General features: G+C 40.0%; 6 protein-coding genes and 1 long non-coding RNA gene across 17 annotated transcripts; 2 read left to right on the top strand and 5 right to left on the bottom strand.

The window, feature by feature from the left end:
* Positions 1-5,771: 5,771 nt before the first annotated feature.
* LOC148844391 (uncharacterized) lies at positions 5,772-6,401 on the bottom strand. The gene has a single exon (XM_088959549.1). The coding sequence runs from the start codon at positions 6,399-6,401 to the stop codon at positions 5,772-5,774; it is 630 nt and encodes a 209-aa protein (XP_088815675.1).
* Positions 6,402-20,287: 13,886 nt separating this feature from the next.
* Positions 20,288-29,983, top strand: LOC148844390 (uncharacterized). Its single transcript, XM_088959548.1, has 2 exons — positions 20,288-20,392; positions 29,177-29,983. The coding sequence occupies exons 1-2, from the start codon at positions 20,288-20,290 to the stop codon at positions 29,981-29,983; spliced, it is 912 nt and encodes a 303-aa protein (XP_088815674.1).
* A 28,805-nt stretch (positions 29,984-58,788) lies between these two features.
* Positions 58,789-59,388, bottom strand: LOC148844389 (uncharacterized). The gene has a single exon (XM_088959547.1). The coding sequence runs from the start codon at positions 59,386-59,388 to the stop codon at positions 58,789-58,791; it is 600 nt and encodes a 199-aa protein (XP_088815673.1).
* Positions 59,389-65,338: 5,950 nt separating this feature from the next.
* Positions 65,339-70,094, bottom strand: LOC148844388 (small ribosomal subunit protein uS9c-like). Its single transcript, XM_088958636.1, has 2 exons — positions 69,694-70,094; positions 65,339-65,932 (listed from the first exon to the last, which is right to left on the bottom strand). The coding sequence occupies exons 1-2, from the start codon at positions 70,036-70,038 to the stop codon at positions 65,645-65,647; spliced, it is 633 nt and encodes a 210-aa protein (XP_088814762.1). The 5' UTR covers positions 70,039-70,094; the 3' UTR covers positions 65,339-65,644.
* Positions 70,095-86,187: 16,093 nt separating this feature from the next.
* On the bottom strand, positions 86,188-90,942 carry LOC148844387 (uncharacterized). 8 transcript variants are annotated; one of them, XR_016103002.1, is made up of 8 exons: positions 90,799-90,926; positions 90,581-90,671; positions 89,782-90,152; positions 89,573-89,706; positions 89,073-89,153; positions 88,905-88,991; positions 88,643-88,770; positions 86,188-86,385 (listed from the first exon to the last, which is right to left on the bottom strand). It is a non-coding gene; the product is annotated as an uncharacterized LOC148844387 (long non-coding RNA). The 8 variants fall into 8 exon arrangements; XR_016103001.1 differs by having other exon boundaries at positions 88,708-88,770; positions 89,073-89,706; positions 89,825-90,671; positions 90,799-90,942; XR_016103003.1 differs by lacking the exons at positions 90,581-90,671; positions 90,799-90,926 and having other exon boundaries at positions 89,062-89,153; positions 89,587-89,706; positions 89,782-89,922.
* Positions 90,943-102,690: 11,748 nt separating this feature from the next.
* LOC148844386 (uncharacterized) lies at positions 102,691-137,439 on the top strand. Of its 3 annotated transcripts, XM_088959093.1 has the most exons (11): positions 102,691-103,119; positions 103,581-103,762; positions 108,874-108,974; positions 109,083-109,257; positions 109,339-109,555; positions 109,645-110,426; positions 110,519-110,633; positions 111,491-111,546; positions 136,188-136,294; positions 136,409-136,496; positions 136,807-137,439. In XM_088959093.1, the coding sequence occupies exons 1-11, from the start codon at positions 103,110-103,112 to the stop codon at positions 137,074-137,076; spliced, it is 2,103 nt and encodes a 700-aa protein (XP_088815219.1). In that variant the 5' UTR covers positions 102,691-103,109; the 3' UTR covers positions 137,077-137,439. The 3 variants fall into 3 exon arrangements, 2 of the variants coding, with proteins under 2 accessions (XP_088815219.1, XP_088815220.1); XM_088959094.1 differs by lacking the exon at positions 102,691-103,119 and having other exon boundaries at positions 103,333-103,762; XR_016103600.1 differs by lacking the exons at positions 102,691-103,119; positions 111,491-111,546 and having other exon boundaries at positions 103,498-103,762.
* Positions 137,440-138,949: 1,510 nt separating this feature from the next.
* LOC148844385 (uncharacterized) lies at positions 138,950-285,743 on the bottom strand. Of its 2 annotated transcripts, XM_088959994.1 has the most exons (16): positions 285,613-285,743; positions 280,231-280,455; positions 279,061-279,582; positions 249,608-249,706; positions 222,489-222,541; positions 175,483-175,540; positions 166,699-166,781; positions 152,996-153,073; positions 151,184-151,263; positions 147,675-147,871; positions 144,373-144,447; positions 144,237-144,277; positions 143,881-143,986; positions 142,827-142,909; positions 139,744-139,817; positions 138,950-139,209 (listed from the first exon to the last, which is right to left on the bottom strand). In XM_088959994.1, exons 2-16 carry the CDS (start codon positions 280,429-280,431, stop codon positions 139,100-139,102), a joined length of 1,860 nt encoding a protein of 619 aa, XP_088816120.1. In that variant the 5' UTR covers positions 280,432-280,455; positions 285,613-285,743; the 3' UTR covers positions 138,950-139,099. The 2 variants fall into 2 exon arrangements, with proteins under 2 accessions (XP_088816120.1, XP_088816121.1); XM_088959995.1 differs by lacking the exons at positions 166,699-166,781; positions 175,483-175,540.
* Positions 285,744-288,358: the final 2,615 nt, after the last annotated feature.

Here is a 288,358-nt window from a genome sequence, read left to right as displayed (position 1 = left end):
GTTGAAGGCATGTGGATAAAGAATTTGTTGGGGGAGTTGGGTTTCCCAGTGACCAAACCTATAACTCTATAAAGCAGCTATAAGCATTGCTGCCAATCCGGTGCTACATGATAGAACAAAGCACATCAAAGTTGACAAGCATTTTATCAAAGAGAAAGTTATCACAGGCGAAGTGTGTACCCCCTATGTCACTTCTGAGAACCAACTTGCAGATATCTTTACAAAGGGTTTAAACCTTTCTAGACATCATGATCTTTGTGACAAGTTGGGCATGATTGATATCTATGCTCCAACTTGAGGGGGAGTGTTGTCAGTTGTTTATGTATTCAGGTTTAGTACCATAAGGGTTTCTCCTCTGTTTATATTGTTCGACTGTACTAGTATAAATAATAATATATCATTCTTTCGCCCTCCAAGTTCTGAAGGGGCTTTCAGTCCTCTCGTCTCTCCTCTCCTCTCTCCCTCTCTTCTCTCTTCTCTTGCTCTTGCTCAACAGATACAAAGTACTTTTTGGGAATAGGGTCAAAGCAACGATAACCTTTTTGGGAAAGGGAATAGCCAAGGAAAACACAAACAATGGCTTTGGAATCTACCTTACCACAGGTAGGTGATAGATCATGGACAAAACACTTACACCCAAAGACATGCAAAGGGATAGAAAACAATGGAGTTGTAGGGAAGATGATCTGTTGAGGGGAATTGTACTCCAAGAGACGAGATGACATCCAATTGATAAGATAAGCCCCAATCATAACAACATCCACCTAGAACCTTTTTGAAACATTCATGTGTATCAACGACCCTTGAGCAACCTCTAAGAGATGGAGATTCTTTCTCTCTACAACCCCATTCTGTTAAGGGGTTCAAGCACAAGAACCACGATGAATAGAGCCACAAGTTTTAAAAAATTCTGTGAGGTCACTATGAAAGTACTCTTTGGCATTATCTGATTGGAAAGTTCGAGTCTCCGTTTGAAATTGTATGTGTACCATACATTGGAAGGCTTTCACAAGTTTAGGAATTTCGTCTCGAGAGTGCATAGGGTACTCCCACGTATATTGAGAGAAGTCACCAATGAAAGATATGAAGTACCTCTAGCCATTCTCCATTGGAATATTTATAGGTCCTCAAACATCAGAATACACAATGGAAAATGAAACATCTGATTTTTTATTACATAAAGAAAATGAAGTTCTACAATGCTTGCTTATCTGACACATTTGACATTGAAAATCATTAATAGACATAGACTTAAACAATTCTGGAAACGAATACTTCAAAGACTCAAAAGACAGATGGCCCAAACGATTGTGCCACAAAGTAACCTGACTCTTATTTGAATGACTCAAAGACTCTGAGGCCGCAAGACCAACTCTATTCTCTAGCACATAGAGGCCATTCACCATGTTCCCTTTACCAATTCCTGAAAGATACAAGATTGAGGAAAAAGGGTTACTGAGCAGTTCAAAGAGTGTGTAATGCTGCTAATAGATAGTAAATTCATAGGCAGTTTTGGAACATGTAAAACATCTGATAAAGGTAAGCCAAATGGCAAAGACATAGATCCTCAACCAACAATGATGAAGAAGGATCTATCAGCTAGCCTCACTTTATCTTTGCCAGAAAGAAGAGTGTATGATTGGAAAAAGGTTGACTTACCTATCATGTGATTGGAAGCACCAAAATCAATAATCCACAGGGATTCAGAGGTATTGGTAGACACATGGAATGCAAAAGCTAAGTTACTTGAGGAAGAGGCAAATGAGGTTGAAGGAGTGGGTCCAGAATCAGTTTGTCTGAGGGCCCTACCATATTGCTCCAAATGGTCACGAAAGGTAGTGATAATATTTTCCTTAAGATCAGACCTAGGGGACAATCCTGAGAGTTTGTGGAAAAATAAAGAGGAAAAGAAGAAGAAATGAAGAGGGAGAGAAGAAGAAATACTTCATTGATAATGTGTTGATAAAACATGTTGAGCATACAACTTAAATAAGAAAAGATAGGAGAGACAAACTCCTAGGATCTCTCTCAATTACTCAAAGAATCTCTCTCAATTAGGAATTGATTAAATCTTTCCCTTAATCCTAGGATATGACTTTCCTAATTTTATTCAAATCTAATCTTTCCTAAATTTATTCTAATCTGTAATCAATCAAATCAAATCTTTTTAAATTTGCAACAAATCATATCTTTCTTAATTTGCTACAAATCATATCTTGTCGACACTCCCCCTCAAGTTGGTGCAAAGATATCTATCATGATCAGCTTGCTAACTTGAAGTTCAAATGGCTGTCTCAACAAGCTCTTAGTCAAAACATCTGCGACTTGCTGCGTGGTTGGTACAAACGGAGTGCAAATTATTCCTTCTTCAAATTTCTCCTTTATAAAGTGTCTGTCAATCTCAACATATTTAGTCCTGTCATGTAGAACCGGATTATGAGCAATGCTGATAGCTGCCTTGTTATCACAACACAGTTTCATAGGAAAACTCACTGATCTCTTAAGATCTGCTAGCACCCTTTTTAGCCAAAGAACCTCACACACTCCTTGAGCCATTGATCTGAATTCAGCCTCAACACTACTTCTAGCAACTATACTTTGCTTTTTGCTTCTCCAAGTAACTAAATTGCCCCAAAGAAATGTGAAGTACCCCAAAGTTGACCTTCTATCAGTGATTGAGCCTGCCCAATCCGCATTTGTATACACTTCAACCCCTTTCCTCTCATTTTTCTTGAAGAAGAGTCATTTTCCTTGTGTGCCTTTTAGATACTTAAGAATTCGATACACAACTTCAAGATGTTCTTCGTATGGGGAGTGCATAAAATGACTCACCATGCTCACAGCGAAGGCAATGTCAGGACGTGTATGTGGCAAGTAAATTAACCTTCCTACCAGCCTTTGGTACCTACCTACATCTACTGGAACCCCATCTTTAACTTCTCCGAGTTTAGCCTTAACTTCTATCGGAGTGTCTGAAGGTTTGCATCCACTCATTCCAGTTTCTTTCAAGAGGTCTAGAATATATTTTCGATGCGAAACCACAATGCCCTTCTTTGATCGAGCCACTTCCATTCCAAGAAAGTACCTTAGTTGGCCCAAGTCTTTAATCTCGAATTCCTTGGCTAAGCTTTGCTTTAGTCTGCTCATCTCTTCAATATCATCTCCAGTCAAGATTATGTCATCAACATAGACAATCAGAACCGGTACCTTGTCTTGGGTGGATCTTTTTGTGAAAAGAGTATGAAAAGATTGTCCTTAACTATATCCTTCACTTTTAATGAACCTTGTGAATCTTTCAAACCAGGCTCTGGGAGACTATTTTAGTCCATATAGAGATTTTTTTAGCTTGCATACCTTAGTTCCAAACTTCTCAGTGAAACTAGGTGGAGGCTCCATATATACTTCTTCTTCCAAGTCTCCACTCAAAAAGGCTTTCTTCACATCCAGCTGATTCAGTGGCCAATCAAGGTTAGCTGCAATAGATAAGAGTACTCAAACTATATTTAGTTTCTCCATTGGAGAAAAGGTCTCAGAGTAGTCCACTCCATACGTTTGAGTAAAGCCTTTAGCTACTAGGCGAGCCTTATATCTCTCTAAGGATCCATCTGAGTTGTACTTCAGAGTAAACACCCATTTACTGCCAACAACTGTCTTTCCATCCAACAAACCCACTTTCTCCCAAGTAGCATTCTTTTCCAAAGCTCTCATCTCCTCAAAACAACTTCTTTCCACTTAGGAACATTTAGAGCCTCCTAGATACTGTTAGGAATGAAAACACTAGACACTTGTGAAATAAAGGGACAATATGAAGGTGAAATATTTTTGTAAGATACAAAATTTGACAGAGGATGTTTTGTACAAGACCTAACACCTTTCCTAAGAGCAATGGGAAGATCAAGCTGATTGGAAGAATTAGAATTACCTGGAGGAATATTTTCAGGTATTTTTGGAGAATTATCATGAATTTCATGATCCACCCTCAGATCAGTTTCTTGTTGATGCTGCGGAATAGTGCCTCTCCTTTTCAGTGCTAGATGTTCACTTGAATATACAAGGCCTTTATACTGTTTCACACGCATCTCTGTTGTTTTAACTTTTTTTATTTTGAGATGGCATCACCAAAGGTTGTTCATTTTCAATATTTAATTCATTTGTTTCCACTGATTTTGTATTTTTTGCCTTACTTTCTTTCGGTGACCGGTTGTGAGGAACATCATTATGGACAAATTCAAACATTAAATCAGAACCATCTAAAAGACCATCTTCACTAGTGTTGCTCTCCCCCTGAAGATGGGAGTGTATGTAGTAGGAGGTTCATTCAAAGAATGTGACATCCATAGTCACAAACATCATTTTCAAAACTGGATCACAACATTTGTAAACTCTTTGATTAGTGGGATAGCCTACAAAAATACATTTATGTGCTTTTGGATCAAGTTTTGAACGTTTAGGATCATGATTATGAACAAAGGCCACACTTCCAAAAATTTTTAAGGGAATGTTTGTCACTAGCCGAGAGTTTGGAAAACAGTCAATGAAAACCTGTATGGGTGTTTTAAAATCCAAAATTCGTGTAGGCAGCCTGTTAATCAAATAAGTGGCTGTTAAAACGACTTCTCCCCAAATATACTTATGAACCTTAGTTTGAAAACTTAGGGCTCAAGCAACTTCAAGGAGATGCTTGTTTTTCCTTTCAGCCACCCCATTTTGTTGTGGTGTATTATTACACGAACTTTTGTGTACAATTCCTTTCTCAGCAAAAAAATTCCCTAACACATTGTTAAAAAATTCCTTTTCATTATCACTTCAAAAAATTTTAATCTGAGTCTGAAATTGTGTTTGAACCATGTTATAGAAAGTTTTAAACACAGTTTCAGCATATGATTTCTCTTTTAAAAGGAAAACCCAGGTGACCCTAGTATGATCATCAATAAAAGTAATGAACCAACGTTTTCCAAAAAGAGTTGTTATTCTAGAAGGACCCCAAACATCACTGTGAATCATGATAAATGGTTTTGATTTTTTATATGGTTGGGACGGAAAAACAGCACGATGATGTTTTGCTAATTCACAAGATTCACACTTAAAACACGAATGATTTTTATTCATGAATAACTTGGGAAATAGATGCTTTAAATATTGAAAGCTAGGATGTCCTAACCAATAATGTCATAACAAAACTTCACTGTCACTACAAACATTACTAGAGCTGAAACAAGTCTGTCGGTCTTGCCTTCCAAAGGTTGATCCGTTATTAAAGAGGTAGAGGCCACCATCTAGTTTAGCACCCCTAATCATCTTCCCCGAGGTTAAATCCTAAAATTCACAATAAGAAGACCAAAAATTAACCCGACAATTATGATTAAGAGTTAGTTTGTTGACAGATAAGAGATTGTATGATAAGTTAGGAAAATGTAGAACATCTTTAAGGTTTAGAGAAGGAGAAATAGACACAGTTCCTTTCCTAGCAACGGTAGCAAAGGAACCATCTACAATTTTAACCTTTTGATTCCCTACACAGGGTGTATATAAAGAGAAGAATTGTGAAGTGCTGGTCATATGATCAGTGGCACCTGAATCTAATATCCAGGAGCCATTAGATTTGGTACAAGCAATGGCTGCAGTGAAAAAATTACCTGACTAGGCTAGAGAGCAGGATGGGTTAGAGTTTCTTAATGATTGAGATTGAAACATTTTATATAAGTGCTCTATTTGTTCCTTTGTGAAAGGAAGATACTTTGAGGATGATTGCTGCCCTGGATCCGAATTGCTTACTTGAAGCGTGCGGACAACTCCCCTTGAATTGTTGTCACTATCTGATTTTTTCTTCCAACCTGTTGGTTTCCCGTGCAGCTTTCTTGAGTATGCCATGGCTTTTTACAATGATCACACCAAGGCCTTTGCTTTCTTCCTCGTTTATCTCTGTCTACGTCTGCACCTCGGGCCACAAAAGCAGACCCTTCATTCTCAGTTTTTGTTTCATTAACATTCTTCAACATCACTTGCCGCCGTGCTTCTTCTCTATGCACTTCTGAAAAAACTTCTCTTATAGTAGGCAAGGGATTTCGCCCTAAGATACGTCCCCAAACCTCATTGAGTTCTTTATTCAAACCAGCCAAGAAGACAAAGACCCGACCTCTTTCTATCTTCCTTTTGTACCGTGCACTGTCACTCGGACTTTCACATTCTTCTTCAAATAAATCCAGCTCTTGCCAAACAACCATCATCTCATTATAATAAGCATTTACTTCATGCTTACCTTGCTGCATCTTCCACATTCGGGTATTCAGTTCGAACATTTGTGAATGATTGTCCAGATCTGAATAGGTTTCCCTAACAGCTTCCCACACATCACGAGCAGTCAACAGAAACATAAATGGTTTTCTAACCACAAGATCCATAGAGTTGATCAGCCAGGCGGTAACCATAGAATTTCAGAACGCCACTGCCTGTACTTTGGATCATCAGTGACTGGCGGTTTTACTTCACCATTCAAATAGTCAAGTTTCCCTTTACCGTCGATCACCAACCGCACAGACTGAGACCACTCAAGAAAAACTTTCCATTCAATTTGTGAATGGTGATTTGAAGAGAATTCTTAGAGAGAGAGAGAGATGACCACTGATTGAATACCTCCCTCCAAAGATGTCACACCACTGGTAGCATCCGAAGAGGCTGAACCAAAGCCAAACATGGCAGGCTTAAAATTCATGACCAGACCCTAAAACTCTGATACCATGTGGAAAAATAAAGAGGAAAAGAATAAGAAATGTAGAGGGAGAGAAGAAGAAATACTTCTGTATTGATAATGTGTTGATAAAACATGTTGAGCATACAACTTAAATAAGAAAAGATAGGAGAGACAAACTCCTAGGATCTCTCTCAATTACTCCTAGAATCTCTCTCAATTAGGGATTGATTAAATCTTTCCCTTAATCCTAGGATATGCCTTTCCTAATTTTATTCAAATGTAATCTTTCCTAAATTTATTCAAATCTATAATCAATCAAATCAAATCTTTTTAAATTTGCAACAAATCATATCTTTCTTAATTTGCTACAAATCATATCTTGTCGACACTCCCCCTCAAGTTGGTGCAAAGATATCTATCATGACCAGCTTGCTAACTTGAAGTTCAAATGGCTGTCTCAACAAGCTCTTAGTCAAAACATCTGCGACTTGCTGCGTGGTTGGTACAAACGGAGTGCAAATTATTCCTTCTTCAAATTTCTCTTTTATAAAGTGTCTGTCAATCTCAACATATTTAGTCCTGTCATGTAGAACCGGATTATGAGCAATGCTGATAACTGCCTTGTTATCACAACACAGTTTCATAGGAAAACTCACTGATCTCTTAAGATCTGCTAGCACCCTTAGACCATGTTAAATAATTTCTGCCATCTAAGGGAGTAATGGTTGTTGGAAAGCTCATGGAGTCAATACTGTTGTTCATTCATCCTTGGTTGAAAGAAGTTGCAGAGGTTGTTGAATCTTCAGAATTCATGACTGACACTTACTAAGACAACAAAAATCCCTTCACTTCAGTCAATACACACAAATGGACTACACAACCCTTACTTTAAGTGTTCTGACAGTTAGAACAAGTTGAAAACAGTCCTCTTAAAGTATAGGACTGTTTGAGATTAGATGCAAAACCAGAAAAATGAACAAGAGAAGATTAAGAAGTTGAGATTAGCGGCAATGAGAGTTAGAGAGTGAGAGGTTTGAACTAAACCTCCCTCTAACACTCTAAACATTTTATTAAGTTAATCTTTGAAATATTATAAAGTGGCCCTTGAGTGGGCAAGAAATTACAAAAACCGAACATTACAAAGTATGGGCCCAGAATAAGGCCCATTAAGAGGGAAACATAAACATAACATGAAATGACAGTCTATGGGTCATTCGGCCGATCTCCTTTACACTCCCCCTCAAGCTGAGCATAGATGTTAATCATGCCCAGCTTGCTAGTGTCATGTTGAAGCCTTGCCTTGGAAATACCCTTGGTGAGGAAATCTGCCAATTGTCCTTCCGAAGTAATGAATGGAAGACATAATTCACCAGAAGAGACTTTTTCTCGAATAAAGTGTCTATCAACCTCAATATGTTTGGTTCTATCATGCTGTACTGGGTTGTGAGCAATGTTGATGGCAGCCTGATTATCACAGTACAACATCATGGGTTTGTCATGATCAATCCCAAGTTCTTCCATTAAGGACCTCAGCCACAACAATTCCGAGACTCCATGTGCCATGGCTCTATATTCTGCTTCTACAGAGGATCGAGCCACAACTGACTATTTCTTACTCCTCCAAGAGACAACATTACCAGCCACCAGACTGCAATACCCTAAAGTAGATCTTATATCATCAATATTTTCAGCCCAATCAGCATCAATATAGGCTTCAAGTTTCAGATGACCATGCTTGGTAAATAGAATTCCTTTTCCTGGAGAGCCTTTTAGATAGCACAAAATCTGTTCTACTGCTGCCATACGAGTATCTCTAGGAGCATGCATGAACTGGCTAATACAACTAACAACATACGCAATATCTGGCCTAGTCATGCATAGGTACAGAAGCTTCCCAAGTAGTCTCTGAAAGACCCCTTTGTCTTCCAACAATGTTCCATCCGAAGCTGAAAGTTTGTGACTCATCAATGGGAGTTGCAGCTGGTCTAGCACCTATTTTTCTAGTTTCAGACAACAAATCAATGACAGATTTCCTCTTGGAAATAAGAATCCCATCCTTGGATCTAGCAACTTCTATGCCAAGGAAGTATCTCAACTCCCCTAAATCCTTAATCTCAAATTCTGTACGGAGGAAAGACTTAAGGGCCTGAATGCCCGAGGCATCATCACCAGCCACTATAATGTCATCAACATACACAATGAGATACACTGCTAGAGATCCACTTTTCTTCACAAAGAGAGTATGATCTGACTGTGTCTGAACATAGCCTAATTTAACAAGTGCAGCTCTAAATCTCTCAAACCAGGCTCTAGGAGATTGTTTGAGGCCATAAAGTGATTTCTTCAATTTGCATACATTTTCTTGCATATCTTTCCCATACATTTTCTTGCATATCTTTACATCTAACTGATAAAGAGGCCAATCAAAGTGAGCTGCCAAAGATAAAAGAACCCTCACAGATGTCATCTTGGAAAAAAAGGCAAAGGTCTCCAGGTAGTCAATCCCATATGTCTATGTGTAGCATTTTGCAATAAGTCTAGCCTTGTACCTCTCAAGGCCAACTGGATCATTCCCTTTAGGCAAATCCACCACCTCCCAAGTGTCATTCTTGTGTAGAGCATCCATTTCATACTTCATGGCATCTCTCCATTCTGGAATCCCAAGAGCTTCTGACATAGACCTAGGAATGGGGTTAGAAGCAACTGAAGAGAGGTAAGCAAAGTATGAAGGAGAAAGTAGATCATAGGAAAGGTGTTTGGAAATGCAATGTGCAGTGCACTTCCGCTTTCCTTTCCTAATAGCAATGGGGACATCAAGATCTGGGAATGATGGTTTCAAAGGGGCTGATGTAGTACTTGTTATCTCGTCTATGATTGGGAGTGTATGAGCTTCATCTGTTGTAAGGGAAACAACTCGCTCATTCCTAGATCTTTGCCTTTGATACACCTTGGGGTTATGGGTAGGACGATTAGGTAAAGAAATAGGAGCACTAGGGCAAGATGAATGAAGTGGTTGATCCTCCTTTGATTCATTTTGTGAGGATACAGGCTTGTCAAGTGACTCAACTGGGACGGAAAGAGGAAGAGCAAATACTTGTGACAAACTCTCCCCCTCGTGACAATGTCCTTTCCGAGAGGAACCATAAAAGGAGAAAGCTCATCAAAGGCAACATCCATAGAGACATGTTGAGTGTCGGTCTTTGGATCAAAACAACAATAACCCTTTTGTGTGGGGGAATAACCAAGGAAGATGCACTTGTGGGCTTTTGGTTCAAACTTATACCTCTAGGCACTTGGAATGTGAACATAACAAGTATAGCCAAACACACAAAGAGGAATGGGAAAAGATCCCTGTCTGGATGAAGAAGACCGAAGGGGGATTTAAACCCTAAAACCTTGAATGGCATATGGTTTATAAGATAGGTAGCAGTAAGAACAACATCACCCCAAAATATTGTAGGAACATGTAAGGCAAACAAAAGGCTTCTTGCAACTTCAACAATATGTCTATTTTTCCTTTTAGCAACTCCATTTTGTTCAGGGGTTCTAATACAAGAGCTTTGATGAATAACCCCCATGTTAGGGAGATACAAGGATAAATTTTTCTCAAAGTACTCTTTTGCATTGTCAGACCTGAAAACCTTAATTTTGGTATCAAATTGGGTTAAAACAAGCTCATGAAATTGCCTCACAAGTCTTGAAACTTCAACACAGGATTTCATTAGGTATATCTAAGTGAATCTAGAAAAGTCATCAATAAACAGGATGAAATATCTGTGGCCCCCCATAGAAGATATGTGATAAGGCCCCCACACATCAGAGTGCACAATATGAAAAGGAAAATAAGATCTTTTATTTCTTACAGGGTAATTGTTTCTACAATGCTTTGACAACTGACATGACTCACAATTGAGACTAGACACACTGACTCCCTTACACAATTCAGGAAGTAAATGACTCAAAGCAGAAAAAGGTAAATGACCAAAACAACAATGACTCAACATAATTTGACTGATTGACTCTAAAGAAGTAGAACCAAAGGCAGCATTCTTGGGATGATCAAGGCATTGGCCAGGAGTGTCGAGCAAGTATATTCCATTCGCTTCATGGAAACTCCCAATCACCTTATGAGGTTCCAAATCCTGAAACACACAATGAGAAAGAAAAAAGGTTACACAACAATTTAATGACTTGGTCAAGCTACTTACAGATAATAAATTGGTATTCAATTTAGGTACATGAAGAGTGGAAGATAAGAGTAAGGAGTCTGTAGGCTTGACAATTCCCTTGCCAGAAATAGAGGCAAGAGAACCATCAGCTAAGATGATTTTGTCACGACCAAGAAGCAAATCATACAAAACAAATAGAGTGGAAAGGTTGGTCATGTGATAAGAAGCACCTGAATCTATGATCCAAGGGGTCTTGGGATTACATGAGGTGGATGCATGGTTAGCAGAAGCTCTTATACCTGAGTGAGCAAATGCGGTGGTGGCTGAACTTCCAGAAGGGTTGGATGATGAAGTTACACCTTCAAGCTGGCTGATCATCTTTCCAAACTTCTCATACTCAGCTTTCATGGCTGTCATGCACAAATAGACTCAACCTCTGTATCTGTACCTGTGGCTACATGTGCACTTCCTGTCTTTCTACTATCATTTTTCTTCTAGAATCGGATAGGGACAAGACTGGGATGCAATTTCCAACACTTGTCCTTGGTGTGTTTCGGCTTCTTGCAATATTCACAGACCACCTCCTTATTTCCTGTGCCATTGGGAGCTCCTATAATCCCTTTGGGTTTAACCCCCATATTTGCAAAATGATCATTGGTGCTAACTCCTTGAACTTGTATTGGCCTTCTACTCTCTTCACTGCTGACCAAACCATATGCTTGTGACAATGAAACACTTTCCTTAGACAAAATGTTCTGCTTTGTGATGTCATATTCAGGATTCAACCCTGTTAGGAACTCAAAGACCCAGTCCCTTTCAACTAATTTCCTGTATGTTTCAGCATCGTTGGGGGTATCCCATGTCACAGCCTCTATCAGATCAATCTCTTGCCATAGAGATTTCAGGGTTGAGAAGTATGATGCAAGTGATTTCTCCCCCTACCTTAGATTCTTCACATCACTCCTCAGTTTATAGGCTCTAGCAACATTCAATTTTTGGGAGTAGGTTTCTGCAACACTATCACTGATTTCCTTAGTCGAATTCATCCAAAGATAGTGTTGACTAATCTGTGGCTGCATTGAATTCACAAGCCACCCAATCACTGTGTAGTTCTCTTGCATCCATCTCTCATAAGATGGATTCCTCTGCTACAAATATGGACTTTCACTGATTGTGACCATGCCAAGTAGTTGGTCCCATCAAGTTTAACTGTAGTTACAGCCAACATAGAATCGGCTGGGGTTCCCAAAGTCTGTCCATATTCAGCAGCACTCTTGCTTTCAAGGTCCGAGGAATCCATCATGTAAAGGCTCCAATTAGGGTTTTAATAAGTTTTCCAAGGTGCATGGAATCTTGATGAACTTAGTTTGAGCTGAATCAACAACAACAAACAGCTCACAAAAAAAATCAGTCTTGGTAACCATGACAGTCCAGCTCGGTGGCAGCAATTTCTAGAGTAAGAAATAATATTTCAGCCTTCAAGGGACAACCAACAGACCTCTGAACACAAGGTATTTCAGGTCCCCAACAACCGTTGTCGCAAAGAGAAGAAATAACAGTCCACAGTCCTTAAGTGGCCTTTTGACAAACACTTTGTGTGCAGTAGTTAACACTCTATTGTTAACTAGTAGGAACCACTTCAATAATGTTTCGTATAGGTCCAAAACAAAGGCTGGACAGAATTTTTGGACTAGTACCACCGAGTCCAAATCAGTTTCAGCAACTTGACAGTCCAACAACAGTCGAACTGCACTCCAAAACAACCCAGAAATCTCTGAGTTGAATTGTTGTGTGCACAATTTACATATAAGTTATGGTGTTTATGCATGGTTTTGGTGCTGATTTGTGTGAATTCTTACCCCAATTTAGCTTGATTTCAGGAAATTGTCAAAGGGGACAAGTCTAGGGAAAAAGAGCATAAAATCATGCTAAAGGAGGCCAAATATAAGGTGATACAGCCCAGCTGGGAGCAAGGCCCAACCGAGAGGTCAAAGGAGGGCTATTCGGCCCATGCAGCCCATGCTGCACTCTTTGGGAAAGCCCAAAGAGAGAGCACAACCAAAGCTCTCCAATGGAGCCTATTCGGCCCAGCAATGAGGATGCCCATTTGCAGATCAAGAGCAGCTCAAGAGAAGCCCAAAGTGCAGCCCAAGGAGCCTAAAGGCGGGAAACTTTCTAGAAGAGAGAAATGAGGCGTTTAAGTGAAAAACAAGGTTAATTGGGTCATTCTGGACAATTTCGGCACCGAATAGTAATTTGGGCATAACTCTCTCATCCGGACTCCGATTGAGATGATTCAAGATGAGTTGGAAAGATAAAGAAAGTTTTAGAACTTTTATGTTTTGAGTTTGGATAGAAACGGAATGAATCGGGGTCAAAATTGAGCCCGAATTATCTGGAACCGCACTATAGAACTTTCTAGTTGAGAGAACTTTCTAGATGAGAGAACTTTCTAGATGGGAGAACTTTCTAGAGGAGGAAAGGGGCTGAGGAGAAGGCTATAAAAGGAGAAGAGAGCCAAGGGAAAAGGGGTTCAAAACATCTGATTTCAAACTCTCCTAGAGCTCTTGTTCTAAGAAAGAAGAAGAGAGAGAGAGAGATAGGCGCAAGAGAGGAGAAGAGAGGAGAAGAGAGGAGAAACAAGCAGCTTCAAGAGAAGAAGAAGCTGAATTCGAAGGGGGAGAAAGCAATTGGAGATCAAGGTTTCATCCTCACTTGATTTCTGCACAATTTGGTAATCGAATTCAGCTAAGATTTAGTAATTTCTCCATCAAAATTTCCTTTCTTGCTATAATCAAAGCATATTTTATGTGAATTCAATTCTGTAATTTGTTTTCTAAGTTCATTCGAGTAAAGTAGATTCAACCTTGAAGTTTCTTGTTTGGAATTTCAATTGTGGATTGTTGGCCGAACTGCTAGTCTGAAATCTCAGATCTAAAATTTCAGATTGTGAATTTACAAGGTCTGAATTGCTATTTTCCAATCTCAGATCTGTAAATTCAGATCATGAAATAGTGAGATCCAAACTGCTATTCTATAAAATCAAATCTGTGATTTCAGATCTTGTACTTGTAATACCTGAATTACTTGAGAAAGAATTCAGGTAGCTTCAATTCAGTTTGGCCGAATTGCTCCTTTTTCTTGGAATTCCTAGAGTGCTTGAGAAAGACTCTAAGAATTCAGATCTACCAATCAAGAGTCGAATTGAGTGCAAGGTTAGAGATAACTTGCATGATTTGGTTGGTGTTCATTCAGCTGAGTTGATGATCATCCAGCTGAAATGAAGTCCTAGAATTGCTAGATCTGAATGCATGCATGGGGATTAGATTCTTGATAGAGATAGAAGAACCGTCACTCATGCATAGATTGAACATGTGCTCGAGAGAGGCTATTCATTGTTTTGGGATTTCACCAGACCAAAGCTGAATCCTATTCTACTTGAATTGCCTAGAAAACTAGTTGCTGAATTTATTTTTCTATGCATCTTTAGCTTGTCTCCTCACTTGCATACAAGGTGTTTGGTCCAATGTGTTAGAAATAACTTTGTAGTTTTAATTTCAGTTTTTAATTAGTTTTACATTTCGGCTGATCAGATAACAGTAGACTGATTTATTACTAGTAGTTGCTACATAAGTCCTCATGGGAACGATACTCTACTCACTACTCTATTACTTGAGTGGCTAGTGCACTTGCTAGTGTCACAATGAGCCACACATCATGAATCAGTCTAGTAATAGCCGAACAGTAGGGCAGAATGGAGGAGGGTTTTGAATACTTTAACAGCCCTTCCAAGCAACGAAAATAACCCAACAATAACTGAGATAACTTACAGTAAGTGAATCTCTGATTTGAACTTCAAACCAGGCTGAACACCTTTCTCTTTGATTTCAAATCAGGCCGAGCACCTTGCTCTCTGATTCTTCCCAGACACCGAACTATTCTCCAAGTATGTAGAGATTTGGGCACCCTCCAATGACCTCCAAGAACTAGGTGAGTGACTTTAAACTTCCAGCCCTAGAACATCCTCATGCAGTTGACTAGACTAGAACCACATGAGGGTCATGCCAAGCTCTGGCCCGCTCTAATACCAAGTTGAAAACAATCCTCTTGAAGTATAGGACTGCTTGAGATTAGATGCAAAACTAGAAAAATGAACAAAAGAAGATTAAGAAGTTGAGAGAGAGAGAGAGAGAGAGAGAGAGAGAGAGAGAGAGAGAGTTGGCGGCAATGAGAGTTAGAGAATGAGAGGTTCGAACTAAACCTCCCTCTAACACTCTAAACATTTTATTAAGTTAATCTTTGAAATATTACAGAGAGGCCCTTGAGTGGGCAAGAAATTACAAAAATAGAACATTACAGAGTATGGGCCCAAAATAAGGCCCATTATAGAGGGAAACATAAACATAACATGAAATGACAATCTATGGGCCATTCGGCCCATCTCCTCTACAGAACACAATTACAGCCCTTGCTGCAAAACACTTTCACTGATCTAACAGGCCTCTCCAAGGCTAATATAAGCTACAAGCATTAGTACTCTGCCGCTGTACCAGCCATATGAACAAGTTCACAGGTGTAACAGACTTCTCCAAGGCTAATATAAGCCACAAGCATCAATACACTGTTGCTATAACAGTCAACCAAACCAGGTCACTCATGACCTACAACTAATTCCACAAGTTCACAGGTTTTTGGATCATCCAACCCACAAAGAAGGGATTAAACTTCCTTTATACTATTTGGTCAAGGCAACCCTCAACCTGTTCTTGGTACCAACATCAAGAACTAAAGAAAAAAAAAGGTTTAAAAAACTATCCGAGTTCAGTTCAAGTGGTTTCTGGATTTTCCAGTCTAATGATAATAAAAGAGAATAGAAAAAAGGAGCCACCAACCTCTTGGAAGGACTCAACTAGTCATCAAGAATCTTTTGCAATCACTTTAGTTGAGTTTCCGCTCAGAAGAGGAGAGGGAAATCCAGCCGATGAGTTCTTAGGTCCAGAACAATCTTCTGCAATCACTTCAGTTGAGTTTCTGCCCATAACTAGAGAGGGAGATTCAGCTGGTCCAGAACTGACTTGGTTTCTTCATTCTCAGTCGAGTGAACATAGAGGATGTCATCGACCAAAAAAAAATTTATAGAGCACCGACCTGCTCTAATACCATGACTTTGGCAAGGAAGAAAGTTCTCTATCAATAGATGAGAGAAGGAGAAGAGAAGAAGGAAGAAGAAGAAGAGAGGAGAGAAGGAAGAGGCAAGAAGATTTCGACCAAAAACTAAAGCTAGCGGTGCCAGGATTTGCATTTATATGTTAGGGTGACTAAATAAGAATTAAAAGGCAAAAATGACAAAAGCACCCCTGCGACACATAATTAAGATTACATCACAACTGAAAATATATTAAAAGAAAATCCAACTACTCAGAACAGAGCAATAGAGCCCAAAATAGAATAAAAGGAGAATAATCGCTACTAAGAAACAACACCCCTGCACATACAATTTACAAATTACAACTCAGACCTGGGCAGTCCCAAACTAAAGACTCCTTCCTCGCCCCTGCTCTTGCTATGGAGTCTATCAATACATTTGTAGACCTAGGAACCCAATTGAATGAAGCATTCAACAAAGTTCCAATTGCTGCTGCCCCTCTCACTAGTTACCTAAATTCCGAAGGTAAATGATCTTGTGCTTTCATCCAACAAATTACAGTCTGACAGTCCCCTTCAACAATCTCATCTCTCCCAACATTGTGGTTAAGCCATGGCTCATTCCCAGAGATTCAAATAATGGGTCACATTGTATATGGGATTTTCTGATTACTGTGTCCTAAGCCTTTAAATTCATTCAAAGTTAAGTCAATATTCATAAAGAAACTGCAGAATTGATCCTAAAATCAACTAATTGGCATAAAAAAACATTTTGACAAAAAAAGTGGTTTGACTAATGTTAACAAGTGTATTATATGTACTGTACATAGGCTTAGTACCTTGCTGCCCGAGTCTTTTAATACCATATGAGCCTTGCTTCTTAAGTAAATCCTGAGCTCACTTCGGTTTCCCATGGAGATGCCAACAAGTATCTTTGGTGTGCCAGGGCTTCTGACAATTAGTGCACCACAATTTTTCCTTATCTTCTGTTTTCTTCTAGAGATCCCCTCTCTTTAAAGAAGGTCCACCACTAGTAGAGGGACCCCCCTTTGCCGCCAAACAATTGCATCCCCTCCGGTGCTGTTCATCAAGTTCCTTCTACTCTCTTCAGACTGGACAAGTGCATAGACCTCCTGAATTGAAGGAAGATCCTTAGAACTTAGAATTTGTACTCTGATGAGTTCATAGATAGGATTGAGACCATGTAAAAAGGCAAACACCCTTTGCTGTGAGACAAGTTTCTTATAAAATTTTGCATATTCCTCACACTTCCACTCAATATTCTGGTAATGGTCCAGCTCCTTCCAAACAGTTGTCAGGTCAGAGTAATAAACTGATAAACTTCTCTCCCCCTGTTTACAAGTAGATGAAGCTGCTTGCAGTTGATAAATTTTGGCATAGTGTCGAAGTTCAAAATATGTGGACTTTGCCTGATCCCATATCTCATTTGTAGTTTCAGCCCACATGAAGTTCTTCCTTATTTGCGGTTGCATGGAGATCAAAAGCCATGACATAACCATACTGTTCTCCTAATCCCATCTATCATGTTTTGCATGTCCAGAAGGTGGTTCTTTGATTCTTCCATTTATGTAGCCTACTTTTCCCCTTGCAGTTATGTATAGCTTGATCCCCCTTGACCACTCTAGGTAGTTTAACCCATCAAGAGGAACAAGAACCATAGGGAAGGATAGGTCACTATTCCCACTCATTCCATTCAGCATTGTGGAGATTCTGGATGTAGCTAAATCTTCACTACTTATGATTCTCAGTTTAGAAGTACACAAAACCAAAGCATAGTCTTACAGAGATGCAACAGTCCACAACTAGACACTTGCTGATTTTCGGCCTCACAGAGAACCAAGCACAAACACTGCAGCTGCAGTACTAGGGTTTATGACCTACATTGTGTAGGAGTCCACAAAACAATAGATGAACTGCACATGTAGTGTAACCAGGTCTGAATGACCTACAATTCACAACTTTGATACAGCTTCTCAGCCCCCCAAAAAAAACACAGTAGGAACAAAAATACAAGTGGTGATTCACCACACCTAATCGGCTAATATCCACTTTCCAGGGTAGCCGAACAGTCACTTAAGTTCTAGGGTTCATCAACAGCCCCTTAGAGAGCAGACTAGGGCAACATACAATTGGAGGAAGGGGAACAGTCCCTACTCAGATTCTGGGACATTAACAGTCGTGCAAGAAGTCATAAACAGGGAAAAAAAAGTTCAGTACCAGCAATAGGCAGTACAATCATGAACTTGAACTTCCCTTCAGGTCAGAGCCTTCCATCGAACATCTGGGATGGATTTCTACAGTCCTCTTAGCCGAAGCAATCCAGTTACCAGGAAAAAATACATGTAGCCAAACCCTTTTTCTGTGCTAGGAAGTTGAACAGTCAGCATACATGTAGCAGAGCCCTACTCGGCAGTGGAGACTAACCACAACACTAGAGAAGCTTCCTCTTCCTTGTCTTCAAGCATCAGTACTATAGCTCCTTCGCAGCAATGGAGAGAGACCTCAACTAGTTATTTTCTAGGCCTAGACGAACCTGACTCTGATACCATGTTGAGCAAGAAACTAAGAAGAAGAAGAAAAGGAGAAAAGAAGAAGGAAAAAGAAGAAAGAGAAGAGGAAGAAGAATAAGAGGCAACTGAGTTATGGCCTCAACAAAACTTAGCTTCAGTCGAGTGAAGCTTTCTATTTATACTATTCTGGCCGTACATAACAGTATGTCTACAAAATTATGAAAATACCCCTACGGGTACTAAGCTTGTGTACAGTGCATATAATACACTTGTTAACAACTAACTAATCATAGTTGAGAACAACTACTTAGCCAAGTTTTCAACTTTCACAATAATAGATAATAATGTTAGAGATGCATAAACATTTACCTATGAAAGCATATTTTTTGAATCACACATACTGGTAAGAGAATTTGCTAGATTGTGAGCTTCATCTACAACCACAATGCTAGTTTTCAAATTCAAGCCAAGTGATTCCTGAGAAGACTTCAAAAGAAGAGATTGTTAAGGAAGGACCACAATATTAGCTAATAGAGACCACGCTCCAGGAGCCATAGTATGGACAAGTCCCAATCCTTTTGCCAAGATAGATCCCAATCCTTTTGTTGCCCCAATATTAGCTAATAGAGATATCTTGCATCTACTAGCTCCCAAGGGGTGGTTCTCCTGGTGAAAGAAATATGGTGCAAGCCTACCCCACCAAAAATTCAAGCTTTCTGTTGGACTCTTTTCCTTGGTAAGATAAATACATGTAATTTTCTGTAGAAAAGGAGGCCTTCCACCTGCCTCTCTCCTCATATGTGTTTTCTTTGTAGGGATAGTGGAGAGTCCCTCTCCCACTTATTGACCTCCTACTCCTTTGCTTTCCATATTTGGGAATTTTTCTATTCTCTCTTTGGCTATAAGTGGGACCCTCTTCAAGAGGTGAAGGACACTTTAAATCCTAACTTCTTGAGGCAACAAAAGAAGAGAGGGAGAACAATGTGGAGAGCTACTAAGGTAGTTGTTGCTTGGGGAATATGGGAGGAAATAAATAACAAAATTTTTGCTAGAAAATATAACTTTGGAAGAGGTCATCGACAACATAAAAGTGGAAGATTGCATTGTGGATAAAATCCTTAGACAGTCTTCAACTTTTCTCAGTAACTAATATCCGAAGGGCATGGAAGGAAACAACATAGTCTTATAGAGAAAAGGAAATTCTAAGAGTTGAACTTTGCTTTTTGTAAGGCCAACAATAAGTCTTGCTATCATTTATTAATCTCTTGCCCTTTTCCTTTTTCAATTTGGGAATGGTTACTCTCTTTGTTTGGGTGTAGATGGAAACCCCCACCTATTGTTCAAAGCCTATTCTCCTCTATCTTTGTTAGATGACCAAATAAGAGGAGTAGAATTCTATGGCAATGCACAAGGACAGCAATTTGTTGGACACTATGGGACGAAAGGAATCAAAGAATATTTGTGGAAAAAGAAAGGAATAGGGAGGTGATGATAGAAGCCATATCCATCAAAGTGGTTCATTGGGTGAAGACCTTGAAGCTGTTTGAGGACACTCCAACTAGTGGAAGGAAATTGTCAATTCTGCTCCTCTTAAGGTGGCTTATAGACTAAATTGGTCCCCACCTTTAAGAGGTTTCATTAAGTTGAATTTTGATGGTAGCAGTGAAGGTAACTTGGGTCCATTTGGTATTGGATGTGTGTTTAGAAACGAGGAAGGAAAAATCGTTGCTTTGTTCTCTGGTCCAATAGGGATGGGTGATGCTCCAAGAGTTGAAATATTTGTTGTCATGGAAGGAATACAAAAAGCAAAGGACTTGAATATTCACAAGCTTTCAATTGAGAGCGATTCAAAGTTGGTAATTAGATGGTTGCAAAAGGAAGGGGATAAGGGATGGTGGGAATATATTCATGAGAGGAGAATGATTAGAAGGCTGCTTCAAGGGATGGAGGTCACTTTACAATGGGTGAAAAGAGATGCTAATTCTTTTGCTGATTCTCTAGCAAAACAAGGGGTGGGAAGAAATCACTTATGGGCTTGTTTATCTCTCCCTTCTTTGCTATTTACCATTCTAACTTGTTTAATGAATGTAATTTCTATTATTGATAAAAATATCTAAGAGTTGAGTGCAAACCACCAAAGGCTAGCAAACTAAAACTGAATTTTGATGGAACCTCTATGGGCAACCCAGGAATGACAGGAATATGCAGAGAAATCGGGAATGTGGAAGGTAAGATATTGGCTCTATATCCCAGGCCAATTGGCATTACAAATTCAACAAAGGCAAAGCTATTGGCTTTCCTACAGGGGCTCCAGCTGACAAAACAATTGGGTTTTCAATAGGTGGAAATGGAAGGGATTCAAAAATTGTTATATCTTGGGCAAGATGTAACAGACGTATATCCCATGGCCTACTCAGGGAAGTGAAAAGATTAGCAAAGGATATAAATGCTGATTTCAGGTAGATCAATGGATCATGAGGAGTGCAAATGGATTAGTAGATACTTTAGCCAAACAAGAAGCCGCAAGGCAGCATCCATATTGGGCCTCTTTGTAACTCTGGTTGTAGTTCTTGGGGATGACATTTTGGTCATCAGGATGTACTTAATCCCATATATTTTTAATTAATGGATCGATTTTTGTTGAGGATTTTGTGCAGTTTTGTTAGTTACCTTTGTTTATTATTTGTTTAGATAGGGAGTGGGGACCACAACACACTTGTTGGGACCCTTTGGAGTGGTGTTTTTTAAGTTTTTTATTGAGTTTTTTTTTTTTGTTTTGTGTGTTAGCCACCCTATAAGGGCATATTAGTCATTGTACTTATTTTTACTTAAAGTATAAATACCAACAGGAGAGGGCGACCAGATCTGATTGCTCATTCTTTCTTAACCTCTTCTCTTCTCCTTCTCTTCTTCCACAAGAAATGCTTCTTTCCTTTTCTTTTGTTACATATCTTTTTGGTTCAACAGATTTCTACTTGGTATCAGTAGTCGATCAAGACTACAATCAGTCTTGAATCCCAACTGATTTCGGATTGAGAAAATAGAAGGAAGAGGAAGAAGAAAGGAGAAGAAGCAGAAGTGCACAAGGGTTTTGAAATGAGGGGCAGATTGAATGAGTCTGCCACCACCACTCTCTTAATATTTATAGGTTATGTTCACTACATGTAGGAAAGGACAAAACTGCCCTTAGTACTTACATGGCAAATAAAACAAATAAAAGACTGAAATAAATAACATACTGAAATAACTAGCTGTCTAAGATAACTACCAACTAACACTGACATGACTAACAAAGGTTACACATGCTGTCATACGAACACAGTGGGGACCACATCCGTGGAGCCCACATTAGTGTTCTCTACACTCCCCCTCAAGTTGGGAATAGATATTTGTCATTCCCAACTTGAATATGTCTACCTCTAACTTCTTCCTTGGTACAACCTTGGTGAGAAGATCTGTGAGATGCATGTTGGAGGTGATATACGGGAGACACACTTCCTGTGATGAGACCCTCTCTCTGACAAAATGTCGATCAACTTTGATATGCTTAGTTCTGTCATACTGCACCGGATTGTGAGCTATATTAATAGCTACCTGATTATCACAATACAACATCAAGGGCTTCTCATAATCAATACCCAACTCTTCAAGTAGTGATTTCATCCATAGGATTTCAGCAACTCCATTAGCCATTGACCCGTGTTCAGCTTCGACACTAGAGCGGGAAACAACCCTTTGTTTCTTACTCCTCCAAGAGACAAGGTTACCTCCCACAAGGGCACAATATCCAGAGGTAGACCTCCTGTCATTAGCACTCCCAACCCAATCAGCATCTGTATAGACCTCCACCTTCATGTGATTATTGTTCTTGAACAGTATACCTCTACCTGGGCATCTCCTCAAGTATGCTTATATTCTCTCTGTTGCAAGAAGATGATTAGTTCTAGGGGAATGCATGCACTGGCTAACAACACTGACTGCATAACTAATATTTGGCCGAGTGAGGAAGAGATATAGGAGCTTTCCAACCAACCGTTGGAACATAACTTTGTCTTCAAGAGGCTCACCACCCTCTGCACTAATCTTGTGATTCTGTTCAATGGGTGTATCGGCAGGCTTGACACCTAACTTTTCAGTTTCCGCCAACAGATCTAGAACATATTTCCTCTGGGAGATAAAGATCCCTTGTTTAGATCTAACAACCTTAATACTCAAAAAATATCACAGTGCACCAAGATTTTTCACCTCAAACTCTTGATGAAGAAGCTGTTTGAGGGACTCAATCTCACTACTATTATTCCCTGTCACTACAATATCATCCACATATACAACAAGTAGGGTCAAAGAAGAATCCACCCATTTAATGAATAGTGTATGATCTAACTGGGCCTGTACATAACCGAATTTTCCAAGGGCTAGTCTAAACCTATCAGACCAAGCTTTTGGGGACTGCTTTAATCCATACAATGCCTTATTCAGTTGGCAAACCTTCTTACTTGTCTCTATATCATAGAATCCAAGGGGCAACTACATGTAGACCTCGTCCTGTAAATCTCCATTCAGAAAAGTATTTTTAATGTCCATCTGGAACAAGGGCCAAGAATAACTTGTTGCAAGGGATAATAGAACTCAAATAGTGGTCATCTTGGCTAGTGGGGCAAAGGTCTCCAAATAGTCTATACCATAAGTCTGAGTGAACCCTTTTGCAACCAACCAGGCTTTGTACCTTTCAAGTTTTCTGTTTTTGCTTAATAGAATTCCTTTTCCCGGGCAAGTCTTCAAGTAGCTGAGAATTCCTTCCACTGCTCTCATATGAGAGATCTTTGGTGAGTGCATAAATTGACTGACAACATGCACTGCATAGGCAATGTCTGGCCGAGTAAGGGATAAGTATATCAGTTTTCCTACCAATTTTTTGTACCTCTCTTTATCACAGTATTCCTCACCCATTGATTCTTGTAGTCCATGGTTCGGTTCTATTGGAGTGCCTGCTGGCCTGCACCCCATCATGCCTGTTTCCTCTAGGAGATCTAGCACTTATTTTCATTGACATATGTATATTCCTTCTCTTGATCTAGCAACTTCAATCCCAAGAAAATATCTCAGATTTCCCAGGTCTTTGATCTCAAATTCTAAAACTAAGAACTCCTTCAGCCTCTTCATCTCTTCCACGTCATTTCTCCTTTGTGTGTTTCTCACCACCACAATGGGTACACTTCAGGGACTTCTTGTCTGGATATCTATTTCCCTTAGTGAAGATTAGGGCTGAATGTTCTCCAGATAGTCTATGTGTCTAGGAGTCAACTTGCATCTCCCTTGTCTCGGCTTCTTCATTCCTTACCAGGTAATAGACATGGTGAAGCTCCGGTAATTCATCTCTCCCTAGAATTTGTGACCTTATACCCTCATATACTGGGTCTAGGCTAGCCAGAAACTTGAAGGCTCTACTCTCTTTAATTTGCTTATCCTCCTTGTCCCTGGCATTTTCCCAATCCAATATCAAGTGATGATCAAGCTCTTCCCAAAGGCCTTCCTGGGTTGCAAAATATGTTGCCACGGACATGTCTCCTTGCCTTAGAGCTGCAATATCACAGTACAATCTATAGATTCTAGCATTGTTCTTTTTCTGACCATAGGTCTTGGATACTTTCTCCCAAATCTTCACGACTGTTGGGAAATGATGAACAGTTCTAGCCACCCGAGGAGTCATGGAGGCCAACAACCAAGACATGACTGTGGCATTCTCCTTGCACCACATGACATGCTCAGGATTGCCAACTTCAGGTTCTTTCTTGTCTCCATCTAGATAGACGGTGAGATCACGAGAAGTAATGAACAACCTTGTTGAGATGGACCACTCTCTAAAGTTATATTCATCCAACAATACGCTTGTAATCTGTAAACTGTGCAGATTAGGGTTTTCTAGGTTAGAGGACCTTGCGGCAGGTCTATTATCTCTGGATGAAACTTCTACGGATAATGAGGACATGCTGACTTCAGTCTTAGAGTAGTTCGGGTACAATGCTGGACAATCTAGAGCAAGCTGCTCCTTAGGAAATCTTCACTTGAGCTGAAGCAGTTTGGGTACAGTAGTGGTGAGAGGTTCCAGACTGATAACCCACCTGAACTTGGAGCTGTTTACCACTGTGCTATGTTGGTTTTGCTAGGGCTTCAACGCTACAGTTGTGGAGAAGCTCTCCCCCTTTCGGCTAGGGCTTGGACTGCTGAAATCAGTCCTCAACTAGGTCTATCCTATATAGACCTCTCTTAGTAGCCAAATAGCTACTATTTGCTGATAAAAGAACCTAGTAGGACATCCACTTCTGGGCCTTACCTCCCTTGAGCCCTACAACCAAGGGAAACCCTAGGTTCGAATCTGCTTTGTTCTCTTACAACCCTAGTTTTTTCAGCAACCCAGAAAAGAAGAAGGAAGAAGATGGAAAGAACAACAAGAGAGGAGAAAGTAAAAGCTAGTGCGCCTGCTGAAACCAAAGAGAAGCTAGTGTTCTGATACCATGTGAGCTTGAGAGTTGTACTCGAAGTAGAGGAGAGGAGAAGAAAACCACTGATATGCTGTGAATGTAGAACTGTACTAGCTAGTCGACCATGCTATTATTTATATTTGAATGTAGTACAAGATACAAGTAATTACTGGAATGCCCCTGATTAGTGATGGGACACCCAGTTAACTTAAAACATTAAACAGGCTTAGGCTCATTAACACAGACCCAGTTACAGGATAACTTAAACTTAAGTATGGGCTAATACGAACTCTTATCAGTCGAACACTCATACAAAGAGACATCATTCTAACATTCTAACAGGCCAGTCCCAATCACCTTCCTCGTCTCCAAGTCCTGAAAAACACATCAGTCAGGGAAAAAGGTTACTGAACAGTTTTGATGTTTGGTAATACTACTGATTGAAAGGAAATTAGTGTCAAGTTTAGGAACATGCAAGAGAGAGGATAAAGAGATAGTATTAGATAACTTGATGTCACCCTTGCCAGAAATGGGAACAAGAGAGCCATCAGCAATGGATACTTTATCTCTACCAGAAGACAAGTGATAAGTAGTGAACAATGATGTCAAGCTAGTCATATGGTCAGATGCTCTTGAGTCTATTACCCAATAGTGTTCAGTATTACCTGGAGCTGAAGCATGGTAGGCTGAAGCCCGGGTACCTGAATGAGCAAATGCAAATGTGGCAGAGGCTGATGGTGACTGAGATGACTGGGCCGAATTCCCAACCTCCTTTTCCAACTGTATCAGGGCAGCCCGAACAATAGCTAAGGTATCTAGGGGTGTGCCTTTTGTGCGTGACAAGGATGCAAAATCTGTATTCATAGCCATATGAGCATTACCCCTTTTATTCCTCAGTTTTGTTGGGACTAAATGAGGGTGGAACTTCCAACTTGTATCTTTTGTATGCTTGGGTTTCTTGCAATGTTCACATACCAGATCCCGTTTGTCTTCCTTCTTCATGCCTCTTTCTGTATCACCCCTAGACTTAAGTTTAACTACTGCCAGGGCTGGGGGAAAGGGCTGATGTTGCATCATAACCTTCCTCTTGGTATCTTCACTATACACCTAGGGAGTATACTTGAGAAAGGGTTACACTGTCTCTTGTCAGTATCTGTTGTCTCACAATGTCATAATCTGAATTAAGGCCAACCAGAAATTCAAACACCATATTGGTCTCGACTTGCTTTCTTTGGGTCTGTGCATCTTTCGGACTTTCCCACTCAAGAGTCTCCAGATGGTCAATTTCATGCCAAAGTGATTTCAGTGTAGAGAAATACACAGAGACTGGTTTCTCTCCTTGTTTAAGGTTATTCACTTCACACTTTAGTTCATAGGCCCTAGCAACATTAAGGGGTTGGGTGTAGGTCTCCTTCATTACATCCCATGTCTTCTTGGCTGTCTTTGCCCACAAGTAATTTCGGTTGATATTTAACTGCATCAAGTTGTACAACCATGTCATAACCAAGTAGTTCTCCTGAACCCACTTGGTATACATTGGGTCCTCCTTGGAAGGCTCTTTCACATCTCCCAATATATAGCTAAGTTTTTCCTTTCCCCCAATAGCCATCATGGCTAATTGGGCTGATTCCAAGTAATTGGATCCATCAAATCTCACAGTTGTGATTTGAAACGCAGTCTTAGACATACTACCAGAACTGTTGTTCCCAAACACACCTTCTCCCAGATTTTTGAACTCCATTCTTGGTCAAGAATCAGTAGTTAGGAACTATTAGGGTTTCCACACTAGAAAACAGCACTAAAACAATCAATCACAATCAGAAAACTGTATGAAATCAGTTCAGATCTGATCTGAAACCAATCAGCAATCAGAATATATGCAGTCTGATAACAGTTCTCACTCTCAAAACAGGTTCGGAAGCCAAAACCAGGTCTGAAACTCACTTAGAAAGCACTCTGTAGAGCTGAGGTAGAATTAGGGTTTCAATTGTATGGTTAGGAAGACCCTTGTGAGAACATAAAGTGCTCAGGCACTTTCCAAGAGAATTCACAGTCAAGTCTAAACGTAGGGTAAATGACAAACCCTAAAAAAAACTGATCACCTCCAAGAGAAAATAGGAGGGTTCGGCCGCTCTCCTCCTAGATAGGTCCAACCTACCTTGATTGACAGCAATCTCAAGGGAAAAATAAAGACTTACCCAGAGAATTCTGATTGCTACCTTCAATCGTGGCCTGAACCCTAACTTCCTCTGATTCTTCCTGATTACCAAAACACTCTGAAAGCCGCGACAAGTCTTCGAACAACTGCTAAACTTTTTTGGTAACCTCCAAGAATCAGCCAATGAACAGTCCTTTGTAAGTTTCCAGCCCTAGATAGTTCTCATGTGGTCGGATGGACTAGACTCACATGAGAAACCCTAGATAGGCTCTGATACCAAGTAGTCGATCAAGACTACAATCAGTCTTGAATCCCAACTGATTTTGGATTGAGAAAATAGAAGGAAGAGGAAGAAGAAAGGAGAAGAAGCATAAATGCACAAGGGTTTTGAAATGAGGTACATATAGAATGAGTCTGCCACCGCCACTCTCTTAATATTTATAGGTTATGTTCACTACTTGTAGTAAAGGACAGAACTGCCCTTAATACTTACATGGCAAATAAAACAAATAAAAGACTGAAATAAATAACAAATTGAAATAACAAGCTGTCTAAGATAAATACTAACTAACACTGACATGACTAACAAAGGTTACACATGCTGCCATACGAACACAGTGGAGACCACAGCCGTGGTGCCCACATCAATGTTCTCTACAGTATCAAAGCAAGGTTAGGGTTTCTTGGAGTTTGTCTATGCAGTCCTAGATCATCCAACTAAATGAGGAGGTAGAGGGCTGGTCGATCTACTTCAGATTGCCCAGTTCTTGGACTTTTTTGGTGGGTTTCATTCATCAAGAAGGTGATCTATAGTTTGGCATCAAAATCAGGAAGAACTGGAGTGCGGGGAAGAGTCCTAGTCAAGTTGGACTCTTCCTTTTTTACCTGGTGTTGGGTGCTCAGACTTTTTTGGCCTTCTTTAAGTTTTTTATAAGGGGTGTGCTGGTTCGGTTGATATGTTGTTATTCTCTTGTCTGGGTTGGGTATTAGAGTCTCTAGTTAATGGGCCTTAGTAATTGGACCTAATTGTATCTTGTGTTTTATTAGACTGGGTGTCCCATCACTAATCAGGGGCATCCTGGTCCTTTCATGTAAATTATGTATTGCTCTTATATTAGTGAACATGGCCGGCTGATGAACAATGCCCATTCGAATACATCAGATTCTCCTCTCTTCTTCTTCCTCTTCTTCTTCTTCTCAGCTCTCTCAACAGGTTTAGTTTGGCAAACATGGTATCAGAGCTCTAGGTCTAGTCGTAGAACACCTCTCTCGCCTGGTTACAACAGTTGTCTCGCACTTCTCTCTCTATCTTGGTACTGCAAAGAAACCCTAGGTCTGGTGGTAGAACACAGCATAACCTATACCTAGGATTTCCCTTGGTTGTAGGGCCCAAGGGGAGTTAGTCCTAGTAGTTGATGCCCTAAGAGATACATAGAGCAAGGTGTAGCCATTCGACTAAGTGAGATCTGTGTAAAACAGATCTAGAAGAGAGGACTAATTTCAGCAGTCCAAGAGCAGTTCATGGGTGAAGGTTAACCTACGATAGCAGTGATTGGTGTGTGGTAGAAGCCACAACAGCTAGGTCAGGGTTGCAGCAACAATTGCCAAACACAATAGAGTTTTTTTTTTTTTGGCTCGACACTTCAACTGTAAGTGGTAGCTTGCGACAACAGTGAGTGGAGTAGTATAGCAGAGTGGGAAGCGTATTACAGCCCTAAAACAGACCCTCAGATTTGAGATTACTGTGCTGCAAGGTCCGAAAGTCTAAAGAGGCTTCACATAACCTGTGTGATAGTTTTGGTACTCTTGCAAGTCGGAGAAGATGTCTTCCCTATCTAGGGAAGTTTCTTCTAGAGATATTAGGACTAGTGGGAGGTCTCCTAATCTGGAGAACCCTAATTTGCACAACCTACAGATAACAAGTGTGTTACTTGATGAATACAACTTTAGGGAATGATCTATTTCAGCCATGCTCTTTATCACATCCTGGGATCTTATAGGCTATTTGGACGGGCAGAAGAAAAAACCCTGAAATAGGGAATGCTGAATATGTTGTTTGGAGAAAAAAGAATGCTATAGTCATGTCCTGGCTGCTTGCTTCGATGACTCCCAGGGTAGCTAGGACGGTTCAACACTTCTCCACAGCTGCCAAGATATGGGAGAAGGTGTCTAAGACCTATGGGCAGAAAAAGAATAATAATAGAATCTATAGACTGAATCAAGATATTGCTGCCCTGAAGCGGGGAGACATGAGTGTTGCTACATACTATGCTACATTGGAAGGATTGTGGGAAGAGCTGGATCACCACCTCATCATAGACTGGGAGAATGCCAAAGATAAGGAGAAACACAACAAACAAGTTGAAGAGGGTAGAGCATTCAAACTTTTGGTTGGCCTAGATCCGGTATATGAGAACATAAGGTCCCAAATTCTGGGAAGAGATAAGATGCCTGATCTACATCATGTCTACTATCTTGTGAGAAATGAAGAGGTGAGAAGAAAGGAGATGCAAGTTGATGCCCAGACTAAACCAGTAGAGCAGTCTATAGAACATTCAGCTCTCATTTCTACAAGCCAAAGGGGGAACAAGTTCTCTGACAAGAGACACCTGAGATGTACTCACTATGGGGGAGAAAAACATGTGAAAGAGAACTATTGGGTTCTCTACCCTCATTTGAAACCAGCAGCATTGAGGAAAGAGAAGAAGCACCAGAAGGGCCATTCGACAAGTAGGAACCTAGCAGCAAGTCATAGTGATGGAGGTTCCAAACACTCATCCACAGTTGCTTCCGCTTCTTCGGGATAGACTACCAGTTCCCAAGGACATGGGCCTATGTATTTCACAGTTGATGAGGTAGAGATACTTAGCCGGGAACTGGCCCGCCTAAGGACAAATTCTCTTGCTTCCACCTCCCTTGCTAGATCAGGTGTTGTTTCAGCATTTAGTGCAACTATTCCATTGATCAAGCCTCCTAGATTATTGATTCCGGTGCAACTGACCACATGACTCACATGTCTTCCTTATTCTCTTCCTATCATTTAATGTTTGGTCAAGACAAGATGAAGGTTGTTGATGGTTCCCTCTCTACCATATATGGGAAAGAAGTGGTTGGTCGAAGCAAGGACATCTCCCTCAAATCTATCTTACATGTTCCCAATCTCTCTTCAAATCTTTTATCTGTTTCAAAACTTACCAAGAATTTGAATTGTAGCATAACCTTTTTTCCTACCCATTGTGTTTTTCGGGATAGTTTGACGAAGAGAACGATTGGGAGCGGTCATGAGCGAGGAGGCCTCTACTACCTGGATGCAAACATCAGTTCAACCCTTCAAACATCTACTATTAATGGTCAAATGTGGAGTCATTATCTAAGTTGCACCTGTGGCATGCTAGACTAGGTCATTTACAGTTCTTGTCATTGAAAATGTTGTTTCCGAAATTGTTTCAAGGTGTGTCAAGTCAAAAGTTAGTCTGTGAGGTCTATCAATTATCAAAACAGTGTAGAACTGTGTACTCAACTTCTAGTAATGAAATTCAAGCACCTTTTGACTTAGTGCATTCTGATGTTTGGGGTCCTTCTCCCATTGTTTCTGTGGATGGCTATCGATACTTTATCATCTTTATTGACCACTATTCTCGATGCACATGGATCTACTTATTAAAGATACAAGATGAAGTGTTGTGGGTAACCATGGCAGTTTGCAAAATGATTGAAACACAATTTTGCAAGAAAATTAAGCAATTCAGGTCAGATAATGTTGCTGAATATTTCAAAAGATCCTTAAACTTGTTTATGGAGGATGCGAGAATGATTCACCAGTCATCTTGTGCTAGTACCCCCCAATAGAATGGGGTTGTTGAGCGCAATAATAGACACTTATTGGAGACTGCACGAGCTTTATTATTTCAACACAAGGTTCCAAAAGGCTATTGGTCTTAGGCAATCCTCACTGCATCATATTTGATAAACCGAATGCCATCTAAGGTGGGAATGAAGACTCCATCTTTGGTTCTTTGCCCTCATCTCCCTATTTTTTCTCTTACACCGAGGGTCTTTGGGTATGTATGTTTCATACATGTCAAGGATCCAAAGAAGACAAAACTGGATCCTCGAGCTATAAAGGGAATCTTCTTGGGTTATTCTCTTACTTAGAAGGGATTCAAGTGTTATGATCCAGTCACCAAGAAAAGATATGTCACAAAAGATGTGTTGTTCTTTGAGTCTCAATCCTACTTTCAATCTTCCTCGGATCCTCTTCGGGGGGAGACTAGTAGGATGGAAGAAGACCTTCCGGTTGATTCTTTTATTCCCCATTTCTTCGTGCCCCTCTCTGCCTCGGATCTTCCTTCTTCTCCTCTTGATCCTCCTAGTTGTGGTATCCTAGGTGAATCTAGTGAGGCTCCCATTGGCCCAACTACTAGTAGTGATGTGGAAAATGTTTCTAAAGGCTCCAACAGGCAGCAGAAAGATATTAGGGTTACCTACAATAGAAGGAAGAAGAGCCCTCCAACTCATGATAGCAACCAATTGGACTTGGATCAACCTGTCCAGTAACTCAAGGTAATCCTATCAATTCCTCTGACTTGGATCTTCTAATTGCACTTCATAAATCTACTTGTTCTTGTACTATCAGATACTCTATTGCGAATTTTGTGTCTTACTCACTCTTGTCCCCTAGTTATTGTTCTTTTGTGTCTGCTCTCTCTTCTGTGCATGTTCCTAGGTACTCTGAGGCTGTGTCTGACCCAAGGTGGAAAGAGGCTATGAATGAAGAAATGAAGGCCTTGATGAAAGTAGGGACTTGGGAACTAGTAGATCTACTAGAAGGGAAAAGTACTGTTGGATGCAAGTGGGTGTTCGCCGTGAAGCATAGGGAGGACGGGTCCATTGAAAGATACAAGGAAGGAGTTGACTACAAAGAAACATTTGCTCCCATAGCAAAACTCATCACTATCAGAGTCCTACTCTCATTAGCTGCAAACTTCTCGTGGGAGCTTCATCAGCTGGATGTGAAGAATGCTTTTTTAAATGGTGATCTACATGAGGAGGTATTCATGGATCCTCCACCAGGTTATGAATTTGGCAGAAAAGTGTGTAGATTGAGAAAGGCACTATATGGCCTTAAACAGTCCCCTCGTGCCTGGTTTGAGAAGCTATGTGGAGCCATGAAGAAAGGTGGTTATACTCAAAGCAGGGCAGATCATACTTTATTTATAAAGAAGAGGAATGGGAAACTTATTGCTCTTATCGTCTATGTAGATGATATGGTAATTACTGGGGATGATAGGGAGGAGATCAACAGACTGAAGGAGGTCCTAGCTACTGAATTTGAAATCAAAGACCTGGGTTTAGATCCAAAGAGGGCATCTATATATGTCAACGGAAATACATCCTTGACCTTCTACAAGAGACAAGCATGTTGGGGTGCAGGCCAGCAGATACTCCAATAGAACCGAACCATGGTCTACAGGAGTCAGTGGGAGAGGACTACCCTGATAAGGAGAGATACCGGAAGTTAGTGGGGAAGTTAATTTACTTGTCCCTCACTCATCCCAACATTGCTTTTGTTGTTCATGTTGTCAGGCAGTTTATGCACATTCCCAAAAATTCCTTACATGAAGGCTGTAGAAAGAATTCTCAGATATTTGAAGTGTTGCCCTGGGAAAGGGATTCTATTCCGAAAAAACAATAGAATTGAAGTTGAAGGATATACTAATGCAGATTGGGCTGGTTCTGTGGATGATAGAAAGTCGACTTCAGGTTATTGCACTTTTGTTGGGGGAAATCTAGTTACATGGAGAAGTAAAAAAAATAATGTTGTTGCAAGGTCTAGTGTAGAGGCAGAATATCGAGCTATGGCTCATGGTGTTGTGGAACTGTTGTGGCTTAAAATTCTTCTTGGTGAACTGGGAGTGAAGAATGAGTGTCCTCTCAAGTTGTACTACGACAACAAGGTTGCTATCAACATTGCAAATAACCTTGTGCAACATGATAGAACAAAACATATTGAGATAGACCGTCATTTTGTTAGAGAAAGAATAGTCATAGGAGAACTCTGCATTCCTTACACTCCATTAGAGATGCAAATTGCAGATGTTTTAACTAAAGGGCTAACTACAGTGAAATTTTTGGACTTACTGGGCAAGCTAAACAAGTTTGACATCCATGCTTAGCTTGAGGGGGAGTGTTAGTTCGGTTGATATGTTCTTATTCTCTTGCCTGGGTTGGGTATTAGAGTCTCTAGTTAATGGGCCTTAGTAACTGGGTCTAATTGTATCTTGTGTTTTATTAGACTGGGTGTCCCATCACTAATCAGGGGCATCCTGGTCCTTTCATGTAAATTATGTATTGCTCTTATAATAGTGAATAGGGCCGGATGATGAACAGTGCCCATTCGAATACATCAGACTCTCCTCTCTTCTTCTTCTCAGCTCTCTCAACAGGTTCAGTTCGGCAAACAAGGTGGTTCAATTTCTAGCCTTTTTTGAACTTCTTTGAGAGATAAATTCCTTTTTCTCTCTTCTCCCATAGCTTTCGGGAAGGAGTTTTCTCTTCGGGTAAGGTTTTCTCCCTCTGAAAAGGTTTTTCACCCTTGTTTATGAGATCGATCCGATCTTGGAGTATTTCTATGCAATTCTTTTTTTCTTAGACTAATTAAGTTGAAATGGAGGGTTAGAGTACTGAGCAGAAGTCAGTCGGTGACCTAGGTCTAGGTGTAGGAAATATCAGTGATCCTTTTGGACCTGTCATTATTACCATAGTAAATTTGGATGGTAAAAATTATTTTGAATGGGCACAATCAGCCAAGATGGCTATTGGTGCTTGTGGGAAATTAGGGTATGATGAGGATTTTGTGCAGATTTTTTAGTTGTTTTTGTTTATTATTTCTTTAGATAGTGTAGAGAAGATGGGCCGAATGGCCCATAGACTGTCATTTCATGTTATGTTATGTTTCTCTCTCTGTTGTGGGCCTGGGCCTTATTCTGGGCCCATACTCTATAATATTCTATTTTTTTTGTATTTTCCTGCTCACTCAAGGGCCTCTCTGTAATTTGTCAAAGATTAACTTATTAATAAGATGTTTAGAGTGTTAGAGAGGAGTAAGGTTCGAACCTCTTACTCTCTAACACTCATTGCCGCCAGCTCTCTCTTCTCTTCCTCTCTTGTTTGTTCATTTTCTGGTTTGCATCTAATCTCAAACAGTTCCATACATCAAGTGGGCTGTTTTTCAACTTGGTATCAGAGCGGGCCATTGCTTGGCGTGTCCCTCATGTGGTTCTAGTTCAGCCAACTACATGAGGAGGTTCTAGGGCTGAAAGTTTACAGTCATCCGCCTGGTTCTTGGAGGTCATTGGAGGGTGCCCAAGTTTCTATACACTTGGAGAAGGGTTCGGTGACCAGGAAGAATCAGAGAGCAAGTTGTTTGGCCTGGTTTGAAATCAGAGAAAATGATGAACTTACAATTTATCTATAATTTTTGAGGACTTTAGCATGGATTTTTATGCCGGTTTTATTAATTTTTGCCTTAATTTAGCTTAATGCTAAGAATAGGTTCAGGGATAATCAATCCAAGAGAAGGAAGGAAAAAGGCAAGAAAAGAAGGTTCAAAAAGACCAATTTCAGTCCAGCCCGGTCGTGGAAGCAAGAGAGAGCACTTCGGCCCCAAAAGAGCAAGTGAATTCCTTGAGAAAACCCCAGAAAATAAAGCCTAGCTATGAGGAGAATTCGGCCCAGCAAGGAAGGCCCAGTTTTAGCCCAAATAACAGCCTAGAGTGTAGCCCACATGAGCTCAAAAGCAAGCTAAGTTGTAGCCCAAATAGCAGCCCAAAGGGAGCTAGGGGCGGCAACTTCTAGGAGTTTCTTGAAGAGAAGGAGGGAGCACTCTAGAAGGTTCATGAGGGGTGTAATACACCCCATTCTAGAGGCTTCAAGAAGGGGCAAGAGCCCCCTTGAAAAACTATATAAGGAGGCCTCTAGGAGGGGAGAAAGTTGTTCAATTGCTTGAGAGGAAGGCTCTCCCACTCTTAGAGGTTCGGCCACCTTGAGAGAAGAGAAGAGAAGAAGGCTAGGCGCAAGGAAGAAGAAGAAGAAGGGCTGAAGGAAGTTCAAGACAAGCAAGCTAGAAGAAGAAGGTGAGTTCGAATTGAGAGTTTGTGATTCAAAGATCTTCTGTAATAAATCATTTGTAGTTTCATTCTCTTTTGATTTGAATTCAGTTTCTTAGTTATATGTTCTTTCTTCTTTCTCCTTGTTTCCATTCTTCCTTGATGTATTTCAGCTTGTAAAATTTCAGTTCAGCAATCTAATTCTTTTTGATTCATTCAAATGGTCATGCATTGTATTTGAAGTTTCTTGAATAAGGGTGTGATTGTAGATTAATTCGGCCAACTAACCTTCAAAACTCAGATCTGAATTCTCAGATCTGAGATTGCAAGATCTGAATTGCTTGAAAGAGAATTCAGATCTGCAATTTTCAGATTGGGCGAATTAATCTACAGCTTGGAATTCCTAGAGTGCTTGAGAGAGACTCTAGGAATTCAGATCTACTATTCAAGAACTGAATTGAGTGCAAGGTTAGAGATAACTTGCACAATTCAGTTGGTGATCAATTCAGATTTGAATTGATGCCTTAGAAGTGTTTGAAGAAATGCATGCATGAGGATTAGATTCTTGCTAGAGATAGAAGAACCGTCACTCATGCATAGGATGAACATGCACTTGAGAGAGGCTGTTCATGACCTTGGGGTTTCACCAAACCAAGGCTCAATCATGATTCATTCGAATGATCCAAATTGATAGATTGCTGAATTCTGAGATTGACATTTACTGCTTACTCTTCTAACCTGAATTGAAGGCAATTGGACCAATGATTTAGATAGATTTTAATTTAGGATTTCTTAGCTTTCATTAGAGTTTTGATTTATTTGTTGATCAGATAAGAAATGTTCAATTTAGTATTGGTAATTGTTTCCTAAATCCTCGTGGGAACGATACTTCACTCACTACTTTATTACTTGAACGGCTAGTGCACTTGCTAGTGTCACAATGAGCCACACATCAGAAAAGGACTTTCGAAGTTATCTCAGAGAACAAGTGTTTGGCCTGGTTTATAGTTCAAACCAGAGACTCTCTTGCTGTAAGTCTTTTCTAAGTCCTTTGCTGAGTTATTTTTTGTTGTTTGGGAGGACAATTAAAGCATTCAAAGCCCACATACATTCGGCCCACTGTTGCTGGACTATTTTTCTGGGTTGTTTTGGAAGTGCTATTCGGCTGATTATTGGACTGCCGAGCTGCTGAAATTGATCTAAAACTAAGTGGCACTAGTCTCATCTTCATCCCAGCCTCTTCTTGGACCTATACTGAACACCTTGAAGTGATTTCTTCTAGTTAACAGTAGGCTGTTAACTACTGCACATTGAGTGTTCGACAAAAGGTCTCTTAAGGACTGTGGCCCTGTTTTCTTCTCTTTGGGACAACGGCTGTTGAGAACCTGAAATACCTTGTGATTGGAGGTTTGTTGGGTGTCCTTTAAAGGGTGAAACAGTAAAGAAAAAACTACCACCGAACTGGACTGTCACAGTTATCAAGTTTGAACTGATTCTATGAGCTAGTTGTTGTTGCCTATTCAGCTCAAACTAAACTCATCAAGACCCCAGTACCTTGAGAAACCTATTAAAATCCTAATTGGAGCCTTTACATGATGGATTTCCCAAGCCTTGAAAACAAGAATGCTGCTGAATATGGACAGATTTTGGGAACCCCAACTGATTCTATGCTGGCTGTAACTACAGTTAAGCATGATGGGACCAACTACTTGGCTTGGTCACAATCAGTGAAAATCCACATTTGTAGCAAAGGAAAATGGGGTTTTATTTATGGGAGCAAGAAAGCTCCTCTAGAGGATGATCCATCTTATGAGAGATGGGTACAAGAAAACTACACAGTGATTGGGTGGCTTGTGAACTCAATGCAGCCACAGATTAGTCAGCATTATCTGTGGATGAACTCGGCTAAAGAAATCTGGGATAGTGTTGCAGAAACTTACTCCCAGAAGTTGAATGTTGCCAGAGCTTACAAACTGAGAAGTGATGTGAAGAATCTAAGACAGGGGGAGAAGTCACTTGCAGCATACTTCTCAACCCTAAAATCTATATGGCAAGAGATTGATTTGATAGAGGCCGTGACATGGGATACTCCTAAGGATGCTGAAACATATAGGAAATTGGTGGAAAGGAATAGGGTCTTTGAGTTCTTGACAGGGCTGAATATGAGAAGTTTGAGTCTGCAAGTGCACAATTGGCAGCCATGAAAGCTGAATATGAGAAGTTTGGAAGGATGATCAGCCAGCTTGAAGGTGTAACTTCATCATCCAACCCTTCTGGAAGTCCAGCCACCATTGCATTTGCTCACTCAGGTATAAGGGCTTCTGCTAACCATGCATCTACCTCAGGTAATCCCAAGACCCCTTGGATCATTGACTCAGGTGCTTCTGATCACATGACCAACCTTTCCACTTTGTTTGTGTCATATGATTTGCTTCCTGGTCGTGACAAAATCACCTTAGCTGATGGTTCTCTTGCCCCTATTTCTGGCAAGGGAACTGTCAAGCCTATAGACTCTTTACTCTTATCTTCCACTCTTCATGTACCTAAGTTAAATACCAATTTGTTATCTGTAAGTAGCTTGACCAAGTCATTGAATTGTTGTGTAACATTTTTCCCTTCTCACTGTGTGTTTCAGGACCTGAAGTCTCGGAAGGTGATTGGGAGTGGCCATGAAGCGAATGGAATATACTTGCTCAACACCCCTGGCCAATGCTTTGATCATCCCAAGAATGTTGCTTTTGGTTCTACTTCTTCAGAGTCTGTCAGTCAAATTATGTTGAGTCATTGTCGGTTGGGTCATTTACCTTTTTCCTGCTTTAAGTCATTTGCTTCCCAAACTGTTTAAGGGAGTCAGTGTGTCCAGTCTCAATTGTGATTCATGTCAGTTGTCAAAGCATTGTAGAAAAAATTACCCTGTGAGCAATAAAAGATCATCTTTTCTTTTTCATATTGTACACTCTGATGTGTGGGGGCCTTACCACTTATCCTCTATGGGGGGCTACAAATACTTTATCCTGTTTATTGATGACTTTTCTAGATTCACTTGGATATACTTAATGAAATCCCGAGACGAAGTCCCGAGACTTGTGAGGCAATTTCATGAGCTTGTTTTAACTCAATTTGGTACCAGAATTAAGGTTTTCAGATCTGACAATGCAAAAGAGTATTTTGAGAAGAGCTTATCCTTGTATCTCACTGACATGAGGGTTATTCACCAAAGCTCCTGCGTTAGAACCCCTGAACAAAATGGAGTTGCTGAGAGGAAAAATAGACATATTGTTGAAGTTGCAAGGAGCCTTTTATTTGCCTCACATGTTCCCACAAGATTTTGGGGTGATGCTGTACTTACTGCTACCTATCTCATAAACCGTATGCCATCCAGGGTTTTAGGGTTTAAATCCCCCTTCAGTATTCTTCATCCAGATAAGGATCTCTTCCCAATTCCTCTTCGTGTGTTTGGTTGTACCTGTTATGTTCACATTCCAAGTGTGCAGAGACACAACTTTGAACCAAAAGCCCACAAATGCATCTTCCTTGGTTACTCCCCCACACAAAAGGGTTATTGTTGTTTTGATCCAAAGGCTGGCACCAGACATGTCTCTATGGATGTTACCTTTGATGAACTTTCTCCTTTTTATGGTTCCTCTCAGGAAGGACATTGTCAACAGGGGGAGAGTCTGTCACAAGTTTTTGCTCTTCCCCTTCCTGTCCCAGTTCAGTCTCTTGACAAATCTATCCTCACAAAATGAATCAAAGGAGAATCAGCCACTTCATTCCTCTTGTCCTAGTGCTCCTATTTCTTTACCTCCTCGTCCTACCCATAATCCCAAAGTGTATCAAAGGCAGAGATCCAGGAATGAGCAAGTGGTTTCCCTTACAACAGATGAGGCTCATACCCTCCCAATCACAGATGAGATAACAGGTATTGCTTCAGCTCCCTTGGAATCCCCCTTCCCAGATCTTGATGTCCCCATTGCAGTTAGGAAAGGAAAGTGGAAGTGCACTGCACACTGCATTTCCAAACACCTTTCTTATGACCTACTTTCCCCTTCATATTGTGCCTACCTCTCTTCAGTTGCTTCTAACCCTATTCCTAGGTCTGTATCAGAAGCTCTTGGGATTCCAGAATGGAGAGATGCCATGCAGGCTGAAATGGATGCTCTACATGAAAATGGTACTTGGGAGGTGGTGGATTTGCCTGAAGGGAAGGATCCAGTTGGATGCAAGTGGGTTTTTACCATTAAATATAGGGCAGATGGGACTATTGAGAGGTACAAGGCCAGACTTGTTGCAAAGGGCTACACACAGACATATGGGATTGACTATCTGGAGACTTTTGCCCCTGTTGCTAAGATGACATCTGTGAGGGTTCTTTTATCCCTGGCAGCTCACTTTGATTGGCCTCTCTATCAGTTAGATGTAAAGAATGCATTTCTGAATGGTGACTTACATGAGGAGGTCTACATGTGTCTTCCTCCAGGAATGTATGGGAAAGATATGCAAGGAAAGGTATGTAAACTGAAGAAATCTCTTTATGGCCTCAAACAATCTCCTAGAGCCTGGTTTGAGAGATTTAGAGCTGCACTTGTTAAATTCGGCTATGTTCAGACACAGTCAGATCATACTCTTTTTGTGAAGAAAAGTGGGTCTCTAGCAGTGTATCTCATTGTGTATGTTGATGACATTATAGTGACTGGTGATGATGCCTCAGGCATTCTGGGCCTTAAGTCTTTCCTCCATACAGAATTTGAGATTAAGGATATGGGGGAGTTGAGATATTTCCTTGGCATAGAAGTTGCCAGATCCAGGGATGGGATTCTTATTTCCCAGAGGAAATATGTCCTTGATTTGTTGTCTGAAACTGGAAAATTGGGTGCAAGACCAACTGCAACTCCTATTCATATGAGTCACAAACTTTCAGTTTCGGATGGAACTTCGTTGGAAGACAAAGGGATCTTTCAGAGACTTCTTGGGAAGCTTTTGTACCTGTGCATGACCAGGCCAGATATTGCGTATGCTGTCAGTTGCATTAGCCAGTTCATGCATGCTCCTAGAGATACCCATATGGCAGCAGCAGAACGGATTTTGTGCTATCTGAAAGGCTCTCTAGGAAAAGGAATTCTATTTGCCAAACATGGTCATCTGAAACTTGAAGCCTATACTGATGCTGATTGGGCTGGAAATATTGATGATAGAAGATCTACTTCAGGGTATTGCAGTCTGGTGGCTGGTAATGTTGTCTCTTGGAGGAGTAAGAAACAAACAGTTGTGGCTCGATCCTTCGCAGAAGCAGAATATAGAGCCATGGCACATGGAGTCTCGAAATTGTTGTGGCTAAGGTCCTTAATGGAAGAACTTGGGGTAGATCATGACAAACCCATGATGCTGTACTGTGATAATCAGGCCGCCATCAACATTGCTCACAACCCAGTACAACATGATAGAACCAAACATATTGAGGTTGATAGACACTTTATTCATGAAAGAGTCTCCTCCGGTGAAGTGTGTCTTCCATTCATTACTTATGAAGGACAATTGGCAGATTTTCTCACCAAGGGCATTTCCAAGGCAAGGCTTCAACATGACACTGGCAAGCTGGGCATGATTAACATCTATGCTCAGCTTGAGGGGGAGTGTAGAGAAGATGGGCCGAATGGCCCATAGACTGTCATTTCATGTTATGTTATGTTTCTCTCTCTGTTGTGGGCCTGGGCCTTATTCTTGGCCCATACTCTGTAATATTCTGTTTTTTTGTATTTTCCTGCTCACTCAAGGACCTCTCTGTAATTTGTCAAAGATTAACTTATTAATAAGATGTTTAGAGTGTTAGAGAGGAGTAAGGTTCGAACCTCTTTCTCTCTAACACTCATTGCCGCCAGCTCTCTCTTCTCTTCCTCTCTTGTTTGTTCATTTTCTGGTTTGCATCTAATCTCAAACAGTTCCATACATCAAGTGGGTTGTTTTTCAACTGATAGTAAGTGGGGACTACAACACTCTTGTTGGGACCCTTTGGAGTGATGTTGTTAAGTGTTTTATGCAGTATTATGTGTTAGCCACCCTATAAAGGCATATTAGTCATTGAACGTATTTTTTACTTAAAGTATAAATACCAATGGAAGAGGGCAGCGATCTGATTTGGTCTCTCTTTCTTTCTCAACTTCTTCTCTTCCCTTTCTACTCTTATTTCCTTTGCAAGATTTTGATTCAGCAGATTTCTACTTGGTATTAGAGCAAGTCCAGGGTTTCTTGAAGTTCGCCCATGCAGTCCTAGATCAACCGATTGCATGAGGAGATAAAGGGCTGATCAATCTACTTCAGACTACCCAATTCTTGGATTTTTTTGGTGGGTTTGAATCATCAAGAGGGTGATATGTGTTTTGGCATAAAAATCAGGAAGAACTAGAGTGTGGGGAAGAGTCCTAGTCAAGTTGGACTCTTCATTTTCAACCTGATACTAGGCAATCAGACTTTTCTGGACTTCTCTAGGTTTTCTATAAGGGATGGTTCAGTTTCTAGCGGTTTTAGAGCCCTTTGGAGAGACCAATTCACTTTTCTCTTTGGTGGGAAGAAAAAGACTTCTCTCTAGATATATTTTTCTTCCTCCGAAAAGTCCTTCTACCCTTGTGTGTGAGACCGATATATTTTTAGAAGATTTCTATCTGATTATTTCTTGTTTTTGACCTGATTGAAGTCAAAATGGCGAGTTAAAGTACTGAGCAGAAGTTCACTGATGACCTGGGTCTGGGTGTAGGAAGTACTAGTAACTCTTTTGGGTTTGGGATTATTACCACAGTAAAATTGGATTGTACAAATTATTTAGAATGGGCACAATCAGCTAAGATGGCTATTGGTTTTCATGAGAAATTGGTACATCACTGGGGAGGAGAAGAAAACTGATACAGATTCCTCCTGGTGGATACATGAGAATTACATGGTGAAGTCCTGACTATGTAGTTCTATGTTACTTCACATTGGTAAAAATATTTTGTGGGCTAATACTGCAAAGGAGATTTGGGATGGAGTGACTGAGACTTATTCCTAGAAACAAAGTGTAGCTAGAGCCTACCAATTAAGGAATTAGGTGATTAATACAAAACAGGGAGATAAACCACTTGCTATGTATTTTTCCATGGGTAGAAAATTGAAGTCCTATACAAATGAAGATTTGGTAGATTGTCTAAATGACAAGAGATTCACATCAAGGGTATGCACCTATGTGGGAGGAAATCTAGTTGTGGAAGAGTAAGAAGTAGTCAATGGTGGCTAAGTCAAGTGCAAAGGCCAAATATAGATCTATGGCCCATGATGTTTTTAGAATTACTTTGGGTTAGATCCTTGTTGAGTCAGATTAGGATAGATGCAAAGGAGCCCATTATGTTATATTATGACAATCAAGTTGCAATCAATTTTGCCCACAGTCCAGTTCAGCATGATAGGACAAAGCACATTGAGGTAGATAGACACTTTATAAGAGAAAGGGTGACAACCGAAGATGCCTACTTACCTTGTATCTCCTCTGAGTTATAGTTAGTTGATGTCTTCACCAAAGGGGTTACAAAGAAAAAGCTTGAACATGACCTATACAATATGAACATGTGTGACATTACTCTCAACTTGAGGGGGAGTATTGAGAAGTTTGTGTAGATTTGTTAATTGTTTTTGTTTATTATTTGTCCAGATAATAAGTGGGGGCTACAACGCTCTTGTTGGGACCCTTTGGGGTGACATTTTTAAGTTTTTATGCAGTTTTTTGTGTCAACTGCCTTATAAGGGCATATTAGTCATCATACTTATTGTTTACTTAAAGTATAAATACTGGGAGAGAGCGGCCATATCTGATTTGCTCTCTCTTTCTTTCCCAACTTCTTTTCTTCCCTTTCTCTTCTTCCACAAGAAACTCTTCTTATTTTTTTTTTTTTGCAATTTTTTGATTCAGTAAATTTCTATTGAGTATATCACTAGGTAGGAGAAGAAGCCTGATACAAATTCCTACTAGTACAATATGAGAATGTGTGACATTTACTCCCAACTTGAGGGGGAGTATTGAGGATTTTGTGCAGATTTGTTAATTGTTTTTGTTTATTATTTGTCTAGATAGTAAGTGGGGACTACAACACTCTTGTTGGGACCCTATGGGGTGACGCTTTTAAGTTTTTATGCAGTTTTTTTGTGTCAACTGCACTATAAGGGCATATTAGTCATCATACTTGTTGTTTACTTAAAGTATAAATACTGGGAGAGAGTGGCCAGATCTGATTTGCTCTCTCTTTCTTTCCCAACTTCTTTTCTTCCCTTTCTCTTCTTCCACAAGAAACTCTTCCTTTTTTTTTTGTAAGTTTTTGATTCAGTAGATTTCTACTAGGTATATCACTAGGTAGGAGAAGAAGCCTGATACAAATTCCTACTAGTACAATATGAGAATGTGTGACATTTACTCCCAACTTGAGGGGGAGTATTGAGGATTTTATGCAGATTTGTTAATTGTTTTTGTTTATTATTTGTTTAGATAGTAAGTGGGGACTACAACACTCTTGTTGGGACCCTTTGGGGTGACGCTTTTAAGTTTTTATGCATTTTTTTGCGTCAACTGCACTATAAGGGCATATTAGTCATCATACTTGTTGTTTACTTAAAGTATAAATACTGGGAGAGAGCGGCCAGATCTGATTTGCTCTCTCTTTCTTTCTCAACTTCTTTTCTTCCCTTTCTCTTCTTCCACAAGAAACTCTTCTTTTTTCTTTTTGCAATTTTTTGATTCAGTAGATTTCTACTGGGTACATCACTAGGTAGGAGAAGAAGACTGAAACAAATTCCTACTAGTGGGTAGAGGAAAATTACATGGTGATGTTCTGGCTGTGTAATTCCTTGTTACCTCACATTGGCAATTTTTTTTTGGCCTAATACTGCAAAGGAGATTTTGGATAGAGTGACTAAGACCTATTCCAAAAAATAGAATGTAGCTAGAGCTTATAACTTGAGGAATTAGGTGATTAATACAGAACAAGGAGATAGGCCTCTTGCTATGTCTATGCTGAAAACACTTTGGCAGAAGATAGATCACTTAGAGATTGTGGTTTGGGAGAGTATGAAGGATGCAACAACCTATCAAAAGATGGTGGAGAAGAGTAGGGTCTTCGAGTTCTTAACTGGATCGAATTGTGAATTTGATATTGCCAAGGAACACATTCTTTCTAGAGGAAGTGTGACTCTCTCTCAAGCATAAGCTTTTGTGTCTAGAGAGAAGGGTAGGAGGAATGTCATGTTGAAACAATCTAGAGACATCTATTGGAAGCTTCGCCCATATCTTATACCAGCCCGGGTCAAGAACGAGAAGGGAAATGCAAATGTGGCAATTACTGGAGACTCATTAGGACCTATTACCCAAGATGACTTAAAATCCATTGTAGTGGCAACAATCAGAACTAAATTGGAGAGGTATGGGCAACTTATGAGTAAGAAGGATTTGGCTGGTTCTAATTCTTCAAGTGGGCAACAAAGTGCAAGAAATCCAAGAGCCATTCATGCTAATTCTTTTTCTCATATAGGTAGTTCCTATGTCATTGCAAATTATGCATCCATATCAAGTAAGGAGGGACCTCCTTGGACTATAGACTCAAGAGCATTTGAGCACATGACCAATATGTCTACCCTTTTCACTTCTTATCAATTGGGTTCTGGTAGTGATAAAGTCTCTACAAAAGATGGTTCTTCTTTTCTTTCCAGAAAAGAGAGAAGAGAGAGAGGATAGGAGAGAAGAGAGATACGAAGAGAAGAAGAAGAAGAAAAAGTGTTTAAGAGTAAAAAACTAAAGCTAGTGGTTCCTAGCTTCCTATTTGTATTAACATGATGTAAAATAAAAGAAACAAAAATTACAAGCATGCCCCTGGTGGCCCACCCTAATAATAAGAACTTAAACAAAGAAAAGAACTTGCTAACAACATCTTAGACTAATAGCACCCTAACAACAGAAATAAAAAAACTAATTCTAACAACACTCCCCCTCAAGTTGGGTTAAATATATCTACCATGCTCAACTTGTCACACAACTCATTGTCCACTTCAATGTGCTTGTTCCTATCGTGTAGGACAAGATCGCTAGCAATATTTATAGCAACCTTATTGTCACAGTAAAGAGACATAGGATTGTGAACAATTATCCCAAGTACTTTAGCGACCCCATGTGCCATAGCCCTATACTCTACTTCAACACTTGACCTTGCAACTACACTTTGTTTTTTGCTTCTCCATGTCACTAGATTTTCTCCCACAAATGTGCAGTATCCACTTGTAGACCTCCTATCATCCACAACACTTTCCCAATCAGCATTCGTATAGACTTCCATCTTCAGATGATTATGTTTACTAAATAGCAACCCTGTTCCTGGGTACTTCTTCAAATACCTAAGAATCCTCTCTGTTGCCTCCATGTATGGTCTCTAAGGGGAATGCACAAACTGGCTTAGGACCCCAATTGAATAAGTAATGTTTGGATGTGTCATGGACAAGTAGAGTAACCTTCCCACTAACCTATGAGAAATATAGATGCCCATTTTTGAACGGGCAACTTCAATTCCAAGAAAGTAGAAGAAAAACAATCCTTGAGAGTGTGAGACTGTTTAAAATAGATGCAAAAATCAAAAGAAATCGAAAAACAACAAAAAATACTTCTTTTATGGAGTAAAAGGTGAAGAAGGAGATGGTGGCAATAAGGGTTTAGAGTATGAGAGTTTCGAACCTTACTCTCTCTCTAACACCCTAACACTATTTTATTAAGTTAAGTTTGAATAATTATAAGGAGACCCTTAGTTGGGCAAGAAATTACAAAGAACATAACATAGAAAGGATGGGTCCAGAATAAGGCCCATTATAGAAAGGAGCATAAATAGTAAGAAAGGATAAACAGCCTATGGGCCATTCGGCCCATCTTCTCTACACTCCCCCTCACGCTGAGCATAGATGCCAATCATGCCAAGCTTGCCAATATCATGTTGAATTTTTGCCTTGGGAGTGCCCTTGGTGAGAAAATCTGCTAGCTGTCCTTCAGATGTGATGAAAGGAAGACATACTTCACCCAAGAGACCCTTTCTCGAATAAAGTGTCTATCGACTTCAATATGCTTAGTTCTATCATGTAGCATTGGGTTGTGAGCAATGTTGATGGCGGCCTGATTATCACAGTACAAACATCATTGGCTTGTCATGCTCAACCCCTAGTTCCTCCATCAATGATTTTAGCCACAATAGTTCAGAAACTCCATGTGCCATGGCCTTGTATTCTGCTTCAGCTGAAGATCGAGCAACAACCGATTGTTTCTTGCTTCTCAAGAAACAACATTACCAGCCACCAAGCTGCAATACCCAGAAGTAGATCTTCTGTCATCAATGTTTCCAGTCCAGTCAGCATCAGTATAGGCTTCAAGTTTCATATGACCATGCCTTAAATTCTTCACATTACTTCTCAATTTATAGGCTCTAGTCACATTTAATTTTTGAGAATAGGCTTCTGCAACACTGTCCCAAATTTCCTTTGCTGAATTCATCCATAGATAGTGTTGGCTAATCTGTGGCTGCATTGAATTCATAAGCCACCCAATAACAGTGTAATTATCTTGCATCCACTTCTCATAGGATGGATCATCCTCTGGGGGAGCCTTTTTGCTCCTGGAGGTAAAGCCCCACTTTCCTCTACTACATATATAAATCTTTATCGATTGTGACCATGCCAGATAATTAGTTCCATCCAGCTTGACTGTGGTCACAGTCAATAAAGAATCAACTGGAGTCCCCTAAACTTGTCCAAATTCAGCAACATTCTGTTTTCAATCTCTGAGGAGTCCATCATGTAAACTTCAAATAGGATTTCAGCCGACTACTGAATGAGGATAGAGCAAGGATTGTGTCAAACCAGCCTCAAAACAGCAATACACAAAGCCAAACCACACCTGGAAGCTGTGCGAACCAAGTCTGAAGTAGCACCTTGTTGTCTACACGAGACACTAAACAGCTTGGTTTGGTCTTCAAGAAGTAATCAGAAAACCTCCAAGCACTGTGCACCCAGTCGAAGCTCCTTTTCTAATCAGAAATTCTAGGTACTCACCAAAAAGTACCCCAAAAAGAGCAAAGACCAGTTCGTATTGATGAAGAGGCCTTTTTACAAACACAGTGTGGGCAGCAAAGAAGACCCCACTGTCAAAGGTGAGAAACACCTCAGGAACAGTCCGTACAAGGCCCAAAAACAACCAAATAGAAGCAACAACTCGCAGTACTGAATCCAAAGATGTTTCAGCTGTTTGACAGTCCAGAAAATGAATGAAAACAACCTAGAAATCTCTGGGTTAAACTAGATTAAAAATAGCCAAATAGTTGTACAGTTTTCAGAGAAACTTCGGACACTTCAACAGTCCAAAAACAGAAAAATAACCCAGAAATAACTGAGCACAACTTACAATTTCTGACTTGTTACAGACTGTATAATTAAAATAGGAGATGTTACAGGTTGTATAATTAAAATAGGAGATGTTACAGGCTGTATAATTAAAATAGGAAGTAAATACTAGGGAGATATGATGTTACAGACTGTATAACTAAAATAGGAAGTAAATACTAGGGAGATATGATTTACCTTGATTGTAGGACAGATTTGTAGGAATTTGATTAGTCTTCTTTCCTAATATATTCTTTCCTAACATAGAATTTGTAACTTGTATATATACATACGAGATTGATGAATAATACAACAAATTCTTCTTCTTCTCTGTTTACTCTTATTTTACATGGTATCAGAGCATCTAGTCTCTGCTTGCCCTTTTGTTTTAAGTAAACAGTAGGTAGAGGAAAATTTCTGGGTGTTTCGGGTCACCTCCTTGGAGCAGTCAAAGCATCTAGTCTCTGCAAAGTCCGGCAGTCAGCAGCCCTGCGCGTGTGTCTCACGCACCGCCTGAAGATTCTGCCATAGTCACACGCTCCCACACGTGGAGGCACATCTGTCGCCGGAAATTTTTTTTTCGATCATTGTCTTTTGGCTCGCCTCGTCCTGTATAGCACGTATTTGTGCTTTGTTATGTGCATATCCATCCCGGTGTTTTCAACAGGTGTGCTCTGTTGATTTTCGGTGTCAAAATATTCTGTTTATTTGAATTTTGAGGTTATGGCAGACAAGAAATCAGTAGTTATGTTGGATGTTATTCCAGTGATGTAAAAAATAACTGAGCATAAGCTTAATGGCTCTAATTATCTGGATTGGAGTAAAACTGTTCAACTATATTTGCTGAGTATTGCTATGGATAACCATTTAACTGATGACCCTCCTAATGATGGCTCGAGAAAGTCTTGGTTGAGGGAGGATGCCCATTTGTTCTTGCATATACGCAACTCCATTGAAAGTGAGGTGGTTGGTTTAGTCACTCACTGTGGATTTGTTAAGGAATTAATGAACTATCTAGAGTTCTTGTACTCCGAAAAGAGGAATATTTCCCGCATTTATGATGTGCGCAAAGCCTTTTACAGGGCAGACAAAGGCGATAGATCTCTTACAAGCTATTTCATGGATTTCAAGAAAACATATGAAGAACTTAATATGTTGCTTCTGTTTAGTACTGATGTGACTGTGCAACAAGCTCAATGAGAAAAGATGGCTGTTATGAGTTTTTTAGCTAGCCTACCTTCTGAATTTGAGACTGCTAAATCTCATATTCTTTCCAGTTCAGAGATCTCTTCTCTACAAGATGCTTTCAGTAGGGTCCTTCGTACAGAATGTTCTCCACCTGTTCAGCCTAGTAGTGCCCTTGTCAGCCGCAACAATACATCTGAATCGGGGAGACAACAATACAAGAGTGGTAGTGGTAGGTCAAGTAACTATGGCAGAAATACTAATACTCGTGGACATGAGTTAGGAGAGATAGTGTGTCATTACTATCATAAGCCAGGACTTATGAAGCGGGATTGCAGGAAGTTGTAGAATAAGAATACTCAGTCAGCCCATATTGCATCTACCACGGATACTTCTGAGAAGTCTGTTATGATATCTGCAGATGAATATGCCAAATTTGCTCAGTACCAAGAATCATTGAAACCTCAATCTACTCCTATTACTGTCATCGTCGAGTCAGGTAAACCCAATACATGTCTTGTTTCTTCCTCTTCAAAATGGGTCATTGATTCTGGAGCTAATTTGTGCAAGTACAACATGTATAGAAGATTCAATGGAATAAACTTAGTTATATAAATTATTAGCTGTCCATAGTAGGTAGGATGCTAGATCAACATTTACTTCTATCAACTAATTTCTCCTCTGTAGAATCTGGATTCTCTATTATACATAGAAAAGCATGCATATGATAAGATGTTAAACAGAAACTACTATAATATATTCTTCTGATCACCCATCATGAGAAAGCAATATTGCTTTGCATTTCAGATAAAAACCTAAAAGTAAAAGAAACCTTCATTTTAACAGGTAAAAAAGCCACATTACCAGAATGTTGCATCAAAACCTAGGGATTTTTGACTTGATGTGCCAATGGTAAAATCTCAGGATAACAAGCATAAGAGACCAAATTGACCTAAACAACTGCCAAGATAGACCGAATTGCAAAACGAAACTCTAAGACCAGTGGGTTTTACAACCCCCAACTACCCGATGATTTCAAAATTCCACTAAAAGGTTGAGATCAAATATAAATATGTTCAGCATGTAGATTGAACAAAAAAGTAGAAATCAAATATAAATTTTGGTGCTAAAAATAGAGGATTTAAATCAGCACATTGAAATCCCATTTCCAAGTTCAAATAAAGAAAAATACCACAAAACAAATGAGTTGATAAACATCCTCTTCTTACCAAGAAGAAATTTTCTTCTTACATATTGTCTTTCAGTTGTCATGTGTGTTTAATAGATAGGACAAGTTTAACATTCACTACTTTTATTTTCTTGCATAAGATATCTATTAACTAGATCAAAGATGATCCATTGAAAATCCTAATAGAAGAGAAAAAAAAGTTCTTATTATAAACCTTACAGGTGTTTATATAAACAATGAAACAATATAAACCAAATGTGTTACCCCCTTTCTTATGTAGCAGCCTCTCTTTTATACCAGAAAAAAATACAATTAAGACCACAAGAGACCTATATATGATGTCATTCAACAAGTTGCCAGGTCTGTGTAAAAGGGAGTTTTGATACACAAGTCTTACCTTTCCTAATGTAATGTCATAGAATTGTCTAAATCATGATCAATCCCCAATTAAAATATCAATCCAATCCAACTTTGATAGTTCAAGTTTTGCATATATCTTGTGTTGCTGCACATATTGTTGTTGATGCTGCTAAAGTTGAATGTGATTCATTGGAATCAGAAGGCAATGATGTTGTTGATTGTGAAGCAAAGAATGATGGTGCATACATGGTCAGATTGCTTTCTTTCTGGATTGCTAACCCAACAACTCCTTTTGTTGATGGGTCAGAGCATCAAGAGGAACCAATCTCATGGATGGTTCCAAATGCATCCAAGTGATGTGATAGTTCTCGAAAGTGATGAACTATTGCAGGACAATAGATGCTAGACAGTGTTCCTTGTGATATTGAAAAGTTGGATTCTTGACTATTGTCAGGAACATTGGTGTTAGGATTTGATAAACACGAGTAACCTTCAATGTCATTAACACTATAAGAAGTTTGCATGTCAACAACATCTAGTAAGCATGGATAGTGTTCCTTAGCATTACTAATGTCAGAAACTATTGGATAAGCAACTAGTGGATATGGATATGATAAACAATTATTAATTTGAGAAGGCAATCGGTCAGAAGTTGGTGGAAATGGATATGATGAGCAGTTATTAATTTGAGAAGGCATTGGGTCAACAACTGGTGGCATCGATAAGATGGGCAGTTACTAATTTCAGAAGCCAATGGGTGAGCAACTAGTGAGTAGTTTTGGCCAACATTACCCATTATACTATTACTATCTGGATTTTTGCAGAGTACCCATTGATGGAACTGTTATAGACCAAAAATCGAATATTAGAATAAGATGTAAAGAAAGAACAAATGAAACTACACAATAAGAAAAAATATAAAGTAAACAAGTTGTAGGTATATAGTGTTCATTTAGACCCTCAAAGCACAGTAGGCACCACATCAATACCACATGAATGCCTGCGATTAGTTTGCAGCCAACCCTCCCCTATGATGAACCTACAGCATGCATCGCAGGACTACGATAAACTCACGGTTCACCGAACATGCGCGATGGACCCATTCTTGACCTAGGCCAATCCAAACCTGAGCTGAACTTGTGATGAGGTTCACTCATGCTCGGTCCTATGATAAACCCTAAATCACTGCGGCATCCCAATCCGCTAAGAACCACTCTCAAATGCCACCTGCGCACATAACGTCAAAGGGACAAGCCTAACAAGACGCCATGTAGGTCTAATGAGATGCCGCCCACCAAACGATGATGTCATTATTGCTATGTCAGTTAAGTGAGGCATGCACAAGGCAATAACACATGTGAGTTATGAGGATCTCTGAGTAAAAGCAAAATTGATCCTCGGATAGATCCCCATAGAGACACGTGGTGAAGCCCCAACAATGCCCTTAAAGACTAACAACGAATCCAATATTCCCTTTCCTAGTAGGAAACGAGTACCTCTAGCTCCTTCCTTTCAAGATCTTAGGATCTTCCTCATAAATAGAGATCCCCCTCATATGAAAGACACTCATCCATTCATTGATTAACCCTATTGTCAAATCCCCTACCTAGCCATCTCTTTGCCCTCTTCGCCTCAACCTCTCATTTGATTCATCATCCCCGGCCGTCTTCTGTCTTTCAAGGTGACCATCACCTTTAGCCCCGTTACCACATTACTTACACAAGTAGTTATAAATAAAATTCCAATGTTAGAATAAGATGTATAGAAGGAACATTTATGGAACAAATGAAACAACCCAATAAGAAAAAGAAAACAAGTAAACAAGTAAGAAGTAACTAAAACATGTTTAGCCTGCCCAAGACCATTTGAAAGTGAAAATTCATGCATAATCCAATTTTTTTAAGCATCTTTACAAGATCGACCGCCTTCCTTTCTCTAGTGATAATACACTAAACTTTTGGTGAGAATCAAGTCTATTTTCTACCTTTCAGTCACATAAATCTACCTCTCCTGTTACTTTAGCAGATGGGTCAACATCTTGTGTTATTGGGTCTGGCACAATTAGTCCAACACCATCACTTCCTTTGTTATATGTTCTTAGTTTACCTCAGTTATCATTTAATTTAATTTCTGTTAGCAAACTCACTCGTACCCTTAATTGTTGTGTCTCATTTTTTCCCAATTATTGTTTATTTCAAGATCTTACTGACTGTTAAAGAAGCCTATGTTTAGGATCTCAGGTTCAAGTACAGTCTATGTTCCTAAGACTGTTAAAGAAGCCTTTTCTCACCCTGGATGGCGTAATGCTATGATTGAGGAGATGAATTCTTTAGAGGACAATGGTACTTGGACCTTGGTAAATTTACATGCAAATAAGAAGGCTATTGGGTGTAAATGGGTGTTTACAGTTAAAGTCAATCCTGATGGGTCCATTGCCCGATTGAAATCTCGTCTTGTTACTAAAGGATATGCTCAAACTTATGGAGTGGATTATTCTGATACATTTTCTCCTGTTGCTAAATTTACTTCTATCAGGTTCTTTATTTCTATGGCAGCTACTTATAATTGGCCCCTTCATCAGTTAGACATCAAGAATGCTTTTCTTCATGGGGATCGTCAAGAAGAAGTTTAAATGGAGCAACCGCCTGGCTTTGTTGCTCAGGGGGAGCATGGGAAAGTTTTCTATCTTCATAAGTCTCTGTACAGGTTGAAGCAGAGTCCTCGTGCCTGGTTTGGAAAGTTTAGTCAGACAGTCGAGAATTTTGGTCTGAAGAAAAGTAAGTTTGATCATTCTATTTTCTTCAAGCACTCTACTGCTGGCATCATTTTGTTAGTTGTGTATGTGGATGATATTGTCATTACAGGGAGTGATACTACAGGGATTTCATCCCTTAAATCCTTTCTCCACACTCAGTTTCATACCAAAGATTTGGGAATGTTGAAATACTTCTTGGGTGTTGAGGTAACAAGAAGCAAGAAGGGAATATTCTTATCTCAAAGGAAATATGTACTTGACTTGTTGTTTGAGACGAGAAAGTTGGGAGCTAAGCCATGTAGCACTCCAATGATTCCTAACTTGCAGCTCACAAAAGATGGTGAATTATTTGAAGATCCTGAGAGATATAGAAGATTGGTTGGAAAGTTGAATTATCTTACTGTAACTCGTCCAGATATTACGTATTCAATTAGTGTGGTGAGTCAGTACATGTCCTCTCCAACAGTTAATCACTGGACAGTTGTAGAACAAATTTTGTGCTACTTAAAAGGAGCACCTAGGCAAAGAATTTTGTATGGCAATCATGGTCATACTAGAATTGAATGTTTTCCAGATGCTAACTGGGCAGGATCCATGGAAGATCGAAGGTCTACTTCAGGCTATTGTGTATTTGTTGGAGGAAATCTAGTTTCATGGAAAAGCAAGAAGTAGAATGTTGTCTCACGTTCGAGTGCAGAATCGGAATATAGAGCCATGGCCAAGTCTATGTGTGAAATAATGTGGATATATCAGCTTCTGACTGAAGTAGGTCTTAAAACTTTAGTACCAACCAAGTTGTGGTGTGATAACCAAGCTGCTCTTCACATTGCATCTAATCCTATTTTTTCATGAACGAACTAAGCATATCGAGATTGATTGCCATTTCGTTCGTGAAAAGATTCAGGAAGGTTTGATTTCCACAGGTTATGTGAAAACAGGAGAACAACTAGGAGATATCTTCACGAAGGCTCTTAATGGGGTTAGGGTTGATTATCTTTGTAACAAGATGGGCATGATTAATATCTATGCTACAGCTTGAGGGGGAGTGTTACAGACTGTATAATTAAAATAGAAGTAAATACTAGGGAGATATGATGTTATAGACTGTATAACTAAAATAGGAAGTAAATACTAGGAAGATATGATTTACCTTGATTATAGGGCAGATTTGTAGGAATTTGATTAGTCTTCTTTCCTAACATAGAATTTGTAACTTGTATATATACATACGAGATTGATGAATAATACAACAAATTCTTCTTCTTCCTCTGTTTACTCTTATTTTACATGACTTAAGCTCCAAATCAGAAACCGAACTGTTCTTTTTCTCTGATTCTTCCTAGTCACAGAACCACTCTCCAAGAGATTTGAGTCTTGGGCACCCTCCAATGACCTCCAAGAATCAAACAACACAAGCTGAAGCTTCCAACCCTAGAACACTCTCATGTAGTCGGCTGGACTACACCCATATGAGAGCCCAAGCCAAGTTCAGGCCTGCTCTGGTACTAAGAAGAAAAACAGTCCTTGAGAGTATGAGATTATTTAGAATAGATGCAGAAATCAAAATAAATCAAACAATAGCAGAAAATACTTCTTCTATGGAGTAGAAGGTGAAGAAGGAGATGGTGGCAATAAGGGTTTAGAGTATGAGAGTTTCGAACCTTACTCTCTCTCTCTCTAACACCCTAACACTATTTTATTAAGTTAAATTTGAATAATTACAAGGATACCCTTAGTTGGGCAAGAAATTACAAAGAACATAACATAGAAAGGATGGGCCCAGAATAAGGCCCATTACAGAAAGGAATAAGGCCCATTACAAAGAACATAACATAGAAAGGATGGGCCCAAATACAAAGATGGGCATGATTAATATCTATGCTACAGCTTGAGGGGGAGTGTTACAGACTGTATAATTAAAATAGGAAGATGTTACAGACTGTATAATTAAAATAGAAGTAAATACTAGGGAGATATGATGTTATAGACTGTATAACTAAAATAGGAAGTAAATACTAGGAAGATATGATTTACCTTGATTATAGGACAGATTTGTAGGAATTTGATTAGTCTTCTTTCCTAACATAGAATTTGTAACTTGTATATATACATACGAGATTGATGAATAATACAAGAAAGGATAAACAGCCTATGGGCCATTTAGCCCATCTTCTCTACAAAAGTACTTTAGTGGACCTAGATCTTTCACTTCAAATTTGGAGGCTAGGAACTTCTTCAACCTTTGTATTTCTGAGCACTAGTTTCCTGTAATGATGATATCATCCACATACACTATCAGTACAACAATCTGTTCTTGACATCTCTTCACAAAGAGAGTGTGATTAGACTGACATTGTTTGAATCCTATTTACTAGACCACCATATGAAATTTGCTGAACCACACCCTGGTAGATTGTTTTAAACCATAGAGAGACTTTCTTAGCTTGCACACCTTATTTTCACACCCTTTGGCACAGAACCCTGGGGTTGAACCATGTACACCTCCTCCTCCAAGTCACCATTTAAGAAGGGATTCTTTATATCCAACTGATGTAATTCCTAGTCAAGGTTTGCAACCAATGATAGAAGAACCCGAATTGAGTTCATCTTACCTATTGGAGCAAACGTCTCATCATAATCAACACCATAGACTTGAGTGTACCCTTTTGCTACCAACCTTACTTTGTACCTTTCAACTATCCCGTCCGCCTTGTGTTTCATTGTAAACACCCACTTGCACCCTAATGGGTCCTTCCCCCTTGGAAGATCCACCAACTCCCAAGTCTGATTCTTATGGAGGGCATTAATCTCCTCCTTCATAGCATCTATCCATTTAGGGTATTTTAAAGCCTCTACAACATTTCTGGATATAGATATGTTATCAACTACAGATAGGAAAGCTCGATAAGAGGGGGGAAATGTAGTCATAGGAGACATATTGGGTAATGGGGTGTTTGGTAGTGCATGACCTGACTCCCTTTCTTTGAGCAATAGGAATGTCAAGGTCATCCACAACTGAAAAGGGAGATGGGGTATCAATAGGTGGGATAGTACCTAGTTCATTTGGACTTACTTCCTGGGAGCCTAAAGGTGTCGGTTGCTCAATGTTTGGTGGCTCCACATCTTTGCCACATTGCTGATCTCTACGATGTGTAGGTTGGAAGACACGAAAAGGAGTATGATCCAGAATAGAAGGAAGAAAGACTTGACGGACGTGGACTTGCTTCTCCTCTTCCACGCTACTCTCCCCCCAAGGGGAAGCAAGGAAGAATGGTTCAGACTCAAAAAAGGAGACATCCATAGAGATAGAAATTATGATCAATGGGATCAAAGCACCGATAACCCTTTTTAGTACAGGAATACCCCAAAAAGACACATGGAATAGACCAAATGTCTAACTTACCATGAGATGGAGATAAATCATGGAGAAAAGCACGACAACCAAATACTCTCATGGGAATGGAAAACAAAGGAGATTGGGGGAACAACAATTGATGAGGGGCCTTGTTGTCCAGCACTCTGTAAGGCATGCGATTGATGACATAAGCAACAGTCAATACAACATCTATCCAAAAACATTTTGGCACATTCATGTGTAACATCATCCCTTGTGCAACCTCAAGGAGGTGTCTACTCTTCCTCTCTACAACACTATTTTGTTGCGGTGTTCTTGCACATGAGCTCCTATGAATGGATCCATGGGAAGCAAAGAACTCATTGAGTTCATCATGGAAATAATCATTCGCATTATCTAATTGAAAATTTTGAATTTTAACATGAAATTGTGTAAACACCATCCTTCGGAAATCTCGCACAACCTTTGGAACTTCGTCTCTACTACGCATGGGAAACACCTATGTATAATAGGAGAAATCATCAATCAATGTGATAAAGTACTTATACCCACCCTCCGAAGTTATAGTAGTAGGCCCCCACACATCAGAATACACAATATGGAAAGGGAATTTTGATCTTTTATTATTTGAATGAAATGTTGTTCTACATTGCTTGCTCAACTGGCATGTTTGACACTGGAAATTTGATACTGAACATGACTTAAATAAATGAGGAAACAAAGACTTCATTATTTCAAAAGACACATGACCTAACCAATTATGCCACAAAAAAAAAGTTGACTCTTATTTGACTGACTATGTGACTCTAAAGAGACACTGAGAAACCAGCCTTGTTGTCAAGTGTGTAGAGACCATCCACTAAGCTTCCTCTACCAATCACCCTCTCAGAAGTTAGATCTTGAAAAACACATGATCAGGAAAAAAGGTCACACTGCAGTTTAAAGAGTTTGTGATACTACTAATGGAAAGCAGATTGATGGGAAGTTGAGGAACACACAAAACATTATTTAAGTACATAAGGAAGGGATATTGATCCTTGGCCAGCAATGGAGGAGAACAATCCATCTGCAAGTCTCACCTTATCCTTTCCTGACAAAAAGGTTATAAGATTAAAAAAGATTTGGCTTACCAGTCATGTGGTTGGAGGCCCCTGAGTCAATGATCTAGGGGGAATCAGGGGCAGTGGATACATGAAAGGCAGATGCTGCATTACTTGACGTAGACACAAATGAAGTAGAAGGGGTACTAGTGACTAAATTATCCATCTGGCGCAAGACCCTACCATATGATTCCAAGTGATTTCGGAAGGAATTCATGATATCTTCCTTGGGGTCAGAACCAGTGAAGTACTCCCGAGCAGTATGTTGACAGATGTATTGTATGTACTGTACACAGGTTTAGTGCCCGTAGGGATATTCTTGTAATTTTGTAGACCTCTTGTGTTGTACGACTAGTATAGTATAAATACAAATGCTTCACTCACATGAAGCAATTCTTTTGAGGCCTTAAGTCTGCAGCCACTTCTTTCTTCTTCTTCTTCTTCCTTCCTTCTTTTTGCTTGACATGGTATCAGAGCGAAACCAACTAGGCCTAGAAAACAACCAGCTGAGGTCTCTCTCCACTATTGTGTAGAAGCTATAGTCCTGATGCTCAAAGACAAGGAAGAGGAAGCATTCTCTAGTGTTGTGGTTAGTCTCCACTGCCGAGTAGGGTTCTACTACAAGAAAACTGACTGTTCAACTTCCTAGCGCAAAAAAGGGTTTTGCTACAAGAAAGCTAACTGTTCAAAGAGAAAATCATCATAGGCAAAGTATGCACTCCATACATCAGCTCTGAAGACCAACTAGCAGACATCTTTACAAAAGGGCTAAACCATTCCAGACACCAAGATCTCTATGACAAGTTGGGCATGATTGATACCTATGCCCCAACTTGAGGGGGAGTGTTGACAGATGTATTGTATGTATTGTACACAGGTTTAGTGCCCGCTGGGGTATTCTTGTAATTTTGTAGACCTCTTGTGTTGTACGACCAATATAGTATAAATACAAACTGCTTCATTCTTTTTCTTCCTTCCTTCCTTCTTCTTTTTGCTCGACACAGTACCAGTCAACACTCCACCAAATTGAATATCTTGGGTTGCCACATTATGTGTTGTATTAGGCCTTTTCTAACCCTGCACCTTACCTTATTCTTGGTTCTTTACAACTCACTTTGGCCTCCCATGGAGCTCCCATTATGTGTCTTGTGTATGCCTTGAACGTCGGCAATGGCTATAGAACAACTTGTCCTTATCATCAACTTTCTTGGAGTCATTTTTCTTTCCCATATTATTACCACCCATTGTAGTTAATGCCACCTGTTGCTCCCCCTCGGTTGTAACCATCACACTCCTTCTTTCCTTAGATTGAACCAGGGCATAAGCTTCTTGAACTGAAGGCAACTCCTCCTTACTCCCTAAAATCTGAACTCTAAGAGGTTGATATACAGGGTTTAGTCCCAACAAGAAAGCAAAAACCCGCTGTTGAGAAACCAACTTCTTATAGGCATTAGTATCATCATCATGTTTACATTCTATAGCTTGATAGTGGTCTAACTCCTTCCATACTAAAGTAAGGGCTGAATAATAGACCGACAAACTACGGTTCCCCTGTTTACAAGTTGATGATTCAGCTTGTAACTGGTAAATCTTAGCATAGTGCCTCTTCTCAAAATAGGTGGTTTTGACTTGTTCCCATATTTCACTAGCAATGTCTACCCACATAAAGTTCTTCTTCACATCGGGTTCATGGTTTCTAGAAGCCAGGACATCACCATACTGTTCTCTTGGTTCCATCTATCATGTTTTGTTGTTCCATTCTTGGGTTCTTTGACTCTTCCATTTATGTACCCAGCTTTTCCCCTGGCTGTTATGTAAAGTTTAACACCTTTAGCCCACTCCAGGTAGTTCAGGCCATTCAAAGGAGTAATTGGCATAGGAAATATCATATTTTTAGCTCCCATACCAGTTGTACTATGGGTTGATGTAACCCCATATGAGGCAGGATCATCATTTGCCATTGATAGAAACAAAGACTACATGACAAAACTTAAACCACAGGTGCACAAGCCTAATCCCCAATCAACTACTAACTCTCACAATTATAGTTAAGGCACTAAACACTCAGAAATCTGCTTCTGAAACAAAAACCAATAGCTGAAATCTAATGGCAGCCACTAAATAGTTCAAAAAACTGTCCAAAAACACTGTTGAAATCCTTTAGCAATAATCAAACCATCCAAGAATAGTTCAAACCATCCAGGAAATTGGACTTCAACCAAACAATTCAAAAAACAATCTAGAAATAACAAACTACACTACTGAAATCCTCTAGCAACACTCAAACCGTCCAGGAATAGTCCAAAAAATTAGACTTCAGTTATCATTGGTCTATGCACAACACACATCAACCAATCACAGCACATACCTATGACAAAAAAAAAAGGGAATCACACATCCCTGTACAACACCTGTACGAAGGTGCAAATCCAAGACTGAGTCTTCACAGCATCATCCAAAAGAAAGAGATCCTTCACAGCATCGGCCCCCTCCTACTAGGGATACCTTGGTGCTTCAACAAAGGAAGAACCCCCCCCCCAAAAAAAAAAAAAAAAAAACAACAACAGTTTATGGTTCTGATCAGTCTGATTAGGGTTTCTGCCTTCACTATCCAAGAGTTAGAAAATTGGGTGGAAGATTTCTAGGTGAAGGAATGTGATTCAAAGGAGAAAAGAGATTCCTATCACCCAGAGTTATGCTCTGATACCATCTTTTCTTTCCAGAAGAGAGAGAAGTGAGAGAGGAGAGGAGAGAAGAGAGATACAAAGAAAAGATAAAAGGAAAAAGTGTTTGAGAGTAAAAAACTGAAGCTGGTAGCTCCTAACTTCCTATTTGTATTAACATGATGTATAATAAAAGAAACAAAAATTACAAGCATGCCCCTAGTGGCCCACCCTAATAATAAGAACTTAAACAAAGAAAAGAACATGCTGACAGCATCCTAGACTGACAACACCCTAACAGCAGAAATAAAATAAAATAAAAAAAACTAATTCTAACAACAGTTCTCATATTCCCATTGCTAGGAGAGGGACAATTAGGGTGATGACATTACTTTGTCCTCTATTTTACATGTCTCCTAGACTTCACACTAATCTTTTTTCTATGAGTAGTCTGACAAAAAATTTGAACTCTTCAGTGACTTTTCTTTCAGGTAATTGTGCTTTGTAGGATCTGGAGTCAAAGAGGACAACTGGGAATGGTCGGGAGGTGAACGGTGTCTACCTTCAAGATGAACTTCCAAGACATCAGAGCCACCGTGTTAATAGCAGTAGTAGTGGGTCAGAGTTAGTGAGTTAGATTATGCTTTGGCATAATCATTTGGGTCATCTTTCCTTCAATTCATTAAGATGTTTGTTTCTAAAATTGCTTGTCTGTTTGTTTATCTAGTCTTAAGTGTGAAAGTTGTCAGTTGGGAAAGTATTGTAAACATTCTTTTAAACCAAGCAATAAAAGAAGTTTTGCTTTTGATATTGTCGACACTAATGTATGGGGACCTTATCATATTTTTTCCCTAAATTTTATGTCTATACCTAAGGATGCTAGTGAGGCTCTCTCCAAACTTAAGTGGAGAACAACTATGCAAGAAGAGATGGAGGCTTTGATTAAAAATTAGACATGGGAGATAGTTGATCATCTTGTAGAAAAAGAGACAGTTGGATGTAGATGGATGTTCACTATGAAGAACAGGGTTGAATGCAGCATAGAGAGGTACAAGGCAAGGTTGGCTGTAGCAGGGTATACACAAATCAATGGTATAGATTATCTGGAGACCTTTTGCACCAGTAGCTAAGATGAGCTCAATTTGGATCCTATTGTCTCTAGCAGCTACTTACTCATGGCCACTCTTCTGGCTTGGTGTTAAAAATGCTTCCTTAATGGTGGTTTGCAGAAGGTGTATATGGATCTTCCAGCTATTTTCTATGATGATGTTGGTGAGGGAAAAACTTGCAAACTGAAGAAATCATTATATGGTTTGAAACAGTCACCTAGGGCATGATTTGATAAATTTAGATGGGCATTGATCCATTTTTTATACAAAAAAACCCAATTAGAGATCACACTCTCTTTATGAAGAGGAGAAAATCACTTGTGTCAGTACTGATTGTGTATGCGAATGATATAGTTGCACCAAGGTTCAAAGTATTGATACGATACAAGTTTCGATCGTATCGTATCGGTACTTAGAAACGACCAAAACTTTTTTTTTAGGTTTTTTTTTCACATTTTAGTTTTTTGGGAAGCTTTTAATATGCTTTTTATTATTAAAAAAATTGGGGATCCGAAACCTTGGAAATAGGCGTTTTGGACCGTATCTTTTTCAAAAGATACGATACAATCATATTGATACTTTGAAACCATGGTTTTAAAAGGCTATTGAGGCAAGGACAAAGGCCTAAGCCTCAAAGAAAGGCTGACCAAAAAGGCCTAGCCTCAATAGCCTTTGTCTCCGTTGCCAAGGCTTAGGCCTTGAGTTGTTAGAGGCCTACGCCTTTAAGCCTTTAGCCTTGTGATGTGCAAGGCCCAAGGCTTAAATAAGGACATTTTTTTAGAAATGTTGTTAACGGGAGTCACTATTAAATTATATATATATATCTATATATATATATATATATATATATATATATATATATATAAAGGAGATAAGTCCTTAAAATAAGGAATGCCAAATGCAGCCATAGTAATCTACCAAACTTAAGTTTATGCCATTAAAGAGTCCACAACCTCCATAAGAACTTATTCACTAAAAGACAAAGCAATAAGCTTTAACAATTCAGCATATTGAACTATTATCAAATGACCCCTAAGTTACCTCATCCAAATAACTTCTTTGTGGACTATGTAGCTAAAATTAAAAGTCTAAAACAAACCAATGGAACTACAAATCAATTTATTTTATCTATAGTGGAGCTACAAAGAATAAACAAACCTCAGTACTTTTAGACCACAATGAGAAAAAAAACCAAGGAATAAAGTATTAGAGAAAATATAAAATGAAAAAAGTAATAAGTTTGGCACTTTGTATATATGATTATATTTTTAATAAAAAATTGTTAGCTTCGTCCCTAGATCAAGTCAAATTCAGGTTGGGTTGGGTAATGTAAATCTAGAAAAAATAACTTATCTTTCCTTCATTTGTTTTTTTTTTTAATAATATAAATACATAGTTTTTATTTTTTTTTCTTTTGTTCGAGATTTACGCCTCAAAACGCCTTGAGGCTTAGGCCTTGCCCCTTTCACTCCCAACCGCCTCGCCTCCGCCTTTAGTCATTTAAAACCTTGATTGTTACAAAGTGATCTGAGTGAGATTGATACACTCAAGAAGTCACTGCAACAAGAATTTGAGATTAAGGATCTAGGTGAACAAAAGTATTTTCTAGGGATTGAGGTTGCAAGATCCAAACATGAGATATTCATCTTTCAGAGGAAGTATGTATTGGACCTACTGTAGGAAACTGGGAAGCTATGAATTAAACCAACCGATACTCCTATTGATCCGAACCCCAGGATTAATGCTTTAGATGGCAAGTTGGTTAAGGATGTGAGGAGATATCAGAGGATGGTAGGTCAACTACTATATTTGTGCAACACGCCCAAACATTTCCTATGTTGTGAGTGTTGTGAGTCAGTATACGCATGCTCCTCGAGTTCAGCACTAGGAAGCCATTGATAGGATACTTGCATACCTAAAGAAACATTGCACCTGAGGAATTTTATTCACAAATAATGGGAATTTGAAACTAGAGTCCCATACAAATGCAGATCGGGTAGGTTGTCTAGATGATAGGATATCCACATCAGGGGTATGCACCTTTGTGAGAGGAAATCTAGTTTCATGAAAAAGTAAAAAATAGTCAATGGTGGCAAGGTCAAGTGCCGAAACCAAATATAGATCTATGGCCCATAGTGTTTCAGAATTACTTTGGGTTAGATCCTTGCTAAGTGAGATTGGGATAGATGCAGATGAGTCCATGATATTATATTGTGACAACCAAGTTGTAATTAATATTGCCCACAACTCAGTTTAGCATGACAGGACAAAGCACATTGAAGTTGATAAATACTTCATAAGAATAAGGGTGATAGCCAGAGAGGTCTATTTGCCTTATGTCTCCTCTAAGTTATAATTAGTTAATGTCTTCACCAAAGGGGTTGCAAAGAACAAGCTTGAACATGGCCTACGCAAGTTGGGAATGTGTGACATTTACTCCCAACTTAAGGGGGAGTGTTGAGGATTTTGTGTAGTTTTGTTAGTTAATTTTGTTTGTATAGGGAGTGGGGACCATAGCATACTTGTTGGAACCCTTTGGAGTAGTGTTTTTGAGTTTTTTTTATTGAGCTTTTGCATTAGCTACCTTATAAGGGCATATTAGTCATTGTACTTATTTTTACTTATAACTCAACTATATTCTATAAGAACATAAGCACTGAAAATATATCAAAAGAAAACCCGAAAATATATTCAGACATTTTAAATTCAATCCCATGAGCAAAAATTAAAAAAAAAAAAGAAAATATGCAAATACATCAAAAGAAAGTGAAAATAGTGATAATGGTGATGATAATCAGTCACATTAAGAGAGAGTGAGAGTGAGTGAGTGAGTGTGTGTGCACACGCATGCGTTACCTGCTGCCAAGTGGTGAATAGGGATTTTGTAAAGAGACTTCGAGAAGGAAAGTTTATAGAGTGTTTTACTTGCTACCGTAAGTGTGGAAAAGCAAAAGTCATAGAAGAAGAAGAGGCTACCCACATTAGATCAGGGGAGTTCACTTGCCGGCAGTGGACTTGCCTGTCATTGGAGGAGACCTCTCTTTCACCCCAAAACCCTTTTGTTTCCTTCCAGTGTGCGAGAGAAAGTAGCATCCGATGTTCGTTTTGTTTTTGGCTTCTCAAATCAATCTCAGAACAAATCCTAACCATTAATAATATTTTAATTCACCTTATTAAATATTATTTTATTTTTATTCTATGCAAGTGTCAGTAATCCATAGCGATGGATATAATTAACCGCTACCGCTGCTACAAGGACACATATAGAGGCATTTACTCAAGCACCGCTAAATCATTTGCTGCTATATGATACTTATAGCAACAAAATTGTATATCCACTGCAATTCCATTCTTAGCCAACTCATTGGCAATGGCATTCATCTTCCTCAAAATAGCCTCATCTAATTGAGCAAGTGGACTAACCTCCAAATCCCTCCCCAAGCTCCTCATCCATCAAATGCCATTGGTAGACAGGTGGAGATCCCTAGTTTCTACAGAGATGAGGTTTCTAGCAGTGGCATCTTCAACATAAACATGGAGCCTTAGACGGGTAGAGATCCAGCACACCAATTCAGCCTCCTCAAAGTCCTATTAGAATTCCCACACACCAATCATTTCTTCTGTAAATATTGAAAAATGTTGCTAAAGATGGCTTAAATCCATAACTCCTATTGGTGCAAATAGTAAACCATTTCTTGGATGGACTATAGCACCAGTCATTGTTTTCTGACTGTCAAGCATATGCTTTTTTGGCTCTTCTAGTTTTTCTTGCTTACCATCCAAATAGTATAGCTCCACCAAGAAGTGGCCCAATGTTTGGAAGTTTTCTACCGGGGGGGTGGGGGTCTAGTAACCAACTAAAAGAGCAATTTTTTTTAATCAAGGTCTAGCCGAAATGACAACAGAGAAGAAAAGTTGACAACCATTGCACATGATAATTTTATTTGATTCTACTATGCGTCCACATTAGTTTTTAATCCCATACCTGAGGCATGTTATGAGATTAAATAGAAATTACCACAATTCTAGGTTTGAATCTTAAAATGAAAATATTTTTACAGGTTGAACATAGAAAGAAGGTACATGGAAAGCCATGCTTCAATCTGAAACTACGAAAGCTAAAAAAAAACTATGAATGATTAAAGATACATGCCTTCAAAGCCAAATAAACACAAGTAGGAGGGAAAATTCAAATAGCCTTGAATGTTCAAGGTTCTAAACTCAACGTTTTGAAAACTGTGGGGCTTTACGAGCCTTCTTGAGACCAGCTTTCTTCCTCTCAACAACTCTTGAGTCTCTGGTCAGAAGACCTTCTTTCCTAAGAGGCACCCTATGGTTCTCGCTCACTTTTAGCAAAGCACGAGCAATACCAAGAGAAATTGCTTGAGCCTGACCAGAGAGACCACCCCCATGAGCTTTAACAAACACATCATAGCTGCTTTCATAGCCTAAGGTTACCAAAGGGACTTTGACATATTGTAGCCATAAGGGATTCCCCTGAAGATATTCCTGCACAGCATCAGAAACCGAAGAATAAGTCTATAGGAATACATTATCCAGTACATTTGATAAGCAAATGGCATATAGATTCCAGAAACCATGAAAGACAAATTCATTAACATGATTGTAAACGTATATTCAGAAAGATGTTCAAATTTTAATCCTTAAAACATCAAATACTGGTTTAAAACCTGCCTCACTCACAATTTTATGACATAAGATTTGCCTCAATTCATTCAACACCAAATTTCCAACATAAATCATATAATGTGACATTAAGTGGGTGAAACCGAATCAGCACATTAGTTACCTGGTTTGGTGATTTCAATTCAGGTTTGTGGTTCACAATTCATCAGTTTTTACAGAACCTAGTTCAATATTTTTTATCAATAACAAAATTTTTCATTAAGAAAATAGGGAGTACAATGAAATTGGGGGAAAGGTAAACTTTCTTAACCCTCCCCTAGGAAAAACAAAAACAAGATTAGAACATAGCCCAAAACATTTGATCCCTTCCCACCCTTTGCTTAGCAAGAGTGTCCTCAAAGGAGTTTGCACTTCTCTTTACCCACTGCAACTGAATTTCCAACCCTTGTGTTAGCCGGTTGAACAAATTTTTTTTCATTAGCAAGCTTCCATAAACCATTCTCTTCTTTTTGCAGCCAACCTATAACCATTTTTAAGTCCCCTTCAACAATGGGCTTACAACAGTTCAGCTCCTAAGCCTTTTCATCCCATCCATCACTGCCAAAATCACAGCCGGAGTGAGCCACCAACACCAATAGGATAGGAAACTAAAGCAATGACTCTCCCGCCTTCATCCCTAAAGGTTCCTCCAATGCCAAACGGCCCTGGGTTAACTTCACTGCTGCCATCAAATTTCAGTTTGACAAAACTAGAAGTTGGTGGAGACCAAAGGGGACTGATCTTGGTTATTGCAAGGTGTTAGGGGAAAAATTAAGTATAATTTTTCACATAACATAATTCACCCAATTAGATTAATAACTGGTTTTTTTTGTTATTTGGATAAGCCCCATTCAAGAAATCACGTAGATATTCCCTTAATTACATCTCTACTAGGGGCAGAGAAAACCTTTTGATTTTAATTCAGAAGTAAAGATGAATAGACTAAACTAAGTATCGTTTCTCTACAGAGGAAAATTCTGATATATGTTCCCTCTTTGTTTGAGAGAAAACCAACAAATATAAATAAACTTTCTGTACATAACAGGTAAATAGGTATCATAAATAGTCATGTTTCATAAATAAGGCTACAAATGGCCTTTACATGGTGGTTATGTGCATTATCATGGTGTGAGAACCTTTTGATTTTAATTCAGAAGTACAAATGAATAGACTAAACTAAGTATCATTTTTCTACAGAGAAAAATTCTGGTATATGTCCCCTCTTTGTTTGAGAGAAAACTAACAAATATAAATAAACTTTCTATACATAACAAGTAAATAGGTATCATAAATAGTCATATTTCATAAATAAGGCTACAAATGGCCTTTAAATGATGGTTATGTGCATTATCATGGTGTGAGGAACCATAATCAGCCAAGTTTCATGAACAAGGTTGTAGATGGTTTTCCCCCTCACACATAAGTTAATATGATGTAAGGAACCATAATCAGCCAAGTTTCATGAACAAGGTTGTAGATGGTTTTCCCCCTCACACATAGGTTAATATGCTGTGAGAAACCATAATCAGCCAAGTTTCATGAACAAGGTTGTAAATGGTTGTCTCCCTCACATATAATTAAAAATGAGACAAGGAAAAAGAAAAAAAGTAATAACAATAAGGAAAGGAAGTGTGAAAGGAGTATAAGGAAAGACATAGGTCTAACAGAAGAAGTTGTAAGAGTATCAGAGGTGGAAAAGGAATACTGCAATCCCTACCTTCTTCTTTCTCCTCATTTTCCTTTTATTCCACACCCCAATCTTCTTTTCTTTCTCCGTTGGTTTGTCTCTTGTTGCTATAAATTCTATTAACTAAATAGCATTAGCCAACAAGATGGCATTAGACCCTTCTCCTTGTAGGAGAGGGGTTTATATAGAGGAGGGAGGTGATTAAGTAACTCCCCACCCCTCTCTTCTTAGGGTGTCAAGTGTCACCCCACTTAAAATAGGTTAAGGAGGGAAAAGAAAACTCCTCCTTCCTAATGGACAAGTGTTGGTTAGAGGAGGAAAAATAACTCTATCCCTTATGGTGACTTGTGTCCCTCTATTTCAAGTGGTTAAGGGAGGGAAAATAAATCCTTCTTCCTAGGGTGACATGTGTCCCCCCACTTAAAGTGGTTAGAAGAGGGAAAATAACTCTCTTCCCTAGGGTGACATGTGTCCACCCCCACTTCAAGTGGTTAAAGGAGGGAAAATATCCCTCTTGTTAGAGTAGGACAAGTGGCATCCCCATTATAAATAAGTGGGACACCTCACAAAATTATTAATTAACAAAAATAATTTTTTTTACGGCTTGTTGTCCCATTAAATGGGCTCTACTACAGGCCCATTAAATGCTTATTGCATTACAAATAAGGCTCAATTAAGGCGGTGTTTTGTATGGCTTCTGTTTATTTGATAAACGGTGCCATGTCATCACCAAATCAGCATTTATCCCATCATGCCAATTTGTACTCATAGGTATTGATAAAAGTTGACCTTAATTTATGTGTGCACCAACCGTTAGGGGAAGCTTCATTTTAACACTTCCCCCAACGGTTAAGCATTTATTCACTGTTCCACCAATGTGGCGCCTAGTTGTCAATAAACAGTTTATCAAGTACTTTTATCGGTTTTGAAGACAAATCAAGTACAAACGTTTATTTAATAAATGGAAGATATACCAAACACATACTAACTTAGAGCCTGTTGTTCACTAAACTAGATTGTAGGTCCTTTCTTTCCTAAATTATTTCAGCTCATCCATACGACTGATTGGGCTTAAAAAGTTAGGTTGGAAAGAAAGCCCTTTTTTCTTTTTTTTTTTTTTCTTTAAGATACGACTAGGAGTAGCTTAATAACATGCTTCCGGTCCAGCAAAATTAAGGACTTAATAGAGGGGTTGAATCAGCCATTTCCTTTTGGTCATCTCTTTAGAGATTCCTTCAAACATTTCCAGAAATTTCGCCCACTGTACCACTCTAATAGTAATTGCTTCAATAATGGCATCCTTAATCCTTTCTTTGTGAAAAAAAAAAAATTCCTTGAGTTCCTTTCTTCCCAAATTGTCCAGCAAGTGGCAGCTCTCGCACATATGTTAGACATGATTAAAGTTGTTTGAGCTAAATTCTAAAAAAAAAAAAATAGGAAGCTATTTGACATCTTGAATAAGCATGCAGCTTCTTGTATTTTAGCATGATTCGGAGACTTTGAAGTCTCCAGACTTTAATTTAACCTTCGTAATAAGGGAACCCAAATGGGGAGTTGCATTTGAATTTAAATTGAAGTCTTCCATTAACCCTCATGGTAAGAGAATACAAATAAGGAGTGGTATTTACAAGGAGAAATTCATTTCGTGGGAGAAACAAATCCAATTGGCGATTAGAACTTGCTAACTGTTAGCCTCTTTAATAAACAAGCAGGAAAAAAAAATACAAGAATGGCATTGATACAGAGAACACCACCACACGACTCTAATTTTCCGATAATACTATGAATTATAAGTCCAATGCCCAAACATTGGATCGACATCACATCACGAGACACGTTGAAAGGCTTGAGTCAAATAAGATGTCAAGAAAGCCTAATTTCGAGGAAGAGGTCGTACCTTGGCGTCGCGGTAGTTGATGAAAACTTTCCCGGTTCCTTCCTGGAGAACGACGCGAGCAATGGCACATTTTCGTCGACCAGTTCCAATGATCGTCTGTGCGGCGAAGCCACCGGGAAGTCTGGATTTGATGTACTTTTCAAGGTTTGTGGTCTCCAAATCGACCGGAGAAGTAACCGTAGCGGCCGATGCGGCAACAACCAGGGAATGGGGATTGACAAGGTAGGTGTTTGGAAAGGATTTTGCCCGAGAGAATGGTAGATTTTGAGATTTGGGAGCAATTTGGGAAGAAAATGAGAGAGAAGATAAGGCAGCCGTGAGAGAGGAAACTGAGATGGTCGCCATTTTCCTTTTTGCTGCTCATCATGTGTCTCGTTGTGGGATCTCATATAGCCTGTGTGGAATTTGAGCGGGTAAGAAACGGATAATGAATGTTGTTAAAATTACACAGATAGCCCTTGATATTAGTAATATTATTAGGGTCATTTACTTAGACACCCCTGTAATTTTAGGTATTTATTAAGATATATCCTTTAATTTGCATATTATTAAACCATGCATTGAATAAAACCTACTTCTTTTAGTTTGCATATGATTAAAACACTCCCTTTTGCAACCACTTTAGAAGTAGAAAAGTTAGTGCAAAATGCTAATAAGAGAAGTACTACTGGTATTTTTGGAATATAAACCCCATGCCTTTCAATATTTGTTCTTTGTTTGAGAGGTCACGATGAAAATACAAACCAGCTAAAACACCAACGACCCAGCTCTCGGTTGGTCTTCTTCTTGTAATGATAATGATAAAGATGTAAAAATAAAAGTTCCATGAATCCAAATTCCCTTCATAAAATCCTCCTCACACCCAACTCACAACACTAGGGAGATATTCCGATGTGCAATTGCAATTTGATGTGAGGGGGGTGTGAAGAGGATTTATGAGTATGAAATCCAAACTCAGGTTTCTTTGAAAAATTAAGGTTCCGTTTAGGAAGAGTGCAAATGCTGGTTCACTCTGCTTCTATTTTGCTAGTGTTTGGCAATAATGCATTTGTGTCCTCACAATAACAGAAAACATAGATTCCAAGACATAATTGCATTCAAAGTGAGAGTAAAGTTCGCATCCAAAAAATGGATGTAGAATTTTCATGTACAATCAGTTTGCAAGAAGAGAAAAGGGAGTTGACATAAACCCTCATAATTCCATAGTTTGGGACATTTATACTTTTCAAGACCTAGCACTATGTTCTTAGAGGTTTAGTTTGACCTAGAGTCAAATCGGGCCCTAAGGTTATATTCTACTTCGACTTGGAATCTTTGACCTAAAGACCAACCTCAACCTGAAGCCTTCGGCCTAGGGGTCTAATTCAACCTGGTGACTTGGGCTCATATGCCCTAGACCTAGCCCACATAGGCCCGCACATCATATATATATATATACATTCTTAGCACGATTACCCAATAAGCTCATGGAGAATACTCTACTCTAGACTTGTTCATGGGTCGGGTCCCTATACGGGCTTGAACAAAGATTTGAGCCCGCGGGCTTGGCCTCAAGCCTAAAAGCCTAGCTCGAATTTAAGTTAAACTAAAAACCCTAACCCTAAAATCCTAACCCCTATCTTCTCACTCATCTCTTTCTCTTAGTCTTAGCTGAACCTCAGTTCTCTCTTCTCATTTTTCACAACCTCACATTCTCAGGTAGACAAAACCGGCGAACACTCACCAACACAACCAGTGAATTTCGTGGACCGGCGGTGAGTCCTCTCTCTCTCTCTCTGATGTGAACTCATTTCTCCTTTTCATTGTCAAAAACTCAACTCAACTTTATCAACGTGAACTCAACACCAACAACCATCTTTCTATTAGGTCGAGCTTCAGGCCCAAGTTGTAGGCCCGTTGGTCGAGTCGGGCTCGGGCCTAACAAAATCCTATTTATGAAGAGTAAAAGCCCAGTCCAACCCATGAACAAGTCTACTCTACTCTTGTTGGTGAGGTTGAATCTACTTGTCTATCTTTTTACATGAAAAAGTGGTTTGGAGGTCAAGGAAACATGCTCCAAAAATTAGTGCACATGATGATGAGAAGCTAGATGCATGCCAAGACGCCATGATGCCCCCATCTTATGTAAGTGCACAGGGTGACAAGATCTGCTCCTCACAAGCACATCCACTATGCATTGGGAACATCTCTCATGAATAATAACAAATAAGTACAGGAGATGTCCCCAATGCATGATAGGATATGTGTGTGAGGCGCCAGTGTGAGGAGCAGATCCAGTCTCGTGCACAGGTTGGGGATCCCATCACTAATATGGCTGATGTGGCAAGATGTTATTAGCCATGCAAATAATAAAATAATGTTTTTTACATTATTTGTGCCCTAGAGGGTTAACATGACTCATGGGTAGTATGGGGCCTACAATGGGACATTCATTAGATATTGCATGGAAATATGTGTTGAAATGATCTCTTGAGTATTTCTTACTCTTCTTCAAAAATTCATTATGATCCATCACATCACATTTCATTTTATTTTCTATAATATTATTTAATTTTATTTTTTTTCTCCCCACACTATAAATGAGGGTGCATGGAAGGAGCACTTAGATTAGGATGTTGGCCATGTCTCTCTCACCACAAACCATTTTCTCATCTTTTCATTCCATTAAGGCCCTTTCATGGCCTAAGGTCCCTTCTTCTTCTTCTTTTCCAACAACATTATGAAGGCCCTCAAGAAACCATCCTATATCATGGCAACATCCTCAAATGCCAAGTGGTGTGGTAGAAAAAGGACCCAGCAACTCTGATCAATGTTAAAAAGGTATATCCATGATTAGTTTTTGCACCTATCACAACTAAAAATCATTTGACAAGAAATCAAATTTATCAATGCAAAACTAAACCAACTTTGCATTTACATGGACCAAAATGTACTCTACATGTTTGTATTTTCACTCTTCCCGAATGGAGCCTATGGCTCAATTTGAGAAGAGTACAAATATGTGCAATGCAAAACCATGTATTTTGTATGCCTGAACCTTATATTTGAGCTGTAGAATATATTTTTGTATTTGTATTTGTATTTCCAAGGCTAAGGCTCGGTTTGGGAAGAGTGCAAATACAATTATGTAAAATGCAAATGTAAGGTTGTACATACATGCATATATAAATGTTTACATATATAGTATTTATACATACAAATACGAAGCTAAGTCAGTTTTGGTTGGATTGTGTTGGCCAAGTCTTCAACCCTAAGTCCCTAACCCTAACTTAAACTTTGTCATGACCTCCCAGCAATAGGATTTGATCCCAAGCCTCCACTACAATCATCAAGAGACCTTGTTTACATATTGTTTAAAGCACCCCCTAAGTTTTCTAACAAATGACATTATTGTTACACACTAATGAAAAGCCAAATTTATTCGCCACTATTCCTCAAATTTTCAAAATAGAACCCGGTAAAAAATGTGGTAAGAGCATTGGATTATCTTCGAGGGGCTCGAAACTTATCGGTAAAAGCTATTGGCACAAAAATCTATAAGGGACGAAGTATAAAATTGTGATTCTCTATAAACATCTTGTAACACCCTCGACATCACTTAGGTATCTATCCCTCTACTAGGTGTGTGGTTGGATTCGGGTTCTCTCTTCTTCGATCCCTCCATCTTGTGTGGTGAAAAAACAAATATTCACATCTCTTACATTCATCTACTAATTGATGACGAAATTATTACTTACCATGAGAACATCCCCCAACTTAATCTTTTCCTCATGGTGCATAGTGTGTGCATTGATAGTGGTTGCTGATACCACACCTACAACAGTATGGCTTTTAAAAACGAATCTGTGACCGAACAGGTCAGGGGTTCTAATGAGGGCGGATTTGAACCTCCAATGACATTGTGACACCTGGCACCTCATGCCAACTAAGTGCAGCCTCTTGACCACCAAGCAGCTCGCCACAGGCTCACCCTCATGTAGCCTGGCACCTCAGAACAACTAGGTGACACCCGGGACCACTTTGGAAACAACTTGCCTTTGCTAAGTTGATGGTGTCCCACCAGGCGTAGCCTGGCACAGGCGTGGTCTGGCACGAGCTGGCACGAGTTGCCAGCCTGGCCTTGGCATGACCTGGCCCTGACACGAGTTGGTAACCTGGCCTTGGCACGAGCTAGCAGCCTGGTCCTAGCACGACCTGGCAGCCTGGCCTTGGCATGAGCTGGCGACCTGGCCTTGGCATGAGTTGGCGGCCTGGCCCTAGCACGACCTGGCCCTGGCATGGGCTGGCGGCCTGGCCCAGGCGCGACATGGAGGCCTGGCATAGGCACTGACTTGGCGACCTGAAGCAGACGCCAACCTGACAACCTCGAGGAGCACACCTCCATACTCTGTATCCCATAGGATCATACTTTGTAACGGCTATATTAGTTCACCAACTCCCTGGTTCAGGCGGGAAGGGACAACTTTACCAGTTGATGGCATTTTTCCCACCTAACACGAAAGCAGGTCCCATCATAGTGGGAATCTAGGAACTGCTCCACCTAACCCATGAGGACTCCAGTATATAAAGACCTCACCCCCGGGAGGGGAGAGGGAGAGGAAAGAGGGATGAAAAGGATGGTAACCCCTACTCTCTAGCTCTCTCATTCTCTAATATCATCATCAAGCTCTCTACTATCAAAGTGCTAACTTAACCATCGGAGTGACCTCACCGGGTAAATACCCCCGGGTTCTCTGATTCAGTTCTTGCAGGTCCCTTAGCTCCCACCATCTACATGGATGAGCAGATCATCTCCTGCGGGGAGGATGGGTCCCTTAGCTCCCACTGTCTACACAGATGAGCTGATCATCTCTTGCAAGGAGCAGTCGGGTTTCACCACCAAGCAGCTCATCAAGGTAGTTTGCCACTAGGTAGCTCACCACCAAGCAGCTCATCAAGGTAGCTCACCACAAGGCAGTTCGCCACCAGGTAGCTCACCACCAAGCAACTAATCAAGGTAGTTCACCACCGGATAGCTCACCACCAAGTAGCTCATCAAGGCATCTCACCACCAGGTAGTTCACCACCAAGCTGCTCATCAAGGTAGTTCGCCACCAGGCAGTCCGCCACAAGGTAGCTAACCACCAGACAGCTCGACACTAGGGAGCTCCACTTTAGCCTCTGAGTCACAGGCCACTTGGGAGCAGACGTCATTGACAAGGTACTTAGCCAAAAAACTGATACATCACGAAAAAACTAATACGTGACCATAATAGGTTACATCATTTGGCGTCGTCTGTGGAAAACGCTACAAAAAGCTAAGTCCTCTTCTCCCAGAAACCTAGCCCTCACTTTTTAGAAATTGAAGCTCTTGTTTTATAGTTTCCATTTCTTATGAACTCAAAGAAACTGAAGCTCTCACATTACGAGGCGGATGCAGCACAATCATAGCTCTAAAGTGCCCACCTGGCGTCCTGGCAGCTTGGCACATGCTCCGACCTGGCAGCCTGGCCCAGGCGCAAACTTACGAACTGAAAAGGCACCAACCTTAGAAACAAGTAAGCAAGCTCTAGCTCTCAGATTATGATTTCTAGCTCACAATCTACTATGAGAGTACTAACTTAGTCATCGGAGTGACCTCACCGAGTTAGCCACCCCAGGTCCTCTAACATTCAGTTTATTGCAGGTCCTTAAAGAGCAACGAAGCTCATCAATCCAACTCGTCAGCACCTCACAGGCAGCTCGATACCTGGGCAACCCGGCACCTCACAGGCAGCTCGGCACCTGCACATTACTGCTTAAGACCCATTCGCTTTTACAGCATGGGCAAAGTTCAAGAGTGGACTACAGGTCCCTCCCAAAGCCTAAGGGCCACACTACTGCTTAAGACCTAGTCGCTTCTTCAGCATGGGCAGAGTTCAAGAGTGGACTACGGGTCCCTCCCAAAGCCTAAGGGCCACATTACTACTTAAGACCCTATCGCTTCTTCAGCATGGGCAAAGTTCAAGAGTGGGCTATAAGTCACTCCCAAAGCCTAAGGGCTAAAAGTACTGAACTGGTAGAGACCTCAACACCTTACGAGCAGCTCACTTCCAAGCAACTCCCAGAGCCTAAGAAATTGAATAAGCGCTTACGAGCTCGTCGAATTATGGGCCGAAATGAGAAATCTACTCCCTTCACCGAGTTACTTTCAGCTTGAGAGTGGGGGCAAATGAAGAGGGCGGATTTGGCCCTCCAGTGACATTGTAACACCTGACACCTCATGCCAACTAAGTGCAGTCTCTTGACCACCAGACAGCTCGCTACTAGGCAGCTCGCCACAGGCTCACCCTCATGTAGCCTGGCACCTCAAAACAACTAGGTGACGCTTGGGACCACTTTGGTAACAACTTGCCTTTGCTAAGTTGATGGTGTCCCACCAGGCGTAGCCTAGCATAGGCATGGCCTGGCACGAGGTGGCACGAGCAGCCAGCCTGGCCCTGGCATGACCTGGCAGCCTGGTCCTGGCATGAGCTGGCAGCCTAGCCTTGGCACGAGTTGGCGACCTGGCCCTGGCACGAGTTGGTGGCCTGGCCCAGGCACCGACCTGGCGGCCTGACGCAGGCGCCAACTTGACAACCTCGAGGAGCACACCTTCGTACTCTGTATCCCACAAGATCATACTTTGTAACGGCTATATTAGTTCACCAACTCCCCGGTTCAGACGGGAAGGGACAGCCTTACTAGTTGGTGGCATTTTTCCCACCTAACATGAAAGCAGGTCCCATCACAACGGGAATCCAAGAACTTCTCCACCTAATCCATGAGGACTCCAGTATATAAAGACCTCACCACCCAGAGGGGAGAGGGAGAGGAAAGAGGGATGAAAAGGATGGTAATCCATGCTCTCTATCTCTCTCATTCTCTAATATCATCTTAAAGCTATCTACTATCAAAGTGCTAACTTAGCCATCGGAGTGACGTTGTCGGGTAAACACCCCCGGGTTCTCTGATTCAGTTCTTGCAGGTCCCTCAGCTCCTGTCATCTACAAAGATGAGTTGATCATCTCCTCCAGGGAGCAGTCGGGTTTCACCACCAAGCAGCTCATCAAGTTAGTTTGCCACCAGGCAGTTCGCCACCAGATAGCTCACTACCATGTAGCTCATCAAGGCAGCTCGCCACTAGGTAGCTCACCACCAAGCAGCTCATCAAGTTAGTTCGCCACCAGGTAGTCCGCCACAAGGTAGCTCACCACCAGGCAGTTCGCCACTAGGTAGCTCACCACCAGACAGCTCGCCACTAGGGAGCTCCACTTCAGCCTCTGAGTCACAGACCACTTGGAAGCAGACTTCATTGACGAGGTACTTAGCCAAAAAATTGATATTGTTGTAAGGTTTAATTGTTCTTTATAAGTGCTGGTGGTAGGACAGTTTCAGCTACTAGCCCTTTTTTCTTTCTTTTATTATTGTTCTTATCCTAGGATATGTTGCCAAGGGCATACTTGTAATTTTGTCTCTTTTATAAAGATAAATATAAATAGAAAACTGGCGGCAGCCAATACTGATTTTTCTCCTCTCATCTGTACCTCTCTCTCTCTCTCTCTCTCTCTCTCTCTCTCTCTCTCTCTCTCTCTCTCTCTCTCTCTCTCTCTCTCTCTCTCTCTCACACCACAAGTGACCACATGGTATTAGAGCAAGCTTTCTAGGTTGGAGGAGACCTATGATCCTAGCTTCAGCCTTTCTAAAAGTGATTGGACATGACTACCTTTACAGAAACCCTAGCAGCGACTTGTTTCAATCCTCTCTAGCAGCTATATCTATAGAAACCCTAGTAAGTTCTGGCGGCTACTTCTGCTGAAACCCTAGTGGTTCCTAGCGGTAGTTTTTTGAGAAACCCTAGTAGTTTCTGGCCATAAGGTGGTGCTGGTGCAATGAAACCCTAATCGAAGAAGGGTGTTGATGGTGCAAACTCCTCAGTTATCCAGTGTTGAACATGTGTGTTTTTGTTTCAGTTTGTCTCACTACTCTTTATCCAATGGTGCGTAGGTCTCATGCCTTGATTATATGATTACTAGTTTGGACATTGGATGGTTAGAGTGGGGGAACCACATTCAGACTGATAGTAATGTTTGTATTGGTGGTGCTGAACCGATGATCGGACTGTCTACTATTTTGTTTGGGCGTTGTATTGACTGAACCCTTATTCTCAGCAATAGACCCTGTGTTCTCAGCAATTTTCAATAATCTGTTCGACACCTTCTATGAGCAAACCCTGAGTTACCATATTCTAGTTGTGGCGGTTGTGCTGTTGGGTGGCATTTGGACTATTTTTTTGTAGTCTTCAATGGCAAGTCATGAATTAACCACATGGTATCAGAGGTAAGTTAGACCCTCGGTCCATTCCTTGTGTCTTTTTGGGATACCCATCCTCTCATAAAGGGTATCGGTGTTTTGACCCGGTTAGTCATAAATTTTTTGTGTCTATGGATGTGTCCTTCTTTGAGTCCGAGCCATTCTTCCCTCCTCCTCAGGGGGAGAGTCATAGTGTGGAAGAGGAGAAGCAGGTTTAGGTGTCCCTTCCTTCTATTCCGAACCTCACTCCCTTCCATGTCTTCCAGCGTACTCGTCGAAGAGATCAGCTGTGTGATAGAAATGTGGAGCAGCCAAACACTGAGCAACTGACATCATCAGAATCCCAGGAGGTAAGTCCAACCCCTAACCCTTCTCCCACTATGAATAACCTAGACATCCCTATTGTTCAATGAAAGGGAGTCAAGTCGTGCACTACCAAACACCCCATTACCCACTTTGTTTCCTATGACCACATCTCTCCCTCGTACCGAGCCTTCCTATCGGCAGTTGGCTGCATCCCTGTTCCCAAGAATGTTGCCAAAGCCTTAAAATACCCTGAATGGATAGATGACATGAAGGAGGAGATTGATGCCCTCCACAAAAATCAAACTTAGGAATTGGTGGATCCTCTAGAGGGGAAAGAGCCCGTAGGGTGCAAACGGATGTTCACAGTTAAGCACAAGGCAGATGGAACAGTTGAAAGGTACAAAGCAAGACTAGTAGCCAAAGAATACACACAGGTATATGGATTTGATTATGATGAGACTTTTGCTCCAGTGGCTAAGATGAACTCGAGGTAACTTTGACTAAGATTTACCTCAACTGGACATAAAGATTGCCTTCCTGAATGGTGACTTAGAAGAAGAGGAGGTATACATGCTTCAACCTCTTGGATTTTGTGCCAAGGGAAGTGAAAACAAGGTGTGCAAGTTACGGAAGTCTCTCTATGGCTTAAAACAATCTCACAGAGCATGGTTCAGTAAGTTTCACATGGCAGTTCAAGAGATGGGGTTCCAATAGTGTCAGTCTGATCATGCACTCTTTGTGAAGAGATGTCAGGAGCAGGTTGTCATATTTATAGTGTATGTAGACAATATCATCATTATAGGGAGTTGGAGCTCAAAGATACAGAATTTGAAACAATTCCTTGCATCCAAATTTGAAGTGAAAGATCTAGGACTCCTAAAGTATTTCCTTGGGATCGAAGTTGCCCGTTCAAAAAGGGGTGTCTTTGTCTCTCAAAGGAAATACACCCTTGATCTATTACAGGATACAGGTAAATTAGGTGCAAGGCTGGCAGATACTCCTATGGATGTGGACCACAAGCTAGGTGACTGATTGGTGAACCGTTGAAAGATGTAAAGCAGTTCCAAAAGTTAGTGGGAAAGCTAATCTATCTATCCATGACCCATCCAGATATTGCCTATTCAATTGGGGTTCTGAGCCAGTTTATGCACTCTCCTAAGAAGCCACACATGGAGGCAGCAGAGAGGGTCCTTAGATACTTGAAGAAACATCCAGGAATAGGCCTACTGTTCAGTAAACACAATCACCTAAAGGTGGAAGTCTTTATAGATGTTGATTGGGCAGGAGTTGTGGATGATAGAAAGTCCACTAGTGGGTATTGCACATATGTGGGAGGGAATCTAGTCACCTGGAAGAGCAAGAAGCAAAGTGTGGTAGCAAGATCAAGTGTAGAAGCTAAGTATAGAGCTATGGCACATGGGGTGGCTGAAGTCCTTTGGCTAAAGAACCTTCTAGGTGAGCTTGGAGTTGTTGTTCATAGTCCTATGACTCTTTACTGTGACAACAAGGCTGCAATAAACATCGCCAGCAACCCAGTTCTACATGAGAGGACCAAGCATATTGAGGTGGATAAGCACTTCTTAAGGGAGAAACTGGAAAAAAAGGGAAATTTGCATCCCTTATATCAACTCCAAGGAACAACTTGTTGATGTCCTTACAAAAGGACTTCCGTGTTCACAACACAATGAGTTATTGTGACAAGCTGGGCATGATAGACATCTTCAGCCCAACTTGAGGGGGAGTGTTGTAAGGCTTAATTGTTCTTTATAACTGCTAGTGGTAGGACAATTTCAGCTACTAGCCCTTTTTTCTTTCTTTTATTATTATTCTTATCCTAGGATATTCCGCCAGGGTCATACTTGTAATTTTGTCTCTTTTATAAAGAATAATATAAATAGAAAACTGGTGGCAGCCAGTATTGATTTTTCTCCTCTCATCTGTACCTCTCTTTCTCTCTCTCTCTCTTAATCACCACAAGCGACCACAGATACATCACGAAAAAACTATCACAAGCCACATAAATGATGTAACCTATTCTGGTCACGTATCAGTTTTTTCGTGATGTATCAATTTTTTGGCTAAGTACCTCGTCAATGATGTTTGCTCCCAAGTGGCATGTGACTTAGAGGCTGAAGTGGATCTCCCTAGTGGCGAGATACCTAGTGGCGAATTGCCTGGTGTTGAGCTACCTTGTGGCAGACTGCCTGGTGGCGAACTACCTTGATGAGCTGCTTGGTGGTGAGCTACTTGGTGGCGAGCTGCCTTGATGAGCTACTTGGTGGTGAACTATCTAGTGACGAACTACCTTGATGAGCTCTTTGGTGGTGAGCTACTTGGTGGCGAACTGCCTCGTGGTGAGCTACTTTGATGAGCTGCTTGGTGGTGAGCTACCTGGTGGCAAACTACCTTGATGAGCTGCTTGGTGATGAAACCCGACTGCTCCCTGCAGGAGATGTTCAGCTCATCTTTGTAGACAACGGGAGCTAAGGGACCCATCCTCCTTGTAGGAGATGATCTATTCATCCATGTAGACAACGGGAGCTGAAGGACCTGCAAGAACTGAATTAGAGAACCCGAGGGTGTTTACCTGTCAAGGTCACTCCGATGGCTAAGTTAGTACTTTGACAATAGAGAGCTTGAAGATGATATGGCTAAGTTAGGACTTTGCTAAGTTGATGGTCGTGCCAAGGCCAGGTTGGCAGCTCGTGCCAGGCTACACCTGGTGGGACACCATCAACTTAGCAAAGGCAAGTTGTTGCCAAAGTGGTCCCGGGTGTCACCCAATTGTTCTGAGGTGCCAGACTACATGAGGGTGAGCCTGTGGCGAGCTGCCTAGTTGTCACGGGGCTAATTGATGAGGCCCTGTGCGGTGCTCGATGGGGTCGAGAAAGCCTACGAATGCAAGTAACAACACACAAAAGACAACAAGAAGGCACACAAATTAGACAAAAGGCAACTTGTATTGCATTAATCTGTGGTAAGCACAAGCACACAGTAAAGTGTCGAGGGGATCTCGTGCTTAACCTTTACACGCATATGAGCTCACTCGACTACCTACCTCCCCTCAAAGAGTACGTTAAGCTTTTGGGGGAGTGACATTAGGAAACATCAAAAAGGTGAAAAAGCATACTACAATATTACAATAGTGCCATTGGAAATCCCCCATACAAAAGTACATGCATAGCCCACCCATGACACACACTTGGACACTGAAGTGGCTGTTATAGGCATGATGGATGGCACTTGATGGCGTGGCAGAGAGAACACTTGTTACAGTCTCCCCCACTCAATTCAGTCTTCGTCCTCGAAGACTAGCTTTTACTTGAGGCTCCGATCTGCTGCTGTTGATGAAGGAAGGTTCTTCGTCTGCTCCACGAAGTTTATCTTTTCCAAGGCCCAGGCATGATGATGGGTGGAAGTCTTCAATGTGTTTTGGATGGCAGGAAAACCTATGGTTAGTCTCTACAGTTAGTCCTTGCCTGGCTGCTTCAAGGTAGGATTTTGGTTGCTCTAGCTTGGTGTTTGGAAGGCTTGTGGCCAAGGCTAGGTCAAAATGATATTTTGGATTGTTAGGGTGTTGGTTCCCATTTATTTTTCCCCAAGGTTGACTCACAACGCTACTACTGGATTTAGCATGAGGGATGATGTAAAGGTGGTCCCTAAATGGCTTGGGTGGCACTCACTCTCCCCGTTGGTTGTGGTAGTAGATGTGGGCTAGGTTTGACACAGCCTTGGGTTTTCTGTTGGGCCCATCAGTTGCAGGCGCTTGCGGCTTCTACTGCGAAGTCGGCTTCCATTGATGTCGTTGGTGTTGAAGCTGATGCTGATGACGATGTTGGTGCAGACTTGGGCGCTGGAAATGGAACTGTCTTGGGGGTGACTTCTTCCTGGCGACAACTTCCCAACCAGTTCCAGTGTCGAGGTGAGGTACTTGACAGGGGTTCTTCCTTGTTGGCGTGGCGCTGTCTTCATGGTTGCTGGTTTCTTGGTACAACTGTAAGGCTGAAAGTTGTTTCCCAAGTATCTGCACGGCTGATGAGACAGAAACCATGCAAGGGGAGTGTTCGTCCAGAACAAGCAAGCTGTTGATGTGTGGCATAAGTGCTGCTTCCGCCTGCTTGAGGAACTCAACTCCAAGAACAACCTGAAAACCATCCAAGGGAACCACAGATAGATTGATGGGTCCTTTCCATGGTCCGACTCGGAGTTCTACTCCACGGGTCGTGCCCTCTACTGCTTTGGCCCCGGAGTTGACAGCCTTGACCCACCCCGTTTGTTTGGTGGTGGTCAAGCCGAGTCGCTTGGCCTCTGCAAGCGAAATGAAGTTGTGGGTGGCCCCAGTGTCCACCAAGGCTTGGGTCGGCCTCCTGCCAAGGGTAATATCTACATAACTCAGCCCCTTGTGGGCTTTGGTGGGCCGCTTGGATGTGGCCTCTTTCTTGACCATGGTGTTGATGAGTTGGAGGGCGCCTACTCTTGGCGCCACGGTGGGTTTCTCCTCATCGTTCTCTTCACTATCACTGAGTTTGGCAATGAGGGCAGTTATTTTCTTTCGGGTTGGATAGTCACTCGTCCAATGCTTCCCGTTGCAAAAGTAACAAGGCGCTAGAGGAGGTCTCCTAGTGGCTTGGTGGCCCTGATGGCTTGGGCCCCCTTGTGGCTTCTTCCCTTGTTGGTAATTGTGGGGCTTATCCGCAGGCACTGGCTTCTCCTTTGTAGAGGTTGCTTGTTCATCACCCCCACTCAAAGTCGTGGTATGTGGGCTGGATGGTCTTTGCACATCTTCCTTAGGTGTTCTCAGATCAACAAGCTGCTCAGCTATGGCCAGGGCAGTGGCGAGGTCCTCAACCCCGCGTCGCTGGAGTTCGAGCTCGGCCCATGGCTTGAGACCATCCATAAAATTGAACAGAAGATCCTTGTCTGACATGTCAGTGATCTCCAGTGTCAAGGCCGAAAACTCCTTGACATAGTCATGTAGTGATTCTTGATATCTGAGATTCTTCATTCTCCGGTGCGCCAGGTACTCAACATTTTCTGGGTAGAACTGCCGCTTGATCTCACGCTTGAATCCAACCCAGGTGTCGATAGTGCGGGTTCCACGTTTAATATCTTGGCAACACCTACGCCACCATAACATTGCGATATCAGTCAAATACATAGCAGTTGTACGTACCTGAGTTTGGTTGTCAATGAGGCCAGTGGCGGAGAAATATTGCTCCAGTTGCCACAAGAAGTTATCAAGCTCCCTAGCATCCCGAGCACCCGAGTAAGGTGTTGGCTCTCAGATCTTGATGTTCATGGAAGCTAGGGTGGAGGGAATGCTAGGTGCATTGGCCACTGCCCTCTTTAGGAGAGTCATCTCATCTCTCATCTCATCCAATTACGCTTGAAATTTGTCTAGCAAGCCCTGTAGGCTGCTTTGGGAAGGCCCAACTTCCGAATTCTGTATGGTGGTGTACATGTCTCTGAAGGCACCATTGAAACGTCCTTCTAGTTCTACCACTGCATTCTCAACCGTTTCTAGGTTGAGGTGGAGTTCATCAACCCGATCTCGGGTTTCTCCCACTGTCACTTCGCAACGTAGGAGGCGCATGTCCACGGTAGCTAGTTGGTCGACTGATTTGTCATGCTTGCTAGCTTTGGTTGTACGGCCCTTTAGGGCTTGTGACTTGGTAGGTTCGTCAAGTGGAGCTTCCTTAGTGTCATGGGCTTGAGGCTGCCCATGTGGTGTGTCATCGGTGATGCCATGGTTGCTCTTCATTGTGTTGATGTAGGGACGAAGACAAGGTCCAGAGTATGTGTGTAGGAGCTTCTGCTCTGATACCAACTGTCATGGGGCTAATCGATGAGGCCCCGTGCGGCGCTCGATGGGGTCGAGAAAGCCTACAAATGCAAGCAACAACATACAAAAGGCAACAAGAAGGCACACAAATTAGACAAAAGGCAACTTGTATTGCATTAATCAGTGGTAAGCACAAGCACACAGTACAGTGTCGAGGGGATCTCGTGCTTAACCTTTACACGCTTATGAGCTCATTCGACTACCTACCTCCCCTCAAAGAGTACGTTAAGCTTTTGGGGGAGTGACATTAGGAAACATCAAAAAGGTGAAAAAGCATACTACAATATTACAATAGTGCCATTGGCAATCCCCCATACAAAAGTACATGCATAGCCCACCCATGATACACACTTGGACACTGAAGTGGCTGTTATAGGCACGATGGATGGCACTTGATGGCGCGGCAGAGAGAACACTTGTTACATAGTGGCGAGCTGCCTGGTGGTCAAGAGGCTGCACTTAGTCGGCATGAGGTGCCAGGTGTCACAATGTCATTGGAAGGACAAATCCGCCCTCATCAAAACCCCTGACCGGTTTGGTCACCAATTCGTTTTTAAAAACCACACTGTTGTAGGTGAGGTATCAACAGCCACTATCAATGCACACACTATGCACCATGAGGACTCAACTTTAAAAACCATACTGTTCAAGTAGACTCAGCTTCATAATACTTGGATCGAGCAGCTCGCAAACCTAATTGAAATTATAATAAAATATTTATTCTTCAATACATTGTTTTATTTATAAAATAAATAAATATTAATTTATTTGTAATATAAATAATATGATTAATAATCAAGCTTCATAATATATTTTTATTTATAATATTTTAAGTATTAACTTATTTATAATTTTTAATAGCAATTTATTTATAATTTGCTCAAGCTAAGTCGAGCTCAAGTAGCTCGCAAGTATCGAATTGAATTGAGTCAAGTTCAAGTATGAAACTCAAAACTTGATCGAGCTCGAATTGAGTTTCAAGCTTTGAGTTTTTTAGCCAAGTTCGAGCTCGAGCCACCTAGAACGTGACTCGACTTAGTTTGATTACACTTTACACCCATATCTAGGACATAGATATCAAAAACTTCCAAATCCATCACTTCTCTCAAGAGTATGCTAAGGAAAACTTTATTACTAGTACCAATTGCATCTTATTGTACATTTCCATGACCCATCTTTACATATTGTGTTCAAGTGGATTGGTTTCCATGCATGGGGTCTGTTGTCATTCTATACTATCATCATTACTAGTAAGTATAATAGTCAAAGTGTTAACCTATAAGTACTCATCCCAAACTTGTGATTCTACTTGTATCTAGGTCATGTTTGCTTCAATTCTCATTTTTTCTCATTACGCTTTTTTCAAAAAAAAAAGGAACTTTTCAGACTAACAAGTGTCCTATGTAAAAGTACTTTTATAAAAGTCCTTGTAAAAATACTTTTTTAAAAGTGGTTTCATAAAAATACATTGATAAAAACACTTTCATAAAAAATCTTTTATAAAAGTGCTTTCATATAAGTGTTTTTGTGTAAAAGTACTTTTATAAAAATGCTTTCGTAAAAGTACTTCCACAGTAGTGCGCTAATAAACATCTACGGAATCAGTTTTATAGGCATATTTTCCTCAATACAAGAAAATCCGGATTTAGCAATGGACAAAACCGTTGCTAAAACCCCAAAGATATTGCCGTGGCTAAAACATTTAGCAACGGCTTTTGTACACCGTGTCTAAAAGTATGGATATAACCACGGTTGTGACCGTTGCTAATTGCAAATATTTTTGCAACAGATCAACATGTACCGTTGTTATAGGTTTATATAGCAACGTTTATACCGTTGCTAATATTGTATCAGCAATGTTGCCTTTTGTAACAACGGTTTTGCAAAGCTGTTGCGAAAAGGTTTTTGTTCAAATTTGCATTTTATGCCATTTAGCATAATTATTTTGGAAACAAGCTTGTGAAACTGTAAAAATACTTGCTCTTACCTATACAAAGAAACATTGTACCAATAATATATTTGAAATGATAAAACAATTCTCAAATAAACCTTGCCCCATCTTTTATTGAATACAAAATATCCATATTTAATATGGTTCAATAGTCAACATCAAATCTTTTTACTTGATAATTACAAAAATAAAATAAAATATCTCCATCATTGCATCTGAAATCTACTTATATATATGTATAATGCGTCCCCAAGACCTTTGTTGTGGATCAGAAACTTCATATCTGTCAAAACCATAAAAAAAAAAAACTAAATAAGTATTGATTTCAAAAAGTAATATATTAATTAATTAATATACAAATTCTATATACATTATACACATACCATTCAAATAATCCAAGCAATGTGAGATCCAAACCCCAAGGGTAATTATGTTTAATTACACTGATCTAACTCTATGCAAAGACTTATTTGTGAAAGAGTAATCATGTTATTGCATTTCCTCAATAACACTAACATGTGAAATTTTAACAGCATACTTGGGTGAGAGTGGGCTAGTTAGTTTAGGTTTCAAGGGGCCTAGAACTTGGGTTTAGGTTTCAAGTGTATAACTTAGGTAATTGTACAGAAAGACCTTTCCTACACCCCCACTAGAAACTATCAGCTTCAGAGTTGAGATCACCAGAAATCCAAAGCAAAAAAAAAAAAAAAAAGTAAAGGAATTTAAAATGTCATTGATCTCATTTAGATAGTGCACAACATCGATGGCCCTAAATCCCTAAATTCTAGTGAGGATGTGATGGAGATATATAAACATCTTCAAGACTGTTGATTAGAGCAACAACCTTTTCTATCTTGATAATCCTAAATGTGCATTTTAAATGTAAATTCCGGTCCCACCACATTCAAGATTTTATTTTCTAACCATTTTACCCACCCCAAAATTGATCGAACAAGGTCAAAGTTTCCATCTCAACTTACCCATGTTGACAATTCACACTTTTACAAAAATATAAGTTACCACATGCCAATAAACCGATGTTAAGATATGTGAACTCAAGATATTGTTTTAGGAAGCATACAAAATGTAATTTTCATAGCTTCATAAGAGAGGAAGGCATTAAAAATTTGAAGGGAGAAACCAAATAATCAAATGAGCAATATAAACATATTTGATAAATTGTGTTTCATTTGATAAATCTACATCAGCTTTGGTGTAGAAAAAAAAAAAAAAAGGAAAATCAGGAAGAGAAATAATATGAGAAAAACTCAAAGCAAAAATAAAAATTTTAATTATTTTCTAGAGAAACAAAGATGGGCCTTCTGAGAGCTTCGAGTCATCCATGTAACCAAAATCAGGCTGATGGGATAATGCTTTAGGTGCTAACTGCAATTCTAAGAGTTTCCTCTCAAGTTCAAGACCTTGTTCATGTTCTTCTATTATCTGCATTCTGAGCATTCTGGAGTTATCAGGGTTTGGGCACTAGAAATATATGTATATCAGAATGACTGGAAAGGAATCGTGTAACCAACCCCAAATAGTTAGATGTAAGTCCATTTGAGTTGAGTTGGGGTGAGACATAACCCTAAATGCTTCTAGTTTGAAGCAAACAGGTGGGGGGAATAGACCATTTTGATTTTGATTTCAATTCTAATTCTGATTCCAAATGTGAACCAAATGGACCATGCATCTCACTCATAATTAGGGATGCCAATATGTTGGATTCAGCATAGGTTTGCCTCTACCCACCCTAACTGACCCTTCACTACCTCCACCTGAACCTACACCACCACAAGTTAAGAAGACACAAATTTTGAACCCACCCAACCCTATAAGGTTGAACCTGATACTGATCCACCTAACAGGTGCCAGATTTATTTAAACAAGATCATGGATACACAACGAAGAACAAAAAACCATAAACTTCGAATGTGAAAAGATATGAGCTAACTGTGAGTATGATTCAATCATAGAAGTGCCTTAAGGGGCCATTTCTTGGTGCAATAATAAATTCCTAGGCTGACAAGCATGAGAACAGATGTTCAAGTCTGAGAGGGTCCACCTTGAACACACACAAAAAAAATGGCCAAAGGTTAGGTCCATATCTAGTCTATCCCTCCCATTACCCCAGGTGGTTGGGACTGTCATGGGTGTAATTTCCTTTTAGGAGTACAAATCTGCAAAATGGTGATGAAGCACCATGATTGATTGAGGCAGCTTTATGGGGCATTTTGGTAATCATCATCCGCAGGTTTATTGAACCACATTTTTAAATTTTCTTAGCTTCTATGCTGTGGAAAAGGGTTATTTAGAACACCAATCTAACTTTGAATGCCAAGAGAATTATATTTGCATCAATTAAATCAGATATTTTCAGAATTCCATGAAATACTGTCATAAAAATTGTGCTGTGAGACAATAGGACTAAACCATTTTCAAAAACAGATCAGCCAAATGACCAGATGCCCTAATAAAGAATAAAGAAAGGAATTAAAAAGGAGTTACAAATCAAAGCATACAGTGAAGGGTGGATATCTCACTTTTGTACCTCTTGACCAATTTTGTAGAACAAAAGCAACTCCTAAGATGGAAATTTAAACAGTACCGGATTCCACATTGAAACACTGGGTTCTTCATCAGCTACAATAGGAGGGTACCAACAGCCGTCCTGTACAAAATAAGTTAATATGTTAAATCTGTAACAGAGTTACCATCCACTGCACTGTCCAAAAGTTCATTAAAAAAAGATCAGAATGAATGAGGAAAATAATGAACTTAGGAAGATCTGCGATTCTAATTAACCTTGTAAGTCTGCAGCCAAATTTTCATATCAGGGGCTCCCTCTACCGAACCACCAAAGTAAGCAACCAAAAAATGATCTCTTGCAACCTAAACAAATAAAATACATAAAAATCAAACAAAATTGATTGAAATTTAGAGAAGATAAGAATAAGGGCACCTGTTTATCACCACAACAATTTTAGAAGCATGGCAGCTACTGAAAGGAGCTGAATTAGTAGGAAAGGTGAACTCCAGTCTCAAGACCTGAACCTGCATTGTCACTCTTGTCAACCCAAGATTTCATAATTACACCAAGCAATGACCCCTATGGTCATTTTACAAACACTCTTACTAAGATGACATTTATCTCTCATCAATTCCACAACCATGTAGTTTCAACAGTCAACCTATACATGCTATCTTTCTACAAAAGAAATGATCAAAATAAGCTTGGTTTATTCCTACAGAATCGTATACATATAGCTTGGCAGTTTCAGCATTTAAATCCTTTTTAGGACCAATTTTCCACTTCTATTAAATCCAAATGCAATTATATTTCAAAGAGTCAACCACCCCAGCCACCAAAAAATGAAACAATGAAATGATAACTAGTAAATTTTGACATTTATTGCAATGAGGACTTTTGGGATTTTGGATACTTCTCAAAAAAAATATCAATAGGCCATTACGGGATTTTGGATACTTCTCAAAAAATAACTTCAGCTTAGTACTATGTCTTGTGTCCTCTGATGCTTCCATCTGATATGTGGACAATTTCTCATCCACCGCTTGTTGACTAGGGAGAATGCTTAGCCTTGCGTGCCTGCAAAGTAACGAGTATGGAGGGTTTTAGTTTCCACCCACTTTTCAAGTCTGAAATAGTTAAATTTAAACTCACTAATGTTTTCCCCGTGCAGCCCCACTAGCAGCACCGCCCCTACCGAAAGCGGGAGGAAGGAGAGCCGGTTCAGCCTGATTGACAATGCTGGATAGGTCAGTCATTCCGAGGGCAACAAGCATGTTGATCGTCTCCTTGTCCATCTCGGTGACATCGGTCTTAATGGCAGATTCCCCTGGCACAAAATCCATACGCCACTTGTGTTATTCTTCTTGGAGCTTCAAAGATATTCCATGAACAGGGCCTCTCTGGATTCACTTCATGAGGTGGGTACAAAATCCGATGATCTTGTTGGGCAGGCGCTTCGAAGGAATAATGGCGACCTCCTCTAACATCTTCTTGTTGGTGTGGAAGTTGAAGGTCATCTGCCTCTAAACATTGAAATTCTAGTAGTGATTATATCAGGATCCTATAGTTGCTGAGCAAATCAACTTAACAAATGTTAGTCGATTGCTATATGCATCCAGAAAACAAAAACCAAAACCCCTAGGAATGAATCCATCACACAAATAATAACAAAACCACAAAAGCATAATCAAACCCTAATCAACTAAATGAACTTGTGAGGTGATGCTGGCATTGAAAAAAAAAATTGCAGAGAAACAGATTAACGGAAAGAATAGGACGATCTTAAGCCCTAGGCATTGTTGCTTTCGATTTGTAGAGAGATGGATCAGTGGTCTGGTCTTGCTGTTACAGATTTTCAACCATCTTCAATATGCACCCCTCTCATCGATTACTGAACTCCCAACCCAAATCGAGGTCCATCAAATTTGTTTTATCAACAAAAAATTCTTACCGGTAGAGAAATCCACAAGGAAGAAGATCGACCTACTCTGATCCCACTCCTCCCAACCCAGATGACAATAGAGCCCTGTATCCTACAAATCCTTGAACAACGAAACAACCAATATTTCAGAGCATGACAGCACACCAAAGAAGAAACAAGAAAGAGTCGGTGAACAAAAGAGAGACGCAGAAGAGAGATAGAGATAGAATGGAAGATCAAAAAAGTACGAAGAGGAGAGCCAAGAGAGACGCAGGAGAAGTAAGGCATGCACGGGCAATTTGTTTTTTCACTTAGTTTCTAAGTGGCCAAAATTTTAGAAAATACCGCGCAATATAATAGCTACGGTTCCATTTCCAGGGATGATGTATTGCAACGGTTAACTTTATAACCGTCTTAATAAATTATATTTAAGCCACGGGGTATGAAACCATGGCAGGGCTGTATACGAGAAATGAATATATTGCCACGGATGACACATTCCATTGCTATATATGATATTTTAGCCACAGTTTTATGTCCGTTGCGGAAAAAACCGTGGCTAAAAATCATTTTTCTTGTAGTGAAAGAATGAAAATGAGTTAGATGTGGCATGATTATTTTTCATGCTGCAAGCTACCCCAATTTTTATGCTATGAGTTAATTTTTCATTCTAAAAAGAATGTGGCCTATGATAACAATTTTGTAACCAAACACTCTAATGTTATTCATTATATCTGATTACTACCCAAAATGAGAAAGAATTAAAAGAATGAGGCCCAAACAGTAAACCAAACATGGTCCTAGTTTCTAGCCTCATTCCATCCAAATATAGAAGAGACTAAGCAATTCCTTTGCTTCCAAATAAAAGGGTTTCATTATGTGTATCTTACTTCCAAATAGAGAATGCAAAAAATAAAATAAATTATAGAAAAAAAATTGCAAAAAGAATCATGGAATAAACATAGAAAATTAGGAAAATGACATAACTTACAATAAAACCAGAGAAATACACGGAAAAAATAACAAAAGTTACAAAAAATTAAAAAAACCATAAATTATAAAAAAAATTGAAATTGCATAATAATATAACAAAAAATATATAGAAGCATAGAAAATGAAGAAAAATAACATAAATTGCAAAAAAACAAAGAAAACCATAAATTACAAAAACAACGAAAATTGTAAAAGAATATAAAAAATTATAGAAAAAAGTATAAATGAAGAAATATAATAGAAATTACACAAAATATAAAAACACCAAAAAATGGAAGAGTACAGAAAAAACAAAATTTGTAGAAAAAAAGCACATAAATGAAAAAAAAACAACAAAGTTACAGAAAAAAAAAAAAGAAATGCAATACATGAAGAAAAATAGCAAAGGTAACAAAAAACTGAAAACTAGCATAAATTGCATTATATTATAGAAAAAATTATAGAAAACAAGAAAAAGAAATTAGCTTCAAAAATATCATATCATTGCATGCTTGTATAAAAAAAAAATTAGTTTCAAAAGCATCTTTAGCTGCCAAACCATTGCAAAGGGATGGATAACGCAATTCTTCTTCCACAAATTAAAACTTTTAACAACTTTGCCCAACTCCCTTGCTTTGGTAATGGAAGTTTATAACGGTTTTAAACTTTTCTACTATTGCATTTTCATCGTGTACTAAGGCTCTCCCTACTATTACCCTTCCAAACTTTTTCTGTTGTTTCTTTTCATTAATTATGTCATCAACTCTCTCATCCAATAACTCATGCCACTAATTCTCTCTCCTCTCCATTAGTCCATTAAATTGCCTAAAAGTTATTAATTTTTCTATATCCATATCCATTTCGACTTAACTATAATTTCATATGCATTAGATATATTTATATTAAATTATAATTATTAAAAAAATAACTATATTGAAATAGAGATATTTAATGATATTATTATTAGGCTAAATAATTTACTTCCATTTAAAAGATAATTAATTATTAAGTTGAGTAATCAAGTAATTTGCATTTTACAATAAATAATTTTTACTTCACTCAACAAATAAAATCAATGTTTAAAAAAAAATGACTTGGAGGTTAAATAATTTTTGCCTCTAGGTTATAGGTCAACGGTTAAACTGATGTGTTAGATGAGACAAACCATGATACATCACCACTTGTATATGTATAATGTGATATAATATAAATACATCTTGTGTACATATATTATTTTAGGTTTAATTTTTTATAAATAAAAAAGGCAGAAATTGAAATTTAAAGTTACAAAATAAGTTTTTCTGTATAAAGGGGTTGCAAAGATCGTGAAAAGTTATCCAAAATAAAACAAAGATCACCCCATTTAGACAACTAAACAAAAAGTTAAGTACTCTAGAAAATTTCAATACATTATATATTGTACTCTGCAACCCAATGACTATGTTAGAAGGCTCAATAGTTCAACCACCTCTGTCAAACGGATTTTGACCAAATCATTTTTTTTTTGACAAAATAGTAGGTTTTAGGAAACCCATAACTAGAAATAAGGCCAAGTGATGGTTCGTATTGTTTAACTATTAAAGTCAATATGAGTTAAAAACATTGAAAATAATAAAAATTAATTAATAGTAGTTAAAATAATTTATTAAATTACTTAAATAAAAAATGTTAATTATTATTTTTTGATAAAAATATTTTATTACTATAATAAAAAACAAATGCATTAATAAAAAGCAATAAGGTGAATTAAAAACTAATATCCATTAAGAGTTCATTTAAAATCAATATAAAACTAATAAAAATTATCTAATAATTATTAGTTTTATGGTTAAACTTAATAAGGATTAATAAAATAAAAATTAATAAAAAATATTAATCTTATATATAATTTAATTAATTCAACAATCCTATGAACCCCCTCCTCCCCGTGTTTTGACCTTAAGAAAAAACCTTCCATACTATTTTGAAAAAAGGTGCAATACCTTCCTTCTTAACATTTGAAATAGAAAATATTGATATAATGCATTAATTTAAATACCAAATTTACTCTTAACCAAGTTCATTCAAATGTAAATTTACGAGAATACCTTGAAAAAAAAAAAGATTTTCTTCCTTTTACTTCACTTCATCCTTTTTCATTATTTTGTCCAAGAAGAGTAGAGAGATTTATTCTTCGAAAGTTGTCAAGCAAAATAAAATAGTGCAGGGTAAAGTTAAAACTTTATCCATGGTAACACCTTAACAATGATAAAGGGTAATTTTGTAACTTTAGTGTCTTTGTTATTGAAAAGCTAATAGAAAGGATGTATTTGCATTTTTTTCCAAAACTATAGGGGTAAAAACATATGGATGGTTTATAGAATTGTTATAAGAGGAGGTTTTTATAACCAATAAATTTAAAAAAATTAGCATTAAGATATAAAGAACAATACAAACTTATCTAGAGCATAGGAAGTTAACCGCTCTCACTAAAGTGCAACTTGAATTGTGATCAAATAAACTAGATATACCCCCACCCTAGTGGAAAAAAAATTGCTTATAAGAAAAAACTTATCATTGTTGGGATCAATACAACAAATGAGAGGTATCAAGACTTTGATGGCATTAGATTAACTTATTAGTGCTCCACCATTAGAGGAGGTGGAGGATGAGATCAAAAGGTTGGCCTATTTCCTTTGATGGAAGAAGAGAGAAAATATTTACTTTGATTTTATTGAAGTAAACTTTCCTTTGATTGTCTATGCATTTGACATGAATTCAGTTTTACCTCGACTTAGGGTATATTTTCACACTACAACCAAACAACTACAAAATTGAACGATTGTACATTATAGCATCGATTTGGAATTTGCACCACAACCAAACATATTGCTATCTATTTGATTTTAGACAACATATAACCTAAAAAATCCTTATTTATTTTTTAATAACTAGGAAAATAATATATACAAACATTTCTTTTTTAGTTTTTATTTATAATTAATAAAATATTACAAACCATTATGTCAACCGAGATGCCTCCCATCATTGTGGGGTGTGGACGACTGTAGCGAGCGCCTTGTCAACTGAGCCACCTCTAACCACCACAGGGGCACAGACAAGCGTAGGGAGAACCACAACCCTTCCCAACAGAATAAGGCTGATTAACGCCCCATGCCACCTCCTCCACAACTTTCTTTGACCTTTGTGAGCATTTAAACAATCGGCAGGCTAGTTGGGGGCATGGCTCGACCAACTTGGGATACTCCCAAAACCATTAGGACCTCTCCCAGGTAAGGGAGACACCCCACCAAGCCGAGGCCTTAGGAACAAAGAATGACCATTGTTTCCATGACATCCACATGGAGCTTGGCGCTATCTGAGTTGAAATTAGGCAGGTAAAAGAGGTACGACCGATGCCTCCACCAGCCATTGCAACTCAACAAGCCACATGAAAGCTTCTGCCGATTCTATTACCGAGGAGCCACTTTCCTAGAACTTCACGGCTCCAACTTTGGAGACTTATGATGAGACCACTAACCTGGAGGATCATCTGGAGAGCTTCCATACCATCATGCTTCTCCATGGATTCTTTAACGCCCTCATGTGCAGAGAATTTTAGACCATGTTCAAGGGCATTGTTAGAAGGTGGTTTTCAAGTCTCACCCCGCAATCTATAAACTCATGGGGCCAATTCCTGGACCTCTTCCTATCACTTTAGAGTTACATCCAATGCTCTAACACCAAAGCCTTATAATTCAAGGACATTGACGAAGCGATGGTCGTTGCAGCTGCCACAAATGGCCTCCTATTGTCCCTTTTCAGCTTTTCCCTTGCCAAGAAGCCACCTTGCAACATGGTTGAGTTCCTGATGAGGGACGATAAATACATCAATGTTGAGGAGACCGAGGCCAGCAAGCATCCATCGGTCCATGAATAAACCAATAGGAAGAGAAAGGGCAGAGATGAGTCGAAGCCAACGACTTCAATGGCAAGAAGGAAAAGAAGTCGACGCACCATCATATAACAGCTACACTCCTTTGAATGCTACATGAACCCACATCTTGATGCAAGTCGAGAAGCATGAGTACATGTGATGGCCACTCAAAATGAAGAAAAACCCTAGGAAGGGCAACCAAGACAAGTATTGCAAAAACCACCATGGTGTTGGAAACAACATAAAAGAACACCACAAGTTTAAAAACGAAGGCAAGGATACCTAAAGGACTTTGTCTTGGGAGAGCCCCCAATAGGGTTGGCCTTGGAGCTAAGCGGACCTTTTCACGAGCTGTTCGAGCTTGGCTCGGCCGAGCTCGAGCCCAATTCAGTGGGTCGACTATTAAGCGAGCCAAGCTCGAGCCTACTAGAGCTCGGCTTGTGAGGCTCACGAGTCGGCTCGAATATATATATATATAATAAAAATATTATTAATTATTAATTATTATAATTCTTATTTTTTAAAATATAAATAATTTTTTATATATAATTTTTATTTTTATAATAAAATTTTTTTATAAAATATAAAACGAGTCAAGTCAAGCCAAGCTTGAGCTCAAGGTTCTGGCTCGAACCGAGCTCAAGCCTAGTACTATTCGGCTCTGTTCGGCTCTAACCCACCCCTAGAGCCAACCGACCCCCAAGCTAATAGGTCTTTTGCAGGGGTCATCAATGTCAATTTATGAAGAACAACATTCGATGGAGGAAGCTCCTCTGCCCGAAAATCCTATACTCGAAAAATGCAAGTTGGACACAGGCCACCAAAGCAGAAGTTGGAGGAGGTTATTAGGGGTTGAAATGGATTGAATCATGATCTAATCCGATCTGGGATCCTATCCTATTTGGTCAAATTCGGATCTTCGAATCAAATTGGATTCCGATCACCCCTATTGGATTTGAGAAGATTCGGTCCAATGTGTAATATATTTATAAATGAAAATATATATAATGCATATATATATGTTATTTATTTATTTATAGATATATTATTTATATTGTATTTTTATAAACTTGTTATATTATTTTTTATAAAAAACATGTATATATATGATGAAAATAATTAAAAGATACTTATATTTTTTGGTTTTCCTTTACTTAAATTGCTATATTTTATTTTTCTTTTAATAATTTATTAATTTTTAAAGAAAACAAGTCGGATCGAATCAGATCCAAAAAATATGAAGATTCGGTAGGATTCGAACTCACATCAAGGCATATCAAATCTGACCATATCCAACATGAACAGTGTCAAGTCGGATTCAAATATACCCTGTTTCGAATCCGATCTGATCCGTTTACATCCCTAGAGGTTATCACCTTCTCCGATGACAACTTGAGAGGGGTTGCCACACCCCATGATAATGCACCGGTGGTTGTGTTGACGATCACCAACTTTAAAGTTAGAAGGGTCCTAGTAGATACGGTTCTTCAACTGACATCCTGTTATACGAAGACTTTGAAAAGATGAAGCTACCCTGTATCAACTCCAACCTACCGATGTCCCCTATTCAATTTATTCAAGGCGATCGTGAAACTAGAAGGGAAAATCCCTACCGCTCATGATAGGAATTGAACCTTGACACACTACCCTAATGCTTGAGTTCTTGATCGTCAAGGTCAGTTCACCATACAATGCCATCCTCGGTCAACCAACCTTACATGCACTAAAAGTCATGGTATCTTCATACCGCCTAGTAATGAAATTCCCCATAGAACGCAACATCAAGGTGGTTCGAGGTAACCTATAGACAACAAGACAATGCTATGTGGTAGCATTAAAAGGAAAAAAAACAAAGAAGCTCTGTCGGTGGAAGGGATCAACCATAAAGATAAACCAATTAGACAAGGTCAACCAATGGAAGACAACATCACCATACCTCTAGATTAGGTCAATCCTAAAAAACTATACAAGTCTGCTCTCTCGTCCCTCACGACACAGTTTTTGAACTAGTAAACTTCCTCAAATCCAATATTGATGTTTTTGCTTGGTATGTCGTTGATATCAGAGGCAAAGGTAGGATTTTTTATTGGGGGGAGGGGCAAAGCATAATAAACCTGGATAGGGGGCCAAAAGATAGAAAACATGGGTAGGAGGGGAACATAAACATGGGATTTAAATAACTATTATGGGGATTTTCAAGGCATAGGGGGGGTCATGGCTCCCCTCTGCCACCCCTAGCTCCACCCTTGGTTGATATGCTAAGAATTAACCCTTCAGTCATTACTCACAGACGGAATGTAGACCTGGTGTATAAGCCAGTTTGGCAACAAAAGAGGAACTTTGCATCAGAGCAATGGGAAGCGATCAAAGAGGAGGTGGATAAACTACTCAAAGTTGACTTCATAAGAGAGGTAAACTACCCTGATTGGTTAGATAATGTGGTTATGGTAAAGAAGGTTAGCGGAAAATGGCACATATGCATTAATTTCACATATCTCAATAAGGCCTTCCCTAAAAACAACTTCCCCTTATCGTCTTGTCAATGCCACTTCTAGGTATGAACTCCTCAGCTTTGTGGATGCTTTCTCTAGCTATGATCAGAACAAGATGCACCCCAATAATGAAGAAAAAACATCATTCATCACAAAAGCATGACACATACCGTTACAAGGTGATGATGTTCGGACTAAAGAACGTTGGTGCCACTTATCAAAAGCTAGTTAACAAAGTATTAGAGGATTGGATCGGCCGCAACATCGAAGCCTACATTAATGACATGGTAGTAAAGAGTCTTAAATCCAACCAATATATAACCAACCTCAATAAGGTCTTCGGTGTCTTACGGAAGTACTCGATGAAGCTGAACCCCACGAAGTGTGCCTTTAGGGTGACCTCGGACAAATTTCTCAGCTTTGTAGTCACATAATGAGGCATTTGAGGCAAATCCTGAGAATATTTAGGCCATCATCAACATAGAAGCTTCACGAATAGCCAAAGAAACAAATAATCTCATAGGTCACATATCATCACTCAGTAGGTTCATGTCTCAGTTAACGACTGGTGCCTACCATTCTTTTAGTAGAGGTGGCAATGAGCCGAGCTTTTCACAAGCTGCTCGAGCTTGACTTGTGAAAAGCTCGACTCGACTCAGTCTCAACCAAGCTCGAGCTCGAACTCGAGCCCAATTCAGTGGCTCAATTATTAAACGAGCCAAGCTCGAACCTATTAGAGCTCGGCTCGTGAGGGTCGCAAGCTAGCTCGAATATATATATTTAATATATATATAATAAAATTATAGAAAATAATATATAATAAAAATATTATAATCATTAATTATTATAATTCTTAAATTTTTAAATTTAAAATAGACTTTTTATATATACTTTTATTTTTATAAAGTATTTTTTCTAAAAATCGAACTCGAGTGAAGCCGAGCTCGAGCTTATGAACTTTTGACTCGAGCTAAGCTTGAGCTCAAGGTTCTGGCTTGAACAGAGTTCGAGCTTGAGCTTGATACTATTCGGCTTGGCTCGACTCGAATCCACCCCTATCTTTTAGGCCATTAAGAAGATAAAAGACTTCTAGTGGGAAGAGAACTATCATAAAGCCTTTGATGAGTTGAAGGCATACATGGTCTCTCTATGACTATTAAGTAGGCCAAATCCAAGAGAAGAGTTCTACCTATACCTGCCAATATGTGATGAAGTAGTCAGTTTAGTACTAGTCTAAGAAGATGACGGGGTACAAAGACCAATGTAGTATGTTAGCAAAGTTCTTCATGATGTAGAGACTAGATACCATGATGTGGAGAAATTGCATTTAAACTGGTAACCTCGTCTAGGAATCTAAGACCATACTTTTAAGCTAACACCATTCTTGTCCTAACCAACCAACCTCTGAACTAGATCCTACAAAAGCTAGAGACGTTAGGTCGGCTGACGAAGTGGGCAATCTAACTGTCAGAGTTTGATATCACTTACTAGTCGAGGCTTGCAATCAAAGCCCATGTGTTAGTATACTTCTTGGTCAAATGTACCTTCAACAATAGTGACAACGCCCAAATACTTGAAGAACTCCAACCCATTTAGACTTTGCATGTATATGGATCCTCCAACATGAAGGGGAGTGGAGTTGGCATCATCTAATTAACCTTGAACCATAACAAAGTGGAATATGCACTTTGGTTTGGCTTCCCCACCTCAAACAATGAGATTGATACGAAGTCTTACTAGTCAAACTGCACTTGGCCAAGGATTTGAGAGAAGAACAAGTCGAGGCCTTCAATGACATACAACTATTTGTAAATCAGGTGAATGGAGAATATGATGCTAGAGAACCTACCATGGCCAAGTACTTGAGCAAAGACTAAGAGCTAATTGGACAGTTTTAGTGTTTCACTCTACAATAAGTGCCACGGCCGGAGAATGCTTGAGTCGATGCCCTTTCTAAGTTAGCCAACTCCTTGGGGTTGAACCTCGACCACACTATGCATATTGAAGAGTGGCTTGCCTTAGTATTGAAGAGAAACTGGTGTGCCCAATCCAAACAGACCTATGCTAGATATACTCCATGCTCGCCTACCTATGCTACAGATAGTTGCCCAAAAATAAGAATGAAGCCATGAGGATTACATGTAAATCAATTCGGTACACACTACTCAAAGATAAGCTTTACCAAAGATCCTTCATACTGACCTACTTGAGATGCTTATGTATATACAAAGGGAATTACATCCTCAAGGAAATACATGAAGGCTTTTGTGGCAATCATCTTGGGGACAAACCCCTAGTACAAAAGATAGACAAGGATACTTTTGGCCTAAGATGAAGGAGGATGCAGGCCAATCTTGTCTAGAAATGTAACCAATGCCACCAACACTTGAATGTGCCCTCTTAGTCGACCAAAACACTCATCTCCATCAATAGTCCATGGCCTTTCCACATAGTGGGGGATGGATATACTCGACCCCTTCCCTCCTACAACAGGTTAGAGGAAACATTTGATTGTAACAATCGAGTAATCGACTACTTCACCAAGTGGGAGGAAGCTGAGCCTTTTGGAGTCATTACGACAAGGAATATACAAAACTTCTTCTAGAAGAACATCATTTTCGGCTTCAGCATACTAGTCATCGATAATGACCAATAGTTCAATGGTTCCAAGTTTATGGAGTTTTGTAAAAACTTGGGGATAGTGCAATGGTTCACCTTGGTCATCTATCATCAGAATGACAGCTTGGCCAAGGTGACCAATAGGATCATCCTTTATGGCTTGAAAACCATACTAAACAGAGCTAAAGGTTTATGGGCAGATGTACTCCCTAGTGTGCTATGGGCTTACCAAACTACACATCAAACAACAACAGGTGAAACCCCTTTCAGCCTTGTCTTTGGCACAAAGGTAGTCATACCAATAGAGATTGGTTAGTTGATGCTTTAGACCGAGGCTTACGACGAGGCTGAGAATAATGAAGAGATTCAATGCAACATTGACTTATTGGAAGGTGTCCAAGAACAAGCCTAGATCATAGTTGCACTAGTAGGGGGTAGTTTGATATTACAACTCCTGTGTCAAAAAATTCCAATTCAAGGAATGCGACATCGTCTTCAAGAAAGTCACCATTCCTGAACCTGGCACGGAAAAACTCAGGGTGATACTAGGAACGTATTAGCTTGAACACTTCAACGAAATATCAGTGCCTCATACTTGGAACTTAGAAAACCTCCGAATGTATAACCAATGATGTAAGCCAATGTGCTCAAATTCAATAAAAATGCAAATGCTCATTTTCACCATCCTTTTGTCTCTGTACTTTTAGTTACTTTGTAATTCCTATGGGTACTACATGACCTTAGCTTCAGCCTTAGGTATACAACTTTAAGCGTTTACATGTCCAATGGGTCACCTCAGCCGAGCGAAGGACTTTGGGACCTTTTTATTACTAAGGTGTTAAAATTATTAGGAGTTAAATAGTCCTCAACTGTTAACGAGAACTAAGCAAGTAGGGAAGGGGCCAAGGAAGCTGATGCCATATACCCCTATGAGCAACATAAGTCTAATACTCACCACAATCAAATAACATTATACAACTATACTTATCCAAAAATTCAATTTCATTGAGTTTTTTTGTGCTTTACAAGTGTAAAAAAAGGGCACCTCAACCCCTAAAAAATCCAAAACAAAATTTAGAAAAAGACATAGGATAAGAACATGGGTGAAAAGAGCCCTTGACACAAGAAGAAGAAAATCAATATGGCACATGAGCCTAACAACATCCCTAAAGAAAAACTAAGACCGAGCATTAGCTAGCACTTTCCTGTGACAGAGTTGGAACCCCTCCAAGAAAGACTCACCCGCGAAGTTAGCTAGATCCTTCTTGTATTCATTCTTGTTACAGTGCCCAACAAATGCCAAGGCCAGGTGTAACATGAACAAGTCAGGATGCAACAAGGGATTAAAACAAGCTAACTAGCCAAATAGGGAAAGTGAAGCACTCACTTCAATTATCTTGTCCAACAACATTCCTCGAATGGTTGAAGGTGAATTTGAGTCAAAGTTTGACGGTCGTTAGGAAGCATGATCCCTATGGTTAGCTGCCGATTGATGCCTTCTATGGAGATTGTGTCCCTCTCCTTTACAAACCAAGTAGGGTGGAAGGGAGTTTGGTGAATCAGTGGTTCATGATCTTCATATTTCAATGACGTGGTCAGAATTATAGAAAGGGTTGCTTAATGACAGGCTGGAGGAAGGGTCGCAACCCCATGAGCTGGCAGTAACAACCAATTTCTTCTAGGGCCTTTCGTTGCCACTACCTTCTTCTAAACGGCCTTGACCTCGGATCCCTTCTTCACGGCCTTCCCCTTCTTGACCACAACTTCCTTCTTTATTGCTTGAGCCAACATCTTCTTTTGGGAAACATCCATCTTTGCAAAAGAAAAAACAAGTCAACAAGTAGAGTTAACAAATACCAGTCAACAACTAGTAAAGGCCTCTTCCTGCCTACCCTGAGGTGGTTCAATAGCACATCCCCTTCACCGGAGCAAGGTTGTTTTATCTTCTCCACTAATGTGTCTGGGACCCCCTAGCTTGAGTTGAAAAACCAACCATTGGGACAAGACAAAAAAAAAAAAAAAACCTTGGACTTCTAGTTATGAATGGACGACGGGAAGCCATCATCTTCCCCCATCGGCCTTGGGGATGCCACCATCCCTCGCCATAAGGATGTTTCCTCAACATGAACATGTTTCTAAATATATTCACCATCAACAAGACCTCTCAACGATGAGCCAACACAGGAGTAACGGCGTTTGGAGCAAACCGCCTGTGGGTGATCTTATAGTGTCTGAAGAGAGCTGGGATGAGGGGATGCATAGGAAATTAGAGCCTAAAGGATGGTACCTTTGGCAAAGCCTCTCTATGTCTGCAAGATGAAGGATGCAGTTTAGCTCCGATTGCACTACCTTGATGCCCTCACCCTTGGCCTGGCTATTCTTATCAATCCCTTTCCTTTTTGCCTTACAAGTCTACTACTAGAACTTGGCTGGGAGTGTCACCCCTCTTAGCACTCAGGTGGATCATGCCCTAATTAACTCTTACGATTATGGTGCCGAGCATAGAGAGGGCGCTTACGGTATTAGCACCAGGGCGACACCAACTATATTAAGGGACTCCATGGCCACAGGTACGTATTTTACACAATCTAAAACTCTAACAGCTCTGACCTCAATCTCCTTGAGCCCTTAACTAGTTTGACCGTTGGAATCCCTTGGCATCATATCCTAAAAACTTTGGCATCTTTTAAATGATCACACGTGGGACCTTTGGTCTCATCAGCTCCGAAGCGACAAAGTTGCCTTTGCCTCCATATTTGGCACATGATATACCAAATTTACAAATGGTCATAGCTTTAAAAATAAAGGAAAATTAGTGCAATGACTTCACTCCACAATCTTTACTTTTATAGGAAATTAAAATTGTACGGTTTTAGTAATTTTCCAAAAAAAAAAAATGATTGTGAACTTTTCTAGTTTTATAATAATCCCGCTCATGAGTCATGCCAATATTTCCTTTCGCCACATTTCTACCGGCGCATGTTAGTAACAGTCTTTCTCTCCCGTTTATGTTTGGCCTCATATAATACAGGCACGGCCATACCTTGTTTATGTCGGAAGAGAACTCGCTCTACCTCTCTCATGGAAATCTTCTCTGCAAACCCTAGATCTTTTAAGATAGATAGGCGGTCTCCGCTGGCATCGAAACTCAAAGTCTCTGTTTCAGAAAAGCTCCTTGAATTTCTCGGGAATTACACGGACGACGTCCTCGCTGTAAATTTCTTCGAAACCTGTTTGTCTGAATGCCTACAATAAGTTCTATCAACATTTTGATATATTCTTCAATTTTCCACTTGGAGTTTATTTTTTGCCTGGTTTTTATATATTTGTATGCTATTGATAAGTGATTGAATTCAGAAAGCAATTGTATATGCCGGAAATGTAATTTGGTCCATCGTTTCTCATTATTGTCTCTTTACTGAATGGCTAACTTCACCTGGTGGCTGTGAAGTATTGGCTCCCTATTAATACAGCTATATTATGGTATGGTTTAGAGATGCTTTGTGTGCACGAGTAACGCGTTCTCGTGTACTTCCTCGTTAAGTTGGATAAATTAATTCATTGTGAGCATCTTTAAGGAATTGCAAGTTTAAAGTAAAACCACACAAATAAAATGATGATGGGATTTAGTTCTGTTAGTCGGCATACATGTTGAAACTCAAATGACATGCCAAAATATCAAGGTTTCCTATACTGATTAAAAAAAAATTCTAGGTTTGCTAATCTGAACTCCTAGCCTATGTTTCGTTTTATATGCATGGTTTTGTTTTATTTCATTTTTTTTTTCTGGAGAAGAGAATGACGTTATAAGTAAATTCCTTCGAGTTTAATAAATATCCTTTCCTTATAAATAAAAAAAAAAAAATCCTTTCCATACTATTCTGGAGATGGTGAACTTTCCAGTAAAGGTGCCAATATCAGAAATGTCACTAACAAATTTTAGGTGCTGGACTATCGATAGTACTCTTTCAACCTAATTAAACAGGGAGGCAATCATTCTCCATGATTTAAAGGGAGATTAACAGGGAAATGCCTTTATCAGTTTATCTATGGCCAATGTTTTTATAAAGGCTGGTTTATAATCATGCAAATAAGATAATTGTGGTTCCGAAGTAAAGGGTTCATACAGTAAGTTGCAATACTGGTCGAAATGAATCTAACTGTATATGAAATTCTATGAAAAAGGGTGCTTTAAAAAGCAGCTAGATGTTCCTAGTTTGTTATTTGGATATCACAATATAATAAAAATAGTGACCCAGACTGTATGAAGTTCATCCTCATTATCTTTGTTGGTGCACTGGTTGGTTATTCTTTTTTTGTTTTTTGGTTGAACACTGACGTTCTTCTTGCTCTTACAAGATTTATGTTCATTTTAGTGTTAGTTGGTTTCAGTTCCTCACATGCTCTATCTTTGTTCCATGCCTGCTTATGTTTCCTATCTCAGTAGATGGAATGCAATTTCTTTGATGGCTGGATGATTACTTTTTGAAAAAATGCAGCAAGTCTGCAGGTTTCAAAGTCCATGACCTGGCCCAGATACACAGGGCCTGAACTAAGACCATGTGCAACTGGTTCCAATAAATTGTGGATTGCAAATGGAAAAGGTTCCCTAATATATTATGTGTTTTCTTTCTTAGTTTTTCATAAAACACTTGCTATTCATTTATGGATCTCATTTTTGTTAAAGTCAAGGAGCGAAGAGTTTCTCTTTACATGTAAAATTGAGATGAGTTGCTGCTCCAGGTTTTTCAAGGCACTGAAACATTAGGAGTTTGGATGTTTACAACTAACACTAGCAATTGGGATGGATTGTAGTTACTGGCATTTGATCGCTCTTTTCACTTTGAGAGAATGTGAGGGAATTTTCCAGAAGAATATGAGAATCAAGACTACTTATAGAATGTACAAGGATCTCATTTTTTTTCATCACAGGTTGGGCTTTGGGTTACAAAGGCATAAAGGAACGAGGACAAAAAAATGATTTAATGTGGGAGGATCTTGTGAGACATTAACTGGAGTTATTTGTGCAAATTTTCCTTTCTTCTGCAATAAAAAAAATTGTTTTCTTTGTTATACTTTTGGATTAGGATCCTCTCCTTTTCTAGAAGTATGCCTAACTTACATTTGGTTTGCCTCTTATTTATATATTTAGCATAATTACCATTGCAGATAAAAGAAGCTCTGGAAGATTTGTAGAATAGGGTGACTCTAATCTTTGTGTTTTCTGGATGGGATTAGTTCTTCATGGGTTGCATCATTCATCTCCTTTTGAATATTTTTGATTGAATTTAAAAGATAAGAAAGATTGTTGTTCCATCTTGTATGGTATATTTTGATACTTTGACTATTTATTAGGTATTTTAATGAAGATGTGGACCTTAAAGGAAAAAAGAAAGAAAAAAATAGTCACATGCCCTTTGTTTATGGTTTCTCTACTCTTGCTCTTAGATTGTTTTCGGAACTTTTTTTTTTTTTATCAGAAATGATAACTTTCATTAGAGATAAGTTAAACCCAAATACAGAAGTCAACTCTTATTAGAAAAGGTTGATCCAATAAACATCAAACATTACAGTACTGCCCAATAAAGACTCTCCCTTACAGTCCCTTGTTTTGCTAGGGCATTAGCAAAAAACCATTTATTGATCTCCTTACCCACTTGAACCAAACACCCACCTCCCTCGTTATGCTAAGAATTTCCCTTATCAGTTGTCTATATTGCCAATTTCCCAGCTGCCCTGATTGCATCCACCCAATTACCAACTTGGAGTCTCCCTTTATCTCAAATCTGTTGTAGCCCCAATTGTTTGGTCAGTTTTAAACCTTGATGTAGTGCCAAGATTTCCGCTCTTAAGGAATCTCCAACTCCTATTGGACCTGAAAATAGAGCCATTATCTTGCCTTCATTATCTCTGAAAACATGTCCTATACCAGATGGGCTTGGATTACCTATAGAGCTTTCATCAAAATTCAATTTCACCCTTTGTTGTGCCGGTGGGGACCAAACTTCCTATATCATAGCTTTGGAAGTAGTAGTAGATGCCACAATACCCCAATTTCTATAAATGTCTTCAATTGAGAAATCCTGAAAAAGATCACAAGATTTCGACCAATGGATAACCTTAGTAGTTATTCCTTCCACAACCTCTTCGTTGGATCTACAACTGCCTTTGAAGATCCTATTGTTTCTTTCCTCCCACACTGGCCACAATATAGTAGCTCTAGTGGCTCTCCATATAATCCTTCCACGAATTGTTGGTTGTCTGAAAAAGCTGGATCAAAGAGGTTCACCATGCTTGAGGAGGGAGTCCACCTGCAGCCAAAGAGAGAAGAGAACCAAGACCAAATAAAGAACACAAAGGGACATGAGATTAGTAAATGTGAAATTGTTTCACCAGAACCCAAATAGAGGCAACAAACATGGGGGGAGAGGCACTTATTTGGCCTCTTTTTCTGCAATAAATCCAAGGTGTTGATTTTTTGGAGTGGCACTTCCCAGCAAAAGGCCTGAATTTTTGGGAAGGGCTAGCCAATACCTCCTTTGAAGGAAAGTTCCCTACAAGGTTAGAGGTCTGAAGCAAAATGTTATAGAAAGAAGAGCAATTGAAAAAACTAGAAGGGAAAGGCTTCCAAATTCTGCTATCTCTACAACACTGATCAAGAAAAACTTCTTCTAATTGAGTGATCAGATCATCAACCATTCCCATCTCAGAATCCCTTAGACTTCTTCTCAAGCCCAAATCCCAGGAGTTATCAACAAACACTGAAGAGATCACTTTTCTTTTGTTTTTAGACTAGGAGTAAATAGAAGGAAATCTATCTCTAAGGGAGTTTCCACCAATCCAAACATCTTCCCAAAACAAGACTTTATTTCTAGCGCAGACATCATATTTGGAATAAGGAAGCATAAAAGGCAAAATACCTTGAATAGCTTTCCAAGGAGAACACTAAGAAGCCCTAGGGTTGAGTCCTGCATCCCAGCCGTTATCTGTCAATCCATGAATATTAACAATCACTCTAGACCAAAGTCTGTCCTGTTCCATTGGTAGTCTCCAAATTCATTTCCCCAGCAAAGCCGTGTTTCTTAATCTTATATTTCCTAACCCAAGGCCTCCATCATCCTTACTCCTAGAAACCACCTCCCACTTCACTAAGTGATCCTTCTTAGTATCCCCTGGTTCCCACAAGAAGTCCCTCATTATCTTGTCTAACTGGTTAGCTACTTTCATTGGTACTCTAAAGGTAGACAGGAAATAAACTGGCAGGTTCACCAAGGTTGACTTGATTAAGGTTATTCTACCCCCTAAAGAGATGTAATTCCTCTTCCAATTTGCTAACCTCTTGGAGAATCTTTCAGTTACAGGGTACCAAAAACTTTCAACCATTAGGTTCCCTCCGAGTGGTAGCCCCAAATATTGTAAAGGCTAGCCCCCCACTTCACACCCCAAAATCCTAGCTAGGGAATCCACCTCCTCTCCCCCTAAATTGAGCTCTGCCACACAACGTTTTCCCTAGTTCACTTTAAGATTGGACTTCCTATCAAATTGAAGCACTAGACTCTTTAAATTCCACAATTCCCCTTCTTCCCCATCACAAAACAAGATGATGTCATATGCAAATTGTAAGTGTGTGGCCACCACCTCCTCCCTACCAATCCTCCAACCTCTTATCAAATTGTTAGCATCAGCCCTCGAAATCATGGCACTCAACACATCAGCTACTAAGGTAAAGAGGAATGGGGACAATGGATCTCCTTGCCTAATACCTCTCTTTGTAGGAAAGAAACCCCTAGCTACACCATTTACCAATATTGAGAAGTGACATGACGAAATGCATCCCTTTTACCCAACTGCACCATCTCTCCCCAAACCCTCTCCGCTTGAGAACCTCTAGTAAAAAATCCCAGTCCACCATGTCATATGCCTTTTCAAGATCCAATTTGCAAACCAACCCCTTTTCCTTTCTCCTCCTCTTCCCCTCAACACATTCATTGGCAATAAGTATTTGATCTACAATTTGTCTTCCTTCTACAAAGGCCCCTTGATACGGTGAGATTAGAAACATTGTTTTTGGGACTTTGACAAATTGGTTTTTGAATTTCTACTTTAAAAGACATGTTTTTCATATGTAGCATTCACCATTGCCAAATTCTAGGATGTGATATTTACAATAAGTGCATCCGTTGGTGCTTTTCATTCTTGTTGGCAATAAATTTCTAGAAATGGGGGATTCATGAAGGTTGCTATATGATTACCTGCTGTTTGTTTCTTGTCATTCATTTTCTTCAGTGGTATTATAATACTTTGGCATTTCTTCCTACTTGCAGGAATATATCATAGTGCTTGTTTGTAATGGAAAGCATCAGATACAAGCAAGGGATGATTTGGAAGCTTTTCTTGGTGAAAGGAGTGGAGAATTTGTATCCTGGTATTTGGTTCTTGATGTTCTAAGTGGTTGTGGTTATTCTATCTTTTCTTCAGCAAGCTAACAAATTGAATATTTCTGAATTTGGTATGAACTATGCTATTTGTATAGGCTATGGGGCGTTCTCTTAAAACATGTCCATCAATCAAGTGTGCCTGTTGGTTCATCAGATCTAAAGTGTGCTAGTATTACGAGTATACCTGATGATAATGCTGACAAGGAGCATGAAATCAGCACTGTAGATGGCCTTCAGAATCATGCTACTATCGGTGTTGATAGACTACCAGTAATTTACCTTGGGCCTTTTTTGCATGTGGGTGATGTGAAATTTGGTGGAGGATGTTTTTGATATAATTAACCTTTGCAGGGCAAAGATAAGAAGTGTGAGCACAGTTCCTTGCATGACTTAGAAGTCTCTGAAGATCTTCAACATTCTTGTTCAAATGAGATCAAACCAAAGGTGCAGCAGGCTCAGACATGTTTAATTGAAGTTCCAAAAAAATATGGAGCAACCAAGAATCAAGCTTTGAAGTATGGTTCTTCCGGAGTGAGATGTCCTTCTGGAAATTTACACATTTCTACGGGTCTGTATCTAGCATGTATATTTAGGACTTCAACCACCTGTTTGCAAGTGAAGCACATTTAGAGATTTTATGATTGTTTCTTCATGCAGAAAGCCATTATTCAAAGCCTTCTATGACTGATGCTGCTGAAACAAGGCTTTCTTCAAGGTCTGTAGATGCTGTATGCCGTCGGAATGCCAGACCACGGGGTAATGTTTGGGACAGATTGGGCAAGCCGTGTGAAGACAATACAATTGTGAGGGAAGAGAATATTGACATACGTGGTGTTGGTTTTGTCAAAAGAGAAACATCAGAGCATAGTGAGGAAGGGTATTGCCAAGGTAGGGCGATGCCTTTTGTGCGTGGTGGAAGACTTGGTGGAAGGGCAACAAGGAAAGGCCCTCTGCTTGAGGGTAACCACGCAAACGTGATCTCTAACACCAGCCATGGTGACTATGGGATACCGGATGATGGTGTTAAAAAATATGCACTTCATGATGGAACAAACTTACAGCGGAAGAGGCAGTTTGGCGAGATTAATCCTGCTTCTGGAAGCAATGCAGTTTCTTTCGTGGAAACTAATGAGAGACATCTCCAACACAAAGAAAAATTCAAAGAGTTTCAAAGGCCATCTTCTGTTTGTCAATCACAAATGTTAACTAATGCTCTTACTGAAACTAGGAAGCCAGACAGCCTGGAAAAATATCATGCACCTGTATCTGACACTGCACTAGATCCAAGGGCCAATAAAATATCTCAAGCAAAGCTGACTAGGGAGGGTTTGGAGGGCATTACTCAGACTCTGGCTTCAGTTAATTGTTTGTTGGCTTCTAAATCAGTACCTGCCAATAATGAAAACAGTGTGAATGCCAATACCCATCCCATGCAAGCTGTAAGAAGCAAAAATTTCTTAAAATTGATATTCACATTAATGAAGTATTCTTTTCTTTTTCTCCCCCTTCTTAATGAGTGTTCAACCTGCAGGAAATATTAGATGTGAAACTAAGATTGCGTGAAATTGAGGTGGAAATGTCTAAGCTTCGACAAATGCACGTGGACGTGAAAAATGATGGCAACCTCAATTTATCAATGAGTTCTGGTAAGACAATTCATTCTGGGGTATATTACTGAATGACAAGACTGCTGCTAGGGATGTCAGTGGATTGGATTAAGTCTTGATCTGACCCTATTTGGTCATGTTCATGTCATTTTTAATCAACTTTTGGTTGGGATTGGTCTGCACCAAACATGACCTGTTGACATATTGACATTGAAAAATTGCAAGTATAGCCTTCAATAAAATTAGGAGTGCTGTTCATAGGATGGGACAGGTTGGTTTTGGTAATCTTATTTCGTTTAGTTTGGTTGGGTTGGGTTCTATGATATCCAGGGTACTGGTATTGGATATCAGATACAATACCCCAGATACTGCATGGATACTTCCATAAGTACTTTTTTAACATTAACACTTTTGGAATATGTGAAAGCAAATTATACTATAATTTAGAACTTTAATTAAATTTGGAAAGACACTTATCCTTAAGAAATGTTTTTTAGCTTAAACTAGATACAAATGCATGATATAAGCATATTACATAGGACCTGTACTTTTATCCAGGATTTTAGGAAATGGAGAGTCACATCCCGCTTACCCATATCTGTGTCCTTGTCTGTATCTGTATCTGGGCATCACAAGTTGGGTTTGGTTTGAACAAATCCCTTACTGTACCTGATCTATTGACATCCCTAACTGCTGCCTATAATTTGCTGATACTTCATCTAAGGTTAAGCTATTATACTTCTTCATTTGGAGCATCTCCAGTTTTCTGTGTCCAACTTTTATTTTGTCTCAGATGACTATTGCAGTAAATATTATTAATGACCAAATTACTCACATCCATGTGATACTATATGGGGCCATTAAATTGGGGAGTTCTATTAACTTGTTCTTTGCAGGTGGATCAAATCATCCTGAGGAAGATATTGAATCAAGAACTGTTTTTGTGACAAATGTAAGCGTGATGATATTTATATGCTCCTTTGCTTCTAACAAGAATGTGGTACTGCCTGCAATAGGAACATGTATGACATGCGCTGTACTTAATATTTAAGGGTCATATGCATGCCATTTTATTTATGGGATACATTTTTTTTTGAAGAATCAAGAAGAAAGAAAAGGTTACGCCCTATCACATTTGTTGTCTAGATGACACACCAACAACATCAACTACATGCTTCAATTACATGTCCAGAATATTAAACTGAGAATGCATCTACATTACAAGGCTGTAACTCAAGTAAATTCCAGAAAATTTCCAATAAATCAACTTTGGAGACTTGACCAAAATCTGGGAGCCTGAGGACCCACTCTGATATCAGATTGGACACCGAAGCTACCAGGTATTCTATGTTGTTGGCCCTATTCTCGAATACTCTTCTGGTTCTCTCCCTCCAAATAGACCAACATACTGCAAAAGGGATGCAGCTCCAAACAATACTGGCTTTCTTACTTCCTCTGAACTTTGGCAACAGAGCAAATACTTTTGCTGAATCTGAAGGCTGGAAGCTACACATACCAAATAAAAAGGAAAAGAACTTCCATATGAAGCTTGCTATGCTGCATGTGAAGAACAAGTGGAACACAGTTTCTTCCTCCTCCTTGCATAAATAGCACCTGCTTGCCATATGAAATCCCCTAGATTTTTGATGATCAGTAGTGAGGATGCTGTTATGTGCCACCAACCATGCAAACTCCTTTTATCTGGACTGAGCCCCCCTCTTCTTTGATTAATGCTTTGTAGAATGACTTAACTGTGAACCTGTCCTCCTTACATTCCTTCCACCAGAGACCATCTTCTGTGCCTCTTGACATGTTAGTCCCTTCTAGCTTTTCCAACAGTAGTATACTGTGGAAAAATAAAGAGGAAGAGAAGAAGAAATGTAGAGGGAGAGAAGAAGAAATACTTTTGTATTGATAATGTGTTGATAAAACATGTTGAGCATACAACTTAAATAAGAAAAGATAGGAGACAAACTCCTAGGATCTCTCTCAATTACTCCTAGAGTTTCTCTCAATTAGGGATTGATTAAGTCTTTCCCTTAATCCTAGGATATGACTTTCCTAATTTTATTCAAATCTAATATTTCCTAAATTTATTCAAATCTGTAATCAATCAAATCAAATCTTTCTAAATTTGCAGCAAATCATATCTTTCTTAATTTGCCGCAAATCATATCCTGTCGACACTCCCCCTCAAGTTGGTGCAAAGATATCTATCATGCCCAACTTGCTAACTTGAAGTTCAAATGGCTGTCTCAATAAGCCCTTAGTCAAAACATCTGCAATTTGCTGCGTGGTTGGTACAAACGGAGTGCAAATTATTCCTTCTTGAAGTTTCTCCTTTATAAAGTGTCTGTCAATCTCAATATGTTTAGTCCTGTCATGTAGAACCGGATTATGAGCAATGCTGATAGCTGCCTTGTTATCACAATACAGTTTCATAGGAAAACTCACTGGTCTCTTAAGATCTGTAGCACCCTCTTTAGACAAAGAACCTCACACACTCCTTGAGCCATTGATCTGAATTCAGCCTTAGCACTACTTCTAGCAACTACACTTTGCTTCTTGGTTCTCCAAGTAACTAAATTGCCCAAAAGAAATGTGCAGTACCCCGAAGTTGACCTTCTATCAGTGATTGAGCCTGCCCAATCCGCATCTGTATACACTTCAACCTCTCTCTTCTCATTTTTCTTGAAGAAGAGTCCTTTTCCTGGTGTGCCTTTTAGATACTTAAGAATTCGATACACAACTTCAAGATGTTCTTCATACGGGGAGTGCATAAATTGACTCACCATGCTCACAACGAAGGCAATGTCAGGACGTGTATGTGACAAGTAAAACAACCTTCCTACCAGCCTTTGGTATCTACCTGCATCTACTGGAACCCCATCTTTAACTTCTCCGAGTTTAGCCTTAACTTCTATCGGGGTGTCTGAAAGTTTGCATCCACTCATTCCAGTTTCTTTCAAGAGGTCTAGAATATATTTTCGTTGCGAAACCACAATGCCCTTCTTTGATCTAGCCACTTCCATTACAAGAAAGTACCTTAGCTGGCCTAAGTCTTTAATTTCGAATTCCTTGGCTAAGCTCTGCTTTAGCTGCTCATCTCTTCAATATCATCTCCAGTCAAGATTATGTCATCAACATAGACAATCAGAACTGATATCTTGTATTCGATGGTTCTTTTTGTGAAAAGAGTATGATCATATTGTCTTTGACTATATCCTTGACTTTTAACGAACCTTGTGAAGCTTTCAAACCAGGCTTTGGGAGACTGTTTAAGTCCATATAGAGACTTTTTTAGCTTGCATACCTTAGTTCCAAACTTCTCAGCGAAACCAAGTGGAGGCTCTATATATACTTCTTCCAAGTCTCCAATCAAAAAGGCATTTTTCACATCCAATTAATTCAGTGGCCAGTCAAGGTTAGTTGCAACAGATAAGAGTACTCGAACTGTACTTAGTTTCACCACTGGAGAAAAGGTCTTAGAGTAGTCCACTCCATACGTCTGAGTAAAGCCTTTAGCTACTAGGTGAGCCTTATATCTCTCCAAGGATCCATCTGAGTTGTACTTCAGAGTGAACACCCATTTACAACCAACAACTGTCTTTCCATCTGGGAGATCCACTTTCTCCCAAGTAGCATTCTTTTCCAAAGCTCTCTTCTCCTCAAAAATAGCTTCTTTCCACTTAGGAACATTTAGAGCCTCCTGGATACCGTTAGGAATGGAAACACTAGACACTTGTGAAATAAAGGCACAATATGAAGGTGAAATATTTTTGTAAGATACAAAACTTGACAGAGGATGTTTTGTACAAGACCTAACACCTTTCTTGAGGGCAATGGGAAGATCGAGTTGACTGGAAGAATTAGAATTGCCTGGAGGAATATTTTCAGGTATTTTTGGAGAATTATCATGAATTTCACGATCCACCCTCAGATCAGATTCTTGTTGATGTTGCGGAATAGTGCCTCTTCTTTTCAGTGCTAGATCTTCCCTTGATTATACAAGGCCTTTATACTGTTTCGGATGCATCTCTGTTGTTTCAACTTTTTTATTTTGAGATGGCATCACCGAAGGTTGTTCATTTTCAATATTTAATTCATTTGTTTCCATTGATTTTGTATTTTCTACCTTACTTTCTTTCGGTCACTGGTTGTGAGGAACATCATTATGGACAAATTCAAACATTAAATCAGAACCATCTAAAAGACCATCTTCACTAGTGTTGCTCCCCCTGAAGATGGGAGTGTTTGTAGTAAGAGGATCCTTCAAAGAATGTGACATCCATAGTCACAAACATCATTTTCAAAACTGGATCAAAGCATTTGTAGCCTCTTTGATTAGTGGGATAGTCTACAAAAATACATTTATGTGCTTTTGGATCAAGTTTTGAACGTTTAGGATCATGGTTATGAACAAAGGCCACACTTCCAAAAATTTTTAAGGGAATATTTGTCACTAGTCGAGAGTTTGGAAAACAGTCAATGAAAACCTGTATGGGTGTTTTAAAATCCAAAATTCGTGTAGGCAGTCTGTTAATCAAATAAGTGGTTGTTAAAACGGCTTCTCCCCAAAGATACTTAGGAACCTTAGTTTGAAAACTTAGGGCTCTAGCAACTTCAAGGAGATGTTTGTTTTTCCCTTCAGCCACTCCATTTTGTTGAGGTGTATTATTACATGAACTTTGGTGTACAATTCCTTTCTCAGCAAAAAAATTCCCTAACACATTGTTAAAAAATTCCTTTCCATTATCACTTCGAAAAATTTTAATGTGTCTGAAATTGTGTTTGAACCATGTTATAGAAAGTTTTAAACACTGTTTCAACATCTGGTTTCTCTTTTAAAAGGAAAACCCAAGTGACCCTAGTATGATCATCAATAAAAGTAATGAACCAACGCTTTCCAGAAAGAGTTGTTACTCTAGAAGGACCCCAAACATCACTATGAATCATGGTAAATGGTTTTGATTTTTTATATGGTTGGGACGGAAAAACAACACGATGATGTTTTGCTAATTCACAAGATTCACACTTAAAACACGAATGATTTTTATTCATGAATAACTTGGGAAATAGATGCTTTAAATATTGAAAGCTAGGATGTCCTAACCGATGATGCCGTAACAAAACTTCACTGTCACTAGAAATAGAGATAGAGCTGAAACAAGTCTATCGGTATTTCCTTTCAAAGGTTGATCCTTTATTAAAGAGGTAGAGGCCACCATCCAGTTTAGCACCCCCAATCATCTTCCCCGAGGTTAAATCTTGAAATTCACAACAAGAAGACCAAAAATTAACCCGACAATTATGATCAAGGGTTAGTTTGCTGACAGATAAGAGATTGTATGATAGGTTAGGAACACATAGAACATCTTTAAGGTTTAGAGAAGGAGAAATAGACACAGTTCCTTTCCTAGCAACAGTAGCAAAGGAACCATCTGCAATTTTAACCTTTTGATTCCCTGCACAGGGTGTATATGAAGAGAAGAATTGTGAAGTGCCGGTCATATGATCAGCGACACCTGAATCTAATATCCAGGAGCCATTAGATTTGGTACAAGCAATGGCTACAGTGAAAAAATTATCTGTCTGGGCTAGAGAGCAGGATGGGTTAGAGTTTCTTAACGATTGAGATTGAAACATTTTATATAAGTGTTATATTTGTTCCCTTGTGAAAGGAAGATACTCTGAGGATGATTGCTGCCCTGGATCCGAATTGCTTACTTGAAGCGTGCGAACATCTCCCCCTGACTTGTTGTCATTGTCTGATTTTTTCTTCCAACTTGTTGGTTTACCGTGCGGCTTCCTGCAGGTTTTACGAGTATGCCATGGCTTTTTACAATAATCACACCAAGGCATTTGCTTTCCTCCTCGTTTATCTCCGTCTACGCCTGCACCTTGGGCCACAAGAGCGGACCCTTCATTCTTAGTTTTTGTTTCATTAACATTCTTTAACATCACTTGCCGCCGTGCTTCTTCTCTACGCACTTCTGAAAAAACTTCTCTTATAGTAGGCAAGGGCTTTCGCCCTAAGATACATCCCCGAACCTCATCGAGTTCTTTATTCAAACCAGCCAAGAAGGCAAATTCTTCTTCTTCAAATAAATCCAGTTCTTGCCAAACAATCATCATCTCATTATAATAAGCAGTTACTTCACGCTTACCTTGTTGCATCTTCCACATTCGGGTATTCAGTTCGAACAGTTGTGAATGATTATCTAGATCTGAATAGGTTTCCCTAACAACTTACCACACATCACGAGCAATCGGCATGAACATGAATGGTTTTCCAACCACAGGATCCATAGAGTTGATCAGCCAGGCGGTAACCATAGAATTTTCAGAACGCCACTGCTTGTATTTTGGATCATCAGTGGCTGACGGTTTTACTTCGCCATTCAAATAGCCGAGTTTCCCTTTGCTGTCCATCACCAACCGCACGAACTGAGGCCACTCAAGATAATTCTTTCCATTCAATTTGTGAACGGTAATTTGAAGAGAATTCTTAGAGAGAGAGATGGCCGCTGACTGAATACTTCCCTCCAAAGATGTCACACCACTAGTAGCATCCGAAGAGGCTGAACCATAGCCAACCATGGCGGCCTTAAAATTCTTGATCGGACCCTAAAGCTCTGATACCATGTGGAAAAATAAAGAGGAAGAGAAGAAGAAATGAAGAGGGAGAGAAGAAGAAATACTTCTGTATTGATAATGTGTTGATAAAACATGTTGAGCATACAACTTAAATAAGAAAAGATAGGAGAGACAAACTCCTAGGATCTCTCTCAATTACTCCTAGAATCTCTCTCAATTAGGGATTGATTAAATATTTCCCTTAATCCTAGGATATGACTTTCCTAATTTTATTCAAATCTAATATTTCCTAAATTTATTCAAATCTGTAATCAATCAAATCAAATCTTTCTAAATTTGCAGCAAATCATATCTTTCTTAATTTGCCGCAAATCATATCCTGTCGACATATACATTCTTCCACTTCTTGATCTAGTAAAGGTCTTCTGAACTTTGGATTCCAAATCAATTGCTCCCGTCTCCACTCATAACATTGAGCTATTGAGACTTGTTGTTCTGTTAGTTTGTATAATCTTGGGCACACCTCACTTAACTTCTCTATCTGCAACCACTCATCTTCCCCAAACCTCACCCTCGAGCCTTACCCCAATCTAAATTTGACAAAACTCTTGAATTCTTGGTTAAAACTCATAATTCCTTTCCAGACACTCACCCCGTAGGATCTCCTCACTATGATTCCCATCCAAATCTTATCACTCCATACTTCCCGACAATCACCCTTCTCCATAAAGCCTCCTTCTTTCTCTCCCTTGCCCAAACCCCCACAACCACTTCCCTGTAAGTGCTTTGTTTGTTAGATTTACCCTTCTCAGCCCCAAAGCCCCCTCCTTTGGTTTGTGGAATTTTTTAACTCCCCCTACTCCTTCCCATAGGAAGTCTCTTTGACAACTCACAAGACTCACAATGAAGACTGGACAAATTAATCCTCTTAAATAGTTCTGGGAATAAATGATTTAATGCAGTAAAAGAAAGATGATCCAAACGAAAATGACATAATCTGACACGACTGACAAACTCTGAAGATGTAGATCCAAAGGAAACTTTCCCAGGTTGTCCTTGGCTCTGTCCAGGAGTATCCAATAGATATATTCCATTCGCCTCATGGCCACTCCCAATCACTTTTTGAGACTCCATATCCTGAAAAACATAGTAGGAAGGAAAAAAAAATGTTACACTGCAATTCAAAGACTTAGTTAGACTGTTTACATATAATAAATTTGTATTTAGTTTGGGCACATTAAGAGCAGAAGGAAGTAACAGAGTGTCTGTAGCCTTGATGGTTCCCTTGCTAGAGATAGGAACAAGAGAGCCATCGGCTATGGTGATTTTATCACGGCTAGGAAGCAAATCATAAAAAATAAACAAGGTGGAAAGGCTGGTCATATGGTCAGAAGCACTAGAATCAATAATTCAAGGGATCCTATGATTACCTGATATAGTTGCATGATTGGCAGAAGCTCATATACCTGAATGAGCAAATGCAAAAGAAATTGAATTTTCTAGAGGGTTGGAAGAAGTGGTAGCACCCTCTAGGTGACTGATCATCCTTCCATACTTCTCATACTCTGCTTTCATAACTGCTAACTATTCACTAGTAGTCCTCTCTTCGGTTAGGCATATGTCATTATCTGGACCAATAGAAATATTGGCACTTCATGTCTTCATATTATCAGTTTTCTTTTGGAAATGAAGGGGAAGAAGCTCCAGATGCAGTTTCCAGCACTTGTCTTTTGTATGCTTTAGTTTCTTACAGTACTCACAAATATATTCCTTCCTACCTGAACCACCTGGACTTCCTGTAGTTCCCTTAGATTTTAGCCCCATGTTAGCAAAGTGGTCATTTAGACCAGCCCCTTGAACCTGGACTAGTCTAATGCTTTCTTCACTACTCACCAAGGCATAGGACTGAGACAACGAAACACTATCCTTGGATAAGATGTTCTGTTTTGTGATGTCATACTTGGGATTCAGCCTTGTTAAGAATTCAAACACCTTGTTTCTCTCAACTAGTTTTCTGTGGGTTTTAGCATCATTAGTACTTTCCTAGGCAACAATTTCCATCAAGTCAATTTCTTTCCAAAGAGATTCCAGCATTGAGAAATAAACAGCCAAAGGTTTCTCCCCCTACCATGAATTTTTCACATCACTCCTTAGCTTATATGCTCTGGCTACATTCAGTTTCTGAGAATAGGTTTCACTGTCCCATATTTTCTTTGCTGAATTCATCCATAAATAGTGTTGATTGATTTGAGGTTGCATTGAATTTACTAATCATCCGATTATAGTGTAATTTTCTTGCATCCATTTTTCATAGGATGGATCATCTTTCGAGGGAGCCTTCTTGCTCCTAGAGATATGCCCCCACTTGTCTCTATTGCAGACATGAATTTTTACTGATTGTGACTATGCCAGATAATTGGTTCTATCTAGCTTGACTGTGGTCACAACCAACAGAGAGTCAATAGAGGCCCCCGAAACCTGTCCGGATCTAGCAACATGTTTGTTTTCAACTTCTGAAGGATCCATCTTCTTAAAACACTCCAAAAATAACTTCTAACAACTTCATTTAACAATCAATGAAGACAAGTGTTATAATTCAGGTCTGCCTTAGAGTTCGGCCTGACTGAGTTCAGTTATGTAGAAGAAGAAAAGGTGATGAAGAGAGAGAGAGAGAGAGAGAGAGAGAGAGAGAGAGAGAATTCTGGTTCGAAATGAAAGAGTCAACTTGCCTTCTCCCAGTAGGCCAGTAAGTATTTATATTATTATTAAAACAAGACTGAAAAGACCTATGTGCCCTTACTTAAGTTAGGAGCACATGTTCCAACACAACACTACAGATCATCAACATCAACCAAGGTATAAAGACAGAAATACCCCTACGCTAACACTCCCCCTCAAGTTGGTGAGTATATATCATATACTCCCCGCTTGTTACATATGTAGTCCACTCTTTCCTGACTCAAGCCTTTTGTAAATAAGTCAGTCCACTGATTTCCTGTATTAACATGTGTAGTGTCTAACTCTCCATTCAGCACCTTCTCCCTCACAAAGTGACAGTCAACCTCAATGTGCTTGGTTCTTTCATGAAACATAGGATTAGAGGAGATATGAACTGTAGCCTGGTTATCACAATAGAGCTTCATTGGAGTGTTAATGTTGTACCCTAGAAGGTTCTTTAGCCACACTAATTCACAAGCGGTGTGCGCCATAGCCTTATATTCTGCTTCTGCACTGCTTCTTGCCACAACCGTCTGCTTCTTACTTTTCCATGTCACCAGGTTACCTCCCAGAAACGTGCAATAGCCTGTAGTAGACCGCCTATCAGACATAGAACCGGCCCAATCAGCATCAGAATACCCTTCTATTTCAAGTTTTCCCCCACTCTTGTATATCAGACCACGACCCGGAGCCCCTTTTAGATACTTCACAATTCTCAAAACCGCATTCCAATGAGGAATTAGAGGTTTTTGCATGAACTGGCTTACCACATTAACTACAAATGAGATGTCTGGTCTAGTAATGGTTAGGTAGTTCAGTTTGCCCACAAGTCGTCGGTATCTGGCAGGGTCTTCAAACACTTCACCCATATCACTACTTAGCTTGGTATTTGTGTCTATGGGTGTTTCAGCTGGTTTGGCACCCAACAAGCCTGTTTCTTCCAGCAAATCAGGCACAGGTTAATCCCATACTTGGATCTCGCTATCTCTATACCCAAGAAGTATTTCAGTTTACCCAGATCCTTTGTCTGAAAGGGATTCTGTAGATAAGTCTTCAGCTTGTCAATACCAATGTTATAATAACAATATCATCTACATACACCACCAACAGTATTTTTCCTCCCGGAGAGTCATGACTAAATACAGAATGGTCAACTTTGCACTGTTTCATACTGAACTTCTTTACCACCTCATTGAACCTACCAAACCATGCTCGAGGAGACTGTTTAAGCCCATATATAGCCTTCCTTAGTCTGCACACCTTACCATCCTCCCCCTGAGCAACAAACCCTGGAGGTTGCTCCATGTAGACCTCCTCGAGTAAGTCACCATGCAAAAAGGCATTCTTGATATCAAGTTGATATAGTGGCCACTCATACATGGCTGCAAGAGAGATCACAACACGAACTGACCCTATCTTAGCAACCGGTGAGAAGGTCTCTTTGTAGTCAATGCCATAGGTTTGGGAGTACCCTTTTGCAACTAATCGCGCTTTTAGGCGTTCAACACTACCATCAGGCAGATACTTAAATCGTATAAACCCATTTACAACCAACAACTTGCTTCCCAGGAGGAAGAGCAGTGAGGTCCCAAGTATGATTATGATGAAGGGCTGAGAGTTCTTCCATGGCACGACACCACCCTGGAGAGGCAAGGGCTTCCTGGACATCTTTAGGAACAATAACTGATGATAACAAGGTAACAAACTGGCGATGGGAAGCGGAAAGGTGAGTAAGAGAAACATAATTGGAAATGGGATGAAGGGTGCAAGTACGTTTCCCTTTCCGCAAAGCAATGGGTAGATCAAGCTCAGATGCTAAGTGCGGGTTTGGTGCCGGATCCGTTGACGGAGATGTAGCCGGAGGAGTAGTAGCTGGTGCACGTGGGCGATGTGTATACACATGACAGATAGGTGGGCGTTCAACAAGTGGTGGCATCGGAGGCAAGGATTTGGTCACGACTGGAACAAAGGGAGGAGGATTGACAACGGGAAGTGGAAGAGGAGGAGGTGATGAGGAGGATGAAACATCACCAAACCCCAAAAAGAACGGAGTAGACTCAAAGAGACTGACATCAGCACACACAAATGACTGTCGAGAACCAGGATGGTAACACCTATACCCTTTCTAGGTCCGAGAATAGCCAAGGAAGATGCACTTGAGAGAATGAACATAAAACTTGTCGTTCCCGGGACCCAGATTATGGACAAAACAGACACACCCAAAAACTCGACGTAAGAGGGAACGAAGACAAAGTGGGAAACAAGACCTGAAATGGAGAATGACCATTAAGGATGAACGTGGGCATCCGATTAATCAGAAAACAAGAGGTAAGCACTGCATCACTCCAAAAAGGTTTGGGAACATGCATGTGATGCATTAGAGATCTTGCTGTTTCAAGGAGATGGCGATTCTTTCTCTCAGCTACCCCGTTTTGTTGTGGGGTGTAGGTACACGAGATCTGATGTATAATGCCGTGTTGGTCCAGGTATTCCTGAAATGATGAGGATAAATATTCGCGGCCATTATCAGAACGAAAGACTTTGATGTGGGTACCAAATTGGTTACGAATCTTAGCATAAAATTTTTTGAAAAATGGTAAACAATTCACTTCTTTCTTTCATTAAATAGAGCCACGTCATCCTTGAAAAATCATCCACAAAAATGACAAAATATCTGTATCCATTATATGACATTACTTTATAAGGACTCCAAACATCTGAATGAACTAAAGAAAAAGGACTCGACACGGTTATCAACCCTAGAACTAAAGGGAACACGATGGTGTTTCCCAAATTGACACGACTCACAATCCAAAACAGAAAGCTGACTCAAGGACGGAACCAAGGACTTCAAGACTTTTAGCGACGGATGACCAAATCGGCAGTGCCACTGGAGAGGAGAAAGAGATGACTGGAGAGCTGTTGAACTTTTACCACCACCACCGTCAAGATAATACAGTCTACCTACTTCATGCCCTCCACCAATCTTCATCCCCGTCTTGAGATCCTGAAAGACACACATAGAAGGATAAAAGGTAATGGAGCAGTTAAGTGATTTGGTCAGCTTACTAACAGACATAAGGTTAAAAGGCAATTTAGGAACATATAAAACTGATGAGAGGGATACAGGGTCTAGGTCCACATTACCAACACCACAAATTGAGGACGTGGAACCATTAGCAAGGGTGACAGATTGTGATGTTGAGCAATGAGATAAGGAGGAAAACACACCTGGAGTTCCAGTCATGTGATCGGAGGCTCCAGAGTCAATGATCCAGGGATTGGGTGTAGATGCTAGACAAGCCATACCTGAGTGAGCAAAAGTCGCCGTGTTCTGCTGTGATTGGATAAACCTCTCATATTCATCACGGGGAACACTCACCATCTCCTTCATGGGACCATTTGTCGATGTAGGGGGCAACTGGTCAGAAGAATGCTTCTCCTATCTAAAGCTGGAACTTAAGTCACTGGTCGCGGCATGATTGGCCCAGGTTGAGGGAGGACCATGTAGATCATAACAATAGTTGATGGTATGTCCATCCATACCACAATGAGTGCACTTCCATGGGCCTGAGCTACGTCCTCTACCACGGGCTCCCCCTGAATCTCTGCTCCCAGCACGACCACCACCACGATTATGAGGAGACCCACCATTGCCACTTCGGCCATATGCAGAACCACTACCACCACCACGGCCAGACTGAGCTCCCCGAGCTCCACCTCTACCACCACGGCCTCTCGATGCAGCAAAGGCAGATCTATCTGAGATATTAGAGTTCTCAGTAGATCCGATAGAAATCCTCCAAAGTCGAGCAAATACCTCTTCTAGGGACGGAAGAGCTGATCCCCTTAATATTTGAGCCCGTACTAGTTCATATTCAGACTTTAGTCCCACCAAAAATCTAGTCACATCAAGCTGCTCTCTCTGTTGTTGCTGAATCTTAACATCAGAAGTGAGAGGATGATAGACATTCAACTCATTACGTATGTTCCTCATGTTGGCATAGTACTCCTCAAGACTCTGATTGCCCTGTTGCAGATTAAAGTACTCTTGATAAAGCTGATAAACTCTGGTTGTATTGTCCTGCCCCGAATACAATTTCTTCGCATGGTCCCACACATCTTTGGCAGTATCAAGGAACATGAAGTTCACACTAATCCTGGGTTCCATACTATTCCACAACCATGTGATGATCTGAGCATCCTCTTGCTCCCAGTCTTCATACTCGTGAGAGTCAGAGGAGGGTTTCTCCTCTCTTATGTGTTTTACCTTATTCTTTGCCTTCAGAAAGACTTAACGGATTTAGCCCAAAGCACATAATTCTCTCCATTTAATTTAATGGAGGTCATCTGAACATTCAGGTAGTCTGTAGGCACCATCACACTAGGTTTATAATCACTATGGTCTCCCATTATGTTATCACCAATTCTGCACACTTGCTGAATTCTATTATCACTGAGATCTGCACACTACACACTACTAGGTCACACCTGTCACACTGATTGCAGTACTAATTGTTGCTAGAATGTGTGCTCTTTACACCATAAACCCTAGATCACACCTGCCATACTAATTTCAGCACTTGTTGCTGAAAAGTGTGCTCACACCACAAACCCTACTCCTACAACTACTTGAAATCTCACCACTGTATGATCATATCTCTTCCTTCAAAATGCACAAAGAAACCAGCATAAACCCTAGCACTTACTGGCCGAAACCCTAGCATATGGTCTAAAACACACCTCCTATTGAATCCATAACAAATATCATGCACTGAAATCTCTTACCTTATCGCTGAAGTAACACCCATACGAGCAGGAGAGCAGTCCATACACAACAACCACTTCACACATAACAGCCACACACAAAAGCCACTGCCCACACAGTTCGACCCTCTATTCTTCCTCTACTAGGAGAGGGCGATCTCAGAAATCACAGCAACCGACCACATACGACCTTACTGGAGGCATAGAGACCCCCAAGGGAAGAGGGCGATCACTCCTTTTCAGCTCTTTCCCTTATCTCCAATCGAACACAGAAAAAAGGAGGAAAACCCTAGATAGGGTGCGCAGAGAATGAACCCTAGGCAAGCAGAAATCTAGGCAGATTTGACCTAGCTCTGATACCATGTTATAATTCAGGTCTGCCTTAGAGTTCGGCCTGACTGAGTTCAGTTATGTAGAAGAAGAAAAGGTGATGAAGAGAGAGATAGAGAGAGAGAGAGAATTCTGGTTCGAACTGAAAGAGTCAACTTGCCTTCTCCCAGTCGGCCAATAAGTATTTATATTATTATTAGAACAAGACTGAAAAGACCTATGTGCCCTTACTTAAGTTAGGAGCACATGTTCCAACACAACATTACAGATCAGCAACATCCATCAAGGTATAAAGACAGAAATACCCCTACGCTAACAACAGGAAAAAATGTGTTGTGAATCAACCTCTATGCAGCCGTACTTGTTAATTGTGTCACACCCAGAACCCGAGAGAAACAAAAAAAACCTAGCCTCACTTTGTAGGCTTCACAGAATACTGGGCAACTTAATCAATCTTCAAAATCTTTCAATCATTGAGTGCCAAAGTCAAATTCCCTGTGGGGCCCACAAGCAGATTTCTCTAGTTAATTAGGGTTTTGGGCAACACACTTGATACTGTCAAAGTGACGACAAGGATAGCCTCCTCTCCAAAAACCACGAACAACTGGGCTAGAAAAATTTTCTTTAACTATTCATTCGATTTGGTTCTCCATACACACTGTGTATGGGAAGAAAGAGGAGAAAAAAGAGAAAAGGAGAGCCTGCTCTGAAATAAACAAATTGTTTAAAAAGGTGCAGAAAAGTGATAGAGAACAACAGAAACGGAGGATCAAGAAGAGAGAAGAGGAAGAAGAAGGTGGTGGCAATAAGGGTTCAGAGAGAGATTTTCGAATTCTAATCCTCTCTTACACCCTAATTCCTTTTCATTAACTTAATTTTAGTAATTACAGAGAGGCCCTTAACTGGGTGAATAATTTAAAAAAGACATAACATAAGTAAAGCCCATGTTGAGGTTCATTACAACAAAGAAAATAAAGAAAAGAAACAAGAAAACAGTCTATGGGCCATTCAGCCCATCTTCTCTACAAATCTCCATCACTAACACAAACAACAACGGGGAAATTGGATCCCCTTGTCTAAGACCCCTAGAGGCTTGGAAGAACTCGGAGGATATCCCATTGATGAGCAAAGAAAAGGACACAGATGAAATACTCCCATACATCCAGCCCCTCCAAATCTCCCTAAACCCCATCAACCTCATCATTTCCTCTAAAAGTTCCCATTCTACATGGTCATACGCTTTCTCTATGTCCAACTTACATACCAAACCTGGTTTTCCACTTCTAATCCTCGAATTATGCATTCACTAGCCACCAAAATCCCATCTAGGATCTGCCTTCCTTCTACAAAGGCCATCCGAGTTTCCCCCACCACCACCTGGATCACTCTCTTCAGTCTAAGCTTATTAAACTTATTGGCCTAAAATCTTTTATATTCACTACACCACTCTTTTTTTGTATTAGAGTTATAAATGTTGTATTTATTCTTCTGTCTAAGCTTTTGGTTTCCTAGAAGTCTTTGTATAGTTGCAAGAAGTTCTCTTGAAGGAAATACCAACAACTAGTGGTGTAAATCGGGCCGTGCCCCAGAGCGACTTTGGACTGGCCTGGCACGACCAAGCACGACAGCATGCGGGCCGTGCCAGACCCAACATTATCATGTGGGTTGTGCTGGGCCTAGGGTTTTAGGTCCATGGGCTGTGCTGCCCACGACCCGCATGTCGGCACGACCCAGGCTACGGCCCCACCCGACACGGCCCAGCATGACTCGTATATATTATTTATATATATTATATATATTTATAATATTTATAATATATTTATATAAATTATAATTATATAATAATATATAGTGTTGTAAGGCTCGAGTGTTCCTTGTAATTGATGTTAGTGGGACAGTTCCAATTTACTTTCTTTCCTTCTTTTCTTATTGTTCTTATTCTAGGATATGCTGCCAGGGGCATACTTGTTTTTTGCCTCTCCTTTCTATCATCCGTACCTCTCTCTCTCTCTCTCAATCATCACAAGGAACTACATGGTATCAGAGCGAAACTTCTGGGCTGGAGAAGACTTATGATCCTAGCATCAGTCTTTCCGAAGGGGATTGGGACGTGACTACTTTTGTTTCAGAAGGAAAAGGAAAAAAACCTAGCGGCGGCTTGTTTTCTTTTAATTCTCTCGCTTGCAGAAACCCTAGTCAGTCCTGCGGATGTACTTTTGCTGAAACCCTAGTGGCTCCATGCGAAAGTTACTGAAAACTCTAGCTGTGTCTGGCCGTGGGATGGTAATTGTTCTGTTTGGATGTTGTAGTGACTGATTTCTCATTCTCAGCAGTAGTTCTTGTGCTCTTAGCAATATTGAATAGCTTGTTGCGCACATCCTAGGAGTAAACCCTGAGTTGCCACATTCCAGTTGTGGTGGCTGTGCTGTTAGGTGGCATTTGGACTAGTTGGTTGTAATTTTCAATGGCAAGTCAGGAACTGACCTCACTGGGGAACACCTCAACCTGCAGCACAACAGGTATGGGAGGTGAAACCATGGTCTTTCCCATGCCAATCACCCCCTTGAATGGTCTGAACTACCTGGAGTGGGCTAAGAGTGTAAAACTCTATGTAACAGCAAGGGGTAAGGTCGGTTACATCAATGGAAGGGTGAAAGAACCTAAGGGTGATACAGCTGAACATGATAGGTGGGACCAAGAAAACAGTATGATGATGTCTTGGCTCCTTGCAGCAATGGAACCTGATGTGAAGAAGAATTTTATGTGGGCAGACACCGCCAGTGAGATCTAGGAATAGGCCAGAAGTACCTATTCTGAGCAAAGGCATTATGCCAAGATTTACCAACTACAAGCTGAGTCCTCTACCTGCAAATAGGGAAACCGTAGCTTGTCCTCATATTATTTGGCTCTTACCTCCATATGGAAGGAGTTGGACCATTATCAGGCCATAGAGTGGAAGCACGATGTAGATGCTAAGGTCTACAGGAAGCTGATCTCTCAGCAACGGGTGTTTGCTTTCTTGTTAGGGCTGAACACTGTATATGGGAAGCAAAGAATTGCCTACAGTGCATGAAGTATACTCCCTTGTCCAGTCTGAAGAAAGCAGGCAGAGTGTGATGGTTACAACTGAGGGGGAGTAACAAGTTGCCTTGGCTGCGGTGAATAACAGCCCAACAGGGAAGAAAGGTGATCCTAAGAAGGCAGATGATAAAGATAAAATCTTTTGTACCCATTGTAGAAGGTCACGACATACACGTGACACTTGTTGGGACATCCACGGGAAACCCAAGTGGGCAGCAAAGAATCAAGAACAGGGTAAAGGTCACATGAAAAGAACTAGTGCAGCACATGTGGCAACCCAAGATACTCAGGTTGCCGGTAGTACCCGGGACTCTCCTAATAAACTCGACCCCAAGGAGGATATAATGAATTCATTCAGAGAGCATCTGGAATCTTATGGTAGGGCATTGCGGCAATTGGATAGCTCAGTCACTAGTACTCCCTCTACCTCCTTTGCATATACTTCAGGTAATGTGGCTTCTGCATTCCATGTCATTCCCACAGATTCCCCTTGGATTTTTGACTCAGGGGCCTCAAATCACATGACCGGTAAGCCTAACCTATTCCATTCTTATAGCCTTTTGTCAGGAAGGGATAGAGTGAAACTTGCTGATGGTTCCTTATCTTCCATTGCAGGTCAGGGATTGATATCCCTTCCCCATGGTCTTAACCTGAATTGTGTATTGCATGTCCCTCAACTTCCCATAAGTTTGCTTTCAATTAGTAGCATTACAAGTTCTTTAAACTGTAGTGTAACCTTTTTTGCTGATTCATGTGTCTTTTAGGACCTAACTTCTGGGAGGGCGATTGGTAGAGGAAGCCTGGTGGACGGTCTCTACATTCTCGACAACAAAGCTGGTCTTTCTGTGTCATCCTTAGAGTCACATAGTCAGTCAAATAAGAGTCAAATTTTGTTGTGGCACAGTCGTTTAGGTCATGTTTCTTTTGAAGTAATAAAATGTTTGTTTCCACTTTTATTTAAGTCGTGTTCAGTGTCAGAGTTCATGTGTCAAACGTGTCAGTTGAGTAAACAATGTAGAACAACCTTTCATTCCAGTAATAAAAGATTAAATGTTCCTTTTCATATTGTGTATTCTGATGTATGGGGGCCTACGAATGTAACCTCTGAGGGTGGATATCGATATTTTATTACATTGATTGATGATTACTCTTGCTATACATGGGTAATCCCTATGTGTAGCAGAGACGAGGTTCCAAAGATAGTGCAAGACTTCCAGAGGATGGTGTTTATACAGTTACATGTTGAAATACAGATCTTCCAATCCGATAATGCGAAGGAATACTTCCATGGGGAGCTAAATGAGTTCTTCGCCTCCCATGGGTCTATTCATAGAAGCTCATGCGCCAGAACACCACAGCAAAATGGGGTTGCAGAAAGAAAAAACAGACACCTTGAGATAGCTCGCGGGATGATGTTTTACATGAATGTCCCAAAGAGGTTTTGGGTGGATGCTATACTTACAACTGCGTATGTCATCAACCGCATGCCCTCCAGAGTATTAAATTACATGGCCCCTCATCAGTTATTGTACTCTCAGTCTCCTTTATTTTCCATCTCCATGAGAGTCTTTGGTTGTTGGGCCTTTGTCCACGATTTGTCTCCATCTAGAGGTAAGTTAGACCATCGGTCCATTCCTTGTGTCTTCCCAGGGTACCCATCCTCTCAAAAGGGGTATCAGTGTTTTGATCCAGTTAGTCGTAAATATTTTGTCTATGGATGTGTCCTTTTTTGAGTCCGAGCCATTCTTCCCTCCTCCTCAGGGGGAGAGCCGTAGTGTGGAAGAGGAGAAGCAGGTTCAGGTGTCCCTTCCTTCTATTCCGGACCTCACTCCCTTCCATGTCTTCCAGCGTACTCGTCGGAGAGATCAACAGTGCGATAGAAATGTGGAGCAACCAAACACTGAGCAACTGACATCATCAGAATCCCAGGAGGTAAGTCCAACCCCTAACCCTTCTCCCACTGTGGACGACCTAGACATCCCTATTGCTCAACGAAAGAGAGTTAGGTCGTGCACTACCAAACACCCCATTACCCACTTTGTTTCCTATGACCACATCTCTTCCTTGTACTGAGCCTTCCTATCAGCAGTTGATTGCATCCCTGTTCCCAAGAATGCTATAGAAGCCTTAAAATTCCCTTTGTGGATAGATGCCATGGAGGAGATTGATGCCCTCCACAGAAATTAGACTTGGGAATTGGTGGATCCTCCAGAGGGGAAAGAACTCGTGGGGTGCAGATGGGTGTTCACAGTTAAGCACAAGGCAGATGGAACAATTGAAAGGTACAAAGTAAGACTGGTAGCCAAAGGGTACACACAGGTATATGGAATTGACTATGATGAGACTTTTGCCCCGGTGGCTAAGATGAACTCGGTTAGGGTTCTCCTATCCTTAGCTGCTAATTTTGATTGGGAATTGCATCAACTGGACATCAAGAATGCCTTTCTGAATGTTGACTTGGAAGAAGAGGTATACATGGTTCAGCCTCCTGGATTCTCCGCCAAGGGAAGTGAAAACAAGGTGTGCAAGCTACGAAAGCCTCTCTATGGCTTAAAACAGTCTCCCAGAGCCTGGTTCAGTAAGTTTCACATGGCAGTTCAAGAGATGGGGTTCCAACAGTGCCAGTCTGATCATACACTCTTTGTGAAGAGATGTCAGGAGCAGGTTGTCATATTGATAGTGTATGTAGACGATATCATCATTACAGGGAGTTGGAGCTCAGAGATACAGAATTTGAAACAATTCCTTGCATCCAAATTTGAAGTGAAAGATCTAGGACTCCTAAAGTATTTCCTTGGGATCGAAGTTGCCCGTTCAAAAAGGGGTATCTTCTCTCAAAGGAAATACACCCTTGATCTATTAAGGGATACAGGTAAATTAGGTGCAAGGCCGGTAGATACTCCTATGGATGTGGACCACAAGCTAGGTGACTGTATTGGTGAACCGCTGAAAGATGTAAAGCAGTTCCAAAAGTTAGTGGGAAAGCTGATCTATCTATCCATGACCAGTCCAGATATTGCCTATTCAGTTGGAGTTCTGAGCTAGTTTATGCACTCTCCTAAGAAGCCACACATGGAGGTAGCAGAGAGAGTCCTTAGATACCTGAAGAAACATCCAGGAACAAGCCTACTATTCAGTAAACACAATCACCTAAAGGTGGAAGTCTTTACAGATGTTGATTGGGCAGGAGCAGTGGATGATAGAAAGTCCACTAGTGGGTATTGCACATTTGTGGGAGGAAATCTGGTGACTTGGAAGAGCAAGAAGCAAAGTGTGGTAGCAAGATCAAGTGCTGAAGCTGAGTATAGAGCTATGGCACATGGGGTGGTTGAAGTCCTTTGGCTAAAGAGCCTCCTAGGTGAGCTTGGGGTTGCTGTTCATAATCCTATGTCTCTTTACTGTGACAACAAGGCTACAATAAACATCGCCAACAACCCGGTCCTACATGAGAGGACTAAGCATATTGAGGTGAATAAGCACTTCATAAGAGAGAAACTGGAAAAAAGGGAAATTTGTATCCCTTATGTCAACACCAAGGAACAACTTGCTGATGTCCTCACATAAGGACTTCCGTGTTCGCGGCACAATGAGCTTTGTGACAAGCTGGGCATGATAGACATCTTCAGCCCAACTTGAGGGGGAGTGTTGTAAAGCTTGAGTGTTCCTTGTAACTGATGTTAGTGGGATAGTTTCAGTTTACTTTCTTTCCTTCTTTTCTTATTGTTCTTATTCTAGGATATGCCGCCAGGGGCATACTTGTTTTTTGCCTTTCCTTTCTATCATCCGTACCTCTCTCTCTCTCTCTCTCAATCATCACAAGGAACTACATATAGTATATAATATATTAATAAAATAAACAATTGTTTTCAATTTTATTATATTAATTTATTTAATTATTGTATATATATATGCAATTGTGTACATCAAATTTCATATAAAATTGAAATTTTAAGTTCTTTTTTTAATTTTTAAATAAATAGCTTTGGCCTAGTCCACGACCTGGCCTGGCCCAAAGCTTGGCCACGGACCAGCCCAACCTGCGACACGGCACGGGCCCACATGGACTTGGGTCGTGGGCCGACCCCCAAGTTATCCTAGGGGAGGGCAGCACGGCCCAGGATGGCACGACACGACCCGCACTTTAGGCGGGCTGCCCGCGGGTACCAGCAACTCTTAATGAAATTGAAGTTGAAACCGTTTGGGCCTGGTGCTTTGTTGCCATTTATCTTCTTCAGTGCGTCTTTTACATCTGCTTCAAGAGACCTCTCTAACCAGCTTGCTGAACTGTCACTTAAACAACTTGGCACCAAATTTCCTAATGACACCTAGCTCCAATTCCTTCCCGTATACAACTTCTTGTAATATGCCACTAATTTTTCCTGAATCTCTCCCCATGTTTCTACTGCCTCCTCCTCCACTTGTATCCTAGTGATCACATTTTTTCTTCTCCTCCCATTTGCAAAGGCTTGAAAAAAGCGAGTGTTCTTATCCCCTTCTTTTAACCACAATGCTCGACTTCTGTCTCCATTTTACTTCCTCCCTCAGAATTATACCTTCCAACTCATTTTCCAAAGCAGCCAACTTGAATTGTGATGATCTCATGAAATCCCTTACCTCTCTAATTCTGTCCAATGTGGCTAGCTTTTCTAAGACCTCCTTTTTTTCTGCTTTCTTCCCCTTGAATCGAATTCTTCCTTCTTTCTCTCAAACCTTCCTTGATGGCCTGAAGCTTTTTGAACACCCTACAACCTGCTTACCCTTCCACCTGCATTTCTTTCCATCTGCCTTCTACCCATTCTGCAAAGTCCTGTTGCAGTAACCAGCCATTTTCAAATCTAAATGGCCTGAAACCTGTTACAGCTGTAAATTTCCTTAGCACGATAGGCTTATGGTTTGACATTTGAAGAGCTAATGGCTCTTGTATTACCTCCCCCACATATTCTGCCTAGTCTCTGGAAAAATCTGTCTAGTCTAATATGGCTGGAATCTGGCCATTAGACCAAGTAAATCTACCTCCATTTAGAGGTGGGTCAATCAATTCATTATTACTAATGAATTCCTCAAACCCTCAATTAATTCTCCGGTGAGAATTATGTCCCTTGGTCTATCCGTTGAAGTTTTCTTGAAAGCCAAAAAGAAAGTGAAACATGTGAGGGAACATAAACCCTTAATTAATTCTCCGGGATATGATGAATGGGAGCAGGAGGATGCTCAAATTATGACTTGGCTATGGAACAACATGGAGTCCAAAATTAGTATGAACTTCATGTTTTTAGATACAACCAAGGAAGTCTAGTCGTACTCATACGTGGGACCCGTATTAGATCACCATGGGGGGTTGAGAGTTCTTGTCCAGGTCGGATACTTCTTCTCCTCTGTTGCCATCACCCCCTCTTCCAGTTCCTATTGAGGATCCCATTCCTCTCGTTCCGGTCGTGACCCAGTCTTTGCCTCTAGTGCAGCTACCTGAGAGAGGACCACCTATTCGGCAAGTGTATACACATCGTCAAGCATCGGCTCCTCCCCTAGCTTCGTCACCGTCGACAAATCCGACAGTTAATCCCACCCCAGCCCCAACTCCCAGTTCTGACCTTGATCTTCCTATTGCTTTGCGGAAAGGTAAACGCAGTTGCACTCTCCATCCCATTTCCAATTTTGTTTCTGTATCTCACATTTCGGCTTCCCATCGGCAATTTGTTTCTATGTTATTCTTTATCTCTGTTCCCAGGAAGCCCTCAATTCTCGAGGGTGGCACCAAGCAATGGAAGAACTCTCGGCCCTGACTCGTACTCATATGTGGAACCTCATTACTCTTCCTCCTGGTAAGCATGTGGTTGTCTATAAGTGGGTGTACACGGTTAAATACTTACCTGATGGAAGTGTTGAACGGTTAAAAGCTCGGTTAGTTGCCAAAGGTTATTCACAACAGTATGGTATTGATTACACAGACACCTTCTTTCCGGTTGCCAAAATTGGGTCAATTCGTGTTTTAGTTTCTCTTGCTGCTATGTTTGATTGGCCCTTGTTTCAACTTGACATCAAGAATGCCTTTTTACATGGTGATCTTCTTGAGGAGGTGTACATGGAGCAACCAACAGGGTTTGCTGCTCAGGGGGAGGGTGAGAAGGTCTATAGACTTAAGAAGGCTATTTATGGACTTAAACAATCTCCCCGTGCATGGTTTGGGAGATTTAGTGAAGTGGTGAAGAAGTTTGGAATGAAACAGTGTCAGGTTGATCATTTCGTATTCAGCTATGAATAAAATGCTAGGAAGATTCTCTTGGTGGTATATGTAGATGACATTGTTATCACAGGCAGTGACAGACCAAGAATTGACAGGTTGAAGACTTACTTGCATGATCACTTCCAGACAAAGGATCTTGGCAAATTAAGATACTTCCTAGGGATAGAGGTTGCAAGGTCCAAGAATGGTATTAATCTGTACCAGAGGAAATATGTTCTTGATTTGCTAGAGGAAACAGGGTTGTTGGGTGCCAGACCAGTTGAAACACCTATGGAACTGAATGCTAGATTGGGTAGTGATATAGGTGAGGAGTTTGAGGATCCAGGAAGGTTCAAAAGGCTAGTGGGTAAGCTTAATTACCTAACCATCACTTGACCTGATATCTCATTTGCGGTCAGTGTAGTGAGTCAATTTATGCAGAATCCGAGAATCCCACACTAGGAGGCAGTCCTAAGGATTGTGAGGTATTTGAAGGGTGCTTCAGGTCATGGTTTGTTGTATAAGAGTAGATGAAGTCTTGAGATAGAGGGATACACGGATGCTGATTAGGCCGGGTCTATATCTGATAGAAGGTCCACTACAGGGTATTGCACTTTTCTTGGTGGGAACTTAGTGACATGGAAGAGTAAGAAGCAGACAGTGGTAGCAAGAAGCAGTGTAGAGGCTGAATATAGGGCTATGGCTCACACAACATGCGAACTGGTGTGGTTGAAGCATCTACTAGAGGAGGTGGGATACTCGATTAACACTCCTATGAAGCTATACTGTGATAACCAAGCTGCAGTTCATATCTCCTCTAATCCAGTGTTTCACGAAAGGACGAAGCACATAGAAGTGGATTGCCAGTTTGTATGTGAGAAGGTGCTTAGTGGAGTGATAAGTACAACATATGTGAACACAGGAAATCACTGGGCAGATCTGTTTACCAAAGGGTTGAATTGGGGAAGAGTGGACTAAATATGTAACAAGATGGGACTATATGACATATACTCACCAGCTTGAGGGGGAGTGTTAGAGTCGGCTGTACAAGGGTAGTACAGTCCTTTTATGTGTAGTTATATATGTATTGCTCTACTGATAAGTGAGGGCACAATGGTAATCCTTGTATATCTTAGAAGAGTAAATAAAAGAAGGGCCGACTAGAGGTTTTGATATTTTTCTCTCTAGTTTGGCTGTGACTTTTCTCCTTTTTCTTCTCTTTCTCCTTCTTCTCTCTCTCTTTTCCTTCTCTTTCTTCTGATCTGAACATATACGGACATCTAATCTGAGTTTTATCACTAGGCAAGGGGTGAACAGAAACTCAATGTTTTGGGCTGTTTTGTAATTGTTTCATGAATTCGGGTTTATGGGGTATTTGGGAGTTAAGATTTTTTAGCTCCTTGCCTTGTAATTCAGCTTTTCCAACTTATTAATAAAATTTACTGTTATTGATAAAAAAAAACTGATTGGTTACCACTTTTATGATACCAGTTGATTGGTTATAGGTCTTTTACATATCATGCTTTTCCGGTATCATAGTTGGACCCCTCAGTAGTGCTAGTAGTATTGTAAGAATGTTAGGACTTGTACCTATTTCATTTGAGACAACCAGTGTATGATGTGCTTGATCTGATCTTTATGAATGGTGTACTCCATGTAGCAAATGTATAAGAGAAAGAACCAGCTTGGTTGGATGTCTTGACCTGCCACATAAAGAAATACTTTTTAAAGAAAGAAAAAGAAACCTACAAATAAGGAGAAGAGTCTGGCTTTTGATTATTTGATGTTATTTCAAAAGCTGTAGATTTTTTGGTATGTGCTAGTAAATCTAGGAATGATTATAAACCACTGATGCTTGTTCATTGGAAAAATATCAGGTGCATTTTGCAGCAACAAAAGAAGCTTTGTCAATGCATTTTTCCAAGTGTGGTGTGGTTATCAAAGTTGTCATATTGGTTGACAGAGCGACTAGCCAACCAAAAGGGTTTAACTGCCTATCCATGAGCCTAATCTTTGCTGTTACTAGTTGATCTTTGCCATTCCTTATTAGATCAAGTCTGTGAACAGGTAGTTGATGCATTATCATGTTCCATTGTAGGTCTGCCTACATTAGTTTTGCTGACAAGGAGTCTGTTGATAGAGCGTTGGCATTGAGTGGGACCTCATTTTTGTCCAGGAGTCTAAAGGTAAACAAACTCCTGGTGCATATTCTGAAGTAATATCATATTGAAAAAAGAAAAAGGGGGTTAAGAAGAAAGGACATAAATTTCGAACTCAAAAAAACTTCTGAAAATGCTTAATCTTTGTGAAGTTGATTTGGTCACTGATCTTGTGGGAAGATCAGCAGATTTATTTACTGATAGTTGCATACCCATGTCACGCTTATTGATCAAGGGGCATTTTTTTGTTAGAATAAAGAACACTCATCAACCGAGTTTGAGATTCATGCTCTTCGTTGTTGACTTCTGCTTTGTTATTCTATTTTCGTCTGTTCAGATTGTGAGAAAGACAGATATGCCTACGTTGCCATCAGTACCATCACAGATATCTGGAATGCCTTCACAGACATGGTTCCCTCAGAACAGAAAAGGCATGCTCCATAGACCATATCCCAGCTCCCATTTGCATTGGCAGCGGGACCTGCAAGCAAACGTGGAAGGTTCAATCTCTATCAGAGGGGGTGCCTCCGAAGCACCAGGAGCTGTTAAAGAGCAATGCGCAACAGATTCTTCCTCCCAGCCGTGTACTCATTCTCTTGTCACATGACTACATGACAATGCCGGGCCACACAAACAATCGCTTACTGTTTCTGGCTTTTGATTTATGGGACACGACAATTGGAGTTTTAATCTTGCTTAAATTCCCCCTAGTTCCATTGGCATCACTTCTCGTATTCTCTCACGCAGTGTTTGTTTCTTTGGATGTATTAATACTTAATAGCTATAATCCCCTTTTGGATCGATATATTTGTAAAAAGTGAGGCAGTCTTGTTGCAGCTATTAGGAAAAAACAGTGTACATGTATCAGCTTAATGTTCTTTGAACTATGCTGCAGTACCGATTTGTCGTTATGATAAACTCCATGCGACTCATTTTTTGGGAAATCAACCTGAGCCACTTTGTTAACGTATCTAGGCACCAAAAGTAAATCCATTTTCCATTAATGCCTAGTTGTCTATTGAATGGGTTTACCATCGTGCAACACATATCACACTGGGTTATTACTTGGTTTAAATATTTTGGGCTGAGACTTCTACACCTTAAAAGTACGATTTTTTTATTCGAGATCCCATGGACGAGATGGTGAAAGTTACAAACCATGGCCAAGGAATTCGAGGAGAAATCGGATACACTTCCATGTGACCATCGTGTAAGTCACTCAAACCATTGTCGATCATTTCAAGGAATACCGTGGCACTTCTAATCCTATTTACCAGGTGGGTAGAGTAATTGAAGATGTTGAAAATGGCTTGATTCACAGTGAGGTTAATGATGAGGAAATCAGAGGAGCTCTTTTTAAGATGCATCCTTTTAAGGCTCCTGTGCTTGATGTTTTTTTCAACTTTTTCCCCAAAAGCATTGAGGCATTGTTGGGAATGATGTCTGCAAAGCAGATGAGTAGAGGTCTAAACCTTACTCTTATACCTTAATTCTAAAATGCAGAAGTCCTAAAGTTGCCAATCAATTTCGGACAATAAGCCTTTGCAGCTTAGTTTATAAAATAATTACAAAACATTTGGGCAACCAGTGATGTTAACAGGCCAGTGACGTGTAACAGACGCTAACGAATCTTTTTTTGTTGGATAACAAGGGCCCTGTTGTGCTTCTTCAGATGAATATGCAGAAATCAGAATATTTTGCTATTAGGGAATGTTACTTTTTGCCAAGGAGTTGGGTTTCTCAAACTTGGATGCTGAATGTGATGCACAAAATGCTGTCAATACCATTTCTGTAATCCTTTGATGCAAGTTCAGTGGTGTTGCTGATGTTGAATAATAATTTTAATCTTGTTATTGAATATTAGCCTCTACTAAATCAGTAGGGATGGCAATAGCGTGGCTCATGAATTGGCTAAGAGGGGCATTAATAGCCCTGTTTGTACTTGGTTGCAGTCTCCTGTCTGGATCCAGGGCCTGTTGGAGATTGATCAAATATCTGCTTTCAGCAATAGATTGTCCACCTAAGTGTAGATGGTTTGGGCACATGCAGAGACTGTTTACAAATGTGAAAATGAATGAGTGGAAAAACAAGGGATAGGGTCAGAAATTTGAAAAACCTATGAGTGGCTCCAATAAGTGATAAAATGAGGAAAAGTAGCCTAAAATGGTTTGGGCACATGCAGGGACCATTTACAAATTTGAAAATGGATGAATGGAAACACTAGAATGGATAAGGTCAGAAATGAACTTATTTGAAGAAACCTAGGAGTGGCTTCAATAGGTGATAAAGACCATTTACAACACTAGCAAGAATAAGTGATCTATTACAAGTTGAAGGGGGCTAAAAGGACTAGGAGCAGACTAAAGGGAACATTGCTTAAGTAGTGAAGAAATGATTTAGTGACCCATAATTTAAAAATGGATATGGCAATGAACAATAGAATGGCAGAACTAGATTCATGTAGCCAACCTGGGACAAGCTTTAGATGATGATGATGGCCCTTAGATTGAATTTTGAGTGTTGCTTTAAAATAGAATTTACAACAGAAAAATACAACAATACTATGGCTATTTTTGCCATTTTTGTTGGGGGAGGGATTAACATAAATGATAGAGGCTTTTAACAGATTACTATCTCACTCTTATGGAGTTGTAGACGCTGATGTACTTCCCAGCTGTATTATTCCAACTATTGTCTATCTTCAACAACTTCCGAACAATAGTGTTCCATCGATCTGGTTCTGCATTAATGCCAAAAAATAGATAGAAGTGAGAATTATTCCTGAGAATTTTGACTGACTGATGTATAGTGGAATTACACCTCACTTTTGTTTCCTTTTCTATTTTGTGGTTGGCAGGATAAAACAGAGGAGCTCAAGTTTGAAACAAGCATGGTTCAGTTGGTTCTACATCAGATGTGTTGACATGGATTTTTCTTTCTTTCCCTCAACTTGGATGCTTGAAGGTGATAAAAAAAGACTGGGACATGTCTTGGGAAGGCCATGTTGCTTAACCAGTACAAATATATGATGGTATTAGACAATGTTCAGTTTACAGGAATTTATTTGATTGTTAGAAGCTACTAAAGATTAGACATTGCATTTAAAGTACCACTAAATCCTTGGAAGAATATCAATAGCATATCTCCTTGATCAAACAATGCCACTTTAAAATTCCCAAGGTATTAGTTATTTTGAACAAATGCAGGGAGTTTCTCCAATCTACTACCCAAGTTATGACAAAAGATACAAGTTTTAGAATAAACACGAACTCACCTTCTTTGTAATGATGAAATGCACGGTTTAGAGCTCCATTTAAGGATCCCTCATCAATACCTTCAAAGATGAAACTTGGAAAGAAAGAAGCACAAAGCACCGATTAAAATTGCATTCATAAATGAAGACAGTAGAATATTAGAGCATATTAGCTATAAAGGAAGCTTTTTACTGAACAATTAAGGCATCAAGATTTCTGTCATAAAATCTCAATGTAGTAGTTCTAATTCCTAATTTATGTCAAATGCTGTAACAGAACTCCTGTTATCCTGTAGTCAACCCAGCTAAGATAATTCTTTATTATTGCTGAATTATTTTTCTCACTCTTGGTGAATAGCATGCTCAGATGGTGTTAGTCTACATCCCCATTGATGGAGCACATGGATCAATACGATATATGGTGATTTCATAATTTGAGAAAAGTGGAAGTTCCATGTGTAACATTAATATGGTTAAATGAAACGCCGTGATGAGAGCCTGCTCACCACAGGAATCTTCTTCGAGGGAGACTCTGCCTCCTGAAATCAGAAATCAGAAAAGAGAGAGAGAGAGATTCTGGAAATGGCTTGATCCTTTCTCGTTATTTCGTGGGCTATTTATAGATGCCGGTTACCCCTTTTCAGCCAAAGTGGGCCATCTTGCGAGGTCCCCGGTTATACACTTGTTTAATGGGCCTAAATGGGCCATTCACAGTTCTGTTATTAACGACAGCTCCATCACACTGCCATTTAAGCTTGTATTGTACTGAGAGGATTACGTTGGTTGCTAACATAAAAACCTTTATCCAATCTAATATAAATATGAAGCCTGCATTCTTAGTGCAATGTTAGGGCATTCTAAATGACGATGTGCTGCATTGGTACCACTGTACCAGGTGCAATGGAAAATGAGTAAACAAATAAGTGATCAAGGGTTTTGCACTTTAATGGACAAGTGCAGGTAAAGAAATCAGTCCAAGAGAAAGATACTTTTAGCAACATTGAATGTTGAAACTTTGACTAGTAAGAGCATAGAATTAGTAGATACAATGAAAGAAAGATGAACTAATACAGTTTGTTTACAGATGATGAAATTGAAAGGAAAAAAGTCCAAGGAAACCAATGAATATAAACACTGTGCTGTAGAGGGGTTAATAACAAAAATGGGGTGAAGATGACAGTAAACAAAGATTTACAAAAGCTGAATTTTTAGATGTTGAGAGAAAAGATGATGTATATATATATATATATATATATATATATATATATTTGATTAGCAAAAATTACTTTATTAAAGCATTTTAAATGAGGAAAGTACAACTCTATGACAACATGTCACCCCAAATATCAAAAGCCCATTTACAAAGAAGCCCAAAATAGCTGCTGTCTTGTAGCCCTTATTTAGCAAGGGAGTCAGCTAACCCATTTGCACTCCTTACCCACTTGAATTCAGCATTTACATCCCTTGCTATAACTTCCATTACCCTGAAAACATGTTTGATAGTCCAAGGGATATTTCTATTACAGCTTGCCCACGAGACAATTACTTTTGAATCCTCTTCCACTTCTACCTGTCTAAAACCCAGTTGCTTTGCTAAGTGTAGACTTTGCAGCAGTGCCAACAATTCAGCTTTTGTAGAGTTTGCAGTACCAATTGGCCCAGAATAAAAAGCAAAAATTCTACCCTCTGTATTTTTTATTGCACTACCTATTCCTGCCAAACCTGGGTTCCCCGATGAGCTTCTATCAAAGTTCAGTTTTACTTTGCTGCCTTCCGGTGCTTATTCTTTCTTTTTTTTTTTTTCTAGAGGACCATGCTACCTCATTCCAAGCCCGTAGAATGTCAGTGACTGAGAAACTCTGAAAGCAATCCAGGGTCTTCGCCAATAAGCAACCTTCACTTTTATGCCATTTCTGGGGAACATTTTAAGGATAGTAGACACACTGGTTAATCAGAACAAGTTGAATGCCATTTCTGGGGAACATTTTAGGGATAGAGGGATGTATCAAAGGTTTGTTGTGGGACTTAATAGTAAGGGCTTCGACCCATTTATGTTATGTATACTTTGTTCTGTTATGTATTACTATTATTAAGTGGTTAGTGGGCCTGGGCATTTCTTATTTTAAGTAATATTATTGTACACTAATGGGGGTAAGATGGTCATCTCATGTATTATTGTAACCCTAATATAAATATCAATTTTATGGATTGGTAAGAGTGTGCCATCCTATTCTCTTATTTTTGAATAATAAAGATAAAATTTATTAAAAACAAAAGAGAAACAACAGGGAGGTGATAAGACGTCACCTAGAGAAGACAATCAAGTCTCAAAGACCCATTGAGACCCCAAATTCAGACAGCTAAATGAAATCCAAAAAACCCCAAATCAAAACCTAACTGAGAAAACAGAGAGGAACCCCATCCTAACCCCTAAAAAAGAAAAGCCTGACACCCTTCAAATAAAACAGAAAAAAAAAGCAAAAACAAACCAGCCTCTCTTTGGTGCACCGTGGTTTCAAAGAATCTTTGTGGACAAGTCTTCTCTAATTTCAGTCTCTTCATCCCATACCTTGTCTTTTTTTGGACGATCATCTTTATTCAACTTCTCTTCCTTTCTTCTCCTTTTAAACTTCTCAAAAGCCTTTTTAGCGAACCCCTCTCCACCCCAATAAAACAGACCTATGCTCTTCCCAATTGCAACCTCTCTATCCACTATTTTCTGGAGAGCCCCCTTCACTTGACTCCTCAACATTACTATTTTCCTTTTGCATTGACTGTCTCACCTCAGAATTGGGCTCACCTCCACGTAAAGTGTTTTTGCTGATGCTCTTTCAGCAATGGGAGCGATGAAGACTGAGGCTCTCAGAGTCCCCCATGCTCTTTAACATACGCCCCATTATCTCTTGATCTTTTTCTCCTATATACCCATCTAAAATGTTTTGTAGGTCCTGCTCCTGCCAGGCCCAATTTCAGTCTAGCAAAAATCTTGGTCACATGCACATTTCCTTTGTATGGTATAAAAATTGCAGTTAATAGGAAAATGAAAGAATCAATAAATGCAAATTTCATTTGCCATTAATGGAAATAAGGAATTCCAATAATACCCATTTGCCATATCCTGATTTGATTGATCATCTATGTCAAATACTGTGTCTGCAAGGCCACCTGTCTTCCTTACTATAGGTACCTGTAATGATAAATTGATAATGACACCTTCAGCATTATGCTGATTATACTTTTATAGATGATTCATATACATTGTCTTTTCAGTATTCATTTAACATGCTACATTACTGTGGTGATTACAGTTATATAACTGTGCATTTCTTTAATCCTAATGAAAACATTTTTTAGTCAATGAACATGTGTACATTTATTCCATTGTGTAGCAAACTAGCAATCATTCTTCCTAACTAGTACTAATAGGCTAAAATCTTATAAGCATAAGAAGTAGTTATATAACTGTGCATTTCTTTAATCCTAATGAAAACATTTTTTAGTCAATAAACATGTGTACGTTTATTCCATTGTGTAGCAAACTAGCAATCATTCTTCCTAACTAGTACTAATAGGCTAAAATCTTATAAGCATAAGAAGTAGTTACTCAATTTGTCATACAAAAGTTTTTACATAAGAATTTAAAATCTATTAGAAATTCACAAGGTTCCTTTTGTTTACAGTGCAAACCTGAACTCGATAAAATTTTGTGCTAGGTTCAGTTTTGCATCCATTTGTATGTAACTATGGTTTGCACTTCTACCTGGTGCAAAATTTACATTTATTGTTTCATTTGTACTCATTGGTAGTGTGAAATTTTCATCTAAAAGACTGATGCAAAATTTGCACCACCTCCCTCCTGCCTTTGTTCTCTCTCATAGAACGTGGGGACAACATCATTTTCCCTCCTACCTTACTCCTCTCCAAAAAATAACCTTCCCCTTGCTTCCATTCTCTTTCATGTAGGGACTACAAAATTTTAATTCTCACAAACAAACAAGATAAGTCAAATCTGAAGCAAAAGCAAACCAAAATTTAGTTCCAGTCCATTTGTTCTCCCTTGTATTTACAGTTTAATCCAGTGCAAATGAAATCTACACTGCAAACAAATGGAGTGTAAATGTCAGAATTTAGAATGGGTTAAAAAGGACTTGAAGATACCGCTCCATAACGCATGCCGATCATTTGAGAAAGCCCACAAGGCTCATATATGGAAGGAACCAAGACCATATCAGCTGCAGCATAGAGCATGTGAGACAGCTCCTCACTACATTACAAAGGAAACCAAAACAGGAATCAGGCATTTGGTCATTGAATGATAGAAACAATTAAGGTTACTTCAAGAAAGAGAAGCAGCACTTGATGCTTTTTGACAAAGTATCCATTGGCTTTATTAAAACAGAATTTCACAAGGAGACAGAAGCGGGAGACATAATGCACCTTCCATCACCAAAAGCTAAGGATTGTCTCAAATATTTTAGATAAATAGTTAAAATAGTTTCACCATCATGTCTTACCTATATGTCAGAAGGATCCTTACACTGGTACCCTGGTTATGCTACAAAAGTGCAAAAAATAAACATTTAGTCATCTCATGTTGCTTGCATTTCCATCACAAAAGTCTCATATTAGTTTTTCTTCTTAATCCATTACCAAATTAGTAAGGCTCTCAAATTCTCTTTCAACTCGGCTATCTGAAGCTTTTCCCAGTATAACCATCTGCCCACCCTAAAATATAATCCAGAGGTTAGTCTGCCAAATGTACAATAATAACATAACAATGTGGGCATGTGTGGAGTCTGGTGTAATGAATGTATTCGGGCTTGGATGAATTTATTTTCTTTGATTGATGACAAGGATTCTATTAATACTAATAATAATGGAAGAAACAAAAAAAGGAAAAGAAATCACTATACAAAATTAACAAAAAAGTCAAAACAGACTACTGTCTCATATTACACACGAAAACAACTATTTTTTTTTCAGAATTTGCTTCCATTTTCTACTAATATGTAGCCAATCCATATCTTTGAATTCCTTCAAACCAAAAGCCGTTTTTTGAAAGTCCAACCTAAAGGCAATTGAAAACCAGTGAGCTAGCATCTTTTGCACATTTGATTATAGGGCTGCAAAGGGATTGGATTGAATCAGGAGGGTGGTATATGCAAATTTGATATGCTAAGAAAATAATTATATCTGAGATTCTGAATTCAATTTGAATAAAAAAGTCATGTTTCTCTCTTCAAATTTGATAAGATTTGAAATTTTTTGTCTCAAAAATATACGGATTGAAAATATATTTACAATATTACATTATATCATACACATATATTTTGTATTTGTATTTATATTATAAGATCAAATTGGGGTCCATCTGAATTTGGTCCAATAACTAAACCAATCCTATTTGTCAATTTGAATTCTGTTCATTTACTGTTATTGGATATCTGAATCTGGTTTAAACAAATAGGACTTGGAATGGATCAGATCAATATCCAATTCATTTTCAGCCCTATTTGATGAAGGGGTGCTTGGATGTTTTATTCAACAAGGCTTTGTTTATGACTGTGTAGTAGAATTGAGAATTTTATAATAGTATTGTGTAATCTGTGCGCTTACAGGGCCAAATTTTCATTCAAGGAATATAAAAAATCTTAAAACACATAATTTCCATTTGTCTCTTCTGATCCTATTCCATATTCTTCACACTCATTTCTAGTTTTTCTTTCTATATAAGTCAGCACATTGCACACTTTGAGCTGTAAAAAGGAGGATTTTTGAATTCTTTCAAAATATTAAATGCCACTTTATCTATTATTTTTAATTGAAGCCAAAATAATGTTCATACTAATGAAAAAGAATTCCACCAATCATGAACTTGGGATCTGAACTCATTTGGTTGGTAAAATCCAGCCTTGTCTAGTGTCTGTGGGTTTGACAAATTTCATCTTTCATGTTTTGAACTTAGCAAGAGTCCATCTCATCTCAGACTTAGTAAGATATTCATCATGGATAGCAAGGCTCTAACTCTATGATGTAAAAACATAGAAACCAGGTGATGTAGAGTTGCATGTTCTGATGCTAAATCCTTGCATGACCACCTTCTTTGTACCAATTGATGTAGGATAACTTCTCTGATAGATGTAGGATGAATATAACCCAAGGGTGAGCATAGGAAGGTACTAATTAGCTAGATTGCTAGAATAGGGTTTAGAATGATTTTAAGACTAAGTATAGAGATTTGGTTAGGTAAGGGTCTTGGGGCTTTACTGTGACCATTGTAGATTTGTCCCATAAGTGTGAAAAGTTTCATAATGGAGAAAATAGGTCTAGGATTGGAATTTTTCAATGATTTTTTATGTAGATTTAGCTTGGATAGATGTAGGGGAAGACCAAGTTTGGTAATGTTCAGAGTACATGTGTTCTATGAAAAAAACCCAAAAATTTTGAAGTTTGGGGTTTAGGTGGCTATTTGAGATGAAACTTAGTGTGATGAAAGGTGACGAAGATCAATGGTGGGCATCCGAATCATTGTTTAGAAACTGACTCAGAAATGGGACCACTTTTTTGTCTGGGTGGCAGGTCAGCAGTTCAACCTTTTGGGTGAAATTGGTCAAACCCATGATGCTATAAAATAAATAAAATATAAAATAGATAAAATTACAGAAAATTTGCAGAAAAATTGGGCATGTCTCTAATATTATATATTCATCATATTAGACAAAAAAGTACAATAAATAGGTTTTTTATTATTAATGATGGAAATAACTAAAAATATGAAAAAATAGTGAAGGAGAATTAATGTCTGAGACTGACCCGACCTTCTGACCGGTGAAACAGTTCAGAAGTTCAACCGACCAGGAATTGGGTTGTTGATCGAGTCAACAATTTTTTTTATTCCAAATAAGAGATTTGGGGTGAAATAGACCCAAAAATTTGGCAAGTGACGGGTGGACAGGTCCAATTGGTTGGTTTGATTCTATGTTGAAAATTAGTCCAAATACAAGAGCAACCCAAGATGATTTTGACATAGAAGGAAAAAGTGGAAAAATGAGAAAATTATGATTTTTATGTAAGTTGAAAAAAATTGTATTTCCATTAGTATAAGATCTTTAAGGATGTTAGCTGGATTCTTTTAATGAAGAGCTTCTGAGCTTTTGAGGCTAAATGGCTGATTGCAGAATTTTAGACAAAGATTGAGAAAGAAGAGAGAGAAAACCTAGAACCACTCAATGTCAGTGGGGACCTAGAAATCACTCACCATAAGAACAATGTGCAGAAAAACCATTCAAATATCATTAGAACATCACTCACTACGTTCTACTCAAAAAACATACAGGGGTGGTCAATCCTATTAGAACTAAGAAAAATACAAAGTACAGAATTGCCGCTATCTTAGAAAACTCCATAAATCCTAGCCTACTTAATCACTGAAACTTTAAAAGGAACTAAACCATAACTAAGAAAATTAAACCAATAGGCTGGACCCCATTAACAATATGTAAAATGACCAAAACACCCCATTGTCTAAAAATACCCAGAATTGCCGCTCTGCTTAACTGATGAATATTTAGAAATACCTTCAACACATTCTCAAAACCTAGGAAGTGCATCAATTTAAATCCCTAAACAATTCCAATGTTTACTCATGGAGAGATCAACTATTGTCCTCCCTATACATAGTTTCTAAGTCTAATGATATATAATATTCAAATCTGTTCAAAATTATTAGCAGTCATTGATGTTATTGAACTAATGTCATCAATAAACAATAACCATGATAGATTACATAGTTAAAAGAAATTTAACTTATATCATATTAATTATCTCTCTTAACTCTCATCTTTTAAGTTGGTTATAGAGTATTAAATATTTAGAGAACAATAGCATCTTACAACCAAATTAAACCAATCTCTGCCACCAGAAATGTCACGAGAGAGAGAGAGAAGACTTACAAGTTCTTCAATATTCTTGATTGCGTGAGAAATCAGATGAAGACCCTTTTGAGCAACCAATCTTGTAATGCAGATAACTAGTGGTATCCTGTTTGTATCATTGGAAAGACAGGAACCAACTAAACTGCCATTTGGAGCCAAACCAAGTCCTCGTTGAACATAATGCTTACATATCCTTTTCCCCTCAATTTTTTCAGCTGCAAGAAATAATTTGGTATTATTGATAGAACAAACGTGCTCCTTTCTTTACAGGTCACATTTCTGATACCATTGAGTTAAATGCATAACTTATATGTACAAATGTGGGAATCTCCAACCTTTACCCTATAGGCTCAGTTTGGAAAGAGTACAAATGCAAATATGTACAGTGCAAATACATACAAAATAATACAAAATATAAGGTTTTGCACTCTACATATTTGCATTTGTACTCCTTCCAAACTGAGCCATAGGTGAATATGCTAATTTTCCATAGGATCTTCTGCCTAACTCAATCAGTCAAATACCATACCACATGCTAGTTAATTTCCCTCAGATAAGGATGTAGAGATTGTCGAGAGAATGAGGGTATTTGTAGAGAACAAACTTTAAGTATAAGGGTATTTTGGATCTATACCTTTACGAGGGTAATTTAGTAATTTATTCTTCTTCTTTGTCTTCCCTGCTTTTTCCTTTTCTTTCTTCTTTTGTCTGATATATGATATGATAACAATGCATCAGAACATAGGTAAATTGTCAAATCAAATGCTTCTTTTCTTTTTCTTCTTTTTCCTTGTTTCCTTGTCTTGCTAGGTCAGAAATGAAACCTCAACTGATACACCACACCATAAACCATTATTTATTTATTTTATACTTTTTGATGTTTTAGTTTTCTTTTTCTTGGTCAAAATGACCAAGACCCATTTTTTCTGAGAGGCCTGAACTTCTATGAAGACTGTGATGTTCAGTTTTCCATTTCAGATATGAGCATACAGATCTGAACATACCAGACATACCAGATCTGTGTCTGGCTGGCATACCAGATCTATGGAAAAATCGAAGTTTGAATTTTGTGTTTCAGATCTCTGAATACCCGATACGAAGGCATACCAGACCTAGACAATAGTCCAGAAATCAGATCTGTACATGTCATTCCAGATTTGCATATACCAGATTTTTTTTTTCTTTTTCTGGACTGTTTATGAAGCAAAAACAAGGTTTATTCAAACAGAAAAATGCTATGTTTGGTAAGAATATTATTAGAGATTGCAAGCAACATTATGATCCACTCAAATCAAGGATCCATTCCTTTCTTGGCATGCTACATTTGGAAAGAATTGTTGGATAGTGTATGCCCTCAACCTCAAGATCCAATTGCTTAAATTTATAAAAGTTAGTTTAAAATGTGCTATCACTTGTGCTATGGATGTCAATGTAGATTTTGTGATATATCGATGAACTATTTTAGGATGATGTTAGGATACTGGTTAAGCACCACTAGCATGAGACATTGCATTATCAGTATGTAGTCCTAAATTTTTTTCTCAATCAACGGTCAGTTTTGGATGGCTGACATGAGCAGATTGACACATATGTGGTATTGCCTTGCGAAGAGCAACATGTCTCTGTCACTAGGTATTGACTCAAAGTATATATGTGCGCATCTGTAGAGACAGATACTAAACAAGACCCCTCTCTAGATTATCTTTGGACTTTATGATTGGTAGGATGTCCAGTTGTTACAGAAAACCCTCAGACCAGATAATGTTACTAAATCTCATCCAGGACACAGGTGACTTTGATAGAGAGAACAAGAGCATTTGTTGAGCATAAACTTCAAGTGTAAGGGTATTTGGGCCCCTTACCTTTATGAGGATAATTTAATAATTTTGTAACTCATTTTCACATTATAAAACACCAGGCTCTCTCCAGTTGGCCATCCCATTTGCAGTCCTCATGATCCATGTAAAAGAAGCATTGAGTTCCCTTGCTAGGCTTTCAATCTCCCTTAGGGAATGTCTATCCCCCCTTTCTTTACTTTTCTTTCTTCTTTATTTCTTCTTTGTTTTTAATCTATGACAGAAAATAAAGGATGTAGTGAACTAGCATTGAGATGGTTATTTTTTATCAAGTTGTGCAAATTAGTCATAGAAACGACCTGTCCATAGTGAGCAAATTGACATATAATATAGGTATTGACATTTGCTTATGAAGAAAACACCCTACATTTCATATTTTTCAAAAATACGGAAAATGCATGAATAATTTGGGAAAATATATAATATACAGATAATATGAATTTTCAAAAAATATGGAAAATTTTATGTTTTTTATATATTTTAAAATTTTAAAAATACATTTATATGTTGACATATAGGGGCATAGCTTAGTGCAATGATAAAATCTAGGTCTAATAAGTGAGTGAACAAGGGTTTGAGTTTAAGAGTTTCCACCTAATGCAAGAAAAAGCTTAACATTAGATCTGTCATCAATATGCCCTTCAAAAGAGTTAAGACCAACTTTGGGTAATGGCCTTTTATTTATATACATATGCATATATTTGATATATAATACATATTTGTAAAAAAATATCCAGATTTTTTCACTCTGATCTTACATGAGAACATAGTAAACAAGAAAACATATTGGCTTAACTTTTATTGCATTGCATTTATCTGACCGATTTTTTTTTTTTTATGATTTTCTTTGTTCTTGGTTCCAAATTGCAAGAATATTTCTCATGCCATATTTATGCCGTAAACATATTTACTATGACCCTGCAATGTGTCAGGTAGTTACAACTAACTAATGAACCATTTTCATTGATTTTGTTATTTTCTTCTGATGTGTGGGTCAGGTAGTTCTTCATATGAGGTTTCTATATCCTTTTCTTCTCTTGTTAGTTGCTAATACATTAACCTTATATTGCTTTTCCTTCGAAGCCACAAGGTAGTGCTCTAATATTTTCTCTCACCTTTCTATGAAGCAAAAACAAAATACATAATAAAAAATAATAATAGTTTCCAAATAAGGCTTATTCTAACTGACATTCGTTAGGAAAGAAATGTTTTGGGGATTGGTTGTGGTGGGAATTGTAGTTGGAAACTTGGAATGATTGGAGTGTCTTTTGTTTCTTCTTTCCTTTCTGGGTGGTTCTGTATCACCTATTTTTTACCTCTTTGTTTTCTAATGGATATCTTTATTTACTATAAAACTCTGCCATGAGCTTGTCTTACACTGCTGGTCCCAAGTTTGGAATAAACAAGGACAGTTGCATCAGGTTGTCAGCCAGCACTAAAACATTTGCCAATCTCTCATGGCCATGGATCCTGATTTGTCTTTATTTACCAGAAAACAAGAATAATCCACAACTCCACATAAAGTTGCCACCTTGCTTAATTGGTAGTCTCAGAGTGGTAGTACTGACAGACGTCCAAAACCAACTCCCTACAAACAAGCTCACCCCTCACCTTCCCTGTAGCTGGGCAGAGAGGAAAGAGAAAGTTTACATATTAAGTCTGGATAGTTACCATGGAACTTAGCTGGCAAGAAAACATCTGTTGCAGGGTTCCACATGGCAGTATCTATTCCATTTAAAATACCATGGTACCTTTATAGAAATAAAAGTAAGTTAACAAATAGAGGAAGCATAAATGAATCTGCAAAAAGAATTATATGCAACAATAGATTCCACATACAATGAAGAAAATATAAATTATGAAAATAAATGAACCTTTGAAGTAGCAGTGAATAGGACTAATAAAAATAAGTAGTAAAAGAGTCATATCCGAACCGTATACTGTCAACTAAATGAACCAATTAAAGAAAAGGTTGACGGTCTACAACAGTATGTTGTATCATATATTATTGCCCTTGTTGGTCCAGAAGGGAATTTCTATAATTGTATACATTTTGCCTCTCTTTGATAATGATAAGACTGTTTGGGTAGGGGTTGACTACTATAGACACCTCTTTAGCTCTCGCCTGGTTCCTAGTTCTTTCTTCTGTGTGAGATTTTCAGTTTTCAGTTTTGAACTCAAAATGTTCAATCTCCATGAGTGATGTAGGATGGGCAGGTCCTACAGGACCTAGGTGGGATAAGAGCTGAGGGGATAGATGTGGAGGATAGACTACAAGATCAAGGAGGATACGACACTTCATCCGATGGATCACCAAAAGATGCAGATCAAGGAGGTGGAACTTGGAGAGAAGAGTGAAGTCAATATTCAATAATTGTACACAATTTCTTATATTATTGGAAATTCTGATTTTCAATTTTACTTGTAAGTCATTTATGATTTTTTTTTTCAATTTCATTTTATTATTTCATATATGAGATTATGAACAATTGCATGCATTAAAATTCATATGGAATAAAATGTTAAGTTTTTTTTTTCAATTTGTTGTCTATCTTGTATTCTTATTAATATATAGAATGAACATGACTAAAATCACAAAAACCAACCTCTTCATATATACTAGCAACAAATTTAGGTTGGGGGTGCTGTCCCAAGCCATGGATTTGTTTGGGCTTGCCTCAAGGGTCCTTTCCAAAGGCAGGATGATCTCCAAGGATTAAGAATGCAAGATGTTTAACATTACACTAGCTACTTGAAGTAGTGCATTTGCAGATAAATAAACAGATTGAACTATTGAGTGAAACACTTTAATATGATCAACATTTGTATTTGCTTTCACTTCCACATTTTTCACTTTGAATATGTTTTATATGTTGTACTCATATTTTTCATTTGAGCCAATATGCTTTTCAACTCATTTAATTTCTTTTGAAATTCATGTTTGCATTTTTTGTATATTTTTTGATTTTTTTTTCAAGAATTTGCGTCTTACATAAAGTAGGCATGCACTTTGCCTTGTGCTTTTCTTGACCCTTGCACTTTTTAAACACTGTCTTTTGCTTATCATTAATACATTATCATGCTTTACCCATCAAAATACTTAAACACAATCAAGTGTACACCAAGGCAGGATTCTGTTGATTCTAACACTGTTCATACACAAAATCACTTGAAGTATGATAGAAAAAGTAACATAAACACAAGATCCATCTAGGCCTTGTCCCAACTATATGGGGAACATAAATATAAGATGTTCAGAAAAATAAAAGAAATTGTAGGGTACAAAGTTAAAAATAAGATGCTTTAGACACAATAATAGCTTATCACTTGAAACTCAAGATTCTCTGCAGTGTAAATGCAGAAAATATTTGATGAATGTAATTGCTGACATGTAAAGAAATGCCTCAATATATATATTTGTGTGTGCATGTATGTGCGTGTGTGTCTGTATTATGTATAACTGCAACACATGGGAAAGCATACTTATCACGATTTCTTATCAGCGTGCTTGCAAGCCATCCAGAACACAGTGTCTCCTTAAGGTATGTTGGAGAGACTGTACTGAAAATAAAAACAAAGATATCAAATGTTTGTCCAAAATGGTGCTTCAGATAAATTATATATCAATAATCCCCCAAAATTCCAAGCGGTATGAGAATATTATTACCATAATTTGTCACAAGAAACTAAACATAGAGAACCATAATCAATGGCATCAACATTTTAAATAAAGTAACTTTTGCGGTGAAAGCAATTATGAAATAATTCTGCTTTAGTCGATTGTATCTGCAATTATGACACAAAATAGGACCTTAGCCAGAAATTTCAAGAAAAAATTGCTATAACAAATTTCCTCTTATTTATATTGCTGTGATGAGTGATTAAATGTAAGTGGGCCTGCTTAACATTCTATGTTTTAGTGTTATATTCTGTTATTGAGCCAGTAGAAATCTGCTGAATTAAAAAATATGAAGGAAAAATAGTTTCTTGAAGAGAGAAGGAAGAGAGAAGGAGAAGAAGACACGAAGAGAAGTTGAAAAGAAAAGAGAGCTATGTCTGGCCGCCCCCTTCACTTATTATTTATACTAAAAATAATAGAGCAGTACAAAAACAACTATGCCCTTATAGGGCGGCAAAACTTAAAACAACATATATAACACTCAAAAACATAATAAAATTTGGACTCACATAACTACTGTGGTCCCCACCTCCTATCTATCAACTAACATAAAACATCTACTCAGAAAAACATCATAAAATTGATTAATCTTCAACACTCCCCGTCAAGTTGGGAGTAAATGTCACACATTCCCATCTTGCATAGGTCATGTTCAAGATTGTTCTTTGCCACCCCTTTAGTGAGAACATCAGCCAGCTGCAACTCTGAAGAGACGTAAGGCAAACAAACTTCTCCAGTTGTTACCCTTTCTCTTATAAAGTGTCTATCAACTTCAATGTGTTTTGTCCTATCATGATGAATTGGATTGTGGGCAATATTGATTGCAGCCTGATTGTCACAGTATAACATCATAGGTTCCTCTACTTTCACCCCAATCTCACTCAAAAGAGATCTAACTCAAAGAAGTTCTAAGGCACAACGAGCCATGGATCTATAGTCAGCCTCTGCACTTGACCTTGCCACAACCGCTTGCTTCTTACTCTTCTAGGAGATCAAGTTTCCACCTACAAAGGTACACACTCCTGATGTAGACCTCTTGTCATCTAAGCATCTTGCCCACTCTGCATCTGTATAGGATTCTAGCTTCTGATTCTCATGATTTGAGAAAAGAATGCCTCTGCTAGGGTGCCTTTTCAGATATGCAAGTATTCTCTCAATAGCTTCCCAGTGTTGAACCCGAGGTGCATGCTTGTACTGGCTCACAACACTGACAACATAAGAAATATCTGGTCGTGTCATACACAAATACAACAATCGGCCCACCATTCTTTGATATCTCCCCACATCCTTTACCAACTCACCAACCACACCATTAATTCTGTGATTTGGATCAATAGGAGTGCATTGGTTTGGTCCCCAGCTTCTCAGTGTTCCGCAGTAGGTCAAGTACATACTTTCTCTGTGAAATGATGATCCCATGCTTGGATCTTGCAACTTCAATCCCCAAGAAGTATTTGAGCTCACAAAGATCTTTGATCTCAAATTCTTGCTGCAATGATTTTTGAGATCATCAATCTCCTCCAAATCATTTCCTGTCACCACTATATCATCCACATACACAATCAAGATTGACACCAGAGCATCTCTCCTCTTCACAAAGAGGGTGTGGTCAAACTGTGTCTGTGTGTATCCAAAACCGATGAGTGCCCCTCTGAACCTATCAAACCAACCCCTAGGTGACTGTTTCAGTCCATATAGAGATTTTCTAAGTTTGCAAACCTTTCCTTTACCAACATTTTTATAAAAGCCTATTGGAATGTCCATATATACCTCTTGTAAATCACCTTTGAGGAAGGCATTTTTGACATCAACCTGGAACAAGGGTCATGAATAGGTGGCTGCTAGAGATAAAAGGATACGAACTAAACTCAACTTAGCTACAGGTGCAAAGGTTTCCAGATGATCAACACCATAAGTCTGAGTATACCCTTTTGCTACTAACCTTGCCTTGTACCTCTCCATCTTGCCATCGATCCTATACTTCACTGTGAATACCCATCTACCTCCGTCTGCCTCCTTGTCTGGGGGGAGATCAACTATTTCCCAAGTTTGGTTTTTAACCAAAGCATCCATCTCATCTTGCATGGCTGTTTTCCACTCAGGTTTGGAGAGAGCCTTAGTAACATTCTTGGGTATAGACACAAAATCTAGGGAATAAAGAAATGCACGGTAGAAGGGTGATAAGGCATTGTAGGAAAGTTGGTGTGAAATGCAATGGGCTGTACACCTTCTCTTCCCCTTACGAAGTGCAATGGGAAGATCAAGGTCAGTGGGATCAGTTGCAACAATGGTGTTAGGGGCAGGAACATTATCATCAGAAAACATAACATGCTCAGATTCAAGAGGAATACCTGGAACTGTATCTACCGAATCTGGAGTTTTAGAAGGACTAATAGAGAGTGGTGTGGGTTGAGGATGTGTGGAGTCAACCATCATCCGTCGGCGTTCATATTTCTGTGAGGCTGCCCGTAGTGGCTCAGGTAATGAAACTGGAGGTGCAGGTGCTGGCTGAACTGATGGAGGCACCAAAGAAATAGGAAAAGGAATAGATTGTGAATTCTCCTCCCCAAAACTCTCCCCCCCGAGGAGAACCACTCGAGAAGAAGGTGGATTCAAAGAAGGTAACATCCATAGTGACAAATTTGCTCCTCGACACTGGGTCATAACAACAATACCCCTTTTGGTTCTGAGCATACCTAAGAAAAACACATTTCTTGGCCTTAGGATCCAATTTCTTGCGATGAGGGCCAAGAATGTGAACAAAGGAAACACAACCAAAAACCCTTAGAGGTATATGAAATATCTCCCCATCTGGAAAAAGAAGACTAAATGGCACCTTAAACCCCAAAGTCCGTGAAGGAACACGGTTAATCAAATGCACGACTGTAAGCATTGCATCTCCCCAGAACTGCATAGGAATCGAAGCACACAACATAAGGCTCCTTGCCACCTCAACAATGTGTCTGTTTTTCCTCTCAGCAACTCCATTCTGTTGCGGTGTATATGCACAACTACTCTGATGATTTGCACCATGTTCTAAGAGATTCGTGGTCAAGTCCTTCTCATAGTACTCTCTGGCATTACCTGATCTAAAATCCTTAATTCTCACTCCAAATTGTGTGAGAACCATCTGGTGGAACTGCCGTACCAAGTTAGGAACCTCATCACGTGATCTTATCAAATACATCCAAGAATATCATGTATAATCATCCACAAACAAGAGAAAGTAACGGAATCCTCCCATGGAAGGGATATGATATGGCCCCCATACATCAGTGTGAACAATATTAAAAGCAAAAGTACTCCTTTTATTACTTGGTTTAAAAGACTGTATACAATGCTTTCCTAACTGACAACTCTCATACTCCAAAGTAGATAACTGAACAGACTCAAACAACTTTGGGAAAAGACATTTCAAAGAACTAAAAGAAAGATGTCCCAAACGATTGTGCCAAAGCATAATCTGGTTCACCGACTCTAACCCACTACTACTGCTGCTGCTAACATGATGGCTCTGATGTCTCGAAATTCATGCAGAAGGTAGACTCCATTCACCTCACGACCATTCCCAATCATCTTCTTTGATTCCAGATCCTACAAAACACAATTACTAGGAAGAAAGGTCACGGAACAATTCAAATTTTTTGTTAAAGAACTAACAGATAGTAGGTTGGTTTGAAGTCTAGGTACATGTAAAACAGAAGACTAAGTTATATCATTGGTCACTCTAACTGTCCCCTTCCCAGCAATGGGAATATGTGAACCATCTGCTGTAGAGACTCTGTCTCTACCAAAGCACAATTGATAGGAACTGAAAAGGGTAGGGGCATTAGTCATTTGCTCAGATGCTCCTAAGTCTATAATCCAAGGAGGTCCCTGCTTACCTGAAGTGGATGCAGGATTTGCAATTGCATATGAACTACCTGTATGTGCAAAGGAAATGGTGTAGTTGGCTCATACATTTTGTTATCCATCTGGAAGGCTAGAGCTAGGTGAATCTTTCATACTCATAATCTGTCCAAAACTCTCCAATTTTGTTCTCACTGCTGCTATTGCAATGGATTCCCAATCAGTTTGGGAAAAAAGGGGCCAAAGAGTCTCCTGTAGTGGCTACATTTGCATTTCCCTTCTTGTTTCTTATCTGGGTAGGCATAATATTTGGATGAAGCTTCCAACAAGTGTCCCTGGTATGCTTTGGCTTCTTGCAATAATCACACACCAAGTCCTTATCTTCCCATCTAGTCTCACTACTCCCCCTATCTCCATTCGGCTTAGGTTTTGTTGTACCAACCATAGCCGACTGGTCAATCCCAGGCTATCTCAACATTACATTCCTCCTACTCTCCTCTCTAGAGACAAAGTCATAGGCTTGAGAGAGTTACACCCTCCCTAGAAAGAATATGTTGCCTAGCAATGTCAAATTCAGGGTTCAGCCCTACCAAGAACTCAAAAACCCTATTCCTCTCTACCAGTTTGTGATAGTTTGCTGCATCATTTACACTTTCCCATACCACAGTTTTTAAGTGATCTATTTCCTATCATAGGGTTTTCAGCATGGAGAAATACATAACAAGAGGTTTTTCTCCCTGTTTCATACTTATCACTTGATTTCTTAACTAATAGGCTCTGGCTTCATTTTGCTTATGAGAGTAGGTTTCAGTCACTCCATCTCAAATCTCCTTAGAAGTATTAGCCCATAGGAATTTTTTTGCAATATGAGGTAACATAGAATTACACAACCAGGACATTACCATGTAATTCTCCTGCACCCATCGGGAAGAGTCTGGTATCAGGTTTCTTCTCCTCCCTAGTGAGATACCCTAATTTTCCACCGGCATCCATAGCCATCTTAGCTGATTGTGCTCGCTCCAAATAATTTGTACCATCAAGTTTTACTGTAGTAATGATCCCAAGCCCAAAAATATCACTACTACCTCTAACACCCAGCCCCACAGTACCGGTAGATTTCATCTCGGTATTCCAACTCTCCATCTTACTTCAAACAATTCAATAATAAGAAAAAATAGATTGGAAATCTTCCAAAAATAATTAATATCACATACACAGAAACCAACCCTTCCGGAAGAAGAAAACCATATCTGGAGAGAAATCTCTCTCCTTCCCACACCTCCCAACAGAGAGAAGAGTGAATCAATCACTTTGGGAGGCTTAGAAAATTTCAGAAACCAAACCGCCCTCTTCAGAATATCAAAAGAAAACTAACAATACCTGGGCGCCCAAGATCAGATAAAAAACAAAGAGTCCAACTTTTTTGGGACTCTTCCCCGTACTCCAGTTCTTCCTGATTTTGATGCCGTACAGTAGATCACCTTCCTACTGACTAGATCCCACAAAAAAATCCAAGAATTGGGCAATCTATAGCAGATTGATCAGCCCTTTATTACTTCATGAAGTCGGCTGATCTAGGGCTGCATGAGAATGCTTCAAGAAACCCTAGCTGATGCTCTGATACCAAGTAGAAATCTGCTGAACTAAAAAATATGAAAGAAAAGTTGTTTCTTGAAGAGAGGAGAAGAAGAGAAGAAGAGAAGAAGAGAAGTTGAAAAGAAAAGAGAGCTATGTCTGGCTGCTCCCTTCACTTATTATTTATACTAAAAATAATAGAGCAGTACAAAGACAACTATGCCCTTATAGGGCGATAAAAAATAAAACAACATATATAAGACTCAAAAACATAATAAAATTTGGACTCACATAACTACTGTGGTCCCCACCTCCTATCTAACAACTAACACAAAACATCTACTCAGAAAAACATCATAAAACTGATTAATCTTCAAAAGATCCTAAATTGGTTTTATTCTTGTACTGTGTAGGTGTCCTTCACTAATCAGGGGCATTCTAGTCCTTTCATTGTATCTTCCTAATGTTAATATATATACTAGTTTGTAGGGCTGGCTGGACATAGATTGCTGTCTGTACACAGCTCTCTTCTCTTCTCTTCTCTCATCTCTTCTTGCTCTTCTACTTCACCATTTCAGCTAACATGGTATCAGAGCATCAATCAGTCTGATTGACTGGTTCTAGTTTTCCTTCTTTTTCTTCCCTCTTCTATTCTCCTTTTTTTCTTCTTTTTTTCTTTGGCTACTGTGAAGAAGCCCTAGGTCTGATCGCAGAGTACAGAAAGGTCTGTGTCTAGGGTTCTCTTTGAGTGTAGGGATCAAAGAGAGTTCCCCCAGCCTGTATATGCCCTGCTAGCTTTTCTATAACAATGGCTACTAGAGAGATCTGTATAGAATAGATCTAGGAGGACTGAGTGGACGGTTACTAGTTTCAGTCTGAGAGCAAGAACTGATTACAGAAATTGTTCAGTCCAGATTCAACTACAGAAGTTGCTTTTAGTCCAGATCTGATTTCAGGAAGTGTTCTCAGTCCAGCTGCAGGAGTTTTTTTTTTTTTCCCTTCTTTTTTGTCAGTTCACGAAGTGTTCTCATTCCAGATTTAGTTGCAGGGGTTGTCCTCAGTTCCGTTGTAACTTGTAAGGTTTCCCAGTCTGTGAAGCTTCTTCTAACATCCGGTGGGTGTGGGAAGGGTACAGGACTACAGGAGTTACAGTCAACAGGACTTTTAACAGTTCAGCAGGGTATTAGCTGCTATCAATTCAGTCACAGCTCCAGCAGGTTATAAACCTTGTTTTTTTTTTGAAGACAACAGTTGTGGGTTGCTGTTAGGAGCCGAACATTTCCACAATATCAGGAGAGGTGTCCTGTAAGGATAATAGGACTGGTGGGAGATCCTCAAACCTAGAAATCTAAATCTGCATCATCTGCAAATCACCAGTGTGTTGTTGGATGAATACAAATTCAAAGAATGGTCTGTTTCAACCAAAGTCTTCATTACTTCCAGGGAGCTTATGGGTTATATAAATGGAAAGAAGAAGGAACCTAAAGAGGATGATGCTGAGTACTCAATTTGGTGCAAAGAGAATGCTACTGTTATGTCCTGGCTACTTGTTTCAATGACTCAAAGGGTTGTAAGGACTGTTCAACACTTCTCTACAGTGTCTAACTCTTGGGTTATTGATTCCGGTGCTATCGACCATATGACACATGTCTTCTTCATTTTCTTCTTATCATTTGATGTTTGGCCAAGATAAGATGAGAGTAGCTGATGTTTCATTCTCCATCATCTTTAGAAAGGGGGAGGTTAACCTAGGCAAGGATTTCTCTCTTAAATCTGTACTCTATGTTCACAATCTTGTTTCAAACCTATTATCTATTTCTAAGCTTACAAAAAACTTAATCTGTAGCATAACATTCTTTCCTACTCATTGTGTTTTTTAGGACAAATTGATGAAGAGAATGATTGGGAGTGGTCATGAGTCTAGAGGTCTCTATTACTTTGATGCAGACATCAGTTCAGCCTTACAGTTATCTATAATCAGTGGTTGGGAAAATGAGGAGTTGTTAGAGTCGACAGTCCAGGGGTATTTAAGTCATTTCATAGTGCTTTACTTAAAGATGTTTTGTCTAATGTGTCTGAGGTTGAGTAGAGTGTCCCATACATAAAGAGGGGCACAAAAGTATTTGTACTTAATATTAGAAATCTATAAATATTGATTCTGGTTGGCTGGGAGACTGATTTTCTCTTCTGGAGACCAGCTGAACACAAGAAGTTTCCAATCATATGATTGGGAATCTAGGTTTTTTTCCTCTCTTTCTCCATCTTCTACATCACAAATAGTTACTGTGAAGACCCTATTCAATTCTAGGTTAAAGTGGAGAAGAAGAGGAAGAAGTGTTGGACAGTTTTTGTATGCCCTTAGCTTCAATCAGTATTGATGTACTTTTGATATTTAATGTAAATAAATGAAGTACATGCTTGATTCATGTTGTGTGGTATACTTCTGTGTAAGACCCTAAAACTGGACACTTAATGAGACTTGTGTTGGCTTTAAATGTTCACAGCCGTTAGGTAAGTCTGGGGAGATTTATCCTGCCAAGGCTGACATTGCTGTGCTACCAACTGTTGGGGTGGCTTGTCTCAGCCGCCAGGGTGAGACCCAAGGCACATGCAGTGTGGGATTAATTGAACCCTTGAATCGGACCAGATTTCCAGTATTGCCCTGGATCTTAGAGATTGATGGGCAAAACTGGAAAGTTACACCTGACCCCTAGACCCGACTATGGTACTGCACTAGGTGTCGGATCTGGCTGTCTTTGATATGCCAATCAGTGAGATCCTTAGCGGGGGTCAAAACCTGGGTATGTTGGGACAGTCTGAGAATTCATCTGAGTGGGTGATCATAGTGACGGGATCAGCCCCTTCGTCAGACAAAGGTAATGATCGGGGATGCAATCTCTCTGATAGAAACCAAACTACCGGCAGTTGATTTCAATCATTGGAATTTTGTTTTGCAAAATGTATATATATATATGATATATAGATAAGTATGGTTTCAAAATGTTTGCAAATGGTTTTAATTCCTGGGATCCATGTAAGTAGAGAGTGCGGCACTGTTCCTTGCAGTTGAGGGAGAGGTCCTCTCTTGTTGGGCAGTACTTGATCATTATGGGCTGAGAGGTTAAGTGTAAGGCCATTTGGGATGATACCTGATGGGCTAATCTTGCACCTGCCCACAGTCCCTGGTTTTTATAAGATAGCTTGGCCTAGGGACCACTTAGTGTAAGTGTTGGGCCCATAGGGTCCATATGATGGGCTCAGGGGGTTTACTGGGCTCCCCAATAAATTCGGCCAGGCCTTGTAACAGAGGCTGGGCCGAACCCATGTGGCTGGTGTGTAGATCAATGCTTGGGTCCCACGCCATACAAAGAAGCCCAACTGGGCAGCAGTTTGGAAGACTTTTTGAGCACATAACCTTGTTGGGCCTAGAGCACATTTTGAATTGGGCTGATTTGATCAGTCATTATTAAGGGGCGGATCTGAGATTAGGATGAGCCCAAAAAGCTTATCTAATATGCAGATAGGATTAAGAAGAGTCCTAATCCAAATACAGATTTGGATAAGGAGCTACTCCTTATATGATCAGGAAATTCCTTTTCTTAATCATTAAGCAACTGGAAGAAACCCTAATTTCGAATTACATGAATTCGAACCCTAGGGAGACAGAACACAATCTGCAATTTGTGAGATAGGATCTCAGAAACCCTAGAGAAAAGAAAAGCAGTTCGCCATCTATTTCTCTAGCTTCCTCCTATTGCAGCCGCCATCCATCTGTCACAGTTCGTTCTCTCTGTCAGAGAAAGATCAAGAAGAGTTCTTGATATCAGCCTTTATTGAAAGACTGATTCGGTTTGGTGCTCATTGTCATCCAGAGGGTTCTTGTGAAGGATTCAGTGTGTAGGATGCACCCTGCTGGTTCTGTTCCACAGTTGCTGTGTCATCTTCAGCAGGAGCAGATCTTGGTTCCTTCTTTGGGCGTGAACACCAACTTTGGGAGAAATTCTTTCTCTGGATCAGGTATAATTTCCCTTTTACCTTTGGTTCAAATCTAGTTTGGTTCTGGTTCAAGTAGGATCCTTGAATCTTGATTCTAAAATTAGGGAATGCGGCTCCTAGTTGAAAGGAAGGTAGAAAATTTTTGAAATTCGCCCACCTATTCCGCAACTGTTTTGGCATCCATACGATGGATTCTACCATCCCTTCAAGAAGAAGAAGAAGGGTTCGGCCAGTAGAGGAAAATCTGTCCTCTCTAGTCGACCCACTTGCATTTATCTTACATAAACTTAGTTACAATAAAGACGATGTTGTCCCTCATAAGTGATGGGACACACAACTTAAACTTGAATAAAACAGACCTTTCACTCTCAAATAGATAAAGCCAAATGACCAAAATACCCCTATTTTGTACACTCTAACACTCCCCCTCAAGCTGGAGAGTACATGTCATATAGTCCCAGCTTGTTACAAATATAATTTACTCTACCCCGAGACAATCCCTTTGTAAAGAGACCTACCCATTGATTTCTCGAGCTCACATGAGATGTGGTTATCACTCCACTGATCACTTTCTCTCTTACAAAGTGACAATCGACCTCAATATGCTTGGTTCTCTCATGGAAGACTGGATTGGAAGAGATGTGAACAACTGCTTGATTATCACAGTATAGTCTCATGGGTTTGTCAACTGAGAACCCCATCTCTTGTAACAAGTTCTTTAGCCATACTAGTTCACATGTGGTATGAGCCATAGCCTTGTACTCAGCTTTTGCACTACCCCTTGCCACCACTGTTTGTTTCTTACTCTTCCAAGTTACAAGATTGCCACCAAAGAAGGTACAATACCCTGTAGTTGATCTCCTGTCTGATACAGAACCAGCCCAATTAGCATCTATATACCTTACTTTCTTGAGAGTCCCTCCAATATTGTATAGCAAATCACGAACTGGAACACCCTTTAGGTACCTAACAATCCTCAGAACTGCTTCCCAATGAGGAACTCGAGGATGTTGCACAAACTGCTCACCATACTCACAGCAAATGATATATCTGGCCAGTAGACCCACTTCAGGTACCTAACAAATGATATATCTGTAGTTCTAAGAATTGTATGGTATTTGAAAGGGGCTCCAGGTTGTATATTATTATACAAATCAGGAGGAAGTCTTGAAATAGAGGGTTATGCAGATGTAGATTGGGTAGGCTCAGTGTCCGATAGAAGGTCTATTACAGGGTATTGTACTTTTCTTGTGTGTGCCATGGCACACACAGCTTGTGAGTTTAGTGTGGTTAAAGAAACTCTAGGAGATTGGGTATGCACTCAACAATCCTATGAAGTTGTACTGTGACAACCAAGCTGCAGTTCACATTGCATCTAATCCAGTCTTCCACAAGAGAACAAAACACATAGAAATTGATTGTCATTTGTAAGAGAAAAAGTGCTTAGTGGAGTGATAAATACAATACATGTGAACATAGGGAGTCAGTGGGCTGATTTGTTTACAAAAGGGTTGAGTCGGGGAAAAGTGGATTATATATGTAACAAGATGGGATTATATGATATATACTCACTAGATTGAAGGGGTGTGTTAGAGTCGATAGTCCAGGGGTATTTGAGTCATTTCATAGTGCTTTACTTAAAGATGTTTTGTCTATTGTGTCTGAGGTTGAGTAGAGTGTCCCATACATAAAGAGGGGCACAAAGGCCTTTGTACTTAATATTATATATATAGATTCCGGTTGGCGCTAGGAGACTAATTTTCTCTTTTGGAAACCAGCCAAACCATCCCTTCATCTTTTATTCTCTCTTTCTCTTCTTCTTCCTCCCTTCTTCTCCCTTTCTTTTTTATTTCAGGAATCAAAGCTGATCGAACCACTAAGAGAAGTCAATAGCTAGGTTACAGTTGTGACATGCTAGGCTAGGCCATTTGTCTTTTCTTTGATACAAGGATTATTTCCTAAATTGTTTAAGTTTGTTTTGAGTTAGAGTTTGATTTGTGAAGTGTGTTAGTTGTCAAAACAATGCATAACTCTTTATCCAATTCCTATAGAAGAGGGGACCAACTCTCTTGAACTATAGGAGAAGGGGAAGAGGAAGTCGCTATAGCACTACAACCTCTGATCAAGTCATCAAAAGAGAAGTCCTTGAATAGTTGCAAAATTTTCAACCAATGTATAATTTTGACGGTAATACCCTCAACAAGTGCTTCCTTGGATTTTTCTTGCCCTTGGAAGATCCTGTTATTTCTCTTTTCCCAAACTGACCAAATGATAGCTACTCTTGTTATTTTCCACATCATTCTACCCATTTTCTTTTGTTTATGGAAAAATCTAGGGTTAAAAGGCTTAGCACACATGAGGGGGGAATTCACTTGCAACCAAAGAGAGAAGAGAACCAGTCCCACAGGTAAGAAACAAAAGGATAGGATATAAATAGATGAGTCACTATCTCACCACTCCAAAAGAAAAGGCTACAGACATTAGGGGATAGGCACCAGTCTGGCCTTTTTCTTTGAAGCAGGTCCAAGGTATTGATCTTTTGTACAACATAATCTTTTAACAATAAATACTTAGATAGGGGGCAGCAATACAATCTTTTGCCCCCTTAATATCAAACACATGGAATGCTCTCTCTCTCTCTCTCTCTCTCTCTGTATATATATGTCTATATGTATATATATATATACAACATAATCTTTTAATAATAAATACTTAGATAGGGGGCAGCAATACGATCTTTTGCCCCCTTAATATCAAACACATGGAATGCCTCTCTCTCTCTCTCTCTCTGTATATATATATAGTATAGGATTCTGTCAGATAAAAATGAATCTATTATTAATGAAAAGCATATAAAATAGAGCGTAACAATGGAAAATGAAACCAGGTTCTTTGGGACAAATAAAATGTAACATTTCATTTTAATAATATGTATAGATAGGATTTAAGCACAAGATTTCCCTTCTGCCTACTCTAATACAAAAAATACCACTTCTAATAGGTCATATGATCAAGGATCATCTTTGCAATATTGTGGCGGATTATGAGGACCTATTGGCAAGGAGATTTAACAAGAACTACGGGTGCAAGTTGAGTGGGTTGGGCTGGGTTTATAATCAACCTAGGCCCGACCCTAAAATTTGGGCTTAAGGCTCACGCCCAAGGTCAAGCCCGACATTCCCAACCCAAGCCCAACCCATACTGTAATTTGATGCACTCGGGTTGGGCTCGGGCTCGGGTTGGTCAATGAACTCACTCTAAAATTATACATGTATATGTATTTATGCAAATTTGTATACAAATATTTATGTGCATATGTAAATATGTATGTATATAACTAAATATGTATACAAATGTGTATGTATGAAAATGTATAGTTGGGCTGGGCTTAAGCTGGACTCGGGCTACCTAACGGCTAGGCCCAGGCACATCCCGAAAAATAAAAAAGCCCAACTTCTTGGGCCCGAGCCCAGCCTGAGGACTGAAAATCCAAGCCCAGCCCGTATAAAATTTTGGCCTGGGCCCACCCAAGTTGCACCCCTAACAAGAGCAGAGCTGATGACAATGCTTCAAGAGTTAAAGTTGGGAAAGTTAAAATTACTGGTATATTATTGTGAAAGGGCACTCAAGGTTCATAATTATTTGGCTTAGAAATACAGTATAGATACATGGCAGCATAAACACATACTGAGAGAAGCAAAAGTCTAGCTAGGGAGCAAAGAGTGAGTAGAAATCAGTTTGACTAAAAGCTTGGCAAACAGTTGGAGATGCTTTGGCCAAGAAAGGAGTGAATAAAAAACAGTTGTATTAGAGGGTTACAATACCCAGGGGGTGGGCTCACATAAATGTAAGGGGGGGTGGTGTGAGTGGAAAGAAAGTACTCGCCTAAACTAAGAGGGGTGCTAGGTACATTGTTTTTTAGCATTATACTCCATATCCTCATGCAAATTTATAAAACTGAACAGTTAGCAATACAAGAAAGGATGTACGCATGTAATATCTACAACAAGAAGCAATAGAACTGCTTGAACCAGACATACATATGGTAGGAAACTAGACATTTCGATAAAATCTTTGATGTACTTACACAACTGCATTACTATAAACAATGCCACCTTTCAGTAAACTTAACCTCTCTGGATTGTGACCAATAGTTCGATCATCAACTGCCTATAATGAATAAAACGTTTATACAAAATATTCAGAAGAAACCATAAAAAATGACATTACTTCCAAAACAAGTATAGCACGTTATCCATGAAAAAGGGAACACAACGTTTAAATAAATCTATTTCCAAGATGCAACTCAACTATGCCTTGTCCCAACTATATAGGGTTGGCTGCATGAATCTTGTTCTGACATTCCACTCTGTTCAGTTCCATATCCATTGCTAGATAATGGGCCCTTAAATAATTTCTAACTATTTCAATCCATTTCCCTTTTGTTCTCCCTAGCTCTTTGTAATCCTTCAACAAATCTATTTACAGGATAGGAAAGATAACTTTACCAATTACAAAAGATAGGAAAGGTAAATTTTGATAGTTGCAGCCTTGGCAAACCTGGGACATCAACTATTGGAGGGTTATGCAAACATGGAAACAAAGAATGAAATTGAAGAAGAAAAGAGGTCAGATGGCAGGACTGCAGAATGCACTATTAACAACAACAAAAAAAGTGACTGTTTGGCCTATCAAACCTGAAAGAATGGTAGGATCCATCTAATGGACGCCAAGAAAGGTGCGGAATGGGGGCGAATTTCAAAAAAATTTCCTACCTTCTTCCAACTGGGAATCATATTCCCTAAATTTAGAATACATTATTCAAGGATCCTACTTGAACCATAAACAAACCAAATCTGAACCAAAAGGAAACAGGAAGGATTATACCTGATCCGGAGAAATAATATCTCCCAAAGTTGGTGTTCACGCCCAAAGAAGTAATCAAGATCCGCTCCTGCTGAAGATGACACAGCTGTGGATGGAACGGAACCAGCAGGGTGCGTCCTACACACTGGATTCTTCACAAGAACCCTTTGGAAACCTTGAACATCGAATCCTAGTGTCTTTCTTGCAAGACTATTGTCAAGAACTGCTTTCTTGACTTCCTGTTGCTGCAAAGATCCAATCTTCCAACAGGTAGTGGCGGTGGCTGAAGGAGGAGAAGTCCAGGGACGAAGAGCGCAGAATTGTCTCTTCTCTCTGGAGTCTGTGAGAGATCAAATCTCAGATTGCAGGATGTGTTTCTTGCTTACTTAAACCCCCTAGTTCGAAATCTGATATTTCTGCTAGGGTTTTCTCCTCTTTCTTCTTGATTAAGAAACCTCCCAATATTTTGTGAGTTATCTCAATCCAAATCAGTATTTGGATAGAGGTTAATCTTAATCCTATCTGTAGATTAAGTTAGTTAACTCCTGATCTTATTAGGAGGTTACCAGATTCAAATCTAATTTGAATTTGGTCTCTTAGAGTGGATAAGGTCAAAGACCCAACCCTTTTACTAACACTAATCTCAGATTCACTCTATGAACTGGTGATCATATCAGCCCAGTTCGAAATGGGCTTTTGGCCCATTAAGTGTTCAGTGTTTAACTAGTTTCCAACCTGCTGCCCAGTTGGGCTTCTTTGTATGGCGTGGGACCCAAGCATTGATCTACACACCAGCCACATGGGTTCGGCCCAGCCTTTATTACAAGGCCCAGCCGAATTCACTGAAAGACTCGGTGACCCCCTTGAGCCCATCACATGGACCCTATGGGCCTAACACTTACATTAAGTGGTCCCTAGGCCAAGCCATCTTATAAAAACCCAGGGACTGTGGGCAGGTGCAAGATTAGCCTATCAGGTATTATCCTAAATGGTCTTACACTTAACCTCTCAGCCCTTAATGATCAAACACTGCCCGACAAGAGAAGACATCTCTCTCGGCTGCAAGGAACAGTGCCGCACTCTCCTCTCACATGGATCCCGGGAATTAAAACCTTTTGCAAATCTTTTGAAACCGTACATATACATATATATATATAATATATATATATATATATATATATATATATATATATATATATCTTATTTTGCAAAACAAAATTCCAACGATTGAAATCAACTGCCGGCAGTTTGGTTTCCATCAGAGAGAGTGCATTACCGATCATCACCATTGTCCGACAAAGGGGCTGATCTTGTCACTATGACCACTCACTCAGATGAATTCTTAGACTGCCCCAACATGTCCAGGTTTTGACCCCCACTAAGGATCTCACTGATTGACACATCAAAGACAGCCCGATCCGACACCTAGTGATGTGTCATAATCGAGTCTAGGGGTTAGGTGTAACTTTCCAGTTTTGCCCATCTGTCTCCAAGGTCTAGGGCAATACTGGAAATCTGGTCCGGTTCAAGGGTTCAAGCAATCCCATACTGCATGTGCCTTGGGTCTTACCCTGATGGCCGAAACAAGCCATCCCAACACTTGGTGGCACACTAGTATCAGCCTTGGCAGGATAAATCTCCACAGACTTATCCAATGGCTGTGAACATTTAAAACTAACACAAGTTTCTATAAGTGTCCAGTTTTAGGGTCTTACACAGAATTATACCAAACAACATGAATCAAACATGCACTTTAATTTATTTCCACTAAATAACAAAAGTACATCAAATCCAATTGAAGCTAAGGACATACAAGACTGTCTAACAAAACCTTGGTCAATTTGGTTAAATTCTGGTGGAAGTAAAAGTATAATGCTTAAATAACATAAATTTTCAGCTTAACCAGATATACGGAAGTGTCCCAAGTAAAGGCTTCAAAATGACTGATCTTTGGGTCATGCAGGTCATAGTCAACGTCAAAGTAAACATGTTGACCAGTTGGTTTAAACATTAACAGTCTTTGTGTTAAGTATGGTCATGTTGGTTTAGAAATTAGAGAGTTAAGTTTCAATCTTTCAAGAAAATTACCATTTATTTTAATTTTTATAATTAATATTTATAGTTTTTTCCCGTTTCTTTAATTATAGAATTAATTGAGCTATAAAAGTTTCTTAGTTTGAATAGGAAATTTTTATTTTCTAATAAAGTTCAAATCTAAACAGTAAGATATTGCTTTGCTTCTTATTATTATTAGCCTATAAATAGAGGTTGATAGGTCTTGTAAACCCTGTTTCACCATTCCGTTTTGTTCAGTGCCATATCCATTGTTAAATTTGTTAGACAGTTTTTGTATGCCCTTAGCTTCAATCTGATTTGATGTACTTTTGTTATTTAGTGGAAATAAATAAAGTGCATGTTTGATTCATGTTGTTTGGTTTAATTCTGTGTAAAACCCTAAAATTGGACATTTATAGAGACTCGTGTTAGTTTTAAATGTTCACAGCCGTTGGATAAGTCTAGGGAGATTTATCCTGCCAAGGCTGATACTGGTGTGCCACCAAGTGTTGGGATGGCCTGTCTCAGCCACCAGGGTAAGACCCGAGGCACATGCAGTATGGGATTACTTGAATCCTTGAACCGGACCAGATTTCCAGTATTGCCCTGGACCTTGGAGATAGATGGGCAAAACTGGAAAGTTACACCTGACCCCTAGACTCGATTATGACACTTCACTAGGTGTTGGATCAGGCTGCCTTTGATATGCCAATCAGTGAGATCCTTAGCGGGGATCAAAACCTGGGTATGTTGGGGCAGTTTGAGAATTCATCTGAGTGGGTGATCATAGTGACAGAATCAGCCACTTTGTCGGACAAAGGGTAATGATCGGGAATGCACTCTCTCTGATGGAAACCAAACTGCCGGCAGTTAATTTCAATCGTTGGAATTTTGTTTTGCAAAATTAATATATTTATATATATATGTACGGTTTCAAATTGTTTGCAAATGGTTTTAATTCCCGAGATCCATGTGAGAGGAGAGTGCGGCACTGTTCCTTGCAGCCGAGGGAGAGGTCCTCTCTTGTCAGGCAGTGCTTGATCATTAAGGGCTGAGAGGTTAAGTGTAAGACCATTGAGGATAATACCTGATGGGCTAATCTTGCACCTGCCCACAGTCCCTGGGTTTTTATAAGATGGCTTGGCCCAGGGACCACTTAATGTAAGTGTTGGGCCCATAGGGTCCATATGATGGACTCAAGGGGTTCATTGAGTTTTTCAGTGAATTCGGCTGGGCCTTGTATTAAAGGCTGGGCCGAACCCATGTGGCTGGTGTGTAGATCAATGCTTGGGTCCCACGCCATACAAAGAAGCCCAACTGGGCAGCAGATTGGAAAGTAATTAGACACTGAACACTTAATGGGCTAGAAGCCCATTTCGAGGTGGGCTGATATGATCACCCATCCTTGGGGCGAATCTGAGATTAATGTTAGTAAAAGGATTGGGCCTTTAGCCTTATCCACTCTTGGAGACCAAATTTAAATTAGATTTGAATCTGGTAACCTCCTGATAAGATCAGGAGTAAGCTAACTTTATTTGCAGATAGGATTAAGATTATCCCCTATCCAAATACTGATTTGGATTGGGATAACTCCTAATTAGGAGGTTTCTTAATCAAGAATAAAGGAGGAGAAACCCTAACAAAAAAGAAAGAGAGAAATTCAACAGATTTCGAATCAAGAGAAATCGCAAGAAAGGTTCCTGCGAATTGAGATCAGATCTCATACTCCAGAAAAAGAAAGAAGAAGCAGTTCAGCTTTTTCGCTTTTGGAGTTCTCCTCCTGCCGCCGCCATCTGTTTTTGCAAGATTAGATCTTTGCAGAAAAAGAAAGTCAAGAAATCTGTTCTTGACATCAGTCTTGCAAGAAAGACTGAAAAAGATTCTGTGTTTAGTACTTCCAGAGGATTCTTGTGAAGGATCCAGTGTGTAGGACGCACTCTGCTGGTTCTGTTCCATCCACAGCTGTGTCATCTTCAGCAGGAACGGGTCTTGGAGCATTCTTTGGGCGTGAACACCAACTTTGGGAGATAGTGCTTCTCCGGATCAGGTATATTCCTCCCATTTGTCTTTTGGTACAGATCTGGTTTGATTATGGTTCAAGTAGGATCCTTGAATATTGTATTCTAAATTTAGGGAATATGATTCCCAGTTGGGAGAAGGTAGGAAATTTTTGAAATTCGCCCACCCATTCCGCAACCTTTATGGCGTCCATTAGATGGATTCTACCATTCTTTCAAAATTGTGGGAACTTAAATTTACATTGCATATATTTTGTTTTAGTACTACTTATTTTAAAACCTTTAGCTCCTATTTTTAATGAAGTTGTCCATAAACCTAAATTTGCATTTAATCCTTTGCTAGTTTCATCAATTAATACTATGTCATCAGCAAGACAGCAAACATCAGCCACCATGAGACAAGCTCTTAAGTATGTTTAGTCAATTCTTCTATGATTCATCATCATAATCATCTAAGCCTTGTTCTAACCATATGGGGTCAGCTACATGAATGCTACTTTGCCATTCCGTTCTATTCAGTGCCATATCCATACGGGCGCTTAAATTCATTTCTTATTACTTCTACCAAGTCCTTTTTGGTCTGCATCTAGCTCTTCTAGCCCCTTCAATTTGTAACAAATCACTTTTTCTAACAGGTGCTGTAGATGCTCTTTTATGCATATGAGAAACCATCTACTTTCTCTCATTTTATCACCTATCGGAACTACTCTTAGGTTCCTTTGTATCACTTCATTTCTAACCCAGTCCTAGCTACTCCCAGGTTTCTTCATTTCTAACCACTCAGTCTACTTTCTGCTGTATGGAGCAGAGTGTTTGGCAGTTAAAAAACAGCATGTCCAAAAAATGAGTGGCAGAAACGTGAATGCGATTGATGGCTAGAAATGAAATCATACAAAGGAACCTAGGAGTATCTCCAATAGGTGACAAAATGAGAGAAAGTAGATTGAGATAGTTTAGTCATGTGCATAGAAGATCATCTACAGTACTTGTTAGAAAAAGTGATCTGTTACAAGTTGAAGGGGCTATAAGTTCTAAGGACAGACCGAAAAGGACATGGGTGGAAGTAATGAGTAATGATTTAAATACCCATAATTCATGTAGCCAACCCCATATAGATGGGACAAGGCTTAGATGATGATGATATATATTTTTTCCTGCTAAGGCATCATTATAGAATTCTTTTCTGTTTCTACCCTAGTCAAGAGCTACAGTAGAAATGTTTTTTTTTTGATAATTAGCTAGAGTAGAAAATTATTGCCTCTTACTATTTGTCTTCTGTTACATGTAAAAAGTTCGTATTTTAGAGGGACCTTTTAAAATTCCTTGTGGTGAGGTTCCACAATTAGTTCTAGCCCTTTCAGTAATGGCAACTCATTCAAGCTGAACTACTTTCAGTGATACAAAGGCTGAGATTGGCTGTCATTGTGCTTCTGAGGAAGAAATTGATGCCCAGAAAAGAAATAAAAAACAGACACAAAGATGGAAATAACTTAAACCCCACTCCATCTAACACTCTCACTTAATCTGTAATGTACAAATCATATAACCCCAGTTTGTTAGGAATAGCTGGTTTTGGAGAAGAGGCCTGCTGACTGAGGAGAAAAAAATCAAGTCTCCCAATTGGCTTTTAGAACAGCAGTGGGATGCTTTTGATATTGTTGAGCAAGAACTAGAGAAGAGAGGAGAGGAGAGGAGAATAGAGAGGGAGAGAAGAGAGGAGACTCGAGTGGACTGAGAGCCCTCCTTAACTCAGTGGGCGAGAGTTAGTATTATTAATTATACTGGCCTAGTCGTACAACATAAAGACAAGAGAAAATTACAACAGTACCCTTGCGGTACTAAACCTGAGAACATAAACAACTGTTAATACTCCCCCCTCAAGTTGGAGCATAGATATCAATCATGCCCAACTTGTCACACAGATCATGATGTCTGGAATGGTTTAGACCCTTTGTAAAGATGTCTACAAGTTGGTTCTCAGAATTGACATAGGGAGTACACACTTCGCCTGTGATGACTTTCTCTCTGATAAAATGCTTGTCAACTTCAATGTGTTTTGTTCTATCATGTAGCACCGGATTGGCAGCAATGTTTATAGCTGCTTTGTTATCACAGAATAGAGACATAGGTTTGTCCACTAAGAAGCCCAACTCACTCAACAGATTCTTTATCCAAATGCCTTCAGCTACCCCGTGGGCTATAGCACAATATTCAGCTTCAGCACTGGATCTAGCCACCACATTTTGCTTTTTACTCCTCCATGTAACAAGGTTCCCTCCTATAAATGTGCAGTAGCCACTGGTAGACTTTTTGTCACTTTGGGATCCAACCCAATCTGCATCTATATAAACCTCAACTTTTAAAAGCCTGTGCTTTTGAAATAACAAACCAGCACCCAGATACTTCTTTAGATATCAGAGGATTCTCTCTGCTGCTTCAAGATGAGAGGACCTAGGAGCATGCATGAACTGACTGAGGACACCAACAACGTATGCAATGTCTGGGCGAGTCATAGAAAGGTATAACAACCTCCCTACAAGCCTCTGAAACTGTTTCACATCCTTGAGAGGTTCACCTCGACTGTCACCTAATTTATGGTTGGGGTCGATGGGAGAGTCAATTGGCTTCACCCCCATCTTCCCTGTGTCTTGAAGTAAATCTAGGACATATTTCCTTTGAGAGATGAAGATACCCTTCTTTGATCGGGCAACTTCAATTCCAAGGAAGTATCTGGTAGGTCCTAGATCCTTCATATGACCTCCCAACATAATGAAAAAGATGGTGGAGTTCACCACACAATCGGCAGGCCTGATAGCCAAACAGTCACTGAGATTAACAGGGTAGCCGAACACTCAATCAATAAGATCAATACAACATCAGCTTCAGGGCATCAACAGTCCATCGTAGGGTTGAAGGAATAAAAAAACACTCAGTTGAATACAACAGCTTGTTAAGGAATACAGTCAATCAACAGTCCATCAATCGGTTGAACATTCAATCAATAACCAGTCAATCAGTAGGGCAGCCGAATGGTAGATGACCAGTACCTCTTTTAACTTCAGAAGATAGCTTCTCTGTAAGCTAGAACTCCCTCTACGAACCTCAAGAGAAAGCCTCTCTACAGTCAAACAGATGGTGGATGCAATTTCTGGGCTGGAAGATGAAAGGTCTCTATGACTTCTGGGTCGAACTGAGTACACCAGATTAGCAGTTCGATGGAGCCAGCTCTGGAAGATGAAAGGTCTCTATGACTTCTGGGTTGAATTGAGTACTCCAGATTAGCAGTTCGATGGAGCCAGCTCTGGGAGATGAAGAGTCTCTATAACCTTTGGACTAGAAGATGAAGAAGACCATCTGCTCGACATTGAACAACAGGTTTGCTGGACACCACCCTTCAGGCTTGGACGACTTGCTCTGATACCATGTTGAGCAAGAACTAGAGAAGAGAGGAGAGGAGAGGAGAATAGAGAGGAGACTCGAGTGGACTGAGAGCCCTCCTTAACTTAGTGGGCGAGAGTTAGTATTATTATTTATACTGGCCCAGTCGTACAACATAAAGACAAGAGAAAATTACAACAGTACCCTTGCGGTACTAAACCTGAGAACATAAACAACTGTTAACAGATATCTTGATTGGTTCAATTCTTTCTTATGTTTAATTGGTAGCTTTTAGAAGTGGGGAGCCTTTGTACAGAGGGCAGTATATTTGTTGCAAGGGGCTGATCTTTTTATATTTCACTCCAGCTTTGTCTTCTTATCTTTTTGGGGCTCTAATGCCCATAAGTTTCTTATATACTTCTTTTTCTTTTCTTTTCATTTTACTATAAAATATACCTTTCTGCAAGTCAACAACAATTTATTGCATATAACAATATCTTACAACGTTTATTAGAATTACAGATTGTAGACAGTCATGCAAATAGATAGCTTACCTTGTCAATAGTTGCATACAAAGATCCATCAAGACCACACTTGCTTAGCTGATCTTTGCTGCCAAATAAGTAAAGATAATTCAATAAAATATGCAAAAAGATGCCTTCCTAGGTTTGACTAACTTGAAAGAAATAATGGACCCATTTTTATCCTTTGTTTAAGTAACTTCTTACATGGCACTTGCACCAGTTTAGGGAAGAATTTATGGTCAACTGAAAAAGATCAATACATTGAAAATCTGGAAACATGCATTACCTTTTTTGGGCGTTTGCAAATACTATCAATAAAATTTAACTATTTAAGTAGATTGTAACCTGACATTAGACAATACCATCTCATGTGAAGGCCCCTTCGTTGAATCAAAACCCTATCCTATCTGTAATATTGTGATAATTTTTTTCCAGGGGATTTATTTATAGTGAAGTAAAATTTTGTTGAGGAATAAAAAGTTCACAAGAATGGGAGGAGATTTCAACTACAATACATCGGTTACAAGGGACTAGAACAACCAAAAGCAACTATTCATCAGATAATACAATGTCCAAGGACATATGACCTAAGATATTATCTAGATAAATTTTCAAACTTCAAAGTTGCGCATATGGAAGATTTTTTCAAGAATTCTAAATGTTTCTTTATCAGCAACAACAATTGTAACTAATGCAACAGTGGATAATGACAACCTTCCTAGTCATAACAGTAAACAGCAGTAGAGCACAAAACTGAATTAAGGGTGTCAAGAAAAAATCGACCACCCTAAAGAGTCTCTTATAATATAATATATCTACAGTTATAAGAATGCCCTTATAGGGCTGAAGAGAAAGTGAAATAAAGAATAAAGAGACTAGATACAACAAGGACTATAATAATACAGTATACAAAGTGTTATTAATGTTAGACAATTTTGTATGCCCTTAGCTTCAATCAAAATGATGTACTTTATGAATTTATTGTAAATGAATAAAAGTGCATATTTGATTCATGTTCCCTTGGTATGTTTCTGTGTGATACCCTTAAACTGGACACTTAATGAGACTCGTGTTAGTTTAGAATGTTCACGGCCAGTGGGTCGGTCTGGGGAGACCTATCCTAACAAGGCTGACACTGTGGTGCCACCAAGTCGGTTGGGGTGGCTTGTCTCAACTACCAGGGTGAGACCCTAGGCACACATAGTGTGGGATTAATTGAATCTTTGAACTGGACCAGAATTCCAGTATTGCCCTGGACCTTGGAGATTGATGGGCAAAACTGGAAAGTTACACCCGACCCCTAGACTCGATTATGATACTGCACTAGGTGTCAGATTGGGCTGTCTTTGATGTACCAATCAGTGAGATCCTTAGCGGGGGTCAAAACCTGGGTATGTTGGGACTGTCTGAGAATTCATCTGAGTGGGTGATCATAGTGACAAGATCAGCCCCTTTGTCGGACAAAGGTAATGATCGGGGATGCACTCTCACTGATGGAAACCAAGACTGTCGGCAGCCGATTTCAATTGTTGAGATTTGTTTTGCAAAATATATTTTATATGAGATAAAAGTATATATATATGGTTTCGAAATGTTTGCAAATAGGTTTTAATTCCCGGGATCCATATATGAGAGAGTGCAACACTGTTCCTTGCAGCCGAGGGAGAGGTCCTCTCTTGTCGGGCAGTGTATGATCATTATGGGCTGAGAGGTTAAGTGTAAGGCCATTGAGGATAATACCTGATGGGCTAATCTTGCATCTGCCCACAGTCCCTGGGTGTTACAAGGTGGCTTGGCCCAAGGACCACTTAGGGTAAGTGTTGGGCCCATAGAGCCCATCTGATGGTTTTCAGGGGGTGCACTGTCCATAACAGTGTATTCGGCCAAGCCTTGTAACAAAGGCTGGGCTGAACCCATGTGGCTGATGTGTAGGTCAATGTTTGGGTCCCACGCCATACAAGGAAGCCCAACTAGGCAACAGTTTGGAAGGCTTAATGAATACATAACCTTAAATGGGCCTTAAGCCCATTTCGAACTGGGCTAATTTGATTAGTCTTTAAGGGGCGAATTCTGAGATAAGATCAGCTGATAGGATTGGGCCCACACCCTATCCACTTAGAGAGTCCAAGATCTAAATGAGATTTAGATTTGGAAACTTCCTAATTAGATTAGGAACTGGCTGATCTAATCTGCAGATAAGATAAGGATTGTCCCTTATCTTAAAGGGACTTCTAATCCATATATGATTTGGGTTAGCAACTCCTAATGGGATTAGGAGCTGATCCCTTTAAGTCTATAAAAGGAAGAGGGGGCGGCAGCCTTTAGACATCCAACACAACATTCAACAGACTCAAGTCTTGTCTTCAGAGCTGATATCACAGAAGAGAGAATTCTGCACCCTGCAAATTCTCTTTAGTCGCCTCCTTCCTGCAGCCGCCACCTATAGCAGTTCGATCTCCATTGTTTGGGAGAAATCAAGATTGGATCTTGATTCCAATCTTTTGGAGAAAAGATTGGTAGGAGTTGTATTCACTAGCCATCCATGTGATTCTTGGGAAGAATCAAGTTCTTAGGAAGGACACTGCTGATTCTGCTCCACCTTGCACTGCGCCATCTTCAGTGGGAGCAGATTTTGGTTTCTACCTTGGGCGTGAACACCTCCATTGAGAGATACTATTTCTCTGTATCAGGTATTATCTCTCTCTCCTCCTTTTGGTTCAGATCTGGTTCAGTTTATGGTTCAAGAATGATCCTTGAAAATATGATTTTCTAAATAGGGAATTCGATTCCCAGTTGAAGGGAAAGAAAAATTTTTGAAATTCGCCCCCTTTATTCCGCAATCTTGGGCGTCCATGTGATGGATTTCCTATCCCTTCAATTAAGTCCTAAGATCTCCACACTCCCCCTCAAACGAATGCGTAGACATAAGCATTAGTTTGACAACAAGAGATGTATGGATCCAGTCATTGCATTTATGAATATGTCAGCAATCTGCATGTCCAAGGCTACATGTGGAAGAGTGATAAAGTCAGCAAGAAATATGTCCTAAATGAAGTGCAATCCATCTCAATGTGTTTACTCCTCTCATTAAAAATGAGATTAGAAGCTATTTTCGTAACACTTGTATAACCTGTTGTAAGACATAATATGTTAGTGGGCTTAAGTGTTGTTTTGGTTAGTAATGGGCCTGGGCCTTGTACATTATGTGTTTCTTTTGTTTTTCTCAGCCCACCTAATAAGGGGCTTTATGTAATTCTTTTCTTTTAAACCTTAATGTAAATTTCTGGGTAGAGCAGGAGAGAAACAGCGCCCCATTCTCAAAACATCTTAGGCTGTTCCATTCTTCTCTTCTTCTTCATTCTTCCTCAACAGACTACATGGTATCAGAGCACTAGAAGCTTTCTCTTGAAGAATCAGAGCCTCCTCTCTTGTTTCTTGATATTTCTCTGTCTTCACGTCCAACCCAGGAGAGCTGAAGTTCTAGACTGTTCATGGACCCCTAGAGCACCTGTTTGTCTTCCTCTAACCCTAAGAAATTTTGTTTATGCTCTGTTAGGGTAAGAAAAGGAGCAGTTAAGACCTGAGTTCAGGTCTAGGGTTTTACAGCAAAGGGGAACTAGCTGAAAGTCTGTTACAACAAGAAGTATAATCTTCCAGAGGTTACTACTTCAGAAAACTATTACTGTGCAACGTTTTCCTCTTTTTGAATCTTGAGGAACTGTTTTTCCTTGGCCTATTCCTAGTTTTAGGTTTTCCAGAAGGTAAACTGTATTCTCCCTTGCTATATTTGTTTCTTTGGTATTTTGCCCTTGTATTGTTGGGTGTGACATTTGGTACCTACTGTCAAGAATGTCTACAACCAGTGAGGTTTCGTCAGAGGAAAACAAGGAGAGATGCTTCCTATTTTTGACAGCCCTACATTTCAAATTACCAAATAGTAAGTTGGATGAATTCAACTATGCTGAATGGGATATTTCAGCTAAGCTTGCTATTATCACTAGAGGAATGCAAGGACACATTAATGGACAGGTCACTGAGCCAAAGGCTGGTAAACCAGAGTATAAATTTTGGTGTAGGGAGAATGCCACTGTGATTTCTTGGCTTCCCCAATCTATGACACCCAAGATTGCAAGAACCGTACAGAATTATAGCACAGCATATAAAATATGAGACAAGCTTCAAAAAACAAATGGACAGAGAGAATTTTGCTCGGGTGTATAGGCTGAACCAGGACAGTGCAGCTATGAACCAAGGAGACCTCTCTGTGGCAACCTACTTTGCAACACTGGAGGGTCTTTGGGAGGAACTTGATCACCACCTGATTTTAGACTGGGAGAGCACCAAAGATAAAGAAAATCATGATAAACAGATTGAGGAAGGTCAGATATTTAAGTTTCTTGTAGGGCTAATTCTCTCCTTTGAGGGATGAGTTACCTAATCTGCAGCATGTTTTCTATTTAATAAGAAATGAAGAAATGAGAAGAAATGTGATGAGGAGTGAAACTCGTTTTCAGCCTACTAAACAATCAGCACTGGTAAAGGAAATAAAAATGGTGGCAAAAGAAACTTTAAGTGTAGTCATTGTGGAGGAGAAAAACATACCAAGGACACATTCTGGATTCTGTATTCCGACCTCAAACTAGCTGCATTAAATAAAGAACGGAAGCCATATAAAAACTGCAGTGGTGTTGGATATGTGGCTAGCTCAAATGTGGCTCATAGTGGAAAGAAGAGTGGCCCTTCATGTGCTTCTATGCATTCGGGACAGACAACTACTCCCAACTCTAGCTTTCCAGACTTCACTGCTGAGGAGGTAGACATTCTTAATCGAGTTATAGTTTGACTGAAACAATCCTCATTTGCTTTCTCTTCATTTGCTAAGTCAGGTATAGCTTCTGCTTTGAATGTCACTCAACCCCCTCCACCTCATGGGTTACATGTTCCTAGCTTTACTACAAATTTATTATTAGTTTCTAAGATTACCAAAGATTTAGATTGATGTGCGACTTTCTTTCCTACTCATTGTGTTTTCAGGACATGAGATGAATGACTGGGAGTGGTTGTGAAGCTGGGGGTCTCTACTACCTGAATGAAGATATTGGTGCTACTCTACAGGCATCTAGTGGGGATGGTTGCAATAGTCAAGAGCTGATCTCTAGAGTTTTTTGGCATACTAGACATGCCCATTTCTCTTTTTCATCATTGAAAACTTTGTTTCCTGAATTGTTTGATAAAGTATTCTTGAAGACAAAGGAATCGTACATCAATAATCTTGCACTTACACCTCACAACAAAAATGGGGTAGCTGAGAGAAAGAATCGCCATTTACTTGAGACTACTTGTGCATTATTGTTTCAGCATAAAATTCCAAAAAAATTTGGTCACATGATGTTCTCGCAACCTCGTATAAATAAGATGCCTCCCAAGGTACTCGGTATGAAGATCACCTTCTCTGTTCTTTGTCCTAATCAAGTTATTTCTTCTCTACCTCCGAAGGTTTTTGGTTGTGTATGTTTTATTCATGTCACTGACCAAAAAATGACTAAACTTGACCCCAAAGCCACCTGTGGAATTTTCCTTGGCTACTCTCCCACTCAAAAGGGTTATAAGTGTCAATAAGAAAAGAGAAAATAAAAGCAGAGAATAGAAGAGAAGAAAAGAGGAGAAGAGGAAAAGAAGAAAGAGAAAAAGGGCACAGTTAGTTATGGACCTGCCGTTCCATTCATCTATTTATATGTTTGCAAATTAAAACATGTGTAACTCCACTAATACCCTTACCGCTGATATGAGAAATGTTAGAATGCTCGAGTCAGGGGTATTTTGGTCATTCTGGTTTATCTGCTTGAGAGTGAAGGGTCTATTGTATCTGAGTTTAAGTTATGTGTCCCATCTACTATGAGGGACAAAATGGTCTTTTATGTAACTCTATGATTTTGAATAAATACAAGTGGGTCGGTTAGGGGAGTTGGAATTTTTTACTCTCTTCTAGTCTGGCCAAACTTTCTTCTACTTCTTTCTCCTTTCTTTCTTCTTCTCTACTTCGACCTAGAATCTACTAGGGTTTACTTACATGGTATCAGAGCAGTAAGGTCGTATTCTCCTTTCTCTTACACTCATTCTTTCTTGCAGCTGTTCTCTTTCTGGGTTTGTGGCCAACTCTCACAGTAATCTACATTTTTCGGCTGACCTGAGTGGAGGTTCGATAAGGGGCTGAAAAGGAGCTGTCGTTTTGTGGGCCTGGAGGTGAGAATGCCTTTGGTCACTGTCGTGGTGGTCGTTGAAGTGGTATACTAAACCTTCTATTCAGTGTACAAAGAGGGCTGAATGTGGACAGGTATGAACACTGCTGTCGTGTGTTCAAGTAAGGGACTGTGAATGTTTTTTTTTGCTCCAAAAGTTGGTTGTTGTGGAGCTTGGTGTGACTGATATGCATATCAGTCGTGTTCCTCTGCATTTTTCCTCATATGTGTGCTGAAAGAATTGTTGTCGACTGCTGAAGTTCACGACAACAGTGGTGTGGTGGTGATTGTGTCGTGGTGATTGGTGTGTCTATAAAGAAGAGACAGAAAGATATGAAGAATGGAATATCTTATTGTGCTTCTGTACATCAGAATTTATAGCTCTCTCTAGGATACAAACTAGGTAACAAATCTCCCTAATTAAAGGAAAGATAAAACTGATTCCTAAAAATTTGTACAGCTCACAAATCTCTCAACTACCTAAAATAGCACATAATCAAATATAATACATGTTGACAGGTGTATTATATGTACTGTATGCAGGTTTAGTGCCCGCAGGGGTATTTTGTAGACCTCTTGTGTTGTACGGCCAGTATAGTATAAATACAAATGCTTCACTCGCATGAAGTAGTTCTTTTGAGGCCTTAAGTCTGCAGCCTCTTCTTTCTTCTTCTTCTTCTTCTTCTTCTTCTTTTGCTAAGTATGGTATCAGAGCAGGACCGACTAGGCCTGGAAAACAACCAGCTGAGGTCTCTTCACTGCTGCGTAGAAGCTATAGTCCTGAGGCTCGAAGACAAGGAAGATGAAGCATTCTCTAGTGCTGCGGTTTGTCTCCACTGCCATTTAAGGTTCTGCTACAAGAAATCTGACTGTTCAACTTCCTAGCGCAGAAAAGGGTTCTGCTACATGTTTTCTGGGGTTGCTCGGCTAAGAAGACTGTAGAAAACCATCCCAGATGTACGAAGAAGGGTTCTGGCCTACAAAGAAGATTGTGTCCATGAGTGTACTACCTATTCACAGTTCGGGTGACCTGGGTACTGAACTGAAGTTTCTTTGTTTATGGTTCTCTTCTTGCACTCTTTCGATGGTCTGTTAATGTCCTAAAATCTGAGTAGGGACTGTTCGGCTATTTTTTTCCCTCCTCCGATTGTGTGTGGCTCTATTCAGCTCTCTAAGGGACTGTTGTTGAACCCTAAACGCTGACTGTTCGGCTGCCCTAGAAAGTGGATATCAGCCGATTAGGTGTGGTGAACTACCACTTGTATTGCTGTTCCTACTGAGAAGCTGCAAGAAAGTTGTAAAATTGTAGGTCATTTAGACATGGTTACACTGCAAGTGCAGTGTTCGTATATTGTCCTATGGACCCCTACAAAGGGTAGGTCAAACAAACTAGTACTGCAGCTGCAGTGTTTGTGTTTGGTTCTCTATGAAACCGAAAATCAGCAAGTGCCTAGTTGTGGACTGTAGCAGCTCTGTAAGGCAGTGTGCCTTTGGTTTTGAGTTCTTCTAAACCTAGAATCATGAATAAGGAAAAATTGTGGTGCACTAATTGTTAGAAGCCCCGGCACACCAAAGATACTTGTTGGGATCTCCATGGGAAACCAAAGTGGGCTCAGGATCTACCTAAGAAGCAAGGCTCAGATGTAATTAGAAGGCCTGGGCAACAAGGTACCAAGAAACACCATGGCCAACATGGTTACTCGGGAGAATCAGCCCTCCACTTCTACTGTGACTCAAACACCACATGGCCAACATAGCTACTTTGGATCTGACCCAAGGGAGGATATTGTAAACTCCTTCCGTAACCATTTGGAGCTTTATGGTAGAGCAATTTGCCAGATGGATGCTCCTCCCACCACCTCTTTTGCATCCACATCAGGTAATCCTGCCACAGCTTTCCATGTTGCTTCTCACAACCTTGACTCTCTATGGATCATTGATTTTGGAGCGTCAAAACACATGACTGGTATGTCCTCTTACTTTCAAACTTATCACCCTCTTTCTGGAAGAGATAAAGTGAGACTAGCTGATGGATCATACACTTCCATAGCTGGTCAAGGAACTCTCTCTCTTCCCCTCGGCCTTACTCTTTCTGATGTTCTTCATGTTCCAAAATTCCCTATGAATATGTTCTTAGTCAGTAGTGTTACAAATTCCTTAAACTGTTCTGTGACTTTTTTCTATACCTATCGTGTGATTTAGGATCTAGCCTCGGGGAGGACGATTGGTAGGGGACGTATAGTTGATGGACTCAACATGCTGGAGAATACGGATGGCCTTCATGTTATAGAGTCTATGAGTCAGTTCAAAAAGAGTAAAATGTATTTGTGGCACTATCGTCTGGGTCATTTGTCTTTTGAGACCTTGAAATTTGTTTTCCCAGAGCTGTGTAAGTTAGTGTCTGCTTCTAATTTTTCTCGTCAAACGTGTTAGTTAAGCAAGCATTGTACAACTCAATTTCCTCAAAGAAATAGTAAATCTGAGTTTCCTTTTCACATTGTGCATTCTGATGTGTGGAGCCCTGTTACTTTACCTTCTGAGAGTGGCTACAAGTACTTCATTACCTTCATTGACGATTATTCCAGATACACTTGGGTATATCCAATGCAAACCCATGAGGAAGTACCAAAAATTATCCAAGATTTTCAAAGGATGGTCTTCACCCAATTTTAGACTGAGATTCAAATATTTCAGTCAGACAATGCAAAAGAGTTTTTTCATAGTGACCTCGCAGATTTCTTTGCTTCACATTGCTCACTTCATCGGAGCTCTTGTGCCCGCACGCCACAACAAAATGGTGTGGCTGAACGGAAGAACCGACACCTCCTTGAAGTGGCACGGGGTCTACTACTCCACATGAATGTTCCCAAATGATTTTGGCTTGAGGTTGTCCTTTGTTCTACATACCTCATTAACTGAATGCCCTCTCGTTGGTTAGAGTACAAAGCCCCACATCAGCTTCTCTTTCCTAAGGCCCCCCTTCTTTCTATCCCTCGTGTTTTTGGTTGTCGGTGCTTTGTCCAAAACCTATCTCCCACCCGAGGGAAATTGGACTCTCGTGCTATCCCATGCATATTTCTTGGCTACTCATTCTCTCAAAAAGGGTATCTTTGCTTTGATCCTGTTTCTCCATGGATGTTACCTTCTTTGAAGATGAGTCATTATTTCCTGTTTCTCCTCAGGGGGAGTGTAGACATGAGGACAAACTAGTTCAACTTCCTCCTCTTCCTAATCCTTCTCCTCCTCCCCCTTTTCCTTCTGATCCTCCACCCTTCCGTGTTTTTTCTCGTTGTCGTAAAGGCCAACCAAGTTTAAGAGCTGTGGAGAATCTAGAAGCTGTACCTCAAGTGCCATCAAATTCCTCGGGGGAAGATCATACTCACTCAGGTAACTTGACTCCCAATGATGGTCCTGACCTCCCTGTTACTACTGATCTTGACCTTCCTATTGCCCACAGGAAAGGTGTTAGGTCGTGCACCACTAAACACCCCATTTCCAACTTTGTTTCCTATGAGAACATCTCACCTTCATTTCGTGCCTTCCTTACCTCCATTGACAGTATCCCTATTTCCAAGAATGTGGCAGAAGCTCCCTCAGTACCAGAATGGACAAATGCCATGAAGGAAGAAATCGATGCTCTTCACAAGAATGGCACGTGGGAACTTGTTGATCTCCCTAAGGGAAAGGATCTAGTTGGATGTAAATGGGTGTTCACTGTTAAGCATGGGGCTAATGAAACCGTGGAGAGGTATAAAGCTCGTTTAGTCGCAAAGGGTTTTACTCAAGTATATGTAGTTGATTATGCAGAAACCTTTGCCCCTGTTGCCAAAATGAACTCTATTAGAGTACTTTTCTCTCTTGCTGCCAATCTGAATTGGGATCTACATCAGCTCGACATCAAGAATGCCTTCTTGAATGGTCACCTTGAAGAGAAAGTTTATATGGTTCAACCCTCGAGTTTTTAGGCTCAAGGAAGCGAATAGAAAGTGTGCAAGTTAAAGAAGTCTTTATATGGGTTGAAACAATCACCAAGAGCTTGGTTTAGCAGATTTCATACTACACTTCAGCAGAGGGGATACAAGCAATGTCATTCAGATCACACACTGTTTGTAAAAAGGGAAGAAGGTAAAATGGCTGCCCTAATAGTATATGCGGATGACATAATTGTTACTGGTGATTGGACGGATGGAATTCAAAGTTTGAAGGGCTTCCTTGCCACTCAATTCGAAGTGAAAGATCTAGGACCCGCCAAATAATTCCTTGGAATTGATGTTGCTCGGTCAAAAAAGGGTATCTTCATCTCCCAAAGGAAATGTCCTAGACTTGCTTAAGGACACTGGAAAGATTGGGGTTAAACTAGCTGACTCTCCCATTGACCCCAACCATAAGTTAAGTGACAGCCAAGGTGAACCTCTTAAGGATGTGAAGCAATTTCAGAGGCTTGTAGGGAGATTGTTGTACCTCTCTATGACTTGTCTAGACATAGTATATGTTGTTGGTGTCCTCAGCCAGTTCATGCATGCACCTAGGTCCACTCATCTTGAAGCAGCGGAGAGAATACTGCAGTATCTTAAGAAGTTCCCGGGTGCGGGCTTATTATTCCAGAAACATGGACATTTGAGAGTTGAAATTTACACAGATGCGGATTGGGCTGGATCTCAAAGTGACAGAAGGTCTACTAGTGGTTACTGCACCTTTGTTGGAGGGAACCTTGTTAGTTGGAGGAGTAAGAAGCAAACCGTGGTAGCTAGATCCAGTGCTGAAGCTGAGTACCGTGCAATGGCACACGGAGTAGCCGAAGGTATGTGGATAAAGAATCTATTGGGAGAGTTGGGTTTTCCAGTAGACAAACCCATGACTCTACTCTGTGACAACAAGGCAGCTATAAGTATCGCTGCCAACCCAATACTACATGATAGAACAAAGCACATTGAAGTTGACAAGCACTTTATCAGAGAGAAAATCATCACAGGCGAAGTATGCACTCCATACATCAGCTCTGAAGACCAACTAGCAGACATCTTTACAAAAGGGTTAAACCATTCCAGACACCAAGGTCCCTGTGACAAGTTGGGCATGATTGATATCTATGCCCCAACTTGAGGGGGAGTGTTGACAAGTGTATTATATGTTCTGTACGCAGGTTTAGTGCCCGTAGGGGTATTTTTGTATTTTTGTAGACCTCTTGTGTTGTACGGCCAGTATAGTATAAATACAAATGCTTCACTCGCATGAAGCAGTTCTTTTGAGGCCTTAAGTCTGCAACCTCTTCTCTCTTCTTCTTCTTCTTCTTCTTCCTTCCTTTTTTCTTCTTCTTCTTCTTTAGCTCAACAATACATAATTACAGAAATCTTCCAACACTCCCACTCAAGCTGGCATGAATATGTCACTCATGGCAAGCTTGCTAACTAAGTTCTCATACTACGCCCTAGGAAGCCCTTTGGTGAGAATGCCTGCTACTTGGCTCGTGGTGGGTATGTAGGACATGCATATCACACCACTGTCTATCTTGTCCTTGATCAAATGTTTATCCACTTCTACATGCTTTGTTCTGTCATGTAGAACTGGATTATGAGCTATGGAAATAGCTGCCTTGTTATCACAATAGACTTTAATAGGTGTTGGTGTAGGAACCTTCAACTTTCTAGGAGCCTTTTGATCCATAAAACTTCACAAAAGCCATGTGCAACAGAGCGGAATTCTGCCTCTGCACAACTCCTTGCTACAACACTCTGTTTTTTGCTTCTCCAGGTGACCAAATTCCCTCCTACCAAAGTGCAGTAACCTGAAGTAGATCTTCTATCATTTATATCACCTGCCCAATCTGAATCTGTGTAGGCTTCGACTTGGAGATGATCCCTATTTTTGAACAAGAGTCCTTTCCCTGGAGTTCCTTTCAGATATCTCAAAATCCTGAACACAGCTTCAAAGTGAGTAGGTCCAGGTGAATGCATAAACTGACTTACTACACTTACTGCAAATGCTATGCCAGGTCTTGTGTGCGACAAATAGATTAGTCTTCCAACTAATCTTTGATAACGTTCTCGATCAACCACCTCATTTGCTGTTGCTGCTTTTAACTTCATATTTGGGTCCATTGGAATTTCTGCGGCTTTACAACCTGTCATCCCTGTCTCCTTGAGTAAATAAAGAATGTATTTGCGTTGATTGATAAAAATTCCCTCCTTGGACCTTGCAAACTCCATTCCGAGAAAATATTTAAGTTTTCCCAGATCTTTAATGTCAAATTCAGCCTCAAGCTTATTCTTCAACTTGTTGATTTCAAATAAATCATCCCCAGTCATGATAATATCATCTACATACACTATCAAAATAGCTATTTTACTTCGGTGGAGTGCTTGAAAAATAAACTATGATCAGCTTGACTTTGTGAGAAGCCGTGCCGCCTTACTACATCCCCAAATCGTTCAAACCAAGCTCTTGGTGAATGCTGTAGCCCATATAGGGATTTTTTTAACCTGCAAACTTTGCCTCTTCCAAGACTTTCTTCAAATCCTGGTGGTAGGTCCATATATACTTCTTCCTTTAGGTCTCCATTCAAGAATGCATTCTTGACATCAAACTGACGAAGTGTCCAGTTAAAATTAACTGCAAGAGAAAGAAGTATTCTGATAGAGTTAATTTTAGCAACAGGAGCAAAAGTCTCTCGGTAGTCTATACCATGAGTTTGGGTAAATCCTTTTGCTATGAGTCTTGCTTTGTATCTCTCTACACTTCTGTCAGCCTTGCACTTCACTGTAAACACCCATTTGCACCTGACTGTCTTCTTGTCATGGGGTAGATCAGTAATACTCCACATATTACTTTTCATAAGAGCATTCATCACTTCCATCACAGCTAACCTCCACTTCAGATCATCTAATGCTTCCTGAACAATTCTTGGCACATAAAAATTAGAAATCCTAGACACAAAAGCTTTATGAGTATGTGATAATTTCTCATACGACAAGTATTTTGCAATAGGATGTTTGGTGCAAGCTCGGGTACCTTTTCTTAATGCAATTGGAATGTCAAGATCTGAAGAGGACATATTGGGAAAATCATTGGATAAAGACAGAATAGGAGTAGAAGAAGGACTACTCTGAGTTGTAGGACCTTCACTCGGAAAATTGGATTGGACTTCTGCTGTAGGAACAACTGGAATAGTAGTACTTTTGTGAAACCTCTTCCTGGTATAAAATTGAAGCTCAGGATGAGGATTGTGATCCGTTTGAAGTACTTCTCCCCCTGTCTCTGATAACGTAGTATCTGGCAAATTTAGATTAAGAGTACTATCACTAGGTTCCATTCTTTCAACAATTGTTTCTGAAACTTGCTTATCAGAATTAATCAAAGGTATAAATTCTTCTAGAATAGGTAAAGTTTCCCAAAAATTATCTTCCTTACTTATGTTCTCCCCCTGAAGAGAATTTTTTTGAAAGAAAGGTTGGTCCTCAACAAAGTGTACATCCATACTCTCAAAAAATTTCTTTGTAACAATAGAAGATCAAGATTGTAATCAGTCTTGAATCCTAAAAGGTTTTAGAGTTGCAAAACAGAAGAGAAACAAGAGAACACAAGTTGTTGAAAGGAGGGACAAATTCTTACTAATCTGCCGCCGCCACTCTTTTAATATTTATAGGTTATGTTTAGTACATAATGGAAAGGACACATCTGCCCTTGGTACTTACATAATAAATAAAGTAAATAAAAACTGAAATAAATAACAACTGAATTAACAAACTGACTCAAACTGACACTACTATAACTGAAACAAATAACGACACTGCTGTCCTACGAACACAGTAGGGACCACTGCAGTGGGGCCCACATCAGTGTTCTCTACACTCACCCTCAAGTTGGGAGTAGATATCTATCATGCCCAACTTGGATAGGTCCGTCTCTAACTTCTTCCTTGGTACAGCCTTGGTGAGGATATCCGCGAGCTGCATATTAGATGTGATGTACGGAAGACACACTTCTTGTGATGTGACCCTTTCTCGCACAAAATGTCGATCAACTTCGATATGTTTAGTTCTGTCATGCTGCACTGGGTTGTGGGCTATATTAATAGCTGTCTGATTATCACAATACAACATTAAGGGCTTTTCATAGTCAATACCCAACTCTTCAAGTAGTGACCTCAGCCATAAGATTTCAGCTACTCCATTAGCCATTGACCTGTATTCCGCTTCAGCACTGGAGCGGGAAACAACATTCTGCTTCTTACTCCTCCAAGAGACAAGGTTACCTCCCACCAGGGCACAATATCCAGAGGTAGACCTTCTGTCATCAACACTTCCAGCCCGATCGACATCTGTATAGACTTCCACCCTCATGTGATTATTGTTCTTGAGCAATATACCTCTACCCGGGCATCTCTTCAAGTATGCTAATATTCTCTCTACCGCAAGAAGATGAGAAGTTCTAGGGGAGTGCATGTACTGGCTAACAACACTAACTGCATAGATGATATCTGGCCGAGTGAGGCAGAGATATAGAAGCTTTCCAACCAACCGTTGGAACATAACTTTGTCTTCAAGAGGCTCCCCACCCTCTGCACTAATCTTGTGATTTTGTTCGATGGGTGTATCAGCCGGCTTAACACCCAACTTTCTAGTTTCCGCCAACAGATCTAGAACATATTTTCTCTGAGAGATAAAAATCCCTTGCTTGGATCTAGCAACCTCAATACCCAAAAAGTACCGTAGTGCACCAAGATCTTTCACCTCAAACTCTTGATGAAGGAGCTATTTGAGGGACTCAATCTCATGACTGTCATTTCCTGTCACCACAATATCATCAACATATACTGCTAGTAGTGTCAGAGAGGACTCCACCCTCTTGATGAATAGTGTATAATCTGACTGGGCCTGTACATAACCAAACCTTCCAAGGGCTAATCTGAACCTATCAAACCAGGCTCTAGGTGACTGCTTCAAACCATACAATGCCTTGTTCAGTCGGCAAACCTTCTTACCTGTCTCTGTATCATAGAATCCAGGAGGCAACTGCATGTAAACCTCTTCTTGTAAGTCTCCATTCAGAAAGGCATTTTTAACATCCATCTGAAACAGGGGCCAAGAATGATTTGCTGCAAGGGATAACAAAACTCGAATGGTGGTCATCTTGGCTACTAGGGAAAAGGTCTCCAAGTAGTCTATACCATAAGTTTGAGTGAACCCCTTTGCAACCAGCCAGGCTTTGTACCTTTCAATAGAGCCATCAGCATTATGCTTTACAGTGAACACCCATCTGCATCCCACCGGTTTCTTTCCTTTTGGTGGGTCAACCAGTGCCCAAGTATTATTCTTCAATAGGGCATCCATTTCGACTTGCATTGCATCTTTCCATTCTGGAACTGATAAGGCTTCTTGCACTGTTCCTGGAATAGGGACATCGGTAATGGAAGTGAGATAGGACCGGTAAGATGGTGATAGACAATCATAGGATAAGAACTGTGAGATGCTGTGAGCTGTAGAAGCGATGCAATGTTGTTTCCCTTTGCGAATGGCAATAGGGAGATCAACGTCTTCCACAGGAGGGGAAGTGGCAACAGTGAGAGGTATCTCAGTAGGCTCTGGATCTGGAGGCGTAGAAGGAACTGGAGCTGGCCGGGACTGCCGAAGACAAGGATCAACCTGCCTGCATCGCCTGTGATAGACTCTCAACTCCGGCTCCCTCTGACCACCCTCACCACTACAACCTTCATTACCCAGTGGAATAGGTAAAGGAACAACCCCACTCCTACCAGCCCCACTTCCACTCTCACTGCTCTCCCCCTGAGGAGAAACCCTAGGATAATAGGGTGTCTCCTCAAAGAAGGTGACATCCATGGAGACAAACCGTTTCCCTGAAACCGGATCATAGCAGCAATAACCCTTTTGAGTTTGTGCATAACAAAGGAAAATGCATTTGGAGGCCTTAGGTTCAAACTTGGAATGATGAGGCCCGAGAAGTTGAACGAAGTAGGTACAACCAAAGGTTTTAAGGGGAACAATGAACAACTCCTCGTCTGGGTATAGAAGGGAAAAGGGGGTTCTCATATCAAGGACCCGGGGAGGATTTCGATTAATGAGATAAACTGCCGTGAGGATAACATCACCCTAGAAGCGAATAGGTACATCGGAGGTAAACATAATGCTTCTAGCCACCTCCAAGATATGCCTATTCTTCCTTTCGGCAACGCCATTCTGCTGTGGTGTATAAGGGCAAGTGCTCTGGTGAATAACTCCATGGCTAAGAAGGTAGGAGGTCAATGGCTGAGCAAAGTATTCCTTTGCATTATCAGATCTAAGGACTTTGATTTTGGTCCCAAACTGAGTGAGAACCATCTGATGGAAGTTTTGGGTCAGAGCAGGAACCTCATCCCGAGAACGCATAAGATAGACCCAAGAAAACCGGGTATGGTCATCAACAAATAGTAGAAAATATCTATACCCACCCATAGAAGAGATATGATATGGCCCCCAAACATCAGTATGCACAATATCAAAAGAGGAATTACTCCTTTTATTACTTAAAGAATAAGAGGTTCTACAATGTTTGGCAAACTCACAACTCTCACACCTCAACTTTGATAATTCAACAGACTCAAATAAAGCAGGAAACTGACTCTTCAAAGACTTAAAAAGACAAATGACCTAATCGGTTATGCTTTGGCATAACCGAACTCACAAACTGGGAAACAAAAGACTTCTTATCCACTAACTCCTCCCGACGAGAACTCTCTCCAAGCAGATAGATCCCGTTCGTCTCATGGCCAGTCCCAATCACCTTCCTCATCTCCAAATCTTGAAAAACACATCGGTCAGGGAAAAAGGTTACTGAATAGTTCATGTGTTTGGTAATACTACTAACTGAAAGCAGGTTAGTATCAAGCTTAGGAACATGTAAGACAGAAGATAAAGAGATAGTATCTGATAGCTTGATGTCCCCCTTGCCCGAAATGGGAACAAGAGAGCCATCAGCAATGGATACTCTATCTCGGCCAGAGGACAAGCGATAAGAAGTGAACAAAGATGGCAAGCTAGTCATATGGTTAGATGCACTTGAATCTATTACCCAGCAGTGATCAGTATTACCTGGAGCTGAAGCATGGTAAGCTGAGGCTCGAGTACCTAAATGTGCAAATGCAGATGTTGCAGGAGCTGATGGTGACTGAGATGGCTGAGCTGAACTCCCAACTTCCTTTTCCAACTGTATGAGGGCAGCCCGAACAGCAGCTAAAGTCTCCAGGGATGTGCCTGATGAGGATGTTGAATCAGTGTTCACTGCCATATGAGCATTACCCTTCTTATTTCTTAGTTTTGCTGGGACCAAGTGAGGATGTAGCTTCCAACAAGTATCTTTTGTGTTCTTGGGTTTCTTGCAATGTTCACATACTAGATCCCGTTTATCTTCCTTCTTCCGGTCCCTTTCTGAGTCACCCCCTGGCTTGGGTTTAATAGCTGTCAAGGCTGGGAAAGAGGGCTGAGGCTGCATCATGACTTTCCTCCTGGTCTCTTCACTATGCACCAGGGAGTATGCTTGAGAAAGTGTCACACTATCTCTTGTCAATATCTATTGTCGCACAATGTCATATTCTGAATTCAAACCAGCCAGAAACTCAAATACCGTATTCGTCTCGACTTGCTTTCTGTGAGTCTGTGCATCTTTGGGACTCTCCCACTCAAGGGTCTCTAGATGGTCAATCTCATGCCACAAGGATTTCAAGGTAGAGAAGTAGACAGAAACTGGCTTCTCTCCTTGTTTAAGGCTGTTCACCTCACACTTCAGTTCATAGGCTCTGGCAACATTAAGGGGTTGGGAATAGGTTTCTTTCACAACATCCCATATCTCTTTGGCTGTCTTTGCCCACAAGTAATTTCGGCTGATATGTGGCTGCATAGAATTACATAGCCATGCCATAACTAAATAGTTCTCTTGAACCCACTTGGTGTATGCTGGATCCTCCTTGGAAGGTTCTTTCACATCTCCCAAGAGGTAACCCATATCTCTTTGGCCGTCTTTGCCCACAAGTAATTTCGGCTGATATGTGGCTGCATAGAATTACACAGCCATGCCATAACTAAATAGTTTTCTTGAACCCACTTGGTGTATGTTGGGTCCTCCTTGGAAGGTTCTTTCACATCTCCCAAGAGGTAACCCAGTTTTCCCCTTCCTCCAATAGCCATCATGGCTGATTGTGCCCACTCCAAATAATTTGACCCATCAAATCTCATAGTTGTAATCTGAAACCCGGTTTCAGATACACTACCATAACTGTGGTTTCCAAAACTACTTTCTCCTTGACCCTTAAACTCCATCTTTGATCAAGATTCAGTGGCTACAAACTGTTAGAGCAATTATACCAGAAAACAGAGTCAAACAAGTAAGTCTGAAATCTGATCCGAAACCAACACAAATCTGATCTGATCTGAAACCAACCCAAATCTGATCTGAAATCAATCGCCTATCACAGTACATGCAAGAAATCAACTCAAATCTGATCTCAAATCAATCGGCATGCACAGTACCAGGCAGCCTATCAATCTGATATGCTATTTTCTGAAATCACTACTATGGGGCCCACTACTGCGAGAGAAAAAACTAGGGTTTCAACTGTAGGTCTGAAGTAATGCTCAGCTGCACTCTCCAACCAGTCCGCACAAGTGGGACTTATCGTAGGGCAATATGAAACCCTAAAAACTAATCACCTTTGAAGAGGGGGGTTCGGCCCAACAGTCAAACCCTAGAAACAAACTTAAATACAGTTCGGCAAACCAAACCCTAGAACAGACTTGAACATAGTTCGACCCCTCTTTCTAGATAGGTCCAACCTATCTCGACTGATTGTAGTCTCTGAAACTCAGCAAAAAAAAAACTTACTTATGTACTTCGGTTTATTGTCTTCTAGGGTTACCTGAATCACCTTCACTGCCTCTTCCTGATTACCAACTCTCTGCAAGCCGCGACAAGTCTTCAACTGCTGCGAACCTCTACTGGTAATCTCCAAGATTCAGCCACCGAAAAACTTCTTCAAAGCTTCTAGCCCTAGCTAGTCCTCATGTGGTCGGCTGGACTAGACACACATGAGAAGCCCTAGATAGGCTCTGATAGCAAGTAGAAGATCAAGACTGTAATCAGTCTTGAATCCTAAAAGGTTTTAGGTTTGCAAAACAGAAGAGAAAGTGAGAGAAAGGAGAGAGAATAGAAGAGAAACAAGAGAACACAAGTTGTTGAAAGGAGGGACAGATTCTTACTAATCTGCCGCCGCCACTCTCTTAATATTTATAGGTTATGTTTAGTACATAATGGAAAGGACACATCTGCCCTTGGTACTTACATAATAAATAAAGTAAATAAAAACTGAAATAAATAACTGAATTAACAAACTGACTCAAACTGACAATACTATAATTGAAACAAATAACTACACTGCTGTCCTACGAACACAGTGGGGACCACTACAGTGGGGCCCACATCAGTGTTCTCTACAGTAACTGGATTAAAGCATTTGTACCCTTTTTTATATGATGCATAACCAAGAAACACACATTTTTCAGCTTTTGGATCCAGTTTTGATCGAAAAACATTTGGTATATACACATAATAGACACAACCAAACACTTTTAAAGGAAGATCCGTAGTTATTCGAGATGTGGGAAAACAATTTTTCAGATTCTGTAAAGGAGTTTCATATTTTAAAACTCGAGATGGCATTCTATTTATTAGGTAACATGCAGTTAGGACAGCATTTCCTTAAAGATATTTAGGTACATTCATAGAAAACATGATGGCTCTAGCTACCTCAAGAAGGTGCCTATTTTTTCTTTCAGCAATTCCATTCTGTTGTTGTGTGTCACGACAAGTTGATTGATGGATAATACCTTTTTCGGTCAGAAATGCTCCCAAGTATTTGTTAAAGTATTCAATCCCATTATCTGATCTTAGAATACCAATTTTAGTTTGAAATTGGTTTTCAATCATTAGGAAAAATTCTTTAAATCTTTGTTGAACCTCTGATTTCCTTTCCAACAAGTAAACCCAACATACCCTTGTATGGTCATCAATGAAAGTCACAAACCATTTTTTTCCAGAAATTGTGTTAACCTTAGATGGGCCCCAAACATCACTATGTACCAAATAAAATGGTTTTGAAGCAAAATAAGGTTTTATTGGAAATAAAACACGACGATCTTTAGCCAAATGACAAGCCTCACAATGAAGTTTAGACCAATCAATTTCTTTAAACAATTTAAGAAACAAATGTTTGAGAAATGGAAAACTAGGATGCCCTATCTTCTATGCCATAATATAACTTGATCAAAGACAGAGATTGAACTCGTACTACTTAAACCATGTACTTTTTTATTACCAATAGTGGTTTCATCAAAGTAGTAGAATCCATTTATCTCTCTAGCAGTTCCAAACGTCTTCCCAGAGTTCTGGTCCTGAAAAACACAAGTGGAAGGAAGAAAAAGAATGGAGCAATTAGTATCTTTCGACAATCTGCTGACAGAAAGAAGATTGCAGGCAAGTTTTGGAACATGTAAAACAGATTTTAGAGTAATTTTTTTTTGAAATTTTAATGTTTCCTTTGCCTGCAATAGATGAAAGACTACCATCAGCTATTCTCACTTTTTCAATACCAGAACAAGGATAATAGGAACTAAATAAGTTAGAGCAGCTTGTCCTATGATCGGAGGCCCCTGAATCTATGATCTAAGGACCGGATTTTCCTAGAAGTGAGAGTGCCAAAGAATTGCTACCTGTTTGTGCTATAGACCCGACAGGAGTATTAGGTGACGAGTAGGATTTTAGAAGTTTAAGAAGATGATCTATTTGCTCTTTACTGAATGGAGATGATTCAGCCTCGTTTGCTGTAGGTATATTATGTTCACCAGGTTTGTTCGCCCTGCCATTGGATAGTCTCCCGTGCAGTTTGTAGCAATTTTCTCGGGTATGGCGAGGTTTCCCACAGTAATCACAACATAGGTTATTCTTGTCTCCAACCCGCTGATTTTGGGCTGACTTTCGACTAACTTGGGCCTCGGAAATAATCAGAGCAGGCCCTTCCACAGGTCCAGTTGTACCTGCAGCCTTCTTTCCAAGCATCACATGTCTCCGGCTTTCTTCTCTACGTACTTCTGCAAATACCTCACCGATTGGGGGCAGAGGATTTCTTCCAATAATTCGGCCACGAACCTCATCGAATTCAACGTTTAAAACTGCAAGAAACATGAAGACTCGCCCAACATTCACCATCTTCTTGTAATAATTGCAGTCATCAGGTGACTTCCACTCGTAATCATTGAATAAGTCCAGGTCCTGCCAAATTCTCTTAAGAGAATTAAAATACTTAGTCACAGAGTTCTCACCTTGGCGAATATCTCCGAGTTGTAGAGTTAATTCATACACTTGGGATTGATTCCCTAAATCAGAGTACATCTATGAGACATTGTCCCATAATTCCTTGGTTTTAGAATAGCAAAGATAATTTGCCCCTATCTCTTCAGTCATGGAGTTAACCAACCATGTCATCACCATGGAATTTTCAGCATCCCAAACAGCATCTCCTGGATATAGCCAATTTCCCTCTCCCTCTGAGATACATTAGAAAAGATTGTGACCACCAGAGAAAGTTGTCACCATTCATTCAGTCGGATTGTAGTGATCTGAATAGGGTGATTTTCAGGTAGATTCCAAACAATCTGGGGCTCAGGCTGAGAAGGCTGAGGAGGCTGAGGAGGCTGAAAACTGGACATGACTTCAGACATTTTTTAGGGACAGAAACGCAGAAACAAACCCTAGGTCTTTTCTGCTCTGATACCATAAAGAAGAGACAGAAAGATATGAAGAATGGGATATCTTATTGTGCTTCTGTACATCAGAATTTATAGCTCTCTCTATGATACAAACTAGGTAACAAATCTCCCTAATTAAAGGAAAGATAGAACTGATTCCTAAAAATTTGTACAGCTCACAAATCTCTCAACTACCTAAAATAGCACATAATCAAATATAATACATAATTACAGAAATCTTCCAACAGTCTTGTTAGACAGTTTTGTATGCCCTTAGCTTCAATCAGAATGATGTACATTATGAGTTTATTGTAAATGAATAAAAGTACATATTTGATTCATGTTCTCTTGGTATGTTTTTGTGTAAAACCCTTAAACTGGACACTTAATGAGACTTGTGTTAGTTTAGAATGTTCACAACCAGTGGGTCGGTCTGGGGAGACCTATCCTGATAAAGCTGACACTGATGTGCCACCAAGTCGATTGGGGTGGCCTTTCTCAGCCGCCAGGGTGAGACCCTAGGCACATACAGTGTGGGATCAATTGAATCTATGAACCAGACCAGATTTCCAGTATTGCCCTGGACCTTGGAGATTAATGGGCAAAACTGGAAAGTTACACCCGACCCCTAGACTCGATTATGATATTGCACTAGGTGTCGGATTGGGCTGTCTTTGATGTACCAATCAGTGAGATCCTTAGCGGGGGTCAAAACCTGGGTATGTTGGCACAGTTTGAGAATTCATCTGAGTGGGTGATCATAGTGACAGGATCAGCCCCTTTATTGGACAAATGTAATGATCAGGGATGCACTCTCTGATGGAAACCAAGACTACCGGCAGCCGATTTCAATCGTTGAGATTTATCTTGCAAAATATATTTTATTTGAGCTATAAAAGTATATATATATATTATGGTTTCCAAAATGTTTGCAAAAGGTCTTAATTCCCGGGATCCATACAAGCATAGAGTGCAACACTGTTCCTTGCAGCCGAGGGAGAGGTCCTCTCTTGTCGGGCAGTGTATGATCATTATGGGCTGAGAGGTTAAGTGTAAGGCCACTGAGGGTAATGCCTGATGGGCTAATCTTGCATCTGCCTATAGTCCCTGAGTTTTTATAAGGTGGCTTGGCCCAGGGACCACTTAATGTAAGTGTTGGGCCCAGTAGAGGCCCATGTGATGGGTTTCAGGGGGTGCACTGTCCATAACTGTGTATTCGGCTAGGCCTTGTAACAAAGGCTGAGCTGAAACCATGTGGCTGATGTGTAGATCAATGCTTGGGTCTCACGCCATATAAGGAAGCCCAACTGGGCAGTAGTTAGGAAGGCTAAGTGAGCACATAACCATAATGGGCCTAAAGCCCATTTCGAACTGGGCTAATTTAAGTAGTTAAATATGGGGCGAATTCTAGGAATGGATTAGCAAATAGGATAGGGTCTTAACCCTTTCCGCTCAGAGAGTCCAGATCTGAATGTTATTCAGATCTGGAAACCTCCTAATGAGATTAAGAGAAGGCTGATCCAATTTGCAGATAAGATAAGGGTTTATCCTTATCACCTAAAGGGATGTTTGATCCAATTATGATTTGGATTAGCAACTCCTAATGTGATTAGGAGCTAATCCTTTAAGGTTACAAAAGAAGGAAGGGGTAGCAGCCTTAAGAAGACATACATTCACATCCTCTTTAGAGCTGAAATCACAGAAGGAAGAATTAAGCAACCCTGCGAAATTCTTTCTTGCTGCCTCCTTGTTGTCGCCTACCCTGCCAGTTTGATCTCCAATTCAGTGGGAGAAGTCAAGATTCAATCTTGATATTAGTTCCTTGTGAAGGGACTGATAGGAAGCTATGCTCACGTGCCATCCTGCTATTTCTTGCGAAGGACTAGGTTCTTGGAGAAGAACACTGTTGATTCTGCTCCATCCTACATTGCGCCATCTTCAGTGGGAGCAGTCTTTGGATCCTTCCTTGGGCGTGAACACCTTCGTTGGGAGATATTACATCTCCGTATCAGGTATAATCCTCTCCTACTACTTTTGTTCAGATCTGGTTCAGTTTATGGTTTAAGATTGATCATTGAAAATATGATTTTCTAAATAGGGAATGCGATTCCCAATTGAAGGGAGAGAATTTTTTTTTTGAAATTCGCCCACGTTATTTCGCAAGATTTGGGCGTCCATACGATGGATCTCTCATCCCTTCAAGTCTAGGATTCTAAATACTTAAAAGTGGACTCCTAGACCTTGTGTGTAATCAGTTCTGCAGTATGAAGAACAAGTGTTCGATGTAATGACTGAGTGATTTCAGCCTTAGTGTGTTGATGGTGAATGGTTCTGCAGTGTGCAGTCTAGGTGTTTGATGTGATGACTAAGTGATTTCAGCCTTAGTGTGTGGTGTGTAATGTGCATTTGAAGAAGTTGGAGTTGGTGGTGTTATAAGTGAGATAAGTCTTGTGAAAGCGTGTGAGGTTGCGTTGTATACTTGAAGGTGAAATAATTAAGATGGCTTCATTTGAAGACAACAATGACAACAAAACAGGTGTCATGCTTTCTCCATACTATCTAAGTGTTCAAATGACATCCATCAAGTTGAATGGTGAGAATTATGTACCATGGGCAAAATCTGTGGAGGTGTTCTTGAAGGCCAAGAGGAAGGTAAAACATGTGAGAGAGGAGAAACCTCTCTCTGATTCCCCTGGGTTCAGTGACTGGGAACAAGAAGATGCACAAATAATGGCATGGCTCTGAAACAGCATGGAATCAAAGATTAGTGTGAACTTCATGTTCCTAGATACAGCTAAGGAAATCTGAGAACATGCTAAGAAGTTGTACTCTGGACAAGACAATACAACTAGGGTGTATCAGTTGTACCAAGAGTACTTCAATTTGAAGCAAGGGAGTCAAAGTTTAGAAGAGTACAATGCAAGTTTGAGGAACATCCATAATGAGCTCAATGTGTATCACCCTTTAACATCAGATGTTCAGATCCAACAACAGCAACGTGAGCAGCTTGATGTGACAAGATTTCTTGTGGGTTTGAAGGCTGAGTATGAGCTTGTAAGAGCACAAATATTGGAGGGATCTGCTCTCCCCTCACTTGAAGAAGTTTTTGCCCGTCTTAAGAGGACATCCATTGAGTCGGTAGAACATTCTTCTCTCTCTGACAAATCTGGTGGTGGCAGTAGTGGACTCCCAAGCAACCGTGGTGGTCACATGTTTAGCCGGGCTGGTGGCCGGATTAGAGGCCATGGAAAAGGAAGGATAATTCCCAGAGAAAGTGTACACATTGTGGTTTAGAGGGGCACACAGTTAATTTCTGCTATGATTTGCGTGGTCCACCCAACACTTGGGCTAACCATTCTATGACTAAGAGTAGTGGCACAATTACTGAAAGCCAACAAACTGACCCAATCCCCTCCACATCTGCTTGTGCTTCTGGGAGGGAAATGGTGAATGTACCGCGTGCAGTATATGAGTGGTTCCTTCAAACATCTCAGTAGAACACCGCTACACTGGCCCATTCAGGTATGACTTGCTTAGCTTCCAAAGCCTCTCATTAGATCATTGACTCCGGAGCCTCGGACCGTATGTCTGGGACTCTTGATGTATTTTCTTCCCTTTGTCACTCCACATCTCAAACAGTTACACTTGCTAATGGTTCTTGTAGAGAAGATGGGCCGAATGGCCCATAGGCTGTTTATTCTTTCTTATTGTTTATATTTTTTTTTTCTATAATAGGCCTTATTTTGGGCCCATCCTTTCTATATTATGTTCTTTGTAATTTCTTGCCCAACTAAGGGCCTCCTAATTATTCAAATTTATCTTATTAAAATAGTGTTAGGATGCTGAGAGAGAGGAAGGTTCGAAACTCTCACTCTCAAATCCCTCATTGCCGAACTCTCAAGGTCTGTTCTCTTCAGTTTTCTTCATGGTATCAGAGTAGGCCTGAACTTCAGTATTCTAGGGCTGGAAGCTTTAGCTCGTGTTGCCTAATTCTTGGAGGTCATTGGAAGGTGCCCAAGACTCAAATCTCTTGGAGAAGTGGTTCGGTGGCCAGGAAGAATCAGAGAAAGAAAGGGAAACAACTCGGTTTCTGATTTGAAGCTTAAATATTGTAAGTTGTGCTCAGATTTCTGGGTTATTTTTCTGTGTTTGGACTGTTGAAGTGTCTGAAATTTCTGGGTTGTTTTTGTACAGCTATTCGGCTGTCCTTTAATCTGGTTTAACCCAGAGATTTTTGGGTTGTTTTCACTACTTTTTGGACTGTCAAAACTGCCGAAACATCCTTGTATTCAGTGCTGCGAATTGTTGCTTTATTTGGCTGTTTTTGGGTCCTGTACGAACTGTTCTTGAGGCCTTCTTTTCCCTTTGACAGTGGGGTCTTCTCTATTGCCCACACTATGTTTGTAAAAAGGCCTCTTCAGCAATACGGATTGGTATTTACTCTTCTTGGCTACTTTTTGGTGATTACCTTGAAGTCCCTGATTTGAAAAGGAACTTCGGTTGAGTGCACAATGCCTAGAAGTTTTCTGATTACTTCTTGAAGACCAAACCAAGTTGTTTTTGGTGTCTCGTGTAGAAGACAAAGATTCTGCTTCAATCTTGGTTCTCACAACTTCTGGGTGTAGTTTGGCCTTGTGTATTGCTGTCTTGAGGTTGGTTGAACTCAGTCCTTGTTCATCCTCATTCAGTACACTTGTAGAAGTCATCTGAAATCATATTTGAAGTGTTTAAATGATGAACTCCTCAGAGTTTGAAAACAAGAATGGTGCTGAATATGGACAGGTTCAAGGGACTCCAGGTGATTCTTTATTGATTGTGACCACAATTAAACTAGATGGAACTAATTATCTGGCATGGTCACAATCAGTAAAGATTTATATATGTAGTAGAGGAAAGTGGGGGTTTATTTCCGGGAGCAAGAAGGCTCCCCCAGAATATGATCCATCCTACGAGAAGTGGATGCAAAAAAAATTACACTGTCATTGGGTGGCTTGTGAACTCAATGCAGCCACGAATTAGCCAACACTACCTATGGATGAATTCAGCAAAGGAATTTTGAGACAGTGTTGCAGAAACCTATTCCCAAAAACTAAATGTGGCTAGAGCCTATTAATTGAGAAGTGATGTGAAGAATTTAAGACAAGGGGAGAAACCTTTAGCTGTATACTTCTTAACCTTGAAGTCTCAGTGGCAAGAAATTGACCTAATAGAAGCTGTAACTTGGGACACCACCAATGATGCAGAGACCTACAGAAAACTGGTTGAAAGGACCAGGGTGTTTGAGTTCTTAACCGGACTAAACCCAGAATATGATATCACAAAACAGAATATTCTTTCCAATGAGAGTGTCTCATTGTCACAAGCTTATGCATTGGTGAGCAGTGAAGAGAGCAGAAGGGCTGTCCAGGTTCAAGGGGCTGATATTAGTGATCACTTTGCGAATATGGGGGTTAAACCCAAAGGGGTTGCTAGGCCGTCTAGTGGCTTAGGAAAGAAAGAAGTTGTATGTGAGTACTGCAAGAAGCCGAAGCACACCAAAGACAAGTGGAGGAAATTACATCCTAATCTTGTTCCCATTCGGTTTCAGAAAAAAACATGATAGTAAAAGGACAGGAAATGCAAATGTAGCTGCTGGGCCAGATAGTGATAAGTACTATACTGAAGAGATGTCTGCTTGTGCACAGTTGGCAGCCATGAAAGCAGAATATGAAAAGTTTGGGAAGATGATCAGTCATCTAGAGGATGTGACTTCTTCTTCCAACCCTTCAGGAAATTCAGCTTCTTCTGCATTTGCTCACTCAAGTATAAGGGCTTCTGCCAATCATGCAACCACTTCAGATAATCTTAAGATCCATTGGATTATTGACTCAGGTGCTTCTGATCATATGACCAACCTTTCTACCTTGTTTGTTTCATATGACTTGCTTCCTGGACGTGATAAAATCACTTTAGCTGAGGGTTCACTTGCCCCTATTTCTGGTAAGGGAACCATCAAGGCTACAGATTCCTTGTTCCTACCTTCTGCCCTTCATGTACCTAAACTAAATACAAATTTGTTGTCTGTAACTAGTTCAACCAAGTCACTAAACTGTTGTGTAACCTTCTTTCCTTCCTACTATGTTTTCAGGATCAGGAGTCTCAGAAGGTGATTGGGAGTGGCCATGAGGCGAACGGAATATACCTGCTTGATACTCCGGGACAATGCACTGATCATCCTGGGAATGTTGCTTTCGGATCTGTATCTTCAAAGTCTATTAGTTGGATTATGTTGTGTCATCGTCGTTTGGGTCATCTGTCTTTTTCTGCCTTGAGTCGTCTATTCCCTGAACTGTTTAAGGGAATTAGTTTGTCCAATCTTCATTGTGAGTCTTGTGAGTTATCAAAGCATTGTAGAAACAATTATCCTTTAAGCAATAAAATATCTTCTTTTCCTTTTAATATTGTGCATTCTGATGTGTGGGGGCCTTACCACTTACCCTCCATGGGTGGTTACAAATATTTTATCTTGTTTATTGATGACATTTCTCGGTTCACTTGGATATTCCTAATGAAATCCCACGATGAAGTTCCAAGACATGTAAGACAATTCCATGAATTTGTTCTAACCCAATTTGATACCAGGATTAAAATTTTCAGATCTGACAATGCAAAAGAATATTTTGAGAAGAACCTATCCTGGTATCTCTCTGACATGGTGGTTATTCATCAAAGCTCCTATGTTAGGACCCCAGAACAGAATGGAGTTGTTGAAAGGAAAAATAGGCATATTGTTGAAGTTGCAAGAAGTATCTTATTTGCCTCACATGTTCCTACAAGGTTTTGGGGTGATGTCGTTTTTACTGCCACCTACCTTATAAACCATATACCATCCAGGGTTCTAGGGTTTAAGTCTCCCTTCAATCTCCTTCATCCAGACAAGGACCTTTTTCCTATTCCTCTTCGTGTCTTTGGCTGCACCTGTTATGTACATGTTCCAAGTGTCCAAAGGCATAAATTTGAACCCAAAGCCCACAAGTGTATCTTCCTTGGTTATCCCCCCACACAGAAGGGTTACTGTTGTTTTGATCCAAAGACTGGCACTCGGTATGTCTCAATGGATGTCACCTTTGATGAGATTTCCCCCTTTTATGGTTCCTCTCCAGAAGGACATTGTCCACAAGGGGAGGATTTGTCACAAGTGTTTGCTCTTCCTCTTCTTGTCCTAGTTGAGTCTTTTGATGAGTCTGCTTCTCCTTCAAATGAATCAAGGGCGGATCAGTCATTCCATTCTCCCTGTCCCAACGCTCTTCCACCTCTACCTCCTCGTCCTATCCTCAATCCCAAGGTGTATCAAAGGCAAAGGTCCAGAAATGAGCAGATTGTTTCTCCTACAACACATGAGCCTCATACACTTCCAGTCACAGATGAGACAACAGGTACAGTTTCAGCATGCTTGGAGTCATCCTTCCCTGACCTTGATGTTCCCATTGTTGTTACGAAAGGAAAACGGAAGTGCACTGCACACTGCATTTCCAAGCACCTTTCTTACAGGTTGCTTTCACCTTCATACTTTGCCTATCTTTCTTCTGTTGCTTCTAACCCTATTCCCAGGTCTGTGTTAGAAGCTCTTAAGATTCCAGAATGGAGGGATGCTATGAGATCTGAAATTGATGCTCTACACAAGAATGACACACAGGAAGTGGTTGATTTGCCTGAAAGGAAGGATCCAGTCGGTTGCAAGTGGGTCTTTACTATCAAATATCGAGTTGATGGCACCATTGAAAGGTACAAGGCCAGGCTGGTTGCAAAAGGCTATACACAAACATATGGGATTGATTATCTGGAGACCTTTGCACCTGTTGCCAAGATGACACCTGTGAGGGTTCTTCTATCTTTAGTTGCTCACTTTGACTGGCCCCTTTTTCAATTGGAAGTGAAGAATGCATTTTTGAATGGTGAATTACATGAGGACGTTTATATGTCTCTTCCTCCGGGGATGTATGGAACTGATATGAAAGGAAAGGTATGCAGGCTGAAGAAATCCCTTTATGGACTAAAACAGTCCCCTAGAGCATGGTTTGAGAGATTTAGAACAACACTTGTTAACTTTGGTTATGTGCAGACACAGTCCGATCATACTCTTTTTGTGAAGAGGAGTGGACCTCTGGTAGTATACCTCATTGTGTATATAGATGATATTGTAGTGATTAGTAATGATGTTTCAGGAATTCATGATCTCAAATCTTTCCTCCATACAAAGTTTGAGATTAAAGATTTGGGGGAACTGAGATACTTCCTTGGCATAGAAGTTGTTCGATCCAAGGATGGGATTCTTATCTCCCAAAGGAAGTATGTTCTTGATTTGCTCTCTAAAACTAGAAAGATGGGTGCTAGACTAGTTGCTACTCCTATTGATATGAGTCATAAACTCTCTGCCTCAGATGGGGCATTGTTAGAAGACAAAGGAATCTTCTAGAGACTTCTTGGGAAACTTTTGTACCTATGCATGACTCGGCCAGATATTGCATATGCAGTCAGTTGCATTAGCCAATTCATGCATGCTCCCCGAGACACTCATATGGCAGTAGAAGAGCGAATCCTATGTTATTTGAAGGGCTCTCCAGGAAAGGGATTTCTGTTTGCCAAGCATGGTCATATGAAATTTGAAGCCTACACCGATGCTGACTGGGCCGGAAACATTGATGACAGAAGATCTACTTTTGGGTATTGCAGCTTGGTGGCTGGTAATGTTGTTTCTTGGAGAAGCAAGAAACAATCGGTTGTTGCTCGGTCTTCCGCTGAAGCAAAATACAGGGCCATGGCACATGGAGTTTCTGAACTATTATGGCTAAAATCATTGATGGAGGAACTTGGGGTTGAACATGACAAGCCAATGATGTTGTACTGTGATAATCAGGCTGCCATCAACATTGCTCACAACCCAGTGCAACATGATAGAACTAAGCATATTGAAGTTGATCGACACTTCATTAGAGAAAGGGTCTCTTTGGGTGAAGTATGTCTTCCTTTCATCACATCTGAAGGACAGTTGGCAGATTTTCTCACCAAAGGTGTTCCCAAGGCAAAACTTCAACATGATACTAGCAAGCTTGGCATGATTGACATCTATGCTCAGCTTGAGGGGGAGTGTAGAGAAGATGGGCCGAATGGCCCATAGGCTGTTTATTCTTTCTTACTGTTTATGTTTTTTTTTTCTGTAATGGTCCTTATTCTAGGCCCATCCTTTCTATAATATGTTCTTTGTAATTTCTTGCCCAACTAAGGGCTTCCTTGTAATTATTCAAATTTATCTTAATAAAATAGTGTTAGGGTGCTGAGAGAGAGGAAGGTTCGAAACTCTCACTCTCAAATCCCTCATTGCCGAACTCTCAAGGTCTGTTCTCTTCAGTTTTCTTCAGTTCTACATCTCCTATCTGTGGTATTGGTGATGTTGATCTCTCCTCCTTGTCTTTATCATCTGTTTTATATGTCCCTAAGTTCCCTTTTAACCTTATGTCTGTTAGTAGATTAACCAAGTCTCTAAATTGTTCTGTAACCTTCTATCCTTCTTCTTGTGTGTTTCAGGATCTCAAGATGGGGAGGAAGATTGGTGGAGGGCATGAAGCAGGTGGATTGTATTACCTTGATGGTGGTGGCCCTCCAGTAGCCTTTCAGTCCTCTCTTACTCCTTTTCAATGGCACTGCAGACTTGGTCATCCTTCTCTCAAGACTCTGAAGTTTCTGGTTCCTTCCTTCAGTCGTGTCTCAAGTCCTTTTTCTTTAGTTCATTCTGATGTATGGGGTCCAATTAAAGTGGTGTCATACAATGGGTATAAGTACTTCATAATCTTTGTTGATGACTTTTCAAGGATGACATGGATTTATCTTATGAAAGACCGTAGTGAATTGTTCTCTATTTTTCAAAAATTTTATGCTGAAATACGCACTCAATTTGGTGTTCATATTAAAATTCTTCGCTCCGATAATGCCAAAGAATACAACTCCTCACCATTTCAGCAATACCTAGAACATCATGGGATAATTCATCAAACTTCTTGTGCCTACACCCCACAACAGAACGGTGTATCTGAACGGAAAAATCGACATCTTCTTGAAACTGCTCGATCCTTGATGATCAATATGAATGTCCCAAAGCCTTTTTGGAGTGATGCTGTTCTCACATCCTGTTTTCTGATCAATCGGATACCTATGTCAATCCTTGGAAGTCAATCCCCTTTCTCCGTGTTGTTTCCCACTTTGTCTCCATTTCCTCTCACCCCAAGAGTCTTTGGCTGTGTTTGTTTTGTTCAACACTTGGGGCCTGGGGTAGACAAGCTAGATGCTCGAGCTACTAAGTGTATCTTTCTTGGCTACTCAAGGACTCAGAAAGGGTATAAGTGTTATAACCCTAAATCCCATAAATCGTTTGTGTGCTCTAATGTCACCTTTTTTGAATCAGTTTTGTTTTTCTCAGATGCTGGGGCCTCTTCCTCTCCTTCTGTGGTTCCTCTTCTTGTACCTATTGTGGACACCCTTCCCGTAGCTCCTATTTCTACTGTAGATGCACATCCTATGCCTGTTACTACTAAGAGGCCGCCAATCACTCAAGTGTATACCCACAAAAGTGCATCGGACCCTCCTCCACTTTAGCCCCTGTTGACGGATCCTGCTACTGCTCCTTCTCCCTCAGATCTTGATCTTTCTATTGCTCTATGGAAAGGTAAACATACTTGTACTTCTCATCCCATTTCACACTATGTTTCTATTGCTCACCATTTTGCTTCACATTGCAATTTTATATCATTACTCTCATCTATTTCCATCCCCAAGACTGTCTAGGAAGCTCTTACCTCCCCAGGGTGGCGGCAAGCCATGGAAGAAGAACTCTCTACTCTACAACATAATCACACATGGGAACACACCGCTCTTCTTCCCAGAAAGCACACTATTGGGTGTAAATGGGTCTACACAGTGAAGTATCTTCCTGATGATAGTGTGGAACGATTGAAGGTGAGATTATTGGCCAAGGGTTATTCTCAATTGTATGGTGTGGACTATATGGAGACATTTTTTCCTATGGCTAAGATTGGTTCAGTTCGGGTGTTGATTTCATTAGTTGCTATGTATGATTGGCCTCTTGTACAACTTGACATAAAAAATGCCTTCCTACATGGTGATCTCGTTGAGGAAGTGTATATAGAGCAACCACCAGGGTTTGTTGCTCAAGGGGAGGCTGGTAAGGCGTGTAGGCTCAAGAGGGCAATTTATGGACTGAAACAATTTCCACGTGCTTGGTTTGGTAGGTTCAGTGAAGTGGTGAAAGCCTTTGGGATGAAACAGTGTCAGGTTGATCATTCTGTGTTCAGCTATAACTCAAAGGATGGGAAAATCTTGCTAGTCGTGTATGTGGATGATAGTCATAACTGGGAGTGACAACAATGGAATTGACAGGTTGAAGAAATTCTTACAGGACCACTTCAATACAAAAGGTCTGGGGAAGCTGAGGTATTTCCTGGGAATAGAGGTTGCGAGGTCAAAACATAGGATCAACCTATGTCAGAGAAAATATGTTCTTGATCTACTTGAAGAAACAAGGTTGTTAGGTGCTAAACCAGCAGAGACTCCTATGGAACTCAATGCCAAGTTGAGTGTTGATGCAGGTGAAGAGTTTGATGATCCTGGAAGATACAGAAGGTTGGTGGGAAGGTTGAACTACCTGACCATTACCCGACCAGATATATCATTTGTTGTGATTGTGGTGAGTCAGTTTATGCAACATCCTCGGGTTCCTCACTGGGAAGCTGTTCTGAGAATTGTTAGGTACCTCAAGGGTGCTCCAGGTCGTGGTTTGTTATACCAAAATGGAGTTACTCTTGAAATAGTAAGGTACACAGATGCTGACTGGGCTGGCTCTATATCAGACAGGAGATCAATTACAGGGTATTGTACCTTCCTTGGTGGCAATCTTGTAACTTGGAAGAGCAAGAAACAAACAATGGTGGAAAGAAGTAGTGCAGAAGAAGAGTACAGGGCTATGGCCTATACCACATGTGAACTAGTATGGCTGAAGAACTTGCTACAAGAGATGGGATTCTCAGTTGACAAACCCATGAAACTATATTGTGATAACCAAGCTGCTGTTCACATCTCTTCCAATCTTGTCTTCCATGAGAGAACTAAGCATATTGAGGTTGATTGTCACTTTGTAAGAGAGAAAGTGATAAGTGGGGTGATAACCACCTCTCATGTGAGCTCAGGAAATCAGTGGGCAGATATCTTCACAAGGGGATTGTCTCGGGGAAGAATAGATTACATTTGTAACAAGTTGGGACTATATGATATATACTCTCCAGCTTGAGGGGGAGTGTTAGAATGCTCGAGTCAGGGGTATTTTGGTCATTCTGGTTTATCAACTTGAGAGCGAAGGGTCTATTGTATCTGAGTTTAAGTTGTGTCCCATCTACTATGAGGGACAAAATGGTCTTTCTTGTAACTATGATTTTGAATAAATACAAGTGGGTCGGCTAGGGGAGTTGGAATTTTTTACTCTCTTCTAGTCTGGCTGAACTTTCTTCTTCTTCTTTCTCCTTTCTTTCTTCTTCTCTACTTCGACCTAGAATCTACTAAGGTTTACTTGCAAGAAAGAAATAACATATACAAACTAATAGAAATAACATAAAAAGCATAAAAAATAAGTGGAACCACACTAAAAACTACTGCTCTATATCTCTACACTCCCCCTCAAGATGGGAATAGATATTAGTCATTCCTAGCTTGCGTAAATCTACCTCCAACTTCATCTTCGTGACTGCTTTAGTGAAGAGATCAGCAAACTGCATATTAGAGGCGATATAGGGAAGACACACTTCTTGAGAAGTAACCCTCTCTCTGATAGAATGTCAGTCCACTTCAATATGTTTAGTTCTGTCATACTGAACCGGATCATGAGCGATACTAATGGTGGCCTAATTGTTGTAGTACAACATCAACGACTTCTCATATTCAATGCCTAACTCCTCAAGTAAGGATCTCAACCATAATACTTCAACCACACTCTTGACAGTGTAGCCGGCCAGAGATAAGCGGAAGAGGAGAGAAGAGAAGAAGAAGAGAAGAGAGGAGAGAAGAGAGAAGGTTTGCAATGTAACCGTACTAGCGGCGCCAGTGTTTATTTTACTATATATAGGGCGACAGAAATGACAAGGGAAAAGACCCTTGTGCCCTTGAGTACAATAACAAACATAACAGAAATAAAAAAAGAAAAAAAAACACTTTAATTAGCCAAACAGGCCCTAACATCTGCAACTAAGTTATTTTAACATTATTCCAACACTCCCCCTCAAGTTGGAGCATAGATGTCAATCATGCCTAACTTGTCACACAAATCTTTGTGCCGCACATGATGAAGACCTTTGGTGAAGATATCTGCAAGTTGCTTTTCTGATCTGACATATGGTGTGCACACTTCTCCACTTTCAAGTTTCTCTCTGATAAAATGCTTGTCCACTTCAATGTGTTTCATCCTATCATGCAGAACTGGATTAGCAGCAATATTGATGGCAACTTTATTGTCATAGTAGAGTGACGTAGGATTGCTTATTGCGAAACCCAGTTCACCTAACATATTTCTTATCCACATGATTTCCGCAACCCCATGAGCCATCGCTCTATACTCTGCTTCAGCACTGGATCTAGCCACCACACTTTTTGTTTTGCTTCTCCATGTGACAAGGTTTCCTCCTACAAAGGCACAACAACCACTGGTAGACTTTCGGTCATTGACTGCTCCTGCCCAATCTGCATCAGTATATACTTCCACTTTTAAGTGACTGTGTTTCTGGAACAACAAACCAACTCCAGGAAACTTCTTGAGATATCTCAAGATCCTCTCTACAGCCTCAAAGTGAGTTGTCCTCGAGCTGTGCATGAATTGACTAAGGACACCCACTGCATAGGCAATATCAGGCCTGGTCATAGACAAATACAGAAGTCTCCCCACGAGTCTCTGGAACATCTTTACATCTTTCAAAAACTCTCCCTGACTGTCTCCCAGATGGTGATTAGGTTCAATAGGTGAACCAGATGGTTTTACCCCCAACTTGCCTGTATCTTCTAATAGATCTAGTGCATACTTCCGTTGGGAAATAAAGATGCCCTTGTGAGAGCGGGCAACTTCAATTCCAAGAAAGTATCGTAAGGGGCCTAGATTCTTCACCTCAAATGTAGTGGCTAAGAATTCTTTTAGTCTCTGGATTTCAGCCTCCCAATCTCCTGTGATCACTATGTCATCCACATACACAATAAGAGTTGCAATTTTACCTTCACCTCTTTTTACAAACAGGGTATGATCTGACTGGCAATTTTACCTTCACCTCTTTTTCCCATATCTTGGCAGCCGTGGAGAAATGTTGAACAGTCCTAGCTACTCTTGGAGTCATTGAGGCATGTAGCCAGGACATAACTGTAGCATTCTCCTTGCGCCAAGCTGCATATTCAGCATTCCCCACTTCTGGTTCCTTCTTCTACCCGTCCAAGTAACCAGTGAGTTCCCGGGATGTGATGAAAAACAAGGCTGAGACAGACCATTCCCTGAAGTTGTACTCATCCAACAACACACTTGTGATCTGTAGACTGTGTAGATTTGGATTCTCCAGATTAGGAGACCTCCCACAAGCCCTAACATCTCTAGAAGACACTTCCCCGGATATGGAAGACATCTTCACTTGCTCGTAAATGTCAAAACAGTAAACGCAATATATAGTGAACTGTTTCACACTTACGGAACTTGCTGCACTGTAAACTCAGTCCTGAGAACCCGACACAGAGCTGAAACACCGAGTACTACACTGCACACTGTGCCCAAATCACTGCTGTCACAGATTATACTCTGTTGTGCTACCTTCTGCTGTGTTCTAATCACTGCTGCCGCAACCTGCAACTTGTTGTGTTGGCTTCTACTGTGTGCTAAGCACTGCTATCGCAGGTTATAACCTCACCCACGAATAGTTCTAGGACTGCTAAGATTAGTCCTTCCGCCTAGATCTATTCTACACAGATCTATCTTAGCCGAATGGCTACAGTCTGCTGTACTGCGTCTATTAGGGCATCAGCCTCTGGGTCTACCTCCCCTTGGGCCCTACAACCAAGGGAAACCCTAGATGTAGGTCTAGCTGTGTTCTACGACCAACCCTAGGGTTTCTTTGCAGCAACCAAAAAAAAAGAAAGATGAGAGAGTTAACTGCGAGTAAAGGAAGAGGCAGCTGCTGTAACTAGTCAAAAGATTAGTGCTCTGATACCATGTTTGCTGAAATAGGGCTGTCGAATGAGAGAAGAGGAGAAGAAGAAGAAGATATGAGATGGGCGGCAGAATAATCCTCAGCCAGCCCTAATCTACTATATATAAGGACATTACATAATGTTACATGAATAGACAAGAATGCCCCTGATTAGTGATGGGACACCTAGTCAAAATAAACACTAAATAAGATTAGGCCCAGTAACTAAGGCCCAATAACTAATGACTTAAGACCCAACAAAGATAAACATACAAATTAAGACAGCCGAACCAACAAGTACTATTGTTCTAGTTGTTCCTACAACAGAAGTCCAATCCAATTTACCAAGTGAAGGTCCTACAACTCAGAGTAATCCTTCTTCTACTCCTATTCCGTCTTTGCCTAATCTGTCCTCTTCAGATCTTGACATTCTAATTGCATTAAGAAAAGGTACCCGAGCTTGCAGAAAACATCCTATTGCAAAATACTTGTCATATGAGAAATTATCACATACTCATAAAGCATTTGTGTCTAGGATTTCTAATCTGTATGTGCCAAGAACTGTTCAGGAAGCATTAGATGATCCGAAGTGGAGGTTAGCTGTGATGGAAGAGATGAATGCTCTTAGGAAAAGTAATACGTGGAGTATTACTGATCTACCCCATGACAAGAAGACAGTCGGGTGCAAATGGGTGTTTACAGTGAAGTGCAAGGCTGACAGAAGTGTGGAGAGATACAAAGCAAGACTCGTAGAAAAAGGATTTACCCAAACTCATGGTATAGACTACCAAGAGACTTTTGTTCCCGTTGCTAAAATTAACTCTATCAGAATACTTTTTTCTCTTGCAGTTAATTTTAACTGGCCACTTTGTCAGTTCGATGTCAAGAATGCCTTCTTGAATGGAGACATAAAGGAAGAAGTATATATGGACCTACCACCAAGATTTGAAGAAAGTCTTGGAAGAGGCAAAGTTTGCAGGTTAAAAAAATCCCTATATGGGCTAAAGCAATCACCAAGAGCTTGGTTTGAACGATTTGGGGATGTAGTAAGGCGGAACGGCTTCTCACAAAGTCAAGCTGATCATACTTTATTTTTCAAGCACTCCACTGAAGGTAAAATAGCTATTTTGATAGTGTATGTAGACGATATTATCATGATTGGAGATGATTTATTTGAAATCAACAAGTTGAAGAATAAGCTTGAGGCTGAATTTGACATTAAAGACCTGGGAAAACTTAAATATTTTCTCGGAATGGAGTTTACAAGGTCAAAGGAGGGAATCTTTATCAACCAACGCAAATACATTCTTGATTTACTCAAGGAGACAGGGATGGCAGGTTGTAAAGCCACAGAAACTCCAATGAACCCAAATATGAAGTTAAAAGCAGCAACAACAAATGAGGTGGTTGATCGAGAACGTTATCAAAGATTAGTTGGAAGACTAATCTATTTGTCGCACACAAGACCTGACATAGCCTTTGTAGTAAGTGTAGTAAGTCAGTTTATGCATTCACCTGGACCTACTCACTTTGAAGCTGTGTTCAGGATTTTGAGATACCTGAAAGGAACTCCGGGGAAAGGACTCTTGTTCAAAAATAGGGGTCATCTCTAAGTCGAAGCCTACAGATGCAGATTGGGTAGGTAATATAAATGATAGAAGATCTACTTCAGGTTACTGCACTTTGGTAGGAGGGAATTTGGTCACCTGGAGGAGCAAAAAACAGTGTTGTAGCAAGGAGTAGTGCAGAGGCAGATTTCCGCTCTGTTGCACATGGCTTTTGTGAAGTGTTATGGATCAATAGGCTCCTAGAAGAATTGAAGGTTCCTACACCAACACCTATTAAAGTCTATTGTGATAACAAGGCAACTATTTCCATAGCTCATAATCCAGTTCTACATGACAGAACAAAGCATGTAGAAGTGGATAAGCATTTCATCAAGGAGAAGATAGACAGTGGTGTGATATGCATGTCCTACATACCCACCACGAGCCAAGTAGCAGACATTCTCACCAAAGGGCTTCCTAGGGCGCAGTATGAGAACTTAGTTAGCAAGCTTGCCATGAGTGATATATTCATGCCAGCTTGAGGGGGAGTGTTGGAAGATTTCGGTAATTATGTATTATATTTGATTGTGTGCTATTTTAGATAGTTGAGAGGTTTGTGAGCTGTACAAATATTTTTAGAAATCAGTTTTATTTTTCCTTATTTAGGGAGATTTGTTACCTAGTTTGTATCCTAGAGAGAGCTATAAATTTTGATGTACAAAATCATAAAAGATCATCCCATTCTTATTATCTTTCTGTCTCTTCTTTATTGAAGTTGAAGGATATACTAATGCAAATTGGGCTGGTTATGTGGGTGACAGAAAGTCAACTTCAGGATACTGCACCTTTGTTGGAGGAAATTTAGTTACATGGAGAAGTAAAAAACAGAATGTGGTTGCCAGGTCTAGCGCAGAGGCTGAATATCGGGCTTTGGCTCATGGTGTTGCGGAACTGTTGTGGCTTAAGATTCTTCTTGGTGAACTAGGAGTGAAGATTGAGTGTCCTCTCAAGTTGTACTGCGACAACAAGGATGCCATCAACATTGCAAATAACCCAGTGCAGCATGATAGAACAAAACATATTGAGATAGACCGTCACTTTGTTAGAGAAAGAATAGTCGCAGGAGAACTCTGCATTCCTTACACTCCCTCAGAGATGCAGATTGCAGATGTCTTAACTAAAGGGCTAACCACAATGAAATTCTTGGACTTACTTGGCAAGCTAAACATGATTGACATCCATGCTTAGCTTGAGGGGGAGTGTTGGTTCGACTGATATTTTGTTATCCTCTTGTCTGGGTTGGGTATTAAGTCTCTAGTTAATGGGCCTTAGTTACTGGGCCTATTTTTATTTAGTGTCTTATTTGACTGGGTGTCCCATCAGTATCAGGGGCATCCTGGTCATTTTATGCAACTTTATGTACTGCTATTATATAAGTGAATAGGGCCCATTCGAACAGTTCTTCCTTTCTCCTCTTCTTCTTCCTCTTCTTCTTCTCTGCTCACTTGACAGGTTCAGTTCGGCAAACACTGCACAATCCTAAGAACTACATCCCAGTAAGGTACCCGATTACTTTGCATAAATTGACTTACCATACTGACAGCAAATGAGATATCAAGCCTAGTGATAATTAGATAGTTTAGTTTTCCCACTAGCCTTCTATACCTTCTAGGATTATCAAACAATTCACTTGTGTCACTTCCCAACTTCACATTCATCTCCATGGGGGTTTCAACTAGTTTAGCACCTAGTAACCCTGTTTCTTCCAACAGATCAAGTACATATTTCCGTTGACAAAGGTTTATGCCCTTCTTTGATCTAGCAACTTCTATACCCAGGAAATATTTCAACTTTCCAAATCTTTTGTTTGAAAGTGATCTTGTAGGAAGGTCTTCAATCTGCCAATCCCAACTTTATCACTGCCAGTTATGACTATGTCATCCACATAAACCACCAGCAAGATCTTCTCAGCCACAGAGTCATAGCTAAATACTAAATGATCAACTTGACATTGTCTCATTCCAAACTCCTTCACCACCTCACTAAATTTTCCAAACCAAGCACAAGGAGACTGTTTAAGCCCATAAGTTGCTTTCTTGAGCCTACACACCTTACCATCCTCCCTCTGAGCAACAAACCCCGGTGGTTGCTCCATGTACACCTCCTCTAGAAGATCGCCATGAAGAAAAGCATTTTTAATATTGAGCTGAAATAGAGGTCAATCATGCATGAAAGCTAAGGAAATTAACACACGGACATAGCCAATCTTTGCAACTGGAGAGAAGGTTTCAACATAGTCTACACCATAAAGTTGAGAATACCCTTTTGCAATTAAGTGGGCTTTCAGGCGTTCCACTCTTCCATCCGACAGATACTTAACAGCATACACCAATTTACAACCAACAACATGCTTACCAGGAGGGAGAGTGGTGAGTTCCCATGTCTGATTGTGATGAAGAGTAGAGAGTTCTTTATCCATGGCCTTCCGCCACCCCGGCGATGTAAGAGCCCCCTGAACATCCTTAGGGACAACAAACATAATTGGATATGGGGTGAAGTGTGCAACTACGTTTACCTTTCTGCAATGCAATAGGAAGGTCAAGATCAGAAGCCAAGTCAGATGTGGAAGAGGCTGGATCTGCCGCCGGAGTAGGTGGTGGAGGTGCTGCTCTCTATCGATGAGTATACACTTGACAAATTGATGGTCGTTCAGGACGCTCCTGTAATGGGACCGGGGGAGACTCAGGCATAAGAGGAACCATTGGAATGGAATCGTCAACTGGAAGAGGAAGAGGAAGGGGAACCTCCGTAGGCGAAGGATTTGTACCAGGACCAGAGAAGTAAGGCACTGATTAAAAAATGTAACATCAGGACAAACAAAGGATTTCCGGGTAATAGGATTTGTAGCATTTATACCCTTCCTGGGTCCTAGAGTAGCCAAGGAACATACATTTAATGGAGTGAGCATCCAACTTGTCTAAACCAGGACCAAGATTCTGAACAAAGCACATACACCCAAAGATTCTGGGTGTCAAGGGAAATGGAGACAAAGTAGGAAACAAGATAGAGAACGAACGTGGGCATGCGATTAATGAGAAAACAAGCAGTAAGGACTGCATCACTCTAGAATCGTTTAGGAACATTCATATGATGAAGAAGAGACCAAGTTGTTTCAAGTAGACATCTATTCTTCCTCTCAGCTACCTCATTTTGCTGAGGAGCGTGGGCACAAGAGGTCTGATGAATTATATCATGTTGTTCCAGGTATTGCTGAAAGTAAGAAAGAAAATACTCTCTATCATTGTCAGAACGAAGAATTTTAAGTGGAACACCAAATTGTGTATGCACTTCAGCATGAAATTTTGGAAAATGGAAAATAATTCACTTCTTTCTTTCATTAAATAAAGCCATGTCATTCTGGAGAGTCATCAACAAAAATTACAAAATATCTGTAACCATTATATGATTCAATTCTAATTGGACCCCAAACATCCGAATGAACTAACTCAAAAGGACTGAGCATACGACAATCACCTCTAGGATTGAAGGAAACCTGGTGGTGTTTCCCATACTGGCAAGGGTAACATTATTTGATGTAGAGGTTGGAGAAGAGAGGAAAACACACCTAGAGTCCCGGTCATGTGATCAGAGGCTCCAGAGTCAACTATCCAGGGTGAGGGTTTGGATGCTAGGCAAGCTATACCTGAATGAGCAAGGGTGGCAGTGTTCTGATGTGTAGTGGCCTGAAGAAATCTCTCATACTCCTTCGCAGAAGTAGTTGTGACTATAGAAGATATTGGATCAACTGGTTGAGTATCACTGACTTCACTACCACCAACAGCTACATGGTTAGCCCATGTGGATGGTAGGCCATGTAAATCATAAAAAAATTAATTGTCCTTCTCTTCCACATGTGTGCACTTCCTTGTTGTGCTCCCCCTTCCTCTACCACGACCTGCCCCTGAATCACGACCTTCTTCACTAGTACAACCACCCTTAGGATTACTACGGCCTCCCTTAACTGTACGATCACCTCCTCTCTGACCATAAGAACCACCTCGAGTACTAACCAGTGCTGATCTTTTGGAAGTTGTGTTACTCTCTGAGGGGCTAAGAAATATCCTACGGAGTCAGGCAGACACTTCTTCGAGAGTCGGGAGAGCAGATCCTCCCAATATCTTTGCCCTGATCGGTTCATACTCTGCTTTCAGTCCCACCAAGAACCGCATAACATCAAGTTGTTTTGTTGTTGCTGAATTTTAATGTCTAAGGTTAAGGGATGATAGACGTTAAGTTCATTCCGAAGATTTTTCATGCTGGCATAATATTCTTCAAGAGTCTGATTTCCCTGTTGCAAACTGAAGTATTCTTGATAAAGCTGATAAACCCTTGTAGTGTTGTCTTGTCCTGAATAGAGTTTCTTCGCATGTTCCCAAATATCCCTCGTTGTATCTAAAAACATGAAGTTAACACTGATTTTTGGATCCATACTGTTCCACAACCATGTCATGATTTGAGCATCCTCTTGCTCCCAATCACTAAACCCCGGGGATTCGGCACTCAGATTCTCCTTCAATACATGTTTCACTTTCTTCTTGGCCTTCAAAAACACTTCCAATGACTTGGCCCCAAGGAACATGATTTTCACCGTTGAGTTTGATGGATGTCATTTGTACACTTAAAAAATCAGGAGATATCACCACACTCAATTTCTGGTCACCACTTGAATCACCCACCCATGCCATATCACTCTATGAAGCTGGTCACAAAAACAAATTTCAGCTACTGCACTACTGTCCTTCTACTTCCACACCAACACACTTAAAAGTCACCACTAGCTTTCCCTAGCATGCATTCGGCCACTGTGAACACCACTAATATGCGCACCAGCAGATTTAAAAACACCCAGAATCCCTCTTGAAACTGCTCATTAGAGGGCAGACCACAACCACTACACCCATTCGACCACCACAGTTGTCACATATAGTGACAGCAGTCCACACACAGACAAAACCTTGCATTTTTTGTTCACTTTGAAAGAATGGTAGGATCCATCTAATGGACGCCATAAAGGTTGCGGAATGGGTGGGCGAATTTCAAAAATTTCCTACCTTCTCCCAACTGGGAATCATATTCCCTAAATTTAGAATACAATATTCAAGGATCCTACTTGAACCATAATCAAACCAGATCTATAAATGTCCAGTTTTAGGGTTTTACACAGAATTAAACCAAACAACATGAATCAAACATGCACTTTATTTATTTCCACTAAATAACAAAAGTACATCAAATCAGATTGAAGCTAAGGGCATACAAAAACTGTCTAACACACTTGAACTGCTGTAGTTGCCTACTGTCACCAGACCCAGAAATCTGGGTTACTTCACAGTCCTCTAACCCGGATTTCTCACACCATAAAAAAAAGGTTGCTGCAGAACCCTTACTGTTGTGAAACCTTAGGTATTGCTGCAGAAATAGAAACCCTAACATCACGAACTACTAGATGTTGCCGCAGAGACCTGGGTTTCTTCTTCTCTAACCCAGATTTCTTACACCCAGAAAAAAAGACGAAAATAAAGGAGAAGACAGAAGGTTGCAGTCGGCTTCTAAAACTGGTGCTCTGATACCATAAGTGTTCAGCCGAACAGAGAAGAGGAGAGAGAAAGAAGAAAGAAGAAGAAAAGGAAGAAGGAGAGAAAGTGTTGAACTGGTTAGACTCTTCATCTAACCCAGTCGACCATATACTTTGCATTTGAAATTATAAGATATGAAAGACTGAAATGCCCCTGCATGTGAGGAGACATACAGCCAACATAATACATAAAGAGAAAGGACAAAAATACCCTTTTCTAACTGACTCTAGCAGACTTGAAGGTACAAAACAACAAAGAGATCAGTTGGATGTTACCTGGTTTCTTTTAGGACTGAGATATGAATATGAGTCTGTTCGTGCACACATTTTGGGTAGTAGTGAGATACCTACACTATTAGAGACTTTCTCCAGAGTTATGAGGGTTTCAAACCCACAAATTGATAGTTCTCCCCTACTTGAAAAATCTACTCTAGCTACAACTATAGGAGGTAGAGGCATACAAGGTAGAGGTGGCAATGTTAGAGGCGGTGGTCATGGAATGAGAGCTGACTGTGAAAGTATTAGAGATGGAGGTGTTGTTAGAGTTTAAGGTGTTGGAGGACATGGATTGGTATGTGAATGCAGCCACTATGGGTGTGAATAGGGCTGTAATCGGATCGGATGAAGCAAAGTTCACATCCGATCCGATTAGTAATAGCATACATCGGAATCCGATCCAAAGTCCGATCAGATTTAAAGACTTGGATTCGAATCTGAATCCACTATAATTTTTTTAAAATACCAGAAAAATTAAAAATTTATATATTTTTTAACCTTTATATATAATAAATTAATATAAATATAACACACTAAATTTATTATATATATAAATTCACATATAATATAATATATAGAATATATTTTTATAATTCTAAATATAATTATATAAAACTTATATATTAAAATTAATAAATATTATATTATAATCGGATTTGGATTTTAATCGGATTGGATGGGTTGAAATCCGAATCCGATCCAATTATTTATTGGATGTAGAGTGTAACATCTGAATCTGATCCGATTACATATATACACCATCCGAATCTGAGATAATCAGATCAGGTGTTGGATCGGGCTTCAGGTTTTCAAGTATCGTTGACAAGCCTAGGTTTGAAGGACACACTGTCTACTTTTCCTATGATCTACATGGTACACCATCCACATGGGCTAATCATGCTTTTGTTGGAGAGGATAATGGTATCACTAGTGATGATTCACCTGCCTTATGTACTGGAAAAGAAAAAGAGGTGGTGTCCATAACCCGTCAAGCGTATGAAAAACTTCACCTATCATCTTCTTCTGGTAACACCGCTACCCTTGCTAAATTAGGTACAACTTACTGGTGTTGTCACTTTCAATTCTAATTTGACTTTACCATCTGTGTTATATTAAGTTTCTGTTTCATCTATAACCTGTCATTGAACTTACTAAAACTCTTAATTGCTGTCTCATTCTATCATTCTGTGTTCCAGGATTTCAAAACGAGGAAGATGATTGGTGGTGGGTATGAAGCTGGAGGATTATGCCATCTGGATGTTGGTGGTTTGCAGAAAGCCTTACATTCTATGGTTGCCCTCCAACTGCAAGAACCAGAAGAATATTTCCATCTGTAGTCAGATTATTTAATCTGGACTATTATGGTTTACTGAAAAGAAAAGAGATGAAACGGAAACTTGTAATCTAGGAAGTGTTTGTACCAAGTATTATATTTGTAGAGAAAAGAGAGGCATGACATTGTAAAGCTTCTTGATTATATTTCTCATTTCTGTAAAATTTAGATACGAAAAGAAATGGAACCGGAATTCTCATAAAAATAGTTCTATAATTGTTTGCCTTATGGTAAATAGTTTGTCTGTTCACTTATTTCTCCAATACAGAATCAAAAGATTTTCTCTACCCTTTGCAAAGATGAAAATTAAGAGGACCATCTATATATGATACTGAGAATGGATAAAAAGGGCAGCCAAGTGCATGAGTCTCCTGCCAATGCAGGGTCTAGGGAGGGACAGATCACAGATGTACGCCACCTTACCCCCGCACATACAGAGAGGCTGTTTCCAAGATTTGAACCCTGGTCACCCAAGTTGCAATGGTGCAACCCAATCATTGCGACAAGGAATGGATCTTAGCTAAAATAATAGAAACTCGATTATTTAATTTAGTAAACTAGGTTGTATGAGAAATTCTTCAAGTTTTCACCCGAAGACCTATCTAAAGGAATTTCAACAAGGTTTTGTACAAGAATACAAAATATACATATATATTCTTGGGGATGCCAAATTTCTACCAGGAATTGAAGTTCATATAGATCTCCCAAAATCATGCAGAAAAAGAAAATCCTTTTATAGCTGTAAAAGCAAGAAGCTTAACACTGAATCAAATAATGATAATGCCTGATAACATACTACAGCATAAAATACTTAGCACATTTCTTTGAGTTGATACATATTGGTAGATGATGGTTGTGTTTGAGAAACTATAGGTAAACGTGAAGACTATGGTTGGCATAAATTGAAAGAAAAAAAAAAACATAGCAGCAGTTCCAAATGCAAAAAGAAACATTAGCAGTTTACCTGCACTCCCCATAGTGTTCCATATTATGGACTGTCAACAGCAGTCTTGGTTTCTGCAAATTACAATAGTGGAGATTAAGATGATATCCAGGATATGTTCTCTATGCCACTTCACCAATATTCAGAAAAGCATACCTGTATTGCAAATCCATGAGGGAACTTAACCGAATTAAATCATGAATCTTATAGGAACTAGTAGGGCAATTTCTACTCTTTCAGAAATTTATGAAGATTATGTTATATTAAAGATTAAAACATTAAAACATTGATTTAACACACTTTCAGGCCTTGCCCACAGTAAGTAGTTGCTGGTAGAAGTATCAATACAACACTTTCAATACAAGGCATACCATATCCATATCCATGACCACGGATATGGGATACACCATGATTGAGTTTGTATCATACGAGCTGTGCATATCGGTGGATATGGTCCAATATGCACCAATACGGAAGTGCATTGGTGTCTAGTTTCACGACTCTGTTTATTAACCGCTATTGGACTTTAATAAAAACTGAAAATTATAAAAATAATTTATTTAATTTACCGTAAATGATTTATATGTTTACATGTTTTATTTTACAATATAAATTATATGTTAAAAATGAAAATATATATATTATTTGAAAAAATAGAATTATTATTTATATTAAATTAATAAATAAATAAAATATCCCAAAACATTTAATAAAATTCAAAATTATAATTATAAGAAATAAAGTAGAACGATAATTATTGTATGGTGTACATATTCTAGAGTCCTAGTATTGTTGACTGTAATGTTTCTCTTCATATAACCTATTAAAGTGTGCACTTCTCATGTGTTTATACCTTATTCATAAATAACTCGAATTTAGATTTAGTGTTATTAATGTATTTATGTGATTTGTATGAATTTCCCTAGCATACCCAAGCATTTCCATATCTTTCGTCCATATCCATGTGTTTCCAAAGCATATCTGAGCTATCTGATATCGATACTTTGATCCTTGATTGCTACCAACAACCTCACCACATATGTACTATAACAAGTCCAACTTAAAGATCAAGCCAAAACAGTTCTTTTTAATTGGTAACTATTAAATATTATTAGATCATAAAAAGAAGGAAATAGGTACAAGATGCTGAACAATACCAGGCGTTGGCAAGCGTCCATCTATCCATTTTTTTATGGTTAACAAAAATGATTTATTAATTGTAATTGTAAAATATATACTATCAAATAAGTACACATTTGATAGTTAACAAATATGTGCAGACCCTCTCTGTATCTGTAGGGGTAAGGCTGTGTACAAATAAAGATGGTAACATTATTAATGGAATAGGAGGTACATAAGAAGATGTACATAGAATGATAGAAATTACAACTCAAAGGTTAAGTAGGAAGACATTTATCACTAAACAATAAATCCCTGTGAGTACCAGCTTTTTCTAGGCCATCCGCAGTAGAGTTTAGCTCCCTAGGGATCCAACCCAACCGTGCATTTAAGTTAGAGAGGATATCTCTAGCTTCAGCCAAGAAATGAGCTAAAGCCCATGGACCACTGCCAGGGTTAGCTACCCACTTGATGGTATTTTCCGATCTCCTTTTATGAGAATGTTCTTGTTAGAATACTCGAGTCAGGGGTATTTTGGTCATTCTGGTGTATCTTCTTGAAAGTGAAAGGTCTATTGTATCTAAGTTTAAGTTATGTGTCCCATATTTTATGAGGGACAAAATTGTCTTTCTTGTAACTCTAAGTTTTATGAATAAAATTCAAGTGGGTCAGCTAGGAGAGTTATTTTTCACATTCTCTCTTCTAGTCTGGCCGAACACTCTTCTCTCCTACTTTTTCTTTTCTTTCTTCTTTCTTCTTCTCTACTTTGACCTAGAATCAACTAGGGTTTATTCACAAGGTATCAGAGCAATAAGGTCTCGTGTTTTCTTGTTGCTGTCTTCTTCCTAGGTTCGCCGCCAGCTTCACAGTAGGTATCATCCTACAGCTGACCTGATTAACGACTCGATAAAGGGCTGAAAAGGAGTTGCCGTTTTGAGGGCCTGGAGGTGAGAATGCCTCTGGCCGGTGCTGTGGTGGTCGTTCAAGTGGTATACTAGACCCTCTATTCAATGTACAAAGAGGGCTGGACGTATACAAGTAGGGACACTGCTGTCGTGTGTTCAGAAATGGACTGTGAATGCTAATTTTTGTGCTTCAAAAGTTAGTTGTTGTGGTGCTGGGTGAAACTGATACACATATCACTCATGTTCTTTTGTTTTCTTGCTCGCATGTATGCTGAAAGAAGAGTAGTAGACTGCTGATGTCCACGACAGCAGTGGTGTGGTGATGGTTGTGTTGTGGTGGCTGACATATCTATGATTCTAAATGCTTAAAAGTGAACCCCTAGACCTTGTGTGTAATCAGTTCTGCAGTATGAAGAACAAGTGTTCGATGAAATGACTGAGTAATTTCAGCCGTGGTGTGTTGATGGTAAATGGTTCTGCGGTGTGCAGTCCAAGTGTTTGATGTGTTGACTGAATGATTTCAGACGCTTTAGAGTGTAGTGTGTAATGTGCAGTTGAAGAAGGTGGAGTTGGTGGTAACATAAATGAGATAAGTCTTGTGAAGAGTGTGAGATTGTGGTGTATATTCAAAGGTGAAATAATTGAGATGGCTTCATTTGTAGATGGGAATGACAACAAAACCGGCATCATGCTTTCTCCAGATTATCTAAGTGTTCAAATAACATCCATCAAGTTGAATGGTGAGAACTATGTACCATGGGCAAAATCTGTGGAGGTGTTCTTGAAGTCCAAGAGGAAAGTAAAACGTGTGAGGGAGGAGAAACCTCCCTCTAATTCCCCTGGGTTCAGTGACTGGGAACAAGATGATGCACAGATAATGACATGGCTTTGGAACAACATGGAACCAAAGATTAGTGTGAACTTCATGTTCCTAGATACAGCCAAAGAGATCTGGGATCATGCTAAAAAGTTGTACTCTGGACAAAACAACACAACTAGGGTATATCAGTTATACCAAGAGTACTTCAATTTGAAGCAAGGAAGTCAAAGCTTAGAAGAGTATTATGCAAGTTTGAGGAACATCCGCAATGAGCTTGATGTGACTAGATTTCTTGTGGGCTTGAAGGCTGAGTATGAGCCTGTCAGAGCACAGATATTGAGGGGATCAGCTCTCCCCTCACTTGAAGAAGTTTTTGCCCGGCTTAAGAGGACATCCATTGAGCCGGTGGAACATTTTTCCTTCTCTGATAGATCTGGTTTGGTAGTGACTAAAGGGAGTGGCCGTGGAAGTAAAAGTGGTGGTGGCAGCAGTGGCCCTCCAAGCAATCGTGGTGGACACATGTTTAAGCGGGCTAGTGGCCGAACTGGAGGCCGAGAGTCAGGGGGAGGCCGTGAAAAAGGAAGGAGTAATGCTCAGAGAAAATGTACACATTGTGGCTTAGAGGGGCACACAGCTAATTTCTGCTATGATTCGCGTGGTCCACCCAACACTTGGGCTAACCATGCTACATCTAAGAGTAGTAGCACAATTACTGAAAGCCAACAAACTGCCCCAACCCCCTACACACCCGCTTGTGCTTCCGGGCAAGAAATGGTGTATACCACGGGCAGTATATGAGCAGTTCCTTCAAACATCTCAGCAAAACACAACTGCACTTGCCCATTCAGGTATGACTTTCCCCACCCTGGATCATTGATTTCGGAGCCTCGGACCATATGTCTGGGACTCTTGATGTATTTTCTTCCCTTTCTCGCTCCTCCACATCTCAGACAGTTACACTTGCTAATGGTTCTACATCTCCTATTTGTGGTGTTGGTGATGTTGATCTCTCCTCCTTGTCTTTAGCATCTGTTTTATATGTTCCTAAGTTCCCTTTTAACCTTATGTCTGTTAGCAGATTAACCAAGTCCCTTAATTGTTCTGTAACCTTCTATCCTTCTTGTGTGTTTCAGGATCTCAAGGCGGTGAAGAAGATTAGTGGAGGGCACGATGCAGGTGGTTTGTATTTCCTTGATGGTGGTGGCCCCCCAGTGGCTTTTCAGTCGTCTCTTACTCCTCTCCAATGGCACTACAGGCTTGGTCATCCCTCTCTCAAGGCTTTGAAGTTGCTAGTTCCTTCCTTGAGTCATCTTTCATCATTAGATTGTGAGTCATGTCAGTTGGGAAAACATCATCGAGCCTCATTTAGTCCAAGAATTGATAGTCGTGTCTCAAGTCCTTTTGCTTTAGTTCATTCTGATGTATGGGTTCCAGTTAAAGTGGTGTCATACAATGGGTTTAAGTATTTTTAATCTTTGTTGATGACTTTTCAAGGATGACATTGATCTATCTTATGAAAGACCGTAGTGAATTGTTCTCTATTTTTCAGGAATTTCATGCTGAAATATGCACTCAATTTGGTGTTCATATGAAAATACTTCGCTCCGATAATGCCAAATAATACATCTCCTCACCATTTTAGAAATACCTAGAACATCATGGAATAATTCATCAAACTTCTTGTGCCTACACCCCGCAACAAAATGGTGTAGCTGAACGGAAAAATATACATCTTGAAACTGCTCGGTCCTTGATGATCAATATGCATGTCCCAAAGCATTTTTGGAGTGATGTTGTTCTTACATCCTGTTTTTTTATGAAAATGGATGTCCATGTCAATCCTTGGAAGTCAATCCCCTTTCTTCGTGTTGTTTCCCACTTTGTCTCCATTCTCACCCCAAGAGTCTTTGGCTGTGTTTGTTTTGTTCAACACTTGGGGCCTGGAGTAGACAAGCTAGATGCTCGAGCTACGAAGTGTATTTTTCTTGGATACTCGAGGACTCAGAAAGGGTATAAGTGTTATAACCCAAAATTTCATAAATCGTTTGTGTGCTCTGATGTCACCTTCTTTGAATCGGTTCCATTTTTCTCAGATGTCGGGGTCTCTTCTTCTCCCTCTGTGGTTCCTCTTCCTGTACCGGTTGTGGACCCTCTTCCCATAGCTCCCATTCCTACTGCAGATACACATCATATGCCTGTTACTACAGAGAGGCCGCCAATTAATCAAGTAATACCCGCAGAAGTGCTTCAGCCCCTCCTCCACTTCAGCACCTGTCGACAGATCCTGCTACTACTCCTCCCTCAGATCTTGATCTCCCTATTGCTTTGCAGAAAGGTAAACGTACTTGTACTTCTCATCCCATTTCAGACTATGTTTCTATTGCTCACCTTTCTGCTTCTCATTGCAAGTTTATATCATTACTCTCATCAGTTCCCATTCCCAATACTGTACAGGAAGCCCTTACCTCCCCAGGGTGGCGGCAATCCATGGAAGAACTCTCTACTCTACAACATAATCACACGTGGGAACTCACCACCCTTCCTCCTGGTAAGCACATTGTTGGGTGTAAATGGGTCTATACAGTGAAGCATCTTCTTGATGGCAATGTGGAACGATTGAAGGCACGATTAGTGGCCAAGGGCTATTCTCAGTTATATGGTGTGGACTATATGGAGACATTCTCTCATGTGGCTAAAATTGGTCCAATTCGGGTGTTGATCTCATTAGTTGCTATGTATGATTGGCCTCTCGTACAACTTGACATGAAAAATGCCTTCCTACATGGTGAACTTGTTGAGGAGGTGTATATGGAGCAACCACCAGGGTTTGTTGCTCAGGGGGAGGCTGGTAAGGTGTGCAGGCTCAAAAAGGCAATCTATGGACTGAAACAATCTTCACGTGCATGGTTTGGCAGGTTCACTGAAGTGGTGAAGGCCTTTGGGATGAAACAGTGTCAGGTTGATCATCCTGTGTTCAGCTATAACTCAAAGGATGGGAAAATCTTGCTAGTCGTGTATGTGGATGATATTGTCATAACTGGAAGTGACAGCAATGGAATTGACAAGCTGAAAAAATTCTTACAGGACCACTTCAATACGAAAGATCTGGGGAAGCTAAAGTATTTCCTAGGAATAGAGGTTGCGAGGTCAAAACAGGGGATCAACCTATGTCAGAGAAAATATGTTCTTGATCTACTTGAAGAAACAGGGTTGTTAGGTGCTAAACCAACAGAGACTCCTATGGAACTCAATGCCAAGTTAAGTGTGGATGCAGGTGAAGAGTTTGATGATCCTAGAAGATATAGAAGGTTGGTGGGAGTCAGTTTATGCAACATCCCCGGGTTCCTCACTGGGAAGCTGTTCTGAGAATTGTTAGGTACCTCAAGGGTGCTCCAGGTCGTGGTTTGTTATACCAAAAGGGAGGAACTCTTGAGGTAGTAGGGTACACAGATGCTGACTGGGCTGCCTCTATATCAGATAGGAGGTCAACCACAGGGTACTGTACCTTCCTGGGTGGCAACCTTGTAACTTGGAAGAGCAAGAAGCAAACAGTGGTAGTAAGAAGTAGTGCAGAAGCAGAGCATAGGGCTATGGCCCATACCACATGTGAACTAGTATGGCTGAAGAACTTACTACAGGAGATGGGTTTCTCAATTGACAAACCCATGAAACTATACTGTGATAACCAAGTTGTTGTTCACATCTCAACCAATCCCGTATTTCACGAAAGAACTAAACATATTGAGGTGGATTGTCACTTTGTGAGAGAGAAAGTGATAAGTGGGGTAATAACTACACCTCATGTGAGCTCAGGAAATCAGTGGGCAGATCTCTTCACATAAGGATTGTCTCGGGGAAGAATAGATTACATTTGTAACAACCTAGGACTATATGATATATACTCTCCAGCTTGAGGGGTCATTTTGGTGTATTTTGTTGAAAGTGAAAGGTCTATTATATCTGAGTTTAAGTTATGTGTCCCATCTTCTATGAGGGACAAAATTGTCTTTCTTGTAACTCTAAGTTTTATGAATAAAATTCAAGTGGGTCGGCTAGGAGAGTGATTTTTCACATTCTCTCTTCTAGTCTGGTCGAAGACTCTTCTTCTCTCCTTCTTTTTCTTTTCTTTCTTCTTTCTTCTTCTCTACTTTGACCTAGAATCAACTAGGGTTTATTCACAGTTCTGATAGCCCAGATCTCTTGCAATCCTGATTCCAGTTAGTGCTGCCATGATTTCTGCCTTTGTTGAAGAGGCTATCCCAATCGGGCCACTGAAAACCCAATTAACTGTACCATCTCTTCTTCCGAAAATTCCACCAATTCCTGCTGCACCTGGGTTTCCAAATGCACCTCCTTCAAAGTACATGGTTATCTTCCCTTCCACAACAGAAGAGTGGGGGAGGGGGTGATTAAGGGTTGATGTTTAGAAAACAAAAAATCTGCAACATTTCTTTGAAGATCAGAAAAGGAAACTCCTTTAAAAAACTATGAGTTTGAAGTCCAAAGGGAACTTCTATAGGAAATGATAGACAAGAGCACCTCATAGTCTCTTTTTATGTTGTTGAAAATGCAGTTATTTCTCTCTTCCCAGATGCTCCAAAGGATAGCATGTGCTACAGAAAATGCTACAGAAGATGCTCCAAAGGATAGCATGTGTTGTAGAGGTACAGAACCTCAGTTTTCTCAGTTCTGTTGAGGTAGTAGTCAACTACTAGCAACAGAGTATTGAAGATTCAGCAATAATATAGTGAACCCAATGTCCACTGAAGATTCAACATCTTCTGGTATTACCTCTCCCCAAAGAAATCTGAATGGAGGGATGAACAACATAAATTTCTCTATGTCTATCGCTCTCTTTGATGGTATCAATTACTTGGAATGGTCCAAAGGCATCAAACTGTATGTGACAGCTAAGGGAAAGGTTGGTTATATAAATGGGAAAATTAAAGAACCAAAATCTTGTACAACTGAACATGATAGATGGAATCAATAGAGCAGTATGGTTATGTCATGGATCTTGGGTTCTATGCTGCCACATGTAAATAAGAACTTCATATGGGCTGATACAGCTTGTGAGATTTGGGAACAGGCCAAGGTAACCTACTCAGAACAGAGACATTATGCTAAGATATACCAACTTCAAGTGGAATCATCTACTTGCAAGCAGGGAGACCATAGCCTATTTACCTACTATTCAGCCTTTACCTCTGTGTGGAAGGAGCTAAACCATTATCAAACCATTGAATGGAAAATTGATGAGGATGCTAAAGCTAATAAGAAACTTGTCTCTGAACAATGTGTGTTTGCCTTCTTGTTTGGGCTGAACCCAGTTTATGAACCACTTTGGGTGCAGATTTTGGGAAGTAGTGAACTTCCCTCTGTACAGGAGATCTATGACTTGATTCAATCTGAAGAGAGCAAAAGAAATCTGACGAATGCTTCTGAGGGGGAACAGCCAGTTGCCCTAGCTTCAAGGGGAGGCAACACTGGAATGAAAAAGGTGACTCGAGAGAAACGATGATAAGTGAAAGCTAAACTACTGTAGCCGAAGTAGCAGAAAGGAGAAGAAGAAGAAGAGATGCTGGAATGTCGAATTGAACTGCTCAGTCGACAGTACTATTATTTATATTATGATATAGTACAATGATACAGGAAGTTACTAGAATGCCCATGATTAGTGATGGGACACCCAGACAACTTAAAACATTAAACAGGATTAGGCCCACTAACATAGGCCCAATACACTTAAACTTAAGTATAGGCTAATAAGAACTCTTATCAGCCGAATACTCATACATACAAAGACTTCAATCCAACACTCCCCCTCAAGCTAAGCATGGATATCAATCATGTTTAGCTTGCCAAGCATGTCCCTAAACTTTGTTGCTGCAAGCCCTTTAGTCAGTACATCTGCAATTTGCATCGCAGATGGAGTATAAGGCACACAGAGTTCACCCGAGACAATTCTTTCTCTAACAAAGTGCCAATCAATCTTAATATGTTTTGTCCTGTCATGATACACGGGATTGTTGGCAATGTTGATGGCAGATTTATTGTCACAATACAGCCTGAGAGGACCTTCAGCCTTAATGCCAAGTTCATTAAGAAGAGTTCTGAGCCATAAGAGTTCAGCAACCCTGTGGGCCATAGCTCGATATTCTGCTTCTGCACTTGATCTAGCCACTACATTCTGCTTCTTACTGCGCCATGTGACCAGGTTTCCTCCCACAAATGTACAGTAACCCGAGGTTGACTTCCTGTCTCCAACAGACCCAGCCCAATCTGCATCAGTGTAGGCTTCAATTTCAATTCTATTGTTTTTCCTGAAGAGAATTCCCTTCCCTGGGCAAGTCTTCAAGTACCTGAGAATCCTTTCAACTGCTTTCATATGAGGGATCTTTGAAGAGTGCATAAATTGACTGGCAACATGCACAACATAAGCAATATCTGGCCGAGTGAGGGATAAGTATATTAGCTTCCCTACCAATTTTTGGTATCTCTCTCTATCACGGTAGTCCTCCCCTACTAATTCCTGCAGGCCATGATTCTGTTCCATTGGAGTATCTGCTAGCCTGCACCCCATCATGCCTGTTTCCTCTAGGAGGTCAAGAACATACTTCCGCTGACATATGTAAATTCCCTCTCTTGACCTGACAACTTCAATCCCAAGAAAATATCTCAAATGACCCAAGTCTTTGATCTCAAATTCAGAAGCTAGAAACAACTTCAATCTTTTTATCTCTTCCAAGTCATTCCCGGTAATTACCATATCATCCACATAAACAATGAGTGCAGTAAGTTTGCTATCCTATCTCCTTATGAACAAGGTGTGGTCTGCACCACTCTGAGTGTACCCAACTTTCTTCATGGCCCCACAGAGCCTCTCAAACCATGCACGAGGAGATTGCTTCAACCCATATAATGCTTTCCTCAGTTTGCACACCTTTCTACCAAAGTCATAGCCTAGTGGAGGTTCCATAAATACCTCTTCATGGAGGTCACCATTTAAGAAGGCATTCTTCACATCCAGTTGATGAAGTTCCCATGAAAAATTTGCTGCTAGTGACAATAGAACCCGAATAATGTTGAGCTTTGCTACTGGGGCAAAGGTTTCTTTGTAGTCAATCCCTTCTTTTTGAGTAAACCCTTTTGCCACAAGTCTAGCCTTGTTCCTTTCAATGGACCCGTCCTCCTTGTGCTTTACAGTAAACACCCACTTGCACCCAACAGTGGTCTTCCCCTCTGGCAGATCCACTAATTTCCAAGTTCTTGCTTTCATTAGGGCTTTCATCTCTTCATTCATAGTTTCTTTCCACCTTGGATCAGACATAGCCTCTGAGTACCTAGAAGGAACACGCACAGAGGAAAGAGCAGACACAAAGGAGTGATAGGCAAGAGATAAATGTGAGTAAGAAACAAAATCAGCAATGGGGTGTCGGGTGGTGCAAGAGCGGATAGGCTTACGGAGAGCAATAGGAAGATCCAAATCAGAAGTATAAGAGTTGGAATTACCTTGGATTGTAGAGACAAATTGATCCGACTCCAACTGGTTGCTGTCATGAGGTTGAGGGCCCATTTTGCTTCTGTTGTATGTAAGTATCTCTTTTTGTTGCCTACTGGAGCCTTCAGGAACATCTGCAGCATTAGAAGAGGTAACCGGTGCAGTGGGAGCCTCACTGGGTTGACCCGGAATGTCACAACAAGGAGGAGAGGATGGAAGACCCGAGGCAGATAGGGGAACAAAAAAGGAGGGAGAATGAGAATCCTCTTCCATCCCACTAGTCTCCCCCTGAAGAGGATTCTGAGAAGACTGAAAATAGGGTTGAGACTCAAGGAAGACCACATCTCTGGTGACATACTTTCTCTTGGAGACAGGGTCATAACACTTGTAACCCTTTTGTGTAGGAGAGTACTCCAAGAATATTCCCTTTGTAGCCTTAGGATCTAGATTGGTCTTCTTTGGATCCTTCACATGTATGAAACATATACAGCCAAAGACCCGAGGAGGAAGGGGAAAGTCTGGAAGAGTGGGGCACAAAACAGAGAAAGGGGTTTTCATACCCAATACCTTAGATGGCATCCGGTTTATCAGATATGATGCAGAAAGTACAGCTTGAGACTAGTATTGCTTGGGGACTTTGTGCTGGAATAGTAAGGCTCGAGCTGTCTCCAATAGATGTCTATTCTTGCGCTCAGCAACCCCATTCTGCTGAGGAGTATAAACACAAGATGACTGATGTAGTATGCCAGCATCTTCCATGAATAAGTTCAAGGATTTTTCGAAGTATTCAGCAACATTGAACCTGAATTGCTTAATCTTCTTATTAAACTGTGTCTCAATCATCTTGCAAAATGCCATGGTTATCCGTGGTACTTCATCCCGTCCTTTTAACAGGTAGATCCATGTACAACGAGAGTAGTGGTCAATAAAACTGGTCAAAAGGAGTACAAATTTCATTACTGGAAATTGGATACACAGTTCTACATTGTTTTGACATTTGACATACTTCACAGGTTAGACTCTGACTTGGAATGCCCTTAAACAATTCGGGAAACAACATTTCTAATGAAGAGAAAGACACATGACCTAGCCTAACATGCCAAAGATGCAGCTTAGCTATTGACTCCACACTTTCCGGACTACTAACAGTAGATGCTTGTAAGGCTGAGCCTATGTCTGCATCGAGGTAGTAGAGGCCTCCATACTCATGACCGCATCCAATCGTTCTCCTTGTCAATCTGTCCTAGAAGACACAATGAGTAGGAAAAAAGGTTATACTACAATTCAAAATTTTAGTAAGTTTTGAAATAGACAAAAGATTTGAGGTAAGACTGGGAACATGTAAAACTGATTTAAGAGAGAGGTCCTTGCTTAGGTCAATCATTCCCTTTCTAGAGATAGTGGAGAAAGACCCGTCAGCAACTCTCATCTTATCCTGACCAGACAACAAATGATATGAAGAGAATAGGAAAGACATATGTGTCATGTGGTCAGTAGCACCGGAATCAATAACCCAAGAAGTAGAGTCAATAGAGCCAATGGCACTGAAGGCAGAGGCTGTACCTGATCTGGCAAGAGATGTAGAAGCAAAAGAATTATTTCTTAGACGGGCTAATGCCCTGCTAAGGACCTCAACCTCACTAGTAGTGAAGCCCAAAGTACCATTTCCAGAGGAATGAGCAACCTATCCCATAGGAGAAGAAGACATTGTTGATGTATTTTGTGAGTTATCATCATTGTTGCTGGTGACAAAATTCCCACTTGCCGCAGGCCTGTTATCTCTAGAAGAAACATCTCTGGGTATTGAAGACATCTTGACTGCAGCCACTGTGTAGGTGACACTGATTAAGACTAGCCAAAGCAGTTCTGAAGGTTCTGAACCAGTTCTGGAGCAGATCTGATTAGCCGAAATGATCACAGCAGGTTCTGACAGCACTCGACACAGTTTCAGACTTGCCGAGACTGTCACAGTTCTGAAACAGTTCAGTTACAACAGCAAGCAAGGAGTTCTGGGCTGGTAACCGACTTGAACTTCGAGTACTGCAACTGTAAAGAGAGTGCCCCTCCTTGCGGTCAATACTAGGACTGCTGACATCAGTCCTCAACTAGGGTTCACAGTGCTGAACAATCCAGAGCTGGCAGCTCCCTAGGTAATCTCACAGCAGTGGTGAGGGGTTTCGGACTGATAACCACCCTGAACTTGGAGCTGTTTACCACATTGCAATGCTGGTAGAAGTGTTCACAGTGCTGGTAGAACACTAGAAAGACTTCACTTGGGCTGAACCAAAACTGCAACAGTTCGGGTACAGTAGCAAGTGAACAGTTCGAGGCTGCAACAGTAGCAAGTGAACAGTTCGATGCTGCAACAGTAGCAAGTGAACAGTGCTCTGTAGAAGAAGCTAAGTCTGTGCGAGTCTTGCTGGAGCACCGAAGCTGCAACTGTAGAAGAAGCTAAGCCCCTTTCGGCTAGTGCTAGGATTGCTGAAATCAGTCCTTAACTAGGTCTGTCCTATACAGACCTCTCTTAGTAGCCAAATAGCTACTATTTGCTGGAAATAACCTAGTAGGACATCTACTCTGGGTCTTACTTCCCTTGAGTCCTACAACCAAGAGAAACCCTAGGTTCGAACTTGCTTTACTCTCTTACACCCCTAGGTCTTCACTGCAGCAACCCAGAAAAGGAAGAGAGAAGATGAAAAGACAGCAAGAGAAGAGAGTGTATGTCGGTTGAAACCAGGAAGAAGCTAATACTCTGATACCATGAAAGCTAAACTACTGTAGCCGAAGAAGAGATGCTGGAATGTCAAACTAAACTGCTCAGTCGACAGTACTATTATTTATATTATGATGTAGTACAATGATACAGGAAGTTACTAGATTGCCCCTAATTAGTGATGGAACACCAAGACAACTTAAAACATTAAACAGGATTAGGCCCATTAACATAGGCCCAGTACAGGACAACTTAAACTTAAGTATAGGCTAATAAGAACTCTTATCAGCCGAATACTCATACATACAAAGACTTCAATCCAACAATAAGGATAAACTGTGGTGTTACCTGCCCATTCTCAAAGTGGTACAGCCAAGGTATGCTTAGGCTTTCCTATGCTGGTTGAGAAGAAAGAATAAAAAGGTGGTGAAAGATTGGATTGCTTTGAGGGAATCCAGGCATCCAGATAACTACAAGTTTTAATTGAAAATATAAAGTATTCTCTTTATTTCTGGATGCCAAGTTTAAGTATAACTCAAATACAATGATGTGGAGTGATAATAGGATCCACAGCTAACTACATCCACTACTTGACAAACTCTTAAGTAATGCTACCCAACAAAGTAAACAAATCAAAAAACAAAATAATAACAAACTCCTATGACTCGGTCACCATGCAAGCACATGTGTAACAGCCCCCCCTCCCTTAACTGAATCCCTTGTCCTCAAGGGAGAAATCTGGGAATTGCTTCTTGATAAATTCAACCCTTGCCCGCGAATAACAACTTGTTGTTTCATTTTTTGATGTAGGTCAAGGATATCTTGAGAAGTGGGCAGAATGTGGTCTTGCTCCAGGTGAGACTAAGGTAGCTGAGGTTGAACAATAGTGTTGGGCTTCAACATAGAAATACGGAAAACAGGGTAAATCTTGGAGTGGGCTGGCAAGTCCAACTTGTAAGCAATAGGCCTAATACACTGTAGTATCTTGAATGGCCTATCAAATTTTGGTAAAAGCTTCAAATTATGACACATAGAAACTGAGTGCTGCCTGTATGGACGGAGCTTGAGGTAAAACCATGTATCCACTGAAAGCTCAAATTCTCGGTGCTTAGAGTTGTAAACTTGTTTCATCATGTTTTAGGTTCGTGTATACGGTCCTTCAGCTCCATGAGAATTCTATCTCGTTGCAATAATTCAACTTTGACAGCTACTACCTTGTTTGTTCTAGACACATCAGTCAAGAATATCAGAAGTGGGCAGCCATAAACTACTTCAAAGGGGTTCTTTGAGTGGTGAAATACCAGCCCGTGTTATAATAATATTCCGCCCAAGCAAGCCAATGGGCCCAACTTCTGGGCATTGAACTGGTGAAGCAACACAGATAAGACTCAATGGTTCTATTCACCACCTCACTTTGACCGTCAGTTTGGGGGTAATAGGTGGAGATGAAGTTAAAATGAGTGACGTTAAGTTGAATGGTTCCTACCAAAAAAAGCTTGTAAAAGTGGGGGTCCTAGTCATATACAATAGACCTTGGAATTCCATGCAATCATACAATGTGATTAAAGAAAATATTTACAATGTTTGCTATTGTATATGGATGAGATAGAGCAATAAAATGGGCATACTTCAACAAAATCATAGCCCATTAATTTATATAAACATTTTGGCTGGGATGGGGTAGTGATTTTCTGGGCCCATAAATGCATCAAGCTTTCATGGTCAATGTGGACTTCAAATTGGCACCCAAGCAAGTAGTGACGCCATTTTTGCACAGCCAAGATGGGTGCCAAAATTTCTCTAGCAATAGGTGTCTCCCATGAAGTGCATGAACATGACTGGACAAATTCTATGGGCCTTTCTTGCTTCAAGGCTGCACCATCACCTGATCTAAATCCATCACATTCAATGCTGAATAAATTGGAGAAATCTGGGACTGCTAGCATCAGTTCCTGAGTCAACACCTCCTTAAGACATTGGAAGGCTTCTTCAGCTGGTGGATTCTATGGGAAAGAGTTCTTCAGTAGCTATTTAAGTTGGTTGGAAATAAGCCCAAAGTTCCTTATGAACTTTCTGTAGTGTCCTACTAGGCCCAGTAACCTGTGCAGATCTTTGGTGGTTGTGGGCTTGAGCCATTCTTGGATGGCAACTACCTTGCTAGGGTCGATAACAACTCCTACATTAGAGATAACTTGGCTGAGGTATTGGACCTCTTTTCTGGCCGAACTGACAATTGAACAATTTCACATACAAGTGGTGAGTTTCAAGGTTGAAATATACAATATCCAAGTGCTCTAGATGAGCTTCCGCAATTTATTATAAATGAGGATGTCATCAAAATACAAGAATGAACTTGTGCAAATTGTTCTTAAATACCTCATTCATGAGCTTAGAAGGTGATATTGCATTGGTGAGGCCAATTACAAGGAATTTGTAATGCCTATGATGAATTCTGAACAATGTCTTATGAGTGCATTCTGATCTGGTGGTACTCAAATCGCAAGTCCAATTTTGAAAAAAAAAAAATTGTTCTCTGTGCACCTTGTCCAACAGCTCATCAATTACTGGAATGGGGATCTTGTCGTTGATTATGATCTTATTAAAAGCCTTGTAGTTTATAAACATCCTTTCTAGAGCCATTATGTTTCTTCACCAAAAGGACAGGTGAAGATTATGGACTAGTACTTGGGTGAATAACTCCAACAATTAATAATTCTGAGACCAACTTTTCTATCTCCAACTTTTGATAATAAGGGTACCTGTATGGTTAACACTAACCAAGCCATAGCTTGGTTGAAGTAAACCTTGGTTATCATGGGCTCTTAGAGGGAGCAGCTCAATAGCCTCATTAGTTACCTCCCTATTTTTCCTCAAGATATGTTGAATTTTAGAAGGTAGAGTGGGCCCAATTGGACCTGTATAGGTTGGCTGATTACATAAGATTGCAAGAACACCTGCTCTTTTTTCTTTCGGGCTTGATTTTCCATCTAGGCTCTACTAACAAGTTTACTCACAGGCTTGGAGAGGTCTTGCATGACAACCTCTCATACTATCAACATCAAATTTCATTTGCATCATAGGAAAAGTCCCATACAATGGGACCTAAGGTGGTCAACCATTGTGTGCCTAGCACTGCACGTCATAGCCCACAAAAGGCAAGATGTAGTTGTAAAACTAGGGTTTTGTCGTGAGACAAAGAACAAGAACAAGAAAAGATAGAAGAGAAGAGAGAGTTATGAATATGAGAGTGTGTTATTGTTCACACCCTCAAAAATGAAATTTATATTCTGGGAAAAATTATAAGAATGCTCTTACTTGGGCACCCAAATAGAAATAGATAAAATGACCAAAAAACCATTGCCTAATGCATTCTCAACACTCCCCCTAACAAAGGGTAGGCATATATCTCCACTAGCAATCCTAACAAAGGGTAGGCATATATCTTCACTAGCAATCCTAACAAAGGCATATATCTCCACTAGCGATCTTAACAAACTTTGGATGGTGAACACCTTTAGTGAGACAATCAGCAAGTTAGTCTTTCAACCAAACAAAGGGTAGGCATATATCTCCACTAGCAATCCTCCCTCTAATAAAGTGTCTATCCACTTCAATATGTTTTGTAGGGGTGCAAGGTGGGCCCATCCCAAAATTTTAAACGGGCTAGGCTTGGATTTTCGGTCCTTGGGCTGGGCTCAAGCCCAAGAATTCGGGATTTTTTATTTTTCGGGCTGGGCTTGAGCCTAGCCCTTAGGTAGCCCGAACCCGACCAACTATACGCATTCATACATATATGTAAATATCTGCATACATATTTACATATATATATACATACATATTTGTATGTATATACATTTGTATACATATATATTTGCATACATATTTACATATATACATACATATTTGCATAAATGCATGCACGCATACATATATAATTTTAGAGTGGGTTCATTGACCAACCCAAGCCCAGCCTAGGCCCAAACCCAACCCGAGTGCATAAAATTACAATGTGGGCTGGAATCGGGTTGGGAAGATCGGGCTTAACCTCAGGCTCGATCTGGGCTTGGGCCTTAAGCACAAATTTTAGGGTTGGGCCTAGGTTGACCATAAACCCAGCCCAACCCACCCAACTTGCACCCCTAATGTTTTGTACAAACATGCTGAACAAGATTCTAATCAATGTTTATGGTGGCATGGTTGTCGCAATAGATTGAGAATAACTACTTGGATGCCTATCTCGGCCAACAAGGTCTTCAACAAAAGTAGTTTAGACACTCATAAGCCATTGCCCCTACATTCTACCTCAACACTGGAACAAGAAACAGTTGATTGTTTCTTGCTTCTCCATGAAACCACATTACCTCCAATTAAGGCACAATAACCAAATGTAGATCTTCTATCATCAACAAACCCTGTCCAATCTGCATCTATGTAAGCCTCAATCTTTAAATGTCCATGATTGGAGTCCAACATTTCCTTACTAGACCACCCTTTTGATAGGCTAGGATTCCAACACAAAAAGTAATTTTAATACAAACTTCACCCAATTCCTAAAAGCACCTTGATTTCGCATAAAGATGTCTTTCTCCAAATCTAAACATCACACCCAATCCTTCAATCCACACCTGAAGCATCATCCCCTATCTCACTCTTAAAGAACCAACCTTATTTCTAATCCCCTCCTTAATCTCCAAGTTCACATGCCTTGACCTCCAACTCCATGAATGTTTTCCTTATAAACTCTTTCCCACCCAAGAAAAAAAAAAGACCCAAAATTTTACTTATTTGAATTTCCTCATCAACAACTTCCAACTCAATTTTCTTCACAGCCAAACTCAATTCATCAAGAATCTGGTCACCATCACTTTCATACACCTTTGGTCCTTCCTCCTCCTGATCAAACTCTTTCCCATCATGTTCTAAATCCGGTTCCTTCAATTGTATTGTAATTGAAGCAGATGCTCCGATTTTCAATATTTCTTGATCCTACTATAATTGGTAAGCCTTCATCCACCCCTTTTTATTTCTTTGCCTTTCACTCTTCCTCTTGTACATCCTCTTAAATTTATTAAATGGACCTGCTCTACAGGTACCTTCTTTCTACTGAGAGAAAATCTTTGTAACATGAACCGACTGACCATTATTTGATCCCTTTAGTCTTTTTGGATTCAATGGAATTTTTCTTTAGGTTCTATCCTCTTTTACCAATTCATCCTACCTACTTCCAATCTCTTCATTCCCAAGTCTCTACCCAGTCTCCCTACTATAACTTCAATATGGTTTCCTGCATCAGGTATTTCATCACTCCCATCCAACTCTGCAACTCTTTCACGACTCTTCTCTCCACATGCAACATCCAGTTCTGAATGAGCAATTTCATCTTCCGATGTTGTCATCTTTTCTTCCTTATCTGATTTCTTCTCCCCCCCCCCCACCTAACTTAGAATCTAAGTAGTTATTCTTCACCCCCAAAGTTTATTTCTCTCTCCCTTTCATCACTTTTGTTCTGTTCACATCCAACCAACTCAGCCTTTCTCCCTACCATGATACCATTGCCTGTGCCTCCATCACTTCAAGCAAACAGGTAGCAGACTTCCCTTCCCTTTCAATAACTCTAACATTGCACCCATCATTTCAATGTTCCTCTGGAACACATTCTCTATTTTGATATTGACTAGAGACTCCCTTAGGTCTAGGTGAGCTCAAGAGAGCTTCTAAAACTGCAGCTGAAGAATAAAGTGGCTCTCAGGTCTAGGAGAAGGGGAGATTGAGCTAAGAATTAAAGGGAGAAGAGTCAAGGATTTCCAGCAGATCTCAGACCAAGTCCTCATAGCTGACAGCTGAGAAGGCTTTATTGGTCAGCTTCCAAGAGCTGTATCACACGTTTTCAGACCTTTCCATTGGAGGATGAAATCACTTAGGTGGCAGGGGAACCAATAGAAACTGCAATCACAGGCCAGGTCAAGGGAAAATTGCCACAAGCAACAAGCTACCTTGAAGTTTCCGAGAAGGTTACCAATAGATTTAATTGTTTTCTTTCCCCTTTACCAGCCAATTATCTACCACCAATGAATAAGTACAATTTCTCGGATAACATAATTCACCTAATTAAACTAATAATTGGGCTTTTTGATATTTAGGTAAGTCCCATTTAGGAAATCATGTACATATTCCTTAAGGTTGTGTTTGGTTTGAAGGAAAAGGTAGGGAAAGTAGGGAAACCTTTACAATCCTTGTATACACTTCCCTGTCTTTCCCTTCCTTTTCCTCCCTTTTCCTTCAAACCAAACATAGCCTTAGTTACATCTCTACTAAGGGCAGAGAAAACCTTTTGATTTTGGTTTAGAAGTGCAAATGAACAAAATAAACTAAGTAGATTTCACTACAAAATTTTCCTTTGAAAATTCCAATGCATATTCTCTCTTTATTTGAGAGAAAACCAATAAATATAAATAAACAAAAAATTTTCTCCATGCATTAACAAGTAAATAGGGACCATGCCATATTTCATAAATAAGGTTGTAGGTGGTCTTTAAATAATGATTTTATGTATTATCATGGTGTGAGTAACCATAATCAGCCAAGTTTCATGGACAAGGTTGTACACAGTTGTCTCCTTACTTATAAAATAGCAATTTTATGGGTTAAGATGGAGTAAAGAACCATAACCAAACAAGTTTCATGGACAAGGCTGTAGATAGTTATCTCCTTTCATGTATTCAAACGTGAGACAAAAAAAGAAAAGAAGGAAATAAATAAAGAAAGAATGGGGTGAAAGGAGTAGGAATAGATATAGTCCTCCTCCTCAAAAAGAAGGCTATAGGAATATCAAAGTGAAGAGGTGTAGGAGAAAAACAAAATTCTTTACCTTCCTCTCCTTTCTTCTATACTCTTCATGTACCAATCTTCTTCTATTTTCACCTTTCACTCATCTCTGGTTACTGGAAATCCTAGAAGCAAAATAGTATTAGCCAACAGAATGGCATTAGCCTTCTCTCCTAGAATGGCTAAAGGAGAGAAAAGAAAACTCTTTTTCTTAGGGTGATATGTGTTCCCCTACTTAAAGTGGCTAGAGGAGGGAAAGTAACTCTCTCTTCCTAAGGTGATGTATTCCCCCACTTAAAGCGTCTAGAGGAGGGAAAATAACTCTTTACCTAAGGTGACATATTGACATGTGTCACCCAATTAAAGTGGTTAGAGGAGGGAAAATAACTCTAATTATGCTAGGACAGGGCGTATTCCTTTTATAAATAAATGGGACACCTTATAAGATTAAGTTAGTTTTATTAATTAATATAAATTTAATTCTTTTAAAACCTGCAACCCCATTAAATGGGCTCTATTACAGGCCCAGTAGATGCTTAATGAATCATCATTAAGGCCCAAATTAATTCAAGGCCTGTTGTTAACTAAAATGGACTGCAGACCCATTTCTTTCTTAAATAAATTACCTCAGCTCACTCACAGGACTGGGCTTAGAAAATCAACTTGGAAAGAAAAGCCCCTTTTTCTTTTTTCAAGCTGTGATTGGGACTTAACAATCTGAAGAAATAATTGGTTAGCCATGAGTGTGGGGTTCCATACCCACACTCAGGCTCTAGTGTGTGTGGTTTCATACCCACACCTAGTTGTTTCTAATTCCTTTTATTAGTAGTTTCTAATTTCTTTTATTATAAGTTTCTAATTTCTTTTAAGTTGGGCCGGCTGGCCTTATTGTTTCTAATTTTTGTTTATTTCCTATTCTTGTAAGGAACCTAAAGTTATAAATAAAGAAGTGCACGGGGTGGCAGATCATTAACCACCGAACCCCTTCTTTCTTTTCTCCTCTCTTCACTCTTCTCTCTCTCTCTCTCTCTCTTTTCTTCTCTTCAAACCTGTATTACTTCTCTAATACAATAAACAGTTCTTCTTCTTCTTTCAAGTTCGTATCAGAACCTTTGATCTAGGGTTTTTCATGTGGATTTAATTCAGCCAACCACATGAGAATTGTTTAGGGCTGAAAGTTCAGAAACATCCTTACTTCGGCCGATTCTTGGAGGTTGCAAGAAGGCTTTAGCAGCTGTCCTAAGATCGGAGAGAGCTTCCTGTAATCAGGAAGAATCAAGCAGGAATTGAGTGATCAAGATCGATTCTTGATCAAGATTGGAGGTGCCGATCAGCTTTTTCTTGGTTCTTTGATCAAGATTCAAGGTTCTTTGATCAGCTTTTTCTTGCTACTGTCCCAAGTAATACTAGACCTTCCTGGGTAATAGATTTAGGTGCTTCGGATCATATGACCAGCATATCTACTCTATTTAGCACCTATTGTTTATCCTCTGGGAGAGAGAGTTTCTATTGCTGATGGCTCTCTTGTACCAATTTCTGGCAAGGGAGGTATCTAAGTTTTGCACGTTCCCAAGCTTAGTGCTAACTTACTTTCAGTTAGTAGTATTACTAAAAGTCAAACTGTTCGGTAAATTTTTTCCCTGATCGGTGTATTTTTCAGGATCTGGAAACGAAGAAGATGATTGGGATTGGCCGTGAGATGAATGGAGTCTACTTGCTGGAACATTCATAGGGGGAGTAGAGTGAAGCAAGGAAATTGTTTGTTTCTCAGTCTTGTAGAAAGATTATGCTTTGGCACAACCGCCTAGGTCATTTATCTTTTGGGTCTTTAAAGAGTCTTTTTCCAAACTTGTTTGAGTCAGTAGAAGTATCTAGGTTAAAATGTGAAAGTTGTGAAATAAAAGAAGCAACCTTCCTTTTGAGATTGTGCATACCGATGTTTGGGGGACCTACCATACTCCCACCATTGGGGGGGGGGGGTACAGATATTTCTTATTATTTGTTGATGACTATACCCATTTTTCATGAGTCTATCTTATGCACTCTCGAGATGAGGTACCCTCTCTGACCCAAGCTTTCCATCAGATGATCCTAACTCAATTTGAAACCAACATCAAGATTCTTAGATCTGATAATGTCAAGAAATACTTTGCAAAACCCTTAACATCCTATCTCCTTGATCATGGGATCATTCATCATAGCTCCTGTCCTCACACACCTCTACAAAACGGGGTTGCTGAGAGAAAAAACATGCATATTTTAGAGGTAGACAGAAGCATCATGCTCAACTCCAATGTTCGCATATGCTTCTAGGGAGATGCAATCCGTACAGCCATATACCTCATTAACAGGGTTCCTTCACGGGTCCTAAACATGCAAACCCCGTTCAATCTTCCATATCCAGATAAGGACCTATTCACTATTCCCCTCAAACTTTTGGGTGTACTTGTTTTGTTCAAATCCTTGGACCTCATCGCTCTAACTTTGATCCCAAAGCCACTAAATGTATTTTCCTTGGGTATGCACAAAATCAAAATGGATACTGCTGTTATGAGCCAGTTTCAAGGAAGTGCTTTGTGTCCATGGATGTCACCTTCTTTGAGGATATGCCCTACTATCATAAGGCTTCTCCTCAGGGGGAGAATAGTGAGGATGGGATTTCAGTTTCAGCTCCAAGAGTTCCTTTACTTGTCCCGGTTACTGGGGGGGGAGTTGCGAAGAAGGTTGTCAAAAATGCAGGGAGTTGAGAGTGTACCGCAAAAAGTGGTGGAGGCAAGATGATTCTCGTACTCAGCAGCAATCCAGGCCAGTTCCAACATCTTCTACAGCTCCAGATCCAGACACTACTATTGCTCCCACTGTTATAGATGTTCAACCTTCACCGACAGATGACCTTGATCTTCCAATTGCTATTCGTAAAGGGATGCATCGTTGCACCTCATCCACTGCCCATTGCATCTCCAAGTTCCTTTCCTATAAGTGTCTCTCAGAAACCTACAGATCTTACTTGGCATCTATTTTTGCTATTCCTATACCCAGAAAAGTGCAAGAATCTCTTTTGATACCTGAATTGAAGGAAGCAATGCAAGTAGAGATGGATGCTCTTGTCAAGAACAACACATGGGAACTAGTTAATCAACCTGAAGGGAAAAAACCTGTTGGATGCAGATGAGTGTTTATTGTGAAATATAATGCTAATGGTACTATAGAGAGGTATAAGATCAGATTGCTTGCAAAGGGATTCAAACAAACTTATGGCATAGATTATATAGAAACCTTTGCACCTGTTGCAAAAATGAACACTACCAGAGTTCCTCTATCCATTGCTGCGAACTTCTCATGGCCAACATTTTAGCTGGATGTTAAGAATGCCTTCCTCAACGGAGACTTGCAAGAGGAAGTATACATGGAGTTACCCCCTGGTTTTATAGTACAGAAGTAGGAAAGAAAGTTTTCTTTTTGAAGGCAGCCTTGCACGGGCTGAAAAAATCCCCAAAAGCTTGGTTTGATAGGTTTAGACTAGCATTGGACAAATTCGGATACATACGGGCTCAGTCAGATCACACTCTCTTCTTTAAGAAGACAGGTCATTCTCTGACTCTACTTGCAGCCTATGTAGATGACATTGTGATAACAAGAAGTGATACTAGTGAAATTGAAACCCCTAAACAACACCTTCACAAGGAATTTGAAGTGAAAGACCTAGGAAAGTTACACTATTTCCTAGGAATTGATGTATGGAGAACTCCTTGAGGACAGGGCTATGTACCAAAGGCTGGTTGGGAAACTTCTTTTTCTCTGTCTAACTCGACCAGATATTTCTTATGCCATCAGTGTTGTTAGTCAATACATGCATTCTCCTAGGACCGCCCATCTCCTTGCAGTAGAAAGGATCCTTGCCTACTTAAAGAGATGTCCAGGGAGAGGTATACTCTTCAAGAATAATGGTCATATGAAAATATAAGTGTATATAGATGCAGATTGGGCTGGATGTGTTGATGATAGGAGGTTCACCTCTGGATATTGTGCATTTGTAGGGGGAAATCTTGTTTCCTAGAGAAGCAAGAAACAAAATATTGTTGCTCGCTCTAGTATAGAAGCAGAATACAGATCCATGGCCAATGGTGTTGCAGAAGTGTTATGGCTGAGATCCTTGCTTAATGAGTTGGAGGTTGATTATGAGAAGCCTCTGATGTTGTATTGTGATAATCAAGCTGCAATTAATATTGCCCACAACCCAATACATCATGATAGGACTAAGCATATCGAGGTTGATAGACATTTTATCCGAGAGCAAGTCGCATCTCAAGAAGTATGCCTTCCTTACATTGCCTCGGACATGCAGTTAGCTGATCTCTTCACCAAAGCAATCACAAAAAGCAAATTGGATATAGATCTACGCAAGTTGGGCATGACAAATATCTACTCCCAACTTGAGGGGGAGTGAAGAAATAGTTGGTTAGCCATGAGTGTGGGGTTCCATACCCACACTCAAGTTCTAGTGTGTGTGGTTTCATACCCACACCTAGTTGTTTATTTCCTGTTCTTGTAAGGAACCTAAATCTATAAATAAAGAAGTGTATGGGGCAGCAGATCATTAACCACCGAACCCCTTCTCTCTCTCTCCCTCTCTCTCTCTCTCTCTCGCTTTTCTTCTCTTTGAACCTATATTACTTCTCTAATACAGTAAACAGTTCTTCTTCTTCTTCTTTCAAGTCAATCCATCATTTAAAACGCCTGTCTATAAAGGATATAACTTGGGAAGCGATCGCAAACTCCTCAACTATAAAGGGCACAATTATAATGGAGTGGAAACCCTCTTCACACAACAGGGTAAAGTTAAACTTTGATGAAAGCTCCTTGGGTAACTCCAGACCCCCAGAAGTGGGGGTGTCTTTAGGAATAAAGATGGTTTGGTCGTGGCAATGTACTTAGGGCCAACTGGGCATAAATTCATTACTGAAATTATGTCTCTCTTTACAAGGGATGAGGCTTCCAAAACAGCTTGGAGTGAAGCAGGTGGAGGTGGAAGGGGACTCAAAATTAGTCATCTCATGGATGTATTGTAACAACCTTGGAGCCAAGATGTATAGGCAAGCTTTAAGGGAAATTGGTAACCTAGCTACAGAAATGGAAGCAAGATTCACATGGGTTAAAGAACTGCAAATGGTCTGGCTGATGTTCTAGCAAAGCCAGGGGTTAATAGAGAACAGTTGTTTAGGGCTAAATTGTAATATCAGATAGACTGTAAGCTGTTGGGAGATGGAATGCTGTCCAACAGGAATTTGTAATATCAAAATAATTTAATTGAATCAAGTAATGAAATCTTTGTTGCTGATAAAAAAACACTAGGAATAGAAAATGTATCACGATTTTTGTAACGTAAGAATTTCCATCCTAGGAAAGAAATTTGGAATGGACCTGTTCCACCTAAAATAATGGCCTTTTGTTGGGAAGTGTTTCTTGGAAAAATGAATACTTGTGATGTGCTCCAAAACTGAAGGCCAAATAAATGCATTTCATCTCATATTTGTATTCTCTGTAAGGCTAGTGGTAAGAACCTTCACAATTTACTAATCTCTTGCCCTTTTGTAAATTGTGTTCGGAGATATTTTTGTCCTCTCTTTGGTTGTTTGTATAGGTTTCCTATCTTTCCCTTCCTCTCCCTACCTTTTCTTTCAAACTAAACACAGCTAAAAGAAATGAGCAAAATAGCAAATGAGTTGAAAGCTACACTCCTATGGGTAAAAAGGTCCGCAAATGGAATGGAAGACACTTTAGTTAAGCAAGGATTTCATAGAGAATATTTTCTGTGCAAAACTGTAAAGGGGGCTGGTATTATGTGAGCAGGCAAAGTTATAATAAGGGAGAGTAAAATGACAATGGGTTGCTGTTTTTTTTTCAAAGAATCAAGAAAAGGTTTCATTAGAAAAGGATTACATCCTAACACCATTGGTTGTCTAGATGACATACCAAACACATTTTTAGAGCATGAAATGAAAAGGAATCCGCATTACAGGCTGTAGATCAAGGAAATTCCAGAAATTTGCAATCAAAAACAGCTTTTGAGACTTAATCAATTACGCATTCTCACTATCAGAAACCCAATGCTCTACACATTCTCCTCCCTCCTTCCTTCTCTCATACCCCTCACAGTCCAACAAAGAAGCCTCATCTTCCTCCTCATCTCCCTATCTTCACCCTCCCAATATCACTCAATCTCATCCAGTCCTTCCTCTTTTCCCCTTTCCTCATCCCACCCCTTAATTTTTTCTAAGTATTCTTCCTTCTTGTTTTTCTTTTCTATTTTCTTTTTTTTTCAAAATTCTCAAATGCAATTTTCGCGAAGCCTTCCCCTCCCCAAAAAGCTAAACCAAGAGATTTTCCTATCTCGACCTCCCTCTCCACCAATTTATTGAGATTTACCTTCCCATTTTGTACTAATTCCTTGACTTCTTGATCCTTGTGAAACTGTTCTGCTCTTTCTCCCTCTCCATTCCTGTCCTCAGTCTTTGAAACTTCTTGTTTTTCTTCCTGTTCTCCTGATCACAGTCTTTCCCTCCACTGATCTCTGAAGAACTACACCACCTGATTCTCCATCAATAAAACCATTACTTTGCAGCAACCTATTCACACTAGAATCAAGCTCAAACCTACTTATTTCACTTCCCTGATGTTCCTTCGTCTGAAGGGGGACCGAAGGCTGGTTGTTACCAGCTCTGCTATGTATTTCTTATCTTATCTTAATTAATGGAAGTAACTTCTCTTTGCTGATCAAAATAAAGCCCCAATCTTCAGTCTCTTCAAATATGTTTAAAAATGGCCCAATCAAAATTCTAGTTTTGTATTTCTAAGAAGTTTTTAAACAAACAAAAAAAAAATCCTTCAAACAGTTCTAAATGAAAAGAATAGAGCATTTTTAAGGTAATTGTAGCCAATTCAATTCAAATCACATGGATCATTAAATTATATGATTTAAATGTCAAGTTGTAAGATTTGACCAATAATTAATAGATTATTTCATTAAAAAATCAGGATTTAATAGTAAGGCTCAACTGAAACCATAGGATTTTAACAGCATTATCATAAAGTAAGAATTATGAATCTTATCATAAATCATAGGGTTATAAATATTAACCTTTCTCAAAATAAATAAATTAGAGGATGAAAGAAAAATATTTAATGACACTTTAGAAACTGCTAAATCAAGTCAAAGCAGCAATTGTTTGAGAGTGAATTTTGAGCAGAAGCTTATACCTTGATTGAGAGGTATTGATACATATCCCAGTACAGTAGAGGTAAAGCACCAGTTTGCCATTCATGGACATGAATGATATCAGGTTCTGTCCCTGTCACCTGCCATTATGTGATAGTCTATTAGAGGTCATAAAGAAGTGGTTCAAAAGGGATAATAATCAAGAGTTGTCAGACTACCTTACAGTTACTAATCTCCTGTCCATTTGTCTCTACAATTTAGGATTTTTTTTTCTTTTGGTTTAGGTGGAACCCACCATCCTACTTGGGAAGCCTATTCTAGACATCTTTCTTCTCTCCAGAAGGAAGAGAGGTAAAACATTATGAAAGCGTATGACAGATGTTTTACTTTGGAGTTTGGACCATATGGGAAGAGTGCAACATGAGGATATTTCAGCATAAAATCCAAATCTAGGAAGCATCAATAGAAACCATCATGGTGAGGGTAGTGAGATGGGTAAAAACCTTGCCCATATTTGCAGATTATTCTACTGATGATATCACGAGTAATTGGCAAACTATAGCTGTAACTTCCACGACTAGGACAAGAAGGATTGCCCAATGGTTGCCCCCTAAAAAAACCAACTCAACTTCAATTGCTGCAGCCTAGGAAATCCTGGAAATTCCAGGATTGGGGATGTATTAGAGGGCATGATAGGACCATAATGGCAATGTTCTCAGGGCCTACTGAGTTCGGTGATTCCACGTTGCTAGAACTCTTGGCAGCATTACAAGGACTTGGTGCCTGTTTGGGAGTGGCTTCTGGTGTTACCATTACATGAGCTAAGAATCCCAGAATGCTGTGGAGCCATGTATTGTAAGAAATCAGAAAGCCGAAAATAGGCTTACATGAGTCAAAAAATCAACTTTCCAATGAAGCTTAGGTAGCTTCTCCGAAGCAGCTAAGACAATGCAGATCAATCAACACAGAAGCCCTCCCAACCAGGCATTTCGCTTGTTTGGAACGGCTTTCATGCAGCGGTTTCTGACTTTGCAAGGTGGGCCCCACATAGAAAGCTTAGAAGCTATGTTTGGTGAAAACCTCAGAAAGCCTTTAAATATGCTTTCATTGAGCTAACAAATCAGCTTTCCAATGAAACTAATGTCAGTATCTTCTTCAAAGCACATCAGTCAACACAGCTCAATGCCTCAGACGTATAAACTTTGGGGTTGAAGAGGACCCCAGGCATAGTTTTCAAGGCGCCAAGGCGAAGCTAGGCGATAGGGGGGGTGACTTGTTGCCTAGGCGATGGATTTTTTTAAGTAAAAACATGTATCCTAGGGTAGTTCCCTAGGTTCCATAATCATATTTTCTTAATAAATATCCATAATTTTCATAAGAAAAGTATAAACTTCATGTTAAAGTATAGAAAATAAAAAAATATAGGGGTTGAACCACTACTTCTGTTATAGGAAAAGAAGAAAAGAAAATGTGTTGATTGGAAAACATTTTATGTTCTTCCTTTCTTATTGGTTCAGGTTTTTAAGTCTTTGAGGGTTCAATACAGCATTTAGCAATGTTTGTGTTGATTAAACCCTAACAAATAAGAAAATAATAAAATAACCTCAAAAACTTAAGAATATAAAGGTTTTTTATAACATGCTATAGAAAACTGCTTGGTGATTAGGTGAGGCGAGCCTCCAAGGGCGCCTTGGAGCCTAGGCGTCAACTTGACAACTATGACCCCAGGGTAGTAATGTATTGGTTAAGAAACAATAATGCAGTTGTTGTCAGGCCTGTATTTAGTTAAATAAATAAAGGAAAAGGTTCTAGTGTAAGTCTGGATTGAAAAGTGAAGGAGAAGAAGAGAAGATGGAGACAAACAGAATAGGGCAAACCAGTCTCTGTCGAGAGAGACACAACTTCCGCCCAATATGTTATTATTATGATTCGGCCTGCCCTTGAGTTCTGTTAGTCTGATAACAGCCAAGAAGAGAGAAGAAAGAAGAAAGAAAGAGAGAGAGAGAAAAGAGGAGAAAATGAGAGAAGAAAATTCTGGTTCGAATAAGAGAAAAATTACCTCTCCTATTTGGCTAACTCTAACACCATCAATTTCCTAAAAGTCTTTGCATCATTAGTACTTGTTGAGCAAAAGAAGAAGAAGAAGAAGAAGGAGAAGAGAAGAGGTTGCAGACTTAAGGCCTCAAAAGAACTGCTTCATGTGAGTGAAGCATTTGTATTTATACTATACTGGCCATACAACACAAGAGGTCTACAAAATTACAAAAATACCCCTGCGGGCACTAAACTTGTGTATAGTACATACAATACATCTGTCAACTCTCCCCCTCAAGTTGGGGCATAAATATCAATCATGCCCAACTTGTCACAGAGATTTTGGTGTCTGGAATGGTTTAGCCCTTTCGTAAAGATGTCTTCTAGTTGGTCTTCAGAGCTGATGTATGGAGTGCATACTTTGAGATCCAGCCCAATCTGCATCTGTGTAAATTTCAACTCTCAAATGTCCATGTTTCTGGAATAATAAGCCAGCACCTGGGAACTTCTTAAGATACCGCAGTATTCTCTCCGCTACTTCAAGATGAGTGGACCTAGGTGCATGCATGAACTGGTTGAGGACAACAACAACATATGCTATGTCTGGACGAGTCATAGAGAGGTACAACAATCTCCCTACAAGCCTCTGAAATTGCTTCACATCCTTAAGAGGTTCACCTTGGCTGTCACTTAACTTATGGTTGGGGTCAATGGGAGAGTCAGCTAGCTTAACCCCGATCTTTCCAGTGTCCTTAAGCAAGTCTAGGACATATTTCCTTTAGGAGATGAAGATACCCTTTTTTGATCGGGCAACATCAATTCCAATGAAGTATTTGGCAGGTCCTAGATCTTTCACTTCGAACTGAATGGCAAGGAGGAAGCCCTTCAAATTTTGAATTTCATCCTTCCAGTCACTAGTAACAATTATGTCATCCACATATACTATTAGGGCAGCCATTTTACCTTCTCCCCTTTTTACAAAGTGTGTGATCTGACTGACATTGCTTGTATCCCCTCTGCTGAACTGCAGTATAAACCTACTGAACCAAGCTCTTGGTGATTGCTTCAGCCCATATAAAGACTTCTTTCACTTGCACACTTTCTGTTCATTTCCTTGAGCTAGAAAACCGGGGGATTGGACCAAAAGTACTCTAATAGAGTTCATTTTGGCAACAGGGGCAAAGGTTTCTGCATAATCAACTCCATATACTTGAGTAAAACCCTTTGCCACTAAACGAGCTTTATACCTCTCCACGGTTCCATCAGCCCCATGCTTAACAGTGTACACCCATTTACATCCAACTAGATCCTTTCCCTTAGGGAGATCAACAAATTCCCACGTGTCATTCTTGTGAAGAGCATCGATTTCTTCCTTCATGGCATTTGTCCATTCTAGTACTGAGAGGACTTCTGCCACATTCTTGGGAATAGGGATACAGTCAATGGAGGTAAGGAAGGCACGAAATGAAGGTGAGATGTTCTCATAGGAAACAAAGTTGGAAATGGAGTGTTTATTGGTTCACGACCTAACACCTTTCCTGTGGGCAATAGGAAGGTCAAGATCATTAGTAACAGGGAGGTCAGGACCATCATTGGGAGTCAAGTTACCTGAGTGAGTATGATCTTCCCCCGAGGAATTTGATGGCACTTGAGGTACAACTTCTAGATTCTCCACAGCTCTTAAACTTGGTTGGCCTTTACGACAACGAGAAAAAACACGGAAGGGTGGAGGATCAGAAGGAGAAAGGGAAGGAGGAGAAGGATTAGGAAGAGGAGGAAGTTGAACCAGTTTCTCCTCATGTCTACACTCCCCCTGAGGATAAACAGGAAATAAGGGCTCATCTTCAAATAAGGTAACATCCATGGAGACACAGAATCTCCGAGAAACAGGATCAAAGCAACGATACCCTTTCTGAGAGAATGAGTAGCCAAGAAATATGCATGGGAAAGCACGAGAGTCTGATTTCCCTCGGGAGGGAGATAGGTTTTGGACAAAACACTGACAACCGAAAACACGAGGGATAGAAAGAAGAGGGGCCTTAGGAAAGAGAAGCTGATGTGGGGCTTTGTACTCTAACCAACGAGAGGGCATTCAGTTAATGAGGTTGAAAGAATGGTAGGATCCATCTAATGGACTCCAAAAAAGGTGCGAAATAGGTGGGCAAATTTCAAAAATTTTCCTACCTTCTCCTAACTGGGAATCATATTCCCTAAATTTAGAATACAATATTCAAGGATTCTACTTGAACCATAATCAAACCAGATCTGAATCAAAAGGGAACAAGAAGGATTATACCTGATCCGGAGAAACAATATCTCCCAAAGTTGGTGTTCACGCCCAAAGAAGATACCAAGATCCGCTCAAGCTGAAGATGACACAACAGTGGATGGAACGGAACCAACAGGGTGCGTCCTACACACTGGATCCTTCGCAAGAACCCACTAGAAACTCTGAACACTGAATCCTTTTCAGTCTTTTCTGCAAGACTGGTGTCAAGAACTGATTTCTTGACTTCTTTCTCCTACAAATATCGAATTTTGCAAGAGGGGTTGGCGGCGGCTGGAGGATGACTCCTGGGACGAAGATGGCTGAACAACTTTTCTTCTCTCTGGAGTTTTTGAGATCTAATCTCTGTATGCAGAAGACTTTCTTCTCTCTTGGAAAAACTTGGTTCGAAATCTAGTATTTTCGAATTCTTTTTCTCCTCCTTTCTTCTTGATCAAGAAAACCTCCTAATTATGAGTTATCCCAATCCAAATCAATATTTGGATAGGGGATAATCTTAATCCTATCTATAGATTAAGTTAGTTACTCCTGATCTTATCAGGGGGTTACCATATTCAAATCTAATTTGAATTTGGTCTCCCAGAGTGGATAAGGTCAAAAGCACAATCCTTTTACAAACATCAATCTCAAATTCGCCCCTTAGATGGGTGATCATATCAGCCCATCTCGTAATGGGCTTTTGGCCCATTAACTGTTTAGTGTTTAACTAGTTTCCAATCTGCTGCCCAGTTGGGCTTCTTTGTATGGCATGGGACCCAAGCATTGATTCACACACCAGCCACATGGGTTCGGCCCAACCTTTATTACAAGGCCCAGCCGAATTCACTGAAAAACTCAATGACCCCTTGAGCCTATCACATGGACCCTATGGGCCCAACACTTACATTAAGTGGTCTCTGGGCCAAGCCATCTTATAAAAACCCAGGGACTGTGGGCAGGTGCAAAATTAGCCCATCAAGTATTATCCTAAATGGTCTTACACTTAACCTCTCAGCCCTTAATGATCAAGCACTGCCCGACAAGAGAAGACCTCTCCCTTGGTTAAAAGGAACAGTGCCGCACTCTCTACTCACATGGATCCCGGGAATTAAAACCTTTTGCAAACCTTTCGAAACCGTACATATACATTTATATATATATTAATTTTGCAAAACAAAATTCCAACGATTGAAATCAACTGCCGGCAGTTTGGTTTCCATCAGAGAGAGTGCATTCCCGATCATTACCATTGTCCAACAAAGGGGCTGATCCTGTCACTACGATCACTCACTCAGATGAATTCTCAGACTGCCCCAACATGTCTAGGTTTTGACCCCCACTAAGGATCTCATTGATTGACATATCAAAGACAGCCCGATCCGACACCTAGTGAAGTGTCATAATCGAGTCCAGGGGTCAGGTGTAACTTTCCAGTTTTGCCCATCTGTCTCCAAAGTCTAGGGCAATACTGGAGATCTGGTCCGGTTCAAGGATTCAAGCAATCCCATACTGCATGTGCCTTGGGTCTTACCCTGGTAGCCGAGACAAGCCATCCCAACATTTGGTGGCACATCAGTATCAGCCTTGGTAGGATAAACCTCCCCAGACTTATCCAATGGCTGTGAACATTTAAAACTAACACGAGTCTCTATAAGTGTCCAGTTTTAGGGTCTTACACAGAAATATACCAAACAACATGAATCAAACATGTACTTTATTTATTTACACTAAATGTCAAAAGTACATCAAATTGGATTGAAGCTAAGGGCATACAAAACTGTCTAACAACTCCCACTTGCACTTAGGTCCAATTCGGTACAAGCCGGAGTCCCATACTTTCCACGTGTTTCTCAAACACCTTCTGTGTTAATGGCTTAGTCAATGGGTCTGCCACATTGTCCGCTGATGCTACCTTCTGAATAAGGACGTCCCCTCTACCAACGATCTCACGCAGTACATGGTACTTCCTCTCAATGTGCTTTGACTTCGAGTGAGCTCGAGGCTCTTTAGCCTGGGCGATCGCTCCATTGTTGTCACACAACAACGGGATGGGTGATGTGCTGGACGAAATCACTCTCAATTCATGTATGAATTTCTTCATCCACATGGCTTCCTTGGCAGCTTCACTTGCGGCAATGTACTCGACCTCAGTTGTGGAGTCTGTAGTGGACCCCTGTTTGCTGCTTTTCCAGCAAACAACACACGATCCTATCGTGAAAACATACCCAGATGTAGACTTTCTATAATCTGGATCCGATTGGAAATCGGCATCGGTATACCCTAGAACTTGTAGTGAACTACCATCGAATACTAGACAAAACTCTTTTGTCCTTCGAAGGTATTTAAGTATGTTCTTCACAGCAGTCCAATGCTCCTGCCCTGGGTTGGCCTGGAATCTGCTTACCACACTCACCGCCTGAGCTATGTCCGGGCGAGTGCACAGCATGGCATACATGATGCTCCCTACGGCTGAGGGATAGGGAGCGTCTCTCATGCCCTCAATCTCCTCAGAAGTCTTGGTAGACATCTTCTTGGAGAGAGTGACTCTATGCCTGAAAGGAACATTTCCTTTCTTGGAGTTCTCCATGTTGTATCTTTTGACAATTTTGTCAATGTAAGCAGCCTGGGATAATCCAATTATCCGCTTCGATCTATCTCTATAGAGTCGAAGACCCAGTATATATAAAGCTTCTCTAAGATCTTTCATGGAGAACTACTATGATAGCCATACCTTGACCGAAGTCAACATTCCTACATCATTCCCAATGAGTAGGATATCGTCCACGTACAACACCAAAAGGGTGATCTTATCCCCACTGGATTTCCTGTAAACACAGGGCTCATCCGAATTCTGCACAAAGTCAAACGTTTTGATAGCAGAATCGAAACGGATATTCCAACTCCTATAAGCCTGCTTAAGTCCATATATGGATCAATTAAGTTTACATACCATGTGTTCCTGACCAGCAGCAATGAAGCATTGCGGCTGCTGCATGTAAATATCTTCATTAAGATCTCCATTCAGGAACGCGGTTTTGACATCCATCTGCTAAATCTCGTAGTCATGGTATGCTGCTACAGCTAGCAGGATCCTAATGGATTTGAGCATGGCCACCGGCGAAAAGGTTTCCTCATAATCGATACCTTCTTTCTGAGTGTACCCTTTCACCACCAAATGAGCTTTGTAGGTCTCAATCCTGCCATCGGGGCCTTTCTTCCTCTTGTAGATCCATTTGCAACCAATTGCTTTTACCCCGGAGGGCGGATCCACTAGATGTAATCGGTTTCTAAGATCTCCTTCAAGTGTCTTACACTTGGCTTCCTTCCGGTCCATAGTTCATATGGAGTCTTTGGAACCGATTTGGTTGGAACCCGATTCAGTACGTAGATAGCAGTCTCTAATGCATATCCCCAAAAGAATGTGGGTAATTCTGAGTGGATGAGAAGTGACCGGACCATGTCCAACAAGGTCAAATTCCTCCTCTCTGAAACACCGTTGAGTTGAGGTGTGGCAAGATGAGCTAATTGTGACACTATCCCGTTGACCTTTAAGTAGTCCCTGAATTCGTTAGAGAAATACTCGCCACCTCGATCTGATCGAAGGGCCTTAATTTCTCTCCCTAACTGTTTCTCGACTTTCTGTCTGAATTCTTTGAACTTTTCAAATGACTCAGACTTGTGTCTCATTAGGTACACGTAACCATATCGTGAAAAATCATCTGTAAAAGTGATGAAATACACGTGTTGATTTCGTGTCCTAACACTCAGGGGACCACATACATCAGTATGTATTAGGTCAAGTGTGCCTGTAGATCTTTCAGGCTTACCGTCAAATGGCCGCTTAGTCACCTTACCTTGAAGACAAGGCTCACAATTGGGAAGATCTTCTATAGTTAGAAAATCCAAAGGACCATCCTTCACCAGCCTTGTGATTCGGTCAACACCGATGTGGCCAAGTCGGTAATGCCAGAGGCACGTGGGATTTACTGTATCACGATTTCTTTTCTTGGGATTTTCGACCGACGTAGTTTCGATTAAGTTAGTTTCCAGATAATGATGTAGAACATAGAGACCGTTCTCCAGTTCCCCGCATGCAATGAATTTGTTATTCCGTTTAACAGTAATCACATTACTAAAATAAACAGTATATCCATCAGCACACAGTTTTGAAACAGAAATTAAATTTCTTCTCAAGTTCTGTACATAAAGACAATCTTTAAGTACAAACACTCATTCTCTAAAAACTAATTCTACGGTTCCTATTGCCGCAGCTGCAACACTTGCAGTTGTTCCCAAAGTAGTGTCACTTCGCCTTCACTCAATCTTCTGCTAACTTTGAACCCCTACAATGAGTTACACGCATGAGTTGAAGCCCCAGAATCAACACACCAAGACACAAAAATAACTAACATATTAGTTTCTATGACACAAGTTTCGACGTTACCTTTCTTAGATTCCAGGTAGGTAGGACAGTTCCTCTTCCAGTGACCATCTGCTTGCAGAAGCGACAGACATCAGATGCCTTGTTCTTCTTCTGCTTCTTGGGTTTGGCAGCTTTCTTCTGGGGCTTCTTTGCCTTTCTCTTTTTCTTGCCCGATTTGTTAGCTTCAGCAAGCATAACCACAGGCTCATCCTTATTTAGTAGATCCTCGGCCCTCTGCAACATATTGTTGAGTTCTTGGACGCTGACATTCAGCTTATTCATGTTGTAGTTGATTGTAAACGCATTGAAGGAAGAGGGCAAAGAATTCAGGATGGCATCCACTTGCGTGCCAAGATCTAGCCCGGATCCAAGGATTTTGAGTTCGTTAATGTAACCCATCATTTGAAGACAATGGTCATGAACTCTCTGCCCCTTGGACATCTACACGGTCATGAACAGTTTCAGGACCTTCTATCGAGTAGAACGGTTCTGCTCTTCATACATTGTCTTTAGACTGTCCAATATGTCCTTGGCTAATTCGATCTGATCGAACTGCCTCTGTATTGAGTTGTCTAGTGAGGCAATGACAAAGCAGCGGGCAAGGGAGTTCATATCCTCCCAATCTTGGTAGTCCCTCCTACGGGCCTTAGAAGCCCTATCACCCGGACACTTCGGGGCAGGATTTTTCACCACCTTATCTAACTTTTCAGAAGTTAGGACCAGCATAAGATTTTTGTACCAGTCGGCATAGTTTGGGCCCTTAAGCTTGTTATCATTTAGAAGCTTTGCGAATTGACCGTTTGCCATTTTCTGATAAAACAGCAAAATCGTTAGTCCACAACTTTAGTTTGATTCAAGTTACCTACATAGATATGGCTTTCAATCTATGTTCCATTCCCATTTATTCATCTCTGAGATTTCATTCATTTCTCAGTGACGGAAACGACGGAGTGTCTCTGAAAATGTGGGAAATCACATGGGGTGCGTGAAGCCAACTGTTTCAGCTGCATAACTCCACCACCTTTTTGTGACGGATCATATGCACTCATCAGATGAGTTTCCCTTTGGCCTCTGTCAGACAAGGTTCAGAGCCGTTTTCAGGTAAACCTTTCTGTCCAGTGAGTGCACACCCATCATATTTAGGTTACGCCAAGGTACCGTGAGAGAGTTCACATTTTCTGGTGAAGTGAAGGGTTGAGAGATCCATCACATGGACGCCCAAAGATTGCGGAATAAGGGGCGAATTTAAAAAATTTCTCTCCCTTCAACTGGGAATCACATTCCCTATTTAGAAAATCATATTTTCAAGGATAAATCTTGAACCTTAAACTGAACCAGATCTGAACCAAAAGGAATGGGAGAGATTGATACCTCATACGGAGAAGCAATATCTCCCAACGAAGGTGTTCACGCCCAAGGAATGATCCAAAGACTGCTCCCACTGAAGATGGCGCAGTGCAGGATGGAGCAGAATCAGTAGTGTTCTTCCCCAAGAACTCTGTCCTTCGCAAGAAACAGCAGGATGGAACGTGAGCACAGCTCCCTTTTCAATCCTTTCTCAAAGAATTGATGTCAAGATCCAATCTTGACTTCTCCCACAGCTGGAGATCGAACTGGCAAACAGGGCGGTAAGAGCAGGGAGGTGGCAAGAGAGTATTCGCAGGGTGCAGAATTCTCTCTTCTTGATTTCAGCACTAAAGAGGATCTGATATGTTTCTTAGTCTCTCTCAAAGCTGCCGCCCCCTCCTTCCTTTTGTTAACTTGAAAAGATCAGCTCCTAATCCCATTAGGAGGTGCTTATCCAAATCATATTTGGATCAGCCTTCTCTTCTAATGATAAGGATAAACCCTTATCTTATCTGCAGATTAGATTAGCTTTATCCTAATCTTATTAGGAGGTTTCTAGATCTGAATCACATTCAGATCTGGACTCTCTGAGTGGATAGGGTCAAGACCCTATCCTATCTGCTAATCTATCTCAGAATTCGCCCCATAATTAACTAATTAAATAGCCCAGTTCGAAATGGGCTTTAGGCCCATTAAGCTTATGTGCTCACTTAACCTTCCTAACTGCTGCCCAGTTGGGCTTCCTTGTATGGCGTGGGACCCAAGCATTGATCTACACATCAGCCAAATGGGTTCAGCCCAGCCTTTGTTACAAGGCCTGGTCGAATACACTGTTAAAGACAGTGCACCCCCTGAAACCCATCAAATGGGCTCTATGGACCCAACACTTACCCTAAGTGGTCCCTGGGCCAAGCCACCTTGTAACACCCAGGGACTGTGGGCAGATGCAAGATTAGCCCATCAGGTATTATCCTCAATGGTCTTACACTTAACCTCTCAGCCCATAATGATCTTACACTGCCCGACAAGAGAGGACCTCTCCCTCGGCTGCAAAGAACAGTGTTGCACTCTCCACTTATATGGATCCCGGGAATTAAAACCTTTTGCAAACATTTTAGAAACCATAATGTATATACTTTTATATCTCATATAAAATATACTTTGCAAAAACAAATTTCAACGGTTGAAATCGGCTGCCGGCAGTCTTGGTTTCCAACAGTGAGAGTGCATCCCCAATCATTACCATTGTCCGACAAAGGGGCTGATCCTGTCACTATAATCACCCACTCAGATGAATTCTCGGATTGTCCCAACATACCCAGGTTTTGACCCCCGCTAAGGATCTCACTGATTGGTACATCAAAGACAGCCCGATCCGACACCTAGTGTAGTATCATAATCGAGTCTAGGGGTCGGGTGTAACTTTCCAGTTTTGCCCATCAATCTCCAAGGTCCAGGGCAATACTGGAAATCTGGTCCAGTTCAAATATTCAATTAATCCCACACTGTATGTGCCTAGGGTCTCACCCCGGTAGCTGAGACAAGGCACCCCAACCGACTTGGTGGCACCACAGTGTCAGCCTTGTCAGGATAGGTCTCCCCAGACCGACCCACTGGCTATGAACATTCAAAACTAACACGAGTCTCAATAAGTGTCCAGTTTAAGGGTAATACACAGAAACATACCAAGGGAACATGAATCAAATATGTACTTTTAATCATTTACAATAAACTCATAAAGTACATCAATTTTGATTGAAGCTAAGGGCATACAAAACTGTCTAACATGAAGCCCCTCCCACATCGGTCTATGACGCCCCTATCATCTTATGAAACACTCTAACAGATCGAACAGCAAATGGATAGCCCAATTTTATGGTGTGTTTCCTCATTACTGATGGACCCATCATTGTGCTAATGACGGAAGGCCTTTAGAGAGTCCATCATATGGATCTCCCTATCACATGCATTCATATTTGTTGGAAGGAACAAAATTACGCCTTAGTTCTAATTTAGGTCAAACCAAAGTGGCTCCCACTGACTTTCATAAAGTTAGATTTTTTGTGGGCCTTAATCGGCTAGGGGTTCCGTACGCATCCCTTTTCGGGGTTGTGGGGCCCACCAAGAAAGGAAGGGTCATCCAGTGACCTTAAGGGACACCATGGCAATGATGTGCATTCAGCCATTGTGTGCGCAAGAGCCACTAACGAATTAACATGGGCCAAGTGCTCATGGCCCATGGTCACAGCACAGCAAACATCCAATCATCACATGAAAAATGAGGAATTGATCCAATCAATCAACTGCTGTAAAGCCCATTAAACGGCCCATATTAAATCCATAACATTAACAATTAATGTCTACTAGGTGCATGGGCTGAATCGCAGTTAGCAATTCGGCCCATACAGCTTTTCTCACAAGTGTGGGCTTTTGTAGTTTTAACATTTTAAAACTGGGCTTTATAGGTGGGCCGAATTAATCCCTGTAATTGAACATCAGATTTGGAACGAAAGTGTGAGAAAATGGACTAAAAACAGTCCCTTTCGAACCCCCAGATTCGGTCCAAACAGTTTTGGTCCAATCTAGTCCGAAATGTTCCGAAACTGATTTTCAATTCAAGAATTAATTCATGAAAGATCTGAAATTAATAATTTTGATTTTTAAACAAACACAAATCAACTATGGACTGTTCGCACCACCTGCAAAACAGAGGTTAATCACTAGGGTTGCAGTTTCACAAACTGCAAATCGCAGAGAACGATTTCTCCATCTGCAAATCTCCAGCGCAGCCTTCTTCTTCCTTCTTTAATCAAGAAAATAAAATAAAAAAAAACGAAAATCCTATTTCTATTAATTAATTACATTCTTGATCAAATCCTATACATTCAGTCTAGAAAAAATAAAAATAAAAAAAAAATTATTTACAGACCGAATTAAATAGAAAGGAAAAGGGGTGCGCAGACCATCTGCGCCAAATCTGCACTGCGATCTCCAGATTCGAACAGTCCATTGAATCAAAATAAATAAAGAACAATTCTAAATAAAATTTGGATTTAACAGAAATTAATTTCAGATCAATTGCCCTTAACAAGAAACAATTTCTTGAAATAAAAAGAAAACAAACTGCGCAAATCTTGGTAGAACATCTTCTATCCATTTGCGCATGTTCAGATCTGATTTTCTTTTGATTCAAGATTTGAACCTGTGGCTCTGATACCACTAAAAGAATGATAGGATCCATCTAATGGACGCCAAAAAAGGTGCGGAACGGGTGGGCGAATTTCAAAAATTTTCCTACCTTCTCCCAACTGGGAATCATATTCCCTAAATTTAGAATACAATATTCAAGGATTCTACTTGAACCATAATCAAACCAGATCTGAACCAAAAGGGAACAAGAAGGATTATACCTGATCTGGAGAAACAATATCTCCCAAAGTTGGTGTTCACGCCCAAAGAAGATACCAATATCCACTCCTGCTGAAAATGACACAGCTGTGGATGGAACGGAACCAACAGGGTGCGTCCTACACACTGGATCCTTCGCAAGAACCCACTAGAAACTCTGAACACTGAATCCTTTTCAATCTTTTCTGCAAGACTGATGTCAAGAACTGATTTCTTGACTTCTTTCTCCTACAAAGATCGAACCTTGCAAGAGGGGTTGGTGGCGGCTGGAGGATAACTCCTGGGACGAAGATGGCTGAACAACTTTTCTTCTCTCTGGAGTTTTTGAGATCTAATCTCTGTATGCAGAAGACTTTCTTCTCTCTTGGAAAAACTTGGTTCGAAATCTGGTATTTTCGAATTCTTTTTCACCTCCTTTCTTCTTGATCAAGAAAACCTCCTAATTACGAGTTATCCCAATCCAAATCAATATTTGGATAGGGGATAATCTTAATCCTATCTGTAGATTAAGTTAGTTTACTCCTGATCTTATCAGGAGGTTGCCAGATTCAAATCTAATTTGAATTTGGTCTCCCAGAGTGGATAAGGTCAAAAGCCCAATCCTTTTACAAACATCAATCTCAGATTCGCCCCTTAGATGGGTGATAATATCAGCCCAGCTCGTAATGGGCTTTTGGCCCATTAAGTGTTCATTGTTTAACTAGTTTCCAATCTGCTGCCCAGTTGGGCTTCTTTGTATGGCGTGGGACCCAAGCATTGATCCACACACCAGCCACATGGGTTCGGCCCAACCGAATTCACTGAAAAACTCAGTGACCCCTTGAGCCCATCACAGGGACCCTATGGGCCCAACACTTACATTAAGTGGTCCCTGGGCCAAGCCATCTTATAAAAACCCAGGGACAGTGGGCAGGTGCAAGATTAGCCCATCAGGTATTATCCTAAATGGTCTTACACTTAACCTCTCAGCCCTTAATGATCAAGCACTGCCCGACAAGAGAAGACCTCTCCCTCGGCTGCAAGGAACAGTGCCACACTCTCTGCTCACATGGATTCCGGGAATTAAAACATTTTGCAAACCTTTTGAAACCATACATATACATATATATATATATATATATATATATATATTAATTTTGCAAAACAAAATTCCAACGATTGAAATCAACTGCCGGCAGTTCGGTTTCCATCAAAGAGAGTGCATTCCCTATCATTACCATTGTCCGACAAAGGGGCTGATCCTGTCACTATGATCACTCACTCAGATGAATTCTCAGACTGCCCCAACATGTCCAGGTTTTGACCCCCGCTAAGGATCTCATTGATTGACATATCAAAGACAACCCGATCCGTCACCTAGTGAAGTGTCATAATCGAGTCCAGGGGTCAAGTGTAACTTTCTAGTTTTGCCCATCTATCTCCAAGGTCTAGGGCAATACTGAAAATTTGGTCCGGTTCAAGGATTCAAGCAATCACATACTGCATGTGCCTTGGGTCTTACCCTGGTGGCACATCAGTACCAGCCTTGGTGGATAAACCTCCCCAGACTTATCCAATGGCTGTGAACATTTAAAACTAACACGAGTCTCTATAAGTGTCCAGTTTTAGGGTCTTACACAGAAATATACCAAACAACCTGAATCAAACATGTACTTTATTTATTTACACTAAATGTCAAAAGTACATCAAATTGGATTGAAGCTAAGGGCATACAAAACTGTCTAACAGAGGTATGTAGAACAAATGACAACCTCAAGCCAAAATCATTTGGGAACATTCATGTGGAGTAGTAGACCCCGTGCCACTTCAAGGAGGTGTCGGTTCTTCCGTTCAGCCACACCATTTTGTTGTGGTGTGCGGGCACAAGAGCTCCGATGAAGTGAGAAATGTGAAGCAAAGAACTCGGTGAGGTCACTATTAAAAAACTATTTTGCATTGTCTGACTGAAATATTTGAATCTCAATCTGAAATTGGGTGAAGACCATCCGCTGAAAATCTTGGATAATTTTTTGTACTTCCTCACGGGTTCACATTGGATATACCCAAGTGTATCTGGAATAATCGTCAATGAAGGTAATGAAGTACTTGTAGCCACTCTCAGAAGGTAAAGTAACAGAGCCCCACACATCAGAATGCACAATGTGAAAAAGAAACTCAGATTTACTATTTCTTTGAGGAAATTGAGTTCTACAATGCTTGCTTAGCTGACACGTTTGACAAGAAAAATTAGAAATAGACACTGACTTACACAGTTCTGGGAAAACAACTTTCAATGACTCAAAGGACAAATGACCCAGACGACAATGCCACAAATATATTTTACTCTTTCTGAACTGACTCAGGCTCTGTAACATGAAGGCCAGCTGTATTCTCTAGAATGTAGAGTCCATCAACCATACATCCCCTACCAATCGTCCTCCTTGAGGCCAGATCCTGAATCACACAATAGGAAGGGAAAAAAGTCACAGAACAGTTTAAGGAATTTGTAACACTACTGACTGAGAACAAATTCATAGGGAATTTTGGAACCTGAAGAACATCAGAAAGAGTAAGGCCGAGGGGAAGAGAGAGAGTTCCTTGACCAGCTATGGAAGTGTATGATCCATCAGCTAGTCTCACTTTATCTCTTCCAGAAAGAGGGTGATAAGTTTGAAAGTAAGAGAACATACCAGTCATGTGTTTTGACGCTCCAAAATCAATGATCCATGAAGAGTCAAGGTTGTGAGAATTTGACGCTCCAGAATCAATGATCCATGAAGAGTCAAGGTTGTGAGAAGCAACATGGAAGGTTGTGGCAAGATTACCTGATGTGGATGCAGAAGAGGTGGTGGGAGGAGCATCCTCCTGGCGAATTGCTCTACCATAAAGCTCCAAATGGTCACGGAAGGAGTTTACAATATCCTCCCTTGGGTCAGATCCAGAGTAGCTATGTTGGTCATGTGGTGTTTTGAGTCACAGTAGAAGTGGAGGGCTGATTCTCCTGAGTAACCATGTTGGCCATGTGGTGTTTCTTGGTACCTTGTTGCCTGGGCCTTCTAATTACATTTGAGCCTTGCTTCTTACATAGATCCTGAGCCCACTTTGGTTTCCCATGGAGATCCCAACAAGTATATTTGGTGTGTCGGGGCTTCTAACAATTAGTGCACCACAATTTTTCCTTATCTTCTGCTTTATTCTAGAGATCCCCTCTCTTGGAAGAAAGTCCACCACTAGTAGAGGTACCCCCCTTTGCAGCCAACACAATTGCATCCCCTCCAGTGTTGTTCATCAAGTTTCTCCTGCTCTCTTCAGACTGGACAAGAGCACAGGCCTCCTGAATTGAAGGAAGATCCTTAGAACTTAGAATTTGTACTCTGATGGATTCATAGATAGGATCGAGACCATGTAAAAAAGCAAACACTCTTTGTTGTGAAACAAGTTTTTTATACAATTTTGCATCTTCATCACACTTCCAATCAATATTCTGGTAATGGTCCAACTCCTTCCAAACAGTGGTCAAGTCAGAGTAATAAACTGATAAACTTCTCTCCCCCTGTTGACAAGTAGATGAGGTTGCTTGCAGTTGATAAATCTTGGCATAGTGTCGAAGTTCAGAATATGTGGATTTCTCCTGATCCCATCTATCATGTTCTACATTTCCAGAAGGTGGTTCTTTGATTCTTCCATTTATGTAGCCTATTTTTCCCCTTGCAGTTATGTATAACTTGATCCCTCTTGACCACTCTAGGTAATTTAACCCATCAAGAGGAACAGCCATAGGGAAGGATAGGTCACTGCTCCCACTCATTCCATTCAGCATTGTGGAGATTCCGGATGTAGCTGAATCTTCACTATTCATGGTTCTAGGTTTAGAAGTATACAAAACCAAAGGCACACTGCCTTACAGAGCTGCTACAGTCCACAACTAGGCACTTGTTGATTTTCGGTTTCACAGAGAACCAAGCACAAACGCTGCAGCTGCAGTACTAGGTTGTATGACCTACACTTTGTAGGAGTCCACAAAACAATATACGAACACTGCACTTGCAGTGTAACCAAGTCTGAATGACCTACAGTTTTACAACTTTCACGAAGCTCTCTCAGTAGGAACAGCAATACAAATGGTGGTTCACCACACCTAATCGGCTGATATCCACTTTCCAGGGCAGCCGAACAGTCACTTAGGGGTTAGGGTTCATCAACAGTCCCTTAGAGAGCTTAATAGAGCAACACACAATCGGAAGAGGGGAAAAAAACAGCCGAACAGTCCCTACTCAGATTTTAGGACATTAACGGTCCATCAAAATAGTGCAAGAAGAGAACCATAAACAGAGAAACTTCAATTCAGTACCTAGGTCTCCCGAACTGTGAATAGGCAGTACACTCATGGACTCAATCTTCTCTGCAGGCCAAAACCCTTCTTCGTACATCTGGGATGGTTTTCTACAGTCTTCTTAGCCTTGCAACTCCAGTCACCAGCACCTGGGCTGGAGGATAAAGAAGAAAAAACTTGTAGCAGAACCCTTTTCTGCGCTAGGAAGTTGAACAGTCAACTTTCTTGTAGCAGAACCCTACTCGGCAGTGGAGACTAACCGCAGCACTAGAGAATGCTTCCTCTTCCCTGTCTTCGAGCATCAAGACTATAACTTCTACGCAGCAGTGGAGAGAGACCTCGGTTGGTTGTTTTCCAGGCCTGGTCAGTTCCGCTCTGATACCATGTTGAGAAAAAGAAGAAGAAGAAGAAGAAGAGAAGGGGTTGCAGACTTAAGGCCTCAAAAGAACTACTTCTTGCGAGTGAAGCATTTGTATTTATACTATACTGGCAGCACAACACAAAAGATCTACAAAATTACAAAAACACCCCTACGGGCACTAAACTTGTGTATAGTACATACAATACATCTGTCAATAGTACTCTCCCAAACAACTGTCTCCATAACATTAATTTCTTGCCATGGTGATTTCAGCATGTAGTAGATCACTACACTCTTCTCCCCCTGTCTCTAATTTTTCACATCACTCTTCAGCTTATAGACTTTTGCCACATTCAACTTCTATGAATATGTTTCCATAACACTGTCCCAAATTTCCTTTGCCGAAGACATCCAGAGATAATGCTGATATATGGGGCTGCATAGAATTAACCAACCATCCGATTACTGTGTAGTTCTCCTACATCCATTTCTCATATCTTACTGCCTAAGAGATATCCTAGTTTACCTCTAATGCAGACATGAATCCATATAGACTGTGCCCAGGCTAGATAATTGGTGCCATCTAGTTTGATTGTGGTCACTCCAATCAAAAGGGAATCTACCAAGCCAACCCCGGATACCAGCATCTGCTTCGATTCACTTCTAGATTTCTCCATTAATCAAATGAGAAAAAAAAAAACAGTTTTTCAGTCTATATAAACTTAATTGAGGTCAATACAATACTTGGAGACTTGAAAACTAGGGTTTCACTGCACCCAGCTGTCGGGGAGGAAGAAAGAATAAGTAGCCGCTCCTACTAGAGCTTCTAAACCACCTACAAGTCTAGGGATCAAAATACACCTCCCAAGTCCTGAGCGCCACATCCAAATCTTCTCCTTGACCTGTACCAACTGGGCAAAATATTCTCTGATCTATCAGGAACTTATCTTTCCATACACTCTCCTAATCGAAGGGTGTATGGGAAAAACGAAACAAGAAAAGAGAAGGGGAAAACCTGCTCTAATACCAAGAAGTAAATCTGACTTCTAAATCTGATATAAAACTTGATTAAAGTAAGAAAAGAATGAGAAAGGAAGAAGAAAACAGCAGAATAGAAGGGGATGGAGAAGAAGAAGAGGGTTCGATAATCTCCTCTCTCCCCTCACTAATCTTTTCATTAATCTTCACTAATTAGGTTAATTACAAATCTGCCCTAAAGTGGGTGGCAAGCTAAGCATGAACTTAAAATAACTTATAAAAAGAAGTTAACAGGCCCATTAACATACAAGATAAATATAACCTACTACTTAAACATAGAATAGACACTAGGGCCCATTCGGCCTAGCCTCTCAACACGAAGTACCCTACAAAGACACTATATTTTAACAACAATAAAGTGGAAATATAGATAATATGATAAGGGAAGCCAGATTATTGGAAGATGAGCTGAATGTCACATTTAATTGGACACCAAGAAGTGGTAAGAGTCTATCCGATGCATTGGCTACTAGACCTGTTCATGGGTCAGGCCGGGCCGGGCTTTCACTAGTTATTAACAGAATTTGATAAAGCCCGAGCCCAGCACGACCATCGGGCCTGTAATTGGGGCCTGATCCCAGCCTTCATAAAATCCCAAATCCCAAGCCCGAGCTTGAAGCCCAACCTATTGTTCCCAAATCGCAACCTTTTTCTAAATTGTTCCCAAATTTTCTGAAGTTTTGATTAGGTCTAAAAGATTTTTGAAGCTTTGTTTAAGACCAATGGTGTTGTGGATGCTTTTATTGGGAAGAAATACAGCTGCAAACAGCAGCAGTAATGGACCCAAGATTCAGTGTTCCTATCCTATCTGTTAGCTAGATACAGTGTCCCTATCCTATCTTATCTGTTAGCTACATCCAATGTTCTTATGTTATCTGTTTCTATCTTACCTGTTAGCTAGATTCAGTGTTCTTATCTTATCTGTTTCTATCTTAGCTAAATTAAGTGTTCCTATTAATTAGGCAGTAGTATAGATAAAGGTTATTACGAAGTCTTCCTAAAGTAGGACTCTTATCTTCTTGTAATCTCCTATTTAAAGGAGCAGATGATATTCAATGAAATTATTGAAATTTTCAGTCAAGAAAGAGCATAGGAGAATTGGTGATCTCTTTAACAAATCACCATTAAGGCGCCAAGATAGGTTCCTCAAGAAAAGGGAGGAACACGGGAAAACAAGAGGTTTTCCCCGTTGACCAACTTGTGATGAGATCCTATTCGCGGGCCCTTAACAAATGGTGTGGTGGACTTGGACTGTTTGGGTGGAGGCGGTGGAAGGGTAACAAGTGTGTGTGACCAAGTGAGAAGAATAGGAAGTTTGAAGGTTGAAGAAAGAAAGTGTGAAGAGCGATTCGAAATAGAGAGAAAAGGCCAAAAGAGGGAAAATTTGGGTTAGGGTTTTGGGTTAATAATAAAAATATTTAAATATATATAAAATATATTATTTAATATTAATAAATATTTATATATTTTTTATTATATAAAATAAAGTCGGGCTGGGATTTTATGATAAATCCCAAGGCTGGCATGAAAAAAAAGCGGGCTTAGTGTTTTGGGCCCGACTTCAAGTCCATGGGCCTAAGAGCATGTCCAAGACCGGGTCGGGAGCAGGTCGAGCTGTCGGACTACCTGATCCATGAACAAGTCTATTGGCTACACAGGGGAAACAAATTGAGTTATTTTGGGGGCAGGTTGGGGAAGAACCTAATGTATCAGCAAAAGAAGGTAGGTAGTGTATACTAGCCTATCAAAATGCTCTAAATAGTATTGGTTATAAATCATTCTTTCAGATATATAAATATAAATTGCTTTCTTATTATCCATCAAAAAAACAAAGAGATAATAATAAAAATAAACACAGCCAAGTACAGTCCATCCAAGTTTCCAACCAGATTCCTTTTTTCTCTTTCTTTTGTGCCTTTACAAATAAGCCTGAAGGTAGAGGAGGAGGAAGCTAACAAAGAAATGGCTTAAATTTTTGTAAAGATAGGGCATAAACAAATGGAAACAAATACCCATAGTAACATCAAATACCGAATATGCTAAAAAGGAGAAAGGGAAGAAACAACATTCCAAGGAGAAGCATGATTAACTCTGTCAGCCACTCTAGCATCCCAGCCATGAATGCTGCTAATCACATATCACCACAAGTGGTTCTACTCCAAAGAAATCTCCACAGCCATTTAGCAAGAAGGGATAAATTCCTATGCACCAGATTTCCAAAACCTAAACCACCCTATCTCATAGTCCTTACATGCCACATCTCAACAAACAAGATTATCTCATTTTATCTCCCCAGATTCCCACAAGAAATCCTTCATTAGTTTCTCTAACTGAAGGGATGAGAGATCCATCGTATGGACACCCAAAGATTGCTGAATAAGGGGGCGAATTTCAAAAATTATTCTCTCCCTTCAACCGGGAATCGCATTCCCTATTTAGAAAATCATATTTTCAATGATCATTCTTGAACCATAAACTGAACCAGATCTAAACCAAAAGGAGTAGGAGAGGATTATACCTGATATGGACAAATAGTATCCCCCAACAAAGGTGTTCATGCCCAAGGAAGGATCCAAAGACTGCTCCCACTGAAGATGGTGCAGTGCAGGATGGAGCAGATTCAGTACTGTTCTTCTCCAAGAACTCTGTCCTTCGCAAGAAACAGCAGGATGGCACGTGAGCACAGCCTCCTATCGATTCTTTCTCAAAGAACTGATGTCAAGATCGAATCTTGACTTCTCCCACAACTGGAAATCGAACTGGCAAACAGGGGCGGCAATAAAGAATTTTGCAGGGATGCTTAATTCTTCCTTCTGTGATTTCAGCACTCAAGAGGATGTGAATATCTCATTCTATTTAAGGTTGCCGCCCCCTCCTTCTATTAACCTAAAGGATCAGCTCCTGATCCTATTAGGAACTGCTTATCTAAATCATATTTGGATCAGCCTTCTCTTTAGGTGATATGGATAAACCCTTATCTTATCTGCAGATTAGATTAGATTTCTCCTAATCTCATTAGAAGGTTTCTAGATCTGAATCACATTCAAATCTGGACTCTCTGAGTGGATAGGGTCAAGACCCTATCCTATCTGCTAATCTATCTCAGAATTCGCCCCATTATGCTTATGTGCTCACTTAACCTTCCTAACTGCTACCCAGTTGGGCTTCCTTGTATGGCGCGGAACCCAAGCATTGATCTACACATCAGCCACATGGGTTCAGCCCAGCCTTTGTTACAAGGCCTGGCAGAATACACTGTTATGGACAGTGCACCCCCTGAAACCCATCAAATGGGCTCTATGGGCCCAACACTTACCCTAAGTGGTCCCTAGGCCAAACCACCGTGTAACACTCAATGGTCTTACACTTAACCTCTCAGCTCATAATGATCATACACTGCCCGACAAGAGAGGACCTCTCCCTCGGCTGCAAGGAACAGTGTTGCACTCTCTACTTGTATGGATCCCAGGAATTAAAACTTTTTTGCAAACCTTTTAGAAACCATTATATATATACTTTTATATCTCATATAAAATATATTTTGCAAAACGAATCTCAACGATTGAAATCGGTTGCCAGCAGTCTTGGTTTCCATCGGTGAGAGTGCATCCCCGATCATTACCTTTGTCTGACAAAGGGGCTGATCCTGTCACTATGATCACCCACTCAGATGAATTCTCAGACTGTCCCAACATACCCAGGTTTTGACCCCCGCTAAGGATCTCACTAATTGATACATCAAAGACAACCCAATCCGACACCTAGTGTAGTATCATAATTGAGTCTAGGGGTCGGGTGTTACTTTCCAGTTTTGCCCATCAATCTCCAAGGTCCAGGGCAATACTGGAAATCTGGTCCAGTTCAAAGATTCAATTAATCCTACATTGTATGTGCCTAGGGTCTCACCCTGGCAGCTGAGACAGGCCACCCCAACCGACTTGGTGACACCACAGTGTCAGCCTTGTCAGGATAGATCTCCCCAGATCGACCCACTGGCTGTGAACATTCTAAACTAACACAAGTCTCATTAAGTGTCTAGTTTAAGGGGATTACACAGAAACATACCAAGGGAACATGAATCAAATATGCACTTTTATTCATTTACAATTAACTCATAAAGTACATCATTCTGATTGAAGCTAAGGGCATACAAAACAGTCTAACACTAACCTCTTAGCAGCCACCCCTAGAATCCTAAAGACAGGCATGAAAAGATGAGAAACTTATCTAAAATTGATTTGATCAATGTGATTCTACCTCCTAATCATGTGTAGTTCCTTTCCCATGTTTCTTTGTTATCCATTACCCTACCTACCACTGTCCACTGGGTTCCAAAAACTACTAGCCTTAGGTTTCTGCTAAAAGGGAGACCCAAGTATCTCAATTACCAAGGTGTTTTAAGACACCCAATAAACTCGTTTAAGCCTCCATCCCTCCCTCCTCTATATTGACCATTGTCATACAGCTTTTGTCTATATTAATTTTCTGATTTGAAATCTTCTATTGAAAGCTGCAAATTATATATTTATGTAATTAGGAATTATAGATATGCACATGCATATAACTAAGTCAACAACTCGATGAAGGCCCATCACAAGGTCCATCTCACCCCTAGGGGCGGCAGCTCCTAGGATAAGGTCAATTCAGGATAAGGTCAATTCAAGATAAGGTTAAGTCCAAGAATTCAAGATAAGTAAGAATTGATCCAAGATTAACAAGATAAAGCAAGACTCTTCCAAAGATTAGCAAGATAAAACAAGACTCTTCCAAGACTCTTCCAAGATTATCAAGAAAGACTCCAAGAAGCATCAAGATTAGCAAGATAATCCAAGATTCATGCATCTAGGGAGATCGGACGGTGGAGATCAAACCAAGGAGAGTTCAATCCTATCATATTAGATATTTAGATCTATCCTAGTTATTATTTCCTAGTTCTTTTACAATTTCCAAATGTATTATAAATACTGCTATTTTCCCATAATTATTCATCAATTCATACTTCATATTTTCAGAATTTCTTCAAGTTCTCTTCTTCCTATTTTCGCCACCTTTTCTCTCTCCTAGAGAATTCGGTGTTCTTCGCTAGAAGCTAGCGATCGCCCGGTGCTTGCATAGCCAGTCCGGTTTCTCATTGCTTCCACGCTACATCAGGTGGTATCAGAGCAGGGAATTCGCCCAATCATGTCCAACCCAGACGGTAGCAGTCGCAATCCACCCCATGATGGAGATCAGGGGTTTCCAGCTGTTTGGAGAGCAATCGAAGAACAGCGTACAGCCACACGTAACATCGAGCAGCAGTTGGCAGAGATGGCTAAACAACTGTGAACATTGCTACGGGAGGTTGCTCCACGGAACCGGGAACATCCACTACAAATCGAGAGAGACGACCACGACAGACCACCCGTCCATACTGCGCTACGACGACCAGTCCTGGACTTCGACAGTGATGATGATCTGGAATTTGGTGGTGCTCCAGTTCTTCCCGGCAATGACAGAAACGGTAGAAATTGGCACAATCAAGGTAATTCCAATCCCCGTAGGAATAATGATGAATTTAAACTCAAGGTAGATATTCCTACTTTTAGTGGAGATCTTGGCATAGAGAGACTTCTGGATTGGATCACAGAAGTCGATAGGTTCTTTGATTACACGGAGATACCAGAGGAACGAAGGGTAAAACTGGTAGCTTTCTGATTAAAGGGAGGCGCATCTGTTTGGTGAGAACGGATGAGAGAAGGAAGGGGTCCTATTCGAACCTGGAGGCGCATGAAACAATTAATTAGAGGTAGATTTTTACCTCCTGACTATGAACAATATATGTTTGAATCTTATCAGAGGTGTGTGCAGGGTTCACGTAGTGTTAATGAATACACATCAGAATTTTTAAGATTAGCAGAAAGAAACCAATTGTCTGAAAGCGATAACCAACAGGCAGCCCGTTATCTGAGCGGGTTGAGACCGTCCATCAGGGACAAAATTGGTGTACAGATGGTTCTCAGTGTGCAGGAAGTAAGGAACCTAGCCTTAAAAGCATAATTAATGTTCCAAGACAAGGCACGCAGTGATAATTACCGCCGATACAGCGGGAGCGACAACAGACCGGCAACTGTCGACAGGAACAAATCAGTCCCAACAGTACAACCTTCTCACCCGGCAAGCACAAGTAACGCCGGTAAGGCTACTACAGGAGGACATACTCAAGGTAATCCTTCCAACCCTCCTAAACCTAGTAACCCTTATGCAAGGCCTACTCCTATTAAATGTTTTAAATGTAATGAGGTGGGACATAGATCCAGTGACTGTCCTAGGAGGAAGGCAGTTAATATGGTAGAAAGGGAGGAAGAATATATTAAGGAGGTATACTATGGACCTGATGGGGAGGATGAAGAGGGTCCATATGAACTGAGGAGTATACTTGTGTGGTAAGAAAATTAATGTTGTCCCAGAAAAATAAGGATACTTCTCAAAAACATAGATTATTTCGTATCAGATGTACTGTCAAGGGAAAATTATTTAATTTAATTATTGATAGTGGCAGTCAAGAAAATATTATTTGCAGGGATGTCATCCAGCAATTACAGCTGATTCCTGAAAAACATCCCAACCCATACACAATTGGGTGGATCAAGGAAGGAGGCAGCGTACGAGTGGAAGAACACTGCAAGGTACCTTTTTTCTATTGGTAAGTACCATGATGAAGTATATTGTGATATTGTAGATATAGATGCTTGCCATATTTTGCTAGGGAGGCCTTGGCAGTTTGATACAGATGCAAGGCACATGGGTAGGAAGAATACCTACCAACTTGAAAAAGATGGTACACGTTATACTTTGTTATCCATAACAGAAAAAAATATTACAAATGCTCCAAAGGCACATGAGAAGAATTTCCTTACTATCACCCATCGTCATGCTGAATTTGTTAAAGAATGTAAGGATACTCATGAAATACATTTGTTAGTAGTAAAAGGAGAAGATGTTAATGATGAAAATAAAATTCCAGCTGAAATACAGGGACTACTGGATGAATTCAATGATGTAGTTCCAGAGGAGTTACCAAATGAACTCCCTCCCATAAGAGATATACAGCACCATATTGATTTTGTTCCAGGTGCCAGTCTACCTAACCTCCCACATTACAAGATGAGTCCTAAGGAGAATGAAATCTTACGGGAAAATGTAGAAGAATTATTGAAAAAATGACACATTCAAATCAGCATGAGTCCTTGTGCAGTACCTACCTTACTTACACCTAAGAAGGATGGTAGTTGGAGAATGTGTGTCAACAGCAGGGCCATTAACAAGATTACTATTGGATACAAATTTCCCATTCCTAGGTTGGACGACATGCTGGACCAACTGAGCGGAGCTGTAGTTTTCTCAAAAATAGATCTCAGGAGTGGATATTATCAAATCAGGATCCGTCCCGGAGATGAATGGAAGACAGCCTTCAAGACTAGAAATGGCTTGTTCGAGTGGTTAGTCGTGCCCTTTGGACTTACCAACGCACCCAACACTTTCATGAGGCTGATGAACCAGGTATTGTGCCCCTTCATTGGTAAATTTGTGGTAGTCTATTTTGATAATATTTTGATATACAACAAATCTATCACTGAGCATGTGGGACATATTAGGGAGGTCCTGAAAACATTGAGGGAAAATAAATTATATGCTAATTTGAAGAAGTGCATCTTTAGGAATGATAATTTTTTATTCCTGGGATTTATTATAAGCAAGGATGGTGTAAAAGTAAATGAAGAAAAAGTGAAAGCCATTAGGGAGTGGCCGACCCCATCCACTATCACAGATGTCAGGCGTTTCCATGGGTTGGCAACCTTCTATAAGCGTTTTATTAAGAATTTTAGTAGTATCATGGCTCCCATCACTGGATGTTTGAAAAAGGGTAAATTTCAATGGGGAGAAGAACAAGAGCAAAGTTTTGCTCTCATAAAAGAAAAATTATGTACTGCTCCTGTTCTTGCCTTGCCAGATTTTAATAAATTGTTTGAAATTGAATGTGACGCCAGTGGAATTGGCATAGGGGTTGTATTGTCCCAAGAGAAAAGACCCATTGTTTTCTTCAGTGAAAATTTATGTGAAGCTAGGAGAAAGTGGTCTACTTATGACAAGGAGTTCTACACTGTGGTTAGAGCCTTGAAGACATAGGAACACTATTTAATTGCAAAAGAATTTGTTCTCTACACTGACCACCAGGCCCTAAAATATCTTAGTAGACAAAAGCAATTAAGAAGTGATTTACATGCCAGATGGTCTGCTTTCCTAGACAAGTTCCCATATAAAATTATGTATAAGACAAGACAGCAAAATAAAGTGGCTGATGCACTTAGCAAGCGTGTAGCTCTCATCAAGACCCTCAATGTTGAGATTGTGGGTTTTGAGTGCCTAAAAGATTTATATGCCCAGGATGAAGACTTCCAACAGGTATGGGAGAAATGTGTGACTAAGCAGCCAGCAGAGGACTTCTTTATTTATGATGGGTTCCTTATGAAAGGGGAACAGCTGTGTATCCCTTGCACTTCCCTCCGCGAAAAGATCATCAGGGATTTGCATGGGAGTGGATTAGCAGGACACTTGGGAAAGGATAAAACAGTAGAAGCAGTTAAGGGGCGATATTACTGGCCAAAATTAAGAAAGGACGTGTCTACCATTGTAAGCAAGTGCTATGTTTGTCAGATAGCTAAGGGACAAACCCAGAACACCCCTACCCGTTCCTACTGCTATATGGGAAGACCTGTCCATGGACTTTGTGCTAGGCTTGCCAAAGACCCAGACGAACATGGACTCCGTCTTCGTGGTGGTTGATAGATTCTCAAAAATAGTTCACTTCATCCCATGCAAGAAAACAGTAGATGCATCTGCTACAACCAAATTGTTTTTCAAGGAGATTGTCCGCTTGCATGGGGTACCCAAGACCATCACATCAGATCGTGACACACGGTTTCTCAATCACTTTTGGATGACCCTATGGAGGTTATTTGATTCATCACTTAATTTCAGCAATACAGCCCATCCGAAGACAAATGGACAGACAAAAGTGGTAAACCGGACCTTAGGGAATTAATTCGTAGCATATGTTGGGAGAGGCCAAAACAATGGGACTTCACCATAGCCCAAGCCGAGTTCGCCTATAACAATGCAGTACACAGTTCTACAGGCAGATCCCCATTCTCCATCGTATACATGAAGGTCCCTAACCATGCACTGGATTTCGTGAAGCTACCCAAAGTACCCAACGCCAGTATCTCAGCAGAACAGATGGCAGAAAAATACAATCCGTCCAAGGGGCCGTGAAGCAGAAACTAGAGCAGACTAATGCCAAGTACAAGATGGCCGCAGATAAGCACCGCCGACGACCTCAAGTGTTTGATGTAGGTGATGAGGTTATGGTCTTCTTAAGGAAGGAAAGGATTTCTGTAGGTACTTACAACAAGTTGAAGCTTCGGAAATATGGTCCATATAAGATCGTGAAGAAGATTAATGACAATGCCTATGTAGTGGATTTACCAGATCATATGGGTATATCCAAGACCTTCAACATTGCTGACTTTCATCGGTACCTACCGGAGCCTATCCTAGTCACGACTCGGGGTCGAGTTCTCTCCAAGTGGGGGAGAATGATGGAGGCCCATCACAAGGCCCATCTCACCCCTAGGGGCAGCAGCTCCTAGGATAAGGTCAATTCAAGATAAGGTTAAGTCCAAGAATTCAAGATAAGTAAGAACTAATCCAAGATTAACAAGATAAAGCAAGACTCTTCCAAAGATTAGCAAGATAAAACAAGACTCTTCCAAGACTCTTCCAAGATTATCAAGAAAGACTCCAAGAAGCATCAAGATTAGCAAGATAATCCAAGATTCATGCATCTAGGGAGATAGGACGGTGGAGATCAAACCAAGGAGAGTTCGATCCTATCAAATTAGATATTTAGATCTATCCTAGTTATTATTTCCTAGTTCTTTTACAATTTCCAAATGTATTATAAATACTATTATTTTTCCATAATTATTCATCAATTCATACTTCATATTTTCAGAATTTCTTCAAGTTCTCTTCTTCCTATTTTCACCACCTTTTCTCTCTCCTAGAGAATTCGGTGTTCTTTGCTAGAAGCTAGCAATCGCCCGGTGCTTGCATAGCCAGTCCGGTTTTTCATTGCTTCCACGCTGCGTCACAACTTCTCAGCTTACCTCCAACCAGAATCAAGTTTCCTTGTATTTGAACATTGTGGAGAATTTATGGTAATAATTAAAGAGGTCAAGAGAAGATAGATGTAATCAACTTAACCTGCATCCACTCAAGGCAAGCACGGCTAAAGAACAGATATGCCTCCAGTTCATTGTAACAACCTCCATATACAGCAGGACCCTTGAAGAAATGGTTGGATGGTTCAATTAATATCAATGGGATACCCGAAACTACCCCACGATATGCATTAGTAGGGACCCATTGTCCATCGTGATAGGAATTATATGTTGTCATTAACTCCAATCCATTAATTTGCTGCTTCTGAATGCACTCATAGAAAGGAAGCATTATATCCACTTTATGTCCACGCAATAAACAGGCCCGGGCAAGACCAGTTACAACATCTCCAAGCCCACCAACTTTTGCTATTGGTGCCATTTCAGCTGTGACATGAATTATGTGCATAAGATCAGGATCTTTCTCTGTGTTATCAAAAACTTCTTGGCTAACATCCCATAAAGGAAATTCCTTCTTCCAAAATGGGATTTCATCATTTGGAGAGGGCCAACTAAATTCTTCAAGGCCACAACCAATAGCACTGCTTTCTTTCTCAGTATTTGTCTGCAAAAAAAAAACACAAAGATGAGCAATAAATACCACAAAAAAATCCACCACCAAAACATTCCCCTTTTCATGAAAGTAACTAAGTTTAATGGCTAATAACATTGCAAATTTTAGAGCAAAATAAAGCAACACGTTATAGAGTTTCATAGGCAAATTTCATTCACCAAATTATTAATTAAAAATAAAAAATTTAGTCATCAGCCTTGGTTTAGTTTGCTCTACCTGGCATTTATACAAAACATTCAAATTTAATTTTTTGAGGATACCATAACAAGGAAATTTATGCCATATTTTAAGATTGTGCACAGTTGGCACCTTCCTCATGCATTGTGTAGATTTTTCAATCAAACAGAAGCTGCTTGAATGAAAAGTAATAACACAGATTCATTCTGACAAAACAATTTCCCAAATCCCAATTCCAATTAATGGATCTATTTTACATGCAATTTGCCCCTATGTTTGTTTAGAAGGCTCATCTTCAGCTAAAGCAGCCTTGATGGACAGCGTAAGTTACAGAACATTTATAATCTGTGGGATAACAGCCAGCTCACAATTATGATGCCTTATAGGTTAATAGTTAAGGAAACATGGTGTATTAGCAATTATTATTCCAATAATCAATGCAAGCCTTGGAGAAGGAAGTACCCCTGTGGGGAGATAAGAATTGGCAGTTGGATGAGGACCAGCAGAACAAGCCACGAGAATCTTGAACCCATTTTGCTTGCGTTTCCAAGTACTCAGAAGCATATGCCTATTATCCACTTCATGGGGGCTTGACAAGCAGGTATAAAGCTTTATAAAGGATTTCTTCTGAACCAAGCAAATAAAAGCATTCACCCTTAACATTGTAGTTAATGTGCCTCAGACAACCTGCAGGGGAAAACAAAAGAAGAAAAAAGAAACGTTAAAAAATAACTTGCAGGAACATACAATGTCCAATAAAAGTGCCCCTGTAACAATCATAGACAACTCAATCATCTAATATGTTCCATCCCAAACAGATTTTCACCCAAAACACCAGTTCAATCAGAAGCAGGTGAGCTATGCTGCTTATGCAAAAAAGCTCGGAAAAACCAGGGTCTCAATGTTGTAATGCATAAGCATATATGAACTACAATGGAAAAGAATTCACTAGGGCAACCACACCCATACAAAGGCAGCAACAGGAACTTGAATCAGGTCCGACATTGTCATTTTATTTTCTTTATCAGTGGAGAAGAAACATTATAGATACAAGAATAGAGGTAATCAGGCAAAAACTTAAGGTGACATCCAACAACAAATACATCAAGAGGATAAAATATAATGAGTGCCCCTCACACAGGAAGAGTAGCTCCCTAATACTGTAAAGAGACTAGGCCAAATGGGCCCCAGTATCTATTCTTGTAGTTTGTTTTTATTTATTTGTTGCTAATGGGCCTGTTATTTCTTTTTTTTTTCTAGTTCTCTTTATGTTACTGCCTAGCTGGCCGACCACTTAAGGGTATACTTGTAATTATGTTTAGACTGAAGTTTAGTAAAAGGATTAGAGAAGGGAGGGAAGAGACATTCGAACTCTTCTTCTTCTTCCTCCTCTTTTCTCCATCTTCTTTCTCTTGTACTGCTGTTCTCTTCTTTTCTTCCTCTTTTCTCTCTCATTTTTCAAGTTTACATCTGTTTTAGAGGACTGATTTACATCTAAACTGCCCCTCTCAAACTCTACTTCTAGCCAATGAGTCAGCAAGAATGTTTGCCAATCTCCTACTCCACTGAAGCAAGATGTTCACATTGACTGCAAAAGACCTAGACTCCCTGAAATGAGGACAAAACTATAAGGAGAATCACTTCCATTTTTCATCCATCCTATTACTGTAGGTCTATGGGGATTGGCCCTGAGAAGGTCTTTGCCAGGACAGCCAAATGGCTCCCAAGATGAGTGGCCGGGGGTGACAGAGAAAGGGGATCTCAGATCTAAGATCTAAGAGATAACTGAAGTGAGAAGAGTCTCCGGAGGCGGTAACCTCTCAGGGACTCACGAGGGAAGTATGGGAATTCGGTTATGAGAGGTCCTCTCTTTGGGGGATCCCCCCTATTTATAGCTTCCAGAAGACTTTTTCCTTCTAGAAAGCTCCTTTTGGATTTCCTTCTAGAAGATTACTCCTGAAGAGTTGGGATCAGCATGATCTGCACCATCTGGACTAGTTGGGAAGCAGCCACGTGTCCTCGTGGGCTTTGGTACTCGGGCACTCGCCACTTCTCCCTTTCCTGACACACAAGCACAAAGACACAAGTTAAAGCATCATTTCCTCAGTCTTTGGTGCTCACGTGTTTTAATTGTCTGCCGTCTAGCTAGTTTTTGGCATTGAGACTTCCAATTTGGGTTTTTGATGAAACGCTTTGACGTATAGCTATGGTGTTGCAATACGACACACTTGGCTCACACCGCACTCCGGGTCGCATGTTGTGATTCCTTGAGCCTTGCTTGTAATTCCATGTTGCTGGCCTGTATTGCACTCTTTGCAATTTTCTATTGCCAACCCCATGTTCTTATAATTACAACCTAAGAATTGACTCCACTTCTGCTCTCATGTAATCCAATGAGCGCGAACCAGTGTCGTTCCCTGAGGAAAGAGACATTAACTCTGCTCTAATGGCATTTGTTCCAAAATGTCCCCAATGATTATCTAAAAATTCCCCACCCATCCTCCCTGTAGAGAACACTGATGTGGTCCCCACTACTGTACTCGATAGTCAGCAGTTAGTTGTTAGTTGCTAGTTGGTAGTTGGTAGCTATTTGAGTCAGAGTCTTTAAGTTTTACTTTTGCCATGTAAGCAGTAAGGGTATTTCAGCCCTTTTATCTTTATTTGAAAATTAATATAAATAGTAAGAGAGGGGCGGCAGATCTATTGTTCCTCTCTTTTTCTAATCTCCCCTATGAACTCTTCTTCTCCTCCTCTCCTCTCTTCTCTTATCCTCTTCTTCTTTCTCTGTTTTCTTTCTTTCTTAATTGAACACTAAAACTAGGCCTGATTGTAGTCTTATTCGACTACATGGTATCAGAGCCAACCTAGGAATTCTTGTGGTAGTCTAATATGGCTGACCACATGAGAACTTCCTAGGATTGGAAGCTTTCAGCAAAGCAAGACCATCAGCTGGGTCTTGGAGATTGTTGGCAGTGTGCGGCTAGCATTGGAGGATGACTAGCAATCAGGAAGAGTCAGACAACAGGAAGAACTTTCAAGATTAGGGTTCAGACTTGATTTCGAAGGTGGCGAGAGTTTCACTGAAGTAAGTTGAGTTTTTTTATATTGTTCCATTAAAAGAACACCTTTTCTGGTTATTTTAAGAGGTGTGGCTGAGAGATTTCTTTTCTTGGACTGTTCTTTGTGATTGATCTATTAAAAGAATACTTTTTCTGGTTACTTTAAGAGGTGTGGCTGAGAGATCTAACCTTTTCTGGCTATTGATCTAGTTCTTTGCTTGTTTCTTGACCTACGACTGGTTCTAGGTTTAAGACCCTAGTTTCTCAACTGTCACCAATTCTAGGGCAGCAGATAGTTCAGTTTCAGCCTTGCACTTAAGGTGTTTGGTTCTCTAGAAGATTATCAAAGTTGTTCTTTTTTCTGGGTGGATTGCCGACCTATAAGGGTAAAGTAGGTTAGGCTGTTCGAAAATTCTGGGTGAGATTACCCACTCTTAGTGATAAAAGAATTATTTTTTTGAACTTAGGTTCGGCTGTTAGCAAATTTTGGGTGTAATTACCCAGTCTCAATGAAAAAAGAGGTACTCTTTGACCTTTCTCTTGACAAAGAATGGAGTTTAAGAGCCAAGGGGAAAGTTTTTTGGGGGCTGGTGGTGTTGGTAGCATACCTGAGAACAGTTTTCAGATTACCACTATCAAGTTCGATGGATCAAACTACTTGGAGTGGGCCCAATCAGCCATGATGGCTATTGGAGGTAGGGGAAAGCCAAGTTATCTGTTGGGTGATGTGAAGGAACCAACCAAGGAGGACCAAATATATGCCAAATGGGTTTAGGAGAACTATTTGGTTATGACATGGCTGTGTAACTCCATGCAGCCACATATCAGCCGAAATTATTTATTGGCAAAAACAGCTAAGAAAATTTGAGATATCATGAAAGAGACCTATTCCCAACCCCTCAATGTTGCTAGGGCTTATGAGCTGAAATGTAAGGTAAATAACCTTAAACAATGAGAGAAACCAGTCTCGGTTTATTTTTCAACCTTGAAATCCTTGTGACATGAAATTGATCACTTAGAAACAATTGAGTGGGAAAGTCAGAATGATGCACAAACTTACAGAAAGCAGGTTGAAACCAATAGGGTGTTTGAGTTTCTAGTTGGTCTGAATTCTAAGTATAACATTTTGAGACAACAACTTCTAACAAGAGATAGTGTGACCTTATCACAAGCTTACTCTCTAGTGCACAGTGAAGAGAGTAAAAGGAAGGTTATGTTGCAGCATCCGCCTCTTGAATCAGCCTTGGCAGCAACTAAACCTAGGGTTGGGGGGGAGAGGGGGGTGTTAGGAGAGAGATATGAAGAATGAAGACAAGAGGGACCTAATATGTGAACATTGCAAGAAACCTAAGCATACCAAAGAAACCTGTTAGAAGTCACATCGTCATCTAGTTCCAGCAAAACTCATAAATAAAAAAAGGAATGCTAATATGGCTGTTACTATTGATTGTGCAACCTCATCAGGCACAAAGGCAGCACCATTAGACACACTAGCAGTTGCCCAAACTGCTTTGACCCAATTGGAAAATGAAGTTGGTAATTCAGCATCATCATCTTAGCCACCAGTCACAATGTCAACTCCTCCCACCTCAGCTTTTGATCATATGACTGGCTTGCCCTCACCGTTTACTACCTATCATCAATGTTTTAAAACACGAAGGCATGACGCAAGGCATTCCTCTACCTAGAGGCGTGAGGCATAGTTCAAAACGCAAGAGGCGTAAGCCTCCCGAACACAAGGAGGCGTAAGCCTCCTTAACAGGAAGGGGGTTAGGAGGAGGATGAAGAGGAAAGGAGGATCTCATTTTTTATTTATTTTTAATAAAAAACTTTTATATTAAGAAGAATAAAATGCATAACATTAGTTCAAGGGGGGGTCTGACAAGGCCTAAATGAAATGATCCTCTGGATAACCGCTCTACATATGGTAAGCAGCACGACAGGACCTGCCATCCAATTCTGGACAGCATAACAGCATAGTTTCTTTTATAATGAACGAAATGCATTCTGTTGATTATCAAAAATATAGTGAATTGTCCCATGTTCACCCTAACATCAAATTGCATCTTAAGGACTACATCGACTAGAATCACCATTATAATATAATGATGTACGTCATAAATACATGGCAATAAAAGCATGAAAACACCCATTAACAATTTTAATCACGGTTAGACTCCAGCATGCTCCTTCAAATCTTATTTGATTACTACAACTGAGATTGGAAAAGACGAAAAAGAATGCATACCATCTTTCAACCACTTTATGCTATAGCGATGCATTTCAAAGCTTAAGAGAAGCACAGAGAACATTGCATAACACCAGGCATACTAAACAAAACCGATAACTTAAGAACAAGCAACAAATGCTACATAGCATTTGCATCAAGTAGTCCATCCACTGTTGAACCCCAGTAGAAAATTCCTGTATCCGCCCCATGACTACGAGTTTGCCAGAAATGGAAAAATAAGTAGAACAAAAATCAGCATTACCATTTCAATGCCACTACCAGTTGCTCTTTCCATCAGAGAGCAAATTGAAACAAGAAAATCCAAACTAATACTAATTTGATTCCCATAGATTTCTCATTCTCAAAGTTGGATGAAATAACAACGAAAACCAGGATCAGTACTATTACTAGTTACTCATTCCCGATAACGACTGAAGTAATCAGACACTTTCGATTTCAATTCTTCATTGTAGGTTCCTGTGTTTAAACTTTGGCGATCCGATCCAAATTAGTTGCTTACTATCTGAAAGTTTGGAATTTGAGAAAGAAAAGTACCTTCAACCGAGAAATTTTCCAGCTGACGAGCTCTCACTCCGTCGATGTTCAAGCAGGAACCTCGGGCGGGGAGAATATGGCCTTTGTATACCGAACCCTTTTTGGACTTATGTTTTGAATTTTTGTCCTTTTTACGGCCCCACAGAAGATAAACTATGAAATATCAGATTGGAATCTCTTTAAATAGTTCACCATTTCCAGAAGAAAAGATGTACTAATCTGACGGTGATATGTTAATATATCAATGCGCCACTCCTATTGGATCACGAAGATTACGTACAATACAATTACGACGATAAACAATTTTTTTTGGTAGAGAAACGATATATAATTGACAAAGTGGGAAGTTTCATGTGTTATCTTGAACCAATAGGAAGTGTACACGTCGCACAATCAGATAAGTTTAACGATGATTTAAAAAGAAGATTCTCGTTGCAGAAGTAAAAATTCCTGGCTTATTAGTCACGTGGAGGATAACATGGACAAGTGTCGAGGAGGGTATAAATACTAAAACACCCTCAACCCATCACGCGTGTGTAAGGGCCAAAGTATATTATTTTCCTTTTTTTCTAGCGGCCTACCGGGGACCGTGCGATATGCGGAAAAACCTGAGTCGAATATGATGATAAAAAGTAGGGATGGCAATTTCTTTTATTAAAAAAAGGTTTTTACGGATCCCTCTATAAGTGGTTTGAACACTTAAACCGAAAAAAAAAAAAGTTAAGTACACTGTAACCCAATGTAGAATTCTGAACTATGATAGTCTATTAGTAACCCCATATAAATCACATCCTATCCATGAATTTGGCATTAATTCGTGGTCAGGATCTCCTGTACAGTGAGGCTAGAATTTCTGACCTGGACCAACAATCATTCTTTGAAAAAAAAAAAAGTAGGGATGTTAATTTCTACCCTATGTGGTCGATAATCGCCCTTATCCCTTTTTGATGGGGGTGGGTTTTTTTGCTTGAATGATGTATTTTGGGGTGAGAATGAATTTTGAGAGATTCTACATTCCATATAAGAATGGATAAGATATGCTATTAGGCTAAACCCAATTCTCCTAACCTGTATATAGCTGGAAAGCATATGTACTAGGTGTTGAAATTAATAATATTTTGAACTTTATGTTAAGGATAATTGATAGTTAATGTGTTATTAACATATCTTAATCAAATAATTGAAAATTTTATTGTTCATTTATACTATTTTACTTATTTATTATGTATATATAACAAGAAATAATTAAAAATTATATGCGAGTTTTAAACCCAACCTGCCTCTACCCTTGAATGCAAAAAATATAGGGTCAGAGAAGATTTAGATTCTCAAAATCTACATGCTACAAATTTTGGGGTGAATATGAGTTAGGAGATTAAGGAGGCAAGTAGGATCTAGAATTTACAAAGCCCGCCTTGCTATCCCTAACAAAAAGGATTGAAAAATGAAAACTTGACATCATTTGTCTAGCATTACAGATATTTTCAATTGAGTCAAGTAAATCCAAGCCCAATCATAATTTCCTATGATCATATCATTTTCTGATGGAGAATCGTTTCTTAGGATTAGGAACCTCCAATACCTACTGAGAACATACAAAGAATTGTTTCTTAAGACAATGCATTTTTTTCAAATGTAATCTGTCTGTTGAGTAAGTTTGTTATAATCCTCTGGCGCCGTTGGAAAGATAGATGCAAGAAGGACATGGAAAATAAAGATTTTAACCCAGTTGAAATTCTTATATCGGTCCACACTCAGATTGAGGAGCTGACCACACTGAAAAGGATGTGGAGCACTCTTGATTCTGAAAACAGCTTACCCAATAGTAATCCTTTAATGATCTCCTCCCTCACACCCGTTTTTAAAGATTTATATTAATGGTGCAAATAGAGATTCTTGCTCTGGATTGGATATTATTTTGAAAGACCACTTTGGAAACTTGGTGTTTAATAGAGGCATTTGCTTGGAAAGGGCGGAACTTGACATTGCTGACGTTCGAGCATTCAGAGCTGGACCCAAATGGCAAAGGATCTCCATCTCTTCAAATCAGCCCCCACAACGTTTCACAGTACATTTTTACCGTATAATGAGAGCATCTCCCGATAATGATATCATCATTTATGGAATTATCATCGGGAAAAATTCCCAATACACAGCGGGGATGTGCTGTGGGATATTGTGGGGGGCTGATTTAATCTCCCCATATCCATATTAAAAGAGATGCCTAGAAGATTATAATATCCTGTTGGATGCCTCTCTTGACTGCAGCAATCTTCTGCAACAGTTTCAAGCTATTTCAATCTCCTTCACCCCTCGTACAGAAAATAAGGCTGCCCGTGGAATTGCAAAGTTTTCTTGTCATGTTACTAGGATCATTACTTAATTCTCGCCTCCTAATTCTTATTTCTGTACTGAAGAATGATTTATTGTTGCAATGAATTTAGCTTTAAGAGCTGTTTAAAAAAAAAATTTAAAGAATTCAAATCCACAAATCGAATATAATAAATCTTAACGGATTCGATTCGATCCATTTGCAGCCCTAAATTTTCTTTGGGGCATTAGGTCATCTGATTTGAAGCCAGACTCTCATATCTGAAATCCAAATGAACAAATTATTTCCCAAGGCGGACAAGGATTTTTCTTTTATGAATGGTAATGCATACACTACTAGCGCCACAAACGGATTGGATTTAATCCATTTGAATTCGAATGTGATTCATTAAGCCCACCCTAAGTCCCTGACCCA

The sequence above is a fragment of the Nelumbo lutea genome, chromosome 8, assembly GCF_056320005.1.
Source record: "Nelumbo lutea isolate HS-2025 chromosome 8, American lotus-T2T, whole genome shotgun sequence".
Taxonomy (NCBI): Eukaryota; Viridiplantae; Streptophyta; class Magnoliopsida; order Proteales; family Nelumbonaceae; genus Nelumbo; species Nelumbo lutea.
The sequence above is the reverse complement of the archived record's forward strand: the minus strand, read 5'-3'. Positions and strand labels throughout refer to the sequence as shown.

Bases quoted from the DNA above. Each gene is read 5' to 3' on its own strand.
- LOC148844391 (XM_088959549.1), bottom strand. From the start codon at position 6,401: ATGGATCTTGTGGTTAGAAAACCATTTATGTTTCTGTTGACTGCTCGT.
- LOC148844390 (XM_088959548.1), top strand. From the start codon at position 20,288: ATGGGTGATGCTCCAAGAGTTGAAATATTTGTTGTCATGGAAGGAATA. The intron at 20,393-29,176 runs GTAATTAGATGG...GGGATCTTATAG, and splicing joins TTGAGAGCGATTCAAAGTTG to GCTATTTGGACGGGCAGAAG.
- LOC148844389 (XM_088959547.1), bottom strand. From the start codon at position 59,388: ATGGAACCAAGAGAACAGTATGGTGATGTCCTGGCTTCTAGAAACCAT.
- LOC148844388 (XM_088958636.1), bottom strand. From the start codon at position 70,038: ATGGCGACCATCTCAGTTTCCTCTCTCACGGCTGCCTTATCTTCTCTC. The intron at 65,933-69,693 runs GTACGACCTCTT...GATGCTGTGCAG, and splicing joins TCAACTACCGCGACGCCAAG to GAATATCTTCAGGGGAATCC.
- LOC148844386 (XM_088959094.1), top strand. From the start codon at position 103,529: ATGTTAGTAACAGTCTTTCTCTCCCGTTTATGTTTGGCCTCATATAAT. The intron at 103,763-108,873 runs GTAAATTTCTTC...TCCTACTTGCAG, and splicing joins ACACGGACGACGTCCTCGCT to GAATATATCATAGTGCTTGT. The intron at 136,295-136,408 runs GTTTAACTGCCT...GTTCCATTGTAG, and splicing joins GCGACTAGCCAACCAAAAGG to GTCTGCCTACATTAGTTTTG.
- LOC148844385 (XM_088959994.1), bottom strand. From the start codon at position 280,431: ATGTTAAGGGTGAATGCTTTTATTTGCTTGGTTCAGAAGAAATCCTTT. The intron at 279,583-280,230 runs GTACTTCCTTCT...TTTTTTTTGCAG, and splicing joins ATTCTTATCTCCCCACAGGG to ACAAATACTGAGAAAGAAAG. The intron at 151,264-152,995 runs GTATGCTTTCCC...ATTTCTATAAAG, and splicing joins CTGATAAGAAATCGTGATAA to GTACCATGGTATTTTAAATG.